Source organism: Polypterus senegalus, chromosome 3 (assembly GCF_016835505.1).
Source record: "Polypterus senegalus isolate Bchr_013 chromosome 3, ASM1683550v1, whole genome shotgun sequence".
Classification (NCBI taxonomy): Eukaryota; Metazoa; Chordata; class Cladistia; order Polypteriformes; family Polypteridae; genus Polypterus; species Polypterus senegalus.
In genome coordinates, this window is record NC_053156.1 from 47,301,349 (window position 1) to 47,589,706 (window position 288,358).

The 288,358-nt window shown below is 38.6% G+C and overlaps 3 protein-coding genes across 5 annotated transcripts; 1 reads left to right on the forward strand and 2 right to left on the reverse strand.

Moving 5' to 3' along the window:
* The first annotated feature begins 7,623 nt into the window (after positions 1 to 7,623).
* On the forward strand, positions 7,624 to 81,853 carry tfr2 (transferrin receptor 2). Of its 2 annotated transcripts, XM_039747128.1 has the most exons (19): positions 7,624 to 7,714; positions 31,586 to 31,645; positions 34,419 to 34,668; positions 38,584 to 38,779; positions 41,322 to 41,462; positions 41,547 to 41,658; positions 42,300 to 42,422; positions 42,729 to 42,845; positions 43,410 to 43,549; positions 43,701 to 43,879; positions 44,672 to 44,791; positions 47,094 to 47,176; positions 51,587 to 51,650; positions 57,912 to 57,979; positions 64,084 to 64,160; positions 65,926 to 66,010; positions 66,370 to 66,597; positions 73,903 to 74,043; positions 75,935 to 81,853. In XM_039747128.1, the coding sequence occupies exons 2-19, from the start codon at positions 31,616 to 31,618 to the stop codon at positions 76,175 to 76,177; spliced, it is 2,397 nt and encodes a 798-aa protein (XP_039603062.1). In that variant the 5' UTR covers positions 7,624 to 7,714; positions 31,586 to 31,615; the 3' UTR covers positions 76,178 to 81,853. The 2 variants fall into 2 exon arrangements, with proteins under 2 accessions (XP_039603062.1, XP_039603063.1); XM_039747129.1 differs by lacking the exon at positions 31,586 to 31,645.
* A 6,659-nt stretch (positions 81,854 to 88,512) lies between these two features.
* LOC120525111 (phosphatidylinositol 4,5-bisphosphate 3-kinase catalytic subunit alpha isoform-like) lies at positions 88,513 to 193,010 on the reverse strand. 2 transcript variants are annotated; one of them, XM_039747130.1, is made up of 22 exons: positions 192,876 to 193,010; positions 185,178 to 185,432; positions 184,359 to 184,521; positions 161,490 to 161,699; positions 161,105 to 161,355; positions 136,946 to 137,209; positions 136,104 to 136,189; positions 133,924 to 134,029; positions 131,137 to 131,289; positions 121,469 to 121,603; positions 121,238 to 121,362; positions 114,969 to 115,050; positions 113,081 to 113,245; positions 112,881 to 112,984; positions 110,951 to 111,122; positions 110,656 to 110,762; positions 108,644 to 108,765; positions 106,938 to 107,016; positions 106,682 to 106,852; positions 105,611 to 105,728; positions 102,867 to 103,018; positions 88,513 to 94,167 (listed from the first exon to the last, which is right to left on the reverse strand). In XM_039747130.1, the coding sequence occupies exons 2-22, from the start codon at positions 185,364 to 185,366 to the stop codon at positions 93,882 to 93,884; spliced, it is 3,240 nt and encodes a 1,079-aa protein (XP_039603064.1). In that variant the 5' UTR covers positions 185,367 to 185,432; positions 192,876 to 193,010; the 3' UTR covers positions 88,513 to 93,881. The 2 variants fall into 2 exon arrangements, with proteins under 2 accessions (XP_039603064.1, XP_039603065.1); XM_039747131.1 differs by lacking the exon at positions 192,876 to 193,010 and adding an exon at positions 192,748 to 192,869.
* A 31,596-nt stretch (positions 193,011 to 224,606) lies between these two features.
* On the reverse strand, positions 224,607 to 225,524 carry LOC120526476. The gene is made up of 2 exons (XM_039749642.1): positions 225,250 to 225,524; positions 224,607 to 225,006 (listed from the first exon to the last, which is right to left on the reverse strand). The coding sequence occupies exons 1-2, from the start codon at positions 225,522 to 225,524 to the stop codon at positions 224,607 to 224,609; spliced, it is 675 nt and encodes a 224-aa protein (XP_039605576.1).
* Positions 225,525 to 288,358: the final 62,834 nt, after the last annotated feature.

The following is a 288,358-nucleotide window of genomic DNA, read 5'->3' on the forward strand; positions in this document are numbered from 1 at the left end:
CGGTTGTATGACTTGACTCGTTTTAAACAGGAGAAGCTCCTCTCTACACCTGCTGATGTAGCGCCAATTGTTGCCACTAACGACAACAGCTTGTATAGCTGAGGCATTGCACTATCCAACTCCATGTCTTTATAAAACACCAAGAAATCACACAGCTTACCCCTGCTCCCCTATAAGTCATGATCTGAGTATAGTACTTGAAGTTCAGATCTCAGTCTCCCTGAGTCAAAGAAATGGCTATAACTTTTCAGCACACTTTCAAATGCCTCCTCTGGAAACACTTGTCTCATTTCATCAAATTTCCCTGGATTGACTAATTCTAAGAAGCCAATGCTTTCCAAATTTGAAAAACGCTGAGAAATCTGCGCCATGAGATTGTCTAGGATGGCCATGTACAAATTTCTGTAGCAGTCCTGGGGATCCTGTAATTTTGACAGACGGTGCTTTCTAATAGGTTCATCTCAAGGGTCTGATGTGAGATTTGCTGCTTTTGCATAAACTGCTTGATAAGCCTCCTCTGACATCTTCTCCTTGACAAAAGCAAGGAGAGACCCAATTCTTTCTTTGCAGTAAAGAACATCCATAGCCCTTTGCTGACAATATCAAAGACAACATCTGTCTCTAAGAATATTTGTTCTTATGTTTACAACATGAACACAAACTCAAAATCCTCCAGTTTCATTATGAAGCCTTTGGCAGCATCTAATGTGTCATCATCCATGCTCTCATCCTGGGTAATCTTGTCAAAAGTCTGCAGGAGGCCATCATAATTGTTTGCCACAGTGCTCACTATCCGTGATGTGAAATTCCATTGAGTAGGAGCGTTTCTGGGCAATCTTGGAGACCCTGCAGACTCAAGAAAAGACATCCTTTTTGTGGACTTTAAAGAAAATGTGGTGAACCCAGAGAGAGATGCAAAAAATATTCTTGACAAGCATTTAGAACCCTGGGACAAAACCAGGTTCAGTCTGTGTCCATAGCAATGCACAACCACTGCACTAGGGGCTATTACTTTAACTTTGGCCTGTAGGCCATTTAGAGATGAAGCAAAGACAGCAGCTCCATCGTAGGTTTGTGCCAAAAGTTTTTCTCTAAAGCTGTTGCCCTGCATGTTCTCGTTTAAAACTTCAAACATAGACTGAGCATCTCGACCCCCTGACACATCCAAAAATCCAATGAAGCACTCTTGAATTTTACCTGCACTATCCACATATCTAACAATGACAGACAGTTGGGCATGGCAAGATATGTCAGTTGCTTCATCCACCTGCCGTGCAAAAAAAGGAGCAGTCTGAATTTCACCTTTTATATGATCAGAAACAGTGGCTGCAAGAGCAGAGATCAAGTCATTTTGAATTGAGTGGGGCATACCAGAAAACACAGCTGATGACTGAAATTGTGTGGCCAAGACAGTCATATTTAGCTAATGTTTCTGTAAATTCCCTGTAATTCCCCTTATTTGCTGATTCACTACTCTTATCATGCCCCCTGAATGCCAGCTCCTGATGGCCAAGCAAGGAAGTCACATCAATTAGATGGTTTAGGAAGGCCCTGTTTTTTTTACTGTTCCATTATGTTTTGCCACCTAAATGCGAAGACCTTCATTGATTGCTTGTTCAACCCTGACCCTGACCCTGCCCAGACAACTTAACCTTGCACATGAACTCACATGTTCTTTGCACTTTTAATGCCTTTTGTATGCCCTGTCAAAGTTACCCAGATCCCCAAAACCCACATTTGACCAAACACATCCCATTCCCTGAGAAGGTTTCATCAAGAGGCATGGCCAACAGTACATTTTCTTTGTCACAGCACTTCCAGTCACCCAGTTCACCTTGTCATACCAGGAGAGCTGAAAAGACTTGTTATTTTTTCCTGAGTTTTGCACCAGATCAATCTTGGGCATTGGTCTGCCCTGCCATTTAATTCTGAGTCTTTCCTCATAAGGAAGACTACTAAATGGTTTTGCCAAAATCAGGTCAACAATATTAGCACTGTCTGCCATTATCCACAGCTTGCTAGCTGGCTAGTTTCCCCTTCCACGAGCTACTTTAATTATATGAACGAACTAACTTTACAATGCTGAAACAAGGAGCAAAGTCAAGAACGCTATAATATGTTTTTTTTTTGTGAATTTCCCCTTGGCGAATAATCTATCTATCTATCTATCTATCTATCTACAGTATCTACTGTATATTTCTGTAAATGTATATATATATATATATATATATATATATATATATATATATATATATATATATATATATATAGTCAAGATTAGGTCACAAAGTTGCACAGGAGAGCACAGAAGAGTTTCCAAGTAGTAGAAGCTTTATTGCAGTTGTGGCAGCTCAAAACACAACACTCTTTCAGAAGCGGTCCAGCCACACTGGGAACAGCTGTCAAACATGACACCCCAACTCCTGGTCAAAAGAACACAAAGTCTTCCTCTTCAAGGGGGTACAGTGGCTCGGAAGCATTGACCAGTGCAAAGGGAGTCTGGTGGAAGAGAGAACAGGAGTGTGAGACCTCAAGGATGGCCATGGCTCAGTCTTTTAACATTGCAAGGCAAGCTAACAAGCCTGCAGTTGATCCCACAAAGATTTTCCATTAAAATACTGCTTAAGATGGAGTTTCTGAAGAGCAGTCATATCTTCCTGCGGTAGCTGTCACAATATATACTCAGCAAAAAAAGAAACATCCTCTTACTTTCAACTGTTTTTACTTTCAGTAAACTTAATGTGTAAATATTTGTATGAACACTAAAAGAGTCAACACCATAAGACATAAACTAAAAATGTTTCACAGTGTGTCCCTTAATGAAGGGAGCCTCAAAATCAAAAGTACCAGTCAGTATCTGGTGTGGCCACCAGCTGCTTGAAGTACTGCAGTGCATCTCCTCCTCATGGACTGGACCAGATTTGTCAGTTCTTGCTGTGAGATGTTACCCCACTCTTCCACCAAGGCACCTGCAAGTTCCTGGACATTTCTGGGGGATGGCCCTAGCCATCGATCCAAATCGATCCCGCTCCAGGGTACAGGCCTCGGTGTAACGCTCATTCCTTCGACGATAAACACGAATCCGTCCATCACCCCTGGTGAGACAAAACCGTGACTCATCAGTGAAGAGCACTTTTTGCCACTCCTGTCTGGTCCAGTGAAGGTGGGTTTGTGCCCATAGGCGGCGTTGTTGCTGGTGATGTCTGGTAAGGACCTGCCTTACAACAGGCCTACAAGCCCTCAGTCCAGCCTCTCTCAGCCTATTGCGGACAGTCTGAGCACTGATGGAGGGATTGTGTGTTCCTGGTGTGATTCGGGCAGTTGTTGTGGCCATCCTGTACCTGTCACGCAGGTGTGATATTCGGATGTACCGATCCTGTGCAGGTGTTGTTACACGTGGTCTTCCACTGCGAGGATGATCAGCTGTCCTTCCTGTCTCCCTGTAGCGCTGTCTTAGGCGTCTCACAGTGCGGACATGGCAATTTATTGCCCTAGCCACATCAGCAGTCCTCATGCCTCCCTGCAGCATGCCTAATGCACGTTCACGCAGATGAGCAGGGACCCTGGGCATCTTTCTTTGGGTGTTTTTCACAGTCGGTAGACAAGTCTCTTTAGTGTCCTGCGTTTTTAGAACTGTGACCTTAAATGCCTACTTTCTGTAAGCTGTTAAGGTCTTAACGACCATTCCACAGGTGCATGTTAATTAATTGATTATGGTTAATTGAACATGCATGGAAAACATTGTTTAAACTCTTTACAATGAAGATCTGTAAAGTTATTTGGATTTTTAAAACGTTATTGTTGAAATACACAGTCCTGAAAAAGGAATGTTTCTTTTTTTGCTGAGTTTATATAATTTGTGTGTGTTTAGCCAGTATGTTTTTAGCCATTTTTATGGTTTCAAGGTTTCCTGGAAGGTTTCCTTCCATTTTTTAATTGTTTTAAATAATATACTATTCTCATTAGTTTGATTGAATGACATTTTGTTAGATAATCGTTTGTTTCCAAAAAAGTTATTATGCCTATGGAGAACAGAATAATACAGTTTATAATAAATGCAAAAACTTTATACATAAGAAACATAGGTTATTGTTGCTATGGTGTGAATCAATAAGTTTCACTATTGTATATTTTTTAGGAAATGATAACAGGTCTTTAAAAATGATATTCAAAAAACTATCAAAGAAGATATCAATAAGGTAAAGTTTTATTTAATACATAACTTTAATAAAATAATGTTGGAAATATGTCATCTCTAAAATTTATATGTATTCTTTATAAACAATGTTGGCTGCATGGGGTGGTGCAATAAGTAATTCATTATTGATTTTTGATATAACTTACATAGTGTTGATAATAATTTTTATGTATATATTTTTGTATAATCTCAAGGACTATTCTGCTTGTATTAGTGAAAAACAGTTTTCCTTTGGTTGTCTGAAAATAGGCAAGAATTTATTGTCAGTCCATCAATCAGTTACTTACTGCTGTATTCTTCTGTATATATTTTTCCAAAAACATAAATAAGACATAAAATTCAAAATAAAAAATGATGCAGGCTGGAATGAACCAAATCACACTACTTCTGAACTGTAGTTAGATATGCTGATATCTGTGTTATTCTGCTACCGACATAGACGGGGGTTTCCTCCGGGCGCTCCGGTTTCCTCCCACAATCCAAAGACATGCAGGTTAGGTGGATTGGCGATTCTAAATTGGCCCTAGTGTGTGCTTGGTGTGTGGGTGTGTTTGTGTGTGTCCTGCGGTGGGTTGGCACCCTGCCCAGGATTGGTTCCTGCCTTGTGCCCTGTGTTGGCTGGGATTGGCTCCAGCAGACCCCCGTGACCCTGTATTCAGATTCAGCGGGTTAGACAATGGATGGATGGACATAGACGGGCACTAAGACAGGCGTTTACTTTTAAATGGCAAACATAACTTCTGAGTGAGGTTAGATTTTTGTGGAATTCAGGGCTATTTTTCTTTAAATTGTTTGAAGGTAGCCAAGCATTTTTGTTAGATAGTCACTAAGTCAGACAGGAATATATATATACATGTGTGTGTGCGTGTGTGTGATAATCATTAATCAGTCATTCTAAACCCAGAGATGTTTTTGGATTTCTGGAGACCTCTTTATCTACAATACATTTCATTCCTATTAATGGTTGGTTCTTAAATTACAGTCTTTTGGTAACGCATACTTTACTATGCAAGTTAAATGAACTCGACCATCCTGTTTAATTTCCCACAAATATTTATGGTTGAAATTATACTATCCAAATTTACCATGTTCCCTCTATGCACCCTTAGATGATCTAATGCATGTTAGAAATCAAACTTGTAATTAGAGTCTGAGATAATTAATGTTATAGTTCAGTTAAAACCCAGAAATTGTGCATATCTCTCCTGACAGATTATTAATAATACCAGGACAAATTAATGCTGTGCTACGTCATGTTTTATTTGTAGACAGGCCTATATACTCAAATCATATTTGGAAAAAATAGCTGCTTAGTTTTGGATTTACAATTACTCCAAACACTTTAATGGCATTATTTGGAAATAGACAATAAGACACAATACTCTGCCTGGAAAATTAAGTTGCATTGTATTTTTTAACCTTTTCTGGCAAATAACATTCTAACGATTTATAAAATTTGTCAAGAACTAATTAATGTGGAAGTAATTTAAAAATGGGAATCTGTTATGGTTCTGAGGGCTCCACACATAGCACAGACTAATGTTTATTGTGATTTTTAGCTTTCTGAATGCAGTGAGATGGAGTGCTGATATTGATTTAATTTGATATAGAATATAAATATTTGGTACTAGATTGATATTTTTGTTTAAAGTCTATTTCATTTTAATTTGATTTTAAAAAATTACATTAATAATATAAATATGTATTGAAAATAGTCCACTTGTTATTTCACATATCTTAAAATGTAAAGAAGATGACTTAAATCCATTTCAGATGCCTTTGCTCTGATTGACATTTGACTTACATGAAGTATGTACTTAGATATCTGAAATTCTTTTACTGATGTCTTAAAATTGGTTTCTCCCTGAGTTGAAATATCTTAAAATGTGTTTCAAGATATACTTAATATCAAGATATCTGAAATATATTTTAAGACATATTTTTAAAAAATGTATTTCAAGATATATGACTATAATTTTTGAGATATGTAAAAGTAAAAGTAAAGATATCTCACAATATTGTACATTTCCCAATATGTGAACATAGTCCATTATATCATATCTTAAATGCACTTCAAGATATTCTTTAAAATAACTTTACTGGTCATTTTTAAATCTCTGAAATTAATATCTTAGAAAGAATATAAAGAAAGTCCTATTGAAAAGATAACAAATACGTAATGTGATTTTGAGCTCTCTTAACATGGTTAAAAGGTCAATGTGAAATATTTCATAACATATTTTGAGATATCTGAAATGTTCAGGAACCTTACCTTGAGATATATGAAAATATTTTCCACATATTAAAACATGAACAGTTTTACCGGGAAAAAAGCCATTCAGCCCAGTAAGCTCGTCAATCCTGCTCACCTAATTCCTCCAACACAGCATTAAGTTGAATTTTGAAGGTTCCTAAAGTTCTAATGTCTACCACACTGCTTGGTAACTTACAGTGACTATTCTCTGGGTGAAGACACACTTTTTAATACTTGCGTACAATCTGCTCTTAACAAGCTTCCATCTATATTTCCGTATTATTGTAGAAGAACGTATTTTAAAGTAATACTCAGTGTCCACCATACTAAATCCCTTCATGATTTTAAACACTTCAATCAGGTGACCTCTTAATCTCCATCCATCCATCCATCCATCCATTATCCAACCCGCTATATCCTAACTACAGGGTCACAGGGGTCTGCTGGAGCCAATCCCAACCAACACAGGACGCAAGGCAGGAAACAAACCCTGGGCAGGGCGCCAACTCACCGCAGCCTCTTAATCTCCAGTAGTTTAAACATTATTTGTTCGTCTTCTCCAGTATTCACTTACAGCTTGCATATCTTGAAATGTATCTGACAACATACTTTAAATAACTTAAAATATTTGGTAACTTGAAATATCCTGACATGATAATTACATTTACTGAAAACCTGAACAGGATATCTGAAATTCATAATGATACATTTCTAAATGGGAATTTGTTTCACCATATGACTGCTAGGCTTATGATCTAATTGATTTAAAAAAAATATCTTGTAATATAGCGTTGATTGATCGATTTATTGAATGATGTTTAATTAATCATACATTCTTTGTATTACTTTGTTCCTAGGACTACGACCAAAATCACGTACTGCATGTATATTGAAAAATCTATAGAGGTTTTATACATTAGCTGCAAGAAAAATGTCAGCTAGTACAAAGCGGTGGGCATATTACAATGTTACAAGATTACAAAATGACGTTTAACCCACTGGAGAATTTAATATTTTGAAATTATAAAAGAGTGTGTGGCATCTCCTCCTCTCTCAGAGGACAGAAGTATTGGCCAAGCGATTTTTTTTTTCTTTTTTCTTTTGGCTTACCGAGTGCAAGTCCGGTCAGTAAAAGACCACGCCCCTTTCAGCACTGTAGGGGTAAGCTTATCAGAGCACCAAAAAGGCATTTCAAAAAGAAGACGGTAACAGAGACAGAGCAACGTAAAGACGTGTGTGACGAGAATAACCGCAAGAGACGCGTGAGTACAAAGAAGACCGATTGGCCTCGATTTTTCATATCCTCTAGGCTTTATGCAGTTGAAAGTAGCATAAAAAGAACTCAAATGTTTTTCGTCTGTTTTCTGTATAGGCGAACTTGACATTTGACAGGTGTGCTGGGAAGCTGTGTTGTTACTTAAGTAGATAGATAGATAGATAGATAGATAGATAGATAGATAGATAGATAGATAGATAGATAGATAGATAGATAGATAGATAGATCTTTTCTGATTTATAAAAAAAATAAACTTCAGTTTTACCAGAAAAGTGAATCAGTGGTCGGGTTTTGACGCATTGACAAAAAAAACAAACAAAAAAAAAACTAAAATCGATTAATGCACATACCAATTATATTAAACGATAAGATAACATTTTCAAACCTGCTTAATTCAGTTTTAGAACATGGAAGGCTGAAGACTATTTCAAGGAACGAAACCTGCTTGATCGCAGGGTGGCAGTTCTTCACACAGCTATCTCAATCACACATTCACACAACAGGGACAATTTGGATGTGCCAGTTCACCAGACCTGCACTTCTACTTTTACGAAACCTGGAGTACTCAGAAGAAATAGACACTGAGAAAACTTTTAAACTCCACACGGCCATTGGTGGGGGTCGTGATTCAAACTGATTTTGGCCAGAGAGGTAGTAGCGTTAAGTATTTTCACATCATAGATTCTTTATAATAAAAACCAAAACTTTGGAGCAGTTTATTCACAATTACTGAAATAACGTTTATTACCGTGTTTTATATATATATATATATATATATATATATATATATATATATATATATATATATATATATATATATATATATATATATATATATACAGTAGGCCTATATATGATTTATACTTTAGGGTCAAGGGGAGCCGGCGCCTGTTCTAGCGGGAACAGGCACAAGTCAAGGATCAATAATTATCGCAAACAGAAGCTCGCACGAGCACTCACTCATACCGTCAAATTAAGTGTAGTTAAGTGTACTTATTCAGTTATTTTAAAAGTTAAATTAAAAGAAATGTAAGTCTTTTAGAAGCGATAGTAAAACAAAGCAGATACAGTGAGAAAGCGCAAACATTACACAGGTCGGGGTTCAAACTCTGCGATTCACTCAGCCGCCGGAATACTCCTGAAAAACATAATTTTAAATTTAGAATATTATTTAAATTTGGGAAACCCTGAGCAGTATTGGCCAGTTTGCATCCCACTACAAGAAACCAAAATGTATACAGCTCATGATTTGCAGATCAAACACCGGGAGAGTAAGAGTTAAGAGGCTTTTGAGGCTAAAAGTATTTCAGCAATCGGTTTGCACATTGATCTCTCCTGGCGTGAGAAACACGCTTTGCAAGTCATTCCTGTGTCTGTGTGTTTTTCAACAGGCTTGTCCATGTTGCCTAAGAGTACCATTGTGGCTGTTTTCGGAGGATTCTCTGTTTTTCCCGAATGTACACAAATTATGTAATCAATCGTCTCATAGTCCCCAGCATGCCACCAGTGTGCCAATAAGCCATCCACCAGGTTGGCAAAAGCGGAATTAATTCACATAGTCAGGATTAACTGAAACCACTGGTTATCTCCAAAAGATGTCAACGTGACCCGGAGTACGTGCTCTCTATTCTTGCTACACTCTTAAAAATATTTTTTATTTAATGGCACTTTATGGTCCTTTACTGGGTCGTGTGGTTCTTCGCGGAACCATTGCTTAACAAATCGCCTTTAAATTGTGGGAATGGTTCTTTGTATGGAGTTGGTTCTTTCTGCTTTTGAAAAACTTTCTAAAAAAGAAATGTTTAATGTATGGTTGCCTACCTATAGCAAAGCACTAATAGATTAAGAAAGCCAGAACTTAGTCTGTGTTATTGTATGTAGGAAGAGTCCTTTAAAATTAGAAATACATTTATATTTCACAAATCTGTTACCACCTGCTTATGGTTACTTGCAGTATTGAACCTGTTACAGTTCTAAATATATAAAGGTTCTTTCTAGAGTCTTGATGTGGTTAGGTCTTTTGGGAACTAAAAATGATTCCCCTATGCATTGCTCTGAAGAACCTTTCTATATTACCGAAATAATCTGAGAGCTTGTTTTGAACAGGATAGAAAACTAAAATCACTAAAGCAAATTCAAGGAGGAAGAAACAATCTTGTAAATGATACACAGACAGCCAACTAAGAATCAGATGTATTCTAGTTACATTCTTAAAATTAAAGGTGTCAGAGTGGCTTTTCAGTGCAATGCCATAAGGGAATCATTTTTTATTCCCAAAGCCCCCATCCATATGAAGGTTCTAGAAAGACCCTTTATTTATTTTTGATCCATAACAGACTTGAAACAGTAAATAAACTTGAAGCATTCATATGATTTTAAAAGGTCTCTCGCTGCATACATATAGTTACACAGGTTATGCTCAGGTTTAGTTAATCTGTTTGTACCCTGCAAGGTAGTCTACCATTAAAGAGCTCAGGTTGTTTTTCTCATATTTGGAAGTTTTTCAAAACATAAAGAACGAACTTCATATTCAGAGAACACAATGAAATGGTGCTTTGTCTAGCAATGAGGATACACAACCCTGTAAATAACAATAAAGAGCCTTTAAAGAACCAGTATTTTACTTGCAGTGCCACTTTTCTTTTTGATCAAGTTATTTCAAAATGCTGTCTTAATAATTTCAAATCCACCATCTCTACATTGGCAGCAATTATAAGCACAATTACAATGTTACAACACAAAAGAAATTGGAAATCCATAAATCCAGTACACATGTGTGTGAAAATAGCAAAGTGGTTTAACCATAAGAAGTAAAAAGCTTTCACTGTATCACTGAAAATGGCAGATTAAACGTACTTTATCAGGTTTTCTATGTTAATAATAATAATAATAATAATAATTCTTGACATTTATATAGTTCTCTTCTCACTACTTAATGCGCTTTTCATAGTGAGTGAGGAACCACTTCAACTACCACTAATGTGTAGCATCCATCTGGATGATGCAGTGGCCACCATTTTTGCACCATGTACACTCACCACGCATTAGCTGTTAGGTGGTGAAGTGGTGAGAGACATAGCCAATTACAGACAGGCAATGATTAGGGGGCCAAAATGACTAGGACATGTATTGCAATTTAGCCTGGACATTGGGACACATCCTACTCTTTACGAAGGATGCCCAGGGATCTTTTATAACCACAGAGAGTAAGATATCTTGGTTTTAAATTTCATTCGTCACTGCACTGGGGCATTGGGATCCACATTCAGACCACAGGGAAGGTGCCCCCTACTGGCCTCACCAACATCTCTTCCAGCAGCAACCCAAGGTTTTTCTAGATAGTCTTGTATGCAAGTGCTGCTTGGGCCCAAACATGCTTATCTTCAGGGGGATGACTCCTTCTGAAGTGCATGTTGTATGGCTACTGGCTACTGTAAATTATTAAAATAAAATAATTTAGGAGTACTAGAATGTGCTATATACAGTACAGAATAATTATTTTGGCAATGTTATTTTTCAAATGCTTCACATCTATCTCTGAACATTCAGTTTAAAGGAAAAGCTACTTATTATTGTGTGTTTATCTGACTACTATAACCTACTGAATGAAATAGCAGTCGTTTAATTCAAAGAAAAGAAGGAAGTTTTTGTGTTTCTGTGGGTTTGAACATGTGGAATTCACACATTGTGACATCATGAGATCTTGTCTTTGTTAAATCACAAAGCTATCTGTCATTAAGCACTTTGAGCTACATTTTATTGTATGAATATGTGCTATATAAATAAATGTTGATTGATTGATTGATTGATTGATTGATTGATTGATTGATTGATTGATTGATTCAGAACGCGACAAAAACTATGGCAAGAACAGGCAATTCAGCCCAACAAACATGTCCACCTTATTCATCTAGACCGACCAAAATAACATCAGGTCAAAATGTGTCCGTAAAGGTCCCTAATGTCCTACTACACTATCTGGTAATTTATTCCGTGTATCTGTGGTTCTTTTCATAAAGAAAAATGTTCTGAAATTTGTGTGAAATCTGCTCTTAACAAGTTTCCAACAATGTCTTTGTATTGTTGCAGATTTAATTTTAATGAAAGTTCTGAGATCCACTGTACTAATTCCTTTCATAATTTTAAACACTTCAGTCATGTCACCTCTTCATCTCTGTCTGCTTAAACTGAAAAGGTTTAACTCCTTCAATCTCTCCTCATAGCTCCTTTCTATGCTTTGAATCTACAGGTTAAATCCATAACTCATTAAGATTGAGATCTCATTTTTCAGAAGCTCATTATCTAATTTTGATATACCCATACTGAAAAAAATCTTTTTTCTTTTATTAATATATATTTGTGTAATTTCTCCTTCTAAAGACACAATAAATATTCATGAAATAGAAACCAGAATGCAAAATGCACGTCAAATCTCATTCTTATTGTGATCACAGTGATAAAACCAAATCAGTTTAGGCATCAAACATCAAACAGATCACACAGCTCTGACTAATGTCAATACCAGTGCTGATAATGAAGGCATCATACAAAATAATGAAGAACTGATGCCAAAATCACCTCACACTTCACTGGGTTGCCATCGCCAACTTGAAATGTGTGCTCATGCTCATCTCTTACCCAACTCTCTTTAGGGCATGGTTAATGAAGTTAGGCTAAACAAACAAACAGTTCCAGGATACCTGGTTAGTTACTAAGCAATTTACTGTCATTTTCCAGTCAATGGGGTCGGTGACCACCTAGCAGGAAAGTGGCTGCCTTTCTTTATTTGTTTTGTGGCGTCGCTGCTTTGTGTAATGCTCATAGTTTGATTCTGTGCCTGCTGTTCGTCTGAACTCATTCCAAATATTCTTTTTGTTTTCATAGTCTACGTCATTCCCGGTTTTAGGTAGAAACATTAAATAGGAACAAGGTAAGAAATTTCCATAGAAGACATTCCAATACACAATAGAGAGAGCATGAAAAATCCCCATGCATTCGTGGTGCTTTTATATTCATGCATTGCTTATTCCCGATATATATCCCATTACACGTCATTTCCCAATTTTACCTTCTGTACACACCAAACCATAACACAATACAATGAAGGTGAGCATAAATTTCAAAATGAACAAGTAGTGAAAAGCAAAAAATTAAAGTAAAGCACAAGAATTGTAGAAACACAGTTAGTCCCTAAAATACATGAGAAACCAGAACTCAAAAATGTACTTAATATTAGTTTTGCAAATGTCCATAAGAAGGGCAGAGTGGAAGGAGGTCAAAGCTGTCATAAAAATGCCATAAAGAGTTGTGTCTTCAAGAGGCAACTGAAAATCTATAGACTGAGAGAAGATCAAGGTTCACGGGATGCTCAGGAGACATTGGTAAAAAGAGTTACAAATTACAGACGTGTGTCAAGGTAAGAGTTTTGAATTGGCTCCTTGCTGTGATACAGAGGATGAGTGAAGCAAAAGGGAATTGGGGATGAAACTAGGAGCCAAGCAAACCACTTGGACAGCTGAATTCTGAAAGAAACTAGAGAAGTCTGATCATAATAGCTGGGAATCATGCCAAGAGGGAACAACAGACCCTGCAATGGATTGTGTTGTGAAGTGGTGAGGAAAAGTTAGAATCTTGTCAATGTTATAGAAAAAGAAGTGATGGTGTTGTAATGTTTTGAGTGAATTAAGGGAAAATCATCCAGGATCTCACCAAGATTCCTGACAATAACTGTAGTGAGAGTCCTTAAAGTGGATGGAGAGGTAGAAGGCAAGTACAAGATAGTAAACTTAAGGTAATCAAATTTAAGATAATGCTTTTCCATCTATGATGACATGGCAAAAAGACAGTTTGAAATCTGGGCTGAAACCTCAGTGTGAAAGAAGAAATTGAAAAGAAGATCTACTGTATGTATGATCAGTACAGAAGTGGTGAGATAAGCCATAGGAGGAAATTAGACTGATGATGGAGCAAATGTAGAGAATAGATAAAAGAGGTCTTAACAATAATACTGATGCTCTGTGTAAGAAAGGTCAGAGCCGACTATACTTTCTTAGAAGGTTGGCATCCTTTAACATCTGCAGTAAGATGCTGCAGATGTTCTACCAGATGGTTGTGGCGAGTGCCCTCTTCTACGCGGTGGTGTGCTGGGGTGGCAGCATAAAGATGAAAGATGCCTCACGCCTGGACAAACTTGTTAAGAAGGCAGGCTCCATTGTAGGATTAAAGTTGGACAGTTTAACATCTGTGGCAGAGCGACGGGCATTAAGCAAATTCCTGTCAATCATGAATAATCCACTGCATCCACTGAACAGTGTCATTTCCAGGCAGAGGAGTAGCTTTAATGCCAGGTTTTTGTCACTGTCTTGCTCCACTGACAGACTGAGGAGATTGTTCCTCCCGCACACTATGCGACTTAATTCCACCCGGGGGAGTAAATGCTAACATAACTCAAAGTTATTGTCTGCTTTTACATGCATTTTTATTACTATTTCATTTAATATTGTTTTTTGTATCAGTATACTGTTCCTGGATTATGTGAATTTCCCCTTAAGATTAATAAAGTATCTATCTATCTATCTATCTATCTATCTATCTATCTATCTATCTATCTATCTATCTATCTATCTATCTATCTATCTATCTATCTATCTATCTATCTATCTATCTAATTCTTAAGCATGACCATGGTTAGGTTCTGCAGCAGATACAGAGTTAGACTAACACTTTACTGTGTGGATCACCCGTGTTGAGGTTCATCTTGGATGACATAGCGCTTCCAATCCATTTATGCTGAAGTCTATTGGTTAAGAAGTCCAAAATCCAATTGCAGTGGATGGCACTGATTCCTAAATTGAGGAGTTTGGTAGACACTTTGATGGCACAACAGTGTTAAATGCTGAGATGTAGTCTAGAAAAATGACTCTGACATAACCATTTGCATCATCTAGATATCTTAGAATGGTTTGAAGTGCAAGGGATATGGCATTCTCTGTGGACTAGTTGTTGTGATGCAGAGAAGAACCTGTCAAAAAGATGGGACCTGAGCCATAATTACCTGTAAACTGATTATTTCTTTATTGGAAATAAATTGCCATCTTCATTTAAACTGAACAATGATAACACCATAGTATTTTCTTATTATGGAGTTCATAAAACACCCACAAGAGCTATGGGCAGCTGGCAATGTAATATGCTCTCCAATTGGCAGATAATGCCTTTGCTACATATACTGTACATTGCCACAAGATTTTTTTCTTTATTTAAGCTAATAACTTTGTTAAGCTCTCAGTGATCTTTTGGAGAGATATAAAGATCTATTTAGATGGTCTAATATACACTTGTTATTTATTACCTTGCAGAATCCATTAATTCAGCAATACATTTTCTCTCACTTTTCAGTATATTCCTAAGTATATTATTACATCTTTTTTTTTTTTAGAAATTGGATATTGTGTTAAAATCATAGTATAATAATTAGTAGTAATTTTAAAGCGACCTCATATCAAAAGAGTGTTGTTATTGACACATAAAAAGAGAGAAGCCTTAAAAAAACCTATTTCCCTGCTGTCTGGAAAACCTTTGGACTTTGAAATACTGAAAAAAGTGATACTGCACTGAATTTACATCACTACATCTTTCTCTGTTGACAGACATTAGAATCTCTGAAACTTTAAGAGTTCTTCATATGGCTTTACAAAGTTAAAATGGTATAATCCTTCACTCACTGAAGTTATGGCATCAAAATAGATAGCATCTCATTTCAAAAGTTTGACGTAGGTGGTAGTATCTGACTCTTACGAAAACAATCAGTATTTAATATATGAAACATGTATAGAATTAAGAGCCTCTTTGAGTCATGTGAGTCACTCAAAACTAAATATAACATCGCACAGAGATATACATGCAGATTAAAACTTTGGACCACACAATTGTTTATCCCAAATGAACATCACCAATGAGGGAATTACAGTATGTCTAAACTATCCCAAAGATCTCACAGGAATATACTCCTGGCAGCTTTAAAACAGTGCTGGTAACAGGAGCATATACAGCAATTAGATTATCAGAAAGCAAAGGGATGTCAGCCCTTGATAGAATACACAGTTCATGAGTTTGTGCCAGACATGAGATAATTTATTTCACAGTTCTATACTGTACATATGACTTGAGCTTGAGTTAAATCATTCTTGTGATAGATTCTGCACGCTCAAACATCTGCCTTTCATGGCAACTTATTCTAATGTGCTCTATGACGACTTACATTTGTGATACCATTGGGGATAACAGAAAAGATCTTCTTTTTAAAACTCTTTTCTGAATTTTGTCAGATGAAATAGCCTTGCTAATTGAAATCTCTTTAGCACTCAATTTGTTAATTTCCTCAAATCTTAAAGTCCTATTTCACCTACAGTATCACAATGGCAGTAATATTTGCCGTACTGCCTAAAAATAGATACAATTCATTTTAAATAAGGGGATAACTCAGGAATTCATATGGAACAATTTTCCAACATATTCCTTTACATACTCTACCTAAACTATTGTTTTATTTTGTTTATATGCTGCAGCCTTTCCAAATGTTTTGCTAATCCTTAAATTATATTTTTATGTTACTTACCCCACTTACCCCTTTTACATTGTAGTGATGGTCAAGAAAAAAAATGAATCTCATGTTTTCATGGATAACAAATATAATAATGTGTCTAATAGAACAGAATCTGTGCTTTTTAACTGAAGACAGGACTCTTGGCCAATGAATGAGGAGGGAGGATGGATCATCAGGGTATAAGCACAGCCCTGTATGAAGGGACTTCCTGTTTGTGGACTACTTTCATTCTCCATGGATATTTATTTAACAACATTTTAGCAAAGAATACATTAATTTTTCACGTGTGGATTATGTCACGTGATTCGCATGATTTTTTCCCTTGGATATCTATAACACTGTTTGCTGTTGCCCCTTGGGTTGTAGTCCTATCAGAAACTTTGTTGTGTCTATTATCCAGAAAAAAAACATAATATTATAGGTTTTTCTTGGCTATCACTACAAACTAAATGGGCTAAGTAATAGATATAAAAAAATTACCATTTTGTGTGTAGTATTTCTTTAACTGTTTACATATGCCTTTTTGATTTATTCTTTTGTATTTTTGGGAGAAGAGGAGTTTGACAAAGACTATTGTCATATGTTATTATTTACTCCTAGTATATGAACAATTATATTCAGTAATTGCATTGCATCGTTCAGTTAGTCATTTCCCACCGCTTATCTGAGACTGGGGTCACAGGTGCAACGGTCTTAGCAGTGAGGCCCTTACATGATGATATGTAAATAAAGTATTAACAACATCACATCATACTTGGGAAATTCCTCAACATTAGGAACTAGCCAGTTTTTATCCTGTAAAAATATGTTCTGACCAACCTTAGTAACTACAGGCCAATCACTTGAATGCATATCAAATTAAAATTAATGGAAGCAATTCTAAGAAAAGATTAAGCAACCTCCAGTATAATAGTTGAAAATTGTATTGGCTGAAAGTCAAAAGGGTCTGTATAGGAGATATTATATTTCACAGATATGTCAGAATCTAATTAGAAAGCAGCAAAATAAATGATATCATGTATCATAGTTTTTAAAAAGCTTTCTATATAGTATTGTACGTGAGGCTAGAAATCAAAAGAAGTTTAGATTCAAGGTGCAGTGTACAGCTGGCTATGGAATTGGGTTAAGCACAGAAAGCAATGAGTTACAGTATGCCGTGAAAAACATTTTCAGTGTTAGTGGTTTCTATTAAGGAATGGTCTGGGTGTCAATGTTCTTTCATGTTTAATTGTCAACTACATAAAAAAATTCAGGTAAGAAGCTGGCTAACTTTGCAGATGACAATAAACCAAAAAGGCCAATAGAACCTACATTCACATAAACCACAAAAGATGGGCCTATGTAGAACTGAAATTGTGGAAATTGAACTTTAATGTAAATTACATTTTACATGCCAGAAGTAACAATAGTAGATGTATCAAAATGTGACGGAAGACTTAGGCTATGTGTAGTTAATAATCTTCTCCGGTCTGCAGATTGCAGTTCATTTAATATTCTCCTCCTTCTTGACTTAAGTGCAGAATTTGCCATTGTTAATCATGAAATCCTCCTGTCACGTCTCTCTGCTGTAGAGATCTCTGGCTTAGCCCTTCAATGGTTCACATCATATATTTCTAATAGGCAACAGTTTGTCATACTCGGCTGATATAAATCCTTCACCTCACCTGTGTCGCATGGTGTCCCTCAGGGTTCAGTTCTTGAGCCACTACTCTTTATACTTTATATGTTTCCTTTGGGTCAGATTATTCACAGACATGGCCTTAACGTCCACTGTTACGCAGACGATATACATGTATACCTTAGTACACACTCCCCTACAGACTAGCCTCCCACCACACTCACTGACTGTATTACTGATCTTAAGATATGGATGGAAAATAAAATTTCTCAAACTTAATGCCAATAAAACTGAAGTGTTACTGGTAGGCCCAAACTCCCTACTTTCTATTGCATCTAACATCTCTGTTACTATTGATGGTACACTTGGTACACTTGTCAAACCTGCTCCTGTTGTCAGAAATCTTGGTGTTTTGTTTGATTCATCATTTAACTTTGAGCTACACATTGTGTCTCTGTCCAAAATTGCATTCTGTCATCTCTGTAACATTGCCTGCCTCCATCCATTTCTGTCCTTTACTGATGCTCAAACTCTGGTTCTTTGTTTCATAATGTCTCATATTGATTACTGTATTTGTCTCTTCATCAGCCTCCCTGCACCATCTATACAGAAGCTACAGTGCATTCAGAACTCCAGCCAGAGTCCTCACCCACACAAACCATTTTGCTCACATCTCCCCTGTTCTCTCCCAACGTCACTGCTTTTTTTTTAACTCTGTATGTAAAGCGACCTTGGGTTTTTAAAAGGTGCTCTATAAATGCATCTTATTATTATTATTATTATTATTATTATTATTATTATTATTATTATTATTATTATTAACAGCTTACTAGTTACTGTTCACTTCAGCCTGGCAAATCATAGGTTAATACATATGAAGATTAAAGTTCTCCTCCATTCCTTTTGAAATTCTGAGCTCAGCCATGTGAAAGGCATGTGGATGCATGCAGATCCCCAGCTAAATTAATCCTTCTCAATCTGGGCTAAGTCTGACTGGCAGTGCCAGGTGTGAAAGCCTGCCATTGGTTCTGCAAGGCACATTCACCATAAACTGCAAACACAATGCTGATTCATAATACTATAATGAACACCGAGACAAAGGCACCACACAGAATAAACAGTTCAGTACCCTCACAGTTAAGCATATTTATTGTTTTACTAGGCTTGAACAATCACTTAATTCTAGTGTAATTAAAGAAAGTTCCCTGCAGTTCAGGGAAAACGGTAAATGTGCATCTAGACATCAGGCAAGTCTCTATACACCTCACCTTGTCCCGTCCTCTCTCCTACTTCCATCCTTCCCTCCAGCTGCTTTACTTATCATCAGTCTCTCCTAAAGCAAGTTAACTCCCTAGTTCTTTTTATCTTCCATGGGAACCTCCTCACACAGGCTCTCACTGTTCAATCCTACCAACTACTAGTCACTATAGACTACACTGCCTGCTAACTATGGCACTCTTTTTAAAATTTTTGTAGGGTTTTCCAACCCCAATGCTTGAAGTGTGCCAGTATTTACCAGTGCTACATACAAGCACTTTCAGATTTTGCTGTTTGGGGTACTGGGAGTTTTTCATACATGTTGGCAGTGTTTGAAGTTAGCCAGTATTCACCAATATGCAGTACTGGAACTTCTGTTTATTAGTCTTCAGCGGATACTCACTTTTTTCAGTAATCTGTACCGGCACTTATTATAATCTATTAGTATTGTAACGTCACATGTCTTCTGAGAATTGCCGCAAGGCAACCCCAGTCTCCAACATATTTCTGTCTCCTAGCTTATACTTGTATAAGGGGAACCCTTCACCCCATCTGGTCTCCTACCTGAAATCTCTCCTTCTCCCAGCCAAAATACCTGGAGTACAACCTTTTATTTTTTCTACAAGATTCTTGTGGAGAGTTCATTATCACTAATAGGTAGCTGTCTGTCCTATTTAATATGTGTAAAAGGGAGACCCCCAACCAAAGTTATCTGACGGAGCAGACACAACATGTGTACTGTCTCTTCTTTTATCCAGTTCATCCCTTGGGGAAAGGAATAAACAGAGACAGTATAATGTCAACATTTCTTAAATTCCATATTCTGTTTTTGTCAGAATGTGTTTAGTTCAAGGATAGGATGGAACTGTAGGCAATGACAAGACAGAGCACCAAGTTGACTCCCAGCCTAATCACTATGGGCAGTGGGCAAATTCCCACAGTTTCGACTAGGATTCTGTTCAGGTACTCTGGTGTTCTTGTACATGCTGTAGCAGTAGAGGTTCTGATCCACCTCTTGAACCCTCAGGTACCACTCCAAACACCAAGTAAAAGTCCAAGACTCTTTTATTTTCTTCTAATACAGTGCACCAAGCACCTTCCCTTCTACACTTTTCATACAGTAATTAACCAACAAGCAAACAATCCTCCTCTCCCAGACACTTAGCTACCCTTCCTCCCAGCTCAGCTCCCTGTCTGGGCTCTCCCAGAGTCCTTTATACTCCCTGACCCAGAGGTTTCAGTCCACAAGTCCTTATTCCTTCCGGGTCAGGGTAAATAGTCCGTATCTTCACCCCGGAAGCACGTCGTTTCTTCCTGTCACGGGATTATGACGCAGTTCCGGGTTATAGGGCATATATGAGTCCACGGGCCTCCCGACAGCGACTCCCAGTGGTTCCCAAGATATCCAGCAGGGCTGTGCATAAAAACTACATAGTCCATGAGGCCCTGCTGGAATTCGGGGCCCGTCCATGCTGTCGGGAGAACTCTTCCTGGCGGCCTGGGGGTGAGGGCCGGAATATGAAGCCAGCCATCCACCACAATCCTTAACATGTGCATGTTTGGGTGATTTGTGAAATTTACTATGTATGAGTGAATGAGTGTGAATGAATGACTATGATCTGTTAATTACTTACATTCTAACCAAGTCCCATCTCTTTCTTGCACTGTCTCCTGTTGACATCACCTCTGCCTTCTTGTGAACCACTAATGCATTAAAAAGGCTCAGAAAATGGGTGGTTGCAACTACTGCTTCCTCCCACAATCCAGGTACACTGACCGGCTTGGTATGAGAATACAATACAATACAATACAATACGGTTTATTTTTGTATGGCCCAAAATCACACAGCAAATGCCACAATGGGCTTTAACAGGCCCTGCCTGTTGACAGCCCCCCAGCCTTGACTCTCTAAGAATCCAGGATTCATTCCTACTAGCAGATTTCCTCAGCCGTGGCATGGAGAAAAAAGGTCACAAAATGAATGGATGGAAAGTATACACAGCCATGGTTACAGAGAAAATTCAGTCTTCACTATGCCTTTGAAAACTGAGGCCAAAACTGACTTCTGAACAGATTTAGGGTGGATTTACTAAAAGACTAAAGTTTACCCAGCAGCACACAACAGATTGTGCTAATGAGCACTTAATAAAGTTGTGGCAAAAATTTCTAAAAAACAAAGAAAAAATTGTACTGTTTAAGAACACATTCAGTCAGAGATCCATGTTAACAATAAACCTTTTATTTTGTGTCAGTATGTAACAATAAAGAAGTGACAAAGCTCCATAAAGCCACTTCCCTACCTTACAAGCCCTCTTTAGTTCTGTAATCCGCTTTCAGAAGCTGCAGTAGGTCTTTCAATGTATTCTTCATGTTAAAGTTTTTTTTTTTTGTACTTTGAACTTTTAGTATAATTCAACATCCACAAAGATCACAGTACATTAGCTGAAAAGGGTTGCTGGAAATTTTCCTTTTTAATGGATACATGTTTATGCTTCCATCAATCCACCTCCTTTTTTCAGAAAGCATCAGGCACAAAATAAGAATAACACCGCGACAGGGTGCCAGTCCATTGTATGGTGATGGAAATAGGCAACACCACTAAATTGTAAACATGCACATATTTATATCATCCATCCATTTTATGAATCTGCTTATTCCATTTCAAAAACATAGGCAGGCAGAACCCTGGGTGCAAGTGAGGAGGAAAACAACCCTGGACAAAACAAGTGCATCCAGACAAAAATCTAAACGGACATGGTGCAAAAGTTAAACTCCACATGGACAGTAATCGATCTTGTCTTCTGGACATCTAGGGCACTAGTGAACTAGTGACTACATCACAATGAATATAAAATTGGCACACCCAAATATACTGTTAGAGAGCCTGGTTTGTTTTATTTCAGGAACCGAAGGCCTCTGTCTCACCCTGTGGCTATATCTATTGTGACCAATGTTGGGCACCCCAGAGCTCCAGAGTCCAGACACATGTGTACCATCAAAGTCAAGGGTTCAAATAAAGTGTATTTTATTGCACAATCATACCTTTTTCAGGTTTTTCTTCACAGGCACAAACAATCTCTATCACAAATTCAATAATCTTCCTCCACACTCCAGGCAAGCCTTGTTCCCGACCTCCAGACTCTAACTCTTTGAATTAATGTGAGGTGCCTCCTTCTGTGCAGAACCCTGGTGTATTTCCAATATCAGGATTCCACAAGGAAGAAGCACAAAGTAGGGAAAGCCATTCCCTGCAGCACCCCCTGTGGCTCCCATGGAGTACAGCAGGGCTGTCCCAAGGGATTACAATTCCCAGTACTCCCTGCAAATGTAGATCTGGGTATGTTGGCCCAGCTGCCAACCAGCGTATCAGAGGTGCATGCAGTATTGATTGACTGCTTCTCCATGTCCATCCACCACTCTGGCCTTCCAGTTGGACAAAGATCTTCTACCCTTCATGTTGGCCTCCTGGTCAGGCAAGAAAACAGGGTGCATACCAGCCAGGATGCCAGTCCATCCTGGTTGTCTACTATATATCCCACAAGCGTTACCTGGTAGGTAACCACCCACACAATTCAGATCGGGACTCAGACTACAAATGCAATGAATGTAATTACTCCAGACCTACAGGCTGTGAAATAAATGAACCACACACCGTGGCACAGTATAAAGGAGCTTCATCTCTGATGCTGACGTCCGAGGTTTGATCCCTGAGAGGGGAGCAGTAGAGTGTGTACGCCTGATGAGCCCAAATGTGGGCGAAACACATGTCGCGTACTCTTTGCATTATTTGACAGTAAACTATGCAAGATATATATATATATATACTTATTTCCCTTTTGTTTAATTAAATTCAATCGATTTCTCATGGCAGTAAGATAAGTGGACATTGCACTGTGAACATTGTTTTAAACTGTGATGCGTATTGCTTGTGTCTATGTAGTTTGCAGTATTTTATTGATTTTATTGTGCAATTCGCCTGTTTTTTTAGCTATTTCCCAAATGACTTGGAAAAGAATTATTTAAATTGATGCTTGGAAACTGTACACTCCTATCCATTACTCAGCATGCACTCTTTTCGCTACAGTCTACTTTTGAAGACATTCTCTTTCAGTGCTCTCAGGGAATCTCACTTTACAGGTGACCTCTCTGATCGCTCAGGTTTCCAGACCCTCCAATGCAGGTTTTTAAAACACTTTTTTCAGGATTAAATAAGGGTGAAGGAGACACTTTGCAGTTTCCCTGAGCTATCTTAAAGAGACATAGGTCTTATCTTTAGCTTCAGTAAAGGGTGGGATACAAGAGGTCTTGCATCAGCTAGGGCATATCAGAATCTTCTGCTAGAGATCTCTGAGGCCAGGGTGACTGACCTTTGAACAGAATACAGCAAGAGAAATGAACTTGCCTAGATGTATGTGGTTAGACTCACAAGAGAGGTATCAAGCTTGCTAACAAATTATCATTCTCTGTAGTTGCAGCACTTTACTTGCACCATAACAGGTTTTCACACTGGGGCCTGCTGCACTATTTATGATTTCTATTCAGTTTTGGTTTGTTCTTTCTCCCAATATTATGACAGACGTATCAATGCTTAGATCAAAGGTTCAGAATCTTTATCAATATTTGTGTGCCCTGAAATTGGTGGATGGGACACAAAATTGTTATTTTTCTAAAGCAATCAAAGCATGTTCTCGGAAATACCAGTAAAGTAATGGTGAGTCTAGGCTTGACCAGCTTGACACACATTTATAAAAATTTGATGTATACATAGGATATTATAGTTCCATAGTAAAGGGGATTGGCTCAACAGAGCAATTCATATCATCAGTAACAGATCTTTTTTAATGTGTTTTGTGAGCAGAGAAGGACTGATGTGGAATACTTTCATGGCAGGAGCACACAGCAAAGAAACTCAAAAGCTTGACATCCTGGGTAAAAGTTTGTAAGATTATCTTAGGTTGCACTAGGGCCACATGTAAGCCCAGCCCCATACTGACAGCAAAGTACTGGTGACCCAACTTAGGAAAAGGCTGTCCACTACCACATTAGGTTGGCAGAGAGAAGCAAGAATAAAATGGTACAAGATGAAGCCTGCTGTCTACTCAGAAAGCCAAAAACAGCCTTCAAGTTTGCAGTCCTTTTAAAAACTGCTGCTGAATAGATCCAAAGTTCATTCTGGGGCTGCTGTTGGCCACTACTGACTAGTGAACCCTTGAGTCTGACAAGACATGTCTTACCCAAAAGGGATCCTACTGCATAGTCATGGCAGAGAAAAGACAGAAATATCAGAACAGGAAGATATGGAGATGTTTGAGGAGAATTACATTTGTTGTACTGAGAAAGTGAAAAAGTGGGAGAGCCATTCCAAAATAACAAAAAGGAGCAAAGAATTTAGCCTTCACAGTTAACTAATTTTTTATTCTATTTTTTTTTACACCATTGATACTATGTATCCTTGCAATTATCATTGCCTTCATTTGTATTTCATCACCAGTAGACAATCATTCTGATATTATGGGATGCTTATTGATTACTTCATCTGATTGTTTTTGTGTTGACTAGATTTGTGAAGTTCAGGCATCAGTGATAAGACCAAACTAGCCAGCTATATTAGATAAATATTTCATCATTTAACATCATTAAAACCAGGAAGGTGAAAGATATGTTTAAACATGAATAGCAAAGCAAAGATACTAAGTAAACAACTAGGGCAAAAACAGAAATAATAAAAGAAAAGAAGAAAAGTATTTATTTGATTTACTGAGTAATCAATATTAATCTAATTATGATGGTGTGGGTAGCCAGCAATTCTAAAAGTGGAATCTGGTTTTGTTGTGAGCAAAGATCTCAGGACAAGGAAGAGAAACTCCAGGGGCCTTATTTATAAAGATGTGTACGCACTTAAGAGGCAGGAAAAGTGAACACACAAATTCCCACAAGAACGTCGGGGATTTGTAAAAGAAAACTTAAAGGGGGAACATGCGTATATTTATGACAACCCTAACCCAAACGTATACACCATTACGGGGAAGCTGGGAATTGATGATACCCTTGATAAAGTTGGGAAGTGCAGCCAAACCAGCTAAATGATGAGTAATATCATATATAACAAAAATGGCTCAGTGATATTTATTATTATATAATAATTCATATCAACAAGCTAGTAGTATAATATTTGTTAACGTGACAAACATATTAAACCTCAAAAGTGTTGAATAAGATGTACAGACTGTATTTTAGTTCCCATTTAAGAAGTCCAATGCTCCGCATTTTCACTGAAGAACTTTTTAATTTTTTTTCATCAGTTTAGACAACCTGTTGTTACTTCTCAGTGAACTGACCCACAAGTCAGAAATATCTCCACCAAACTTCACTCCATAATACCCGCTGTGCTGAAAGCCTTTAGCTATGAAGACACCACATCCAGTTTTCATATGATGTGGATGTTCACATTTAAAACATACTATATTTTGCCATATTTAAAACATACTATATTTTGCCAAAAATCAGATCACTGTACTGCATTCATCGTTCAATAAGGGCACCTAAGAATGAGGCTGTTTTTTTCAACTGCAAACTTTTACATTCTATTAATGAACAAGTCATAAGTGATGTCAAGATGAGGCAGACAAACATCGCGTCTCCATGTCCTGGGTCATTTATTTTGAGGCAAACTAGCTTTGGCAGACGTGGCAGTACTGTACATGGTGGCTGGCTTGCTGGTAGGACAACTGGTTAAACCCTCAGTTTTTCATACTATTTACTATACTATTCTATACTATACCATACTATTACAGTTTATTACCAATCATGTCATTACATCAGCGGTTACCTGCTCAGATGCCTTACACCTTTCCCAGACCCTTGGAATGAACAACAACAACAACAACAACATTTATTTATATAGCACATTTTCATACAAACAGTAGCTCAAAGTGCTTTACATAATAAAGAATAGAAAAATGAAAGACACAATTATAAAACAAAATAAAATCAACATTAATTAACATCAAATAAGAGTAAGGTTCAATGGCCGGGGGGACAGAAAAAACAAACAAAACTCCAGATGGCTGGAGAAAAAATAAAATCTGTAGGGATTCCAGACCATGAGACTGCCCAGTCCCCTCTGGGCATTCTACCTAACATAAATGAAACAGTCCTCTTTGGATTTAGGATTCTCACAGAAGGACTTGATGATGATGATGGTCACGTAGACTTCTGCCTTTTAATCCGCCCATCATTGTTGGTGCATCATGAAGCTTTGAGTAGGTGGTGGTGGCGCAGGCCACCACCACAAAGAAACCGGAAAAAGAAACAGAAAAGAGAGTAGGGGTCAGTACCGATTTTAGAGCCACCATGAATAGTTATTTTGAGGAAATTAAACATATAGAGTATCAGGATTAAGTTAAATTAAGATTAAAATGAAGGGGAGAGGCACTATAATTGTTGTATGTTCAGTCGTGGAGCACAGGCAGATGCTCTTGAATACAGGTGGTGGGGGGTCTCTTTATAATTGTAACTTGCATAGAAATGTGTCCATGACAGTTTTTATAAATCTGATTATTCTTTGGCATACTCGTTATCTTATTTTTTTTGGTGTGTGCATGTTTTTATGCTTGGAGCCACTCAAATTTTTAGGCTCCTGGTATCTGTCCTAACATTTTACTTGCTGCAAACGTTACACATTTCTCTTTTATTAATGGTATAGGTGGGCAACAATTATGCACTTCATATGAGAGTTTACATTAAAAGACAGACACGCAAACACAACATGTTCACTTAAGTAGATTATGTTAGTTATGCTTTTTTAGTGGCCACCTTTCAATGTTGATTTTTGAGCAGGCAGGAGATGCAAACATTCACTTGGCTACAGGGAAGGTCATCAGCATAGGTAGCTGTTTTGAATGCTGGAGAATTTTCAAAATTTTATAGGGACTTTATTAAAGTTTATTACATATTATAGTAACAGTGAGTCACATTTAAAAATAACAGTGATGATATGATGTAATTACATGTGTTAGTAGGGTAGATAAAGTACATTTTAACAGCACTTTACCATACCATTTAGCTGAAAAAGGGGACAGAAGTATTCAACATCAGAGTCCATCTGAAGCAATAAAAATCCATTGATTGATGAGCAATTGGAGTTCAAATTTATTAAACATGCCGTAACATTTTTGAAAGAAGTACCCGATAGAGAATCTATATTCTCGTAAAGTTTCAAGTTAAAATTGTTGGCTGCAACAGCCCAGAATGGATAGCAGGTCATTGTGGGGCTTTGGCAATAAATTATAATTTCAGAGAATTTTTGAACTATTATGATCTGCAGGTAATACAGCAATGAAGTTGGTTTTGGTGTAATGGAAATCCTGAAAATACATTTATTCACTCCATGTATACAGTGATGTGCAAAAGTATTCATTCCCCTCAAAAGTCATCATAATTTTCTGTATGACAAAAGATTTGTACACATATTTATCCATTCACTATTTTTAATGTGAACTCTTATGCTGTAATAATACCTTTCCAAAGTCAAAATTAACCATTTTCGGAAGATATTTAACTGAAGAAGAAAAAGTCAAAAGTTAATGTTCGCATAAGTATTTAAATCTCAGTGCTTTGGAAGCTCCAGGTTTACACAAATGACAAATTAATCACGAAAGACACAAAGGTGACAGTCATTTGACCATAATTAGGTACTACTTGTGAGTCCTTTATATATCTCTGGATATAAAAAGTACCCTTTGTAAGGGCCTTAATTTTTGTTGGACAATCACTGCAGAAATAAAGACAAAGGAGCCATACTGGGAGCTGAGCTGTTTTTGCAGACAGTCAGACATGACCATGGCAGTTTGTATTTTTTATGTTGGATGCAAAGGCACCTAAAAAGACTGTGGATGGGATGAGCTACTAAGTATTGAATTTTAGTGAGCAAGCAGGCTGGCTGCTTTACCTGTAGGATAGCGAAAGCTCTTGCTTTGGTGCATAGCGCTGTGAGCCTTCCATTGATTTTACCAGTGATGCCATTCATCCTCCAATGATGTTATAAGAAATAAAGACAGAAATAAATAGAACCTCCCACTGTCATGGATTTAGAGGTAAGTCCTCATTTATGAGGGATTACAGTATATAGGGTTATGACCTTGGCCCTCTTCATTATTAATGACAAGGATAATAAACATGATCAAACAATAATAGTTTTTAAATATATCTTTTCATTTATTTTCCAAACCACTTACTCAATTTAATAATTACAGTAGGCACATGACAGCAATCAACTAAAGACAGGAAGGAAGACCACAGCAGGGCACGTGGGCTCACACACCAACATGAACTCCTTCCAGTCCGATTTAGAGCCACCTATCTACCTAATCTTCTCACAGTGTATTTGGGATGTGTGAGAAAATTTGAGTACCCAGAGAAAACTAATATGAACACTGTAAGAATGTTCTCATTTCAAACAGGCACTGCTCATTCCAGGATCTGGACTTAGGTCTGTGAGGTGGCAACACACCACCTTATACTGTATTGTATTTATTAATAAAAAAACAAAGAACTTGTATAGGTTGTGTAACTACAAGGGGGTGCCACCAAGCCCCAAACCACAGACACAATATCACCCAACACAAATGTTGGGCACCCCACCCAAATGAAAGATTTTATAATTTATTACCAACACTTTTTAAACAACCACCAGCCAAAATAGTCAAAACAAACAGATTCTTTTCCTCCTTCTGCTTTAAGTTGAGTGTTGCTTGCTGCCTCTCAACTCTGACTCATCAAGGTGAGTTGGAGCAGCTCCATTTATCTCAGACCTGCCGAGTATTTCAAGTGGTAGGACATAGTTTTTTGGAAACACTTCCATGTCAGGCAGTAGGCCCACAAAGTTGGCATTTTAAACCCCTGCAGCACCCCTTTGGCAGTACCTGTGTAACACAACAGGACTGTACTCTAGGACTGTAGTTCTCTACAAGACCTGTGGGTATCCAAATGTGTACCAAAGCCCAGGAATGCTGCCATCTAGCATTTTGGGGGAGAAAATATTCACGAGACACTGTTTCCCCCAGTCCTTACATTATGCTGACCGGGTAAGAGTCCCTGCACAACACTAGTCAGGATGCCAGCCCATGTGTGCCATCCATTACACTTCTTTAATTTTAGTAAAACATTTGCATGAAAAATAAAATTTCACTACTGCAATCATGTTCATGAATCTGCATACACAAGAAAAACGAAGAGCGAATTTATTCTGATTAGAATTGTTGCGAACAGAGAGAGGGAAACCACAATTGCCTTGCAGAATATTTTCTATAAAATGGAACTGAATTGTGTGATGGATGCATGTTATTTAATGAGCAGCATCATTACGTGATTTGTACAGATTTGGTGTAGATTCTCCATTTACTTATCTCAATAAAATGTCAGGAGTCATTAGCATATTCTGCAGATTAACATCAGTCAACGATCCACTCACAAATAGACTTTCTCTGTATCTGTTCCTTAACATGTGAAGATATGCCAAGTTGTGATAAGACTCTGTGTCAGAAGCCCTCTAGAGGTGCAGTCAAATCACAAGACCCAAAGTCAAAAGCAGGAGACACCTCTTAGTCTAGGAGAAATTTGTTAACAACTAACAAGTGTAGATTTAGTTCAGAAGGAGGAGCAAGCATGGCAGGTGGAATTAACTGTTACAAAAAGAAATGTCCCACTCAAGCAAAATTCTCTACTGACTAGAAATGTCACTACAATAAGTAAAAGAAGACATGACAGGCAGAAAGCAGTATGTTCCAAAAACTCAGTTCATGGTTTTCTGCATAACAGACTCTTCATCTGAAAAATGAAAATTACATCAGTGACTTTACAGCAAAAAAGGTAGACATTCTCAGTTCTCCTATGAAAGTGTATGTGTTTTTATGTGCCTGAGTCCTTGTCAGGAGCAAACTGTCTTGAGCACATCCACACCCCTTTACAGAAGTAAAATTAACCTTCTACTTGATAAGGTTTCTTGTTACTTGTGGTGCATATAAATACATTAAGGGTCAATATGGTCTACATTTTTAAAACTTCTGTTACAATATGAAATCAAAATTAATTTAGTTGTAATTGGTTGCTAGTGAGGAATGTGCACTCTGCATGTCGTATAAATTATAAATTAAAACCACAAAATGGCCCGTTCTTTAAGTATTCACTCCTTTTGAGCTACTATTTGTTAGAGGTACCTCTAAAAAATGACAGCAATAACGCTTCAGGGGGAAATCTCTTAACAGACATGTGCTTCTAGAAATGGAAAGTTTAGCCCACCTTTTTGTTCGAGAATGCTACAGCTGAAAGAGTTTGTTGGTGAACAACGGGTTTCAACTCCAGACATACTGTAGGTTCTTGATGTATACGGTGTCAGGGTCATTACAGACCAATTATCTCTTTTGTTGGTACGCTGTTTTGTTTCAGTGCAGAAAGATTAATTTTTCTCTTGCAGATTGCATTAAATTTACTTGTGTTTTTCCTTGCACTCTTCTGCATTTCCTTTGACTTCAGATCTCTCCAAGTCTTCCAGGTCCTGTTGCACAGAAACGTCCTTATAATTTGATGGTGTCACCACCATGTTTTAAAGTAACATATAAATTCATTATTTTGCAATAATAATAATACAGCTTTTTTACCTTCATAACATAGGCTTGGTAAACTAATGATTTACATCAAAGAAAAATGTTTGCATTTAATTCTGGGAGAATTTCTGTATTCAGACGAGAAAACTGAGGATATCTGAATTATGTGAAAAATTATGTTGACAATTGAGTCAATTCTGCACAACAGCAATTAAAACCTGGGCCCTAGCCATAGCAATGTGAGAGTAAAACTTGGATTATGACAGAAATTGATGATTTTTTGTGTGACATTATGCAAATATCAAATACATTTAGTAGAAAGGATCAAAATTGTTTTTAACTGTTTTCTTTTGTTACACTTTTACACTCTGTACTTAATTTTCACTCTTTCTAGCTATCTGATGTTTCTCTGATAATATTTATCTCCTAAAAGGCTACTTAACATTTCATTTTACCTGATTTGCTGTTCACTTCGTCTATGTCTCTGTTGAGTCAAACAGTAGGAAGGAAATGAAATCTTATTGTAATGAAAAAAAATAATTAAAATGGAAGTACACTTAAACTAACATGTTAAAAGTAAACAACAGGAATGGTGAATATGGCTTAATATTTTAAATGGTAAACAGCCAGGCCAGGATATAGCATAGTTACATGAACACCACAATATTTAGACTTCTCGGATTGCTAATATTCATATACTGTCTATAAAATTAAAAGGATACTGCATAACCACCACATTACTTAAAGTATATGTTTCTATTTTGCTCTTTTAAGAATCAGGTGTGTGCAGATCTAACGGAAGCCATGGAGACTTTCAGATCCATGCTTTCTGGGGTAAGGATCATATTCATTGTATTTCCTATATACAAGACTTCCTGAAATACAGCCTTCATTAGATTAATATGTTGCTTGTCTATTTTTTACTCTTTATAAATTAATTTTATAAATTGTCTTAAAAACAACTTTATTCACCTTTATAAGGACCTACTGCTAATGATATATTACATCATTGTCCGCAAACACAACTTTTGTAGTCTTACTTTTTCTTCTTGCTCTTCTCCCACTTCTATTTGGGTTCAGTGTGCCTGATCAACCTTCTTCATACTGCTCTGTCTTGCACCTCATCACCAGTCAAGCCTTTTCCTTCAAATATCTTTTATTTTATCCATCCACCTTTGCTTTGGCTTTCAATTTCTCTTCCCTTGTACTTCCATTCCCATCACTCTTTTTCCCCATATTCATTGTCTCTCCTCATTATATGTCCACACTACTTCAACCTACTTTCTCTCCCACTTTTGTTGTACCTCTTAAAGTCCTATCTCTTATTCGGTCTTTCTTTGTAACTCCACACATCCACCTCAACATTTTCATTTCTGTCACATCTAACCTCTTCCCCTGCACTGTCTTTACTGCCCATGCCACACACTCCATAGTCTTGCTAACAAAACATATTTTTAGGTAGACTAGATTCATCAAAACCAGTGATATTTACCTTGGCCCTAAATACCAATCACAATTGGATCATGGTAGAGTACTTGGTGAAAACAATTAGAAAATATACTGCAGAGTTCAAATTAACACCAAAGAGTGTGGTTGTAATTATAAACCTTTAATGTCCTCAAGTGGATCAGGTTCCCAGATATTACGGACACTAAAAAATGATGTGATGTAAATGTACCTGCTTTTACCAATATAAATTCTGACCCCTTTTCACTCCAACCAATTTTTTCAGTTTTCATCTCAAGATGTTTTTCTTTGTTTAAACAAACAGATGGATTTAAATTTTTTGTTGCCATCCTCATGTTTGTAACATTGGAACATTTGTAACCGCAATTTGTTAAGCACAGAAAAGCTTTTTATGTGTCACATAAACAATATTTGTGATAATGCCCCACTATTGATTGACATTAACAGTTTTACCTCTATATAACTATATCTAACCCAGACCAAACTGCCAGTTGAACCCATACAATTTTTTTTAAATACTATTTTAAATACATAAACAATCAAGGTATGCATAATTATAAGGAATAAAAAATAATTACAAATAAAGAGAACCAATAACAAACTCTAGCTTCACCACCTGACCTTATCTGACAACGCCGCTTGTCCATTTGCCCCCATCAACAGTACCCTCCCTGCTTTTAGCCCCCTTCAAATTTCTGCCTGCCCTGCAATGTGTGCCTGCAGTACACCCAACCTCGAGAAGAAGGTCACAAAAAAGCTCACTTCACGATGACTTTGAGGGTTAAGTTCTTTCCCAAAACCCTGGAGCAATTTCAGCAGAGTACCATCTGGAAATCTGGGTTGCACTACACCATTGTGGCTTGGTTCACTGGTTTAGTGTGTGTTAAAAGTGACTGACATGAAGAGTATCCATTACAGATATTAGCATTCAAGCATCTCTCTTCTTGTACTTTCGGCATGCTAACTACTGACTTGTGTGAATACAATTGGTGAGTGGTCACATCTCATTTAATGCCTTTCAGTTAAGCATATCCAATGTCTTACCAGCAATAATAAAATAAAAGACTACATGAGTCATCTTCAGAAAGACTACCTGGACCCATTGCAGTTTGCCTATTGGTCCAAAACTGGAGTGAAGGATGCAATGATCTATCTGCTCCACAAGGCTTATTCTCACCTGGACAAAGCTGCCGACACTGTGAGGATTATATTTTTTGATTTCTCCAGTACTTCCAGTGGCATCCAGCCATTCATTTTAAAGAGTAAACTCAGAGATTTGCTGATGGATGAGCCTATGGTGTCCTGGATAATGGGCAGGCCGCAGTTATTGTGGCTCAAGGACTATCTCTCTGATATGGATGTGCGCAACACTAGAGCTCCACAAGGAACAGTACTGTTGCCTTTACTGTTCACCTTGTACACCACAGGCTATACATATAACACCTGATCATGTCACTTCTGGAAATTCTCAGATGATTCTGCCCAAATTGAATGTATTGATATGGGAGATAAAAACCTTATTTTTGGTGCAAGGAGAATTTAATTTAACATCAGCTAAACCAAGGAACTTTTTATTGGCCATCATCACACCAAAGAGTCTCTATGCCCAGTCACAATTCAGGTGATGGATATGGTCGTGGTGCACTCCTACAAGTATTTAAAGGTCCACATCAATGAAAGGCTGCAGTGGCTTTGTAGCATAGATGAGCTATATAAGAAATGGAAGAGCAGACTCTTTATTCTTTGGAGGCTGCACACTTTTAATATGGGTAGTGACATCCTTTAAACATTCTACAACTCTGTGATAGCAGGTGTGATTTTTTTTTAATTCTCTGGTGTGCTTAGTTGATAATGTCAGTTCATGTGAGCCCCCCTGAATCAGCAAACTAATTAAGAGGGAAGGCTTAATTATGGGACACACTGTGTACACGCTGAAGGGAGCAGAGGAGGAGAAAATAAAAACTAAACTGAGTCGATATCTATCTATCTATCTATCTATCTATCTATCTATCTATCTATCTATCTATCTATCTATCTATCTATCTATCTATCTATCTATCTATCTGTTTGATCTCATATTTGGCAGTTTTTAATGTTACTCATTGTTCTTGCATAACAAGAGATGTTTCTTTCCCTGCAGAAAAGAGACTCTAAGTCTCGAACTTCTTACTCCATTTATAAAAACCAAGACAGAGGATCCATGAGAACAATGGTGGAGTCTGGAGATGACTCCGCCTGCGTGGAAATGAAAATGGTAGAGCCAGATATAGATGATGACCCAGAGACTTCACTGACAAGTGACATCACTAACCTTGTTCTACGAAAACCACGAGACCACAAGAGAGCTATTGTGTACCTCATCCTTACAGCATTGCTCATTTTCATCACAGGTAAGAGCTGAATACATTTATAAAGCTTAGTATAGATTTAATGTAGCGGTTTAATTACATTACATGTGTAAGTGCCTTATGAAAAATTAAACTACTGCCTGTGAAAAATAATCTATTAATTGCCTAGTAAATCAGTTTATAATTGAATGTAATTTTTTTATTTCTCTTCTATAAATTGAGACTATTTGAAGTGGACAGGGATCCCATTTTGTCCTTTTATGGCAGTGTGATCCAGTCTACCATCACATTCATCTTCATGGACTGGTTTAGTTGTTTGAGAAATCAAATTTTAAAAACCTCTAGCAAGTTATGAAACATGTAGTCAAAATTATTGGAGCAGATGTGGATGATTTGGAAAGTTTATGTCAGTGGGTGATGTTGAAGAAACTGAAATTGAAAGAAACAAGAAATGTTGAAGAAACTGGAACTGCTTGCTTATCTAGTCAGGGTTTAATGGTGTACCCCCCTCTAGTGGGATCTAGTAGAAGCTCTTTGAAAACATTTTGGGTCTTGTGTGTCTTGGGTATCCTATTCATAAAATTGTCAGACTGCTGGGAGTTTTATTAACATCTTGCCTGTAAAAGGGGCCTGAGTTGCCTCGAAAGCTTGCATATTGTAATCCTTTTAGTTAGCCAATAAAAGGTGTCATTTTGCTTGGCTTTTCTCTATATTCATAATGGCTAACACGGTACAACACCCTAGTGCTGTAAATAAAAATTCTAAATTCTAAATAAAAATCACATTTCTAGTGATCCAAATATAAGGAAAATATTTCTTTTATTTTTTTACCAATTTAATCTGTTTAGGGGTGTATGTAAAATAAATAAACAAGTTTGCAGGCTGGCAAGAGTAAAATAAACAATTACCAGTAACGGCGCAATTCACAATAACGTGCAGTGAATACACTTGACTTGAGCATTCACAGTTTTCATACTCTTTCTCTGTACGTTTAGCATTCATTTGCTCAGAGGGTAATGCGCTTGCTGCTTCCTGAGCTGCTCTACTTTTCTCCACCATAGCGGCCTGCATCTTCTCTTCTTTCGTCGGTATCTTTTCGTGACTTTTCACTACAATAAAACTGATTAAGTCAGTATTTGTGTTGCAATTACTTAGTATGTTTTCCTTAATTTTTCACTTAAGTTAGCACTTAAGTCTTCAAGCCTTAAGAATGATTTAAGATATGAAGAGGTAGGGGAAGTGACAGTGAAGGTTGTAGGGATTAGACTACTGCCGAGAGTTGATTCTACTATAAGATAAAATAAAAATGAAAATAGGAATAACCTTGGAGGTCAATCAATACCCCAAAAGCGGATAGTAGATGTCACATAGTATATGTGTACCAAATTTCAGGTCAATAGGTCAAACGGTTTGTGAGCTACAAGTCAAGTCAAGTCAAGTTGGGGAGCATGTACTGGTACAGTGCGTTGCTGCATCCACTACATGGCGGAGCAACTCGGGATCCCGGTTTGCAACCCCCCAGGTAGGCATGCGGTCCAGTCTCACCCTCTGAAATGACCCTCTATCTTCCACAGCCAGGTGTTATGTTGGCAACCCGTTGGCCTGGTCCAGCCACTTGGGTCCCCAACAATGAGGATCTTACAAGCTGGATCACCCTCTAGAAAACGTGCCACATGGCCGCAGTGCCTTAACTGACGCTCCCTCACAATACAGGTAATGTGCCTCATTCTGGACTCCATGTGCAACCGCTCATTCAACACAAAGTGAAACCAACGGTGCCCAAGGATTTTCTGGAGAGACACAGTACCAAAGAAGTCCAGTCTTTGTCTCAGGTCACTGGATAGCGTCCATGTCTCACAACCATATAGCAAGACAGGAAGCACCAGGACTCTAAAGACTTGAACCTTCTTCCTTTTGCATAGATATTGGGAGCGCCACACACCCCTTTCCAGCGACCTCATGACCCCCCATGCTCTCCCAATCCGACTACTGACTTCATAGGAAGAGTCACCAGAGACATGAATGTCATTGCCAAGGTAAGTAAACCACTCAACAAGGTCAACACTCCCTCCACAAACAGACACACTGCTGATGGCTGAGCCCAAGAGGTCATTAAAGGCCTGGATCTTGGTTTTTATCAGGACACAAGCAAGCCCAGACACTCAGACTCCTCGCTCAGTCTCTCGAGCGCCCCAATCAGAGCCTCCATTGACTCCACAAAGATCACAGCATCGTCAGCAAAGTCAAGATCCGTGAATCTCTCTTCATCAACAGATGCCCCACAGCCGCTGGACCCCACGACCCCACGACCCCAGTAGGAGCAAGAACACACCCCTGACGAACCCCAGAATCAACTGGGAAAAACACAGTGGTCCTGCCTCCACTCTGCACAGCACTCACAGTACCAGTGTACAGGCCAGCTATGATATCCAGCAACCTTGAGGGAATCCTGCGAACCCTCAGGATGTCCCTCAGGAAAGCTCGATCAACTGAGTTGAACGCTTTGTGAAAATCTCCAGAGGCTGCAAAGAAACTCTGCCAATTACGCTCCATGAGATCCCTCAGTGCCAGGATGTGGTTGATGGTAATCTTCTTAGGCATAAAACCAGCCGCTGGTAGGTGAGCAAGTGATCACGGATCCTATTGAGGACAACTCTAGCAAGGACCTTACCCGGCACTGAGAGCAGTGTTATCCCCCTGTAGTTGCTGCAATCCAGACAATCATCCTTCCCTTTCCAGATAGGGATGACAAGTCCCATTTACCAGTCAGTTGGGATGATGCCAGTCTCCCAAATGGAAGCAAAGATTGCTTGCAATGCGAGGAGGACAGCCTTAACATCAGCCTGGAGAAGTTCACCCCGGATACCACAGATCCCTGCAGCCTTTCCCCCCCTCAGCTGGTTCACCACCTGTGCAATCTCAATAAGACTGGGTGGTTCACAGCTAATTGGAGGATCAGCCTCAAGAACCGTGGACCCAGAGATATCCAACATCCTAGCGGGAGGATCAGCTTTGAACAACTGCTCAAAGTAGCCAGCCCAGTGGGTCACAACTGTGAGCTACAGGTAATTTAAAATCCTGGACAGACAAACGAACAGCCACAGTAGCGTGTTATATAAGAAGATATGCATCAGCAGAAACATGAGACACTGCAAGAAAAAAAATAATAGAAGCATTCATGATTAAAAAGTTCACATATCTATGTATTAATTTTGACTTATTACCAAATATGTGTGTTTGTTTTTGTTTTGTGTTTCCTTGTGATATGAAAAGCTTTTATAAAGAGCAAAGTAACAAGCATGTTGATGTAGTGACTAAGGTGATGGACTTTAAACCACACAGTCTTGGTTTGGTCCTCATTTTAGACTAACTGTATACAGTGCATCAAACTACTTTGCCTGCTTGGTTACTCCAATTACACAAAACTAAATGTATGACAGGAATAATTTATTATGACTGTTTCAAGTTAATTTGTGTTAAGGCTTTCAACAAGAACAGTGTATAAAAGTAAAGTATGGTGCAGTTTGAAGGACTAAAATTGTGTACAAGTGTCTGAACTGATCAGTATACAGTATGTCACTTTTTCATTCAAAGAGGACACAAGTGAAGGTGCAGCAGCAAAAATTGTTGCAGTGCTTTATTTTATTGTATGATTCATACCACATTTTCTTGTTTGTAAAATACCTTGTTGTTTAAAACTCTTTACTAACCTGATGTAATTGTAAAAAGGTGAAAGGAACATTCTGAATAACTTGTAAATATGGTGTTCTCGGGAATTTGTCTAAAACGAACATGGAAATTTGGCATATCAGCGATACGATTGAAAATGTATCAAACAACAATGAAATGGCAAATTGATGTTGATGAACTACTTACAGTATGAGATGAGACAGTGAAAGCTCGTAATATTGTTGGGTGTTTTGAAAGCAGCTGAATTTATTTTTCTTGATCTTACAGCATTCCTCCTTGGCTACATTGCTTTTCGGGAGTCATGCACCTCTTGTTCAAATGAAGAAGATCAGTTTTCATCAGCACTGCTGGATGACTACCCCAGTTCAGAATCCTTCATAGGACCTGGGATGCTTTACTGGACTGACCTGAGAGAAATGCTGCAGAAGTATTTGAGGCAGGAGTCCATTGAAAACACGGTGTGGTAAGCACTTCTATGCTGATATTTGGTCAAACTCTATCCCTCATATGTTGTCAGGAGTGGGTTTGCTGTTTTGTTTTTCAGTAGTGAATGTATTGCAATCCTCTGGCTATTCAAATAATTCTCTGTTGTTAAAATCCATAAAACATTGTTTTCTTTATTTTTAAGTAATTTTCTTGTGTTCCAGATAATCCTAATTCAATTAAAATGTTCCTTATATACTTTACAATGATAATTATAAAATGTAGTATTAGCCAAAGTTAAAACATACAGTACTAAAAATGTTGGTGCCTCAGTACAAGATTTATCTCTGCCCAAGTAGTAGTGTTTGAATAAAACGCATAGCTGGATTACCAAAATACTATCAGGGCATCTTATTTTTTACAGTAACAGCAATGGGAAACAAAGAATTATTGACACCTCAAAGCATTTGCACTGGCAACTGCAGGTTTTTTTTTGGCATAGAAAGACATGTCAGATTTATTGGCAACACAATATTGTGTGGTGCTGTGCTAGTGGTAGTGTTGTGTGAAGCAGCAAACTAGGATCATATCCAGTGGTTTTTCCTGTTTAGAGGTTATTGCTATTTATATTAAACTAGCTGAAGTACATGGAATTGCCTGGGTATAAATAAATGAGGAAATACTGTCTTTTGGAAATTCAACATGGCTAAATACAACCCACAATGAGACAAAAATGTTCTCTCAGTCAAAATCTGTAATTCAGCAATAAAATTAAATTTTTATTCAAATTATTTGAGAAGAAAATGCTGTACCTCTAGTTTTAGATGAGATCTCACTTTGGCTGGTACAAAAGTTTGCGTGCAATGAAGATAAACATTTGTCATATGGCTGAGTTGGGAAGTGGAAAATTGCAACTGATTCATTTGCAGCCTCCACATGTTTGCGCTCCCCAAGTGGGAAAGTAAACATAAGAAAGCTGGTGTTTGGCTGGTGTTCCAGGAACAAACGCTAACTTTTATAGTCAAGATCAAATGAAAAAAAGTAAGAATGGTGCAAGAAGTCTATTGTCATGTCTAAAAAAGATTTTAATACATTTAGCAACAGTATGCAGTGCTATTTCTGCCTGTAGGCTGCAATTAAAAAACTATTGAGTGCAATGCAAGAACAGTAGCATGTATCATGATAACATCGGTTAGTCGGTTTCTGTTTGTTCTGGTTAACGTTTACCTTCCCAGTATTCAATATTATGTGTTGAGGTGATTCATTTAAAGTAAATTCCTCTAATGAATAAATTAAACTTATACAGTGTCATTGTGCTTACCGTTCGCAGTGTACATTGCCATTTTGGATTGACATCATATTATGAAGTTGACAAACTCAGACTTGAAAGACCAGGCTCGAGTTTGCAAATAGTAATTGTGAGTTCGGGGTGCATTTTCTTTGCATTTTCCCAATCAGGGGTCGGAAATTGTGAGTTCTGTGGTTTAGTTGAATGCAACAGAAGTCTCAAGACACTGCTGCTGCCTGATGGAAATTGTAGTCCTTCCATCAGTGCTGGTTGTTGGATCGCCACCACCCCATTCATTACAACCCCTCTCCGTAATACAGCGTTTCTCAACCTTTAAGTATTTGCGACCCGAGTTTTCATAACAGTTTTAATCGCACCCCCCATAACATTTGTTTGAAATGTAGATGCATATTTTATTATACCTACTTAACTTTTATCGACATTTATCTAACTCTATATTTATTGTTCTACTATCGGAATGTAGTTTAAGTTAATTTGTTTTGGTTTCAACAGATGTTTGTTTCATATTTTTGATTCTTATTTTCTTTCTTTCACATCTTCGTGCCCCCCTTTTTGTTACTTCGTGACCCCCTAGGAAGCCCACCCCACAGGTTGAGAACCACTGCCCTAATATGCCATGGTGCCTGTATTTTAAGTTGGAGAAACAGCAACACACTTTCAAAATTTTGTGAAAATCGGTTCAGTCATTTTTGAATAATTGGTAAACAATTAGGCAAATAAACAGTTATTTTACCTTGTCGCATATTAGTTTTAGAGTTGCACAAATAACAGTGTAAAGTCCGGGTAGTGAATATGAGACTTGTGCAGAACTGCAGCCTAGCCTGCACTAGTTAAACTACTATCTGTTGGAAAAGTTAGATTTTTCTGAAATTGAATCATTTTCACTTGTCTTAGTAAAATCATAGTTTTTAGTTATCTTCTTTTTCTCTTTCTGTTCCTTTTTTGTTAACTTGTTGAAAATAGTTAAATTAACACTATCTTACCTAAAAAAACTAGGCTTAGTAAAATTGATGTTATGTGAATCTTTTAAAATAATTTCATAGATAGATAGATAGATAGATAGATAGATAGATAGATAGATAGATAGATAGATAGATAGATAGATAGAACATTAAAGGTCTTTCCTTATTTCTTCTTTACATTTGCTAACTACAGCAAAGTCTCCCTGTAACCATCTCTAATGTCAGATGTAGGCCAGACTTCACAAGCTAGGCCAATACAAATCTGCAGATAGGTCTGTAAACTGCCTGTAAACTTTATCTTTGCGTTTCAGGAAGTACAGTCAGATGACACATCCTCCTGGCTCAACTGCAGGGAGCATGTTGGCTGCCCATGTTTTGGAAACATTTAAAAAGCTGAAGTTAGACCATACCTGGACTGATTCCCACTATGCCACACTGCAGTTTCCTGACAGGTATGAAGTTTTTTTTGCTGTCACCATACAATACAGTGGAAAATAATTTAGTTTTTGATCTAATGTCTGATATTGGTTTTCAAGGTGGAAGCCAAACTACCTGCAAATTGTAGATAACACCGGAATGCTGATACAGAATATTCCTCCAACAAATCCCGAAGCCTACTGTGCATATAGTGCAACAGGAAATGTTACAGTAAGAATGAAATGCTCATTTATCTATACATGTATACTTTTCATGCATATTAATTTTGTGTTTGATTTTAACTACACTGTACTGTAGCTATGTATGTTAGGCATGTAAGTGGATAACAAAATGTAATACAGGAAACTACCATTGCAAACCATGATCTGCTCTAGCAGTCCTTTCAGTCCACTGCTAAGTTCATTCCAGGTTAACGTTACCAATAATTTCTTGCAGGGTAACTTGAGGATCAAAATTCAACCAAAATGCAAAAGTAAATTGGTAAAATATATTCCATATGATGATGGGTTTAAGTTTAGGAGACCCAACATATTACAGAAGGGAGCCATATATTCTCTCTCTCTCACAAGCTTCTGTAATGATCTAATTTCCCCTTGGGGACAAATACAGTAAATCTACATCTACATCCTTGAACTAGTTAATAGCAGATGTCTATCTGCATTTGTAGGTAGCAGACCTTTCTTTCTAGCCTCTTATACTTATAATCATTAAATACTAGTTAACATTCAGTCAATGAAGGACATATTTTAATTTCTTATCAATTAATTGATCTTTCTTATATATTGCAGAAGCAGCTACTGTATGTAATTCTCTCTGTAAAGTTATGAACTGTTTAAATGTGTATTTAATAGGGAGGACTGGTGTATTCAAACTATGGACAAAAAGAAGATTTTGAAAGGCTTCTGAAGCTAGGAGTGGAAATAAAAGGCAACACTGTTATCATGCGGATAGGAAAAATCAGCTTTGCAGAGAAGGTGAGCAGGCAGGTCTCCTACAGTCTTCTGGAGATAAGAAACACATTAATAAAGTTTTGTATTCATTGCAAAGATTTACAAAACCAATTTAAGCATGTTGTGGTGTGTTATTTCTTGAAAAACATTTTTTTAGCATAAAGATTGAAAGATTAACATTGTCTTGTTAAAGATTATCAGGTCCGCAATCAATTGTGCATTTTCTTATGTTCTAAAACTGTTCCAAAGCTCAGAGAATCTTGCTCTGTCAAAAAATCAAAAAGCATATATGTAGCACAAGTGTAATCCAGCTATGTTTTGAACTGTCAGGTTGCAAATGCAGAGAGATTTGGGGCAGCAGGTGCTCTGATTTATCCAGACCCCATTGACATCCCCCAGGACCCCAGAGGAATGGGCCTCCATAGCTCTACAGCCATCTCTGAGCATGTGAGTACTTCATCAGTCAGAAGTCACAAAAACTAGAGAACCTTCAGTAATGACAAAGTGGAAAACATGTGACCTAACCTAACTAAATAAATCTAAGTTTGATATACAGTATTTTAAAGTTGACAGGCTGGAAGAAACTGTCCTGCAATGCTGTGTTGGCACTGTCTAGTTTGGTGGTATTCATACTGTATTTGTGGAATGTGCAGTATTCTGAAAATCATTCTTAAACTGAACTGAAAATCAGGAAAGAGAGTTCAGTCTGACACCTCTGGCCAGTCTACACGCTAACATATTGAGAGAGTTGTAGAACAAACAGAAAGCTTCTACATTTTAGGAGACAGGTCCACATTAAGTTGAAACTCATTAAGAGAGACCAAAGAATTTGTCCTAGTGACTCACTGACCAATCACAAAGGCTGAGAAAGACTAACCTAGACCCCTTTAAATTATCTACATTTAGAAAAACATAACCTTTAGAATGGTCAAAATATATATCAATACTCTGACCCTAATGTTTATATTTGCCTGAAGTATATGTGTTATTTTGTACCTTGTCCAAACACAGGTTCACCTTGGATCAGGCGACCCTTTTACTCCAGGATTTCCATCCTTTAACCATACTCAATTTCCTCCTGTCCAGTCTTCTGGTCTTCCTAGCATCCTGGCTCAGACCATCAGTGCAAATGTGGCTTTTACATTGCTCAGGTAAAGCCCACAACCTCAGCCTCTGTTGGGTCTCAAGTCCCAGCACATCAATTACTTAGAGAATAATGATGTACTGTATAATCCTGCTGTGGATGAATGTTGATTATTCTCAGTTTCTTAATGTCTTTATCTTGATATTGTGTGTCTCCAGCCAGCTGTCAGGACCAAGTGCTCCAAAAGAATGGAATGGAAGACTGTCCAATGTGCCTTATTCTCTGGGACCCAACTTTACCAACCCTGAACGTCGCCTGAGACTGGGGGTGAACAACTACTTTAGCTCTCTGCTCATTAATAACATTTTTGGCTGCATTGAGGGTAAACATGAGCCAGGTTAGTCTTTTAACTTTATTGAATATTTCTATAAGTGGTGGCATTTTAGTATATCAAAGTTTACATTTAATCCTGCTCTAAAAATGTTATAAAATGTCCTTTGGTTTCTCTTTATCTATCTTTTATATAGCATTTTTTCCTGTATATCTCCCTTTATCTGTTACACAGTCCCTTTTTTATCTATCTATCTATCTATCTATCTATCTATCTATCTATCTATCTATCTATCTATCTATCTATCTAAGAGTTTATCTAAATTGCTAATTTGTTCTTCAATAATACAGCATTTTCATACATACTGTTCAAATATTGCGTTTTCATAAGAGTTGTGGAACAAACTGCCTTGGCGTCCCTCAACAGAAACCACAGTTCAAATTTGAGTATGTAACATACTGTATGCAGTAATCAGATTAACATCCTACTGCATAAGCAGCTGAATATTTCAAGAGAAATCTGAAAGAGTGTCAATGAGGTGTTGTAAGTGTAGTCTGAAGTGCACGTGGTGACAACAAAATAGTTTTTTATAATTTTGGAAGTTTTGTTACTTTAGTGTAAAGAAAAATGGAGAAGGATCTGCAGAGTCATTTGTGGAAGCAAAGATGAGATTTATTTAAAGTCTCTCATCTTATGTAGATGGACACTGGGAGACATGGCTGCCAACGAAGCATATTAGCTGTTATCAACTCAAACATTTATGGTTAGGTCTTTATAGCCTAAACTAGTGCGATGGGATTTTCATCAGTGTTCCTTTTTAGGAAATATATCCACAGTAACTGGAACTTTTTTTTCCAGACCAGTACATTATTATCGGAGCTCAGAGGGATGCTTGGGGACCTGGTGCAGCAAAGTCTGGTGTCGGCACTGCAATTCTGTTACAGTTAGCACGCTCATTCAGCTCCATGGTGCAAAATGGTAAGAAAAAGTATATTTTATATTTCCTTACCTTCTAACCAGATGCATTACATTTTAGATTTATTAAAGAACTAGCTGTACCCTGTGGCTTCGCCCACATAGTAATGAAACAGGACAAACTTTAAAAATCAATAGACATTGGCACTATATCTGATCATGTTCAGCTCCGACAGAAAAGCGTTCCCCACGTTGGAAGAAAAGCACATGTCCATATATCTGGCAATCAGCAGCTACCCTCTAAAATACATGGAGCTCTGATCTCTCTCTCAAAAATGTCAAGCGTTACTCCTTAACAAACTGTCGATGATAACGTCTGTTGAACAAACAGGTATCGCTAGCTAAGCTTTTTTAGCAGGTTTGACCACCCTAACCCACTCTCACCTCAGAGTACTGCATCCTCCACCCAACCTTCTGCTGATACAGTACCAGCATAGGAGAGAGTTTCCCCCCACCCACAATTACAGCAGCTCAGGTAAGCAGAGAGCTTAATAGACTTCGTGCCAGCAAAGCAGTAGGTCCAGATGGAGTATTGACACAACTGTTGAAGGCCTGTGTGTTGGAGCTGGGGAGTCCTCTACAGCACATCTTCAAACCTGAGCCTAGAACAGGGGAGAAGCTTTGGAAAACATCTTGCATCAACCCATTCCTAAAGGTATCACATCCTGGTGAGCTGAATGACTTCAGGCCTGTTGCCCTTACATCACATGTGATGAAGACCATGTAGCAGCTGCTGCTTCACCACCTGAGGCCACAGGTCTGCCACGCCCTCGACCCTCTGCAGTTCACATACCAGGAGAAGGTGGGAGCGGAGGATGCCATCATCTACATGCTACACCGATCCCTCTCCCACTTGGACAGAGGCAATGGTGCAGTAAGAATTATGTTTCTGGACTTCTCTAGCACCTTCAACACAATCCAACCTCTGCTTCTTAGGGACAAGCTGACAGAGATGGGAGTAGATTCGTACCTGGTGGCATGGATCATGAACTATCTTACAGACAGACCTCAGTATATGTGTCTCAGGAACTGCAGGTCTGACATTGTGGTCAGCAGCACAGGAGCGCTGCAGGGGACTGTGCTTTCTCCGGTCCTGTTTAGTCTATATACATCGGACTTCCAATACAACTCAGAGTCCTGCCACGTGCAAAAGTTCACTGATAACACTGCTATCATGGGCTACATCAGGAGTGGGCAGGAGGGCGAGTATAGGAACTTAATCAAGGACTTTGTTAAAAGGTGCAACTCAAACCACCCACAAATGAACACCAGCAAAACCAAAGAGCTAGTGATGGATTTTAGGAGGCCCACGCCCCTCATGGATCCCGTGATCATCAGATGTGACTGTGTGCAGAGGGTGCAGACCTATAAATACCTGGGAGTGCAGCTGGATGATAAATTGGACTGTACTGCCAATACTGATGCTCTGTGTAAGAAAGGTCAGAGCAGACTATACTTCCTTAGAAGGCTGTCGTCCTTCAACATCTGCAATAAGATGCTGCAGATGTTCTATTAGACGGTTGTGGTGAGCGCCCTCTTCTATGTGGTGGTGTGCTGGGGAGGCAGCATAAAGAAGAGGGATGCCTCATGCCTGGACAAACTGGTGAGGAAGGCAGGCTCTATTGTAGGCATGGAGCTGGACAGTTTGATGCTGAGCAGGCTCCTGTCAATCATGGAAAATCCACTGCATCCACTGAACAGTATCATCTCCAGACAGAGGAGCAGCTTCAACGACAGACTGCTGTCACTGTCCTGCTCCACTGACAGACTGAAGAGATCGTTCCTCCTCCACATAGACACATTATACAATTTCCCTTTAACAACATTCCAACATTGCCCCTGTGTTCTGTTCAATTATTTATTTTAAAGTAACAACTGAGATCCACTGTACTAATTCTCTTCATAATTTGAAACACTTCAGTCATGTTCCCTCTTAATCTCTGTTTGCTTAAACTAAAAGGGTTCAGCTCCTTTAACCTTTCCCCATAACTCATACCACAGGTCCAGAATCAGATAGATAGATAGATAGATAGATAGATAGATAGATAGATAGATAGATAGATAGATAGATAGATAGATAGATAGATAGATAGATAGATAGATTAATTTTGTCATGTAATACACCATCATAGCACTGTGTTTGTGACTTCTGTCTTTTGCTTCTGGATTTGACTTCCTAAAAATCTAAACAAGAAAATGGATAGTTTGAATTTTTCATTAGTATTAACAGGTTTCTAAAACAAATATATTATGCATATTTTTAAAGCCATCTCTTTTAATAGTTGCAAATATATTCCAATTACAGGTTTTCAACCAAGAAGAAGCTTGCTTTTTGTAAGCTGGGATGCAGGTGACTTTGGCAATGTCGGGGCTACTGAATGGCTGGAGGTAGGAAACATAATATTATAAAGACAGGACAGCCACAGAATGAATGTAACATCTAGCTCAGAGTTTTTACGTATAGGGGATAATTTCAGTTCCCAAAAACAATATACAACCAAACAGGTATATCACAACTGTTAGTCACTGAGTCTTTGTAAGGAAAACCATTATGATTATCTAGTTCAAAGTACAGTAAGATGTTTAAAAAATAAAAAATGAGGCCTAAACCTTGGAAATCTACTGTAGTCTCAAGCTTTCCTACCTGTACGCTTCAAAGTCAAAATGCCAAAATGAGACCTTTTCTCCTAAATGTAGCTGTAGAGCTTTTCTATCAAAACTACTTTACAGTGAAATAAATTAACCAGTCACAATAACATATCACCCTTCAGCAACAGATAGTATGTCTGATACTACAAATGAGATTGGTTTGTGTATTAAGTTTCCCACACCTCTAATTTTCTTTATATTGCTGGAGTAAATGATTTATATCATTGCTATTCCAAAGAAGGAAAATGTGGAAAGGCACTTTCAAACTGTTCATAAAAACAACGAAACTGACTTCCTTCCGAAAAGCGATCTGAGAAAGAGAAAGGAGAGGGAACTAAAATCGCAGTTAATCGGACAGCCATCATTTTTCAGCGCCTTGATTTGGGGAACATCCAAAACCTCGCGTCAGAGCTGGAGAAGCAATGGAAGGCATGTGCGCAACTTGACATCAAATGCTACACAGAGCAGATTGAAAATTGTCTGTCAGACTTTGACAGACGTTTTCAAGACTCCGCTTTACTTGAGCCAATCGCTACATTTAAGTGCCATCTATTTAGGGAAGATGTTGAGGGTGATTCACACGCATAAAAAATTGCAACACTGTTTCACCTAAAACTCGTCTACAGTGGAGGAGGAGATTTTGACACCACAGGATGACATTCAGCTGAATTATGGGGATCATGGACAGTTTTGGAACTTACTCACAGAGGAAAAGTACCCAAACATGAGGAAATGTGCTACCTCCTTAAATGCATTATTCGACTCTACTTATTTATGCGAGTCAGCTTTTTCCCCACATGAAGATTATTAAGTCCAAATACTGTAGTGACCATAAATGTTTTGAATTGTTATTGTGCCATAAGGGTTATTCAGTTACGAGAACATATATTTTATGTATAAAGTATACTCATACTTTTACTGATGTATCCAGTTTCTTGTCATCATTCTGTGATGGCAAGTTTCTTGGCACAGATAATGAGGATGCAACAATTTCAAGTTGCTGTTCAAAGCTGTTGTCTGACAGACGTCAATGAAGTCTGCCCCATCCCGGCATTCGTGAGCTGCAGAGTGCAGACTCCTCCCAGTCCACTGTGCTCAGTCTTAGTCAGAGCCGGGGGACTGACTACTGCTGGTCTTTTGTTGACTTAATTAATCGGCAACACACTACACCGTGGGCCAAAAAAAGTGCCACTTAATTATTTTCAACTATGGCTTTGTTATTTCTTTTTCGTTATCGATTTGTACACTTTTACACACTATATGTGAGCTTGGCCGTTCCCGGTTTCCTGGGAATTACAGCAATTTCAGACTGAAAAATGTCTGGATTCCTTAATTTATACCTGTTAGGTGAAAAAATATTTTCTTCCTCTTTAGATCATGATTGAAAACTTTGACATTCCAGCTCACAAAATTCATTTTTGGTAAGAGAAACACTGCTTTTGAACTTTTTAGGACATTTTGTAAACTTAGTACAAAAAGTACTAAGTACATGTAGTAGTAGTACATGTTTAATATAATAATTTTAAGTTTAGTTTTATATATTTATATGTGCAATTATATTTGTCGGGGTAGAAAGGATAAATAAGAAGTAACTTTGCCTCCCCAAATGAGGCTAGACCACACTTTGCAATGTCCCAACCCAAAATAAAAAACAAACCCCCAGCAGCAGTGTAGTAAATATTAAAACAACTTGATAGTACAGTCCAGATACAATAAACCTAGGGTATGATGTTAAACAGCTCCCTTAGGTGAAAACAAAAGTCTAAAGACACTATAAATAATTGCTTACTTAGTGGTTAACAAAATATACATACTGTATATTTAATAGTGACATTTCAATATTGAAATTGAAAAGAAAAAGAAAACAAAACCCCAAAAAATGGCCAAAAAGGAAACAGAATCTATAGTTATGGCAAATGTTGTATTACAAATAGACCAAGTTGCAAGCAGAATGCTCTTTACATTATCAGGACAGAATATGACACATGATCATGTTTTTAATGACTAGGGAGCTCTGCCCCCTGCTCACTTTGCTCGCCAGCCCCTGGGTATGGTTTACCAGATATACAATTTAAAGAGATTGTTATTTTCATGGGAATTGTTACATATGCATTATTTTCATTTTTACTTTAAAACCTTTGTAAAAACAATACTTGTCCTTTATTTCCTGCCCCGGGTGTGGTTAAATCTCTTTATCACAGGAAGTATAACACTGCTCACGTTGTTGGGGGGGCAGCTGAATGAACGCTAAGGAGATGCCGTCAGATCATCTGCTGTCTTTCTGGTGCTGCTGCTGGCGAGCTGCATATTCTGTTTGTCGCGCTGCGCATCTAGCATTTAAAAGCCTGTACAGCAGCTGTCCTTTTGCCACTTTGCGTCTCTGCTGCTAATGTTATGGGTGGCGGCTGAATGCACTCTAAGGAGAAGTGTTCGGATTATCTGCTGGCTTGCTGCTGCTGGCGAGCTGCATGTTCTGCTTGTCGCTTGTCGTTGTTTTAAGAGCTGGGAGCACATGAAGTTCATCTGCCAAAAGTATTCCAACAACTGCTAGGTTAGATGTCCATGAACTTGTTTTCAATGTTGACTCACTGCCTCATGTCTCGTCTCCCTAGTCTCCCTCCCAAGATTTTTTTTTTATAATAAGGGAGATGTCTTGATCAGCCTTTTTAGCTCCTTTTCTGCTTCTTCAGCAGAATGAACAAAATAAGATATTATACGTAGTAATAATAATATTTAGTAGTTACTTAAAACCACACTTAAGCCAGAGTTGAGATACTGGCTAAAACTTGATACACACACTCAGTCCAAAAATAAATCCATTTTTCTGTTTTTCTTTTACCTAGGCCATATCATGCTTTCCCACTGTGCTAACATCAACAACAATTGTCACAGCACTCACCATGAGTTCAATTTTAACAGAATAATTTTGAGTATATGGATAATCGCATATTGTCCATCAGAATCCTACTCTTAAAGAACCCTTCACAGTATTTTGTCCATGCAATGCTCTGTATCCTCATCTTATATGCTTCCAACTGGTTTCTTATATTTACAGTATGTCCCTCTTTTTTCTTTATGTAACAATTTTTCATTTTTTCCACCACATTTTGCCCATTCTTGTATTCCTGTATGCTTTTGCTGGTTTATCAATCTCTGGGGGAATCAAGCCACATCTTTACTTCTCCAAGTGAATTTCCTCCATTTTAGTATTCAAAAAAATGACATTAAACTGGCTTTCATAGTCCACATGCACAACAAAATCCTTTGTACTAGGCTTTAAACCCTGAAGTTATCTGTTCTAATCCTGCTACCTGACACTGTGCGACTATAAGCAAGTCATTTCATCTGCCTTTGCTCCACTTTATAAAAACAAAAGAAATGTAACCAATTGTATTTCAAATGTTGTAAGTCACCTTGGATAAATGAGTCAGCCGTATATTAAATAATAATATTGATGTTTAATGAAAGGTAAGACATAGGAGAAAAGATGTCAACTGTCATGACAAATTCTTCTTGCACCTTGTTCTACGGAACTCATATCCTCCTTTAATGGCATTTTTTACAAGTGATTGTAGAACTGTTCTTTGGGTTTCTGTTATGCTCTTTGATTGTAAAAAATGAAAAATGTGTACAAGCAACCAGATTGCTTTTGATTTCCTCTTCTTCATCCAAGAATTTATTTGTCAATGGAAAGGAAAAGTTGCAGGAAGCATTGACACGTGTTTAATAGGATGAGCAATTGATGCATAATGTGAATTTTCCCTTGAGATTAATAAAGTATCTATCTATCTATCTATCTATCTATCTATCTATCTATCTATCTATCTATCTATCTATCTATCTATCTATCTATCTATCTATCTATCTATCTATCTATACAAGGGCTGCAACAAACTTTATGTTGGGTGATTGGGAACTACATATAATACACCAGAGTGTTGTACCGTGTTAGCCATTATGAATGTAGAGAAAAGCCAAGGAAAATGTGCCAATAAAAGGTGTCATTTTGCTTGGCTTTTCTCTACATATAATATACCAGTAACTTAACCATCTCTTCCACGTCTGCAGCATTATGTCACTTTATGGAGATGACTGAATTACCCTGGCGTGACAATCACATAAATTAACCTGCATCTCATCTGTTTTCAGGGTTATTTGACAATGCTTCACCTCAAAGCCGTGGCCTACTTCAGTTTGGATAAAGCTGTGTTAGGTAAATATATTTTTTGTGTATGGTACTGTACATGTTTGAAAGGCATGAGGCTTTATCAGCTTTTAAAAAAACTGAATATTTGGCCTCATTTTTGACTCTGTTCTACTACTCTGATCTCATTCAGTATCAATTCAACATTCTCCATTCAAAATGCATATTCCATATATCAAATAAATTCTATAATTTTTCTTTCAAAATTGTTGTGTTGTGATGCACAACAACACAACATGGCAAACAAAAAAAGATAACAGGTACATTCACACTGCAGCTAATTTCGATTTTTGTCTCAGATCTATTTTTTGTTTTTGGCTGTTCAGTTAATTTTGCATTCTGTCCAAATCCAATATAAATTTATACATATATCTATCGTGAATATACCCTTTCTTTCACAAAATGAATCAAAAATTCATCAGACTTATGGGAACTAATAGAACACTACAAATATCAATAACATGTCGGCTATTATGCTACTTAACATTGATTCAGTGCTGTTGCTCTTTATCACTGGCGTATCTGTATGTAGAAACCTGTAGACATGAAATAGGAGCACAGACTGGTGGGAGCAAGATGTGGATGGTTGGGATGCAATGCAGTGGTTTGTGCCAGAAGGGTACAAGGATATTGGATTTCTTATGCCAATTTCAATCTGCAAGACAGTCTTGGAAAAATATGCACTTGATTTGTGCCATTTCCATGATAAATCCATTAACAACTGAACAGTTTTGACTCGTGACAGTCACCCCAAGCTTTTATTAATATGCCACCACACTTTCTTTCCATTGTCACGCTGTTTTGGTTTTGATTTTTAATGAGGAGTTATGACAAAGGCCTCATAAATGATGAAATAAAAGTGTTAATTTCTAGAAAATGTCAATTCAAGTATCATATTTAATGTGCTTATGTCTTTATTCATGAATACGGTATATAGTAATATAAATCCAATGTGAAATGTTCCGAATCTACGTATTGTTTTTTTGTTTGCTCTTCACACTTCTCTAAAAAGATTAGATCTGTGTCCCACATGAGTGAAAAAATTGGATTTGGACATTAGTGTGAATGTATCCTAAGTGAGAAATTGTTGGCATGTATAGTGCAATAGAGGATAGCTCGGAAAAATAAAGGACACAAGCTAAAGGTCATCCTGTTGTTCAGTTTTATTTTTAATTGATGTAAAATAAAAAAAAAACATAATAATGTGAGCTGCAGTCTCAAGTAACACTTGAATTTAAGTCTATAGTAGAACGATTAAATGCTCAAGTACAATACATTTCTGAATCATTGCAATACGTAATTAAATACGGCTGTATTGTTGAAATTAAAAACTTTCTTTTGAATTACCAGTTTGATTGATCTAGTTTACATGTCATTACACTGTCCGCATTTTATATTCAGTAGTAATGTGAATGGTGTGAAGCATACTTGACAGTAAATAAAAACTAAATACGAGACTATATTTCATAATAACTGTAACATACTGTACATTCATATGCACACATACACTGTGTTTTTAGGAGTCAATAGGAAAGCTGCTAGTGTGCTGACCAAACTTCAAAACTACCCAGCTTCGAACTTCACTCCTGCTGAAGAGTTTGCCCCATTCAAAATGACTTATGGCACAATACAACAGGACATTCTCATTAATGCCATTTAGAAAGTCTTACTTGTACATTTGTGGTTTACATTGGCATCACCTAATGAGCTGGGTGGACCCATCATTTACATATGAGTGCAGTCTATTGCACCCATGATCTTTCAAAAACTTAAAGAACATTATCTAGCATAACTAATAAAACTTTAGTTAAGGATACATGCATATTGCATAGTTTCACATATCAGCAACTTCAAAAAAGCCTTATTGACAACATGAATATCATGCTGACCACAAGAAAAATATTGAGGGACTGTTTTAGGGCAAGACATACTCTGAGAACTTCTTAACATACAAATATCTTTCCAAGATTCTCTGCATCACTAACATTGTACAAAAATATGCTGTGTAAAAAAAAACTGCAAACCAATGCAAGCTTTTTGCACAGTGGTCTGGCCTGGATGATGGTAGAGGGTTTCTGAGTGCAAACTGACTAAACACAAACATATGTATGCAATTCATCAATATTGTTAGAAGTTTACTAAGAATTGTTTTTTCAGTAATTAACAATTCTGGCTTAATAGGACACACCTTTATAACTTTTTAGTACTATTTTAGATAAAGTTTTTGTTGCATCTCATTGACAAAACAAGAATGATGCGGAAGAAATGACAAAACTTGTATGTGATATTTTATTAATTCTTAGCATTTTCAAAGGAGGGCGGCACGGTGGTGCAGTGGGTAGCGCTGCCGCCTCACAGTTAGGAGACCTGGGTTTGCTCCCTGCGTGGAGTTTGCATGTTCTCCTTGGTGTGTGTGTATGTGCCCTGCAGTGGGCTGGCGCCCTGCCCGGGGTTTGTTTCCTGTCTTGCACCCTGTGTTGGCTGGGAGTGGCTCCAGCAGACCCTGTGACCCTGTAGTTAGGATAAAGCGGGATGGATAATGGATGGATTTTCAATGGACAAAATAGGTTTAAATGTTTTACCAATGTGTAATTAATATGTTTTATTAATTTAAATGATAGTGTGATTAAAAATACATAAACATAATCTTCTATAACCTAAAATGTTAAGAATCTGTAATTTCAATGATACTTACAATCAGAGTTCATGATCAGCGCTAAGTGCAAATGGATTCTCACTCTTTTTTAATTGTTGCTTTGGGTAGCCCACTGTCTTTAGAAGCAGCACTCACTGTTACCACACTAGTTGAAATTCACGCAATTATGGCAGATTTGTCATTTTTATAGGTTTTCCTGCAACTGGCTCTAGACCGGCTCCTTTGCCTGATGGAGTGCCAACTCATACTGATGTAACTTGTCATCGCACTTAATATGCTATATTATTTGATTTTAAAATCCAAATTATCTGAAACTATGCAGAAAAATGTTTCTAATTGAACTGCAATAATGTTATTGATTAATAAAATAAAAATAAGGTGCAAGCAGGATTCTTTTGACATCCAAGCTCTCTCTACCAGTTGCTGTGAAAATTACAATAGGTAAATAATTCAACTGCAAAGCAAGCTTACTGCCAATACAAATTTAGCACGGCAGCACTGGATTTTCACAGCAGGCTTTTGCGCAATTACAAAAGAAAAACAAAGCTGACATTATTTTCAATTAACAACCAATATACCTGAGAGTGCATAAACAACATAATTCAGCAAACAAGTTTAGCTTTTGATTTGTTTTTTTCAATATTTGCTGCAAGTACATTTGCAATTTTATTTCCTAACTTGGACATCCAGCACCAAACCTTGCTTGCTCTGCAGTTTGAGTTGCCTTTTCTTGATTGCTTGTATTGTTATACTGATGAGATTGTTGTGGCAAGAAACTCTTGCCGGGATCACAGTAGTGAATGCTTAAAAAAAAATAAAAAGTGTTAAGCTTTCTGCAAAGTTTTGCTTTATTAACTCTCAAGCTACAACACAACGCTATGCTTTATCTTGATTCTGGTAGAGAGCAGGCAAAGAGGTGGAACAGAAAATGTCTGGAATAAGCTCAACTTCTCAAGGCTTGTGCACTTAGTTTGATTCATTGAATGCACTCCTCCCTCACCATTAGCACATCTTTTCTCTGACAAAAACTTTTCAAAAGTTACATTTCTAATGTTATTTTTATTTTCTGTGTTGAAATAAGACTTTCTCCTGTCCATTTTTGTTGTTTTTCTTTTGAACGTTTGCATCAATTTGAAAAAATTCTCTTCTTCTTGAATAGCTATCATGAAAGTTAAGGCAGAACGCCATGATACACCCGTCTGTTTAGATCAGGCAGTGCAATACTCCACAAAGTTTCAGCCTTTATTGGTTGAAGTTTCAAACAGCTGCTAGTGATGTTGGGTGGCAAGCAAGTGTTTTGCTAAATTTTTTTTAAAGAGCGTAAGAGATAACATTAAAATCTGCTTCAAAATCCATTGCATACTAAATAAAGGAAGTAACAAACTTAAAAAACATAAAATATTTAGTGGTCAAGTGCTTAATTTAATTGTCCATGTTCAGCACACACACAAGTGGAGTAAACAAACTCAAGCATATTTTTTAAAACGATGAAGCAGTGTAACAGAAATGGTGAAAGCACTACTTTAATGCGGAAACATTTCCTACTTCACGGGCCTGTTGGTTTTACCTCAAGGTCATGGCCTACATTTAAAACATAAATAGTTGTAACTCACTGACTTGAGGTTTTTCACTGTGATTTTTTAATCAAATCTGGTGAACAGATCCTTTTGAAGTTTTGATACATGTCTTGTTTATGAATCAAATTCTGCTCAATTGTATATACTACTTCTCCAGATCCAACATCCGAAAGCCTAATGGGTTTGCAGGCATACTGCATTTATTGCAATTCATTCTTCTTCAGAAGAGCTGCAAAACAAGACTACTGATCAGTATAAAAAAGTGAAAAGAATATCCAATCCACCCAAAATAACAAATACTACCATACCATTTCCTAAGCCTGCTAAATTCTGAGCAGTGTCATGGGGGAGCTAGAGCTAGCTCATCAAGTACAGTGAGCAATGCAGGAACAATCCATGGACAGGGAACAGGCCCATCATTGGGTGAACACACACACACAACAGGACCAATAAAGCATTGCTAATCCACATACCCTGCATGTCTCTGGATGGTGGGAGTAAACCCACACAGTTAGGGGGAGAACATACAAACTCTACACAGGTCTCCTTACTGCAAGGCAGCTGTGCTACCAATGTGCCAATGTGCTACATATAAAACAATAATCATAAGGTCATAATATTTAGAAACATATTTCTCAGAGTCTGGTGAGACTGAATTTTACATTAATAGCCATTTCTGTAACTTGGTAAATTGTCCAATGCATCTTCAATATATGTCAGTGAATGTGCAGTGGGATTTTGTACCCCAGATTCTCATGTTAGTTTTTCAAGATGTACTCCTCAGGTTTGCAGGAAACATTCTATCACCCAGTGTAACTGAAGTAGTAGTTAAAATGTTTTACATCTATGTTGACTTTTATCCTTGCATATGTATTGTTTTATAGTGAGCCTAGTAATAATGTGCCAGTGCTTAGTAATGTAAATACAGGAACCCTTATGAATCCTCAAAATACATTACTGGAAGTGAAAGTGCATGAAGATGAGGGAGTTGGTCCATAATGCATCACTTTAATGGCTAATAATGGGTAACTAAGTATGGCAACAAACCTATTTACAGGTAATCTTTAATAATCAAGAGAAAACTCTATAAATCTGCTTATGGTATTGGTTCAATTATCCATCCATCCATTATCCAACCCGATATATTCTAACTACAGGGTCACGGGGGTCAGCCGGAGCCAATCCCAAACAACACAGGGCGCAAGGTGGGAAACAAATCCCGGGCTGGGTGCCAGCACACCGCAGGGCACGCACACGCACACACAAATACACACACCCACTAGGGACAATTTAGAATCGCCAATCCACCTAACCTGCATGTCTTTGGGAGGAAACCCACGCAGATACATGCAAACCCGGGTCTCTTAACTGTGAGGCAGCAGCGCTACCCACTGCGCCACAATGCTGGGTTCAATTATTACGCTTTTATTAACTGATAGCGAAAATGTTTATTTTGCTAATGTAGATAATAAATACATTGTCTGCTCCATTTACTTAGCTGTCTTCAAGAACCATAAAAACTGGTTTTTAGAGATTAGATTTTTTAATGAATTAATTAGTAGGTGGGCTGGCGCCCTGCCTGGGGTTTGTTTCTGCCTTGCGCCCTGTATTGGCTGGGATTGGCTCCAGCAGACCCCCGTGACCCTGTCTAAGGATAAAGCAGGTTGGACAATGACTGACTGACTGACTAATTGTTAAAATGAGCAATTAGTATAATCTTTTATTAAATAAGATGAACATGTACTTTAATAGTGCATATATTCAGATTTGAAGTGGCAAATTACTTTGCACATCCATTGATGTAAATTTTACTTCAGTAGTAAAAAACACTGCATTAAATGAATACTTCTATTATATCATAAACTTCTTCTGTCCATTCTGCCTGAAAAGATAAGAATAACATTTTTTTCAGCTGTCACTACAAGCTACATGGCATAAGTAACATGAAAAAATTATTATTTTCGGGTGGAGTATTTTTTATGAATGTTTTTACTTTTATTTATTAAGTTTAGTATTTTGTTATCTTTGTCTTTTAAGGTGATGATCGGCTTTATGCATATACAAGTCCTCTTCTTGCCAGTCTGATTGAAGGAGTTATCAAACAGGTGTGCATTAATTTATTATATATTTATGCTGCCCACATACAAATGCAATATCATCCCTTCTGTCTGGTTATACAAAAAACATTAGCCTGATAAATGTATATTATCATAAGGGGAAACATTAGCTGTCCACAAAGGCTTTTACTCTTAATTGGTTCTAGTATATAAGCTCAAAATCTGTGAGTGTGTATGTGTGTACAGTGCATACACACCAACAACAATCAATCCTGTTGCCTTCTGGAAGAATTTCTACCTGTACAGCCTCCAGCCTGGGGTGTGTGTGTATCCGTACACCAACTCAGGGAGTAATTTGAGAGAAAGAGAGAAACTAACTTTTATCAAGAAGTTTGCTGGAGGTGATTGTGATTCTATCTAGTTGGTGTTTTTCAACCTTGAATAAGATTCTCACTCCTTTCCCTCCAGAAGAGTTGCATTCTACATCTTAAGTGTTCTGACTAGAAAAAAAATATTAATTAAAGAGATGCAGTCACGAAACTGAGGTAAGATTGTGGCCAACATCTCTAATGATTAAAGATCACAACATGAGTCAAAAAAATCAAAGGTTGTGAAAACAAAAGCAAGGTCATATACCTGAAAAGAATGTGATGAATTTAAATAGTTGTGCTATATATGTGTAGCACTACACACTGCTGGTGCCTTCTGGGAATGATCATAATGGAAATAATGACACTAAGTACAGTACACAAAAATAGCATTGTGGGAAAATAATTAAAAATTATAACTTTTCCCAGTAGTCTTTTATGGACAAATCAATTCAAACATGATTAAAAAACAAAAATGAATATATAAGGGTCAAAAAAGAACTATTCTACAAAAAATTAAAGTAAATTCCAGTTAATAACAAGGTGCAATATTCCTGAGACTGTACCATTCTTTTAGCTGACACCTGGCCCTTGCCTTTCATTTTATGAGTGGTAAGTCCACGTGGCAGTTGCTCTCCACTTTTTCAAGCAGACCATGAGTGTGCTATATGGGTCACCTCTGCCTTACCCAATTATCAGCAAAACACACTTCCAGGTCTGGCTTCAAGAGTTATTCCGATGTTATTGCTAGTCAAGAAAAGGTCTTGCACAAAAGCAGGCAATGTCCTGTCTTATCATTTTTGTTTGCACAGCTGGATGCATTATATCACCTGACAGAAGCCAGTGCAAACAGATGTATTTTATCTAGTGATCTTCCAACTAGAAAGAGTATGTACAGTCATTTTTTTTCAGTTTGCACAGTGTGTAAACCTATTTGGCGTGTGTGCCCATGTTTGTGCCACCGTGCTGATCAGTACTTTATATGTGCAAAATAATCCTTCCATTTATCGAACCCAGTTAATCCAATTTTAATGCATCAGACACCCAAAGTTTATGCTGACAACATAGGAGTAATACAGGAACCAAACGTTCACTCCTGCTGGAGTGATTTAAAGATCTATACAGTGACTGTGTGACAGCTCATGCTTAGCTTTGGTACTTTGCGACTTCAGGAGACTGTTTTAGAATGGGCACTGTATGAAGCATCCACCCTCCATCCTTGGGTTTTACTCCATGTACTCCATCTTTCCTCCCACAGGTTAGGTTGTTTGTTTTTAGGGTGAGTGTGTTCTTTGAATTAGTGCTTCTTTTAGATTTCTTCTTACCTTTTGGTGGATGCTAGGAGGATAGGCTGCACCTGTTAGTGAATCCAAATTCTACGTAAGCAGTCTGGTGCCAAATTTGTTTTTTTACATTTCTGTCTTAGTAACTGATTGATTAGTTTCAGTTTGTCTAATTATATTCACCTTGCTAAATGATGCCTATGAAGATCTATTATATCCCTCTGGATTACTAGGCTTTCCAAGCAGAACTTGGACATTCTAGCATGATGACATTCCTGAAATATGAAAATTGACATTATTGGATATATGCTAAAGCATGTACAGTGATGATGAAGATTCATATTTCTGTAGAAAATTGAGCTATTTATGCTGTACAGTATATACATAATTTGTAGCATAGTTACTGTATTTTATTGCCTTGTGTATGGTGTACGGTACTGATGACCTTTTCCTTTTTACTTTCCATGTATATAATATAGATACAAGTACAGTTGTCACAAAAGTATTATATGATGACAGACTCACAATTTGGTGTCATTTTTGTTTGCACAGCTGGCAGCATTATATCACCTGACAGAAGCCAGTGCAAACAGATGTATTTTATCTAGTGATCTTCCAACTAGAAAGTGTATGTACAGTCATTCAAGATTCAAGGTTTTTAAATGGAATTAGATGTTTTTGGCATCCCTTAAAACTATTTGACCACTTTTGGGTTGGTATTAGTCTGTCTGTTTTATGAACAACTAGCAAAATACCCGCGCTTCGCAGCGGAGAAATAGTGTGTTAAAGAAGCAATGAAAAGAAAAGGAAACATTTTGAAAATAACGTAACCTGATTGTCAATGTAATTGTTTTGTCACTGTTGTGAGTGATGAGTGTTGTTGTCATATATATATATATATATATATATATATATATTTACACACACACACATAAACATATATATATACTGTATATATACATATCTATACATATACACATATATAAACATATATATACATATACATACATATCTACATATATACACACACAGCCATTTCGTATCAGTGCAATACGCTGTTTGTTAAAACGGTTGACTCCCGCTCTTACGTGCAATAACAAATCAAATCATTCAGTTGTCTTTGCTCATATGTCATTTTAGAGCTGGACGCCTGGCATCTTTTTTTGGCCACAAGTTCGTTTCTGTTTGGTGTGAGGTTATGTGTTATGGAGATTCTCAGGATGGATTGCAGGTGCTCATCAGTGAGGCGACTCCTGTGTGCTGTTTTGTTAGTCTTTATCACTGAGAAGAGCTTCTCACACAGATATGTGCTACCAAACATGCACAAGGTTCGAGCCGCATGTAGACAGACTTTTTTTGTTCTTCAAAGTCACCAAAGCGCCGTGCAAACTCAGTGCGCAATAACTCTAGCTTCGCGAAGCGCTGCATTATGGGATCTGTAGTTTATTGTGTTACCAGCGCTTCATATATCCGGGCTTTAATAACAATAATACAGTATATAAAATGATCTCGCGGGCCTTGAGTTTGACACATATGGACTAAATAGAACTTGAAAAGATATATTTTTTCAAATGTGATCGCGCAATTCAGATAGAGTTGACGCAAGACTACAGCCTGCATGCCTCAATGAGTCATCCTCCCCTCGCTCTTACTTTTTTACCGTTCATCTAATGAATACACTGAGTATGGCTTTACCAAAACAATCATTGATGGCGAATAAAGTATCCATTATTCGAGTATGTAGAGCGGGATATATATATATATACATATATATATACCCGCGTATCGCAGCGAGAAGTAGTGTGTTAAAAAAGTAGAAAAGAAAAGGGAACATTTTAAAAATAACGTAACATGACTGTCAATATACAGTATTTGTTTTGTGAGTGTTACTGAGTGTTGCTGTCATCAAGGATTTGATTATCATTATTTCTTTCAATCAGGTTCGTATTTGTAGGATGTGTTGTGTTCAAGTTACATTCCGTGTTTGTCAATCGTTGTAAAGATGACAGGTTTCATTCATCGATTCGTTTCTTACTGCATCAATAAACAGCTCGTCTTCTTCTTTATCTGAGACCTGACACACTGCATGCACGGGTTTTTTTTACACTGTCTTCCTTTAGCGGGACATTGACTTTTTCCACCGTGTGCTTTGTTTCCACAGTAGCTGCATTTATGAATATGCTTATCAGACGCTTCATATTTTTGCTGCCTTTTCAATTGTGTAATTCGGTTTTGTTCAGCTCTTTGGAACTGTTGCCTTTTATCTGTGCACTGCGCCAGTTCACGTGAGCCACTCGGTGTACTTGCATCGAAGGTTCCCAGCTGTGCTGGTGCCATCTCGTGCTATGTCCATAGCTTTATTTAATGTTACCTTAGTCCTGGCACTTAAAACTTTCTCTGGCAGTTTCGCTGAGTTTGTGTCAAACACCACCCTGACCATCTCATCTTCCTCTCCATAAGCACAGTCCTTCACCCGTGAATATTTACCCGTGGCAGTTTGCTATTGGATTGCTGCTGACGGACGGCCTTATATGGGCAGGCACTAAATTACAAACGCCAGCGGCAGCCTGTCTATGAACTTAATTTAAAGTGTAGGTTTACATCGTGCTTTGTTTCAAGTAGCAGAACTCATGAATATGGTTGTATATGTCACTCGCTCGCTTCTTATTGTTTCGCTGCCTTCTCAATTATATAATGCATGTTTTCTTCAGCGCTTTTTTGAGGTCTTCCTGGTTTTCTATGTACTGCGTGATTACGGGGGGCGTGATGATGTCACACGAAACTCCGCCCACGGCGTTGAAGCTCATCTCCATTACAGTAAATGGAGAAAAACTGCTTCCAGTTATGACCATTACGCGTAGAATTTCGATATAAAACCTGCCCAACTTTTGTAAGGAAGCTGTAAGGAATGAACCTGCCAAATTTCAGCCTTCCACCCACACGGGAAGTTGGAGAATTAGTGATGAGTCAGTGAGTGAGTCAGTGAGTGAGTGAGTGAGGGCTTTGCCTTTTATTAGTATAGATATAACTCAGAAAATCATTCAGAATGAAATCTGACACTGTTTTTAATATTGCCCATCTATTTTCCTAACCTGCTTACCTAGAGCAGGGTTATGGGACATCTGGAGCATATCCCAGCAATCATAGGGCACAAGGTAGGAACAACATCTGGAAAGGTCACCAGTCTGTTGCAGAGCAAACTCAAACACACCCACACTAATGCCAATTTAGTATCTCTAATCCATCTAATCAGCATATCTTTGAAATCTGGAAGGAAACTCTCACACACAGAGCACAGGACGAGAACCCCAGTCTCATTCCTGCAATGTAACATGACTCCCGTTAATAGCAGAATCAGAATTAGAATCACTTTTATTTGCTAGTACTTATTGTAACCAGGAATTTAACTTGGTAGGTTTGTAGCTGTTTATAACATAACAAAACATCAAATTCACAATTAGCTTAAGTTAAACAACATATATAATAAACATTTGCAGAATAGTGCAATTATAAAGGAGATGTGCAAATGATGTGCAAGTGGAAGCATGTGCGTACATACATGTCCATATACTTTACATACATATACCTTCACACAGTACATGAGAGAACACATTAATAAATGTGAAAGACAGGCTGAATTACTGATATGCAAGGACTATGGCTCTGGAAAAGAAATTCCTTTTGGTTTTGGTTAGTTTTAGTTTTAATTGGCCTGACTTGTTTACCAGAGGGTATTTTTTGGAACAAGTGATGACCTGGGCAAGATGAGCCCACAGTGATCCTTTTGACGTAGTTTATGACATGAGCTGTATACAGGTCTGCAACAGATGGAAGAGCACTGCCAGTTGTTTTCTCTGCAGACATCTCAACATGTTGTAATTTATTTTTGGACTGGACTGATGCTGAACCAAATCAAACCAGACAACAATGAAGAATGTGATCATCCTTTCAGTTCTGGCTTTGTAAAAATTGTACTAGAATGGGCAGGGAAACGAAAAATATTTTTAGCTGAAGTAGAAAGTAATGTAAAATGGTAAAAATCTATTGATTTTGAACAAAATCTTTCCAATAGTTTATACTTTATAGAGACAACTACGTATTTAGCAGCTATATATATATATATATATATATAGAAAGAACTAGGGGAAAGAACTGTAATGGGGTCTTATAGTTTAAAATGACTGTGTGCATAGAGAAAGCCACAGAAGACTTTTTATTAATAAGGTAACAATTCAGTTGATTTTTCTTAACTTAAAAATTTTTGTCATGTTGCAAATTCTTTTTTTGATAAAATACAACATATTTTAGTTATGCAAACATAATAATATAAATTATAAAGAAACAAATGATAAAGGTTTGAAAGCTTTAAGAGAAATAAAACATTTTGACTGTTTAGCTATCATCAGGTGTGTTACATATTATTAATATAATATAATAATGCATGAATAATACATAATTAACTCAGTCTATGAGCTGAAATCTATCTTTTTATCTTGCCAAGGTGGACAGTCCTAGACATGTTGGCCAGACCATCCAGATGCAGCTACAGAACCAAGGCCTGAACTGGAAAAGTGAAATGTATGTTTTGCCAAATCAATGCTTCATCTTTACTCACAGATCTTGTTGTGAGCCTCACATCATCATGGATTTTTGAGAATGCTAGTAGGAGATGAAACAGAAGCTAGTGTCCCTGTAGTCAGTTTGCTGTATTTCTGTCATGATCAGTTTCTTTTAATATAGAGAGATAAACTCTTACATAACTTTCAAGGAAAATTAATCTTATGGGTATTTGAATTGCATCAGTACAAGCAAATTCAGTTATCAGCATTACACCAGACATGCCACCTCTGTTTTTATTTTATGTAGATGTTTCTCATGGCCGACTATCAGACTTCTTCACGAGATGCTTTAAGCTCCTTGGACTGCTAGCGATACATTTTTTTTCGAAAGCTGTTCAATAACATTTCAACCATAAGAGTGCCTCATCTTGAAGAATTGCTCACATAAATACACACTTTTTAGTTTATGCTTCACATTTCCGATTGATCACTAATGATGAGGCAAGCTTCGATTTGCATACAGTTTCACAAAACTGATACTAAAATTTGTTTTGCAGGCGATTTTGCGATTGTGAGCCGCAACACTAACTAAAGCATTATTTGGTGTTTGAAGGGTTTTTTGGGTGAAAAATAAAGAATATTTTTTCCTAAAGCCTTGTTGACACAGCTGCCTTTTCTGCAGTTGCATAAATCTGTACCACACTGGTAGAATCAATTCTCCTTATGCATCTTGATAAAAACACCATGGAGGAGTGAAGTACATTTTCTAAAAATGTGATCTGCTGTATATTTTCCAAACAAAGACATACTAAAGCACACCATCATGCACACTACTGTGTTGTCTCCAAAGAAAAACATATCACATAAAACCATTGATCAATGAATGAGGAGAGAGGTATATTTTCAATTTAAAAAGGCAATCCCACTTATTTTTCATAATGTAATAATAATAATAATAAATTTTATTTATATTGCACTTCATATTTTAGAAATCTCAAAGTGTTACAGAGTAAAAACAAAAATAATAAAACAAGAAAATCTATGTATGCTTTAACAAAAAATCTTTCTAAAAAGATGAGTTTTTAGATTCCGTTTAAAAACGAATGTGTACTGATTTTTGTGGAAGTATCTATTTAACAGTATTTTAGTGAAAATGTGTTGTGTTTTGCATGTTTTGAGCATACAACTAAATAACGGACATGTGGGCTATGCAACCTGGGAGCCATGAGATTTTGTTTCTTTTTCCATGGATGTTTTACCATTGAACAACACTGGCCACCTTTGGCTTGTATTATATCACAAACATTTTATTATCTCTTTTCTGCATGGAGACATGAGATAATATTGTTTTCATAGGCATCACAACAAATAACATAGGGTAACATATAAAAAATATACATTTTTATGGAATATTCTTTTAATGTGTGAAAATATTTCCAGAAAGGAACTAAATGCCTTTTTTCTTGTGTGAATAGCACAAATTTCACTAGAAGTGAAATGCAATTTGTTTTGCACATTTTTTTGTAAATTTCTCTGTGAATTCAATTTCAGGTGAATCATTTTGCTCATTACTTACTGTTTATCACCATTGCACAGTGTGGGCAGGGAACACTAAAATGAACAAAAACAAGTATTGACACGGTGACAGTGCCTATAGGATTAGTGGCTTGCTCAAATTCTCACAGTAAATAAACAGATTGACTTCTACTTGCATCTTTGGGGTATTTTTTTCAGCTCTTTCTCTCTTATGAAAGACCAATGAAAGCCTTTTTTCTGTCCTACAGAATCAGACCTCTTTTCCTAAACAGTGGAGCATACAGTTTTACTGCATTTGGAGGTGTACCAGCCATGGAAATAAGTTTTAAAGAGGTGAGAGATTGGGATTAGAGAGAAAGAGTTGGATAGTGAAACTCACTGTTATTTGTAGCTTTGAATAGGATAATGTGGACAGTCACTCTATTCTGAATGTAAGGCAGATAACATGTAAATCAGCAACATCACTGGAAGAAAATATGGGGAACTAAATTCAGGATAGCACCAAGAGGGTCATGGTAATCTGTGACAAACCACAAATTCACGAAGAGTTGAAGCAGAAACCTTGACAGCTATTAGAAAGTATGTGGATGAGATATTGTGACAACCCAGTAAGTTTGATAGAATAACTGATCTCCTCACATTTGCAAAATTTTTCTATTCTTCTGTAAAGTCTACAACTTTTGTTTCCACAGGATTTCCGCCAATACCCATTTCTTAACACAGAGTATGATACTTTTGACAACTTGCAGTTGCTACTGGAAGGCCGATTAGCTCTTGTAGGCCGCACAGCAGCAGAGCTGGTAGGCCTAATGGTAATGAAACTTGCTCATGATCACATCCTACCCCTTGACTACTCTTGCTACAGTGAGACCACCCTGCAATTCAGCACTCAGCTCAACAAGTACTCTCGAGAACTACAGGTGAGAACCAATGAAAGCATTCCCAGCATTTATTATCCAAAGAGTTTTGTTGATTCCTACATGAAGTTGTTTAAATTATAACAACATGGTGCTTACATGCTGGTTTTCACCCACAATCCAAAGACAACCCTTTAGTTTTGTTTTTTGACTTTAAATTGGGCTGTGTTGAGTGACTGTGGGTGAATATACCTTATGACTGAGTAGCATCCAGTCTATGAATGGCTCTTGCATGGCATCCTTTTCTACATACATTACAGCTACTATTGATAGCTACGCTACAAAGCAATCACATTTACAATATATACAGTTAGATGTCAGAATCTGCATGTTTCATCTGTTTAAAGGTTTGTACTTGCTCTGTTATATATATGTTAAATATTATGAAGTGTACTAGCATACAATTTGGTAATTTTGTAGCAGTTTTGAAAACTATGGCTTATTGAACATGAAGCCAGTGACGACCTTTAGTTCAATTCAGAAAACGTCTGATAAGGTGACACAGGTCAGAAAGTATTTCATAAGGTGCCTCATAAGAGGTAGGGCATCAAACTAAAATAAGTGGGAGTTAACTGTGTTGTGTGTAGATGGGTGCAAAATTGACTCAGGCACAGGAAGTAGAGGGTCATGGTGTGAGGAGCCCATTAAGAATTAGGTAATGTTAGAAGTGGTGTCCCTCAGGGGTCAGTACTAGGGCTGCTGATATTTTTAAAATATATAAATGATTTGGATAGGAATGTAAGTAACTGGTTAAATTTGCAGATGACACCAAGCAATATGGATTGGCAGATAATATGGAATCCATTGAATCACCACAGAGGGACATGAACAGCATATGGGCTTGGGTAGATTTGTGGCAGATGAAATTTAATGTAAAGAAATGTAAAGAATTACATGTAGGAAGTAAAAAGATTAGGTTTGAATACACAATGGGAGGTCCAAAAATTGAGAGTACGCCTTATGAGAAGGAGTTAGGAGTCATAATGGACTCAACACTATCAACTGCCAGACATGGTTCAAAACTGTTAAGAAGGATAACAGAATGTTAGGTTTTAAGCACCCTGATGTGTAGAATACAAGTACAAGGAGGTTGTGTTCAAGCTTTACCATGCACCGAGGACACATCTAAAGTACTGTGTTCAGTTTTGGTCTCCAGGCTACAAAAAGGACACAGCAGCACTAGAAAAAGTCCAGAGAAGAGCGACTAGGCTGATTCCAGGCCTACAAGGGATGAACTGAGATGAAAGGTTAAATGTGCTGAGCCTTTTCAGTTTAAGCAAAATAAGATTACGAGGAGACATGATTGAAGTGTTTAAAATTATGAAGGGAATTAGTCCAGTGGATCAAGGCTGTTATTTAAAAATGGGTTAATCAAGAACACAGTTGAAAACTTGTTAAGAGTAAATTTCGCACAAACATTAGGAAGATTTTTTTTACACAGAGAACCATAGACAAATGGAATTAGTTACCACGTGGTGTAGTAGACAGTAGGACTTTAGTCAAAACTCTACTTGATGTTATTTTTGAAGAATTAAGTGAATAGGACTGACAAACATTCTGAACATTGTTATCTGCTGTTAGAATAATAAAAAAAATAACAGTATATTTATATATCACTTTTTTAAACACAAAGTCTAGAATGTGCTAACAATCTAAAATAATTAATAATAATAATCATGGAACCAATTCTAAGAAATAAGCAATGAACAGATTTTCTTACTAGTGTGAGATATTCCTTCAAACTTGTCAGTCCAGGGACTCTGACATCAGTATTCTAAAATTGGTAGATTTTCAATAGAGCTCTAGGGCAGGCTGGGGTAAAAGGTGTTACATGAATTCAGAGTAGATGACATAAAAATGATGCACAAATTTCTCACTGTCACAAATTGAGAGCATGATGCAGACTCAGAATATATTATACTAGCAGAATACCCGCGCTTCGCAGCGGAGAAGTAGTGTGTTAAAGAAGTTATGAAAAAGAAAAGCAAACATTTTAAAAATAACGTAAGATGATTGTTAATGTAATTGTTTTGTCATTGATATGAGTGTTGTTGTCATATCTATCTATTTATATTATATATACTGTATATATATATATATATATATATATATATATATATATATATATATATATATATATATAGCAAAATACCTGCGATTGGCAGCGGAGAAGTAAAAAGAAAAGGAAACATTTTAATAATAACGTAACATGATTGACAATGTAATTGTTTTGTCATTGTCATGAGTGTTGCTGGCAATATATATACACACACATCTATACACATACATATATACAGTTATATATATATACATATACACACATACATATATATACATACTAGCAGAATACCCGCGCTTTGCAGCGGAGAAGTAGTGTGTTAAAGAAGGTACGAAAAAGAAAAGGAAAAATTTTTTAAATAACGTAACATGATTGTTAATGTAATTGTTTTGTCATTGATATGAGTGTTGTTCTCATATCTATCTATCTATCTATCTATCTATCTATATATATATATATATATATATATATATATATACCCGCGCTTGGCAGCGGAGAAGTAGTGCGTTAAAGAAGTTATGAAAAGAAAAGGAAACATTTTAAAAATAATGTAACATGATTGTCAAAGTAATTGTTTTGTGTATTTGGCGGCAGCGTCACAAAGTTATTTTCGTCTAGCTGCATCAGAAAATGTACCACGACGTCTGACAGTTGCCTTTTTCTTTTATATAGTATAGAGAGATGTGTTCGCTGACGTTATGATCGGCTTTTGGGGACAGTCGCGGTGGGTCTTGTGTAGACTGGTGAGACGTCCCTGCCATTAATCGGCTGTGATGGCACGTGCAAAAGAAAGTGTGAATTGCCTTAATATTATTTTGCCGTGGTGTAGAAAAGGGGTCCCGTGTTTGCACTTGTCTGGGCTATAGCGCAGGGGAGGATGAAAAAATTAAAAGTGCTCACTTTGACTTAAGGCAGAAGCGCAGTCAGCGTCTCAAAGGCCGGCACAGCTATGCACGCGCTGGCTGCTCGACTTTTGCTTGGCAGGAGACCACAGTTTTTGCAGACTCGTTCATGATATCAAAAGTCTCAGCGATCTTTGGAGGTCATTCATATATTATATGACATATATATATATATATCAAAAACCCGCTAGCGCAGAGAAGTAGTGTGTTAAAGAAGTAATGAAAAAGAAAAGGAAACATTTTAATAATAACGTACCATGATTGACATTGTCATGAGTATTGCTGTCATATATATGCCTGCCTAAATAAGTCACCCTCGCTTTGCTCTTACTTTTTTACCGTTCATTTAATCATGGCTAGTGGCGGAAAAATTATAAAATGGAAGGAGGATGGCTTTACCAAAACAATTATTGATGGCGAATCGATTATTTATAAAGCTTGAATTGGTGATCTGTTTTTCTGTGTTAACCTCATATTTTTTCATACTTCTTCTCAAATTAAGGTGGTGCGAGGGTAAAATGAATTGGGATGCGCTGATCAATGTAATCTGCTTGTAATGCAAAATGTGATTAAATGCATTATTTTTTAACGCGTTATGGAGCACATGCATCGAAGCTTCTCAGCTGTGCTTGTGCTAAGAAAAGGAAAGTTTTTAAAAATAACGTAACACGATTGTCAATGTGACCTTTTGTAAGTAGTGCCTGGAGGATTCAGTGTGTAGAAACTCTAGAGACAGCGTGTGTTTTAACTTGTGGATTTTTCTGTGAGTATTTGGTGGCAGTCTGACAAAAAAAAACTCCGCCCCCCACGTCATTCCAGCTCAACTCCATTACAGTTAATGGAGAAAAATACCTTCCAGTTATGACCATTAGGCGTAGAATTTCGAAATGAACTTTTGTAAGTAAGCTGTAAGGAATGAGCCTGCCAAATTTCAGCCTTCTACCTACACGGGAAGTTGGAGAATTAGTGATGAGTGAGTGAGTGAGTGAGTGAGTGAGTGAGGGCTTTGCCTTTTATTAGTATAGATAAAAAAACATAGTTTTACAGACCTTACTAACGTGGTCAAAAGTTAGCCCTAGATTCTTAATGTAGTTGTTAGATTTTAAAGAGAAGGAACCTTTATTAAAATACTATGTTGTTTCTCTGAGATTCAGTAGCAAATACCTCTTTTTGTCCCTATTTATTTCCTAAATTTTGAGACAGTCTCAAATGAATGCCATCTGAGCAGTCAAGTAAAGTGCTCGATTAAACACGGCTTCCGTTTATTAAGAGATTATAGAAAGTTCAGGATGTGCAGTTTGAATTGCATTTAAGAAACAGTGTGGTAAGTTGTTCAGAAAAAAGGTATACAGGTGCCGGTCATAAAATTAGAATATCATGACAAAGTTGATTTATTTTAGTAATTCCATTCAAAAAGTGAAACTTGTATATTAGATTCATTCATTATACACAGATTGATGTATTTCAAATGTTTATTTCTTTTAATTTTGATGATTATAACTGACAACTAATGAAAGTCCCAAATTCAGTATCTCAGAAAATTAGAATATTGTGAAAAGGTTCAATATTGAAGACACCTGGTGCCACACTCTAATCAGCTAATTAACTCAAAACACCTGCAAAAGCCTTTAAATGGTCTCTCAGTCTAGTTCTGTAGGCTACACAATCATGGGGAAGACTGCTGACTTGACAGTTGTCCAAAAGACGACCATTGACACCTTGCACAAGGAGGGCAAGACACAAAAGGTCATTGCTAAAGAGGCTGGCTGTTCACAGAGCTCTGTGTCCAAGCACATTAATAGAGAGGAAGGGAAGTACAAGATGTGGTAGAAAAAGTGTACAAGCAATAGGGATAACCGCACCCTGGAGAGGATTGTGAAACAAAACCCATTCAAAACTGTGGGGGAGATTCACAAAGAGTGGACTGCAGCTGGAGTCAGTGCTTCAAGAACCACCACGCACAGACGTATGCAAGACATGGGTTTCAGCTGTCGCATTCATTATGTCAAACCACTCTTGAACAAGAGACAGCGTCAGAAGCATCTCGCCTGGGCTAAAGACAAAACTGCTGCTGAGTGGTCCAAAGTTATGTTCTCTGATGAAAGTAAATTTTGCATTTCCTTTGGAAATCAAGGTCCCAGAGTCTGGAGGAAGAGAGGAGAGGCACAGAATCCACGTTGCTTGAGGTCCAGTGTAAAGTTTCCACAGTCAGTGATGGTTTGGGGTGCCATGTCAACTGCTGGTATCGGTCCATTGTGTTTTCTGAGGTCCAAGGTCAACGCAGCCGTCTACCAGGAAGTTTTAGAGCACTTCATGCTTCCTTCTGCTGACGAACTTTATGGAGATGCAGATTTCATTTTCCAACAGGACCTGGCACCTTGACAAAGTGCCAAAACTACCAGTACCTGGTTTAAGGACCATGGTATCCCTGTTCTTGATTGGCCAGCAAACTCGCCTGACCTTAACCCCATAGAAAATCTATGGGGTATTGTGAAGAGGAAGATGCAATACGCCAGACCCAACAATTCAGAAGAGCTGAAGGCCACTATCAGAGCAACATGGGCTCTCATAACACCTGAGCAGTGCCACAGACTGATCGACTCCATGCCACGCCGCATTGCTGCAGTAATCCAGGCCAAAGGAGCCCCAACTAAATATTGAGTGCTGTACATGCTCATACTTTTCATGTTCATACCTTTCAGTTGGCCAACATTTCTAAAAATCCTTTTTTGGGATTGGTCTTAACTGATATTCTAATTTTCCGAGATACTGAATTTGGGACTTTCATTAGTTGTCAGTTATAATCATCAAAATTAAAAGAAATAAACATCTGAAATACATCAGTCTGTGTGTAATGAATGAATCTAATATACAAGTTTCACTTTTTGAATGGAATTACTAAAATAAATCAACTTTGTCATGATATTCTAATTTTATGACCGGCACCTGTACATAACCAGGTATAAAGGACTTTCTAAAAAAAATATAACATACATTTAATACAGCTACTATAAGAACCTGGAGACATGATTGTTCTTTGCACCTATCGTATGGCCTTTTGCATGAGACCTGCTTGGTGCCATTTTCTGTCATTCCAGACCATTCACAATGTATTCAGACCCTTTTACTTTTTTACAGACTATACTATGTTGCAGCTTTATGCTAAAACCATTTAAATTCATTTTTCCCCACATCAAGTAACACTCAGTACTTTAGAAAGACAAAGTGAAAACAGTATATGAGGATCTGTTTCAAATTCATTCAAAATAAAAAATAATAAAATGAATTGTTTTAATTGAACTCCTGGGCTAATTAATTAACTGTTATTTCCCAGATTCTGTGTTCAGGGAACAACATAGAAATTAGAAAACTTCACCTGTTAAAAAAATTGTTAATAAGCACTAGAAGAGTTAAGCATTTAAATCTATAGCAAAAATAGAAATATTTCTAAATGTCTTATAAATGTAAAAATCATGCTGCTGTGCTTTTCTGAATGTAGAATAAGAGAAGGGGAAAAAAATATCATCTAATTAAATGAGATCAGTGCTGTCAATTGTTGTCACCAAATAAGAATTTGGCTGGAAGAAAAACCTGAAGCCACAGAGCTTGGACTTAAACACAACCAAACATTTCTGGAGAGACTTGAAAATTACTGTCCACTGGTGGCCTCCATCCAATCTGACAGAGCGTCAGAGGATTCGCCAATAAAAATGGCACAAATTTCCAGATCCGGGTGTGTGAAGCTTATCATATCAGACCCAAGAAGACTCCAGGCTGGAATCACTGCCAAAGGTCCTTCAACTAAGTATAGAGGGTTTTGGATACATGAATGAACTACGATACTTCAGTTGTGCACTGTCTTTGAATTTTGTGTTTTTATATATCAGGACATCACTAACATTCATCTATTCCACAGCCCTAATTGTCACAGGTTCTGTTGTTACACTGCGATAGTTGCATGCCTTGGTTATCAAGTAATCAAGTGTGCTTGACTAGCAACATTCTGCTCAAATTACTTTCCTAGGTGATATGGAAGAAGTAAGGGTATACATACTTTTATACACATGACTCTGCAAGTTGGCTTATTATTAATTGTACAAGGAATATGCATGTATAATTTTTTACTTGAACTTAGATTAATCAAATTTTAGGGCTTGGCGAACAGTATATCTTACTTATGTCTTGGCATGTAAAACTACACAACAGAACAAGGATTTGCATACTTCTTGAAACTCCTTTGCCTTTTAATACAGCAACACATTTCAATGCTAAGAAACATTCAAATAAAAAAAAAAAACAACTAAGTGATCTGATATCTCATCTCATTTTCTATTAATTTCTGAGCAGGCTCGAGGTTTGACACTGCAGTGGATCTTTTCAGCCCGTGGAGATTACAGCCGTGCTGCAGATCAACTCCGTAATGCCATCCTGAACAGCAACGAGCATGACCATAATTTAGCACGCATGTACAATGTGCGGATCATGAGGGTGAGTGTGCTATGTGTTTCTCTACTGGATGAAACTTTTTTTATTAGAATGGAAACTTTGAATTCATTTGCTGTGGTTTACCCAAGAAAGTTCTGTGTCAGAGAATCTGGAAAGAGAATTGACAGAGCGGTGCTTTGCTGATGACAGAAAGATGTTTTGACATTAGCCAAGATGTACTGCAGAGTGTAACTTCAGTATTGATTGATGGCAGAGGATGAGTTAGCATGCAAACAAGTAGTAACATGTTTGATGCAGACACTGAGCTTATCTCTAGCCAATATGCATCCATCGGTGATGTTCACTTGCAGCTGTGTATTAGCGATGTGTGACAGGAGGCATGCTGTTAGGAACATCTGCAATTGTAAATAATAATGAACAGATGTATACCAAGCATCAAACTGTAGACACCACAGTAGAGATGATCAACCGTAGCTTTGTCAAATTCAAGTAATTCCACAAGTACTACAAAAAGTAGATCTTTGAGGAGACACCTTGAAAATATAATCTTTTCTTTGGGACAAATCAAGGCTGTGATTTGTACTTTTGGGCAGTAGTTTAGCACTTGGTGTTCTTTACAAAGACAGATGCTCATTAACCTTAGAACTGACTACATTGAAGGAAGCATTCAGTCACTTGAGATAGCAAATTTGTCTTAGGCTGTTACCAAAAAGGCTGAATAACCTTTGCTCTGCCTTTTAATTATTTTAATCAGCTCTTGTGCCACTATATTATAAAAGGATTTGGGTACTTAAATGATTAGAAATCGTTAGCACTAGGTAAAGAAAACTGGAGTGTTGTAATACATTATAGTGTATGCGATTGATTTGTAGTTTTGGAAGTACAATTTTGGGAGAAGTTTTTAGACACCTGGATAGCCAAATATTCATCAATGTTTAGTATTGATATAAAGGCTAAGCATATGCTGGTAAAGCTACAGAATAGTTAACATTCCTACTATAGGTTATTATTCCATACATCCATTATTCAACCCGCTATATCCTAACACAGGGTCACGCTGGAGCCAATCCCAGCCAACACAGGGCGCAAGGCAAGAACAGATCCTGGGCAGGGTGCCAGCCCACCACAGGACACACATACACCTACCCACTAGGGACAATTTAGGATCGCTAATGCACCTAACCTGCATGTCTTTGGACTGTGGGAGGAAACCGACACAGACATGGGGAGAACATGCAAACTCCATGCAGGGAGGACCCGCGAAGCGAACCCAGGTCTCCTTACTGTGAGGCAGCTGCGCTACCACTATGCCACCGTGCCGCCTGGTTATTATTCTCAATATTCTAATTAACAGTACTCTGCCCAAGTATTCAAGGCATTCACTTTCTCTAATTCTCATTGACCATTGACCCCAAAAAACTGCGATGTGCACTAAATCCAAAAGCATTCAATAAGCTTCAGAAATATGTTTACAGATGTGAGTTCAAAACTGAACCAACAAATATGGCGTGATTTCTGGTTTTGAGTTCTTCTGGCAGGAGAGGTGGGTCCTGGTGGACAGACACCGGAAGTGATATCAGGAGTGTTACAGCCATTAATCATCTGGTCTGTAGAGGGAGAAAGATAAAAAGACATTAGGACACAGTCTTACCCAGTCTTAGTGAGTATGGGTGGGTCCAGGTTTTGTGATGGATTGGTGCCTTGTCTAGGTTTCTTTCCTGCCTTGTGTTTGATGTTGCTGATATAACCTCCTTCATCCCACAACCCTAAATTAGATAAGCAGGCATTGAAGATCATTGAATGAAAGAACATCCACTGCTTTCTTGCTCCCTTTATTCTCTGTCACTGGACATTTGCCTGTTAGATGTTATGGAGTGTAAGTAGTAAATAAACTCTTCATAGCTGATCATTGGTGTTTTGTGACCTTTTCTAGGTGGAGTTCTACTTCCTGTCACAGTATGTCTCCTCCACTGAGTCACCATTTCGCCATATCTTGCATGGTCGTGGAAATCACACTCTGTCTGCACTCCGTGAACACCTGGCTTTACTGCGCACCAATCCATCACAATTTGACGAGAACCAATTCCGAAGACAATTGGCCCTTCTGACCTGGACCCTACAAGGGGCAGCCAATGCCCTCAGTGGGGAGGTCTGGAATATCGACAACATGTTTTAGGTTTTTCCTTTAGTAGGCACCTGGTTTGCATTGCCTTACTGTTTGTAATAATTCTCAGGACCAGTAAGTCAAATTATTCAGAAGATGTACAGCATGTAGCATAACCTTCTCAAATCTGTGCACCCCTGTGAACCTGAGTTACTATAAACTGTTTTCAGTAAGTTTCATTATTTTTTCAGGAAACCAAAATGTTTTAAAAACTAATCAAATGAAAACAAGGTATTCAGTGCTTTGTAGATTTCTTTTTTTAGACGTGTACCAAGGTCAAGAAAAGTCTATAAATAAACACATGGCAGTCAACTGAGCACCCTGAGAATTATCCTACAAACAAAGGCAATGACACCAATCACGTGTTTTTTGTATGCTGTGTTTTCTGACCTTCTATTCCTGTTCCTTATCTTAACTGCCTGATTTTCAAAAGATGGTAATATTAAATGTTTTAACAGTTTCAATGATATCCATATTACAAGTCAAAGTTTGTATGACTTATATTATTGTATTTAAAAAGTTTGGCACTAATTACAGATTGTGAGCATTAGTGCCCTGCTCATCCAATTAGCTCTTTATGTTTTTCTCCATGCTTTAAAATGGAGACTGTAAGCTTCATAGTGTAATCTAAGCCAGGTTGGAGCTGAAACTAGAGGGGTCATTTTAAGATATCCAGAAGCATTCTACCCTAATGTCAAACTTTCCCCCATCCAGAAAAGATTATCTGACATTGAACTTGGAAAAGAAATCTAAATCCTTCACTTCTGTAGGTGATCCTGAAGCATTTTTAATTTGCCCTTTTGAATTACAAGCGGAAAAAACAAGGACACGATTCAGTGCCTATCCCCACAGTGTGTGTGAGTGTGAGACATGATGTTATTCTACATTGTTTACTGTACATTGAAAAAGGTATTTTACATCTATCAGTCAACCCGAGACTTTAACTTTTCAACAGTGATCCTAGAAGAAAATCCAGATTTAAGATTTGCGATGAGTTCATATGCTGACCCAATGCTGTGTGTTCTGAAAGACCTTTTTAGGCGCCCCGGACATTAAATTTTTCATCCCAAACCTCATTTATATTAATTGACCAGCTTAACCTGTAATTTTGATGATTCTAACTTTACAAAATAACAGATGATATTTAGGATGTTTTAATGAGTCGTGAACAAACAATGCATCTTAATTACTGTACAGTGAAAAATCCACTGTTTTCAATGGTGGGTAATAACTGACCCAAAAGCACCTATCAGTTTTCAAAAATATGACAATTGAAAGATATTTGCTTTTTCTAATCTTAGGTTACTTTACTAAACGCTTTCACATTTTTGAGTGGAAAAGATACCATTTTAAGGTGTCTTTATGGGTTGTGAACAAACAGTGATACGTAACATTTACTAAAGTTTATATTGGGTCAGAATTGACCAGTCTTCAAATGTGTAGCATTTGTATAAAAAAATAATATTTGGAAAAAGTTCTGCTTTTTGTAAAGTTACGTCACATTACTAAAAGCCTTTATGTTTCTGAGTTGAAAAACTGATGTGAAAGACATGGCATGGTAAAATTATGTAGAAGCTGTGTAAATTATGAAATTTGGTGTACTTTTACTGATTTCAAAGACATTGTAAAGATTAATTACTTGAAGGTTATACTGTATATCATTATGGCAGCAACTGGTATAAAATTGTTGCCTTGCACAGGAGCAATAACAATTTCTGAACAACTACTCTATAGGCTAACGTTTAACAAGGGCATTTTAGAACTTTCCTAAATGAGATATTTAAATTTGTTTAATTTGAAATTAGATATTTTGCAACATGCTACAATCTCCGAAATGTAGAAACTTTATAAACATTTGAGTTCCTTTTTTGAAAATCAGGTCATTAGTTTTTCTATTCAGCCTTTCTGTTTGTCTGTCAACAGCCTTTTCTTTCTGGTCAGCTTTTAGGAGTAAGAAGAAACCTTGATCTCCTTCATCAGTTTTCCTCCTATTTTTTACTGCCTTTCTTCAAAGAACATTCCAATTGCTTTCAATGTCTTTATATCTGGAAGATTTTAATTATTTAAAAACATCTCAATAATTTAACAGATCTGTACTTGGATGCACTAGTTTTGCATAAGTCAGTCAGTTAATCAATTTCTAACCCACTTAGTCCTGAATATGGTCATGAGGGTCTCCTGTCCCAGAATAGCTGTTTACTGCATAGGCAAGGTCAGAAGAGCCCACCCTAGAATTAGTGTTGCTAACACTGGACTCAAGCCAGTCCATTGTATGTCTCTAAATTAAAGCAATTATTAAATGTTAAATTAATTCAGTAATCACAGTGTCAAATGCCTGTGTCTTAGCTTTTATAATGAGTCAGTTTCTTCAAAATAAAAAAGCTCATCAGTAGTAAATCAGAAGAAAAGCAGACGGAGAGACAGAACTAGAAAAGTTTAGGTAGGCTATCAGAAGTTTGTTTATTTTGCAATGCCATTCATCTAGCACACCAGTGCGTACTGTTTTGCTGTGCCGAAAGCTTAAAAATTAATTATGACAGTAAGCTGTTCTCTAAAGTGCCTGGATTAGGTCCATAAGTTTATTATTTTTCCTTAAATCACATTCCATGATCAGTAATTTCAAACATGCATACAAACCTCAAATATGATTTATATTGTCCTTCATGTTTCCCATCAGATATGATGCAGCATAATTTATTCAGACAATGTCTGTTTAGTTGATTTAGCCAGTAAGACTTCACAATACTTGCTTAATTACTGCCACAAGTTTTAAATCCTAATCCTAAACTTAACACATTCTAAGTCATCCACATCTGGCTGCCATAAGACTCGGACTTATCTGTCTTGCTTCTCCTTTGAATTAATTAATGATGAGGAGACTTAAACCTTGTACGGCATTTGCTTAATGACACTTGTCATCATAAAAGTGACACCACTTTTACATTAACAACTTAACAGTTGAACACCAACTAACTGCCTTCACTTTCTTGATTCCTACGGAACTCATTTGCTTAACCATAGACTTTAGGTGGCACATGGTGATAAAATGTACTTTTCAAAAACTGTACGGTCAATTATTATTACAAAATGGTATTGTAAGTATGGTTAGGAGATAATGCAAAGATCACAGTGTGACCAGACAGGTACAATCATTTTTTCTTGGACAAAACAATAACAAGTTGTCATTAAAAACAAACAAAAGAATCTAAAGGATATATTTTAGAGAATTGTAGAACAGAAAGGAATGAACTGTAAAGTAGTCTCCAGAGTAAGTGATGACCTTTGAAAAGGTGCACATAATTGGTATCATTCTGAACTAGGATATCATAAGTTAAAACTATACGATTTTTGAAAAGAACAGGCTATTCACACCGACACAGTTCATCAATATCTCCACTTAAAAAAAGCCACTGAGGTTTGAAGATCTTCAAAGTTCTACACTACTATTATGGAAGGACAGGCAAGCAACAATTCCACTGTGGTCTGTACGGGTGACAATGCTACTGTTACTACTGCTTAGTAAGTTATCCTTAGTGTATCTGTTGTTATCACACCAACACGTTATTACCAGGAAATGAAACAAAAAGACAGCGTATGATAGTATGTAAATGATATCTCTCCTTTAGAAATGCAAGCTACAGAAGGCATCATAATAAAGACTTTAGTGTTCACTTACAAATAGACTTAAGCTGACATTGTGCAACCATGTTTAAGATTCACAATTGTAGTGTCATGATAAAATAATACTCGACAGATTAAACCTCGGTATTAAGCTAAATTGTGTTCATCTTTTGAACCTATAGTCTTTCTAATGCTATTGTTTACCTTTTACTTCCAGACTTACCTGCTGATGTCTCTGCTTTGATTTTCTTTGACTTCTTCTTTGTCTATTAATTTTCTTTTATCAGTGCATTATATTGATAATGTGTGTCATATTATTTACATTTTTATGTTTTTTGAGTATATCACAGTGTATAATTTTGAAATGTCTGGTGGCAGCTCTATCACCTTTCCAGGTGTGTCGCTAATTGTTGTTAATTTATCAGTGACAGTGATCACTATAAATTCTTTTTTATTGCCAAGTAATAATGAAGTCGTTACGAATGTAAACAGTAATTATCGGGAGCAGTGCCTTCCATAATTATGACAGTTATACTGTCGTCCAATCAGAAAGCAGCATCTGCTAACAATGAGGAGTAATGTCAGAGAGCTGGCACACAGGAGAGCTGTAATTCCCGTGTCTTGTACCAAATCATAATCTTTAAAAAATTGTGTTTCAGACAAGAACAACAAAAAAGCTGTTATGCTGACAAGTGCTATTAGACAAAAATGAGAGTACTGTATCATGGTTATAATATTGATGAACAGTACTGAATTTGTTTTTTTAATTTTCTGTTCATTTTGCTTTGCTTATTTTTATTCAATGAAAAGAGGACTCCAGAATGGAAATTGCTTGATTTTTAGTCTTTGTCATCATTGTCTTTTGTGGCTGATGATTATTAATGGAAAAGAACTTCTAAGCCCAAAAGAATAATTTCAATTATAAAAATTATATTATTCTTGAAAAAAAACTTCTCTATTAGTTTTAATTTTCACCATATTTGAAGTTTTGGACACCAACCTGTACAGGAGGTGATGTCAGCGTGTGCTGTGTCTTACTGATTAATACTGCAATAGAAAAGACAAGGCACACTTTTTTGTGTATGTGTATGTGCCAAGAGTAAATGAATTACTAATTAATTTACTCTAGCCGCATACAGACACAAAGTTATTAATAAAACCTAATAATTATTAACAATACAATCTGAAAACACTGAACCTTATTGATTCTATTGCTGCACCTCACCTGGGCATAGAGCAAACCCAACATCAGATGCCATTAATAATGTTGCTGGTTAATTTTTTTTTTACTGTATTGGCTTTTTAAGAAGAACCATAACTGCTTCTGATGTTTGCTTATTGATGGACCTAATTTGTGTCTGAATAAGCCCTTGCTGACTGTTACAGGTTTGCCTAGCCCAAAGCATACTGGTTGATAGAAAAGCACTTTGAAGCTGTTAATGAATTTATGATGTGTCAGTGGGCCTAACTCCCTCACATTACATATCTGACCCATCAGGAGACATATAATCACTCAGCTCAGCATCTGAGCTAAACAAATCAATAGATCTAAAAATAATCACATAAAAATCGTATTGTTCTTGCAGTCCAATGTTAATTGAATTCCTCATGTATTCATCAGTGCCTACTCTCTGACATTGCTACAGGCTGTCCACCCAGTACTATTGGAAACCAGCAGCACCAGTAGGTCATTCCACATATTTGGAAAGTCACTATTATTTATTGCAAGGATACTACTTCACTGTTGTATTAGTATAGGACTTCTTTGGTGGCATATTAAAATCTACCTGGCTCATTTCCAATGCTGATTTGTGCATACAAGAAAAGTAAAGTTGCTTCTTTCCCAACAGATACATACAGAAAGTATGCTTAAAAACATTGGAAATGATTGGTTCTGCTGAGTCAAGATGTGCAGCCTTCATAGAAGTTGACAAAATTATTGTTGTTACTAATACAAGTACTTGTGCATGTGTGCAAATGTCTTTTGTTCCAGTTTACTAACATGCTTGTGTACCTGATGCTGTTGACTTCCAGAACAGAATTTAATAAAATTCACTAAATACCATAGTTTATTGACCTTTTATTTAATTCTTCTTCTTCTGCAACACTCTTGGTCTCAGATTTTTGAATGGCACAGAAGGGTTTGTTATTGCTGTTTTTTTTTTTTCCTGGATATACATTAAAATAAAGTTGATACACTTTCTGAGTATATTTCAGTTTCACTCGCAAAATAAATTGTGTTTCATTTACAGAGAAAGTTATTCCATTCTCATATAATGAGAATTCTGCATGCATCTGCCTTTCATTTAGTATTTAAATGAATATCTCAAATAAAAAAAAATCACCAGAAGTGTGCATATGCTCCACTAGGATAAGGTGGTTGCTATATAATAGTATGGGTGGGAGTTTTGGCAGCTTTACTATATTAAAAAACACAGTAATGTTTATGATGGTGCATTTTACCATGTCTTTGTAAGGAAAATATGCAAGAAGTCACATTTTTAGTATGGAACAGAGGGATGAATAGAATTGATTTTATTAGTGTGGTGTGAATTACATGCCGATGCAGAAAACAACACATCTAAACAGAGAAATGTGAACAAGGTTTTAGTAATCAATATCCCATGTTTTACTCCCTAAAAAAAGAAACACCAATTCATTTGTCAAGCTCATGATTTTGCCTACTTGCTCTTGTGAACATGATCTAAAATTACTTGAACTCCTCCTCTTAGTGCAGTCATTGTAGCCAGTCATGGATTGTACTTTGTGTTGCCATTCCCCTTGGACAAATTTGCCATTACAGGATACGTTCAGTATTTTTTAGGTCGGATTTCTTCATAATCATGGTATGTATTAATTTTCTACTTGACATTTTATTCTAAAATTATATTTTTTATAAACTTTAAAAATACCTTATCTATCCTTGCAGTTTGCAATTGTGTTGTAGGTAACAGGATCCAAAGTAGAAAGAAAAACCCTAAAAACTTACCAAATATGTCTGTTTTGAAATGGTAGAGGTTTTGATTTAAGAAAACACGTCTTCCTTGTTCATAAGGAATCCCTGTGATAATGGAAGGAAACTAGAAATTATTATTTTTACACAGATTCTTGGTCCTTGAGGTAAGGATACGTTGATTGCTTGTTTGTTTGCTTACAGTGGCCATCATGGGTGGAACCCTTTACAAGTCAGTATGTCTTGAGAACAGTCGGGGTGAATCCCTGCCTGCCCTTTCTGACTTTCCTGATGTTGTCCCACTACCTCTTTCAGCTTGATTGATAGTCACTTTCAATGGTGTCTCTGAATTCCTCCCACACCCTGGTTTTTGCTTCCCTGACCCACAAAGGTATTTTGATCTGTTTGTACCTATGTGTTGCTTCAAGATTCTCCCATACTAAATATACGTGGAAGACCTCCTTTTTCACCCTGAAAGCATCCCCCACCTCTGGTGTCCACTCCTGGGTCTTTGGGTTTACACCTCAAGAGGTACCCATAACTTTCTATAATCGAGGCTTTGAACAAGGTGCATTCGGATTCTATGTCCAAAGTCTCACCCTGGATGTAGAAAAAGCTGTATTAGAAGTTGGAGTTGAATGTCATCTGAACAGGGGCCTCCACCAGATGTTCCCAGTCAACCCTCACCACTCACTTTGGCTTTCCAGGTCTGTTCAGTCATCTCCCCCACCATCTGACCCAACCCCACCAGGTGAGACACCACACTGAGACAATCTGTTTATATTCCTACTTCCAGAAATAGAATTTCTGTACAGGCAATGCTATCATTGACTGATGATGCTGCCTTTGCACAGGTACAAGGATTCAGATCAAACCTTGCCAAGGTGAATTTTTGTTTAATATTGTGTCTAGCTTGGTCTAGACTTTCATTGTCATTTAATTCAAAGGTGGCCAAATGTGAGCTGTAACATGCTGTGGAAGAATTTGGAGCATCTGAGAAACAGATCCAGCAGATCCTAGCTAGACAATCATGTTTCGTAGAGGAGAAAGCTCAACCATTAGAAGAAATTCTCATTACGTGCAATTGAATCTGCAATATCAACTCCATGTCATGCCACTCATACCCTAGGCCAAGTGAGCTTTACCCCCACTCCTGCTCAAGGGGACAATGAAGTCTGTGAGAGTCAACAACGCAGGTCTCTGTGTTTTGTCAAACAGTCATCACCACTTAGAACTGTTTCAGCCATCTATGCTCTCCCACCATGCCTGAGGATTGTGGTGATGTACTTGGAATTGGAGATTTAGTTGTTCACCAGCAGAGCTTTCAGTCACCAAACCAGGGTGCATACGTCCAAGATGTTGAAACACATGCCCCAAAAGTCTTTAAAATGTACAAGACCAGGACTACTAGGGCAAAAGCATTGCATGCAGTCATTAACAATATTCAGTACCAACAATCGTTATTCTCTTATTTAAGCCATGAAGGGAAGGACCCAGGCTGAAAAAAATCAGTATTTCTCGACCACTGCCCATGCTAAAAAGATTGGATGAAGCCTACCTTGATAAATGAGTTTTCCTGGATTCTCTAAAGACTGCTGTCGTTAAAGCCCTGCTTTAATAAAATAATCTCTCTTTGTTAACTTTCAACCTATTTATAACTTGCCTTTTTTAAGTAAAATTCTACAAAAAGCAGTTTTTCAGCAACTAATTTTCAGTTCGGAAAATTAGAACAAATCATATTCCAGAAATGACATTAATTACATTTTTAGATGATCTGTGGATTAGTTCTGAAACAAGCCACATACTGTTCTTGTTCTCCTAGACCTGAGCACAGTATTTGATACCACAGACCACAGTTTTCTCATGAATCACACTAGATAATAGGTGGGTCTCTCCAGCAGTGTCTTAAAATGCTTTCAGTCTTATTTAACTGATAGAAAATTCTCTGTTAACTGTGAAGATTGTAGTTCAGGGATCCTTGATATTGCATACGGTGTACCAGGATCTATTCTGGTCCCACTGTTATTTTCCATTAGGGCAGATTATCTTCAAACAAAAGGTGAACTACCACAGCTAAGCAGATAAAACGCAGCTTTACTTATGTATAGCCCTGATGACCCTGACGCTCTGGGATCTCTGACCCAATGTCTTTCTGAAAGGTTGAAAGAAACAATAAGGAACAATTGCCATCTGACTACAACATCAGACTCATCTTTAGAGACTTATTAACAAATCTAGCTCTAGTTTACCTATGACATGCAACTGTGTCATGTCCTGTAAGTACATGTACGTATTGATTTATTCTTCTTTTCTAATTTTGGTAAGACATTTATTCATTTCTGTTATTATCTGTTTTTGACATCTGTTTTTTCTATTCTCAGAACTTTTTTCTTTGATACCTGAAAAGCATTTTTAGCATGAAAATGTGCACTAGAGACAAATGTTGTTGTTTACACCAGCTTGATTTCTGGGCCTTTGAAACTATTGTGGTGGTGTCATTGACAATTTTTCTGTGTTATCATGCAGACAAACCATCACCATCAAAGTGTTTTTGTTTTTTTCTGAGTGGGGGGTTTGCCCCCCGCTCACTTCGCTCACCAACCCCCAGGCTGGCGCTATGTGCTTGCCAGTTAGTTTGAAGGTGAACTTAGAGTCAGGTGTGTTCAATCAATGGGATGCCAATCAGGTGTGAGTGGGTACCCTGTGTTATTTAAAGAACAGGGATCTATCAAAGTCTGCTCTTCACAACACCTGTTTGTGGAAGTGTATCATGGCACGAACAAAGGAGATTTCTGAGGACTTCACAAAAAGAGTTGTTGATGCCAATTAGACTGGAAAAGATTACAAAACCATCTCTAAAGTGTTTGGATTCCACCAATCCACAGTCAGACAGAATGGAGGAAATTCAAGACCATTGTTACCCTCCCCTGAAGTGGTCGACCAACAAAGATCACTCCAAGAGCAAGGCGTGTAATAGTCAGCGAGGTCACAAAGAACCCCAGGGTAACTTATAAGCCACTGAAGGCCTCTCTCACATTGGCTAATGTTCATGAGTCCACCTTCCTGAGAACTCTGAACAACATTGGTGTGCATGGCAGGATTGCAAAGAGAAAGCCACTGCTCTCCAAAAAACATTGTTGCTCGTCTGCAGTTTGCTAAAGATCATGTGGACAAACCAGAAGGCTATTGGAAGAATGTTTTGTGGACGGATGAGACTAAACTAGAACTTTTTGGTTTAAATGAAAAGTGTTATGTTTGGAGAAAGGAAAACACTGAATTCCAGCATAAGAACCTTATCCCATCTGTGAAACATGGTGGTGGTAGTATTAATCTTTGGGCCTGTTTTGCTGCATCTGAGACAGGACGGCTTGCCTTCATTGATGGAACAATGAATTCTGAACTTTATCAGAGAATTCTAAAGGAAAATGTCAAGACATCTGTCCATAAACTGAATCTCAAGAGAAGGTGGGTCATGCAGCAAGACAACGACCCTAAGCACACATGTCGTGTAGCCAAAGAATGGTTAAAGAAGAATAGAGTTAATGTTTTGGAATGGCCAAGTCAAAGTCCTGACCTTAATCCAATCGAAATGTTGTGGAAGGACCTGAAGCAAGCAGTTCATGTGAGGAAACCCACCAACATCCCAGAGTTGAAGCTGTTCTGAACGGAGGAATGGGCTAAAATTCCTCCAAGCCGTTGTGCAGTAATGATCAAAAGTTACCGGAAATGTTTAGTTGCAGTGTTTGCTGCAAATGGGGGTCACACCAGATACTGAAAGCAAAGGTTCACATACTTTTGCCACTCACAAATATGTAATATTTGATCATTTTCCTTAATAAATAAATGACCAAGTATAATATTTTTGTCTCATTTGTTTAATTGGTTTCTCTTTATCTATTTTTTGGAATTGAGTGAAAATCTGATGATGTTTTAGGTCACATTTATGCAGAAATATAGAAAATTCTAAAGGGTTCTCAAACTTTCAAGCACAATTGTATATACTGTATACACACTAGCCGTCCCCCGCAGCTCTGCCCACGTAGTAGTGAAACAGGATAGTGAGAAGCACCCTGCCCAGTTCCCTACTCCTGACATCACGCTTCCCCCTCCCCTTGACCCCCAGAACCTGTCTCGGATTAGCGTGAATATATTGCTCCTGCATGCGAACTATGATGAGAGAAGTCGAAAAATCAACCGGAATGTTCAAGCAAATTATAGAAAAAAAAAAACAGACCTAATCCAAAATTTTAAATAATTGCATTTAGTCGTATTTCAGTGTTATCACACTTTAATTGTGATGTGTGCACTATTCTAGGGTTCTATTTGTATGTGTAAATTTATTGTTGAAATTTTATATATTATCAAAATTCAATAAAGAGTAATTGTTTGGTGTTTAAAGTTACTGTTATGATACTATTCTAGATTTTAACCTGCCGATTTTGAAGTGAATGAATCAGTCAGTCAGTCATTCTCTAACCCGCAATATTCTAACACAGGGGTCTGCTGGAGCCAATCCTAGCCAACACAGGGCACAAGGCAGGAGCAAACCCCAGGCAGGGCGTCAGCCCACCACAGGGCACACACATACTACGGACAATTTAGGATCACCAATGCACCTAACTTGCATGTCTTTGGACTGTGGAAGGAAACCGGAGCACCCGGAGGAAACCCACGCAGACATGGGGAGAACATGCAAACTCCACGCAGGGAGGACCTGGGAAGTGAACACAGGTCTCCTATCTGCAAGGCAGCAGCGCTACCACTGCGTCACCATGCCACCCCGTGAGGGAATCAGTGATTTAAAAATTCATATCATTAAGGTGCACTGACCGAAATAAATCAAATCACTAAAAAGAATTGTTTTGAACATCACTAGTTGTAATGTTTTCAGTGATTGAATATGCTGGACTGGAGTCATAAGAGATTTTGAAGGCTAATGCATGCCCAGCAGGGGTCATCTTTTCTCTATCTGGCACAGGAGAGAGAAAGAGCTGTGAGCGATTGTGTCAAGTCTTTTCAATAGCCTAGTCTAATTTGTGCATGTGCTATTTTTTTTTTCTCACTTTTTTGATTTTTGATCTCATTTCTTTTTTTGTTCCCTTTAATTTTGTGTGAATTGTTAATTTTTCTTTGCTATTTTTTCATCATCTTTATTTCAAGCCACTGTACATATTGTAAATATTCACCATCACATATTTTTGTTTATTGCTGTACATAATTATATCCTGTGTCATATCAGAGGACTGTTTTTATTTTTTGGAAGTGAATGACAATGGATTTGCTTTCTGACATTGTGAGTAAAGAACATTTCTTTTGGGACATACACTTTGGTCTGTGCTTCTGTTTCATTAACCACTAATCCATTCAGATATGACTACAGTTGTGTGGAGTTTGAGGGAGAGCGTAGAGTGCCAGAATATGGGCATCACAAACCCAGAATCACTGGCAAGTCTGTTTTGATCGTATGATGTAGTGGAGCCCCATCCAAGCTTGATTTCAATGCTATGTAGACAGCCTTCCAACTCTGTAAGCGTGTTCATACAAAAAGTGAACAACAGATTACCTTAACTTCATTCAGAGATTTACCTGGAATAGATCCAGGCTATTAGGAAATATTTTGGACAGCTTCTTACCTTGATTTCACTTAAAGATGGCACTGGCAATCTTTTCGCCTTCTGAAACAGCCTGGTCATTTCATCTCTCAGGACGTGCTTTGAATCTCTTCTCTAAGCACTCATATCAGTTTCAAAAATGGCACACAAAACATACTTTATCCATATCAAAGGTTTTATCAGAAACACTTCATTAGTAGGAAAATTCAGGTCCATTCATATTGATACAATACGATGGATTTTCAAAAGCAAATAGAAACGTTATCAAAATACAGTACATTGCATTCAGTGAAATATTGCAAATTGTAAAAAAAAAAAAAGCATTATACATTAGCAGTATTTTTGACTTACAAAAGTAAACGCCACTATAAAACCATTCTTGGGGAGGAGGGGGATATTTTAATATAAATATAGCATGTGTACACATATATATATAAAATTCACAGCACTTCCCTTAAAGTACAGGGTGCAAATCCCGCACTCTCAGATGTCAGTGTGTTCAATGCTTATGAACGCTCGTAACATTAACAGGCCCAACCCATGAACACATTTGGAAGCGCACTGACATTAGGTGACTGTCCATCGCATTTGATTGTTTTTTAGATACCTTCTCATAAATATATTTTTCTCATGGTGAAGGTACAAAAGAGCCAACAGAAAATCACTGGAAAACATGTTAAATAACTCACAAAGACATGATTGTTCTTCCCAATGTGGTGAGAATTATAGGTATGTTAAGAAATGTTGAATCTTATTTGGTCCTCCCAATGGGGGCAGTTAGCTTTAGACTTTTTAAAGCACGGCCACAACTGCGGGTAGCATGTTGACACAACAGACTCTAATCGGCAGTCTACTGTGTATTTGTGACATTTACATGTTCATGTGAATATGTACTTTTCAGTTTTCTTTCAACTGGTGACTAAAAATTGGCTCTGCAGTGACTATATGTGTTCATGAGTGTGCTTTGCAGTGGTCTGGCGCCCAGTTCATGGTCGATTCCTGCTTTGCACCCATTGATGCCAGGATAGGCTCCTGTAATGGACAAAATGGAATCTGAACATGGATGAAAGAATGAATGTGGCTGTGTGATATCAGATTGGCTGCTCATTTAGAACTGGCCCTATCTTCCTATTAATGCTGCAGGTGTAAATTCCCCCATGATGGAAATAGGGTCTTCAAAAGGTGGCTAGGTGAAGAGTGGTTGTCTTGTATGCTTGTCAAGACATCTGATGTAGCCGTTGTTCATTGTCATTCCCAAGATGATACACCATCTACTGCATCTCTTGCGTGGTGGTGCCATGTGTGCAATGGAAGAGCCTCAAGCGGCAAGTGCCAGGGTTGTGTGCGATGTAGAAACTCTGAAGCATAAAAATGGTTACCCTGTATTAAGCACATCCTGAAGCAGAGGTTCAAGTGGATGAAAGAGACTGTGCTGCTTAATGACTGCACCAATGCCCTCGACTGCATCCAAATTACTGTTGTTTAATGCTGCATTCCATTTGAATTGGGAAATCTGAATTTCCGAGTTTCAAGTAGAAAGTTTCAACTGGAATGCTCCCACAACTCAGATTTCCTAGTTGGAAAGTCAGGAGAGTCTCACCAACCCCAAATTCAAAATCCAAGATGGATGCATCATGCATCAACAGAAGTGAAAGCTGTAGTATTTTACTGTTTAGTAATACTTCTGTTTATTTGTGTCGCATTAAATCAGTTGTCTGCGGTGGGCTGGAGCCCTGCCCAGGGTTTTTTTCCTGCCTTGCGCCCTGTGTTGGCTGGGATTAGCTCCAGCAGATCCCCATTGTAGTTAGGATACAACGGGTTGGAATATGGATAGATGGATGGATAAATCAGTTGTACACACAGAACTGTCTGTGGACACGTTGCTACTGTGTTTGGATATGCAAACTACCATGTAATGTGTTGTTATTAACTTGTTCAGCAGTTGTCTGTGTTCTGAAAGAACAAGCACAACAGGTTTTCCCAGAGGCATCCATATTGATTTACCGAACATATCACTGGAACGTGGTCAACTCGGGTGTGCTGTCATTCACAGCTCCGACATCTAACTTCTAAGGTAAATGCAATGCAGCACACGATCCCCTTTCTCGCTCTACTTTTAATTTATTTAAGCTGGTGAGGTCTATAGTGGGATAATGTTTAAAAAATATTAAACCAATCCAATATCTTCACAGAAAGGCTAAACTGAACATGTTCATAAATTGGAGATCCCAACTTCAAAGGAAGTAGTATCTAGATTATTATTAAGAGTGTTTTGTCCTGGATTAAACCTGACAAATGAAGAGCATAGACCTAATCTTTAAACTGAGATGCCCTTTCATTAGTAGCCACCAAAGAGGCCAGCTACATGTGAGTTGTGCTCTGGTTAACTTGACATATAAGATGGCATTTTCATCATGTGTGCTGCCTTCTTAACAACACTGCTCCAGTCCTCAATGTTTAATGTGATTTCAGTTTCAATTCAGCATGTGAAAGTGGGGCGTTCATATGGCCCAGACTTTAGTACTGCTGTCTCACAGCCACAAACACTTGGGTTTGATTACTAGGCCAGCCATTACCTATGTGGGGTGTGCACAGCCACCATGTGGATGTTCTGAGAGATATTTTAATTTTCTCTCCCATCCAAGATACATTTATTAGGTTGACAGCCGTCACTAAACTGGACCTTTATGATCAAGAATATAAAATGCACTGCATAAAAAAATGTGATGGTGTTGTGTGAAGAATGCACGTCCAGCATTGAGCCTATTGATGCTGGGATAGCCTCCCTTCAGCCATGTATTTGACTAAGAAACTTCAGGAAATGTACAGGTGGAAACTGACTGTAAATTGAGCCGAATGAGCAAATCTGGTTAAGTGCACAAGCCTGCCAAGTGATACGCCTCATCTAAAGTTATGTCTTGCTTTACACATAAGGCTGCAGAGATGTGGCCTCTGCTCAGCTATGCAATGATTCAGAAAACGAATGGATGGCTGGATCCAATCAGGTAGGGTAACAGACAAAGCTCTAGGAATCTGGGTTTGATTCTTGGCTCAGTTGCTGTTGACGTGAAGATGTCTCCCTACTGGCTTTATAAAATTTCCAAAAGTGTCAGGCATGACACTAAATTGGCTTGGTATGCTTTTGCATGCCCTGTAACAGACTGGCGCTCTGAGGCTCATTCCATTATTGCACTCAAGATGATTCTGTGTTGAGTGCAATAATATATAAATGGATGGATGTGTCATAGTGCAAATTACGAAAGGTGCAAAAATACATCAATACGGGATGATTGAAGCAACCCCAGAATAATACAAGTATACCAGGGGAAGCCACAACGTCTCAAACACATGTTCGGCAGGACTCACTCTTAATGCTGTTCATGAGTGCTAAGGTATGGTGCTTATACCAAAAGGCACTATATGAGCAAAGGGGAGATGGAGGTTAAGAGGTGCACAGAGAAAAATAACCATATTTAAATATTTTGATTGTAAGAGAAAAGCACCCCCACAACCCTCACAGCCCAAGACACCTGTTTGCAAAATATACAAATTAGTGATGGCGGGTGTCTGTGATGCATTGTGCATAGTAAACCAGGGCAGGCTTTGTGGGTAGGATTACAGTGTGATAGGAGGTAGGCAGAGAGATGCCACTCCTTATGAAGTCAAAGAGAGCTCAGCCAAAATGTTTGTCAGTTAAACCGTATACGCCCATTGTACTTTGTACCGTACACATAAGGACCTTAATTATTGCTAGTCATGAGTCCCCATATTTAAAATTATGAACTATTACTGTTCTGAGTAAACCTATTTCTTTGCTCCTTCATGAGCCCTTATTAATAAGCAATGCCCAAATTGGGCATAGCTATGTGAAATGTTTAGATCACACCTCTTAACAAAGCACAGGAAGGATTACAGAGTCTGCATAAGTGCACATTCAGGATTGGAATAAAAATTAACACTCATTAGGAAACTTCAGAAATCCGAGGTGGGTGATTCTAATCTCAGTTACACTGCCAAAAGTATAGCACCACCTTGGGGAGATGCTTAGTACTACAGCTATCAAGATGTGCAAATCAGGTGAATACCATGACAATCCGACATACCAAAACCCCTCCATGATTTAGGCATTTTTTTGCACTTCTTACTTTGTACACTTAACACTAGAACTCGGAAACAAAGAATATCAAGAAAGTCAAACAATGAATTCTAATGTTACAAAAACTGACAGAAAATATTCTCAACAAAATACGCGTCACGCGACTCTTCAAGTATTTTTAGCAGTGCAGCCTGCGTGTTCACGCCTACACACATACAAACACGGTGAAAAGTGCAGTATTGCTATGCGAGACAAGTGCACAGTGGCTTACAGGTGGCGTGCTGCTCCAGTTCGTCCTGCTTACAGGAGCCAGTCAATTAAGGTCTTGATAACTGTACTATGGCAGCAGTCCAGGACAAAGCCTTCTTGGGGAAAAAATACACTAAATCTTCAATTTAGAGAGCTGTGGACTTGTTAGGTCTTGAGTCCAGTCCAGGGTGGTTCAGAGATGGTGGGAATATTTATTTTTCATTCACTGAAGCAGTTACTGGGTATATTTACTGATAGCAGACTCCCTCCATACCATTGTTTCAGCACCAGATCCTTTTAAGAAGAAGGAAGTCCGATCAGGTGAACTTCAGACCACCTGAGCAATCAAAGGCCAACTCCACTCATATTATAGCACCACTTTGTACTGACTCTGAAGGATGCAATAATAGCAAATGGTCATTCACACTCGGCTGGCATGGTTAAGCTGCTTTGCTAAGCACTGTATGGCAATGCTTTCAAGAAAGGTGCTATATAAAATGAAAGTTTGACTGACTGGTTGGTCTGGAGCAGAAGAACATCTGATCGCTCCCCTTAAGGTATTGTCTTTATTGTTGTCTCATGCTGATGTTATTAGAAATGTCAACTATAGAGTAGGCCAATCCAGGACTTCATTATGTTGTTTGCCTGTGAAATCTCAGAGGACAGAAGACTTAAGAGTCACATGCAGTGGGCACTAATACTGACTTGACAGGAGTCAGCAAAGCTTAAAGCAATAAATTGAGGAGACCCCCAAAATGCCACAGTCCTGAATGGTGACTGTTCATCAGTTGAGAGTCACCTCTACTAAGGTGTCAGGTCTGCCAAACCACTGATTCAGACATTTCCAGAAGCCACTTATTGCCAGATAATATCCTTCCTTAAGAATGTCTTATAAAATAGAGCCCACCATGCCATTCTGACTCTCAATGCATAGACCTAATTCAGACCCACTTATCTTTAACCTTCCAGAGGTCAAAGGTCAGTGCAATTTCTTACCGCTCAGCCATGTAGCTACAGTTATAATTTCACTGCCAAACCTACAAAGGTGGCAAACTGGTTGATTTGGTGAGAATCTGGGTACTTTAGCCTACTTGCACATATTAGTGGTGTGAGACACCCCAGATCTCTGAGGGGTAGGACAACGCAGTATTACCCTGGGTTACTGTCCTCAGGAGAATCTCCACTTCAGTCATGACTAGCTTCAGAAAGAGGCATGTGGCGTATGGTGTGAAAGATCCAGTCCATCTTGGTGGTCCATCCACCATGGTGAGCATCATTCATCTGTTTGGTGAAGTACTCCAAGGCTTCCTGCTCCATTTTATCCAAGGCCAGAGTTTTGCGCAGGTAGGCGATGTCATCAAAGGACTGTAGCTCAGGCATGCCACACCCCAACAGAAGAGAGAAAAGATTGATGAACAGGTTGGCATGCTGGCGAATGGCAAGATAGGCTTTGTAGCACATCTCCTGAAATCTGTGGAATCAAACAAGAAAAAAATGGTCATGAGAGATAAAGAAAATAAGTTATTCCAACTTTCAACCTCCATGTATAGTGACAGATTGAAACCTAGGACTCACAGGATGCCACACAGCAATACTAACCTGTATATTATGAAATAAACTTGCATTCCAAAAAATCCAAGAAATATTTCTTTTAATCCAAGGTTATTGAAGTTTAGGTGCCTGCATTGAATTTTAGGTAAGTAAAAGAACCGTACAAAACTGATATTTCTTTGAGGCAGAACTTGAGGATAGTTAAAAATGCACACATGTTTATTCTTTAAGTGCTTTGCATATTTTGGTTTAAATTAGATTTTTTTACTCTTAAGGTTAGTTGTCTCTTTTTTTTTGTCAAAAAATGGTGAATCTATGGTCTGGATGTGGGATGGATGAGTGTTCCCTGTGTAGATTAGGCAGACTCACCTTGTGTACATGCATCTGCTCTTAATGATGTGCTTTCTTTCTCAGACTGGTTTTTCCTTACTCTTGATCTTTCTGTTAAAGATTCTGGCCTCAGTTTATTAAATAAACGAATATTATATTTAAGAATAATGTTGGCTGTAAAAAAAAAATTAAATTGACCCTGTGCTAGTCTGCATGTTTAATGGACTGATGTCATATCTAGGATTGCTTTCAGCCATGTGTCTGATGCTGTTAAGTTATATTCTGTGTCACTTTGACCCATTAATGGTTCATAAAACAGAGGCATAGGTGGATTGATGGACAAAGGGAGTAATGAGGAAATGTCCAGACACTGTATCACTCTATTATATTGTCTGCAACTATGGTGTTTTTTTGTCATGAAAATGCTAGTGGGGACATATTGACTTGAAAGAGAGATGCTTCAAGGTTGTAATGGACTGTCAGAAGGGCTATGTGTGTGTTTGTGTGTGATAGAGAGAGAGAGAGAGAGAGAGAAAATAAGAGAGAGAGAGAGAGAAAGACAGAGATGAACAAGCACCTAAATGTAGCACCTTTCTCTGCTTAAGTCTACTGGCATGGGCACATGGTTGCCAAAGAGCCTTAGGGTGACTCTTCACTTGGAATGGTTCACAAAGTTGGCAGATGGTGTTGCCTCTGACCCCAAGTAAGTAGTGTCAAGCTCAGTTAGCATAATGAATGTGCAGGCAGTCGACATGGCAGTGAAAAGATCGCTGTAGCCATGAAAGATTAGAACAATGGAAATGGCATTAGATAAAGACCAAGGAAGGAGATGGCCTGCAGTAAATGCAGGGGAGTGAGGAATAGAAGCTTCATTTTAGAGTGTATTTGATGGGACACAAGACTTGTTTGAGGAATATTGTGAGAATGTAAACAAGACCAGGAGATGGTCAAAAAGATGCAGCCATATTGAAAACAAAGGAAGGGGTCAAAACTGGAAATGGAAAACAAGAGGTAAGACAAGAAGAAGAAATCAGGGCAAACACGAAATTGAAACTACAAGCACAAACCTAGCACTAAGGCTTACTTGGAATCTAAACTATCATTAAAGGGAGAGTTGTTTTCTTTGACATGTATCCACTGAGTATTAATGTAAACTATGGCCATTGTGTATAATTTTCGTAACGTCATCAGTGCTTCAGTTATGGTCACGCAATGCAAGAGCAATGCATAGCCTAAATTATAAAACAAGATATGAGCAAAAATAAACCTTGACAAATTTAATTGGTCTCGTCCGTTACAGGAGATCGACGTCTGAAGTGGCGCTCCGTTGCAGCAGCTTTATTTTTTCTCTTATTTCTTATTATCCCAAGGTATCCTGTATTTACCCAACCAAAGGAGTTTCTACTACAGTATATAAACATGAGTAACAGGAAAGGGGGTCAGAAAAAAACGGAAAAGAAACCTAAAACTACACCCAAGTCTAGACAGGCATCAGGCCCAAGTGCAAGGTATGGCCTTTCAGAGACTGACCTGGAACAGGCATGCAAAAGCACAGACTTCCCAGGAACCCGCTCCACTGCATCATCTCCAATCGAGATCGAAAATGGGAGCAAAGGTGCAAGTGATGCAGGTTACGATAGCTTGCCGATTCCAGAAGATCCCTTGAAACTAGAGATGGCCTTGCAGTCTGCACATTCATCTACTCCTTGCAAGCCGGAAGCATCGGCTGTAATGGGGGTTGCCACTTCACCCGTGGAGCATGAAAGCCAAAACGATTTGTCCAAACTGAAGGAAATGATCGCAACATTGGCCACAGCCACGGCCATAAGTGAGCTCAAGAAAGACATTCAGAAAAATATGAATTAAGAAATAAATGGCTTGCTCAAGACAAACAAGAAACTGTGGCTAGAGCTGCAAGAGATTTGGTAGGAATATAAAGACTTGGAAAAACGTATATATAATCGTTTTGATGCAGTCTTTATAGATATGCTGAGAAAAATTGAGGAACACATTCAGGAAAATGCGTCTAAACTGAGAGAACTTGCCGATCAGCTGGAAGACGTTAAGCAGACATTCATGGCTCGAATTGAAACAGCGGAACATTTGGCATCTAACACCGATGGAAAAGCTACAGCTGCGAATTCCGAATGCAACAAACTCAGAAACAGACTTGCGGCTCTGGAAGATGAATGCAGAAGGAATAATATTAGAATCGAAGGTCTACCTGAGAATTGTGAAAGTCCAAACCCAGTGAAACTCGTAGCTGAACTATTCTCAAAAATAATTGGAAAGGACTTAAAATCAGATACAGAGATAGCGGCAGCTTATCGCATACGTGGATCAAATACCTCTAAACCTAGGACTTTAATTGTCCGATTCGAGAGATCACAATTTAAGCTTAATGTAATGGCACTTCTCAGACACAAACAAGAGATTATATCTGAAAACAACCCCATTCATATTTTCCCTGATTTCTCACCCTCAACAGCTCCTAATCGTGCAGCTTTTTACAACATTAAACAGCAGTTACGGAAAGCCGGTATCAGATACAGCCTCTTGTATCCTGCCAAACTGAAAGTGGATATTCAAGGCTCTTCATAGGAAAAGACAGGCTCTGCATTCAGAGCTCAACCTCTTAACAACCAAAGAAACTGAACAACTCATTTTTAAATCAAGACATCATTACTATGAACATGGAGAGAAAACTAATAAGCGCTTAGCTCAACAAATCCACAAGCAAGAAGTTTGCAATACAATCCCAGCAATCACCAACACGAACGGAGATAAAATCATTGACCATAAAAATATAATGCACACATATAGAGTCTACTATAAATCCTTATATTCTATTGAGTTTAAAGAAGACAACACACAATCTAAAGCATTTCTGGAAACATTACAGATACCATAAATAGATACTTTTATTGCAGAGGAACTGAATAAACCTCTGGCGCTATCAGAATTACTAGATGCTATAAAGTCAGTTCAGAATGGGAAAGCAGCAGGACCTGATGGCTACCATGTCGATAAGAAATTCTCCACTCAGCTAGTTCCCCTCTTATTAGCAACATTTAAAAAAGCTAGAGACAATCAATTTCTACCTCAAACTTTTTGCCAAGCATTAATCACCATCTTTCCTAAACAAAATAAGGACTTATTATAATGTGCATCATACAGACCAATTTCACTTCTGAATAATGATGTTAACATACTCTCCAAAGTCCTAGCTATAAGGATGGAGAAAGTCCTGCCTTCAGTAATATCACAAGATCAAACTGGATTTATTAAAGGCCAACACTTAGCTTCCAATCTCCGATGCCTTTTTAATGTAATATATTCACCTGCAAAGTCAAACACCCCGGAGATATTATTATCGTTGGATGCAGAAAAAGCATTTGACATGATTGAATGGAGCTACCTTTTCACTACATTAGAGAAATATGGGTTTGGCCCGAATATTTGTGCATGGATCAAACTACTGTATACCAGTCCAGAAGCTTTAGTTTGTATTAACATTTGTTCAGACTACTTTAAACTAGAATGTGGTACCAGACAAGGATGCCGCTTGTCTCCACTGCTATTTGTAATCACCATTGAACCATTGGCAGTTCACTGCTTATCAGATAAAGGGGATTATCAGAGAAGGACAGGAACAGAAAATTTCTCTATATGCAGATGATATGGTACTATATATTTCACACCCACAAAATACTGTGCCTGCAGTCCTAACAGCACTAACAGAATTTCAAAACATCTCTGGTCTCAGAATTAATTTCAATAAATGTGTGCTCTTTCCAGTGAATTCTCAAGCATACAATATTAGATTGGACACCTTCCCTTTTATTATTGCAGATAAGTTTAAATACCAAGGGGTAAATATCACAAGTAAACATAAAGCTCTTTATCAACAAAATTTTGCCGTCTGTATGTAAAAAATTAAGCAAGACTTGCATAGATGGTCTACCCTCCATCTCACTCTAGCTGGAAGAATTAACGCTGTTAAGATGAATATCCTTCCTAAGCTTCTCTTTTTATTTCAAAACATTCCAATTTACATCAATAAATCATTTTTTAAGCAATTAGATTCAACCATAACCTCATTTATTTGGAACTTAAAACATCCATGTATCCAAAGAGTGACCCTACAAAGACAGAAGGTGGCATGGCTCTACCTAACTTTCAGTTTTATTGCTGGGCAGCAAACATACAAGTTATAAAAACCTGGACACAAACAGATGAACATACACAGGCTTGGTCCATAATAGAAATAAAATCCTGCAGTACTTACAATACAATACAATACAGTTTATTTTTGTATAGCCCAAAATCACACAGGAAGTGCTGCAATGGGCTTTAACAGGCCCTGCCTTTTGACAGCCCCCCAGCCTTGACTCTCTGAGAAGACAAGGAAAAACTCCCAATAAAAACCTTGTAGGGAAAATGGAAGAAACCTCGGAAAAGGCAGTTCAAGAGAGACCCTTTCCAGGTAGGTTGGGCGTGCAGTGGGTGTCAAAAGTAGGGGGTCAATACAATACAATACACAGAACAGAACAATTCCTTAATACAGCATAATAATAAAAATTTTAGAAGTACGGTTTAACAGTAGATGATATGACATAATTAGGTTTCTAGGTCATTATATTCTTTGCTTTGTGCCCCAATAAATGCAAGTTATCGCCAATATACTAATAACCTACTTGTGCTTGACTCACTCAGAATATGGAACCAATCTAGAAAGCATTTTAAGATGGAGAATCTTTAATCTGTGGCACCTCTGCATGAGAACCACCTTTTTCAACCCTCACAAACATATGCAGTTTTTAATATCTGGAAAACATTTGGGATTAAATTGCTTAGAGATCTTTATATAGACAACATCTTTGCATCTTATGAACAATTACATTCCAAATTAAATTTTCCAGCAACACATTTCTTTTACTATCTTCAAATTAGAAACTTTGTTAAACAGAACCTGCCAGATTTTCCACATCTCCCACCTTCCTCTATACTGGAAAAGATATTGCTCAGTCTTGAGACTCAGACAGCATTTCTGCAATATATGAAAATACTTTACAGGCCCTCCCTTTCAAAGATCCAAGAGGACAATGAGAAAAGGATCTCTCACTCAACATCTCAAAAGGAGTGGAAAGTAGCAATGCAGAGAATTCATTCGAGCTCCATATGCGCAAAGCATACAATTATTCAACTTAAAATTATATATCAAGCACATCTGTCCCGCCTAAAACTGTCCAAAATGTTTGCAGGGTTTCCAGGACCCAACCTGCAAACGCTGCAATCAAGCTCCAGCCTCACTGGGTCACATGTTTTGGGCCTGCACCAAATCAACATCATTCTGGACCAAAATTTTTAAATGCCTTTCAGACAGCCTTGGTGTCACAATCCCTCCTAATCCCCTAACAGCTGTGTTTGGTGGACTCCCAGAGGGGCTTAAAGTGGTGAACGACAAACAAACTGTGACTGCCTTTACTACACTATTGGCACACAGACTTATTTTGCTAAACTGGATGAATCCTAACTCTCCTCTTTTAAGTCAGTCGGTAACTGATGTTTTATATTATTTGAAATTGGAAAAAAACAAATTCTTACTTAGAGGATCTGTGCAAAACTTTTTCAAAACCTGGCAGGATCTAATCAATAATATTTTAGAATAAGTTCTTAAAGCACAGAGGCAACAGATTCTCTCCCCATTTCTTTTTCTTCTCCATTTATCTGTATCTGCCTATTAAACTCATCAATTTATTTATTTTTACTGTTTTTAAGTTTTATTCCATTGGCCATGCTCTCTTTCTCAGGGGTAGGTGTTGATTTGTTTTCAATTCTATTTTTTGTAAAAATTGATCTATTTGTATGGAACGATTACAATAAAATCAATAAAATTAAAAAAAAAAAAAAACACACAAAAAAAAACATAAATATGCATGTAACAATGCCTTAACACAGAAATATTAGGCTAAAAACACTAGTGATGATAAAATCTCAGACAAACAATGCAATAACATATTAATTTGTTACTTAGCATAACTATCAAAGGACAAAACTAAAAGTATCTCAGCTTTACATCTTGCCTGAAGAAGGTACCTGAGTTGCCTTGAAAGCTTGCATATTGTCATCTTTTTAGTTAGCCAATAAAAGGTGTCATTTTGCTTGGCTTTTCTCTACGTTCATAATGGCTAACACGGTACAACACCCTAGTACTTCAGCTTTGGCAGAAATGCAAATACAGTAAATATCTATAAATTTCTAATTTTAGTTCATTGGGTAAAGTGTTAAATCATTTATGCATAAGTAATTCAAGATAGTGATGACAAATACTCCTAATCTGTAAGATGTGCAAATTCTTGCACCTGTTAACTTGCATCACAAAAAAATCAGCCAATAGGACACTTAAAGGGAGTCTAGCCTTCAAGCCCCAAGGCAGATCTGAAAATCTGAGACTCCATAGGTGCACATCTGAGCAAAAATAGGCCGAGACCACTGCTGCCCCAAGCAAACAGACAATACGCTAGCGGTGCCAGGCACAAAGACGTTTTCTTTGAAAACATTTTTCTAGATAATAAATCACATTAAGCGTATCAGGGAAAACTGGGAAAATTTGGTTAGGAAGACTAAATCGAGTTTGCTATAAACACATCCAAAAATTTACTATTAGGGCAAGCTTATCATTTATTTAATTTTTGCTCAATATTCATTTGCTGGGGGATGGAGGTGCAGTGCCCACACCATTAATGCAGAGACACTACTGTTTGGCAATAATCTAAACTAAATAATATCATGATATTTTCTGTCTGTCTTTTTTAACTTTTCAAAATTGTTTAATGTTATTTATCCATTTTGCACATTCATTACAATCATCAGATCACATCTTGTCTGTTTGTGTCTTTCTTTGTCTGTTTGTTTGCCAGTCATGAAAAAACGGCTACAAATTTTTGCATTTAGGTTCCTGTTGGTCCCACTTAAAAAATAGTTTATATGGCCTTTTAAAAGCTGCTTTGAGAAATGGCACTTTACTGGGGAGGATAAAGTCAAAATGCATTATAATGCTGAAACGGTTCAGCCAATGATAGTGAATTCGGCATGTTGTAAAGTTTTGGCCCTAATTACAGCTAAGACTCCATTCTGTATCAGTGATTCAGTGGAATCAATGGTAGTGGTATAGCTGTGATGTGATGGGGACCAACTACAAAAACCGTGCAGCATTTAAAAATGGTTAGGTCTAGTTTCACAAAATTGGGAATTTTTACTACTGCAAATGCAATTTAAAATGTACGTTTTATGGAGTTTCCAGAATTTTACTGAGGAGTTGTAATGGGAGGGCCAGCACCACAAAAAAGAGGCATTATTTCAAAAGAGCTGAGTGGATGTTCAGGAATTTTGTATGTACATTACACTTAGCCCAAATTATTATATAGAGTTTATGAATGTCAAAATGTTTCATCATGAATATAAAAATGGTAGTTTTGACCAGCTTTCATGCTATATTAATGATTCAATTATTCAACAAGCTATCCAGTTTACTAATGTGAAATTAAACATCTATATGTGAAACCACAGTAAACCAGGAAATATAAAGAAGTAACATTATTGACTTCAACCAAGAAAAAAGTTAATGCATTGTAGAATCTGATCACACACGATAAGAATAAATTCTCTATTTCATAGGAGCAGATAAATCAAAAGAGAGGTAGTGTAGATGATGGATGGAATATTAGCACTTTAGCCAGCAATAACAAAAGGGTCAATGTTTAAAAAACGCATACATATTTGCTTTCATACCTTAACCCATAACACAAACACACACAACCAAAACCAGGTACTTTGACCAGTCTGGAATAATTGAATATACAGTATGTAGCTGCAATTCACTTCTACAGAAACGCAGCCTGTGTCCGCCTTTCAGTCTAAACTTCCATGGGCACAACAACCACGACAACATTTATTTATATAGCACATTTTCATACAAATAATGTAGCTCAAAGTGCTTTACATGATGAAGAAAGAGAAAAAAGACAAAGTAAGAATTAAATTCAGAGGATATTTTTGTTAATAAAGAAATGTGTTCTCCTATTAGTGTTGGGAAAGTCACATTAGCAGAAGTTAGAATTACATGAGCAGTTGCTCAGCTGTCACACGTAACCAAGCCCATCCTAACTGAATTGATCCAATTTAACAAAAGAAATATGTCTCCCTAAAGGAAAAAGAGGTAAGCCCCCAAGCAAGAGGCACCTAAAGTAAAGCAGGCCCCTCCACCATTGCTCCCCAAAAGTGTACCTCTCAAACTCCTTTGTCTTTGTGCACTCCGGTGATCCTTTGCTGATCACAATTAGAAAATCTTGGGTCAACACGAAAGGCACTCGCTCCCGTTTATAGCCAAATTTCTTCTTTTTGTGATCGAGGAAGTGTCCAAAATCAATGTGGAATAGCTGGTATGGACACAAAATAAAGAAAATCACATTCAGTTTCTGAAAATATCAAGTCTAGTTCAAGTTGGCCTACTTTGTCACAACATCTCTCACTGGATCTAAAAGCAGCCATACATAGACCAGCTTCGGTTTAAACAAAAAAAGTTAAAGGCCCTTAGAATTAAAGACAAACTGAAGATCAGACATAGGGGTCAAAATTATTAAAATGGTTGATGTTTTTAAGCTTACAATCAAAAATGTTTGAAATATTATTAAAGGGACAAACTTTCCTTTCAATACTGAACTATCAACAATATATGGATATACACACAGACACAGCTTAACAAAAGTTTGGGTTTGTGGTGGAATGATTTCTAGCATATAATTTAATAAATATTTTGCATGTGTTTTTTGTAAGCAAGACAAAGCAACTGTAATATTAGACAGTGTTTCAGGAGGCATGTTTTACCTCATTGATAAGATCAGCAGTGCTTTGATGTTCACCTAACCAACACCACCCCAGCCTTCAGGACTGACTCAGGATGTGAAATTTATGGTGAGTGGGATGGAGCATCAGACCAGCCTGGTAAGGGTGACTGTGTTTGAACTTAGAGCCTATAAGCCACCCACCGCAGGAAGGCCAAAAACTGACTAAACAAGGCAATTGGGGGATAAGTTGTACCTGAGCGCTTTCATTAGTTATTGGTCACGGAAGAATTTAATTCTATTGGTATAAAGTATGGCTGTTTATGATTGGTTTTGAATTGGAGGCTATGCTGTACTACGACACCCCATTGGTTTAAGAATGGTATAAAGTTGGTTGCCTTACCTTTACCTGTCTAATATGGCTATAAACCAATAGCCATATGGCTATGAAGAGAAGACCATGATGAAGACAGCTTCAAAGGACAATATTGTAGCAAAGCAAGCTAGACTGAAGTTAACCCGAGAGCTGCCTATGGACGCAAAATGCACTGCTTCTTGAACTGTAAGGGTATGATTTGCCAATAATTACATAGAATTCTGCTTCCTTAATATTTAGGCATTTTATCAATAATACTTAGATAAATGTGTAATTTAACTCTTACCTGTCTTTTACACTTTCTAATTGGCTGAGGTTAAAGAAAGGAAGGGGGGAGGAAGTGCTAAAATACCCGATCACATAGTGGTAAGTGTATGTAACTAGAGACATTTTATGTAAGGTCTACACAATAAAGAGTATAAAGGGGAAAACAGGCTCACCATAAGACCCTACACAATAAAACAGGGCTTTATTTCATCCTTGTGGTTTGTAAGTCACTTCGTACTTTATTTTGGCTTACTTCTCTGCATCGCTTTCATCTAGTGTGGCATAAACAGCTGTAGTGCCATAGTCTAAACTTATGTCAGTGTTTTTCATTTATTATTCATCATTTTTCTTTCGTTTCGTAATTCCTTTCCCTAGTCCTTTTTAGAACTTGAACTCCAAAGACACATGGCCTCCTATTATGGCAGGGATCTGTGGTTTATTTAAAGGACTGCTCTAGCTTTAGAAATGCTGGGACATTTAGTAAATGTAGGACTTCTTTTTCAGTGGCTATTTCCTTAAGAACTGTTTTGTTTACTAGTCCATTTTTTTGGGTTGTTCCATCTGGTTTTGAATTTTTGACTTGGTATTTAGTCTTGCCTTCCGATTAGCCTTTAGGATCTTAAGTTATCTGTATTAAGGTTCTTGTTTCTGAAATATTAATCACTGTATTGTTGGTTTATCAAGTGTAGAGTCCTGTTTTATTTAAAGTAATGCTCCACCAAAATCCTACATATATTTTTATGATACCTACCCCATTTAGTTAAGAAAAAAAAAATCTTACATTACTCGTGGTATGTAATCCACATGTCTGTTTCCCAGCTGTATGCACAAAACATGCAAATCATATGTGTTTTTTGCTAAAGCATTATTAATACTTACTTCCAAAATAATAAGTAGACAGCATCAACAAACTTGGGCGGCACGGTGGCGCAGTGGGTAGCGCTGCTGCCTCACAGTTAGGAGACCCAGGTTTGCTTCCCAGGTCCTCCCTGCGTGGAGTTTGCATGTTCTTCCCGTGTCTGCGTGGGTTTCCTCCCACAGTCCAAAGACATGCAGGTTAGGTGCATTGACGATTCTAAATTGTGGCTGTGTGTGTACGCCCTATGGTGGGCTGGCACCCTGCCCGGGATTTGTTTCCTGCCTTGCACCCTGTGTTGGCTGGGATTGGATCCAGCAAACCCCCATGACCCTGTAGTTAGGATATCATGGATAGATCAACAAACTTTTGAATTGAAGTCAGGACTCTTGACCAATGAGGCAGATTTTCTATTCAAAAGCACAATACTATGGGAATTTCCTTTCCTGTTTATGTTGTATGCTCATTTTTCTGTAATGATACTTTAGCAAAAAATGCATGCATTTTGCATGTTTTGATCATATGACTGGATAAGAGACATGTGGATTATCTGTCATGAGTAACATGAGATTTATTTTTTAACTACACCCTAAAAAACAGATCAATAAATAACACAATAAAGGAAATAAAATAGTTATATAAACCAGCATCATCTGCTAGCATTATTTGTAGTAAAGTCTAAACTGACCTGCCCATCATCCTTAACCATGATGTTGCTGTTGTGACGGTCTCCAATGCCCAGGATGAATGTGGCCACACAGTAGCCAGCACAGGAACGGGTGAATAAATCAATGGCAGCATCATATCTAAAAAGAGAATGTAAAAAAGAAGTTGGTAAAAACAACTGTACTGTACTTGTGAAAGCAGATCTCTTCAAAATGCTATACTATAGCATTTCCGTAACCTCAGGGGCAATGGCTAGAAGACATCCGTGAGGCCATATATGTAAACCTATATTTTATATTTAGGGTTTTTACAGATTATCCTTTGAAAAGTACACCTGATAAACAAACTTCAGGCAGGTATGTCACTGATATGTGTTTGTTAAATTAAAATAAAGGTTTGCATGCAGAAGCAGTGGTTCACTCTGCAAGAAAATCAACATAGGCATGGCTAGGGATGCAGATATTAAGTGTGAATGTCTGTTATGCACATAATTGCCACTCATGGAACAGAGATTACGCTTGTTATAAAATAAGAAATAATAAGAAAAGATTGAATCAAATTGACCTATGAATACTGCCACTTTATTACATCAATATTAGATAGATAGATAGATAGATAGATAGATAGATAGATAGATAGATAGATAGATAGATAGATAGATAGATAGATAGATAGATCTTTATTTGCCACTGTTAGGAAATTAAATATTAAATATTAGAACATTAAACCAATTAGGACAAGAACAGGTCATTCATCTTAACAAAACTCGCCAATGCTATTCACCAAATAGTCAAGTCCCTAATCTTCCACACTATTTGGTAACCTATTCCCTGTGTCATTAGTTGTCAAAATAAAGAAAAAAATGTTCTAACACATGTGAAATTTACTGATCACAAGTGATCATTTCTGTAGCCATGTTCTTGATAAAGAACTCATCTTAATTATGGCCAGGTACAGGTTTATTATTAGTTTGTGAAATCTTCAAACATGTGTTTATTGTATGCACTGCAAAAAAAAACCTCACCACAATCAAAAGGACATGGGCAGGGAGAGCAGAGTTTATAATATGGAGTAAATGTTTCCACACACTCACGTATCTCCCTTGTTCTTCTCTTTAAGCCACTGATGAAGTGCATTGCTGTTGAATTGTAATGCTGTTTTCAGGCCTCCTTTACACTGGATCTGCATGATGGTGTGCGAGTTCTTCACAACCTCTATTAGTCCCACACAGTCACCAATAGACAGACAGCCATAGGGAAGCATCCTGCAGGGATGAGAGGAGCACCCTGGTAAATGGAGAAAGTAAAAAATAAAATCCAGTACACATGGAAATCAAATTCTTTGGTCACCTGAGGTCAAGTCCTTGGTTCTGCCAGATGTTTTCCATGATTTTAATGATTTGCAAAGTTAGCATGTCCTGCCTCAGATCTGAAAATGAAAATGGCCAAAGAAATCTTATTTAGAGAGTAACACTACCCTCTAGTGGACAAAAAAAAAGATAATCATTTCATTAAACAGAATCTGAATCACTTTTATGCACAAGTACTTAATGTACAAGATTTTCGCTTTGTACCTTTGGAACTGCATATAACAGAACACAACATCATATACAAATAACATAAGTTAACATTATAAAGAGTAGCAGAATAGTTCAATTGTAAAAAACAAGTGTAAATGTGTATTCACGAAAGCATGTGTGTACATACTTGGGGCCAGCATCACCATGAAGACGAATTAGGCATTTGCCTGCGCTCAGATCACAAGGGGGGGAACCCAGCCACCTGGGTTAGCTACTGAACACTGCTACTGGTGCACTAATACGCTTAGCCCAGGGTGCAAAATAACCTGGCACTAGCACTGCACATTCTTATGCATTTGCATACATGGGCAAACACACTCTCACATTCACATATATGAAAGAACAAACAGGTAAATTACTAGTTTGTTTAGGTTATGGCTCTGGGAAAGAAACCCTTTTGGTGCCTGTTAGTGTTAGTTTTAATTGACCTAAAGAATTTACCAGAGTGGACTTTGTGGAACAAATATGATCCAGTGGTAATCCTGTTGACATGGTTTATGACACTAGATGCATACAGGTCTACAACAGATGGAAGAGCCAAGCCAATAAAGCATAGACTACAATTTAAAATCTGAACTAACAACAAGGCTTGCATTTGGTGTTGCAGGTCTGCTGAAAAGATCGCTGTCACCAGTCGTCCCACGTTACAGGACCTGTACTATTCCAGAGCTATGAAGTGGGCAGGCAAAATCATCACCGGCCCCCCACATCCAGACCACAACCTCTTTGATTCTTTCACATCTGCCAGATACTAAGACTAAACTACACCAAAACAAGGAGATTTAAGAACAGTTATTTCCAAAGACCATCAAGCTCATAAATGGTTAAACTGGCTGTCCTGTTAAGTCCTGACACCAAAATATCTTGCAATATTTTTTACACAATGTAATGCTTAATTCAGTATATTCTTGCACTGTCTTGCACTTTGTATGCATGTGTTTACATTCATTGTCTTGTATTTATCTCAGGTGTATACTTCTCAATTGTATGAATGCTGGTCATGTAATACTTGGAGAGTTACCAAAAAAATGAAAACAGAGTCAAATTCCTTGTATGTGGGGAAATACTTGGGCAATAAATTTGAATAAATTCTCATTCTTACTCTTTAATTAATAACCTGTGCATCTAATGAAACAAAGTAATTTATCTAATAACACAACCTGTTATGTTTTCTGGTCTTCAAAATAGTGACAACTGGCATATCATTGGCTGACTCCACAAATAAAATCCCATCTTGTATCTGTCTCTACACCAGCCATTGTCACATATACAGACATAAAACTGACATACCGAATGTACAATTACTGCCAGAGAAATGTGCCTTTCAAAGTAAAGCTTTCCACTACTGACATTTTTAAAGACTAGTTTTAGTTAAATGAAAAAATATTGAACATCACCTTCTCAGATCTTTACCTCTCTTACTTTTAAACATGATATTTTCCTCATTAATTCCTTCTTCCGATCTCTTTGACTTACCATCACCATTTTTGAAGATAATCTCATTGTTGGTGAAGAGTAGCTCACTCATAATGTCAGGGTTCTCCCAGTTCAGCCATAGTGGCCTTTTAGCAGACGACATAAAACGGCACTCCTCTAGTCTGTGGAGGTTTCAAAAGAGATTGTGTCAAAGAAGTTCAGTCTGATTATTCACTTCATCACAACCACACATCTCAGCAATAACTGGGATCCCTTGCCAGTCAGACACATAAAATAATACCATTCAATGCCACATCAACAAACTTACAAATACAGGTGCTGGTCATAAAATTAGAATATCATGACAAAGTTGATTTATTTCAGTAATTCCATTCAAAAAGTGAAACTTTTATATTAGATTCATTCATTACACACAGACTGATGTATTTCAACTGCCAACTAATGAATGTCCCAAATTCAGTATCTCGGAAAATTAGAATATTGTGAAAAGGTTCAATATTGAAGACACCTGGTGCCACACTCTAATCAGCTAATTAACTCAAAACACCTGCAAAAGCCTTTAAATGGTCTCTCAGTCTAGTTCTGTAGGCTACACAATCATGGGGAAGACTGCTGACTTGACAGTTGTCCAAAAGACGACCATTGACACCTTGCACAAGGAGGGCAAGACACAAAAGGTCATTGCCAAAGAGCCTGGCTGTTCACAGAGCTCTGTGTTCAAGCACATTAATAGAGAGGCGAAGGGAAGGACAAGATGTGGTAGAAAAAAGTGTACAAGCAATCGGGATAACCGCACCCTGGAGAGGATTGTGAAACAAAACCCATTCAAAACTGTGATGGTTTTGGGTGCCATGTCATCTGCTGGTGTTGGTCCATTGTGTTTTCTGAGGTCCAATGTCAATGCAGCCGTCTACCAGGAATTTTTAGAGCACTTCATGCTTTCTGCTGCTGACGAACTTTATGGAGATGCAGATTTCATTTTCCAACAGGACCTGGTACCTGCACACAGTGCCAAAGCTACCAGTACCTGGTTTAAGGACCATGGTATCCCTGTTCTTGATTGGCCAGCAAACTCGCCTGACCTTAACCCCATAGAAAATCTATGGGGTATTGTGAAGAGGAAGATGAAATACACCAGACCCAACAATTCAGAAGAGCTGAAGGCCACTATTGGAGCAACATGGGCTCTCATAACACCTGAGCAGTGCCACAGACTAATCGATTCCATGCCACACCGCATTGCTGCAGTAATCCAGGCCAAAGGGGAGTCAACTAAATATTGAGAATACTTTTCATGTTCATACCTTTTAGTTGGCCAACATTTCTAAAAATCCTTTTTTGCACTGGTTTTAATTGATATTCTAATTTTCTGAGATACTGAATTTGGGACTTTCATTAGTTGTCAGTTATAATCATCAAAATTAAAAGAAAAAAACATTTGAAATACATCAGTCTGTGTGTAATGAATGAATCTAATATACAAGTTTCACTTTTTGAATGGAATTACTATTATCCCTGGTCTATTAAACCATTCACTACCATACAATCACCTACTTGACCTATGTCTAAGACACCACTATGTACCTATTCTTCCAGTTCAGTTATACTGTACTTTTCCCAATAACATATAATAATGACAAATTATATTTGATCTATCTATCTATCTATCTATCTACAGTATCAGTTCCACTCATTTGTGCATTTTGTTGAACAGCTATGTTTTTTCCAGTCAGAAATGCCATGTAACAAATGTAGTAAAGATACTAGACCAGGCACAATAGGGCACATGGGGAGAAGTAATATTGACAAGTCTTGAACTATAAGTCTTGACACTAAGGTAGGAAGCTAGAATAAACACACATGAACAAGATCCAGTCATGCCAAAAAGTATCCCAGTCCCATGCATGTCATTCACGAAATCGGGTATTAAGGCAATACAATTCATTATGAGTCACAAATAAAAAAAGAAACTTTACGTAGTACAGATTAGGAACAATCATATTTATAATGAGAAAAAAAGAGATTCCCTCGAGATAGAATGTAGTGTTTACCTGAGATTGCCTAGCTGGTGGACAGGATTTAATGGACACACAAACCCTTGAAGAGCTTCCATGTAGTCAGGACGGCTCATTTGTTCAACTAGAAACTTCATTTGTGTCTAAAAAGAAACATACAATGCTGTATGACAAATGCTCTCTACCCTAAAGTTCAGTCTAACTGATGAACACAGGACTTATACAGTACAGTCACTAGAAGGGCTGCAGTTACTACCTGCTACCATCTGATTCTACATTATTGGTAAACTTCGACTCACATGCTAGCTGGTTCCCAAACTGAAAACCTTACCTTTGGTGGCTCATCCTTCTTTTCCTGCTTCAAGATATCAGTCAAATTAATGAGCTTTTCCATGGCTTCCACCTGCCTGTTTAAATGTTTCAGGTACATCCCACAAGCTCGACAGAATGCCTCCAGCAACAGACCAAACCGCAAACTCACTGTCTTGTTGTGCATTTCTGACCTAATGTATTAAGCAATGAAAGGAAAAAAGACAATCCAAGTCAAGACAGGATATGAATCTCTAAAGTAAATTTCAAAGAAGAAATAACAGAATCAGAGAACGAGAGGTGGAACTGAACCCTACAGTTAATGTAACAGTAAAGATAATCTTGAGAGACGAAAATGGACCACAAAAATGGAATAATGCTGAATTTAGTTAAGAAAAGTAGATGTAGATTAAAACTGATAATAGTGAGAATCAATGTCTGATGTGGATATAAAATATGACAATGAGAACGAAACAGTCATAAGGACAGAACTGAACTGATGGCAAGGAACATTTGTAACAAAGTAAGCTTAACTGTCAATGCTTGATTTGAACCACAGGCATAAAGTAAAAGTTAATAGCTGCATTAAGGAAACACAGCAAAACAATTATCACAAGGACTACCAGATGAGTTGGAACTTAACATAATGATAAATTAAATGATCAAAAATAAATCTGAATCACATAAATAAAGGAAAGCGAGATATAAGATGAGCTATGGAGGACAAACTCAGGAAACATGAGGGCCAGCATCTCTAATACAACTAAGCATCTGTAAAAACATTTCAATAATTGAAATCATCAATGGTAGATTTGACCTATACACACCAAATAACAAAATGAGATATGAGGTAACATGAGATACTGTATAAACTGAAAAAGGAAATGATAAAAAATTGGTATTAGAAATGTAAATGAACAAAATGATCAAAAGCAATATCACAGTCTTAGGCACCACCGTTGGGGGCTTAGGGACAGCTGATCCATATTCTCAGAGCAATGCAGTTATGTTTGGATCCATATGTTGCAATAGGCTACAAAAGCTACATTCAGACTGTAGGCAGAAGTTACTCAATTCTGTTTAACCCGCTAGCCTAACAGGTAGATTACAGTGATGGTGACAATTGTCTTGCACATGCACATGGGGGAACAGCAGATGGGCTCAAGTAATGGTAATAACCCGCCACTCCAGGGGCTGGCGCTGTGCATTAATGCCTCTTCTCTTTTACTCTATGCAGACTGGAAGATTGATAGGTTTACTACCACTGGTGTCCGTCTGCTGGACCTGCCTCTTCCTGCCTGAATTCCTCAAAGCCAGAAGATCTTCTACCTTAAGTCAATGAAGATTTAGACTTGTGTCTGAAATTATGTTTTTCCTCAAAGTCATTTGTTTAACAGATTTATTTTCATTTCAGTTACAGTATATGGGGATTGCCTTCGGATGTCGCAAACCTTTTTATCCTGTCTTATCTAATCTCTTATACAAAATAATCATAGTTTTACCATGCAGTCCCCATACACATATACATTAAATTTAGGTCTCTGAAATAAAATGACTAGCCTAACATAATTACAAAATTCAAAGACATGAAATTATAATGATTATCTTTAAATATTTACCCATTATTTCAGTTTGCTTTATCTTAGTCTATGCATACAAAGAAAATAATATCAGCATCCAATTAATGCATGACCTCAGAGTTTTTCCAAGGATAGATAGATAGATAGATAGATAGATAGATAGATAGATACTGGCAAATATATATAACATATTGTATATGTATAATCCTTTAGTTGCATATAATATATGCAGTGGACCCCTTCACTTTCTACACATGTTATTGTGCTGTAGATTTCATTTTCATGGAATAAATCAGTCATTTCTGCCAAGCAATCTACACTCAATAACCCATTGTGATTGTTAAAAATGTTATTTTATGCTATGTCACTTACTTAAGATGCCAGAAGAAGAAGTGGCCAATGCGTTGGTTGGTCAGTGCTTTTTTGATGAGAAAACGAGCAAGTGGATTATCTAAGTATTGCTCATATTTAAGTACCTGAAACCAAACAAACAGACTGTTGTTCACAGGCTCCCCGCACAGTAAGTACTGAGTCAATTAAATGTTGTATGATGAAAATATTAAACATCTCACCTGTACCAGCTGTAGCAAGTATTGAGACAGCTTGTCATCTGTCAGCCCCTTCACTAAACACTTGAGGGCAAAATCACGCACCACTGGGTCTGGGAAATTACAGTCAAGCAGCTCTAAAGCCAGCTCTGGCTTCATCAGGGGCCAGTCCTTCAGCAGACAGTACATCTGGAAGGAAAAAGTGAAAAGTGAGGAAGAAGTTAAACAAACAGAGTATAAAGAAATAAAAAGACATCAGAAAACCAAGAAAGGAATGTGATTTTAGGAGCAAGCACTAGTACAGGAAAATACTCGTAGCACAAAATAAAGCATTCAGCATTGGAATAAGTCCAAAGTGAACCTCTGCTGCTTCCAACTGCTCCCCTAACACTTCTAAATAGGTCACAAATGGATGCTTTTTAGTGAGTAAAGTGGTGGGCTTAAATTGAAATCCCACTATGCAGATTTACAGTGTCACTCCGTGTACTGAATTATACAGCTTTGACTGTGCTTTGAAAGAGACAATATTTATTTTAGATATCACTTGTCCACAGAGACCACCATTTCAAGGCAATCAATCACTACAGACCTACAGTGAATTTGATTGCTTATATTTATTTGTAGAGTTGGAACACAGGCACCTGAGACACTACATAAAATATTTAACGCAATTAATTTTACCGGACAATTCAGTCCTCAAACGTCTAATAGGTTGCTTCTTTACTAATGCAATTAAAAGTCTCCACAGCTCAGTTGGCATTGCACACTTTATAAGTGATGTGGGTGTAGTTCAATACCAACCACTGAATCCTCATGTAACACAGAATATGTGATCTAAAATGCCTGTGCTCTAACTGCAGAAATCAAAAATTGTAAATTTGTAAGGTTTGAATATTATGTCCATTTATGTTTTTGTCCGAGTCAGTTTTGCAAAGTACTAAGCCTATGCTGGCAGTACTGGTCAGAAAGCAGAAACAAATTAAAACTAAACAGAGCAAATTGAATTCACATAACCACAAAGGGTGAATTTAGTATCACAAGGTAATCAGTGTGTCTTTGGCATGTACAAGTAGACAGAAAAACAATAAACATAAGTGAAAAACCACACTGAGAACATGGAAGCTCCACAAAGACAGTTACTGTACCAGGATGGAATTTGAACTCAGTCTCCAGGAGCTGTGAGGTAGCAGTACTAACTACAGATCACTTAAATAAATATCTATCTAATGTTCCATTCCCTAATCTCTATATACAGTTCAGGTGTTACTGGAAGCTGGTGAATTGATACCAGACAGAACAAATCCCTGACTGGATTCTTGTTCAAGCACTCCCATGGGCACAGTCATACAGAGACAGTAATTAATTAGTTCATGAGATATTGGACTATAACCAGAGTACTTGGGAGAAAAACCTACACTGACACAGGAAGAGGATGCAGACTTCACACCAGCAATGACTAGGCAGGTATCTGAACTGACCATTCTGGAGCTGAAAGGCAGCAGCACATGAATACATACTGAAGGTTGCAAACAAAAAACTATAAGTATGAACTTACAGAATGATAATTCAAAACAAAGCAGTTTGGAAAGTAAGTTTTATAAACCCAAGACTTATGACTTTTCTGTCTACACCACCACAGTGCACCTTGTTCAATAAATACCCATAAATAAATATAAATGGAGGACTTGTAAGGCTATGGTAGTCTTGAACTGGCAGTGTACCTCTAAATACTCACAACATTTTAATATTGTTGGACAAGTACATAGAAATATTTCATTTTTATTTATGTCCTAGGATTTACATTTTTCCTCTCCATAAAAACTGATAGACATGTTTCTCCGCAGACAATTTGTGTTATCTGTTTATACACAATGAAAGCCACAAACGTCATCTTATCTCCAGCCCTCCTCACCTGGGCTACTTCATCCCGGGAATTCCATTTCACAGACAGCAGAAGCTTGGGCAGTATCTCTGGCATACTCACACAGTACTGTCTGAAATACGAAAACAATTGCGCTAATTAGTGTTTTGAAGTAGGGTAGGTGTCAAACCTTTAAAATATCAACTGTAATATAAACATTCTTGGGTTTTTTTTTCTACTTTTCTGTAGAGAGGACACTTGTCTTCATCTTCATCTCCTGTTCCTTGACAAAACAATTTCACTCATTCTCTCGTACTCTCTCCCTCTTCCTCTATCTTAGGCCATTTTCTACACACTAGTAACATATCCATAATAAAGCCGTAAGATTTGAATACACAATGAGACGTCTGAAGCTTGAAAGTACACCTTATGAGAAAGATTTAGGTGTCATAGTGGACACATCACTATCAACATCCAGACAGCGTACAGAAATGATAAAGAAGGTTAATAGGATGTTAGGTTATATATCACAGCCTTAACGCAAAGCACATATAAAACTGCACCTTCTCTACTATGAAACACTGTGGTTACATCCTCTGAGACAGACTTTAGAGTACTTGTGAAGTTAAAGGCCTAAACAGGATGGACAGAGAAAGAAACAGAGATTCTTTATATGCCTTCTTTATATACAGATGTACTTGGGTAATTTTACTCAATCTGTCTGGTCAGGTACATGAAACATAGTGCAGGTCACTCATATACAATACAACAAAACAAATGAAAGACAATACAGCTACAACGCAGAACATCTGCATTAGTAGGTAGCACAATGTTGAATGTTTAATGAATGTTAATGTACAGTTTACTTATTCTAAGTATGATGCACAATACTGAGAAGACAGATTGCCGAGGGATAAAAACTGTTCTTGACCAAGAGGTGCTAGCTTTGATAGTAGAAAACCTATGTCCTGAAAATAGACTGTGCCCAGGATGAGTAGGGCAGAGCAGAATTGCGCCAGTCCTATTTCTGTAGAGTTTGGTGAATGTGGAACTCTAAAGACATTATATAAAGAAATCTGCCACAGTCTTGGACTTGAGAGAACATTGCTATGCTTGCAGCAGAATACCTCAAAACAAAGAAACATAGTAAAAATGTAAAAATCAATGTTTTATAGTTCAATAGTGAATATGTGGTATCAGTTATTGTTCCCCATACATCCTGTAGGGTTTTAAAGAACATGCAAAAATTGAGCAGAAAAATGGGTAGAGTCTCGTCATATAAAAAACTAAAGGCTGCAATCTCGTACCTAATGAATTTGAGCTCATGCAGGGTACATACTTATAAAATTAGTTATTTTCTGGGGCAACATGGTGGGGCAATGGTCTCACAGATCTAGCTTCTTCAAGCCAAATCCCTCACACTGACATTGCTTGAGTGGAGTTTGTAGGTTCTCTCATTCGGTTTTCTTTTGACATCCCAAAAGATGTGTGTACAATTGCTTAGTGACTCGATACTATCTGCGCATCAGAACAGATAATCGACCTGAAACTAAGCAAGCTTGGGCCCTGGCCAGGACTTGGATGGGAGACCATCTAGGAATTGTTTAGGTTCCTGTTGGAAGAGGTGTTGGTGAGGCCAGCAGGGGGTACTGGGCCGGTGGTCTGTGTGCAGATTCTAACAGAGTGCAGTGACAGAGACACTGTGCTGTTAAAAATGGTGCTGTCCTTTGGATGAGACATAAAACCAAGGTACTGGGCACCTTTTGAAAGGAGTAGGGTGTACTCTGATGTCTTGGCTAAACTGACCACCACAGCCTGGTCATCCTGGCCCCTAATCATTCCCTGTCTCTAATTGGCTAACTATCACTTTCACCCCTTCACCACCTAATAGCTAATGAGTGGTGAGCGTAATGGCACAAGAATGGCTTCCATCACATCATTCGGGTGAATGCTACACATTGGTTGTGGTTGAAGTAGTTCCCAACTGTCTATGTAAGGTATTTTTAGTAGGTTAAAATGCACTAAATAAATGTAATTAATTACCAATTAATTTATGTGTGTGTAAGTGTGGTCTGTCCAGGACTATATACTTTATGCACAGTGCTCCTGGGACAGGCTTTGGCCCCTTGCGATAAAGTTTGATTAGGCAGGTTTGAAAATGTTATGTGAAGAATTTTCATTTTATTTGTATAGAATAAATGTTGTGTTTTTCTATGACAAAATGTCCCAACTAAAAGCATGAATACTCTAGACTTAATAAAATAATATCTAACTAAAAAGATTACAATATGCAAGCTTTCGAGGCAACTCAGGCCCCTTCTTCAGGCAAGATGATTTCAGGCCCCTTCTTCAGGCAAGATGTAATCATCTTGCCTGAAGAAGGGGCCTGAGTTGCCTCAAAAGCTTGCATATTGTAATCTTTTTAGTTAGCCAATAAAAGGTGTCATTTTGCTTGGCTTTTCTCTACATTCATAATGGCTAACACGGTACAACAACCTAGTACTAAAATAATATCTAAAAATGTAAAACTTTTGGGGAGAGGTGGCTACATTCTTTTTATAGATTCTGCATATGTGAACAGTACATTATATAGCATGTTCTTGAATGTATGTCACTAGGGACTGATCTTAAGAAAGAAGTAAAAATCGGCTGATCTATCAATTCGATGCAGACTACAATGAACAAGCCTCATCGTACTGTGAGACTGGGAATGCTAGGGGCCAAAATTAGGCCCTCTAGAAAATATTACAGGCATATCCGTTTTCAAACACCTGTTAAAATTCCCCTGGTCTTGCTATAGTTGGTATAGTTGGTATAGTTAGGAGCAGGCAGTTGCTAAGGTTTCAAAAGCATATTCCGTTGTTGTGAAGAGTGAAACTTCTTTATTACAAAAATGATAAAAGAAACAGAAATAACTTAAAAAATGGCTAAGACAACTACTTACAGAGCCATTTTAATTCAGGAAATACACAGTATAACAACTAACAAGGGTAGTTGTTAGAGGTATTGACTAGAGTGGTGCTTTTTCCAATTTGTTAACAATTTTAGAAATTAAGGTTAAAGGAGAATGAGTCGCTGTTATTGTAGGCTACAAGAGCTTCCTGTGAACGGGCCAGATGGGCCACTGCCATTACTTAAGCTAAGCTAAGAAGGCTACTTCCATACACTTGGCTTTGTTTGTATGACAGCTTATGTTTGGATTAAGTACTTGACAAAAGGGAATCAAGTTAAGAAGTGACAGGCCATAATGGAATGAGGCAACTTCACTTCTTCAAAATGTAGTGCAGTTGCCTCCAAAGCCAGTTTGTGGTGAACAGGTAAGTAACCACTGCACCACCACAATAACCACAAACAGAACCACTGCAAAAAACCTCACAGTTCTCCAGTGTGGTGCTGAGGTGTCACCCGTTGCACAGATGCACTCGAGTCCCATAAACTAGCAATAAGTAAAAAAAATATTGCGCTCACAGAGTTCCACTCTTCAGGACATTTAATGGCCAGTGACATAGAATTGACTGGCTCCATTGTTTTGAAGTTTTGGCTCTGGACGCACCTGATAAATCTTTTTTGCTTCACATCTATCTGCTCTTTTTTCCATCAAGAAAATAGAAACACCTTGTAAATAGTAATAAATCTTTTGTTATTATTATTATTTCACATGGTCTCATGTTTTCTGAGTTGGAGAAAGGGAGGATGAGAGCTCCTTTAAAGTTTGCTTTGACTCTACGTCACCATGGGGCTATTTGCACTTCAGCTGGCTTAGGAAATTAGCCACATTGCGCAGCAGCAGGTAAGTGAGCACACGGTGATCATGATCAACAAATGTACCCCACAAAAGAAAATACTGTTTTTAAACACACACGGGATGCAAATCCAGCTGGAATACTGAGTGGCTTTTGACATCATGCATGTACAAAACAGATCGGGCAGCAATGTAAAATGTGAGGTGTAGTATGCTTAAAAAACACACATGCAAACGTTCTGTGCATGGCTGCTACAGCTTTGTGATTTCAAGCTGGTCTTATAAAGCATCATGGGGTGCTGAAAAAAATATTTGTCTAAGATGGCCACACAGTGAAAATCCATAAAAAATCTGATGAACACGTTCACTGGTAACCATTAATATTCACAATGAAAAACACTTTGGCAAATTTTGCTAATCAACAATAACAATAATTACACAAGAATTTCCTGTAAATATCTTCTAATTTAATGTATGATAATATACACATTGTCTGTATTTTTTCTATTCCGTATTACCATTGCTAGTCTGTGGGAGATATACAAGAAGCAGTTTCATTTTGTTGAGGCACTTACAGCTCTTGGGCAGGAAAGTGGTTTGCTAGGTTCAGAGTGCTGAGTCCAAGACTCCTAGACAGTTGGACTAAACAGGATCTGACCTCTTGTGAACTGTTGGGCTTCTGATTTTAAAGGCATGTTCTTTTTCGCAGGGGCTTCTCCCCATTTCAGCCTTGTTACACACTCCCCACTTATTACATTAACCTCTACCCATTTGATTGAAACAAGTGTCGGAGATGGCTGGGGTGGTGACCCGGCTGGGACGCCCAGGAGGACCGGAGGAGGGCTTGCGCCTTCCCTAGACCATGTGGGGGCGACCACCCTGGTACCTTTGGGGGCCAAGGGTACAGAGCTTTGAAGCTCCACCCTGTAGGGGCCCATGGTCCCCGCCAGGGAGCGCCCCTATGCCTTTGGAGCCCTGGACCTCAGCACTTCCACTACACCCGGAAGTGCTGGGGGAAAGAAGACTGGGGGCACCCGGAGGAGTGGGGAGTGCCGGGGGAAGATTGCCAGGAAGCACCTGGAACACATCCAGGTGGCTATAAAAGGGGCCGCCTCCCTTCATTCAGGGCTGGAGTCGGGTGAGGAGTGGACTAGAGCTGGAAAGGAGAGAAGGAGGCGGTCTGTAGCAAGGCATTGGTGTTGTGGCCAGGAATTTTGGGACTTGTGGGGTTTATGGTGCACTTTAACAAATTGTAAATAGGGAACACTTAAATAAACATGTGGTGGGTAACATGAATGTGTCTGCCTGTCTGTGTCCGGGCCAGCTTCCACACAAGCAAAAAGGCCTAAACCAGAGTAAGCTAAAACAAAAAGCCCAATGGTCAATAAAAACCAAAAAGCATGAGAGCCCAAAAGTAGAACAGAACCACACAAGCAAAGGTTAGCAGCACTGCATTCAAACATTGACTGTGGGTACTTAATAACCCTCTTGTTCAACCATTATGTTAATTGCTGCACCTAGGGCTTATTATTTTAATAAACACACAAATAAACGTCTACGCATGGAAGTGTGTGTGTCTATCCAGCCTGGAAGTGAGAGGTGGAGTCGGGGTTAGGGTTCCACCTCAGAGGAAACAGAAAACTTGCTTAGTCGCTAATAACACAAGCGGGGCAAGCACGTCAGCAAAACGAAATCTCAGAAGAAAGACAAAGTTGCTTAGCCACTAACATTGGCAAAACGTTACCCCTTTACTTTTCCTCCTGCCCCTAATTTACAAGCGATGCAAGCACATTGGCAAAACAAATCCTCCTAGAAGAGAGATGCCCAGAGTAGTTCCTTTCAATTACCTGACATCTCTATATTTCAGTTTTTTTCTAACGATTACAATAGTTTCTAGGACCCTGGGATTTTTACAGAATGGGCTTCCACAGCAAGTATATATGTTTTTGAATAATTTGGGTTTTATTGCATTCATAGCTCAGATCTCTTGCTTGTTTTCTTTTTTTTATGAACAATAATCCAATTAGAGTTCTTGACGATCCACCATAAAATACACAAAAACACTCAACGATATACTGTGATAACAGACAAAAGACTTTTTAAACAAAGAAATTAACAGAAAATAAACAATAAAAACAAAGAATTAACAAAATTAAAATTAAAAGAAAATGGTTCAGAAAAAATAACAATGACAATAAACAAAAACAAAACTCATGGCCAAAACCACAACAGAACATAACAGAGACTGGTGGACCCTATACCCGCCAGTTTCTATACATATTGGACAGCCCAATTTATCTCTCTAATGTAATCATTGAAAAGGATGTTAACAGTTCATACCATCTGCAATAAATCAGCAGATAATTTCCAGTTCCCAAATTCACTTTTGCTCTTCTCAACCACAAGCTCTCCACATGCCCATCTTTTGCATATGAAACCCTCATGCCTCATTCTAGTTTAGGCATGCCAACCTTCACTCTTTAAATCACACTCTTTCAGACAGATAGATTTTCTTAGCATGAACAGTTTATTATCAGCACTCTTCTCCAAAGCCTGTCATAAAAATACAGGTCCTCACCTGTGCCGCCAAAGGAAATCCTTCTCTTGCTCAGTCAGTTCTGAGAGTGGGTCTCGATGACAGATACTACGCAGCTGATCAATGTCACTGTCACTGAGTACATTATCTCTTGCCAGTCTATTACTCTAATGACAAACAAGGAGATTGTGATCAATAAAATTTGGAGAGCTTGTAGAATCATTCAAAGTGGTGTCTAGCTTTTACTTCCTGACAGCAGATCTTTAGCCTTACCGCTCCCACAAGACAGTAATTGTATCCGAGCTCCCGGGAGATACACCAATTGGCATGTTCTTCTGTCTGTTGGCTGTCAGGGAATTTTACGGTGTTACCAAACCAATTAAATTCCAGCTCAAGGCAGGGTGTCTCCTGGACAACATAAAAAATATTACAGGTTTGTATATGAACATTGTTAATTTGTTTCCAGCAAAAAGCTCAGAATCTTTACTTTAACATCATTCCCATTGTCATTTTCAATCCATTCTTTCTGGATAGGAATTTGGTAATAACATACATAATATACTTCACAAAATGTAACACTATTTTTGTATATCTTCTTTAGAAATGCAACGTTTGCAGATGCCAACTGAAAGATTAACTCCTTCAGCATACCCTGAGTGTACCTCAGGTCCCTTCAGCGTAGGCCATGTCTGAACCACCAAACCACTCCAGCTGGCATCTGTGAACCCAGAGGTGCAGAATCTTTACTTTACGTTCCAGCATCACCTACTCACTCAACTATTCTCTAGACTTCACTTCCCAATGGAGATTTTCATTTTAATATACAGGGTTGATACTTTGATTTAATAACAATGATTTATAATTCAACATTCAATATCATCCCGTCTCTCCAGCTCAGGTACCCAAAGTCAATCCCAGATAAAATGGGCATAACACATGAACCAGCTCTTGACAGAATGAAACTCTTTCACATAACATATGCAAAAATAGACTGTGCAAAGCAAATTTACATAGATAGTAAGAGAGTGTTCAAATATAAAACAGTTACTTTTGAGCTGTTTAGGAGCTATGCAAACCACGCTGCCAAGGTGCTGCCCGCACTCAATGCCTGTCATTCATAGATAGATAGATAGATAGATAGATAGATAGATAGATAGATAGATAGATAGATAGATAGATAGATAGATAGATAGATAGATAGATAGATAGATAGATAGATAGATAGATAGATAGATAGATAGATAGATAGATAGATAGATAGATAGATAGATAGATAGATAGATAGATTTTTTATACCTATATGTTACTCTACAAAAAATATGCTTAGTGCAGAAAATTAGAAAAGTTCATTTAGTGTAGCATATGTTATTTTTTTAGGATGTGTAACCAAATTGTTAGAAAATTACAGATGACACAGTTTCTTGATACATTTCTGCCTTCTCACTGCTTATGTAAAGTATAAGGGTGGTAGTAAAGATCTTTGCGTCCAGATCATATAAATATGTTTTGTATAGATCTCTACATGCCTTTTCCAGTAAGAATGTTTGTTGTAAGTCAAATATATTTTTGACACGTGTATGAGGATTATTCACATGCAGACACTTCATTGCTAAACACACGTCCAACGTGATAGTGCGCATATGCATGTTTCTGAAACACTTCCTTTTGATCTGCAAACACACAATTCTTGGACACATTGCAGTATTTTAAAATGATTGGTGGTTGGACTTGGACCTGTTTTTTTGGGGGGGAGACTTTCAAACCATTGATTTAATTTACTTTATCTAAAAATGTACAGGAAAATAGGTTGAAGTGGTACAGACATGTGATAAGGAGAGACAATGAATATGTGAGATTGGCAGTATATGACTGTCAAAATGAATACAAACTGAATTCTGAGTTCAGGCACGATGCTATAGCAAGTTGTTGAATACACTTTACAAATCGATTTAATGGCCCCCTTACATTAACAGAATGTGTCACACCAAATTGAGTGGAGTCATCTTTGAATTAAAAGAAAAAAAAGAAAAAAAGGATATGGGGTTGAGTGGAATTTTTTTTTTTTGGTGGATTAAAGTATAGCTGTGGCTGGCTCTGTTCTGATCAGAATGCACGTCATCACTCGTCAAATATCCAGACTTCCAGAGTCATAACATGGTTTGTGTATGAGCGTGGATGTGTGATTGTGCCAACGAGCTTAAGACTACTTGCGACTAGTTATCTTGCGTTCTTTAGCTGACAATATGAATGTAATCTGATCTTTATTGTATAAGAGGGGTGTATTGTTTTAACCTTTTCATTTATATTAAGAATTCATCCTGGGACCAACAGTAGTACTAATTGATTTAACTATTTTAGAGCATGAGTAAAAAAGTGTTGTTAGTTGTCTGTTATATAAAAAAAATAATTTATTTAATATATTTATCCACTACTCCAGAAATTGAAAACTGCCCTGAATTAAAAGGGATATGGCCATCAAATGGAAAATGAATTATAGTGAGGTGTGCGGCAGAGGAAAATAAATAAAAAAAACAATTCAGATAAATCTCCGTGGAAGATGAGAGTGAGGAAATGAATTTTCAGATAATTTATATATATATATATATATAAATATCTATAATTATAGTTAACATTTTAATGTCTCATCTCTTCCTAAAGACGGAAAAGAGAAGTGTACCAGGATTAGTGATGAATTTATTAGAACATAAGAGAAAAACGTACCGAAAACATTGGAACATGGGAGGAAAACTTCATTGTAAGTTTGCACAATTTTCATGTATTTGAACTAACTCAAAGCAGTTACCTGCTTTCACTTTAAAAATATCTCATTAAAAAGCCATGCAAGGTACTTAAGAAGCAGTAATTTTTATTCATACAGTTAGGTCCATAAATATTTGGACAGAGACAACTTTTTTCTAATTTTGGTTCTGTACATTACCACAATGAATTTTAAATGAAAGAACTCAGATGCAGTTGAAGTGCAGACTTTCAGCTTTAATTCAGTGGGTTGAACAAAACGATTGCATAAAAATGTGAGGCAACAAAAGCATTTTTTTAACACAATCCCTTCATTTCAGGGGCTCAAAAGTAATTGGACAAATTAAATAACTGGAAATAAAATGTTCATTTCTAATACTTGGTTGAAAACCCTTTGCTGACAATGACAGCCTGAAGTCTTGAGCTCATGGACATCACCAGATGCTGGGTTTCCTCCTTTTTAATGCTCTGCCAGGCCTTTACTGCAGCGGCTTTCAGTTGCTGTTTGTTTGTGGGCCTTTCTGTCCGAAGTTTAGTCTTCAACAAGTGAAATGCATGCTCAGTTGGGTTAAGATCAGGTGACTGACTTGGCCATTCAAGATTTTTCCACTTCTTTGCTTTAATAAACTCCTGGGTTGCTTTGGCTGTATGTTTTGGGTCATTGTCTATCTGTATCATGAAACGCCGCCCAATCAATTTGACTGCATTTAGCTGGATTTGAGCAGACAGTGTGTCTCTGAACACCTCAGAATTCATTCATTCGTCCTGTGCCACATCATCAATAAACACTAGTGTCCCAGTGCCACTGGCAGCCATGCACACCCAAGCCATCACACTGCCTCCACCGTTTTTTACAGATGATGTGGTATGCTTTGGATAATGAGCTGTTCCACGCCTTCTCCATACTTTTTTCCTGCCATCATTCTGGTAGAGGTTGATCTTGGTTTCATCTGTCTAAAGAATGTTTTTCCAGAACTTTGCTGGCTTTTTTAGATGTTCTTTAGCAAAGTCCAATCTAGCCTTTCTTTTCTTGAGGCTTATGAGTGGCTTGCACCTTGCAGTGCACCCTCTGTATTTACTTTCATGCAGTCTTCTCTTTATGGTAGACTTGGATATCGATACACCAACCCCCTGGAGAGTGTTGTTCACTTGGTTGGCTGTTGTGAAGGGGTTTCTCTTCACCATGGAAATGATTCTGCGATTATCCACCACTCTCGTCTTCTATGGACGTCCAAGTCTTTTTGCGTTGCTGAATTCACTAGTGCTTGCTTTCTTTCTCAGGATGTACCAAACTGTAGATTTTGCCACTCGTAATATTGGAGCAATTTCTCGGATGTGTTTTTTCTGCTTTCGCAGCTTAAGGATGACTTCTTTCACCTGCATGGAGAGCTCCTTTGACCATATGTTGTCTGTTCATAGCAAAATCTTCCACATGCAAGCACCACACCTCAAATCAACTCCAGGCCTTTTATCTGCTTAACTGATAATGACATAACGACGGACTTGCCCACACCTGCCCATGAAATAGCCTTTGAGTCAATTGTCCAATTACATTTGAGCCCCTGAAATAAAGGGATTGTGTTAAAAAAATGCTTTAGTTGCCTCACATTTTTATACAATCTTTTTGTTCGACCCACTGAATTAAAGCTGAAAGTCTGCACTTCAACTGCATCTGAGTTGTTTCATTTAAAATTCATTGTGGTAATGTACAGAACCAAAATTAGAAAAAAGTTGTCTCTGTCCAAATATTTATGGACCAAACTGTAAATGCATCATTTGGTTTATGTATACACAAAGGGATTCCATGTATATTATGTATGAAAATGTAAATTAACACAATTTCTGAATGGCATCATTCTGTTTCAGCCCTCATTAGCACAATGTGTGAATTATGTTGCACTACAGCAACGAGTGAGAGAACTCAAGAAAGAGAAGTAAAGATCAGCTCTTTACATGGTAGATACTGTTAATAGAAGGTTTGTTTTTACTAATACTTAAAGTGATGGAAATTATTTTGGAAGCGCTGCCTTACTTTGAATACCTGCACTGACTCAAATGTTTGCTGTTTGTGTGTAAATGAAGAAAAATGAGCGGATGGACATGAAGAATATTTTTTCCAAGCTCTCAGAAACCTAACAAGACCACTTTCCAACTTCTGTCTAACCTCTTCAATGGAGACCCAAGTTCACTTGAACTCCACGTGGCCCCAAGACAACTCAGTCAAGCCACAGAATCAAGACAACTAGAACAAGACGCAACCCAATGACGGTGTTAGTGATAGTTTCTAGTTGACTTGTAATGCATTTGTATAATTTCTATTTTTAGGTTCTAATTGCAGAAGGCATAGAGGCCAACAGCATGCAATCACTGGGGCATAAACATCAGCAACCAACAAAACTGATCTGTGATCTCCTTGATCTGATGTTTAGCAGAAAACAGTTGGCAGTATATTCTTTAACTGGCCACAAAAGGAGTGCTAAAGAAAATCTTTACCCTCAGCTGAATGACAAACTTGTCAATGCAATTTTTGGTGTCATAAAGAAGCATCAAAAAACAAATAACAGATGAAAATGTGTCCCAAGACCAAAAGTTCAGGGAAATACAGTACTGGACATCAGCTCATCTACTATTTAGAGGGACTACATTTGTTTTTCAACTAAAGTACTGAGTATAGTGTATGAAAGCTTGCCAGCAGGACAAGTGACCACCAGGGGCAAGAAGACCACATCGGTTGCATAGGGAAAAGAGGAAAAGATGCACAGTGACAGAGAAAAAGTAAATAGACATGCCAGCATGTGAAGTCAAGAGTTACTAAAATGTGCTTGGCTTTGTCTAACACAGATCCAGATCCAGAAGGAAAACTGGCAGGCGTACCAGTCTAAGAGAGAGGCAGACAGACATACAGGGAGTTGCAGCCAGGGTGCAAGTTTTCCCCAAGATGCTAAAGTGGAAGAGACAAAGCAGGAGTCAGAGATTCCTAGTACTCTACATCAGGTGAAGTAGTGAAATGGAGGGCTAGTAAGTGGAAGCAAAGAATTTCCTCTTCTAAAAAGACATCTCAAAATGTCATATTTTAGTAACAAAATGTGACACAGAGGCCTGGAAGGAGTGTAGAAGAACCTCCTGGCCACAAGAGATCATATAGTTCCAGATGGGAACTGACAGGACTGTGCTCTTAAGTTAAGAAAGTGGCCAGCTTACAAAACCTCAGGGATATTTAGGAACATGAGGAGCTACTAGGGGAGGCCTAACATGGAGTTTGTTTGACAAAAGCAAGGCTGGAGTTTGGCCTAGTGTGACCATGACAGGAAGTTGTAAAAACCATTCTAAGCTGGAGGGCTCACTATTCATATAGTCAGGAGGTAAGCTGTGGCAAAAGCTTACTTGCAACAAACAAGTTAAAGAGAGAGACAGGAAGTAAAGAAATTATATGATTATTTTTTTCTTAAACGATGCTGACTTTTCATCCATTACATTCCACATTGTTATTTTACACAGCTTACAATGAGAGAATTATGACAAGAGGCAGCAAGTGAGAAAAGCACATATGAGTATCGCTGTACGTTATTCTGTACGTTGTTTGCACTGAATTGTATTTTTAATAAAAGCCTTGGATTTTTGAAACAGCCAAGCAACCCTTACTAAGGAGCTGCAAATAAGTAGTTGGCTAAGTAAAGTGCACAGCTGGGTCTCCTTTTAAAATAGCTGAATATCACAACAATGTGTTGCTTTTTGCTTTTTTCATTCTTTAAACAGCATGGACATGCTATTTTGCAATATGTATGTAATCTCATAATGCACATCAATACTCAAGTATTTGTTTGGCATGAAAAATTGATGTATTCGCGCTTTTTCTATCTATGGACCTGTCTTCCCAGTAGCCCTGTTGTAAACTGCAAGAACAGACATGGGGCCTCATACATAACGCCATGCATAGAATTCACACTAAAACATGGTGTAAGGACAAAAGCGGAAATGTCTGTATGCCCAAAAAAATACAGTTGCATAAATCTGTGCGTTCGACAACTTCCACGTTCTTCCACTCCATAAATCCAGGTCAGCGTGAAAAGTAACACACGTGCACGCGCCTGCTGCCACTCCCAAATTCCTCCTAGAATTACGTCTCTTTGAATATGCAAATCAATATAAATAGCCCTTAAGCTCAGCGTTCTGTGAAAAGGCAATGCCAAAAGCACAGGGTAAAATAGAAGAATTTCAGTGAATACCAAGTGGAGGCAAGGAAAAACATACTATTTGTTGGTTTAAACAGTGGTATAAACAACAAAAGGAAGTTGATCGAGTGACATAGAGTGTTGGAGAAACTTGAAAGCTCAAGTTCACAAAGTCACACAGTGCTCGAAATTAAAAAAGAAGTTGTCAGATATCAAAGTCGCCATGAAAAGGCGAGTCGTAGCCTACCGTCTGAGTGTCATAATGAAGCTTATTAGGGTACAGAAAAAAGAAAAAAAAATAGGGACACAGTGAGAAAATAAGCTTGAAATCTCAACTTTAATCTCAAAATTTCCACTTTAATTTTGTCATTAAAGTAGAACATCATAAACTTCATCTTTAAATTGTTTAATTTACTAGTTTCTCAAATACCATCGTAACTAAAGTAGCACATTAAATGCTTTGTTTTGTATTTGATCTTCTATGTGCTCTATGTGTGTGAATCACTACCTGCTTCTTAAACGGGCTTTCTCTTCCTCCGACAGGACACAGAGTACATTACATTTGTGATATTACAGCTCTCTGAATAATTAAATATTGAGATGTATACTTGATATATTTTTCATGATGATAGGAATTAAAGCGTGTATTAAACATGGGAACATGGTGACGCAGTGATATTGACGAACTGGCAACCCCATCCAGAGATTGTTCCTGCCTCCCACAAGATGCTTGCTGTGCCATGCGCGAAACTTCGATAAAATAATTCACTGCAGCAATACTGTCTCTTTAAAACATAGTAACCTCCAATTCCTGTCCTTCCTTTTCTTTCTCCAAATACCCAATCGCCACACAATCAGCTCTATAATAGACATTAAGCCATCTGTAAGCTTAGAAAGCCAATTCTTCAAAATTTTAAGGAACATTGAAATATCTTCATAGTACATGTTTAATTATTCTATCCATCTATCCTTCCAGGGTCGTGCCAACCCCAGCAATAATACAGCGCATGGCAGGAATAATCCCTGAACGGGGTGCCAGATCGTCGGTAGTGCTGTAACATTGTGTCCCCACATGTTTAATTATTAACAATATAGATTATTTAAATGATGTTAACATTTTGTATGTATAATGTAATAATCAAATTTTGTTGCATTTCATCTTAAAAATGATATTGTCATCATATGTAAATATGTGCTTTATAAAGTGGCTCAGGTTGTGCAATATTATAACTGTATCACAAGTTTACAGTGAGGTAATTGTACTTATAAAGTACAAACAGTTCTACAAGGAGCACTTGATGGAATAATTGAGCGCATTTATAGTTCTTGAGATGAAACTGTTTCTGAACCACAATGTCCCTACAGGAAAGGCTCTGAAGTGTTGGCCGTATGAGAGCAGTTCATCAGACAGTGCGCATGGCTGAGGCAGCATGTGCTCGATGCTGTATACTGATAATTCTCTTTCCGATCAGCTGCTGTAGAGTTGTGATTCTACACTCAGATACAGTGGGATAAATAGACTGAATGGTGCATTGAGAGGAACAACGCTAAAGCAGCTATGGTATTTGGAATAGTTTGGCCATTCCGTGGACCATTATATTGTTACAGGTTAATTACAATCAGATGCCTTAAACTAATAAACAATATGCGATTAATTTCAGTGTATTTATAAAGCCACATCAGGGATGTGCATCTAAAAAGGAAAGGGAAACCACACTGGAACAAAAGCACTGCTTTGACGCTGGGTACCGCCAGTTTGCAAAACCGAGCGGAGAACTTGCGTACGCCAAGCATTTAGCTAGCATGAAAATGTGTGTGACTTTATGCCAAGTTTAGGTTTTATACATCAAGATTTGAGTGTGGAAACAGGAATACACAACATTTTTGAGTGTACGCACTGATTATACATGAGGCCCATGGTGTTTTAAAAATTTATAAAAAGCTTCACTCTAGAACACAATTTTATTTGGCAAATTAACATATACCATGACTGTGAAGAAAAAAAACTTCCATCCATCCATCCATTATCCAACCTACACACCAAGCACAATTTAGAATTGCCAATGCACCTAACCTGCATGTCTTTGGACTGTGGGAGGAAACCCACGTAGACACGGGGAGAACATGCAAACTCCGCGCAGGGAGGACCCAGGAAGCAAACCCGGGCCTCCCAACTGTGAGGCAGCAGCGCTACCACTGCACCGTGCTGCCCAGAAAAAAAACTTGAACTTGAAAAATACAGGTGGGAATGTGGGTAAGCCACTGCACCTGGGAGAAAGGGGTTCAACAGTTTTATGGGATAGCCCAGTGAGAGGGCAGCATTTTATTTTATTACTGTATGCACAGCACATTATGTTTTCTCTGTGCTTATCACTTAACTTGTGTGCTTTAGATAATAAATGGTTGTCCTCTTTGTAGGTATCAGGATTTAAAGGCAGTTAAGCTGTATTATAATTATGATTATTAGTTTTATTATTGCTTCTTTTGTATGTCTTTTCCAATAACAGGTTGATTGCATTGTAACATCACCAAGCACCACCATAATAGAAGTGATTGCCAATGGGGGGAGTGTCATAAGTTAATGTATGTAATGTCACAAGTACACGTTCATGTCTTATTTAAGTGCATGTGGTGGTGCTCTGCTATCATCTGCAATTTATTTATAATAAAGGTAAGACTCTTTTCCTAGCATACATTTTTTTTTCTTTTCAAAGGTTTTGCCTTAAATTTTTTTATCTTTCACCACAAGCCCATTTGCCCGTTCTGATTTGGTACCAATCTCAACCTACTCTTACTTTATCTTCAGTTGCTCTAAACACTTAGTTCAACTTTGCTTAGGCTTTTAGAAATAAACAAAAATTAGGATTTCTAACATCCTGCTACATAACCCAACCTCTGACAAAACAGTGACCATCCATCCACCCTTGTTTCAAATCCTCCCTAGCCCACACATTATGTTATGGTATTCCCAGGGCAAGTCCCAGTATTTGATTTCTGACCTCAGGTGTCTACCTTGTTGGGGTTTGATCCTGTGACCCCAATTGGATTCAGCAGATCCTCCAGCCCATGAGGCACCGGCCAAAGATTCAAGGCCATCTTCCCAGTCACCAGTGTGTCTTTATAGTCAAACAGGTTGACATTACCCCATGCGAGTGGACAATATTCCTATAAGAGTGAGAAATGAGAAGGTCAACACAATCACTTTCATGGTTTCTCCTTGTGAATGGAATACCTAAAATAATTTCTTTTAACATATGATTATGTATTGCAGGAGATCTATTTTCTTTTTTCTTAGGTCTCAATATACAATTACAATACAGAATAAATGGATGATTGTATATTGGAACAGCAAAACTGACACTTGTGACAGCAGGATTCACATACTCATGTCCAAACCTATTTGGCTTCTATGTCAAGAACTGAATGCTCAGTATCATTTGCTGAAAAAAAAAATGATCTTAGCAAGTGAAGTAAGGAGATGGAGAAGATGTAGTGTGAGTGGAGGACAAACATTTATATTTTTTGTAAAATTCTAAAGTGGACTTCTCAAATGCTGCTTGTCCCAGCTACTCCATGGCCTTAAACCCTAAGCAGGTTTGGAAACCGATGGATGGCTACATTTTCAAATGCTTCAAGAAGCATACAGTAATGAAAACATTTTATGGATGTGAATTTCCCCTTAGGGATTAATAAAGTATCTATCTATCTATCTATCTATCTATCTATCTATCTATCTATCTATCTATCTATCTATCTATCTATCTATCTATCTATCTATCTATCTATCTATCTATCTATCTATCTATCTATCTATCTATCTATCTATCTATCTATCTATCTATCTATCTATCTATCTATCTATCGCTTCTAGTTCTTTAAAGAAGGAAACATATTACTACATAATGAGCTCCAATGAGCTCCAAATAGGTAATTTGCATAAAGAGCTGACAACTTCAATCTGGTTGAAAATGAGCTAAAAAAAAGTTTAGGAAAATTATAAACAAGTTGGCCAACATTCTCTGAATCACTTAAGCTTCTGCATACATCGTTCATTCTCTGTATTTAATCGCAGTACATTGTTCTCATCTTCAATATGAATGCGCCAGGTATAAATTTGCTTCCTCAGAATTTCCCTAATTACCAAAGGCTTCCTGAGAAATCCTATAAATACTATAACATCACATAATATTTTCAAATCTACTTATTCCAATTAAGGGTCACGAGGGTCATAGCTTATTCCCATGAACACTGGGTGTATGGCAGGAAATCAAACCTGGATAGACTGCCAGTCCATTGAATGTTAAAACTATCAGTTATAGTTCAACTTAATTTTTTCAGAATATCTGCCTCTCACAAGGCAACATCTGAGTGCTCCAAATTTGCATGGTGTTATTCATGGCCATCAAACCCACTTTCAAATTTGACTGTATAAGCATACAGTATGTATAGGGCACAGTGAATCCCCCCTTGCATGTGTAACCTACATGAAACACTCTTCTGCCATATGATCAGCAAGTAATAGCAGTCAAACATGGGCCTTAGCTTGAACCTTCCAGATTCTTTATTTCTCGAAAGTGATTACTTCAAAAACTAAACTGAAAATCTCAGATAAATTGGAGGATTACAGCAATAAATACGGTGATAGATAAGGCAGGCAATGAACTCACACATCCACATCTGTCTTTATTGTTTGCATGTTGGTATCCCTGTCTGATGATATTAAAACTGAATGGTTTGTAGTCATTATACTAGACCCTAAACTGGATGGTTTCTGAAGCTTCTTAAAAGTAAATACGGTTTTTCTAGTTGATGAATTGCCTTTGAGATTCATTAGAATATGTGGGCCATTCTCTTCTAAAAGAGTATTTGCAATAATTTTGAGACATGAATAAGACATGGTAATCCACATCCCACTGTCATTTGCAATAACTAACAGGTCATTGTTAACCCAAATATATTATACCTATATGATAAGTAGGCTTAGTGTCTGGTGTGTTGTAGCCCCCCAAGCAAAGTTCAGTAAACCAAGATTGATAATCCTTTGTGCTGTGTGCTGAATAGTAAAAAGCTGGTCTAGACATTTTAACAGAAAATGATTCTATGTACAATATACTGTGCCAACATACTGCACCAATGACTGCCATCCTGTACTGTGCAATTCTAACCACACCACACTTACTGAATGCCTAGTTATTGTTATACAGTATGTGTATGTATACTTTAATCGTATCCTAAAGATCATTATAATTCTTGTTATATGTATATTTGTGCCATTTTTTGTCTGATGCTAAAACCCTGCAAAGTCATCTGGGAGTAATAAAGTTTCTTTCTTTCTTTCTTTCTTTCTTTCTTTCTTTCTTTCTTTCTTTCTTTCTTTCTATCTATCTATCTATCTATCTATCTATCTATCTATCTATCTATCTATCTATCTGCCTGTCTGTCTGTCTGTCTGTCTTTCTGTCTAGTCTAGTCTAGTCTAGTCTAGTTCATAGCATGCAGGACTGAGATGGGCACCTGCAGGAACTTAATGAAGGTGTTCCACAGCTCAGACATCTGCCAGTCAAACTTGAAAAGAAGCTCAAGGTTAATAGTCAATTATTTCTTTAATGAGGAAAAGAAATTGATGAAGACAAATATAAAATTTCCAGCTCTTATTGACTGTAACTTTAACTGTAATGGGAGCATCCAAGTCTTACCTTTATGAAGAGAGAACATATATACCTGAATCAGAAAACAAACCACACAAGACAGGAATTAGAATTGCCTCCACCACCACCACTGCAACCAATTTTAACTCACCTCTTTGGCTCCCTTTCGACCTTTCACTGAGCAGATAGACAGGCAGAGACGAGCCGACCGAGGCAGGTCAGTGAGGTAGATATCGTAGGACAGCCATTCATTCCACCTGAAAGAAAAACGCAAGTTACAATGCTCAGTTATAGGATTTGTTACCAGATTTCAGTTTGTTTACTGCTAAAGGCCATTTGACAAAACAACACTGCAATTAGAGAAGATCTCGATAAATGTGAATTTTATTCCTGAATTCACTAAAACATGGTATTCTTAAAAGTCTGAAACCCAGTCCAAAATTAATTTCATAACATAAGCATAGAAGCCACATAACCCACTTAATACAACGAGTGCTCAAAAATAAAGCAAAACGTACTTAAAAATTAAGCTATACCATTTTAAAGACAATATAGTCTTTAAGAACATGGCTCACTTCTGAATTGCTTCTTTTTATCTTTATCTTCTTTATTATTGTTTGCCGTTTTCCAATACTTCTGATTATATTGTTCAGTTAATTTATTATTTGTCTAATTAAGTATTTTCTGTTTTTTTTTTTCTATTTAGTTATTATTTAGCGTCTATGTATGTTGTTCACTTCCCTCATGTCCCTTGTGTTTTGTGGGTGGATCCCTAAGAGACTGATCCACCTGTCAATTACAGTTAAGGGCATTTAAAGGCATGCTGGGAATTCATTCATTCAGTGCAGTTCATTCTAATGCACTCTGGTGCTGGTGGTTTTGCAAGTTTTGTTCTCTTTGTGATTTATGATTATTTTTGCCTTTCATTATTTTCTGTTCTGGAACTTGGGATACTCCTATAGATTGTGTCTTTGTCTTTTCTTGCTAGCACTGCCTTTGGCAAATTCTTTTTATTCCTTTGAACTTTTATAATATTTATTCTTTTCATTCAATAAATCCTCCTTTATAAAGACTTCTTGTGGCCTTGCTCTATACAAGCCATGGGTTAAGGGTGATCCTTTTCCTTGTGGGGCATTTATTTTTGAACACTGAGAGAAAGTGTCTTTTTGCCTGGCATAGACCAAAGCTAGCCACTCAATTGGAAGCTAGGCTTCCTTTTGGTGCACCACCTCTGAGGTTGGTTAGACTCTGACCTGCTTCCTTAGATGTTTCTGAAGTCCTCACACCACCTTGGTCACTTGTCAGATTAAATCACAACAAAATACAGGCAGTCCCTGGGTTATGTACGATATAGGGACTGTAGGTTTGTACTTAAGTTGAATTTGTATGTAAGTCAGAACAGCTACATCATTTTAATAAATGCTGCTGTTGACCGACTGTAACCAAGTGCTCTGCCAATGAATGATGGAGTTTCACCTCTTTCTGACCTTTTTATTATTTCTACTTTATTTTCAATTGTGATGTTTTTTCTCTTATTTACTATATCACCAGCACTTGCATCAGATTTGTGTTTCAGAAACATTCTTGAAGGGTGAAGACAAAAGATTAAGATTACTGTAAATGCTATCACAGCAGGAAGGCACCCGTCATCAACACATCTGATGTACTGACAAGAGACAACTTCCTGCTATGTATGTATAGTACAAGCAGGCTTGCTATTGAGAATGAATGGGGGCAGCGAGGGCCGGTTTACCAAAAAAGTTCTGTATTTTAACGCTTTCAAATTTATTAACATGACGAAGAGTGTCAATGTTTTGCAGGTCTGTCAGACACAGAAGTAAGAATTTCACTGTACTCTGTACAGTAGACTTAATAATACTCATGCTATTGTGCTTAGCACTTTTTAGATCAATATTAATACCTTGCAATTTTGAGAAATGTAAAGTTAGGCACGAAGTCACTTCTGAATAGACAAGAGACAGTCGATTCAAAGTGCAGAGAAAATTGGAGATTGTGCAGTTAGCATCAGCACTGTTAGATTATTATTTATTTGGCTGATACCTTTATCCAAGGTCCCTTGCAAGATTAAGGTTAACTACATTTGTTAATATTTTATTTTTTGAAATTGTATCTCTGGTTGTTTAAGGCCTTTGCAGTGAGATGGAAAGTTCATAGTCCAGTATCCACAACACCACATTACCAAATGGCCTTGAACATAAAAGCTATAATATTTTAAGATCCATCATACCCATTGATCACCTAAGACGAGGCCAGACTTCACCTGCTGGTTAGATGACATGATATACTGACACTCTGCAGATAGTACCTTACCTTGGGTTAGAGCATGGCACCCTTTGAGTGTTCACATTGTCACACAATGGCTCTCCTCCGTGGTAAATTCCAGTCCTGACATAGATCTGAAATAGCAACCCAATAAAGTTAATTTCATGAATGTCATGTTCAAATTTGTGTTCTGTCATTTGTGTTTATTTTTAATTCATTTGTGAAGATAAATTTTGCTTGTGTTCATTTGTATTCTTTGTTTTTCATTTTGTTCATGTATCAATGCCTTGGTTATGTCCAATGTGCTCTGTAGGTGGTCTCTCAAGAAGCGGAGCCACCTGCCAATCACCGTCAGGAAGAGCCCTCCGACCTATGAATCCAGAAGGTTTCTCATACTTCCTGCCATTTCTATTTGCAAGCTCTGGGAGTAGTGAGTTGATTGCGTTTTTCTGTACCTTTTGTGGATTTCTAGTATTTCTGGACCTTTTGTTCTGTTTCTTGACTTTGTGTGGGATTACTGTATTGGGGCCTGTTTGCTTTGATTTGCCTTTGATTTACAGGCAATTTAATGTTGCTTTTCTGCCCCACAGAGCTTGCTTTTATTCACACAATGACTATATTAAGAATAAATCAAGTTGTGATGGTTAATAGCCTACCCCAAAGTTGGCAGTTCCGGAAGTATTTGTGGGACTTATGTGCTTTTGGGGCTCTAAGTTCAGAACAATGAACCAGACCAATTTGGTCACATCATACACCATGAAAAGGTTAAAATTGTACTTGCCAACAAGCTACTTCAAAATATTCTACATTTACAGCACATATTAAACATTAACAGAGGTCTCTTTCAGTTCCAGTTTATGATTCACCCACCACAAAATTCCAAGACTCACCTTGTCAATGTCCCTAATGTTCACATTGACATAGGTAGCACAAAGGACACGGATTCTCAGTAGACTGTTGAAGGCCCATAAAGATCTACAGGAAGTAGAATCCCCAGCACCTCCATTAGCAGTGCCTGCGGGACTTGGTTGAGGGGTCCGTCGCCCATAAGAAGGCATCAGAAATCCATTAGCAGGAAGCTGAGAATATAGGCTATCTTTAGACATCAGCATCAGGTGAGGCAGTCGGCCTATCGTGATACAGCTGCGGATATACTGAGGGAGTAAACCAAAGCAAAAGAGGCCAGTCAGAGATGGAGAGCAGCACAGAAATTACATTACTAATCTTCCTGCTTATGTAAAGACTTTCATTCAGCCTTGCTTGGTGGCTCTTGTCACTACCTTGTTTACTATGAGTGACTCCAAGAAAAAAACCTTTACCCTTCGAGATACCTCTAATGAAGAGTTGCCACCGGAAAACAAAAAGTGAACTTTAGGTTGGTTGGTGATTCTAAATTGACCCAGTATGAACATCAGTGGGTCCTGGATAGGTTTAGTTCAATATCCAGCTTTGGTTCCTGCCTCGTGCCTACCACTGCTGAAAAAACAGTGACTCTTAACTGGATTATATGTCTTTGAGTATGCTATGTTGTGCTATGTGAGTTTGGGATATGGAAGTAAAACTGAGGTAAAAAAATAAATCCATTTAGATAGAGAGTGAACATATCAGCTCCTCATAGACAACAGCCAGGCTTTGATTTGAATCTAGTCCCCTAGAACTTTAAAACAGCATTGCTAGCCACAACACCACCTCCTAGTCAATTATGCATGTCTGTATGCTAATCAATACTGCAAAAATAGAGACAGACTGGTAATACAGGCTGTGTCTGAATCATCAGATATTAATGACATTATACGCACATCCATTCTCTAAACATGCCAGCACAGATTTACAAGGGAAAAGCAAATAAACAAAATTCTTAGTAATCTGTGGCATAATTAATGAATGAGTAACCTTTCAAGGTCTTTGTAGACAAATGTATGGGTATGTTGTTATCTCAAGTCTAGAATCCTTGTTTGCTAAGAATTATCACAGGATGAATTGCCATGAGAAAACTACCCAACACCTGCCCAACAAGGTCCTAGTTAATGTAATATCTGGTGATCATTCAGGTGGTAGCTCAACACCACAAAGAAAAGGTGGCAGTGACTCTTCTTGTAGTAAGGATTTGTAGTTTTTAAAATGAAGTGATTTTTGCTGTTCTTTATGGTCATATATAGTTGTTTTCTTAAATTCATTTGTGTCTTCTGATGTCAACTAAGCCTGTAATAAAGGCAACATTTTTTAATTACTCTAATACTGCAATGGACTGGCAGGTCCAGGTAGGTTTGGTTCTTTCCTTTTGCTATAAGCTACTAAAATGAACTCTGCTTCCTTGTAACACTGAAATCTAATTAATCAGGTTTACTAATGCATGAATGGATACATAGCTACTCTATTAGTCTGTTAATTATTGACTTTCCATAAAAGGCAGTGATGTTTATGTTCGTTGACACTAATAGAGCATCAAATTGAGATGTGAACTCGTGAAATAGCATGTCCTCCGAGTAGATGTTATTTTAACAAGGTCACGTGACTCCCCTGGTTATGTGGGTTCCAGACTCAAAACATGCTGATGTTTGATTTATATTTCTAAATTAGCTGTGTATGGTTGTGTCCTTTTATCGCCTGAAGGTTTCCTTCTTTGCACCAGTAGATAACTGATAGACAAAAACAAGTCCAAGCAATGATTTGTAGGAGGATGACATAAAATAACGTCTATTACTTCAAATATTCTTATTCCATGTATCCATCCATTTAGAAAACCTGTTTAATCGAATTTTAAGTCAGTATGGAGAGATTGCTATGATGAACTAACATTTTAGAACTTTAAGATTCTATCCTTTATTTTGATTAGAGTTTTCACCATGATTTATTTTTATTGACATCTCCACAATGCCACTTTGGTTGGTTCTGTCTTCACTGGTGCTGCCATTTTGTGACTACTTCAGCAATTTTATGAATGCTTTCGGCTATTGATGGTCATTTGACACAAAGGTGTTTTGTGGTGTATTGAATTACCCTATATAAGATCGCCTTTCTTCACCTGCTACATTTGGTATCCAAGTAATGGATTCTTTTTCACAAACAATGAATGTTTACTATAGATAGATAAGAATAAGAAAAATAAGAAAGATTAGGAACTTTGCTGTATACCTTTTGACTGCAAGTTTGATTTGTGTTTTAGGTTTTTGAATTTTGGTTTTATTTTGTCCTTTTCGTTTCCCTGACACCCAACTTTGTTTTTGCAACCCACAAAGAAATTTTATGTTTTTCTAAAATAGTGGTTAAACAAATCTGATAAGCTCTAATTATAGTCATAAAGTAGTTGTATGATCTACTTAATTCCCTGTCAAATTTTAAACACAGTCTGTGCTCATTATCACAAGACTGCTGAACACAGAGTTCTGACTGGGTGAACAGTCCATTAAAAGATGTTGATTTGTAGCTTGTTGATAATCCAAAAACAAAGCAAAAATTCAAACTCAAATTGTTGTCAGTAGCCTGAAAACCAAGACTTTAGTCCTTGCTGATGCTTCTGTAGGTTGGTAGGTTCTGTAGTTCAATCAGTATTAAAACATCACTGAGGTTTGAGTAATTTAGATGCTTTGCACTCATATACATAACCACCTTAGGCAATGTCTTCCATGTACAATATACAGTGCCTTGCAAACGTATTCATCCTCCTGAGTGTTTGTCCTATTTTGTTGCATTACAATCTAGAATTAAAATGGATTTTCATTTGGAATTTATATAATGGACTTAACAACATAGTCCAAATTGTTGAAGTAGGATGACAATAAAATACCTTATATATAATAAAATAACAGTTATATACTGAAAGGATGTGACTGCATATGAATTCATCTCCCTTGTTATGACACCCCTAAATAAGTCAAACAATTAACTTCAGAAGTCACATAATTAGATGACTAGGATCCACCTCTATGCAATCAAAGCATCACATGATCTGTCACAGGATGTCTGTATACATAGACCTGTTCTGAAAGGCCCCTGACTCTGCAACACCACTAAGCAACATGAAGACCAAGGAGCACTCCAAACAGGTTACAGACAATGCTGTGGAGAAGCAGAGATCAGGTTTGGGTTATAAAAAATATGCTAAACTTTGAATATCCCACAGAGCACAATTAAATCAATTATATCAAAATGGAGAGAATATGGCACCACTACAAACCTGACAAGAGACGGCCGTCCACCAAAACTCACAGACTGGGTAAGGAGGGCATAAATTAAAGATCCACAGAGGAGATGAGAGCTTTTGTCCATAGGACCACTTTAAGTTGTACAATCCACAGAGCAGGGCTTATGAAAAAGTGGCCAGAAAAAAGCCAGTGCTTTAAAAAAAAAGAAAATATATTTGCTCAACAGCATATGGCAGACTCCCCAAACACATAGATGAAGCTTCTCTGGTCAGATGAGACTAAAATTGAAAATTGTGGTCATCATGGGAAATGCTATGTGTGGCACAAATCCAACACCATTCCCACAGTGAAGCCTGGTGGTGGCAACGTTATGCTCTGGGGATGTTTCTCATCAGCAGGGTTAGGACAACCTAACAGCTATGCACAGTCATGATTTGGTCAGGATTAAAGAAAAGATGGATGGCACTAAATACAGAGCAACTCTTGAGGAAAATCTGTTTCTGTCTGCCAGAGATTTAAGAATGGGATGAAGGTTCAGTGACCCTAAACATACTGCTAAAGCTACAGTGGAGTGGTTTACAAGGAAACATTTAAATGTCTTGGAATGGCCTAGTCAAAGCCCAGACCTCGATCTAATTGAGAATCTGTGGCATGACTTGAAGATTGCTGTTCACCAACACAAGCCTTCTAACTTGAAGGAGTTGGAGTAGTTTTGCTTTGAGAAATGGACGAAAATCCCAATGGCTAGAGGTGCTAAGCTAATAGAGACATTCCCCAAGAGACTTGCAGCTGGAATTGCAGCAAAAGGTGGCTCTACAAAATATTGACTTTGGGGGGTGAATATGTATGCACACTCATGATTTCTGTTTTTTGGTCTTAATTATTGTTCTTGTAACAATAACAAATATTCTGCACCCTTAAAGTGGTAGGCATATTGTGTAAATCAAATGTTGCTAATCCCCAAAAATGCATTTTAATTCCAGGTTGTAATGCGACAAAACCGGACAAACACTGAAGTGGATGAATACTCTCACAAAGCACTGTATATTTTATTTTTGATTATTAATATTATTATGTTACATTGTTTGAAATTCCTATTTATTATACAATCTTACTTTAATTTTAAGTATTTTGCTGATAAAGTATTTCTTGGGATCTGCCAGAAGAAATGTTGATAAGTTGTTTGTTTCCAGAGATTTCTAGCAAAAGACAACAGACTTCTACTTAAACTTACTGATTGATTTATTCTACCAAAGCCAAATTGTCTTCAAGTTATAAAAAGTGTTACCACACCCTGGAGGTTGGAAACCCTACAACCACCAGACACACTGCAGCACTAAAACCACTGACCTACTCGCAGCGCTCCCTAACCTTTCACCCTCCAAACTTCTTTATGATTCAACAACACCCAGAGAAGACAATGGGCAGAGTATTAAGAACACCTCATCTAACAGACAGACAGAGAGAGAAAGCATGATTGAGCATCCTGACCACTACAGGTGCATCCATCGCGTTGAATTTAAACTGGGTTTTCCCAGCAAAGAGTAACTTAGATTGTACTCTGAATAATTATTCAATACAAGCTAAGCATAAAATTATTATTTGTTTCATGATTGTTTTCTGTTATTTCTATTTTGCCAGCATTTTGATGGAACCTTAAAGAGGATTACCTTTCCAAAGTGCATTTTCAGGAGTTGAACCTGATCTGTTCACTGAGTAAATGTTCCCTACTAAACACAGTTTTACTGTAAACAAATACCAATGAACCAAACACAGCATGCTTATAGAAATGCATGCCTCTGGCACAAAGAGGAAAAAATATTGGCATCAGTGAGGAGAATAACCAAGAATATTTTTTAACAGTTTAATAAATAAACCAAATAAACCAAAAATTATCCCTGCCACTCTAGTCCACACCAAAGCCAAACCAAAAATTACATACTTGAATATTCCTGCTTAATTAGGATTAAAAACCACAAAGTGTTTACCACAGATAAAAAATTAAAAATAAAAACAAAAAATGGAGAAACATCATGTTCATTTAGGAAATAAAGCTTACAAGATTTTCTGCAACTCAGCATTAAAAGCCTAGACCCTCCAATTAACATGCAGCCTGGCAGTTTAACACACCATTACAAGGACAGCTTAATCCCACTGTTGCCACAGTTCATGTAAATCTATGGAAAATGTAATTTGCATTGTAAGAGATTAACATGCTTTTACTCGATTCAGCAGTTAAGCCTAATAACTGAATTCTGTCACTTTCAGACACACTGCCTATATAACGAATTTGCAAGGTCAAGCCATAGCTCCCTAAAATCTAAAAATATAAATACAAAAGTATGGAGGTATAACACAATTTGGCACACATTGAAAAGGCACAGAGACATAGAAACCTAACAGTAGACAGCACTTTGTTTATAAAGGTTAAGAACACATTATTACTACTATGGACAGTCACTAGGGGCAGCACGGTAGTGCTGCTGCCTCGCAGTTAGGAGACCCGGGTTCGCTTCCCGGGTCCTCCCTGCGTGGAGTTTGCATGTCCTCCCCGTGTCTGCGTGGGTTTCCTCTGGGCACTCCGGTTTCCTCCCACAATCCAAAGACATGCAGGTTAGGTGGACTGGCGATTCTAAATTGGGCTTGGTGGGTGGGTGTGTTTGTGTGTGTCCTGCGGTGGGTTAGCACCCTGCCCAGGATTGGTTCCTGCCTTATGCCCTGTGTTGGCTGGGATTGGCTCCAGCAGACCCCCGTGACCCTGTATTCAGATTCAGCGGGTTAGACAATGGATGGATGGATGGATAGATGGATGGACAGTCACTGCATTGCACAGCCCGAAGTGAATTGCAGAAATGCCAATGGGGTAAACATTTATGACTACATTTAAAAATAATAGACCTAAAATGGCTCTTTACTGGGATCTGTGGTTCTCTGTAGAACCACTCCATTTATTGAATCATTTTATGCATATGAAACTGATACTTTGGGAATTGAAAATGTTCCTAATATGAGGACAAAATGGAGATCTTGAGTGTATAGGAGGCTACCTTGCCGGAACACCTGAACTTAGCCTGTTATAGTATGCAGCATGATCTCGGGATCCCATTTGTATTTCACAAAAATCTGTTATTCACGATTATTTATGGAATGTGTTATGAATCTAAATTAATGATTCTATTTGGAACCTTCATACTGTATATAAAAATGGTGCTCCCACGGCTTTGCTCTTAAGAGCCACTTTGAATCCTTTATTTTTAAAAGTGTTTGTGGAAGGAGGCAGAGGATCACTTGCCACTATCACAGCTTCATCACTGTTAGCTACCTCATCCAATTCAACAGTACAGTCAATACACAAATGCTTCAAAAAATGTACTTACTTGTTAGTAATTTCTTACCCGACAGCTAAGAAGAATGCTCAAAATAGACTTGAGTGGAACTCTATATTTAAAAGTACCATAGTAGCGATTTGTAGTTTACAACATTGATTTACAGACACACATCCTGTTTTTATCTATAGTTGAAACATGTTCAGCACAAAGGGACTAATGTAGTTTGCTGCCATTAAAATAAAAATTTTCCAGAACTTCATTGAATTATTGCTTGCAATATGACAGTAACCTCCCCACTTACATGAACAACATCCTCAGGATGTCCCTAGAATATCCCAAATGGCAATAGGAATGTTGCACTATAGCATCCTTGGTATCAAATTGAAAATGAGTTAACAGAAATAATAGAGGGAGGAGCACCAAGCAAAACAGCCACCTCTGGTTGTAGACACATCATATTGTGATGTTCCCAGGGGCCTTCTAATTATGTCCTGAGGTTGTCTTTCATCTAGTGAGGTAGTTAACTCACTGTTAGGCTTCGCTGCTTGGCTGCCAAATCTTCCTGTCAAGGAACAAAATGTAAGCAGCTTTTATTTTAAGTGCAGATGTTTATGTTACAAAACCAAACAAGGTGCAGTTGTTGCAACTGTATGGCTTCAATGTCTGCTGTTGTGATTACATGCAGTGATTGAATCAAATCAAATTGACGTATGTGGGGTGCTTTCGGTATCTTCTTTACACAAAATATATCTAAATGCAAGGTTTAGAGAAATGAAGATCATATGCAAGGTTTAGAGAAATGAAGATCATATGCAAGGTTTCCAACGTGCAATGTTTTGAATGCTACCTCTCATCAAAACCAAAAGAGGCCTGGCACTTATATTTTTAAATGTGCTACTTTAGATTTAGCATTTTTGTCAAAAGTGAAAGTGGCCCAAACAGGAGTGATTTTAAATGTTAGCTTAGTGTTCTGAACACAGAGTGTTGATATTATTATCAAAAAAGAACAAAATGCAAATGTTCCTGAAGAATTCCCTTGGTATCTTGAATGTACCCTTATATGATAACTAAATGATGACTACATGTCCTCCACTAATGTTCCCAAGTGTTATGCAAATGATTAGAAAGTAACATTCTGTGATAACCAAAGGAGGATCAAACACACCACTCTTTTATGTATTACATAAAAGTCATTGTATTGACAGTACACTATTTTTTTATATACTGTTTAAATTTACTAGCTGTGTTAGCCAGATGTACACAGAAAATTTCTAGATACAATGGACCTCAGTTATAGAGCCTTTAGTTAATTGGATAACTATGTAACTAACTCAGTAATTTTTTTTTTCATTTCACTGGAGCTCCTTGAATACGCTACATACAATTACACACAACTAAAACATTGAGCAATTCTTGCTGTTTCCTACTGGTGGGCCCTGGCCTTTGTTGATGGTTCTGCAAAACACCATTTTTAGAGGAAACTGTATTCTTTTTGACTTGAAATGGTTAATCAGTAAGAATAAGGTCCGCAGAAGTTCAGCCTTTCCTTCAAGTGGCAAATGTGGGAAACGTGGTCATAACATTTTTAGTTATGACAGCAGCTAAAGAGACTCTGACACCCTATAAAAATGGCAGAAAAATTATCATACTGCGTCGTCGCACAGGTAAACAAGGGCTGCATCCTTCAGTAGGGAACCAGGTTGAGGTCAAAAAGTCTACTACTAGAACAAATTGTACCTAACAAGCAAATGAAGATTACCTCGTTGCAGATGACACTCACAAACCTCCTGAAAATGCACTACCTGAAAACTGTCAAAAGCCAACCGGAGTTAAATGGTCAAAGGAAGACTACAAAGGTGTGATGGAAGCATATTTCAAAGCTATAACAAACCCAACAAGATTGGTCACCACAGACACACACAAGACCTAATATGACTGCCAATAGTCTTGCAAACACCAGATGGGACATCATGAAAAGAGACTGACAGAAACTGAAATTCAACAGATAAAAAGATAGTGTTTCAAAAGCTAGGCACCAGAAATTCGAACCACAATAAAAACAATGTTTTTGTGGTAAATGCTGAGGCAAATGAGAAGAATGATGAAGGAAAAAAAGAACCACACCATCCAAATATCAAGCTTAATATTAACAAAGAAGTACAGGAAATGGTATAAAACATCTTGAGAAAGTGGGAGATTGTAATAGTAACTAATATTGATGAAAGACAATGAATACCGAAAATGAAACACGATAGCCATTCAAAATCAGTATTACAAACAGCAAACTGAACAATCATGAATATCAAGAACCTTACATAAACTATCCCTTACTAAAGTGAATTCATTATTTTATACTGCTGCCTCTGCAGTCAATGACAGCTTGGGCATAAAAACTAGTAAGAAGGGACATAAGAAAGAAAATCAACCACAATGGAAAAAACAAATTGAAAAAGGAATCCAAAAGATACAAGGAGAAATTTCAGCGCTCTCCAAAATGAATAAAGGAAACAATGAAGGAGAGGAAAAGAGGAACCCTCATGAGAAAACACAACATCAAAAACAAGAGTGTCATACCAACTATTATCGAAAAGCTTAAACAACAGCTGCAAGCTAAATCACAGAGAATAAGACAATGTGAAAAGAGACAAACGTTCTTCCACAAAAGGTACAAAGAAACCCCAAAAAAGTTTTACTGAAAATTAGGAGGAAGAACATTAAAATCTGCAAAAATCCAGAGAAAGATGCAGTCGAATATTTCTTGGCCAATATCTGGTAAAAGAAACAACATCATAATGAAAATGAGTGGATAAAGCATATAGAGAATGAAAACCAACAAATACCTGAACAACAGTGACTGGAAACAACCACAGAAGAAACCACATCAGCGACCAGAAATCAAGCAACTGGAAGGCCCCAGGGAGTGTTGGCATAACAAATTTCTGGCTAAAACACCTGCTGGCATTACATGAAGACCTGACCCATGTGTACAACAAGATCATAGAAAACTCTGAAGAATGCCTAAGCTGGTTAACTCTGGAGTCCCTGGAGGTAGTAGAGGAGGAGAGAATTAAAACAAAACTGAGTGCCATTATGAATAATGCTGCACATCCTCTCTCTGACACAATAACACCGAGGACTTTGACCCAACAAATTATTCATCAGAAGTATGTTAAGAAATAATTCGGGAGCTGCGTTATACCAACAGCAATATGTTTGCATAATGATTCACTGGGAGTGGGACTGTTTTATTTATCTATTTATTTATTTAAACAGCTTCTGTAAAAAGCCAGGTTTCACATGGAGACAAATAAAGTACTATCTATCTATCTATCTATCTATCTATCTATCTATCTATCTATCTATCTATCTATCTATCTATCTATCTATCTATCTATCTATCTATCTATCTGTGTGTCTGTCAGATATTTCATTTATGTCATTCACTCAAGCATTACTTTTCGTGTTTTTAGTCAGCTGTATGTTCAAGCTTCATTTTATTTATTTTTTTGTTTTTTTTTTTCTGCCCTAGCCATAGCCAGACCATAAAGTTGTAACACTGAATCATGTTGAACTTTAACTTTATACAAACAACAATGTTGTTTAGAGGCTGTTCATTTAGGTGGTGCAATGAATGGAACATTTTCATTTTGGGACTGTTTTCTGTAGTCATTGAAGTGAAACAAAATAACAGCCAGTACTATGATTAGAAGACTTCTTAAATGATTGTGGATGTGTACCACCTCACTTTAAAAACTGTTTTTCTCCTAATAACTGTAATGTAGTGACATTGTTGTTGATAGAGAAAAGAAGAAGTGGAAGTCTGAAAAGTCAACGAGGGAAGATCTTTTTATGAAGGAGTATGGTTCAAACAGGAAAAAAGTAAAGAATATATAGAAAACAACAGGTAAAAAGAAAAAATCTCATGAAGTACAGAATATGTACAGCTGTCCATCTCTCTCCCTTTTGGTCATGTATTAACTAAATTGCATTAGCATTTAAACCACTTGTGTTGGAGGCAAGGAAACCACTTCTGTATTTCTCCCTCTTTGGCAAACCGATTCGAGCTTTATTGCAAAACACGTCTTACTTGAACTTAGTCGAACCTTCCTCCTTCCACTTCACAATTCCCATCTCATATCATCCCGTGCAGTGTCTGAAGTGAAACTATAAAGTACAGAAGGCAATCTGTAGTATCAATGTCTTTTTCCCCTTCACAATGCTTTACAAATTTTACATGGCAATTTAGTTTAGCGGTCCCCCTTGATCAGGTATCAGAGTGTTTGTTTTAGCATGTGATATTGTGAAGTATAGAAATTAAAACTCTGAGTAGTGAAAGTCTTAATTGAATTATCATATATTACAATAGGTAGCTTCAGTATGTAAAGAGGGTAATCGATAACCTCATGCAGCTTAAGAGTTAAAGGCTAATGCCCATACCTGTTCTCTGAAGTAATCTGGGAAGACACCAATATTTACAAAAGAGAGGTTAAGAATGGCCTGACATTTCTTTTGGCCAGGTGACTTGACTTGCCTCGCAGGTCAAGGTAATGGTGGCCCATAATGGGGCAGTTAAATCCATTACAAACTTATCAATGTTTATTAGGCATCAGAAAATATTGGTGACTAAGCACAAACACAAGTGTAGGAGTCAGATAATAATGAGAAAAATAAAAAGAGTGAGGTAATCTCAATAAAGTCTGATTCTCATCCAGAAACTCTGAGTGTTTTCTCCTAAGAGGGAACGAGTCTTTTTCTACAACAAGGGTTAACAACAAGGGTGGAGTGGTGGCTCTGAGGCTAAGGATCTGCACTGGTATCCCGAAATGGTTGCCGGTTTCCAACAGATCCTACTTTGCTGGGCCCTTGAACAAGGCCCTTAACCTTCAATTGCTCCAGGGGCGCTGTACGATGGCTGACCCTGCGCTCTGACCAAGGGGTAAGCGAAAACTAACAAATTCCTAATACAAGAAATTATATAAGGCAAAATAAAGAACAAAAAATAAAACAAGAAGCAGGGGCACTTGAGATTGTAGCATGTTGTTGTCTTTATATGAAATGGATGAGCCCATCAAGCTCTGATTCTTTCTCTTTATCCTGTGCAGAACACTTTGCCTTCTTCATTTCTTCCACCCTGTTGTTAACTCCACTGCTAGCGGCCTCCATTTGCATAACATACACAACAAGCCCCATAACTCTGTGCCGAGAATAGAACGAGGTGTGTTGGAATAATCCCCTTGCTACAACATTATTATTGACAAATACGGAGAAATAAAAGAAGAAACACGTGTTGGCTAATTTTCTTTTGTTTATAATGCCACCAAATTTCAAGCAAATACATCATGGCATTATCGCGATTTTAGTTTTTCTTTTGGTTGTTTAGTTAACCCTAGATGTACAGTACCATCCTGCCATATTTAAGCTTTTTAACTACTGTATACATGTTGCTGGTTCGAATCCCTGTCACTGCCAAAAGAGATCCTACTCTGCTGGGTCCGTGAGCAAGGCCCTTAATCTTCAATTGCTCCAGGGGCGCTGTACAATGGCTGACCCAGCACTCTGACCCCAAGGGGTATGCGAACACTAACAAATTCCTAATACGAGAAATTGTATAAGCCGAAATAAAGAACAAAAAAAAAATTATGTTTTTGTTGATGAGGGAGTGAGTGAATCAACTTTGCAGTTTATACAAGGACATATATAGTATAAAGAGAGAGAAAGAGAGATTGTGTGCTTGTAAATGAAAAAGGTTTTTTATCCAAGACCATAGTGGCCAAATGGAGACTATAAAGGAACAGTCATGAATGTCCCAAGGACATCCCTTCCTACTAGTTCCTGTACTCGTGGTGATTTTAATTTGAAAATGGTTTCGAAGTTACTTTGTTTGTGTGTTAATCCTCAGATGCTTATTATTCTATTTTCTGTGCCTGGCTTCAGGCATTCTATTTTCTTCTCTGTAAAAAATGTAACATTGCAGGGCCCCTATTGTGCAAATTTCATTTAATGCATCAGCTTTAATGGCACACATTATTATCAGACAATTTAAAAAGCACACAAGAAAACAATTAGATTCAACATAATTATAAATGCAGTTCTTATGTAAATCAAATAAAACATTGTAGTATTCCAGAAGGTGGCAATAAAGATAAGAAAGTAACACACAAATCTGAAACGCTCTTTTCCTGGCAAGTAATGACACTTATATGAAAATCAAACAAATAAAAGCAATAAAAAAAATAAAAGTGAGGACCACATCAGAGTAATCAAATTTTCCATTTTCTAACATGCATGTTTCTAAAGAAGAACATTCAGACATTTCTATTGGATGAAATAAAATAATGCACAATTTTATTTTGCTTCTTATTGCTTTTGTCAGGAAAATGTATTGTCATCTTGTGTCTTGCTAAAATCATGTCACATGTGAATTGTTATTTTATTAGTTACAGTCTGATCTCTTAATGCATAAAAAACACTCATTCTTAATATAACGGTTAGTCTGGATGCTGTCTCCAGAGCAGAATCACGTATAACAAGGCAAATTATTTAGATTAAAGTGAGGCTGGTCACTTAAAAATATACAAACTTAAAATTTAGAGAATCAGGATATAAAGCTAGATTCAAAACGATTGAGTCAAACTCAAACATTTTAATTGCAATGTGTGCATTGTGTGTGTATTACTCTAATTTGAATCAACAGTGCCATGCCCTTAAGATGAAGTGTCTGTTATTTCTAACAATAAAATGGGATAAGTATAACTGGAGTGTCTACTATGTGAGCTGATATGGCATTTAGTGCCATAAAAAGTGAACCAAAATAAGTACATCAAACCTTAAATAAATGAAAGTCATGACATATTGCACTTGTTTGAATGAAGGCAGGTAATTATTGTTAAACACAAATAATTATTATCTTCTCCCAATAACAATCAGAAAATGAAACTGTCTAATACAGAAGAATAAATAATTTCATCTACTTACGTTACTCGTACAGAAGTCAGAACCTTACATTTCAATGTTTCCTGCCACTAATTTGATGCAAACACAAAGATTTAGTTGGTATCTAATTCTGCTTATACACAAACTATCTTTTTTGGCATTTTTGTCAAATAAGTTAAACCTGTTTTGTTCAAGCAATTAAGTTCTTTTTATAAATTATTAATCTATTTTTCCAGCATGAGTAAGCAAATAATGCATTTCACATTTTGCAAAAAAGGTCTTATTTTTGGCTTCAGTTTAATTAAGGAAGAAGTATTTTGATGAGGAAGAAGTTATTGTTCTATGTATTATGAGCAAGTGATTAATTCCCATTAAAAAAAACAAACTCTAAATGTGGCTTACAGTTTATTGTAAGTATAAAGCTATATCTCTAGTGTGAGTAAATGATAAAATATTTTACATTTACCCAAAACTATAGTTTTGTCAACTATTTTATTGCACTTATTTTGGTGCTGCTTAATACAGAGCACTTCAGGGCAGCTATGGCAACTATGGTGAAGGGAAAGCAGCCTTCTCAGTGCATAATCCAAGAAAGCTTTGACAATCTTCTGACAAGAAAAATACAAATAAATATTTGGCACTAGACTGATATCTTTATTAGCAAATGTTAAACTTCCCATAATCTAGACAAACGCAATTTAGAAATTTTCTTCTGAGAATAAATATGGTAAAACTTTCCAAACCAAGAGTAAAATGGGGAGCTTTGAAAACTGAGAACGATCAAAGCCTTTGAGTGTTCCCAAATATTAGATTATTTTGTTTTTCCTCCTTTAATTTTAACTTATCTCATTTGATTTTAAATGTCCTTATTGCTCCTTCATATTTTCAAAGGGCAAGACTATCATAATTGTTTCCTGAACACTATGTCAGTATTTTTCCTGACAAATATTCTACCTATTTTCTCCCAAAAAGCATCTTTTTATTTTATATAAAAATGAGATTATTTATTTTCTGTTTTCTGTTTTGTTTCAGTTGATTGCTCTGCATTTGTTAATTCTCTTTCTTTGGTACTTTTTGTCATTTTCATTAAGTTCCTTTGTCTAGGCCTTTGCTAATAAAAAGTTGACTGGTTCACATGGTGACATATGGACCCTGAACTGGTAAAATATAATCAAGCAGTAGTAATTAAAACATCAGCTATAAAAATTAGCAAGGATATAAAATATATCCATGTAACCAACATAACAACACTACCAACACTACCAGGATGGACCAATCAGGACCAACAAAGTTGTGCTCACGCTCTGCCATCTGAAGCTCCAAACATGGAATATTGAATGACAATCAACCAAGCAGTGATTGGAAATATCTGCATTAAGTTGCAGTTAAAATGCTTTTGACAAAAACTTCACAAATGAAAAGTACTGCCCACAGGTAATTTTGAAGATCGATATCATTTCAAATCCAAATGTACCTTTTACAGATTCAATTTATTAAATAAAAAAGAATTCAAAAAAGTTAGTTTTAGTGAAAAAATGAACTGCAGCCGCAATTTAAAATATAATGCCAGTACAACCAGTCTATTGGTGGTATTTTATTTTGTTACTTATTCAGGTTAGAGAAACACCCTAACACCAAACCCCTACCTCTTTTTGACTTCATAATGTTATTAAGAGATTTATTGTAGCTGATATTAGTAAGATTATACTGTAGGTCTAAGTAATTTAATTAGCCTCATCACTGCACCTGTAGATTATTTAAGGTCCTTTCTGGCACTGCATCAAATCTAATTCAGGATAAAATATAATCTGTGTAGAATGATATTTTATCAGGGTAATTGTAAAGAGTAATTACAATAATTACATAGTTTGTGGAAATGAAGGACAAAGGCCAAAGGCTCCAGGGACAAAGTAAAAAGAAGGGGAGAGTGAGCGAATCTTTGTCTGGCACCTTTGAAAACCTGAGAGGGGCAAGATGTGTTTGAATCTGTAAGAGAAATGCACATGTGTGAAGAAAACAATGGTTAATTCAAATTAATAAAGCCTTCACAAATATCCCATTGACCTCATAACTCCCCACTGTCAAGAGCCAATAAAGCTGCCGGGCTATATAATGGTAGGGATATTCTAAGAACGTGCAAGCAGTCTGAAGAGAACAAATGAAGCCTGTCTTATCAGGGTGGATTAACTGATGAATAACTGACTGTGATCATTTTGTAAGAGGCTTAGCTAATAGTTTTACAACCAAAATAATCAATGAAATGGGTCATTAGCAGAAACAATCTTTTGGGTCCTTGCCTGTTTTGAAAACAGGAAAATTAGGGCAAAAGGGATCAGTTTGGATATGGAAATGGAGAAGTGTAACATGTGTAAATAAGGAAAAGATAGTTGTGTCCAAAATGCTTGAATTACCTCTGGGAGTAAACCATTAGGTCCTGTAGAATGCCTTTAATTCACAATATCAAAGGCCTCTTTCAGCTCGGTCAATAAAATTGGGGAAGCTAGCATGGCTGAAACATCAGTAAACAATTTGGGAAGAGATACATTTTCAAAAAACAAAGAATATCCTGCAGATGATATACTGTAGAAATTTCAAGAAAAAAGCTCAAATAGAACTCGTAGAAGCAGTTATCCTTCTGTTGGGGATTGGTAGTGTCAGAGCCCAAATTATTTTTAATAGCTGCAATAAACCCAAATTTGTCACAATGGTACAATTTTAATGCCAGCAATTTACTAAAGCTTGCACTGGATACATCGCATTGCGTGAGAGTACAGCGAATTTCAAAACCAGTGGCATGAATCCTCCACTGCCAAGAGTCGTTGTTCAAGTGTATTTATTTTAAGTTGGTGTGTATGTGCTTGGTTTGTAGCAAACACTACGATTAAAGCGAATAGCACCCTTTACAGCCTCCCAGATATATACAGAATCATTGATGGAGATGAAATTTATTTCCAAAAAGTCATCTAATATAACTGAAATTTTGGCCCAGTGTTATGAAGCAGGGATTTGTTAGACTGCCAATGAGGGGCATGAGGAGAAAGCTTCAGAAAGAAAATTTGGATCATGGACACTTTGTCATCAGTCAATGAGTCTAGTTCCAATGTAGAATCAGACAGTGAAGCCATTAGAGAATATGTAATACACATATTGTAAAATCCTTGAATATGAATGATGGTGGGAAAAATAAAAAGAGAAAATTTTAGCAGGGGAATGAAGCAAATGGAACAAGTTACACAGTGCCAATACAAATCTGCATAGTGACCTAGTTGAATGAGGAGAAGAAAGTTTATCATGTTACAGATGAATGCATTTGTGTCAATGCTCACAACAGGTTCAAATTCTTTTAAATAGAGAATGCGATTGATGATATAAGGAAGGAACGAGGATTGAAAGGGGGGTGAGTGAATATATACAGAAGAAGAATTTTCTTTTGAGCAAGCTTAACTGATGTACAGGAGAACCAGCCATGCTAATCTAAAATCACTTCGAAAGACTTTACTTACTTACTTTACTTAAAAAATGCGATGAAAAAGAATCACTATGCCTTATTTCTAAGGCTGTTAACACAACAAAGTAGTGCCATTTACAAAGTTTCCACATATTGTCAGTTCAGAGCTTAGTCTACTATAACAATGTCACATCTTCTTGCACCACAAGTAATTTAGGACAGTGGACTCTCTTGATGTTTGACCCGAAGTCTTGGATATTCAAAAGCTGAATTTTAATGTTGGTCATGTTAGTAAAAAGAAAGACTATGAAGTGAAGTTTAGAAAACTAATATGAGCAAAAAAACGATTATGTATAGTCAAACCTTTGAGTGTAGACCAATTCCATAGTCTTGCTTTATTCCCAGAATAAATGACTTTCAAGCACGACAAGTAGCAGGACTGAAATTGGGATAAACGTATATCCTTTGGCCATCATAAAAGAGGCTAGTGGCCTACAACACCATTCCTGACAGCATAATTCAAAAATCTCAAAATCAGGGGCCTCCAACAAGAAGAGTTCTCAGTTGAAGATTATATCTTGTGGCAATGTTCATTTTGGGGCAAATTCACAAAGTTCGGGATAGATTATAGGCCACAGCCTTTCCAATACCTGAATAGCATCATCGCCTTCAACATTTTCTTTAAGACCTAAAATACAGATATTGTTTCAGTAGTTTCAATGTTTCAAATCAATTACTCTCCAGTGATTATATGTTGTCATCTGTGAGAAGTCATTTTATTTATTAAGGGTCCACGTTACTTAAAACTCATTTTTTCTCTTCTTTAACCTCACTAACATCCTGATGAATTATAGCAAGGTCTTCTCTAACATCAGGTTGTAAAGCTGCAATCTTTCTTGTGACAAACGTAATTCAATTCAGGGCACATGGAATGCATTGTGGAGTTGGATGTGTCCTCATCAGACAAGTGTTATGATTTGTTAGTTTGTTTGATATTTTGTGGTAATTCTTGTTCCTATTTCACAATATATTCCTCTATTTACAAGTCTGTAACACTGAGGATAACATTAGTTTTTATGTTATGGCCATTTGAAAAAGTACAAATATTTATAGTTTTTCTTCAACGCCATTTTGTTTTAGTGTACTTTTTTTTGTGACATCCGGTTTCATGCTGAGCATGTCATTAGGGGTCAAGAGTGTAAAGTTCAGCTCAGTACACCTCCTGGTATCCAAGTGTGGATAGAAATACTGTTAGTGCGGGGTTCTTGTTATAAAACATTTCCCTGGTTAATGAATTTGCTTATGGTATTTAGGATTTAGATTTTTAGCTTATGTTTCTTGACTTTGGTTATGACGGTTGGCTATGAATTTGCTTGAATTTGAACTACATTTCATCTCGTGATCCTTTTCAATAAAATTCTCACTGTCACACTCTGAGTCAGTACAAAGCCTCACCTTGAACTAGTTTCTTTTTCTGCAGGCTTGCAACTTCTGAGTAGGATGTATTGCCAGATGGCATTAATGTATATGCCAGTAAGAGTTGAGTGAAATATGATATAATAATTTTATTTGAGTGAGGAAAATACAGCTAAAGTTGAGGAAAAAAGTGTTTATCCTTGGAGAGCTAAACTAGCATCAATGGAGCACACAAGGGCACGTGATCTCCTGCAATGGCACTCTTGTTAAACCACAAGAGCCTAAAGGCTGACTGAAAAGCAGTAGTAACCTTGTGTATGACTTTCAAAACAAAGTAACACAATGCTCACACTATAGGTCATTCCCATTTTTTCCTACATATGGAATACTAATCTTTTTAGCGAAGTGTGACCATCACAAAACATCATGGAGTCACACCTTTGTTGGAAAGGACTGCCTTGCATTAAACTCATCAGTGGCTCACCATTTCAGCCATGGTTCCTCTCTCATGACCACCAGTTTCTACATACACATAAAGCATTAATAATTGCATTCAAAACAACAGCTAAAAATGTTCATTTGCTGTTTCCCTCCCTTTATCATTAGCTGACACATTTGCAGACATCCTGCACATCAACTAAAAACTATTGCATCAACCATCATCTGTCCATTACATCACATTTATAAGAGAATCATTTTGTACCCACCAAGCACATTCAGGACTGATATCTGTGCACAATCATACCAGATTTGGATCAACTGCAAAATTAATTTGAACAGTCTGGCAAAAAAAATCAAATATTAGGCAAAAATCAGAATAGAGTCACTTTAAGCTGCAGTATGAAAGTATCCTTAAAAGAGTCAAATTTGTTTAGACAGGAGTGTTCCTTTATGTTCAACAACAGCATTAAAAAAATGCATAAATACACACAGACAATACACACATTCAGCACACTAACAAAACTGACTACACTGAAACAGTAATTCAAACATAAGCAGTCCCTAAACAAATGCCATGGTTTTGAGCTGACTCCTTAACTAATTGCAACATTTTTCCCTTGTTTGGTTTTGCCTTTTACATTTGCATGTAATTGTTTTCCTGTTCTTATTTTTTTATTTATTTTGTTAACTTAATAAGAGGACAAGGCCTCTCACTTACTTATGCCTTCTACCCCTCCTGTGGCATAGGAAGCTGACAAATGTCCGCCAGGCATTTCTGTCCAGCACCTTTCTTTTTAGTTGGCTTCAAGTGAAGCCAATCTTCGTGGTATCTGCCTCCAGGTCCCAGCACTATGTGTATCTTGGCCTTCCTGTCTTCCTTTTGCCTTTGGGATTCCAAGTCTGGGACTGTCTAGTGATTTGAGTGGGAGTCTTTCAGAGGGTGTGCCCAGACCATCCCTATTTCTTCTCTAACATGTCAGCTTCTGCAGGCATTTGGTTTGTTCTCTTCAAAGGGTCATTGTTGCTGATGGTGTTGGGTTAGTGTATCTGGAGGATCATTCGGAAACATGAGTTCATGAAGGTCTGAACTTCCTTGCTAGTTGTAACTGTCATCCTCCTAGTCTCACCTCCATAAACATGGACTGACTTTATGTTAGTAGTCTAAACCATCAGATCCTTGAAGCTCTAGGTGTTTATCAGTTGCAGAAATGCTGCCTTAGTTTTGTCATTTCTAGACATAACATTAGTGGCTGCACTTCTTTGCTTGTAGATGACTCTACCCAGGTAGGTAAAAGCGTCCAACTCTTCAAATGTTGTGCCTCTCAGCTTAATAATTTCGGCATTAGTGGTGTTGGCGTAGATGACTTTTGTCTTTTCTTTGTTAATGTAAAGGACAGCTTGAGAAGAGGTGGCTGCCAAGATATTGTCCTTATCTTGTATCTGCTGATGTGTCTGTGATAGAGGTGCCGGGTCATCAGCAAAGTAAAAATCATGGAGCTGCTTCCAAAGAGTCCACTGCATTACATTTAGTGTTTGAGCTATTGTTAACTTCATAATAAAGTTTGATCACAAGTTTGAGGTATGAGTATGCAGCCTTATCTTACTCTCACTTGGTTCTCACTTGGAAGGTCTTACTGAGTTGTCCACCATGGATGACTCTGTATGCCAGTCTTTCAAATGAATTCCTGATGATGTTATTGACTTTACCAGGCATATCATAGTGTCTTAGAAGCTTCCAAACGGATCCCCGGTCCACACTGTTAGCATCTTTTCATAGTCAACCACCAGCCAAAAAAACATACAAAAATTCTTACATTCTCAAACTTATTTAATCCGTCAGCACGCTTACAAAACTGACTACACTGAAACAACAACAGATACACTACCAGTCCCTTAAGAGTTGCCATGACTTTGAGCTGACTCCTCATCTGATCCCAACATGTTCCCTTTTTAATTTGCATTTAATTGCTTTCCTGGTCTTACTTTTTAATATTGTTTACTTAATAAGGATACAGACCTTCTAGCTGGCTTATTTTCCTCAGGTGCTGCAGCAGTTAAGAACTCACATTAGTCACCTTAGGAGATTTACGGTCTCACAAAGTTTGCTGTAGCATTTTGCTCATCTGCCCCCTTCTTTTCACGGAGCAGATATTCCTTATTTAGACAAAATAACTTTTCAGGACCTATATCTGTAAAGTTGCTGTTACACAAAATGTCAGTAATTTTTACATTGGATTTGCATGGGATAAGATATGTCTGGAAATATGACAGAGACAGGCATTGTGACACAATGTCATCACCAAAGAACAGCTGCCCACATTTTAGCCACTGTATGTAACTATTGTTCCTCCCAATAACAAAAAAAAAAAACATATAATCATAAAATAAATTTGGGTGTGAAACATCATTAATGAATTCATTATTTACTGATTAAAACAAGATGACTGAGCTTGTTGTTGAAGATTATCTAGATCTAGAAGACTCAAGTTATATGTTTACCTAGCGATGCTGGAAGCGTTTGTCTACAGACTCATTCAGTTGACTGATGTGGTACAAATTGGTTTGAAATGTGCATTGTGGGTTGAACAAGGTATGAACAACTTCTTCAAATGCCTCCATTTTCCTCCGTGAAAAACTCTAAAATCACAGGGGAAATCTAATTTTACAAGAAATTACACAATTTTACTGACATATTGATTCACACATGACTAAAATTACAGAGGTCCTTTAATAATAATTACTTTACCTTTCCTTCTGGTGTAAAACTAATCCTGTCTAAATATGGCTTAATTTAATGAAATTCTTTATCACTAAGGTTTTGAATTAACAGTAACAGATTTTTTGCTTATAATTTGGCTAAATTCAAGTTCTGCCATTAAGTTTACAATATATGCACATCTTGGTTATTTAAGAAGCATTAGAATTCTGTCCTTTGTTTTTTGATTAAAAGTGTGAATTTTGTCTCAGCTTTTTGTTTTTAATTTCTGTGGTTCTGGTTTTCTTTACTGATAATCGTTTCATACTATCTTGTTTCTCATTGTTCCATTACCTTTGTTAAATTTTATCTTTCTTATTATCTCCATGTTTCAGTTTCATTTTTTAACATTACCTTTTTTAGTGTTACTGAGTTTTTGTTTTTTCTTTGTTACTTAGATTATTGTTAAATAAGCGTTTTCTTTCATGCTTACGCAAGTTTTGGGATCTGTTTCTATAAGGTTTTGAATCCCCATTTAAAGTAAATCACAACAGCATTCAAGCAGTACATAGGAGGATATACACTGCTCACAAAAATTAAAGGAACACTTTAAAGAAACACATTAGATACATCAGATCTCAATATGAAGTTGGATATCTATACAAATAACGACAGGGCAATGTTTTAGGAACAAAAGGATGCCAAGTCTTTTAATGGAAATAAAAGTTTTCTGCCTACAGAGGGCTCAATTGTGTAGACACCCTAAAATCAGAGTAAATGAAGATGTGGCAGGCTAGTCCATTTTTTCAAAAACTTAATTTCTGCTACTCAAAATGCTTTTCAGTATCTTGTGTGGCCCCCACGAGCTTGTATGCATGCTTGACAACGTCGGGGCATGCTCCTAATGAGACGACGGATGGTGTCTTGTGGCATTTCCTCCCAGATCTGTATGAGGGCATCCCTGAGCTGTTGTACAGTCTGAGGAGCAACCTGGCTGCGCCTAATGGACCGAAACATAATGTCCCACAGATGTTCTATTGGGTTTAAGTCAGGGGATCGTGAAGGCCATTCAATTGTTTCAATTCCTTCATCCTCCAGGTACTGCCTGCATACTCTTGCCACATGAGGCCGGGCATTGTCGTGCATTAGGAGGAAACCAGGACCTACTGCACCAGCGTAGGGTCTGACAATGGGTCCAAGGATTTCATCCTGATACCTAATGGCAGTCAAGGTGTCTTTGTCTAGCTTGTAGAAGTCTGTGTGTCCCTCCATGGATATGCCTCCCCAGACCATCACTGACCCACCACCAAACTGGTCATGCCGAATGATGTTACAGACAGTATAACATTCTCCATGGCTTCTGCAGACCCTTCAACGTCTGTCACATGTGCTCAGGGTGAACCTGCTCTCATCTGTGAAAAACACAGGGTGCCATTGGTGGACCTGACAATTCTGGTATTCTATGGTAAATGCCGATCGAGCTCCACTGCGCTGGGTTGTGAGCACAGGGCCCACTAGAGGACGTTGGGCCCTCAGACCACCCTCAAGAAGTCTGTTTCTGATTGTTTGGTCAGAGACATTCACACCAGTGGCCTGCTGGAGGTCATTTTGTAGAGCTCTGGAAATGCTCATCCTGTTTGTCCTTGTCCAAAGGAGCAGATACCAGTCCTGCTGATGGGTTAAGGACCTTCTATGGTCCTATCCAGCTCTCCTAGACTAACTGCCTGTCTCCTGGAATCTCCTCCATGCCCTTGAGACAGTGCTGGGAGACACTGCAAACCTTCTGGCAATGACACACATTGATGTGCCATCCTGGAGAAGTTGGACTACCTGTGCAACCTCTGTAGGGTCCAGGTTTCGCCTCATGCTACCAGTAGTTACACTGACCATAGCGAAATGCAAAACTAGTGAAGAAACAGTCAGAAAAGATGAGGAGGGAAAAATGTCAGTGGCTTCCACCTGTTAAACCATTCCTGTTTTGGGGGTCATCTCATTGTTGCCCCTCTAGTGCATCTGTTGTTAATTTCATTAACAGCAAAGCAGCTTAAACTGATTAACAACCCCCTGTGCTACTTAACTGACCAAATCAATATCCCAGAAGTTTCATTGAGTTGATGCTATACTCTGATTAAAAAGTGTTCCTTTAATTTTTTTGAGCAGTATATGTGCATCTTTTACTTGAAAGACAGACCTGAGTGAACAATTATTCCAAACAATTATTCAACATCAAACATCAAATGACCCAAAAGCGACAAATGTTGCTATCAGCCATTACAGGTTTATAAGGTCATTATTGTCATGTGTTCTAATCCACGTACAGCACATTGCCAGAATCTTATCATGGGGCTAGCTTTTAACATACTTTTAAGGAAGATAGTCTTCCCTTCTCATTGCTAGATGTTATTTGCATCTAAACGTTACAAAAACAGACCTTTGGTCACAAGTGTAAGAATAGCACAAACAGCTGAAAACCCAAATGCTGTACTGACATCCAAGTCATGGTTTGCTTGACACTGTTTTATATTTAGTTTATGATGGCATCGCCAGTTTCATTCAAACAACACCTCACACAATTATTTGCACTATTTCTGACTCATTTTAGCAGCATTGTAGTCACAGGGACTCCCTTTATCTTCTCTCACCTTATACTGGCTGAGAGGCAGCCGCTCCAGCAGGTACTCATCACAGCCACACACTTTGAGTATGTACTTGCCCTGGTACTCCTGTACACAGAGCCTCAGCTGTTCAGGAGACAGATGCATGCTCCTTGTCTTTTTCCTAATGGCTTCAGCAATCACCTGCTCTGGCAAGCAGTCGTGTGGTATCTTCAGCGTGTACTTCTGCTTGTCATTTGTGGGAGACACAATCACCCAAATGGTCACAATGAGTCGTCCTATGAGAAAGACAGAAAGTAACAGGCTGGTGTGTCAATGAGTTGATAAGCTAAGTATGAAAACACTGGGTTCAAACGTTTTGTCAAGAATAATGTTTATTAAAGCCATTGGTCAAAAACTCCACTTCTCCTACCTTTGTCCAGTTTATTGTATATATGCTTGGGAAGTTCTGGAGTTGATTCCACATTGGGGGGGTATACATATAGCGCCTGGCTGTGTGCACCACCTGCTTCACGCTGCTCTATGGCCTCCCGGCATACAGTGAGGATATTGCGACGGAAATCTTGCACTTCAGTGTCTTTCATGAGCTCAAATTCACAAATTGGCATTCCAATGGCAAAGCCTGTACAGAAACAAAACATAATAATACTAATTTAGTGAGATTCAGAATTCTGCAATGAGAGGACGCCCCTTCAATTTAGAAGGCCGTTTAAAATTGAAATGTGCTAGAAATGCTCAAGGAAGGACTCACAAAGCTGCAACATCTAAGGAATTTCAGGCAGTTAAGTATCATTTCAGTCAATTAATTACAAACCACACCCTCCCAAGTCCCAGAAATGTATATTTCTGGCATGACACAGAGGAGAACTGCCATCTCTGTGAAGCCCAAAACCCCAGTTTGCAGCACATTCTTTCAGACAGCAAGGCAACCTTAACCAACGGGATGGTATCGATGGTGTAATGGCAGAGACATCCCAACAATAGACACATATTCAGGCAAGGAGTCTGTGTTCTAAACATTAACAAGATGGAGTGGTTTATCCTGACACCTGGGTGAAAGTGGATCATGGCAGTGGATTTGGAACAACAGCTAAAATTCCCATGTGAGATTGCCCTAACTTCCCTATGACAAGATATTGAGCTGTGGTCCACCTCTGCCAGGGCAGTGGTCCTGGTCAATGTCACCATCCCATGGGAGGAAGGTGTGGAGGCCGCCTTTGAGAGGAAGAAGGAGAAGTACATTGGGCTGTCCATGGTATGCACAAAAGCAGAATAGAAGGCATCTATCTACCTGGTAGAGGTTGGTTGCAGAGGACTTGTTGGAAAATTCACCCATCAATTTTTGAAAGCACTAAGAATCACTGGGTCCAGACAGAAGAAGACACTTAAGGAGATAGCTGGGGAGGCAGAGCAAGGGAGTTTCTGGTTGCGGCTCAGAAGGAAGGATGTAAGGTGGAATGAAAAGAATATTATGCTTAGCTGCCAGGAGCAGTAGGGAGATGTTCCTATGGCTACCCCACCACCTGAAGATGTTCTGGGTTTAAAAGGGCTAAACATCTGTGAAGGCTCCCATCTGATGACTCTGCAGCTGAACTGATGGTACCAGCAGATGTGTAACAGGCAGCAATGCCCACATGTACAGAATACCTGTACTTCCATCTCTTCATCTATTCATTTAATGAGTGTACCTTATTCTGGGTAGGGTTACAAGGAGTTGCAGATAACCAACCAGTATTACATACAAGACTCAAACAAACTCCTGCTGAATGACTGGGATATGCCAGAATTAATGACATCTCAAAAGTGCTGCACAAATATGCTGGCCTATACTGGATCAAATATGTTCCATAATTTTTAGAAATTAGCTGTTAGTCATTTTCTGCTCCAGAGAGGTTGGCAATACCTCTTTGTTAAGATGAATTTCCATTCCTTTAACCTTGTAGCATCAAACATTATACAGTACTAATTAAAAAATGTGTTCGTAGATAGGTGCACTTCTGCCATGAGAGGAGTTAACTAACTAAAGATGATGTTTGTATGCAGTGCCTATAACAACATTCACCCCCTTGAAAGTTTTCACATTTTAGTTTTATACAACATTGAAAAATGGTAAATTTAACTTGGGTGTTTTGACACTAATCATCAGAAAACGAAAATTTAAAGTCAATGTGAAAACAGATCTTTGGAAAGTGGTCTAAATTAGTTACGAATACAAAACACAAAATAGCTAATCTCTTATCTTTTCACCACCTTTATTATGACACATCTAAATAATCACTAACTCAGAAAATTTGTTTTAGAAGTCACTTAACTAGTTCAATGGAGGTCACCTGTCTGGGGGGATCGTACAGTAGTCTAAAACTTGTGCTGAGTCAGTATGACAAAATGAAGACCAAAGAACACAACAAACAACTCTACGAAAAGACAAGTCAGAGAATGGAGACAACAAATATCAAAGTCACTGAATATCCCTTTGAGTCCAGATAAATCAGCCAATAAGATATGGACAGAGTGTGGCAGAGCTGTAAATCTGCCTCAAGCAGGTCATCAACAACAGCTGATTGATCATGCAAGAAGAAAAATCACGGAGGCCACCTAGAGACCTATGAGAACTCTGAAACAGTTGTAAGCTACAGTGGATGAGACTGGAGAGATTGTGCAGACAACTAGTGATTCCCAGGTGTTCCACCAATCACAGCTTTATGAGAAAGTGCCACAGAGAAAGTCACAGTTAAAAAAAGTACAAATAATTTGGCAGAAGGTACATGGGAGACTCTGAAGTCAGTTGGAAGTACATTCCATGGTCTGATGAGACAAAATTGAGCTTTTTGTCCCTGAGACTAAACTCCATGTTTGAAAACTGCTCATTATCAAAAACATGAACCTTGGTGCTTGCAGCAGCATAATGTGGGGATGCTTCTTTGCACCAGGTTTATGAGGGTAAAATGAATGCAGCAAAACTGATCGAAATCCTGGAGGAGAACCTGTTGTAGTCTGCAGGAAACCTGCACCTTGGGAGAAGATTTGTTCTCCAGCAAAACAATGACCCCAACCATAAAGTGAAATCTACACAAGAATGGCTTAAAAACAACAATGTGAATGTCCCGGAGTAGCCGAGTTAGATTACAGATCGCAATGCAGTTGAAAATTTGTGGCTGGACATGACAAAGACCTTGCAACCTAACAGAGCCTGAGCAGTTTTACAAAGAAGAATAAGGGGTAATGTCAGTGTCCAGATGTGCAAAGCTTAGAGAGACCTGTGCTCACAGACTCAAGGCTGTCATGGTTACTAAGGTAGCATCTACTAAATTCTGACTTGAAGACGGTGAATACTTAAGCCATGAATTATTTTGTGTTTTGTATTTGTAATTAATTCAGACCACTTGGCAGAGATCTGTTTTCAGTTTGACATTAAATTTTTTTTTTCTGTTAATCAGTGTCAAAAAATCCAATTAAATCCACTATGATTCAATATTGTATAATAAAATGTGAAAACTTCCAAGCATGTGAATCCTTTCTATTGGCACTGTATGTTGTCATATAAAATTGCTGGGTGAATTCATATTTAAGGATTTAGTGTCTGAAATGGAAACACACCTTCCACCAATAAACTGCCACAGCCACTGTATTTTGTTGACACCTGATATTGTTTTATTTTCATACACTAGTGCTCCCCTCAGAATGAATCAACAGGAACAGAAGCAGCAATATATTTTCAATGTATTTAGTGTTTTATCGTTCGTATTCCTTTGCCAGCTGAGCTTTTTCTGATTTGCTAAGTGAAGTGAAAATTAGATGTGGCAATAGCTGCCAAACCCTACCCATGACAGGATACTATTTATGAGATGTGTGTTTTGATGTGCCTCTTTTAGTAGCCATCTCTAAACCTTCTCAGAATTACATTTTTATAGCAGGAGACTCAAGTTGCTCGTGTGAATGATGCAGCATTTTACAACAAGTGGGAGGCCCTGCTGTACGCTGAACTGTCGTATGTACTTGTGGCATACATGCCTTGTATGGGAACTCTTATGTCATAATACATGTCAAAAAATGACACAGATAAAGGAATTCTGCCATTTCAAAGAAATGGGTGAAACTGATTTGGTGCTCTTCCTGAAAATTTTACCAGCAAAACAAACTAGTTCAGATAGCATGGAGAAAATTGGAAAGATTAAACATACTGGGAAACTTGATGTAGAACAGAGGTGTATGATTTTATTATAAATTGAGACACCTTTTTGAGAATAATGAGATAGGTACTATAGAAACGTTTGCATTAGTGCCTAGAAGAGCACATATACACTGAGTGGGTGCAAGTGCAAGGTGGCTGAGCATTATTTAAACAAGGGAATGGGCAAATGGGTAGGAAAGGCTGGGTTTTTAAAACTCAGATAAAATGTTACATTTTAAATTTAAATAATTTGATATCATTAATATTATTAAAAATGTAGAAGAACAGAAACCTGTTCTTGATTAAATATTTCCAGAATCAGCATGCAATTCAGTGAGATGGTGGCCACTGGCCTGAGCCAGTCTTGGGCCGTATTAAGTCCAATGCAGAATGATCAATGCACAGATAAAAGTGCAAACGCCACACAAACCAAGACCATGCCCAGGATTCAAATCCACTTTTCATTCTGCCAAATAAAACTGAATGGATAAAATGTAACAATAGCAGAAAAATCAGTCAACACAGAAAAAAACAGTAGGAAAAGCCTAGTAGTAATTGTTTGTTTCAATGCTAGAAGTAACAAATTAAATAATACAAAGTTGTATAGAGCATCATGTAAATACAGCAGTAAAAGAAACTTGGCTTAATCCAGGAGTACAAATAAAATATAATATAAACCAATCAGCACTATTTCTAAAAGACAGGCAACATTTGGAAAAGTGAGTAAGAGAGAAATTAGATATATTAAAATACTCCATTATGGATTAAGAGAACATTAAAGCATTTTGTCTAGAACAGGCCATTAAGTTCAACTTTATTCATTTAACATATTCATAATACTCTTGGTTGCAGTGGGCTGGTGCCCTGCCCGGGGTTTGTTCCCGCCTTGCGCCCAGTGTTGGCTGTGATTGGCTCCAGCAGACTCCCGTGACCCTGTGTTAGAATATAGCAGGTTGGATAATGACCGACTGACTTATAATACTCTTAGTACCTTATTCTATCTACCTATGGTCCACTGTGAATAAATACTTTCCAACATTTGTTTAAAATTTATGCTTTGCCAATTTCCTTCTATAACCACATGTTGTTATTGAAAAATGCATTTTAAAGCAACAGCAAATTCTGCCATACAAATTCTCTTCATACTTTTAACCATTTCTGTCATGCTAAATCTTAATCTTTGACTGCTCAAACTGAATGGAGTCATTTCCTTCAATATGTCCTTATATTTCATACCCCGCAGTCCAGTAGCTCATCTGTAGATTTTCACTAGCACTGTTATGAGTTCTGGGGGCTTTTGCATAATATGTGAAAGCACCTATTGTTGTTGTCATGTCTTTCTGTCCACATGAAATGACTTGGCTCCGAGTGCACAAATTTCATTGAAATTCAGTACACTTATCTTTCTATATAATACGCTACCTTGGCTGTTCGTTTATCTGTCCAGGATTTTAAATCACCTGTAGCTCGCAAACTGTTTGAACTATTGACCTGAAATTTGGTACACATATACTATGTGACATCTACTATTCGCTTTCAGGGTGATGATTTTTATTAGTCTTTTTATTTTATTTTATTTTATTTTGTTGTAGAATCAACTCTCGGCAGTGCGCAGCAGGGCGGCTATACGGCGCATGCATATGGGCGCCATACTCATTCCCTACCACCTTCGCTAATCATTCTTAAGGCAGATTGAAGACTTAAGTGCCAGCTTAAGTGAAAAATTAAAGAAAACGTACTAAGTAATTGCAACACAAAAACTAATTTAATCAGTTTTAACGTGAAAAGATGCCGACGAAAGAAGAAAAGCAGCAGGCCGCTAGGGTGGAGTAAAGAAGAGCTGCTCAGGAAGCAGCAAGTGCATCAACCTCTGAGCAAACGAATGCTAAACATACAGAGAAAGAGGATGAAAACTAGGAATGCTCAAGTCAAGTGTATTCACTGCACATTATCATGCAGTACACCGTTACTGGTTCTTACATAAAATTTGTTGGGAAAGTTTAATTTTTGTTAAGATATCTTGAACAGATACAAATATTTGAAAAGCACCGGCAAATTGTTGAAATTAGATAAGAACCTCAGAAAAACTGTAATGAAAACAGGCCATTGATCCCAAAAAACAGATCTCTCTATTACATAATAAAATCCTGCAACAAGACAAGACTTTTTGAGGATTTTTTCAAGTCCCGCGAGACAAGACTTTTGACACGAGATTGTTTCAAGTTATGCCCTCCTCTCAACCATATTCAAACATGCACATGGTCCACTCACATCTCATTTGTGTATAAGCGCCTTGAGCATGGGAAAGGCAATATATAAATAAAATGTATTATTATTATTATTATAAATTTTTATGTTTTCCTCACTTTTAGTTTCCAATTAAAGAAGACGTTTATGTCCAAATCTTATTGATGAATTTCATCACGAAGCGATATCAACAGACGAAATGAGTACACAGGCAATCCAAGCAAGAAACGATGAAGTCAAATGAAATAATGCGAAAATTGTTGATCGGTTACATGGCAAACTGGTTAAATGCGTATCAATAGACTATGCTGAAACAGTTGGTGGTAATCGTGCAGAAGATGAAAACATCAACTTACAATGTTCTGAAGAATAACTACAACCGTTAACACCATCTAGTCTTCCACCGCCCAAATTACTGTTGAAAGAAGGTTGTATCCAAGAAAGGTAATGTAGTACATCTTCCCCGGATAACATTAGACAACAATGAAGATCCTGATATGCCATTCGTATTAAAACGTTAACCATTTCCCATTAGAATAGATGTTGCAAAGACAATTAACAAATCACAAAGACAAACATTTGAAAAAGTCGGTTTATTTATTAGAGAGAAAGAAACTAAATTCTCTCACGGGCAGTTATACTTTGCGTTGACACGATGCAAGTTTGGAAATAGATAGTGAAGAGTTAATTACAACTCCTAGGTCCTTCTCATAAGGTGTACTTTTAAATTTCAGACCTCCCATTGTATATTCAAATGTAAAGTTTATACTTTCTATGGTTAATAACTTGAATTTATCTACATTAAATTTCAATGCTCACAAATTTGGCTAAGCCTGTGTGCTGTCCTATCTTCTGTGTGACCTAATTTGCTAATTAATTCACTCTTTCAAAATTACCTTGATAGAGATTATTTCAACTTGCATATTTTCCTCTTTCATAAATCTGATAGGGTGTCCTGGAGTGGAAAATCTTCAATATTTGAATGGTAGACTGTTTATAATAAATTTTAATTATTTTGCTCGAACAAACCAAGATAAACTGAAAATAAAAGACTTTAATTACAGGCATCAGAAGCAGCTTTTCCTGTGTATTCTTCCTTTATTGTACCAGAAATGTATGTACTTGTTTCTTTTTCAATTAGTTTATGACCTGGGAATGGGAAACAAGTACAGATGCCACAAAACCTTTTTAAATTAATTCATAACCCGGGAATGGATGGATGCCGTAGGACTTGAAATTACAGAGTTAGTTTAAAGCTTAAGAAAGGAAGAAGTACAAAGGTACTTAAAAGATCAAACACTTTGATCTGAGTCATTCATCATCACGACAACACAGCCAATCAAATGTGTACAATGTCTCATATCCCGAAACCCCATTTGTGCATTCTAACATAAATATGGCTTATCTAAGGGACCAGAAAAAAAAACTACATAAGGGCAAGAGAGGAAGTGACTTCAGAGATCGCGACACATGTGACCATTTCATCTGGATGTCAGAAAAAGTAAATCAAAAGCTGCCCAGGACAACATCCACTCCTTGACATTTCTGATTTTCAGTAAGTTTTTCTAAAAGAGTTTATATCCAGACTTTGCTATCAAGTTTATTTTCTATTGTATTTTCTTCTATTTGGTATTGCTGTAAGTTAATAACTACCACGTTGCTTTTAAAATTTCTATACTTTGTCTTTTATCAAGAGTGTCTGAAATGATAAGAGGGCACCAAGTGCATATATTTGAACAAATCTGTATCTTCGCATGTCTTTGCATATTTAGTGAGTGGTATAATCTATTCTTGCATTTTGCCTTGTATTTTGTACTATTGTATTAAATTTCTGAGGTGTCAATGATAGATTAGCCATCTAGCTCTGTGATGACTTAGGTTCTGTTTTGTGTGTTGTGTTTACCCCAGTTTTTTGACACTCATTTCATGTCTAACCTCTCTCTGAACTCTGTCAAAAAACGGGGTCTGCTAAAGCCCATTCAGGCATTTCTTGTATGATTTTGGGCTATACAACATATAAATGGTTGCTGTTGTTGTATGTGTTTGCATCTGTGTATGTGTCTTCATCTTCAAGGGCGGGAGTAGATGAACCTAATAAATGTTCCTGGTAAGTCTCACAAACTTCATGATAATATATTTTGGTGCTGCAAGCAGGATTTCAGCAGTAGTTATGTTTTGTCTATTTGTTTGGAAATTTTGTGATTTTAACATTAAGGAGGAGTAATCCACCTGCAGTGACAATTCTGTGAATGGAGGCTGTTATTTAGCCGACAGATGTCAGTCTGCAACAACAGAAATTTTCTAAATTTTTAGTCTTAAAGTGAGAGCAGCTGAGCCTTCCCTGCAAAAAGCAGGCGGCAGCAGCAGCAATAGTTGCTAGCTTAAATTTAGCAAAGAAGAAAGAAAACCTACTGCTGGTCATACTGGTTGGATATTGTTAATAACTTTAGAGAAAGTAGATAAGGAGGCAAGAGAGCTGAAAAAGAATCGGCAAAAGAAATACAAGAAGCTAGCAAGATGATTGTGAAGTAAAATGCCATTCAGAATAAGCAGCAATTGCTCATTGTTAAAGTTTGTGCTTGATTGTGGGGTCTTGGTCTTGAGACACAGAGGAATGGGACAGAAATGCAGAACTACAGCACTGCCCTTAAGTCAGGTTCTGTTGAAGTAACAGACAGGAGTGCTGCAGCTTCTACACAGCACACAGGAGAGCAGCTTATAGCAGAGAAGACTGTAAATGAGATGGAAGGAGTCATTTGAGTAAGTTGGTAGCTGGGCTGGAAAAACAGGCTCAGGTCATTTATGGTGGTGTGCATCTTGGTGAGGCATCCAAACACTACAAACAGAACAGCAGGGGAAAGCAGCATTTTCTAGGTCTTGGCAAGGGGTGGAAAAAAAAAACAGAGTCCAGAGTTTGAAGGGTAATCCCCTGCAACTGCACTCTTACAAATAAAGAGGTTGGTCATGCAATGAAGCTACAAAGAACCACACAATCTAATAAAGAACCATATAGTGCCATTAAAGACCCAGTACTTTTAGGAGTGTGAGATAAGTGGAGTTATAGTGGAGGATCTGGAGAAATCTGACACTTTTGAAAAAAATGCACATTTTTAACTTTAAATGAAACTTAAATGGATGTAGCATTGATTCTGATAACTTTGAAGGTAAATTACAATTACAATTACAGGCTATAGAGTATTGAAATTCAAATAAGTATATTAGAACTAAGGCAAAGGCGTAGCTGTTACAGGTTGTAGATTAGTACAGTTCAAGCAAAAATAGTAGAACTGAAGCTGGCTATTGGGGGCACTTCTTTCAGCCTTAGAGGAATATACATATTTTTAGGGATAGATATTTTATGATAACAGACTATTAAGACCTAGGAAAGTCTAAATACATTTTGGATGGTGGATGAGATTGCCATGTGTATGTGTGTGTACCTGTGTGTCTGTTAATCTTCAAAGGCAGCAGTAAATGAACATAATGAATGTTCCTGTCTCACACTCCTGGCAGCAACACAAAATTTACAAAAATGCTGGCAGGGTCACATTAGATGCTTCCATAAACTTCATTGATTTTAACTCTAAATTCTTTTAATTTTATCTTTTATGTAAGTCTTTCAGAAAGTTTAAGAAATATAATTTACAATTAGCCATAAGCCCTCCACAGCTAACAATTAAAAATAGTGCATCAATTGACTTAATTGTCACATGATTTCAGTAGAAATCTACTGTCCTATGAAAGCTTTTGAGCCACCTCAAGCCCATTAAGGCTACATGATATTGTAAAATACTTTTTAAATGCACTCATTTAATACATATAACTGCATTCTTTTATCACTGATAACTCTGAATATGATTCAATAATGAGAAAAATGGGAACAGTCTTAGCCATTATGAAAATGTACAACTATAAGAAAACCTGGAAAAATAAAATGAAGTGAATAAAGAATATGTATGATAATGTAAAAGTCAACTGCAATGTTCTTTTAGTGTTTTAGCAGTAAGAGAATTTTCCTAAATATACTACTGGTCAAAAGTTTTAGAACTCCTCAGTTTTCCCAGTTTTTCTTCAAATTTAATCAGCTTAAATACAATGAATGACCTAAAATGGTGAAAATGTAAGCGGTAGACTGCCAGAGGTTTAAATTTTAAGTTTAGGTTAGGAAAAATTGAAAAAAAGGAAATTTCAGAATATGACATATTATTGGGCCCTCTTCAGGAAACGAATAACAGGTTACAATCTACAGATGTTCTGAAGCATTTGAAGAAAATGTATCTTTGTGTTGGTTACTTAAAATCTCTCTTCTGGCTTAAAGCAGTGGTGCTGTAGAAATTTGTAAATTCCAGTGATAATCACAAGAAAATGGCAATTAGCAAATTAAATCAGACAGAGCATTATTACACTTTGAAGTGTATGTCTTTCATTAAAAGGAGTGGCAAAAAAATCGAAGTGTCTGTGAGTACAGTGGTGGCCAACACAATCCAAAGGCAATTGGAAACTGGAAGAAACTCTGACAGGAAGAGATCACAACCTAATAAGAAGACAAGTTTCTGAGGGTCACCAGCTTGTGTGATGAATAAAAAAATTGAATAAAATTCCTTGACTTTTTTTTTTGCTGCTGTTAATTTGATCTAAAGACATTAAGACATTAAACTGCATGCATTTCCATAAAATATGAAAAAACCAAGATGTTCTAAAACTTTTGAATAGTAGTGTATGTATACTCATACTGTATATACTGCTATTATATAACAAATGATTTTGTTTAGCCTCGCCTAAAACATGGCATAGTTTGGATCATGTGATAAGTTGTGTAGTTTCTAACTTTCCCAGTAACATTCTATGGTATAAAAGATGATTTACTACTTTTTAGCTGTCTTTCTTATCTTTGTCTATAAAAGCTTAGGAATTTGTTTGTGTAGTCAGAGAATGGGGAGTTCACTTTTTGCTCTGTAATAGATCTAAGGAATTAAAAAATATACAGTATATTTATTTATCAGACCCTTTGTAGAGTGATTTTTGTAACATTTAATTTAAAATAAATCCCTGACACACATACAGGAAATATTCAGGAGGTCACATTAATTGATTTTTTAAACTACTGAGAATGATGTGACACAAACATTAACAGAGATAAAACATATCACTCATCAGGAGTTGATAATATTCATCATGGAGAAGCTTGAGATTATACTGAAAATATAAGCATTTTTTGTCCATTTTTCATAAATTGCAACAAACCAAACTGAGGAGACTTCTAAGGATTAGAGGCTTGCCAATACTAATATTACTGTTACTAATGTTATAGATCAAATGTGTCACAATTATACAGTAAAGTTTAATGTTTTTGATGTTTAATGTTTGATGTTATTGTTTTTGCTTTGTTAATTTTTTACCATTATTAAGATGCATGTTGGTGACATCGTCAAGAATTGCAATTATAGAACTGGTTGGAATGATGCCACACTTTGCCACACCACAAATCCCACATGCAGATGTTTGGCATCATGGGGTGTGGCCATGTGGTCTTGATGGCCATCTTATTAAAGGGCAAGCCACATACTCCATAATTATGTGCATTTTATTTCAAAATAAGGATCTTTTTGTTTAGTTTGAAAAAAATAGCTTATCTGGTAACTTCTTTTCAAGGTTTATTTTTTTCAGTTAGCTCTATCACAACAGGAAAATTAATGGAGAAAATTATTAAAAAGACAGAAAAACAGCAATTGGGGTATATTAACATAGAGTCAACAATAGTTTAGACAGGGGTAAGCCCATTTTATTCATATAAGATGAAGAAGCAAAAATATCCCATTAAAGGCAACGCAGTGCACAGCGTATATCTACCATGTCACATCTGTGACATTTCTGTTTGTATGGGCTTGTTGGTAAGTACATAAGATTCCAAATCTCCCGGCATTACAGTTAGACTACTTTCTAATGTAGTAAAGAAACAAGTGCTGAGTGGTACAAGATTGTCTATTGCCATACCTAGAATAAGGCTAAAACTTTTATTATTGGTTATGTATCTCTTTTCCAAGACCAGCGTTTTGGGAATAATTGGTTATAATAGTTATCAAAACACAGGTCAGCCCTTGAAAATCATGATTTTATGATTCTCAGACCTGCCCGTTTGCAGGTTTGTTATCAACAATTAAATGGAAATTATTTTGTGAGTTTTGTGATCTATTGTAGAAAACTGCAGACAACACTGTGGCAGCGCTATTTAAATGGACTGCAAATCCAGTAACCCCGGGAATACTGCATCATTGGGCTGCTTCATCAGTATCCACAAGGATTGCTGTGTGGAAGATGAAGGTGGTGTTAGCTTGAGTCTAAAGAAGCTGACAACATCAAAAATGATGGTGTCTTTTTGTCTCAATGCTTCACTGAACAATTGTGTTACAGTTACACCCATTGGAGTACAGGTATCTCTGGATTTAAGTTCTTGTCCTGTGCCCACTTGTTCACGTGATTTTTTTTCTGGGTTGAAGAACATCAATGTCTTGGTGCACTCCCAACTTCTACTAATCTTCACATACATCGGCAATACGTTAGGACAAAAACTTTACTTACTTTCAGCAGTCTGTTCAAAGGGGATTTCATTTCACTTTAACAACTCATCTGCAACTAGTTTACTACCATAAGTATACACAGAAATATATTATAATAAGTAAAAGTTTGTAAAACATTACATTTCACTGTCTGGGGGATGGCAAAGATCTCTACTTCAGCAGCCAGCCTCTTACATGTGATTTGATTGTGCAGTGATAGATCTATCCCACATTTCCAACAATATTTTGCATATTATTTATTGCAATAAGCTCAGAATATACATTAATTATAGACCTAAAACGTATTCATGGATTTTTGTATTCACGGTGTACTCCCACAAATCGCCAAGAGATAACTTTATACAGTATACACCAATCAATTACAACACCTGACCATCAAAAAGAATACATTAATATGGAGGGGTTGCACTTTGGAGGAACACTGGCTTGAGCAGCTACACCTTATGCGTCTTCTCCTTGCTTTTTTTCTTGGTTTCCATGTACATCCCAAAACATGAACATTAGGTTGATTGGTATATCTAAACCTGTTCAATTTGTGTATGTGCGTATGTTTGAGTTTTGTCCTGAAATGGACTAGCATTCAGTTTCGAGTGCCTACCACACACTCATGTTTGCTGCGTTCCTAGGATCCTGTAATGTACTTTAGGTAATGGGTTTAGTAAATTTCTTGGATGAACAGACTACTGTTCCTGCTGTAGTGAAGCACACAGTATAATGATTTAATTTTGATTTGCTTAAACTTTACTTAAACATTTAAAGATTTTTTTATTTGCGGCATCTCAGCAGATAGAGCCATCCTCAATAAAATATGTTCTGAATTTCTAGCTATAACTGATTTTTTGATTGGTGTAGCCTGTTTCTATTTGATAACAGATGCTGACAGAGTAGGATAGTTTAAAGAGAAGATGAAAATCAAAAGTGATAAGAAGTTAGCTGTGATGAGATAATACAGCAAAGACAGAGACCTGATAAGTGCAGAGAAAGTAAGCATGAACAAAACCAATGATGTACCAATTATAGACTAGTAGCATACTGCTGCAGTATGCACTCCATGTAGCTCTGTGTAGTGTTTTGCACATTCTCCATTTAGTATACCCTTAATACTCCTGCAAACTCTCAAAGGTCTATCAGATTTACTGGCAACTCAACCTAGAATGGGAGAGTGTAGGTGTGTACATCTCGTCCAGGGTTTGTTCCTGTTCATCCTACTGGCCTCAGCTCCAGTTTCTTGCTAACCTTCATTGAACACTGAAGGCCCCAAAAAGGGGATGGATGGACAAATGCAGAGTTTAGTGTTATAATTGTCATTGAGAAACCAAGATACATAATCATGGAACATTGTGTAATTCAGAAAATAGAACTTCAAATGAAGTTTACAAAGAGAAGTAAGGGCACATCCACACGCAATAAACTTAATATATGTCTTTGTGAAGTGTTAAAACTGGAATATTAGGAGATAACTGGACTCTGGTAGACCATGCGGGTCTTTGCAGGTGTTTTAAAACTCAGAACTGCAACATCTAATATATCCTACCACCTAACACAAATATCCCGTTCCCCTAAACAGCCAATGATATGGCTACAACTCAAAATATGTGGCATGAGGGCACGGTCCAAAAGTTTGGTTATTTTTACCAGACATTAGATGGAACAAAACATGTTATCCAAACAGCTTTGACTATGGTATAATTCTTGGTGTCAGACATCTCAGAAACAGCTACCGTCCTGGGACTTCCACACCCTACAATCTCTAGAGTTGGTGAGAGAATGGCGAAATAAACAAGAGACTTTAAGAGAGTGGCATAGCTGTGGGTGAAATGCGATTAGAGGAGAGTGGCCAGACCCATTCAAACTAATGGAAAGATCACAAATACGCAATTAACAGCTGATCATAATGGTGGTAAGGCAGTGGGGCATCTTTAAATGAACAGAGTGTCCAACCTTGAAGTGAATGGATTACAGCAGTAGAGGATTATGCCAGCGTTCTCTCCTGTCAGGTAAGAGTGGGAAGATGAGGATCAAGTGAGCACATGATCACCAAATCTGAAAGACTAAAGATTGGAAAATGAATGCATGGATCCATCCTTTCTTATCTCAAAAATACAGGCTGGTTGTAGTGGTGGTGTGGGAAATATTTTACTTGAAAGGCATTAGGTCCCTTAATACCACTTGACCATCATTTGAATGTTGCAATGGACATGCCATAAGCTAACCAAGTTGCTGACTAAGACCATGAATTTATGGCTACTGTCTACCCATCTTCAAACAGATACTTCTATATCAGTAATGTGCCACATTACAAAGAACACATCAGCTCAAACTGATTCCACAAACATAACAAAGACTTCAGTTTGCTCCAGTGACCTGCACAATCCTAATGTTTCAAACTGACAGCAACTTTGGGATGAGGTGGCCCATTTTATTTATACAGCACCTTTCCCTTGCTCAATGCATGTCACAGAAATTCAGAAACAACAACAGGGCATATGTAACATTGGATACATATAATATCTGCATTAAACACTAAATAAAGATAAATACATGAGATAACAAAGTACTGAAGCAGAATAAAAGACAATAAAGAAAAAACAATGAAGAATACAAAATACTACAAGAAAAAACCCTGAACAAATAGCACAATTTGTGATATAAACACAAATCATCCCAAGAATCTAGACAGAGAGGGTAAACTGAAAGAAGGGTGAGAGTATCAGGGTAAGTTAAATGCGTTCCTGAATAAATCTGTTTAAATTGTTTTTTAAAAGAAAGAATTAAGACAGTTGATCTAATTAATTTCAGGTGTTTCTCCCAAAGTCTGGTCTGTCACCCATAAAGCACAGGTTAGTTTGGGACACAATGAGATTGCCAGACTCATTGTACCTTAATGGGTGGATAGAAGCATAATGATGGAGGAGTTCATGGTGAAAGGCCATTTTAAGCTTTATAGGTTACTAACAGAATTTTACATTCAATCCTATAAGACACAGTGAGCCAGTGAAGGTGGAGTAGGATGAGTGTTACATGCTCGCTTTTGCAGGTCTGTGTGAGGACCGTTGTGGCAGAGATTTGAATCAACTGAGACTATGACAGAATAATAGAAAGGGGCCCCTGCCAGTAGGGAGATACAGTAGTCGATGCAGGATGTAAGAAAAGCATGGATACATTTCTCAGCATCAGGAAAGGAGAGGAACGAGTGCATATAAGATATATAATGGAGATGGAAGTAAGAAAGTTTGTTAATGTGTATGATTGTGTAGACCAAAATTCCTAGCATAAGTCCATGTCTCAAAAAAGTTTAGACTGGTCCTTAAAAGGGATTCTAAATCAAAGTGTCTGCTGTGGGCATACTGTTACTGTTAAAGGGTAAAATCCTGGTACAAATGCTGCCTTAAAGCACCAGGAACCCACATTTGATCCCTCTCTCAGTGAGGAATTGTGCAGTGTTGGCCTATGTAGGATTCTTACCACACCCAAAAGATTTGTATATTAGGATGAGAAATTACTATAACATGGCCCAGGTTGAATGTGTGTAAGTGGGCTTACCGTAACTTCCCCAGTGCTTTTAACTGCCTTGTACTCAGTGCCAACACCTCCCCATCTTGTAATTGAAAAATCATGTTTGAAATATGTAGGTGGATGGATATTTGTCACCTTAGGTTAGGTGCTAAGACACCTTAATCTATGCCACCAGAACATAAATACTGTACTTATTCCTCCAACACTTTTAAAGACTTTATGTACTGTCTCTCAAACATACAAGTACGGTTAATAAGAAAGAGTAGAAAATAACCTACAGTTCCTTATGAGGAATGTCTGCAATTGTGCATGAAAGCTGATGCATGCATTACATTCCACAGACTCTTGCACAGACTCATGCATTACATCACGCAGACATTTTGTGATGCTTTATGCTAATCTTGCTTTTGCTATGAAGTGCTTTTTGATGGTGCATTCTGATAGAAGGCTATACAAAGTAAAGAGTGATTGATTGTTACAGTTGTGCTTAAAAGTTTGTGATCCCTTTAGAATTTTCTATATTTCTGCATAAATATGACCTAAAACATCATCAGATTTTCACTCAAGTCCTAAAGGTAGATAAAGAGAAACCAGTTAAACAAATGAGGCAAAAATATTATACTTGGTCATTTATTTATTAAGGAAAAAGATCGAATATTACATATATGTGAGTGGTAAAAGTTTGTGAACTTTTGCTTTCAGTATCTGGTGTGACCCCCCTTTGCAGCAATAACTGCAACTAAACATTTCCGGTAACTTTTGATCATTCCTGCACACCGGCTTGGGGGAATTTTAGCCCATTCCTCCTTACAGAACAGATTTAACTCTGGGATGTTGGTGGGTTTCCTCTCATGAGCTGCTCGCTTCAGGTCCTTCCACAACATTTCGATTGGATTAAGGTCAGGACTTTGACTTTGCCATTCCAAATCATTAACTTTATTCTTCTTTAACCATTCTTTGGTTGAACGACTTGTGTGCTTAGGGTCGTTGTCTTGCTGCATGACCCACCTTCTCTTGAGATTCAGTTCACAGACAGATGTCCTGACATTTTCCTTTAGAAATCCCTGATTTAATTCAGAATTCATTGTTCCATCAATGAAGGCAAGCTGTCCTGGCCCAGATGCAGCAAACCAGGCCCAAACCATGATACTACAACCACCATGTTTCACAGATGGAATAAGGCTCTTATGCTGGAATGCAGTGTTTTCCTTTCTCCAAACATAACGCTTTTCATTTAAATGAAAAAGTTCTTTTTTGGTCTCATCTGCCCACAAAACATTCTTCCAATAGCCTTCTGGTTTGTCCACATGATCTTTAGCAAACTGCAGAAGACCAGCAATGTTTTTTTTTAGAGCAGTGGCTTTCTCCTTGCAATCCTGCCATGCACACCATTGTTGTTCAGTGTTCTCCTGATGGTGGACTCATGAACATGAACATTAGCCAATGTAAGAGAGGCCTTCAGTGGCTTATAAGTTACCCTGGGGTCCTTTGTGACCTCGCCGACTATTGCACGCCTTGCTTGTAGAGTGATCTTTGTTGGTCGACCACTCCTGGGGAGGGTAACAATGGTCTTGAATTCTCTCCATTTGTACACAATCTGTCTGACTTTGGATTGGTGGAGTCCAAACTCTTTAGAGATGGTTTTGTAACCTTTTCTAGCCTGATGAGCATCAATAACTTTTTTTCTGAGGTCCTCAGAAATTTCCTTTGCCATGATACACTTCCATAAACATGTGTTGTGAAGAGCAGACTTTGATAGATCCCTGTTCTTTAAATAACACAGGGTGCCAACTCACACCTGATTGTCATCCCATTGATTGAAAACAACCTGACTCTAATTTCACCTTCAAACTAACTGCTAATCCTAGAGGTTCACATACTTTTGCCCCTCACAAATATGTAACACTAGCAAAATACCCACGCTTCGCAGCGAAGTAGTGTGTTAAAGAAGTAATGAAAAAGAAAAGGAAACATTTTGAAAACAACGTAACATGATTGTCAATGTAATTGTTTTGTCACTGTTGTGAGTGATGAGTGTTGCTGTCATATATATATCTATACATATACATACATATCTACATATATACACACACATATATATATATATATATATATATATATATATATATATATATATATATATATACACTCACCTAAAGGATTATTAGGAACACCATACTAATACGGTGTTTGACCCCCTTTCGCCTTCAGAACTGCCTTAATTCTACGTGGCATTGATTCAACAAGGTGCTGAAAGCATTCTTTAGAAATGTTGGCCCATATTGATAGGATAGCATCTTGCAGTTGATGGAGATTTGTGGGATGCACATCCAGGGCACGAAGCTCCCGTTCCACCACATCCCAAAGATGCTGTATTGGGTTGAGATCTGGTGACTGTGGGGGCCATTTAAGTACAGTGAACTCATTGTCGTGTTCAAGAAACCAATTTGAAATGATTCGAGCTTTGTGACATGGTGCCTTATCCTGCTGGAAGTAGCCATCAGAGGATGGGTACATGGTGGTCATGAAGGGATGGACATGGTCAGAAACAATGCTCAGGTAGCCCGTGGCATTTAAACGATGCCCAATTGGCACTAAGTGGCCTAAAGTGCGCCAAGAAAATATCCCGCACACCATTACACCACCACCACCAGCCTGCACAGTGGTAACAAGGCATGATGGATCCATGTTCTCATTCTGTTTACGCCAAATTCTGACTCTACCATTTGAATGTCTCAACAGAAATCGAGACTCATCAGACCAGGCAACATTTTTCCAGTCTTCAACTGTCCAATTTTGGTGAGCTCGTGCAAATTGTAGCCTCTTTTTCCTATTTGTAGTGGAGATGAGTGGTACCCGGTGGGGTCTTCTGCTGTTGTAGCCCATCCACCTCAAGGTTGTGCATGTTGTGGCTTCACAAATGCTTTGCTGCATACCTCGGTTGTAACGAGTGGTTATTTCAGTCAAAGTTGCTCTTCTATCAGCTTGAATCAGTCGGCCCATTCTCCTCTGACCTCTAGCATCAACAAGGCATTTTCGCCCACAGGACTGCCGCATACTGGATGTTTTTCCCTTTTCACACCATTCTTTATAAACCCTAGAAATGGTTGTGCGTGAAAATCCCAGTAACTGAGCAGATTGTGAAATACTCAGAGCGGCCCGTCTGGCACCAATAACCATTCCATGCTCAAAATTGCTTAAATCACCTTTCTTTCCCATTCTGACATTCAGTTTGGAGTTCAGGAGATTGTCTTGACCAGGACCACACCCCTAAATGCATTGAAGCAACTGCCATGTGATTGGTTGATTAGATAATTGCATTAATGAGAAATTGAACAGGTGTTCCTAATAATCCTTTAGGTGAGTGTATATATATATATACGCACATACATACACTCTTTGGGGTGCGAGCAACTGTTGCTGGGGGTGGCAGAATCCATCAAGGAAGAAAAATGAAAAACATTATTTGTACAAAATCTTAATTTATTTATCCATTCCTAAATAATTAAATGGGCAGGCTATTTTGTATCAGTGCAATACGCTGTTTGTTAAAACGGATGACTCCCGCTCTTACGTGCAAGTCTGCGTGGATATTATGAACTATCATATCTGTTCAAGTTCTATTTAAATTTTAAATACAAGGAATTTTTATTTAGTCGACAGAAATATCTTTGCTAGGAATGGAAGTTAAATGTAGGCATCATTGCATAAATTTTTCTTCACCATACAAATGTAAAGAGTAAATTCGCCTTACATTCCAACCAAAGATATTTGTTTCGACTAAATCAGGGGTGTCAAACTTAATTGCACAGGGGGCCAAAATCCAAAACACACTTTAGGTCGCAGGCCGAACAGGATAAACATTTATTGAACACACTAAAACTAAACTTTTAAAACTTTTAAAACTTAACTTTTTTAAAATAAATATGAATAAAAACAGACAGGAATATTATTCCGGAATAAATCAACTCAAACCTTAAATAACTTATAATATTTTGCTCTCCATAAAAATATATCCTGTCTAAATTATACAAGTTAGAAATAAAGTAAACGTTAAAAGAACAAACATTCAACTTTCTATACTCTTATGTAATTTTATATAAAAATTAAACTTAAATTTTAAATATCCCAAAAGATTTTGCTCTCCATAAAAATATATCCTGTCAAAATTATACAAATTCAAATATGAACATGGTGCATAACAAAACCTGGAAATATAAATAAAATGTGTTCTTTTCAGCCATAACAAATCAAAACATTCAGTTGTCTTTGCTCATATGTCATTTTATCAGAGCTGGACACCTGGCATTTTTTTTTTGGCAACAACTTCATTTATGTTTGGTGTGAGGTTCTGTGTTGTGGAGATTCTCAGGATGGACTGCAGGTGCTCATCAGTGAGGCGACTCCTGTGTGCTGTTTTGTTAGTCTTCATCACTGAGAAGAGTGTCTCACACAGAATTGTGCTACCAAACATGCACAAGGTTTGAGCCGCACGTAGATGGAGCTGGAGCATTTGTGCGGGAATGGAGTGAATAAACTGTGCGGGCCGTGCAGTATCGTACTTTGCCTTCAGTGTGCCATTACACTGCAGCTCAATCACCTCCATCTGAATCTGCACAGGTGCAGTTTCCACATCGACGGCAAATGGGTTGCGAAACAACTCCAAATTCTTTTTTTGTTCTTCAAAGTCACCAAAGCGCCGTGCGAACTCACAGTGCGCTCAGTTTATCAGCAAAGTGCATATTTGGGAACACCGTTGTGCCAACTTGGTTCAATATTACTTGGCAACAGGGAAAGTGGGGCAAGTTGCACTGGTGCATTTGTGTCTCCCATAAAAGCAGTTTCACTTGAAATCACTTTGTGATTGTGCACAGGTAAAAACGTCTGCTGAAGTGTCAGATTCTTCTTTAACTCTTCTGCTTTCTGTATCTTCTGCATTGCATTCAGGTCTTTCAGGTTATCCTGATGTTTTGTCTCATAGTGCCATCTTAGATTAAATTCTGTAATTACAGCCACATTAGCTCCACAAATGAGACACACGGGTTTACCGGCAATGTCAGTAAACACATACTCAGCCTCCCATCGGTTTTTAAAGGCTCTATTTTCAGAATCAACTTTTCTCTCCAGCATCGTGTGAGCTAGCTTCACAATAACTTGCAGCATCATAAGCTAGACTTGATTAACGCAGTAAGTGTTCGGCAAGGCAGATGAAGCGCTGCATTATGGGATCTGTAGTTTATTGTATTACCAGCGCTTCATATCCACGGGCCACTAATAACAATAATACAGTATATAAAATGATCTCGCGGCCTTTGAGTTTGACACATATGGACTAAATAGAACTTGAAAAGATATATTTTTTCAAATGTGATCGCGCAATTCAGATTGAGTTGACGCGCACTACAGTACATCGAGCCTTTGCTATTGTGGTTTTGCCTGCATGCCTCAATAAGTCACCCTCCCCTCGCTCTTATTTTTTTACCGTTCATCTAATGAATATACTGAGTATGGCTTTACCAAAACAATCATTGATCGCGAATAAAGTATCCATTATTCGAGTATGTAGATCGGGGTATATATATATATACATATATATATACCCGCGTATCGCAGTGGAGAAGTAGTGTGTTAAAGAAGTTATGAAAAAAAAGGGAACATTTTAAAAATAACGTAACATGATTGTCAATGTAATTGTTTTGTGACTGTTATGAGTGTTGCTGTCATCAAGGATTTGATTATCATTATTTGTTTCAATCAGGTTCGTATTTGTAGGATGTGTTATGTTCAAGTTACATTCCATGTTTGTCAATCGTTGTAAAGATGACAGGTTTCATTCATAGATTTGTTTCTTGTTGCATCAATAAACAGCTCGTCTTCTTCTTTATCTGAGACCTGACACACTGCATACACGGGTTTTTTTTTGCACTGTCTTCCTTTAGCGGGACATTGACTTTTTCCACCGTGTGCTTTGTTTATGCAGTAGCTGCACTTATGAATATGCTTGTATGTATCAGACGCTTCATATTTTTTTGCTGCCTTCTCAATTGTGTAATTCGGTTTTGTTCAGCACTCTTTGGAACTGTTGCTTTTGTCTGTGCACTGCGTCAGTTCACGTGAGCCGCTCGGTGTACATGCATCGAAGTTTCCCAGCTGTGCTGGTGCCATCTCGTGCTATGTCCACGGCTGTATTTAATGTTAGCTAAGACCCGGCACTTAAAACTTTCTCTCGCAGTTTCGCTGAGTTTGTGCCAAACACCACCCTGACCATCTCATCTTCCTCTGCATAAGCACAGTCCTTCACCCGTGAATATTTAGCGGCAGAATTTCAAAATGAAACCTGTCCACCTTTTGTAAGGAAGCTATAAGGAATGAACCTGCCAAATTTCAGCCTTCCACCCACATGGGAAGTTGGAGAATTAGTGATGAGTCAGTCAGTGAGTGAGTGAGTGAGTGAGTGAGTGAGTGAGTCAGTCAGTCAGTCAGTCAGTCAGTCAGTCAGTCAGTGAGGGCTTTGCCTTTTATTAGTATAGATTCGATCATTTTCCTCAATAAATAAATGACCAAGTATAATATTTTTGTCTCATTTGTTTAACTGGTTTCTCTTTATCTACTTTTAGGACTTGAGTGAAAATCTGATGATGTTTTAGGTCATATATACAGAAATATAGAAAATTCTAAAAGGTTCACAAACTTTCAATCACAACTGTAAGTGTTTTCAGAGAACGTAGATGCAAAAGGGCCTACTATAAATATTGGACATCGGCCTTACCAATTTCACGGTTCAGAATTTTCTCCTCCCGGTTGCCTACAGGTTCAATAACTTTGAGGATGGGCTGGAATAGCCGAAGGTCACAGAGGCGACGAGTTTCATCATAAAATTCCTCACGTTCTGCCTCTTGTGTGACTCCAACAAAGATATAAGAGGATTCTTCCTAGAGGTAGACAAAAGATAGCAGGAGGTAGTCAAGAGCTGTAAAGATGAGTTATAAAGGAACAGAAATATATGGAGAGTGTGAGGGAAGAAAAAAGAGGTAGATAAAGGCAGGTGGAGTATTCTAAGAGAGGATAATTCAGAGCAAGTGAATCAGGGAAAGTAATGTGCATCTCCAAAAACTGTGATCCACTTTTAATTCATAATAAAAGCTGCTATATAATAAAGTCTGAGTAACTGTTGGCAGCATAAAGAAAAGCTACATAGCAGGGAGCCTTGGAGCAATAAGGAGGTAGATATATTGAAGAAAAGAGAAGGTATGATAACCAAAGTTCAAAAATCAGAAGGCACAAGTGATTGAGAAGAAGAAAAGAGAAGCAGAAAAGATTTGTGTGGAAAGCCCAAGTAAATAACAAAAAATAGATTGATGTGGAGAATTGAAAAGAAAGACAATCTGACAAATAAATAAAATTTTAAAAGACACAGGTGCAGGGAAAAGTTAGTGAATAATATAATATACAAGAATGGTGAGGGTGAAGGCCCTGAAAGGAAAAATTAAGAAATGACAAAAGTTAATGAAGTTTGAATGAAATGAAACAACTACTGAGAAGGAAAGGACAATAGTCAAGACATGGAGAGCATGTTCAGCCTACTTACCTGCAGAAGATGGAAGAGCGGGTATTTGCGAGCTTCACTGAACAGATCACGCTTAATGCTGAGAAGGGTGGCCTCTCGCAAGCACTCCAGAGTGACCAGGATGCTGTTCGGTAGGCAGCAGTCCACCAAGATACGGGGAGGCATCAGATGTAGGCCCCATAATTCCCCTGAAGATGGTCGTGGGGGCATGCTGAGATGGCGTGTCCAGTGGTTTGGTGGGTACTTACAATACTACACAGCAGGATAAAGGGCCACCTAGAAACAGTTACATAATTGATCTCAAATCTCATAAAAACATATACGTTACAGATGGGCCATGTGCTGGCATTAACACTGAAACTTGGCCAAAGATTTTCTTTTGAAAACATCAGTCACCCTGGATTTGTCACTCAAGTGTACAGTACGATGGTGGTCAGCTCAAAAACAAATACCCACCACCACTCATTTTCCTCACTTTCACTTCTAAGGCAAGTTAGATCAGAGTACAGAATCTTTACTTTTACTATTTTCTCTATTTAGATGAAAAATTATACATATGTCTATATACATATAGAAATATATACATATTTCATATTTATAAATATTTCATATTTCTGTCCCTATTTTATTACAGAAATCTACTTGGATGTTACTGCTCTGAGACTCTCCTCTAAGTAGAATGCAATGTAAAAAAAAATCACTTTGGAATGGGCCATACACTACTTTAGTGTAAATAACACTTTAACCATAACGAAGGAGATCACTTAACAGAAGATTTTACAATCCAAAACAATCCATTGTACTGAACAATGATACAGATTCAAGAACATTAACTTATATTTATTATCTACACAAATAAATGTAAAGTAAAATGAGCAGGAAACTGAATGATGCAGACAACTACAATAATATTTAATTTAAAACTAAACACATTGGGTCAAATGAAGTAAACAAGTTAAATTGACAGACAGCTTGGTACAAGGGTGTCTTAAAGCCTTTACAGGTCCATTGTGATGTGTGTGTGCATGTGTGTTCGGGGTCAGTCTGGCAGTTCATTTCTTTCTTATCATCACCCAGCATATGCTCTGATAGTATGTGAGTGTGTGTGTGGTTGTGTGCAAGTGTGCTTGCGGAGTGGTGGCTCTGAGGCTAGGGATCTGCACTGGCAATCAGAAGGTTTGAATCCTGTAAATGCCAAAAGGGACTCAGAAATAAAAGACAAAGAGTAGATGACAAAGTAGAACATCGTAGAGAGGTTCAAAAATGTTGGTGCGATACACATGCAGAGCAGGTTAGAGATTATGAAAGTACTAAAATTTAAAAGTCTCAGAAAACTCATAGTGCAGATCGCATTAGCGCAAACAAACGGAAATTTTTACTTGGTGAAATAATGGAACAGCAAAAAGAGATTGAATATATGGACATAGGTGATATGACAGAAGTATGTAGATATTGTTCACCATTAAAGTCGGAGACTTGTAGATGGACTAATTTGTGTTGCCATCAGGGAAAAGTAGTGTTTCTTCCCAATGAAGAGAAATAAAAGATTTGCTATTTGGTGAAAGTGAAATACACAAACACTACAGGCAAAATATCTGAATCTACAATAATCTGTTCGTGTGAGCATTATTCAATGCTCAAAAAGTGGATTTACACGATTCAGGGTCATATGCTATGAGAATCTGTGGTCCCACAACGATTAAGGCTACTACAAGTTTAATTTCAAAGAAACCACAATTTGGTCAGGTTTATATTTATAATCACGGAGAAGGGATGCAACATAGAATCGAAAGAGTTAAACGATCAGACGTATTAGAATTTCTACAGCCAATAACAGATACAAATTCATACGTCCAAAAGTATCGCACTTTACACTAAATTTCTCTGAAAAACACGGACAAAAAAGTTTTTTTGGATTTATATATGAATCCGAAAGATCACGCTCGCATATGTAATAAACCAACATGTGACAAATTGTCAGCGATAACAGTTTTGAAAGACAGAGATATCAAAGACAGAGTTGATATTCGTGTTTTAAATGACTAGCGTGTAGTGCCCGCATGGGGGTTAGCGAGCAAAGAGAGCAGGGGGCAGAGCCCCCTAGTATTCAATAAGTAAGAAAGTAAGAGATGCATATTTGCAGTACCTAAACTAAAGTGTTAAAAATTTCTACAACCGTAGATGTTGGGTAGAGGTTGTAGCAGTAGGGGGAGCTATCGCTCCCCTGAACCCTCAGGTACCACGCCAAAACACCAGGTAAAAGTGCAAGAATTATTATTTATTATAATAATCAAGTGCACAAAGCACCAACACTAGACTCTTCTCAATAAACAATACTAAATAATCAATAAACCAACAATACAATAACCAATCCTCTGACTCCCAGATGCGTTGCCCTCTCAGCTCACCGTCTGGGAGCTCCCTCAGTCCTTTTATATTCCCTGACCCGGAAGTGTTCCCAATCCCCAGTCCATGTGATCTTGTATCTCTTCCGGGTCAGGTAAAAAGTACATTTCTTCACCCTGGAAGCCCGTCGCTCTTCCTGTGACGAACGTCCGGGTCATAGTGCATAAATGAGTCCACTGGTCTCCCGACAGCGACACCCAGTGGTTTCCAAGGTATCCAGCAGGGCTGCACATAAAAACTACATAGTCCATGAGGCCCTGCTGGAAGTCGGGGCCCGTCCATGCTCTCGGGAGAGCTCCTCCTGGCGGCCTGGGGGTGAGGGCCGGAATATGAAGCCGGCCATCCACTACAAGGTTAAATTGTTTTTAAAGGAAATAAGGAGTAACACTGGTCCAAACTGGACCAGAAACAGTAGGGCTGGAGCCTGGCAAACACAAAGCAACTTAATTGAAAAAGACATCTCAATTTTTTAGAAGTTATTGTTGTATATTGGGGTCTCATGTATAACGCTGTGCATAGAATTCACACTATAACATGGCATAAGCACAAAAGCGGGAATGTGCATACGCACAGAAAAATCCAGATGCATAAATCTGTGTGTATGCAAACTTCCACGGTCTTCCGCTACATAAATCCCAGTCAGCATGAAAAGTAACGCACGTGCATTTGCCTGCTGTTCCGCCCCAACTCCTCCCAGAATTATGCCTCTTTAAATATGCAAATCAATAAAAATAGCCCTTAAGGTCAGCGTTCTGTAAAAAGACAATGGGAAAAGCACGGGGGAAAATAGAAGAATTTCAGCGAATACCAAGTGGAGGCAAGAAAAAACGTACTATGTGTTGGTTTAAACAATAGTATAATCAACAAAAGGAAGTTGATCGAGTGACAGAGTGTCGGAGAAACTCGAAAGCTCAAGTTTACAAAGTCGCACAGTGTCCAAAATAAAAAAGAAGTTGTCACATATCAAAGTTGCCGTGAAAAGGTCATAGCCCACCATCTGAATGTCATATGAAAGCTTATTAGGGTACAGACCAAAAAAATAGGCACACAGTTGGAAAAAAGCACGAAATGTCAACTTTAATCTTGAAATTTCCAATTTAATCACATAGTTTATTTTGTCATTAAAGTAGAACATGATAAACTTCATCTTAAAATTGTTTAATTTACTAGTTTCTTAAATCCCATCATAACTAAAGTAGCACGTTAAATGCTTTGTTTTGTATTTGATTTTCTATGTGCTCTATGTGTGTGAATCATTTAATGCTTCCAGGCTTTCTCTTCCTCCGACAGGACACAGAATCCATTACACTAATAATATTACAAGTCTCTAAATAATTAAAATACTGAGATGTATACGTGATATCATTTACATGATGATAGGAGTTAAATCATGTTATTAAACATGGGCACACAGTGGCGCAGTGATTGTTCATGACTCACGCAAGATGCTTGCTGTGCCATGTGCGACCTTCGATGAAATAATTTATTGTAGCAGTACTGTCTCTTTCAAACGTACTAACCTCCAATTCCTGTCCTTACTTTTCTTTCTCCAAATACCCAATCGCCATACAATCAGCTCTGTAATAGACATTAAGTCATCTGTTAGCTTAGAACGCCAATTCTTCAAAACTTGTAAGGAACATTGAAATATCTTCACAGTACGTGTTTAATTATTCTATCCATCTATCCTTCTAGTGTCACTCCAGCTCAGGCAAGAATACAGCGCGAGGCAGGAACAATCCATGTACAGAGCGCAAGCTCCTAGCTAGTGTTGCAGCACCGTGTCCTGGCATGTTTAATTATTAACAATATAGATTATTTCAATTAAGTTAAAGTTTTATCTGTATAATAAACATATTTTGCTGCATTTCATCCTAAAAATGATATCATCATCATATGTAAATATGTACATTATAAAGTGGCTCAGGTCGTGCAATATTATAACTGTATCACAAGTTTACAGTGGGGTAACTGTATTTATAAGTACAAACAGTTCTACAAGGAGCACTTGATGGACTGATTGATTGCGTTTATAGTTCTTGGGATGAAACTGTTTCTGAACCGCGAGGTCTGCACAGGAAAGGCTTTGAAGCTTTTGTCGTATGAGAGCAGTTCAATAGACAACATGTCTGAGGCAGCGTGTGCTTGATGCTGTATACCGATAATTCTCTTTCTCAGCTTCTGTAGATCTTTGATTTCCCACTCAGATACAGTGATATAAATACTCTGAGTGGTGCAGTGAGAGTAATATGGAAAAAGATGATCCACTGTGGCAACCCCTAACAGGAGCAGCAGAGAGAAGAAGAAGAAAAAGGTGTAGTGAGAGTAACAACGCTAAAGCAGCTATTGTATTTAGAATAGTTTGACCATTCCGTGGACCATTATATTGTTACTAGTTAATTACAATCCGATGCATTAAACTAATAAACAATATGCGGTTAATTTCAGTGTATTTATAAAGCCATGTCAGGGATGTGGATCTGAAACAGAAAGGATAACCACACAGGAACAGTAGCATTGCTTTGACGCTGGGTGCCGCCAGTCTGCAAAACCGAGCAGTGGACTTGCGTACGACAGGGTATGAGGTACCGTGGAAAAGTGCGTGGCTTTACGGCAAGTTTAGGTTTTATACATCGTAATTTGAACACAGAAATGTTCTTACGCAAAATTTTTGTGCGTACGCACTATTTATGCATGAGGCCCCAGATCTCTATGTTCAGGGCGTATATTTGCTAAATTGTAGTCATTCACACAATGCAATAAAAAAAGACGTGGCAATCAGTTTTGATTTTACACACACAGACACCATGATAAAATCAACTTTTCTCTATGTTCTGAATATCACAGAATCAAAGTTAGTGAATTTTTGATCCTATCACCAAACTTCCATTTATATGGAAGTAAAAAATAAATTTAAATTAATTCTGCCAGTCTCTGGAAGTCCACAATAAAATTCACCTTAGAAAGCAAATCCAAAGGAGTCAAACCAATAATTCAAAACCTGAAAACCCTAGAAGAAGCAACTGTACCCTCACAATGACAGCATACAAAGCACTCAGGGAACTGGGGCAGAACCTAAATAGACAGAAGAACACAGCTATGGAGAGAAATAGAATGACATTAAAGCAGTATTCTAAAAGGTTTTCTTAATGTCCAAGACAAAGGAACTGAAAACGCCGGCAGCCCAAAGGCCACATACAGAAAATTACAGCCTGTTCCTTTGTTGGCATGTTTGTCAAATGCACTCTTTGAAAAGATTCAAATCCTTCCCGGGATTGCACGGAGGAAGAGGAAAGCACAAATAAACACACACACACGTAAGCAGTACACACAGACTAAGAAGTAGGACATCCTGTCAGAAGACGCCTACATGTGCTTTATAAACAGGCTTGACTAAAATGTAATACATAACGCCAAGCTCAGTTTACGTATAATTATAGCAGTGCATATAATGTGTGGATTACACAAGCAGCTTTCTAAAAATGTGGTAAAGATAATCAAACACATAATATATTTTAAATTATGTATGCATTTATATACAGATTAAAATATATATGTGTATATAAAAATCTATAAATATATTATGCATTTGATATCTTACTGTATATATATCCATTCATTTTCAAACCTTCATAATCCATTTTTGATTGCAGAGGGTGCCTGAACCTACCCTGCAATATTCAGTGTAAGGCAGAAACATACTCAAAAAAGTACATACACTCAAATACGATTAACAATATATTGAAATTAAACACTGTATGTAAAGGGGACATGGTGATGATGTGGGTAATACGTCTGTTACCTCATTGCTCCAGCATTCTAAGTTTAAATCCTAAACCTGGCCATGGTCTCTGTGGAGTTTGTGTGTTCTCTATTGTTTGTGTGGGTTTTGCAATCACATTCTCAAAAATGTGTAGGTCAGGGTATATAGTGAATTAAATGCAAATGTACTGTACACAATGAAGCATAAAACAAAGCCATTCTTAACATTGCATTCATAAACCATCATCATCACTAGGAACATTGGTTTGTGAAGATTAGATTTACTCTTTTAAGACAGACAGACAGACAGACAGACAGATAGATAGATAGATAGATAGATAGATAGATAGATAGATAGATAGATAGATGCAAGAAATAATCCTGGATAGAACACCATTTCATTTCAAGACAGGAGACGTTTATTGTTCACTCAAATACATATGCACACATTCAGCTACTGTATGCATGGCATTTCTGGTTTGTCAGTTTGGTTATGTACTTAAACTACATGTTAATGCTGTTATTGACAGCAGCTGCCCTCTTATTATCCAAGCCAGACGTTTTTATTTGTGTTGGGTTGGGGGTATTTATTGTACAATAATTTGTACATTTTTCTTAATCGTCTGTAATGTTAAAATGTCCTATCATATCTATCTATCTATCTATCTATCTATCTATCTATCTATCTATCGATCGATCGATCGAAATACAATGAACCTAAACAGACACAGACACTTTGCGGTTTAACGGTTAATAAAGTCGCTCAAATGTGTTGTGCGAAGAAGTATTCAATTCATTAAATATCCTATAACACCAATCCTTTGTGGTTTTCTAAAAGAAAGAAAGAAAGAGGCCTGTTAGCCTTTGCTGCGTTAAATTATGAGATTCTCACAGACATGTCTCGCGCTCTCCCCGGCACGACACGATGTCCTGTTTTCGCGCAAAGGCGGATTTTGCGCTGCAAGCAGATCGAAAAAAAAGCAACCGAGGCGCAGCTGTTCCAGCGGCTGGAGAGCCGACTCCGGGTTTCCACTTCATCCAAGCCGGAATAAGAAGGGCGGGCTGGCAGGCAGTTGAGTTGCCCCGCCGGCCGTGCACACTCTCCCAACTATCGATTGCTGGCTAACAGCTGACTGTCGCGATTGTTGAAGCTTAGCCGCGCTTTGTCTTTTCATTATCCCAAATGCTGCAATCCGACAACTGCCTCCAAGGTTTCATTAAATAAATACAAAGCTAGACGTTTTTTTTTCTTTCTTTTCTTTATTCATTGAAACGGACCCTTTCTGTCTCGTTTTTCATCTCGCTTTATACTTCTGTTTCTCCCGTTCTTTCATTTATTCTAAATCTTTTATTGTAACGTCTTTCATTCCGTTTAGTGGTGGCAGTGAACATTATTTTTGTCAAGTAGTGCCCAGTTACTCACCCGGGGGCTCAGATGTGCCAGTCAAAAGCGGAACCTTGCCAGTTTGCCCAGTTCTGTTGACTTACACCCTCTCGCTACCCCCACCCCCCTGCTCGATCCTCGCCCCGGCTGTAAGAGATGGCACTCACCGCTGTTCCTGCCCTCCGTGTTGTAATATTTTCTTTCTGTCACTCTTTTATTTAACACAACAGCTGGTCCGGACTGCGGATTACTGCGCAACAATAAAATGTACTGGAAGGAGTCAGTGAACAGTGTCTCGTCAATCCAAAAAAAAATTACATTTAAAGGAGCCGCGTCGAAATCCGTGTGGCCGGCATGCGACACGCACGCATTCGCTCAAACACGCACACGTACAGACACACACACACCCGCACACGCACACAGACTGGAGCTCTCGGTCACACAGATGCGTGTGCCTTTAACGTTACAATGGCAGTTACGACGCAATTAATAATTTAACAAACGCCAGGTTGTGTTTCTTTCATTCTCGGATGTTTTCTGCGTATCCTGTGTCCCCTCGCGGACTTCGCGACAAATCCGGCATTGTTAACTGCTGCATAACTAAACATTTAAAGGGGCCGCGGGCTTCATAACGAGTGACGCTATAATTATCCGCAACACACGCTTTGCTCACGTCAGTGGGCTAGGAAATTAAAGGATTCAAATGATAACATTTGTGGTTTACCGCTGCCTCCAATAACTCATGACCCTGGAATGGAATATGAGGAGTGGGAAAATGGATGGGTATAAGCAACAAGCCGTTTATTTTCTAATTCACAGAAGAACGACGGCGAACCTGCGTGTGTCCCTGCAGCAAAAGGAGCAAGGCAGGAATCAGCCAGGACAAAATAAAATACATGGTGGCACTCTCGCGTGTACACAAAATGAAATGTATGGTGGCACTCTCGCGTGTACACCCAGCTGGCACCAAACAGGGCGATTCCTAGCACAGGCCTTAAATATTTAGAATAAATGTCCTCCCTAGAGGAAATCCATCCAAAAGGGCAGGATAATGCCCACAACGTCAGCCACGAAACGCCCTTTGAGTCAGATAACCCTCCCACGTCCCTAATCTTAACCACAGTGTAACGGGACCCTAATCTAAACCATACTGTATAATACGATGGGCGTTTCGTGATGCTGGGGCGTTACGTGAAGGACCCCTTAGGTACTGCGGTCCGCAATTACACTCTGTTGCCAAAATTCCGTAATTACAGATGGTACGTCCCCCAGATGGACTCCATACACTCTTAAAACTAATGCTTTTTAATGGCACTTTATGATTTTTACTGAATTGTGTAGTTCCTCCTAGCTTGACCAAGCACCACTTAATCCCGGGAAGAGTTCTTCGCATATAAAGTTGGTTCTTTGTGTTTTGAAAAAGTTCCTAATATGTACAAAAACCCTTAAATCTTTAATTGAAAAAGTTAATAACTTGTAATATGTGCAAATATGATCTCTGAAACCTTTAATGTACTATATGGCAAGCTGCAGCAGAACACTAACATGTTATGAAAATCTGGATTTAAATGGTGTTATCTAAATATACAATGATTCTTTCCAAACCCTTTATGTAGAAGGGATTTTTGGGAACCACAAACAGTTCCTGTATGGCATCATTCAGAAAAAACACTCTGGCACCTTTAATTGTAAGAGTGTTAGATGACCCAGTTGGATGTATACAGCTGAGTCAACATAATACATCTATTTGTGTTCAATGGCTACTAAAAGTGCAGTCTACAATACTACTTACTTTTCAGTAATTACAGAATTCTTGAATTCTATATCTTCTGCCTGTTGCTTCTCAGATGAGCTAATCCATGCATCTTCACCTGTGAAAGGGGGTTCAGTTAAATTGATGTATTTATCATCTATTAAAATAATTAACATATAGAAAAATGTGAATTAACTATTATTAGATTTCAAGATCATGGTGGACTACTGTTTAGTATAATAAAAAAAATAGCAATTTTAACATGTGTCTGTACGATATCTCACATTTAGTGTTACATTATGACTATTTTTTAACAGTCTCTAAAGTAAAGCATGCCCTAATAATACAATCGTAGAATTTAGCATTATCCATTCATCTCACATATCCTAGCTGGTATCACAGAAATAAAAGCCTGCAGTAAGGGGTGCAAAGTAGGAACTCAATTATATTTATTATCTGGATCGAGTTCCTACTATGCACCCCTTACTGCAGGTTTTATTTTCTGTGATACCAGCTAGGATATGTGAGATGAATGGATAATGCCAAATTCTATAGCAGTGTGGCATAGTAGTTAAGGGTTTGAGCATTAAAAACATAGTATATGACATAATTTAGGTAGACTTTCAAAAAGCCTTTGTTACAGTTCCACACCATATTTTAGGTAGGGTGTATCCCGATGTCCTGGCTAAGTAGTCCACCATGGCCTGGTCATTCTGCCCCTCTAATCATCCCCTGTCTCTGACTGGCTAACTATCTCTCTCCCCTTCACCACTCAACAGCTAATGTGTGGTGAGTGTACTGGCACAAAATGGCTGCCGTTGCATCATCTAGGTGGATGCTGTACATTAATGGTGGTGGAATTGGCTCCCCACAGGGCAATCTTAACCTATGGACACAACAGGCACTGGCCGGAGTCCCCAGGAGCATAGGGGCCCAGAATGTTTCTGATACCTATGTATGTTTCTGTTTTGCTATCACAACTGGGGCTCCAGTAGATGCTGTTAAGACAGCTCTGCCTCCCCACTCACTGTGTAAAGCACTCTGAATACCTTGAAAAGCATTATATTAATGTAATCTATACTAACAAAAGGCAAAGTCCTCACTGACTCACTCACTCACTCACTCATCACTACCACTCACTCATCACTTAGTCTCCAACTTCCCATGTAGGTAGAAGGCTGAAATTTGGCAGGCTCATTCCTTACAAGTTACTTACAAAAGATAAGCAGGTTTCATTTTGAAATTCTACTTATGTACATATATACGGCCATAGCCTGCAGCTCGGTCACCGTGTGAGGCGGACTTGTGTCCCGCATCATCACGCCTCCCACGTAATTGAGTGCCTGTCCATATAAGGCCGTCGCTAAATATTCGCGGGTGAAGGAATGTTCTTATGCAAACGAAGATGAGATGGTCAGGGATAGACTAGTGTTTGGCACAAACTCAGCGAAAGTGCAAGAGAAACTTTTAAGTGCCGGGTCTTAGCTAACATTAAATAATGCCGTGGACATCGCAAGATTGTACGAGATAGCACAAGCACAGCTGAGAAACTTCGATGCATGTACTCCAAGCGGCTTGCATGAACTGACTGTGAACGAGAACAAGCAAGAGCTCCAAAGAGCGCTGAACAAAAAAACGCATTACACAATTGAGAAGGCAACAAAAGAATATGAAGCGAGTGATGCATACAAGCATATTCATAAGTGCAGCTACTGCGGAAACAAAGCACACAGTGGAAAAAGTCAATGTCCAGCTAAAGGAAGACAGTGTAAAAAATGTGGTAAATTCAACCAATTCGCTATAGTTTGCAGGACTGGGAAAGGTAAACCCATGCATGCAGTGTGTGATGTCTCAGATAAAGAGGAAGACGAGCTGTTTATTGACGCAGTAAGAAAGGAACAACCCTCTGAAGCTGAACAAGCCTTTGAGGACATATCAATAGGAAAGCACGGTGTAAAGCTTAAGTTTAAATTAAGTTCATAGACACGCTGCCGCTGGCGTTTGTCATGCCTACGACGAATACGATATTCGCAAGATACAAGTTTAATGAGAGGACGCAGGGTATAAACGAGACTTTTGATCACTTTGTAACGGAGTTAAAATTGCTGGTGAAGGACTGTGCTTATGCAAACGAAGATGAGATGGTCAGGGATAGAATAGTGTTTGGCACAAACTCAGCGAAAGTGCGAGAGAAACTTTTAAGTGCCGGGTCTGAGCTAACATTAAATGAAGCCGTGGACATCACAAGATCGCACGAGATAGCACAAGCAAAGCTGAGAACTTTCGATGCATGTACTCCGAGTGGCTCATGTGAACTGACTGTGAACGCAGTATGCAGACAACAAGCAAGAGCTCTAAAGAGCGCTGAACAAAAAACGTATTACACAATTGAGACGGCAGCAATAGAATATGAAGCGACTGACGCATACACGCATATTCATAAGTTCACCTACTGCGGAAACAAAACACACGGTGAAAAAAGTCAATGTCCAGCTAAAGGAAGACAGTGAAAAAAATGTGGTAAATTGCACCACTTCACTAAAGTTTGCAGGACTGGGAAAGGTAAACCCGTGCATGCAGTGTGTGATGTCTCAGATAGGGAGGAAGACGAGCTGTTTATTGATGCAGTAAGAGAGGAACAACCCTCTGAAGCTGAACAAGCCTTTGTAGACATATCAATAGGAAAGCACGGTGTAAAGCTTAAGTTTAAATTAAGTTCATAGACACACTGCCGCTGGCGTTTGTCATGCCTACGACGAATACAATATTCGCAAGATACAAGTTTAACGAGAGGACGCAGGGTATAAACGAGACTTTCGATCACTTTGTAACGGAGTTAAAGAAGAAAGGAACAACCCTCTGAAGCTGAACAAGCCTTTGTAGACATATCAATAGGAAAGCAAGGTGTAAAGCTTAAGTTTAAATTACGTTCATAGACACGCTGCCACTAAATATTCGCAGGCAAATCCACAACTTAATACCGGGAATGCCTGTTAAACATCTTACATTCACGAGTACGGATTTGGGTAGTGATCACTTTGATGAATGAAACCTGTTATCTTTACAACAGTTGACAACAAAGATGAGATGGTCAGGGATATTACATTATTTTTAAAATGTTTCCTTTTCTTTTTCATAACTTCTTTAACACACTACTTCTCTGCTGCAAATTGCAGGTATTTTGCTAGTTTATAATAATAATAATTATTATTATTATTGTTAATTTTGAAACTTGAAAATCCTGTCTCCTTTTCTCTTCACTCTATACACCTGAGACTATAAACATAACACCAGGTCATGTCGTTATAGGGTGTATTGATAATCAGGACAAGATGGAGTATAGGGGTCATTTTTGGTACAGAAATAATTATCTGCTTTAGGTTTAAGAGTGCATGGTGTCCATTTGGGATGCCAGCTGCATAATGGAATTTATGATGGATTTCCTCTAGGGAGAATATGTATTCTAAATATTTAAGGCCTGTGGTAGGAATTGCCCCATTGGTGCCAGCTAGGTGTGTAGGCAAGAGTGCCCTGCATTGCATCCTGTCCTGGTTGATTCTTGCCTTACCTCTTTTGCTGCAGGGATATACCCTGAACCCCCATAATTCTGTTGTGGAAAATGCAGGATCAGAAAATAAATAGCTTGTTGCTAACATCAGCAAAGCTAAAGAAGTAGTTATTGACTTCCATCACACTAAAGAGTCTCTATGTTCAGTCACTATTCAGGGAGTGGATGTAGAGGTTGTACATTCCTACAAGTACTTGGGAATCCACATTAATGACAGACTGAACTGGTCTTGGAACACAGAATATCTTATATAAAAAAGGGCAGCGCAGGCTCTTCTTACTTAGGAGATTGCATTTGGTTAATGTAGGAAGTGACCGCCTTCAAATATTTCATAATTCCAGTGCAATTTTCTATGCTGTGGTTTGCTGGGCCCGTAACATCAACTTCAAGAGGGGCCCACCGAATCAACAAGTTGATTAAAAGTGCATGCTCACTTATGGGATGCACTTTGGACGCCCAGCGAAGAAGAAGAATAAAAATCAAACAGAGTGTCATTTTGAACAATGCTGCACATCCTCTCTCTGACACACTAACACTGAGGAATTTCAGCCAAAGAATTGTGCAGCAGAAGTGTGTCAAGAAACACTACGGGGACCACTTTATACCAACACCAATATGTCTGTATAATGCATCACTGGGTTGTGACTGCCAAGTCAGAAGTTTTCTTTTCTTTCTCTAATTGAATTTTTCTTCATTTCTGGCATTTTGGTGTGTGTTAAGACCATAGTGTGTTGATGGGCTGCATGGTCTCCTCTCATTTTTCAAATTTCATATGTTCTGCAGTTGTGGTTTCAAATCCCACTATGTACAGTGATAATGGTAATGCAAACCACTTTATGTGTCTGTGTTCAAGTTAGAAAAACAAAAGAAATGTCAGTCAGTCAGTCAGTCATTGTCAACCCTGCTTAGTCTGGAAAAGAGGCGAAGAGCAGTGTTGGAGCCTATCCCAGTTAGCATAGAATGCAAGGCAGGAGCAATCCTCGGACAGGGTGCCAGTCCATCACAAGGTGAACACACACATACAAATACACACATCCTACCCACAAACTAGGGCCAATTTAGGATTGCTAGTTTGCCAAACCTGCATGTCTTTGGACTGGAAATTGGAGCACGCGGAGGAAACCCAGACAGACATAAGTAGAACATGCAAATTCCATGCAAAAAACCTGGGACATGAGCCCTGGCCTCTTTACTGTGAGACAGCAGCACTAACCCAAAAGAAATGTAACCAATTGTATCTCAGATGTTGTAAGTTGCCTCAGCTAAAGGTGCCAGCCAAGGTAAGTAAATATAAATAAAACATAGAGGATCTGACAGCATACATAGTATTTATTATCAAATTTATTATGCCTTCTAATCAGTGTATGATTTTTATATGTTGTCATTACAACATTTCATTTTATGAAACCAAAACACAATTTCATTGCATACCAACAATTAGTTTATTGTAGTACTTGGTTATTTGCTAACGGTATATTGGTATAAAATGTTCAATGTTTTAGCTTCACTAGCTTATTTTGATACTTTGAATATTTTCTACCATTTCCATTTATTTTCCATCTATCTTAAAAACCATTCACTTATTCTCATGCATGTCTACTATTTAATTGTTTACATTTATATCTTTATTTATTTTAAGCAATTCTTCCACTACAGTGTCCAGATTATCAAACAGTAGTACTGCATGGTTATTGGCAGCCTTAACCCAACAGATGTTTCTTTTTATTTCATTGTTACTTGAGATGTAGCTTTCAGGTGTAGCTCCTAGCTCGTAGAACAAGCTTCCTGCCTCCATATGAATGGCTGTGTTTAGGACTCGTTTGAAGACTCTCTTGTTTAGTGAATTTCTGTTTATTTGATAATGGCCTTGGTAAGTTCTTGCAACAAAGAGGTGCAAGTAGCATTTTTTTCCAGTTCTTCACTTGTGATGACTAATTTTGTAAATCTGACCTGTAACATTTGATTCTCAGCATTCAGCCAGGCTGATGTTTACTCCATTATGTTGACATTTTTTGTAAGTCATTTTGGACAAAACCACCTGCTAAGTAAATCTCTCTCTATTATAAAAGAAAATCATTAAATGAGACAAGACTATTGCCAAGATATTTTTTCAAGTCCCATCCTCCTCTCAACCATTTACAGTTAAAGGCCCAAGCCCATGGCTTCTCACCTCTCATTTGTGTGAATGCTTTTGTCAGACACAATTCCTGCGCTCTCAGATCTTATAAAATTTGATGTTTTCCTCACTTTAAGTTCCCAATAAAAGAAGACTTATTATGTCCAAATCTTATTGAAGAATTTCATCCTGAAGGGTTATCAACAGAAGAAATGAGTACACAGGCAATCCTAGCACCGAGAAGCGATGAAGTCAAATGAATTAACGCGAAAATTAGTTACACGGCAAATTGGTTAAATGTGTATCAATAGACTATGCTGAAACAATTGGTGGTGATGGTGCCTAAGATGAAAAATTAACTTACAATATCCCGTAGAATATCTAGAACCATTAACACCATCCAGTCTTCCAACTGGCTGAATTACTGTTGAAAGAAGGATGTATCATAATGTTATTGCGTAATTTATGTAGGAGTGATGGGCTATGCAATAGGACAAGATTAGTTGTATTCAAAATTTAATTGAACAATTCTGACATGTAAAATTTTAATAGGCGACAAGAAATGTAGTACATCTTCCGCGGGTAATGTTAGACACCAAAGAAGATCTTGATATGCCATTCATATTAAAATGTTTATAGTTTCCCATTAGAATAGCTGTTGCTATAACAATTTACAAATCACAAGGACAAACATTTGAAAAATTCGGTTTATTTGTTAGAGAGAAAGAAACAAAATTCACTCACGGGCAGTTATACGTTGCATTGTCACAATGTAACTCCAAACACGAATCAAAATTCAAAGCGATATTGACGAAAAGTTAATTCCAAATACTGTTTTTACTGAAGTTTTACAGTAAAAGTGTAAGTTTAAAAAGTATTTTTGTGTTAATTTCAAGGCCAAACAGAACAAAAATGTATAACACTATGAATACCTCTAACACAATATGAAACATAATTTTCTTTCAATGTATGACATTTTACTGTTATTTACTATGGTTAATTACTCACTATAATGTAAAATAGTTAAGTCTTTTATGCATATGTAACAATTCCCATGAAAATAACAGTCTGTTTAAATTGTACATCTGCTTCCCCATATACGAGTGACAGATGGATGGCTCATTTTAGCCAAACTAGAATGTAGATTGTGAAAGAGCAACAGGCTGATATACAGTAAGAGTCAGCATCACTACATAGCCCTCCCTTCAAGTGGTCACCCGGGGTAGTCCTCTCTTCCTCTGTGGTCATACAACCAGTGACAGGACACAGCAGCAGGGATGTTGCATGGTGTGCCATCAGCTGGCGCTACTATGGTGTTGACTTCTGAATATCTGATACTACATTTCTGTGTGGCGATCTCTCCATTATATGTGAGTAGGCAAACCTCCTTGTGTAGAGTTACAGTACAGAGGTGGAAGTCTCAATGCTTTGTTTAGTTGGATCATAGGTCTTATTTATCCAAACTCTGACACCAATGTAGCACTGCACGTAATGTATTATAGCTTACTAGCCAACTCGCGGCATAGCATACGCCGTATCATTATCAACGTGAACAGTCAACGTGGCTCACAGCTGCATGTGGACTGTAGCACAGACCAAAGCGAGTGAGGATGTGTTTGGTGACGTGTTGGGGGCGGGCACATGAGCAAGCAGTGTGCATGCCTCGAGAGCGAGGGTGGACGCGGGAGGAGGGTGAGAGTTGGCAGGTGGGGCTCTGTCGTGTGTTCCCCATGACATGGCAGGAGGGTTAGAGTGGGTGGTCGGGGCTCTATCGTGTGTACCCCATGGTCGGGCGACTTGGTTGATTACATATATAGTGGAACCTCGGTTCAGGACCATAATGCGTTCCAAAACTCTGGTCGTGAACCGATATGGTCGTGAACCGAAGTAATTTCCCCCATAGGATTGTATGTAAATACAATTAATCCATTCCAGACCGTATCGAACTGTATGTAAATATATATTTTTTGAAGTTTTTAAGCACAAATATAGTTAATTATACCATAGAATGCACAGCATAATAGTAAACTAAATGTAAAAACATTGAATAACACTGAGAAAACCTTGAACAACAGAGAAAACTAACACTGCAAGAGTTTGCGCTATAGTGCTACGAACCGCTTGCTAAAATCACTTTTTTTTAATGAGTTTTAAGCACAGGGAAAAAAATGATCATTTGAAAAATCCGTAATTTAATAAACAACCAAGAAAAGTAATATTGCAACAACGTACGCACGCGCCTGTGTGTGTGTCTCTCTCTCGCGCACCTGTGTGTTTGTCTCTCTCTCTCGCATGCCTGTGTGTGTCTCTCTCTCGTGCGCCCGTGTGTGTGTCTCTCTCATGTGGACTGTAGCACAGACGAAAGCAAATGAGGCTGTGTTTGGTGAGTTGTTGCGTGCAGGCACATGAGCAGGCAGTGCACATGCCTCGAGAGCGATGCTGGACGCGGGGGGACGGTTACATTTGGCATGCGTGGCTCTGTCGTGCATATCCCATGACGCAGTAGGAGGGTTAGAGTTGGCGGGTGGGGTTCTGTTGAGCGTATCCCATGACGCAGTAGGAGGGTTAGAGTTGGCGGGTGGGGCTCTGTCGAGCATATCCCATGGTCTTAGAGTTGGAGGGCGAGGCTCTGTGAGTTGGCAGGCGTGGCTCTCTGTCTTGCTTGCGCTCGCTATCTTGCATGCCCTTAGTGAATTTTATATATACAGTATATATAGATTTCATTGTTCTGTGAGTTAGTTCCTTAACCTTAGAAGGACAGCTTACTTAGTTACCTAGTTGAAGGCCAGTCACAGTTTCCAATTTTTATAGGTTCCTCTGCAACTGACACTGAAGCTGCTGGTGTGAATTTGGACTATCATCTCACACTGGTGCTGACTTAGCACTGATGTCATCCCTGGCTTGATGCAAAAGTTAGCACCATTACAATACTATTTCATTTTGTACTACAAACTGTATATACTTTGCATTTTAAACCCTTTTTGTTATTTTAGTTGTAATTAATTTTACATGCACATTTTTTTAAATGGCATTCTCTCCATCATGCTTTAACCGACTATGTCATTTCTTAATTCATTTTTTCAGATGTAGTCAGAACATTCTCTCAGCAACAAGACAGGAACCAACTCTGAATGGGACAGAAATCCATCATTTGGGCACTTTTGCTCATGCTACATCAATTCAGAGATACTAATTAGCTTCTTGGGGTGTGGGAACAAGCCTGGAGAATACCGACATGCATCTGGAAAGCATGCAAATTCCACATAAACTCTGACTCTGGTAGGAGTTGAACACAGGTCATTGGAGCAACGATGCAGGAAAACTAACCACTACACCAGCGTTTCTCAACCTTTAAGTATATGCGACCAGAGTTTTCATAACAGTTTTAATCGTTCCCCCCTAACATTTTTTTGAAATGTAGATGCATATTTTATTATACCTACTTAACTTTTATTAACATTTATCTAACTCTATATATATTGTCCTAGTATCAGAATGTAGTTTAAGTTCATTTGTTTTGGTTTCAACAGATGTTTTTTTCATATTTTTGATTCTTGTTTTCTTTTTCACATCTTTGCCCCTTTTTGTTACTTTGGCCCCTAGGGGCCCGCCCCACAGGTTGAGAACCACTGCACTACACCACCAAATTATTCAGCTTCAAACATGGTTTACATTTTAAGATGTAATCTACATAAAAGGCGGCACGGTGGCGCAGTGGTAGCGCTGCTGCCTCACAGTTAGGAGACCCGGGTTCGCTTCCCGGGTCCTCCCTGCGTGGAGTTTGCATGTTCTCCCCGTGTCTGCGTGGGGTTCCTCCGGGCACTCCGGTTTCCTCCCACATGCAGGTTAGGTGGATTGGCGATTCTAAATTGACCCTAGTGTGTGCTTGGTGTGTTTGTGTGTGTCCTGCGGTGGGTTGGCATCCTGCCCAGGATTGGTTCCTGCCTTGTGCCCTGTGTTGGCTGGGATTGGCTCCAGCAGACCCCCGTGGCCCTGTATTCGGATTCAGCGGGTTAGACAATGGATGGATGGAACCTGTGAACTGCATTAATTTATGACATTACATAATTCAGTTCAAGGTCACAAAGGACTGAAGCCTATCTTGATCCAATGCAGGAAACAACCCTGGACAGGCCAAATGTCCACCAGAAAGCTCACTTACCAACACACCCACACTTATACAGCACCAACTGACAACTGTCAAACAACCTTAAAAGTAATTACTTATTTATATGACTTGCTAAAATTACACTGCAGCAAAATTAAAAGAATGCAAATTGACACTAAAATCAGCTTAAAAAATTATCTCCTTTTCAATCACTCATGATGATGTTGTCATCAAACCTTCTTCTACTACAAGGAATTTTGGTGTTATTTTTAATTCCTCCCTTTCTTATTCTACCTACATACATCACATTAAGAAACTTTCTTACTCTCAACTTCATAACATATCCTGTGTTTGGTCATTCCACTCTTTTCCTGATGCTAAGAAACTTGTTCATGCATTTATCGCATCCTACAATAACCGCTGTAACTCCCTACTGGCAGGGGCCCCTTCTAATCTGCTATCTCAGCTCCTGGTTCAAAATTCTGCTGTAGGAGTCCTGACATAGACCTGCAACAGCGAGCACATAACACCCATCCTGCTCCACCTTCACTGCCTCCCTGCGTCTAATTGAATTACACAGCCCTCTATAATGTTTGGAACAAAGGCCTCTGCACCACAGTTTAAAATTACAAATCAAGCGATTCAGATGTGAATGAGGTGCACATTGCAGACTTTAATTTACATTTGCATACATTTCGGTCTTAAAATTTAGAAGTGACAACACTTTTTACACATGGTCCTCCATTTCAGGACACCAAAATATTTGGATCATAGCAATGGCATAACCCTTGCATGCAAGGCCTGCCTGAAGTCTGCGATTCATAGACATCATAAGGTGCTGAGTATCTCCTCTGGTTATGCTCTACCATGCCTCTAATGCAGCCATCTTCAGCACCTGTTTGTTTCAGGGGGCTTGTTCCCTTAAATTTTTCTCTTTAGCATATATTAGGCCTGCTCATTCAATAATTGTAAGTTTAGTTTTTTTAGCTTTGATAAACTCCTGTGTTGCATTATGCTTTGGATCTTGGGCAGTTCTTTTCTGGCTCCACACTTTCCTCTTGCCATCGTTCTGATACAGGTTCGTCATCTATCTGCAAGACCTTTTTCCTGAACTCTGCAGGCTCTTTTAAGTACTTTTTTTGCAAACTGTAATCTGGCTTTCCTGTTTTTCTGGCTAACTAGTGGTTTGCCTCTTGCAGTGTGGCCTCTGTATTTCTGTCCATGAGGTCTTCAGCAGATTGTTGTCTCTGACACATCCACATCTGCCTCCTGAAAACTGTTTTTGATCTGTCAGATAGGGGTATGGGGCTTTTTCTTTACCGTAGTGAGGGTTCTTCTGTCATCAGTGGTGGAGGTCTTCCTTACCAGTCCATTTGAGATCACTGAGCTCACCAATGCATTCTTTCTTCTTAATATTTTCTTAGACAGCTTATTCAGGTAATCCTGAGGTTTAAATGGTGTCTTGAATGGTTTTATTCTTGATTTTCAGACTCATAATGGCTTCTTCGATTTTCATTGGCACAGCTCCTGTCCTCATGTTGAACAATGGTAACTACAGACAAAAAAGGGTAGAAGCAAGCTGAGGTATCTTATGAAGCAATGAAACACACTTGAGCAATAACAAACACCTGTGATATCAATTGTCACAAATATTAAGAATCATTGAAATGCGGGGACCAGGCAAAAAATTTTAATTTGTACATGCTTTGACCAAAATGTATGCAAATACCCTTAAATTAAAGCCTGCACTGTGCACTTTAATTACATCTGATTTGTTTGACTTGTCATTTTAAACTATAGAGGTGAATCAAGGAAAAAACATGTATTTGTCCCAAACATTACAGAGGGCCCTATAAATATAAAATTCTATTACAAGTACAATACAATACAATTTATTTTTGTATAGCCCAAAATCACACAAGAAGGCCTTGCCTCTTGACAGTCCCCCAGCCTTGACTCTCTAAGAAGACAATAAGAACCTTCAGAACAATCTAAGAACCCTTGTAGGGTTTCAAAGAGAGACCCATTTCCGGGTAGGTTGGGCATGCAGTGGGTGTCAAAAAGAAGGTCAATACAAGACAATACACAGAAGAGAACAAATCCTCAACACAGTATAAAAATAAAAATTTTACAAGTATGGAGCAGAATTTAACAGTAGATGATATCAGATAATATGATTTGGATTTGTTTAGAGTCCTGGAGGCCTCAGCCATCAAGCTGCCTCCCCCATTGGCCATTCCACAGCTGAGACAGTGCTGGGCCAGCCAATCCGATGAAAGGACCCCTCTACCTCATAATTCCTGTGATCCTCCATCAGGGATGACTTTACTTTAGGCAGGCAAAACAACTTGGCAGGTGGGCTGTTGCACCAAGTGCCACATTTGAATACTGCGAAGAGAAACAGAATAGGTGAGAGTTAGTAACAGATTATAACTATCATGTTACTTATGTTTTAGTGCTAATGACTAACAACAGAGATGCAGTCTGTAGAGTTAATCAGCAGCTCTAGTCAGGATATGCTAAACTGAAGTAGTGAGTCTTCAGCCAGGATTTAAAAACTGAGACTGAAGGGGCATCTCTTATAGTAGCAGGCAGACCATTCCACAGTTTAGGGTCCCTGTAATTAAAAGCTCGACCTCCCACTGTTATTTTATTAATTCTTGGAATCCTAAGCAGACCGGCATCTTGAGATCTTAATGTGCACTCTGGTTTGTAAGTCATGATAAGTTCAGACAAGTAAGCCAGACCTTGGCCATTTAAGACTTTATATGTTAAAAAGAAGGATTTTGAAATCTGCCCTAAGCTTAACCGGGAGCCAGTGTAAGGATTTAAGAACTGGCGTGATGTGTTTGTATTTTCTTGTTCTTGCAATAATTTTTGCAGCAGCATTTTGGATTAGCTGGAGGCTGTATAAAGAACAATTTGAACACCCAGTGAACACCGCATTGCAGTAGTCAATCCTACTAGAAAAAAATGCATGAATTAATTTCTCAGAATCCTGTTTATTTAGAAAGCTCCTTAATTTCCCACAATTTTTAAGATGGGAGAAACATGATTTGGACAACTTTGTAATGTGCGCTTTACATGACATGCTAGAGTCAAAGATAACTCCTAGATTGTGGGCTGATTCAGTAAAATTAAAGTTAAATGATGACAGAATATTGTTGAGATCACCGTCATTCCCTCCAACAATTGAGATCTCTGTTTTATCTGTGTTTAAAGACAAGTAGTTCTCATCCATCCACTCCTTTAATTCACTAACACAACTAATTAAAGGCAACATTGGAGAAACTTAATTTGATCTAAATGAAACATATAACTTGGTGTCATCTGCATACAAGTAAAAATTAACATGATGTCTCCTAATGATAGATACCAGTGGAAGCATGTAAAGTGAAAACAGTAAAGTCCCAGTACTGAGCCATGCAGGACACCATATCTCACTTCTGTGTATAATGATGGAGTACAGTCAGCACATTTCTGTACATATTGCAATCGATTTGATAAATAAGAACTAAACCAAGCGAGCACAGTGCCTGTTAGCCCAACAGCATTTTCTAGCCTGTGCAGTAAAATAGAATGGTCAATGGTGTCAAATGCTGCACTTAAGTCTAACAACATAATTACAGTGGAGTTTCCTTCATCAGAGGATATCAGAATGTCATTTACAACCCGCGTTAGTGCCGTTTCTGTACTATGACCAGTGCGGAAACCAGACTGGAATTTCTTAAATAAATCGCAATGCGTAAGGTGTGACTGAAGCTGATTGGCGACTACTTTTTCTAGTATTTTAGAGAGAAAGGCTAAATTTGAAATAGGTCTATAATTATTTAGTATGTACGGGTGTAAGTCTGACTTTTTAAGTAATGGTTTAATGGCTGACACTTTTAGTGCATCAGGTACTGTGCCATGCAATAATGAACTACTGATAATGTTTAGAATAGGCGCTGCAAGAACATCCATTACACTTTTTACTAGTTTTGTTGACACTGGATCTAGGGAACAAGTAGTGGGTTTCATTTAAAGCTTTAAATTAACTACATCACCTCCTCGATCCCTATGCTCCTGTCTGCCCACTAAGCTCCACTAACTCTGGCAGTTTCATTTTGCACCAAACTAACCTGTGCTTTATGGGTGACAAGCCTTCAACTTTATAGCGCCCAGAAAGACTTCAAAAATGAATGAGACCAGCTGACTTAAATTATTCTTTTAAAAAGCAATTTTAAACACTTTTTTGAGGAAGGCATTTAACTTGCCCTGACATTCTGACCCTTTCCTTCAGCCTGCCCTCTTTGTCCAGGTGCTTAGGGTGACTTTTATTTGTATCAGAAATTATGTTATTTGTTCATGGTTTTCTTATAGTGTTTTCTTGTATATTTTGCGTTTTTATTTTTATTTTCTTTTATTCTAATTTAAAGCTTTGTCTTTCCTGTGTTTATCTTTATTTTGTGTTTTATGGTGATATTATTTACATATGATTTTTTTATATGCCTGTTGTTCACCTTAAATTTCTGTCAAGTGCTTTAAGCATGAAAAAGGAGCTATATCGATAAAACATATTATTATTACTACAATTATTTGGGATGTGAGATGATAACTAAAGTACCTGTGAAAAATCTACATAGAAAAGGGGAGGATGTGAAAACCTTAAACAGACTGAGCATGAGATTCAAACCCACTATGCTGGATCAGCTAGGCATTGGTGCTGTGAGACCACCCTGTATTACTTCATAACACACTGTCAAACCTGGTGTGTCCAGTTCAGAGTTATGGGGTGCCAGTCTACCCCAGAAGCATTGGGTGCAACCTTATTTAACGTCAACATCCATGTGAATACATGACCCTGTTTTCATATATACAAATGCTTTCTTATGTATTCATTTATATTTTATTTATTCACATCATTTATTCATTTGGTTTGGAATGTGTTAATTCATCAGGATAACCACAAGATAGAAAGTGTATTTGCTTTTAAATTTAGTTGTACACACAGAAAATTATTATTAGTAGTAGTATTAGTATTGCTATTTAGAGCATAAGTTCTTAAACTATGGATCATAAGCGTGTTATGTGATATTTTGATCATACAGACTCATTATTCACAATTGTATTCAATGGGATAGGATCGTGTATGGTTTGTGGAGTGTCTTGCAATGAGAAGCAAATGCCAGTACTTCGTCATGACCTACGTTAGTGATTCCCCAATACCCAAGACACAAAAAAGGCAAAGCACTGATCTAGATTATTGTGTACTTTTGTGTCCACACACATTGGAGCTAAGATGGTGGAATTGACTGACTCATCTTATGTTGAGGATGACCTATTGTAGCTAAGGGCTGAAGCCAGAATGCCTGCAAGTTCATATCATGCCTCTCTCATGGTGAATGGCACAAATCAGTCTGCATATTAAGTGAGCTGCCGCATAAATGTGCAGCATGGCAGTCTAGTCCATTTTGCCAAAATTTCAGTGCAGCAACTCAAAATCGTACTTAGTAGTTTTTTTGGCCCTCACATGCTTGTATGCATGCCTGACAATGTCGGGGAGTGGAGGGGGGCATGCTCCTAATGGGATGACACATGGTATACTGGGGGATTTCCTTACAGATCTGGACCAGGGCATCATGGAGTTCCTGGACAGTCTGAGGTGTCAGATGGACCAAAACATAATGTCCCAGAGGTGGTCTATTGGATTTAGGTCAGGCGAGCATGGGGGCCAGTCAATGGTATCAATTCCTTCATCCTCCAGGAACTGCCTGCATACCCTCGCCACATAAGGCCAGATATTGTCGTGCACCAGAAGGAACCCAGCACCCACTGCATCAGCACAGGGTCTGACAATGGCTCCAAGGATTTCATCCCAATACCTAATGGCAGTCAAGATGCCGTTGTCTAACCTGTAGAGGTCTGTGCGTCCCTCCATGGATATGCCTCCCCAGACAATCATTAACCCACCACCAAAGTGCTCATGCTGAATGATGTTACAGGCAGCATAATGTTCTCCATGGCTTCTCCAGACCCTTTCACTTCTGTCACGTGCTCAGGATGAACCTGCTCTCATCTGTGAAAAGCACAGGGCGCCAGTTGTGGACCTGCCAATTCTGGTATTCGATGGAAAATGCCAATTGAGTTCCACAGTGCCAGTCAATGAGCACAGGGCCCACTAGAGATCATCGGGCCCTATGGCCACCTTTGAAGTCTGTTTCTGGTTGTTTGGTCAGAGACATTCACACCAGTGGCCTGCTGGAGGTCATTTTGTAGCGCTTTGGCAGTGCTCATCCTGTTCCTCCTTGCCCAAAGGATCAGATACCGGTCCTACTGATAGGTTAAGGACCTTCTATGGCCCTGTCCAGCTCTCATAGAGTAACTGCCTGTCTCATGGAATCTCCTCCATGCCCTTGAGACTGTGCTGGGAGACACAGCAAACCTTCTGGCAATGGCATGCATTGATGTGCCATCCTGGAGAAGTTGGACTACCTGTGTAGCCTCTGTAGGATCCAGGTATCACCTCAAAATGCAAAACTACATTGAGGAGGGAAAAATATCAGTGGCCTCCCTCCACATGTTAAACCATTCCTGTTTTGGGGGTCGTCTTATTGTTGCCCCTCTAGTGCACCTGTTCTTAATTTCATTAACATCAAAGCAGCTGAAACTGATTAACAACCCCCTCTGCTACTTAACTGACCAGATCAATAGCCCAGAAGTTTCATTGAATTGATGCTATACTCGGATTAAAATATGTTCCTTAAATTTTTTGAGCAGTATATGTTATAGTGTCTATCCAAAAATTGACTAGCAAACTGAGTTTGCTCATTTTTAACTGGTATTTAGAAAGCACTAATATATATTACATTGTGATCGCTTAATGTTTTTATCATGGATTTAAAGGATGTTTATCGTCATCATCATCATTTCACTTGTCCTTTTCCAGGTATTCTAGTTACTGCATTTCAACTGTTATTTAAAATTGGCCTCTGAAAGTGCTATGGAGTAAGGACAGGCATCAGGGCAGGGATACATGATGATTTCTTTCCCAGACAGGAGTCAGTAATGTGTGGACTGGGCGAACGCACACACTGGGAGCAGTTCATTGCTCCACGCGACAGGTGGCAGTGTTCCTCAGGGTTGAATCCCTTGTGGTTGCATGTCATTAGTGGGTCTGGCACTAAAGTAACTGCAGCCTTTCAGCATTTAGTGGTTTTTGCCCCGTGTGTATTCCACTCCTTGTTAATTGCTGTTGTATTAGGGTATAAATAAATGAACAAAATTCCACAACAGAAGGGTAAATAGGAAAATAACCATAGAGAGTTATGCATTTAAAGTAATAACAAAAAACATCCATCCATCATCCAACCCGCTATATCCTAACTACAGGGTCATGGGGGTCTGCTGGAGCCAATCCCAGCCAACACAGGGAGCAAGGCAGCCCACCACAGGGCACACACACCCACACACCAAGCACACACTAGGGACTATTTTGGATCGCCAATGCACCTAACCTGCATGTCTTTGGACTGTGGGAGGAAACCGGAGCACCCAGAGGAAACATGGGGAGAACATGCAAATATTTCAAAATGTCTTATACAGTAAATGTTAAACTTACAGTAAATGTTAACCTGCCACTACTGTAATTTTTTGAATGCTGAATAAGAGAACAAGAAGGAAAAAAGCCCGGGTGATGTAACAATGAGATCAATTACAGGTAAAATGACTCGGTGATTGTGAAACTGACCACAGGGGGACTAATAGGTAACCAATGTCATCAGGGATCAATTTTTGGTTCCGAAAAAAACCATCCACTTGAAAGTTCCAGAAAGAACATTAATTACTTAAGATATGTAACCAGCTCCACAAATAACTGTGATTAGATGATAATAGATATGTGAAACAGCAGTGGGCTGATGTTTTAAAAAACAGGGTTGCCAAATTTAGATCCTGGAGGGCCACAAAGGCTGATAATTTTCTTTATAACTACTGTCTTAATTAATAACCAGTTGCTCATAGTAATTTAATAGATGTTTTGCCCTAATTTTAAATGACTTGCATAATGATTTTTCCCTTAACTATAGCAGACAAACAATAAAGAAATGCAAAGCAAGACAGCAAATGATGAACTGATAGATCTCAGACAGTCCTGGAGAGCCACCATTTTCACTCCTACCAGTCATTTACCTGCTAATGAAACCTATGATTTATTGCTTCTCGGTTTTGTCATTCTGCCACACCAGACATTTCCAGAAGCAGATCTCAAATCTTTACATTTTTCTTTACAAATATTTGTATTGAGATAGTTTTTATTGGTTAATGACAAAGATGTAGATCTAAGATAGCCTAGTCATTTGTTGTTGGATAAAGAGCAAAATTCAATCAAATGCAAGTCAATTAAAAATCAAACCAACAAAGAATGTTCTATTAGCATAAGCAGTTGTCTACTAATGAAGAAAGTGACTGGAGCGAAAACCTGCAGCCCTCCAGGAGACCGACATTCCTGTTTTAAAAGGACTCTTACTGCCTACAATGACAGGCTGATTTCAGGTTAGCATCCTGCTAGGTAACCTAATATTCATTAAAGATTTACGTTTTGTCCACATATTATAGATTTTTTCAAACCCCAAATATCCATATTTCATAGGCTATGTACTGTTCTCAGAATTACATGTTTCTTTGTCAAATATAGGTTATACGAGGAACCACACAAACCAGTCAAGTGCCATTAAGGAACCAGTATTTTTAAGAGTATATCACACTATTTCCTGACATGTCCCATGTGTCCCAGGTTCTCTGTGTGAAGTAAACAAGTTCTAATAACGTGCGAAATTAACCTTTAAAACATTTTCCAACTGTGTCCCCATGTTCTTCTTGAAGCATTCATTTTAAAATAATAATAATAATTCTTTGTATTTATATAGCGCTTTTCTCACTACTCAAAGCACTCAGCAATTACAGGTTAAGGGCCTTGCTCAAGGGCCCAACAGAGCAGATACTAATTCCCTTCACAAGGTTAAACAATTGTCACCTGCCCTGTCACTTAAGCATAAGTTATTCTGTTATATTCGTTTGGCTTTTTCCTTTCTACTGCGAATTCACCTGGAATGTAGGCAGGTGTGTTAAATAAGGTATGATCGGTGAATCATCCTCTCCGTCCTTTTACGTGAGACAATTCTGCCCTTCTTGTTTAAGTATGTATTAGCTTTCAGCGGCAGGGCCCGATAGTTTCTCTTTTTCATGTTTGTTCAGTCAGTGCGCCAGCTTGAACCCGGATGCGCAGGTGGTAGTGCCCGTCAGAAAGGGAGGGCGGAAAGGAGGAAGGGGATATCTTGCAGGGAGAAGGCTTAATCAGTGAATAATTAAAAGAGTAAAAATCTGTATGAGTGTGCCTATTCGTACGAAGCCTTTACGGGATCTGACGTCACAGTCCGATCTGATGGCAAACGACGGAGGCTCGTTGAAGCGCACCGCAAAGCCCACCTAGCGGCGGCGTGACTGGCAGTTAGTGCAGCGGGCTGCTAGCCGATGATCTCTGCATCGCTCAGCAATCTATCGCCGAGGTTGCGACTCTTATTGTTCATCGTTTCCTGTTGTTTTTAATAACCGCTTTGCCTTGACCTCGTCGGCTCTCTTCCTTTTCTTTTCCAGGTTTGTGGTCAAAAGCCCGAGGGTGTGGTTGTTTTTCTCAATCTCTCCCTCTCTTTTCCCAGTAACGTCGGCTGCAAAAACAAGAACAACATTGGAACGCCACCCTGCATAAAAACAAACAATTGATGCCTTCCCATTGTTTCTATGAATGGACTCTATAACAACGTAATTACGGATGCACAGGCTGAGTTTGTCTCGTGATATAATGAAGCCGCTCTCATTATAAAAGAAACGGTGTAAAAAAAGCATTTTAGTGTACCGATAATAATTTAATAAAAATTTAAAAGAGTTTACAGTGTTGTTTAAGCAATTCGCAAACTAAAATATACACGATGACAACCGGTAGCATTATCTTTTGTTAGTGGAGCTTTCGTTCGGCTACGTGCGTGCTGTATCTCCGTCATATTTAGGTCCTTTATATACTTTTCTAATAAAATCACTTGGTTTTCTATGGAGTTTCCACCCGAAAGGATGTTTTCATTGCGATTGATCGGCCCTCATTGCTCGCCACAACTCCCCTTTAGCTAGGGTGGTCGATCGTAGGATTCTCAGCCGTGAAACTCCCAGCCCTGCCGCCTAGCGGACTCCAAGGTGGAACTGGCAGAACCTTACGGAGCCCTCGGCGGGTGAGCATCGCCGTAATCGGAGGGGGAGGCGCCGTCATGGCATCTTTGCAGGGGCGTCCACACATAACTGCACATGATGGACGTTACCCCAGTTTTAATATTAATTTATGTTAATTTTTATACATTTTATTAGATTTTTTTTAACTTAAAAATCTTTAACATTACAACGTCAGGAATCCTGCTGAGGTATTTTGTAATCGCTATTCGCCGATAGTCATGTGTTGAAACAGTCCAGAGACCAAGTTCATTTAATCGACAATTTAGTCGTGCGTGTGTCCTACCTATCGAGCAGGAGATAATTAAAAATAAAGCAAACAGCTTTGTTCTTTAAAGGATGATTGTGCAAAGCAGGTGACACCTTCCAAAGTTGTCTTCAAACTTGCTGATCTCATCACCCAAGTTGTCAGATTACATGACCAGTTGTTGCAGGGCATTTTAAATTAGATGAGCCTATGGTGACAGTCCAGCACAGTTTTACGTTTATAAAGTACTGTATTGGGTGTGGGGCGGCATGGTGGTGTAGTGGGTAGCGCTGCTGCCTCGCAGTTAGGAGACCTGGGTTCGCTTCCTTTGTCCTCCCAGTGTGAAGCTTTCATGTTCTCCCCCTGTCTGCGTGGGCTTCCTCCAGATACTCCAGTTTCCTCCCACAGTCCCAAGACATGCAGGTTAGGTGCTTTGCCGATTCTAAATTGTCTTTGGTGTGTGTGTGCATGTCCTACAGTGGGCTGGTGCCCTGCCTAGGGTTTGTTTTCCGACTTGCGCCCTGTGTTGGCTGGGATGGGCTCCAGCAGACCCCCGTGACCCTGTAGTTAGGATATAGCAGGTTGAATAATGGATGTATTGGGTGCTTGCCCCTTTTTGTAACGTGCTGTCTGACAAAACTGGTACTGTATAAATGCTGTGAGTTCAGAGCCACGTTTTTCCCAATTTTCCAATGTGTTGTGGTGTGTAAAACATAAGATATTAGGTAGAGGAGGTTGTCTTCTATTTGTGAGCTGCAAAACACCAGCATGCCTTATTCACTGTAGGCAGGAGCTACAGCTCTTGAAACTCATTCTTCCCCGGGCCCATCATAGTAAAATTTTTTACAGTTATTAAAATGCAAATTCTAAATGAATAAGAGCAACAGGGTTAATTTAATAAACACAAATACTTTAATTAAATTCTTAAATATAAACTGCTGGTCAGGCGAACGTGGGGGCCAGTCAATGGTATCAAATCCTTCATCCTCCAGGAACTGCCTGCTTACTCTCGCCACATGAGGCTGAGCATTGTCGTGCACCAGGAGGAACCTTGGACCATCTGGACCAGCATAGGGTCTGACAATGGCTCCAAGGATTTCATCCCAACACCTAATGGCAGTCAAGGTGCCGTTGTCTAGCCTGTAGAGGTCTGTGCGTCACTCAATATGCCTCCCTAGACCATCACTGACCCACCACCAAACTGGTCATGCTGAACAATGTTACAGGCAGTATAACATTCTCCACGGCTTCTCCAGACCCTTTCACATCTGTCTCATGTGCTCGGGGTGAACCTGCTCTCATCTGTGAAAAGCACAGGGTGCCAATGGTGGACCTGCCAATTCTGGTATTCTATGGCAAATGCCAGTCAAGCTCCACAGTCCCGGGCAGTGAGCAAAGGGCCCACTAGAGGACATCGGGCCCTCAGGCCACCCACATGAAGTCTGTTTCTCATTGTTCAGTGAGAGACATTCACACCAGTGATCTGCTGGAAGTCATTTTGTAGGGCTCTGGCAGTACTCATCCTGTTCATCCTTACCAAAAGGAGTAGATACCGGTCCTGCTGATGGGTTAAGGGCCTTCTACAGCCCTATCCAGCTTTCCTAGAGTAACTGCTTGTCTCCTGGAATCTCCTCCATGCCCTGGAGACTGTGCTAGGAGACACAGCAAACCTTCTGGCAATGGCACATATTGCTGTGCCATCCTGGAGAAGTTGGACTACCTATGCAGCCAATGTAGGGTCCAGGTATCGCCTCATTGCTACCAGTAGTGACACTGACTGTAGCCAAACGCAAAACTAGCGAAAAAACAGTCAGAAAAGATGAGGAGGGAAAAATGTTAGTGGCCTCCACCTGTTAAACCATTCCTGTTTTGGGGGTCATCTCATTGTTGCCCCTGTAGTGCACCTGTTGTTAATGTCATTAACACCGAAGCAGCTGAAACTGATTAACAACCCCCTCTGCTACTTAACTGACCAGATCAATAGCCCAGAAGTTTAACTGACTTGATGCTATACTTGGATTAAAAAGTATTCCTTTAATTTTTTGTGAAGTATATATACACCCAATCAACTTAACAATGTCTAATTTAAATGGGAAACATGCTTCTGTTACATTGTTTCACATTAATTTCCAAGGGTGCCAACAATTGTGGCACATGTATTTTTGTTAGAAATATTTATTTCCTGATGAGGGCTTTGTTTTTCTTTGAATGAACTTGTTTCAATTAAAAGTCAGATGTTTCTCATTTTTTCAGTGGAAGATAACAGTTTTTCAGTGAACAGTGATTTTTTTCCAACCCTTCTTGCTAATTTTTACAAGGGGTACCAATAATAGTGGAGGGTACTGTATACATACCGTATTTATATATATATATATATATATGTACACAGTGCATCCGGAAAGTATTCACAGCACATCACCTTTTCCACATTTTGTTATGTTACAGCCTTATTCCAAAATGGATTAAATTCATTTTTTTCCTCAGAATTCTACACACAACACCCCATAATGACAACATGAAAAAAGTTTACTTGAGGTTTTTGCAAATTTATTAAAAATACAAAACTGAGAAAGCGCATGTACATAAGTATTCACAGCCTTTGCCATGAAGCTCAAAATTGATCTCAGGTGCATCCCGTTTCCCCTAATCATCCTTGAGATGTTTCTGCAGCTTAATTGGAGTCCACCTGTGGTAAATTCAGTTGATTGGACATGATTTGGAAAGGCACACACCTGACTATATAAGGTCCCACAGTTGACAGTTCATGTCAGAGCACAAACCAAGCATGAAGTCAAAGGAATTGTCTATAGACCTCCGAGACAGGATTGTCTCGAGGCACACATCTGGGGAAGGTTACAGAAACATTTCTGCTGCTTTGAAGGTCCCAATGAGCACAGTGGCCTCCATCATCCATAAGTGGAAGAAGTTCAAAACCACCAGGACTCTTCCTAGAGCTGGCCAGCCATCTAAACTGAGCGATCGGGGGAGAAGGGCCTTAGTCAGGGAGGTGACCAAGAACCTGATGGTCACTCTGTCAGAGCTCCAGAGGTCCTCTATGGAGAGAGGAGAACCTTCCAGAAGGACAACCATCTCTGCAGCAATCCACCAATCAGGCCTGTATGGTAGAGTGGCCAGACGGAAGCCACTCCTTAGTAAAAGGCACATGGCAGCCTGCCTGGAGTTTGCCAAAAGGCACCTGAAGGACTCTCAGACCATGAGAAACAAAATTCTCTGGTCTGATGAGACAAAGATTGACTTCTTTGGTGTGAATGCCAGGAGACACATTTGGAGGAAACCAGGCACCGCTCATCACCAGGCCAATATCATCCCTACAGTGAAGCATGGTGGTGGCAGCATCATGCTGTGGGGATGTTTTTCAGTGGCAGGAACTGGGAGACTAGTCAGGATAAAGGGAAAGATGACTGCAGCAATGTACAGAGACATCCTGGATGAAAACCTGCTCCTGAGCTGTCTTGACCTCAGACTGGGGTGACGGTTCATCTTACACCAGGTCAATGACCCTAAGCACACAGCCAAGATATGAAAGGAGTGGCTTCAGGACAACTCTGTGAATGTCCTTGAGTGGCCCAGCCAGAGCCCAGACTTGAATCCAATTGAACATCTCTGGAGAGATCTTAAAATGACTGTGCACCGACGCTTCCCATCCAACCTGATGATGGTGCTTGAGAGGTGCTGCAAAGAGGAATGGGCGAAACTGGCCAAGGATAGGTGTGCCAAGCTTGTGGTATCATATTCAAAAAGACTTGAGGCTGTAATTGCTGCCAAAGGTGCATTGACAAAGTATTGAGCAAAGGCTGTGAACACTTATGTACATGTAATTTCTCCGTTTTTTTTTTTTATTTTTAATAAATTTGCAAAAACCTCAAGTAAATGTTTTTCCCATTGTCATTATGGGGTGTTATGTGTAGAATTTTGAGGAAAAAAATTAATTTAATCCATTTTGGAATAAGGCTGCAACATAACAAAATGTGGAAAAAGTGATGAGCTGTGAATACTTTCCGGATGCACTGTGTGTGTATATATATATTTTTGTATGTATGTATATGTGTATATATATATATATATATATATATATATATATATATATATATATACATACATATATATGTGTACATATATATGTATGTATATATATGTGTACATATATATGTATGTATATATATGTGTACATATATATGTATGTATATATATGTGTGTATATATATATGTATGTATATATATGTGTATGTATATGTGTATATATATATATATATATATATATATATATATATAAAACTATATAACATTCTATGATCTGCTTCTCACGGCTGAGAGGGCCCGTGGCAGACATTTGCTGACTTGCAGACCAACCACATGCGTTACCTGGTAGGTAAACACCCATACAATCACATTGTGTTTCAGACTACGAATGCTATGAATGTAATTACTCCGATCTCCAGACTGTCAAATAAACAAACCACACGTTGTGGCACAGCGTAAAGGGGCTTTGCCTCTGACGCTGATGTCCAAGATTCAGTCCCCGTGAGGGGTGCAGTGGAGTGTGTACACCTGATGAGCACAAATAAGGGTAAACAGTAAAACTATATATAAAACCACACAATAAATAAATTTCTACAGAAAACAGATGCCAATCACGCTCCACAGGTCCACAGAAACATAATAATAGAATAAATTAAAATCTAAATAAGTAAAAAAAAGTAAATAAGCTACAAAATACAGGTAAGGTTCACATAAAACACATACAAATTTCATAATTAAAAAAATAAAGTGCACAGTATAGAAATTAAAAACGCAAAATAAAAAAAGACTCATAAAGGTCTGTAACTTTCAAAATTGCTGTTTACGAGTCTAAGACCGAAGCTGTACATGTACATGCAGGACACACAACATATAAACATGCAATCAACAGGCAAAGAAGAAATTAAAATAATGTTAATTGCCGAGCTTATCACTGTCTTGGTAATTTCTTTTGATTCTGTGCATTTGTAATTCAGCAAGACACTCGCATTCAAGTTTTCACCACTGGCTGGACAACTGACTTTGGGTATTTGGTTTCTTCTTCCATTAAGATATCTTTAATTTTTATTTTACTATTAGATTCAATGACTTCTTCCCTTCAGAGAAGTTATCAGCTAATCTCCTTTTCTGATGTAAAACACTCCATACGTTCGTTCTGAGTGTGTGAGACGCTCCTGTGCTTCTGATTCTGCAGTTTCATTCTAACCCCCTCTAATTAACTTATTCCAATTAACATTACAGATTCAACATATACTTTGTTTTTGTTGTCTACTCCAGCTGCCTGTTCAAAATATCTAAAATATTTGTTTGGCAGGATCTTCCTCTCATAAACCCATTCTGACTATGATTTAGTATATTATTTTCATATAGGTACTTTTCTTATTATAGTTTTCCTAATTTTGCATGGCACAGAAGTAAGACTTACTGTTTTAATTACCAGGTTCCATTTGTCTCCATTCATACTGTAAAGATGGGATTCATGTTTGCATCTTAAAAAGTTGTAAATATTCATGTGCAAAAGTTGTAATTTTTTTTTCTAGCTTCCTGAGGAAACAATTTATCATTGTAAGTGGCCAAACACGTGAAACATTGTCAGGTTCATTTTTACCCAACAAGGTCCACATAATATAATTCTTGATGAAGTCACCTGTAAAAATGCTTACATTCATAGCTTAGTCCACAGGTTTGCCTTGATACCTTGAATGTCACCAGGAGCAAGGAACAGGGACATTGATCTAATGCAGGCAGGCAAGCAAGCGAGCAGGTGTGTCATGTACTAGCACTGCCAGGCACTATAGATTGTGTCACTTCACTGTATCTCAACTGCATACACGGTTTCAGTTGACCAGATAGGATGGATGGCCATCTAAGATCTGGTCTCGCTCAAATTACCATACTAGACCATGACATACACGTCAGACTGGTTCGTCTGAGAAGCTGCAGGAAGATATAATTACTACATTAGTGGTAGGACAGTGAGGACAGACTTCATATGGCTGCCTTTAGTGCAAGAGCACCTATCAAAGGCCCTCTGCTCACATCTCCTACACACTCTGGGCCTACAGCAGGACAATGCCAGGCCACATGTTGCACTGCAGGGATCCCAACAGGGTGTTCTATGGCACTTCAACTCCCAGCATGTCCTGTGGGTGCCCATTGGTGTACCTTCCTCCCAGGTTGCTGCCGCCTAGAAGTTTGAATGACCATGTAGCTTGAATGCCCACCCCAACTGTTGTTCCTTCAAGCTGGCCTCCATCTAAACCTGTCAGGATGCCAGCATTCCCATTCTTTAGATGGCATTCAGTGTCCAGATCCTTGTGTAAGCAGGGAGTCTCCTGCCTCTTTCCATGTCCATTTGCCACCTGGCCAGGCATGGAAAGAGAGTCCATTCTGGCAGGGATGCTAGTGCTTGCCTGCCATCCATCACAATACACACTTACATACATATATGTAAATATATGCATACTGTAAATACTGTACATGTATAGGTAAAACAAGAAATGTGCTTTATCAAGAAGACATAGTCAGTTTCCATTCTAACTAGCACATATGTTTATACAAATAGACAAAACACCAGCAACAGTATTTGTCAATATATTTGCACCAGCTTATATTGTCCCCTGTCGTCTTACCCATTTTAAAATCAGATTATTTCTTAATTATAAAATTTACATGCCTTACCCTGAAGAAGAGAATTCCCTTAAAATTGACCTAGTTATTTATTTATTTATCGATTTATTTATTTTTGCATAGTGCTCTTTACATGTTTTATGGACTATACCAGAACAAAACAAAATAATATTTTTATGAAAAAAACAGGATTTGAGTCGAGAAACGTCTCTTGTTCATTATCTGAGAGTCAAAACAATCTTGAGTCAAGTCCAATGCACAACATACACAAAAATCTAAGTTTTTTGTACAAAAAGCTATGATTAGGTGTGTTTATATATAATATGAGAAGCATGTACTGTGATAGCCATTTCTCTCTTTCTATCTGTGCACAGGAAATGACTCAGCCCTCTGTGGACCGATGTTGCTAAATTTATCACAATTATTCTTCAAAGAAATTTGTCTAGATAGTTCAATTTTCTTTGAGATATCTTGAATATATAACACTGAACAAAGTTTAGAAATGTAAAATCCTCCCACTGAAAAACATTAGCAAATCTGTGAACTTGCCTATCTTGAAACAGAGAAACATTCTGGAGGACTTTAAGCACGTATTCTTTTACTGTTTTAATGTAACTTTACCAACTTGGACGTAAACCTCTTTTTCATGTATGATGCTCCTATCAGCAAACAGATCACCAATACAAGTTAATGAAGACTGTGTGCACAGCTAGAAACACAGTGCCACAAGCTCCTTGTGCATGGGTGAGCAAACGGGCAAACTATTCATCATTTCCAAGTTTAGCAGAGTGCACGTGGAAACCTCCACATCAGAAAGTTGTTTCTGCTTTAGTTTTGCCAGCTGCTTGAACAGAAACGGAAGGGGCCATGTGCACAAGCATTTCACTATACCCAATGCTTTAAGTCATAACAGATATATAAACATTTTCTGACAAACCATATACTGTAAGCATAAGATTCAGGCAAAGAAAGCAGAAGGTTATCTAAATATGAATGAAGTGCCCTGTGGCATGAAAGCCATTGAGCATAAAGCAAACAAAAATTTAGTTTGTATTAACCTTACATTAAACCAACCTCACAGGAGCATTATCTGCAGATTATAATGGTTCACTGTTTCACTGACACTATAATTTACTATTAGAGTGCCACATTCATGTAATATCCATAATGGTCACTCACTGTAATAAAGTTTGTCTTTCACTTCTGTTATTCCCTAACATTTGTCATAACTGAATTGCTTATCAAGTCCTGTTTTATTAAAATTACTGCAGCCAGACATGCTCAAGCAAAGAATGACAAAACAAAAGTTGTTTTTGTTTTGTTGACTAGGGGGCTTCGCTTCGCTCACCAACCCCTAACCCTGCCAGCAGCCACTTCTCCGAAACCCCTCTTAAACGGTGATACAATGAGACACAAAGACATTTTTTAACTCCTGTTTGCTGGAGCAGCTGTTGGCGTGCTGATGATGCCCTCATGCATTATCTGCAATTTGCTCGCCTACCCCTCCCCCCTCCCGCCAGCGGTAGACGCCGTTGTGAAGAGAGTGGCTGAGCACATCCCAAGGAGATGCGGCTGCTCCTCCGAAACCCCTCTTAAATGGTGATACATTGAGAAACAAGTAACGGGTGTTTTTTTCACCTCCTCTTTCCTCGAGAAGCTGTTGGCTTGCTGATGCTGTGTGCTGCGTGATCTGCATTTCGTGTGGAGCTTTGAACATTTAAAAGCTTTTACAGCGCCTGAATATTCAATCTGTTTTCGTTGTTCCATTATTTCCCCGAGTAATATTTTCAGTTTGATTGTGATAATGCAATCTTTACTCTGAATTTTTTGAGACTTTTGAATTTTCCTACTTCCATTATCTCTAACCTGCTCTGCATGTGTATCACAGGACTTGCGTCTGATGGTTGTTAAGTATGACATGACTTGTCCGTCTCACGGGAAGTGAAAGTGTCTCTGTCTGTCTTCAAAAAATCTCTCTTCTAAAGATCACATCTTATCACCGGGAGAAACTCTTGTGTCGTTGCAAGGTTTTTTTTGTTTTTTTTTAATAATAGAGAGATATGTTAATTGGTAATCCAAATCACTGTTTGTGAATATGGTATGTGTGTGAGTGACAGCGGTTACTGTGATGGACAACAGTATTGTCCAGGACTGCTTTCAACCTTTTGCCTAGTTCTAGTTTGATAGTCTTTGGTCCCCACATCCCTGAAATGGGTTGAGAAGGTTCTAGAACCCAGCTGCTGAACTCAGTCCATAGAGGGCCACAGTGCCGTCAAGTTTTTTCCCACCCAGTTCCAGACTTTTATTAGACTTTTACCTTAATTACAGTTTTTCTCGATTGGTTTGGCTCATTTCTTGAAACCGAGATGACATTCTCAAAACCATAAGGTCATTTGGCCAAACAGTCTTACAGTGCTGCCCAACATTATAGCTCACTAGCAAAACAAATATCTTACCCCAAACTCTTCGTCCATGCTTCAAAAGCAGATTCCTTTCCCATATAAAAGGTCAGTACAGTCAGAATAGCACAGATCCTTCTCAATTGCCTTGGCACATGTGCATTCATTTAGTGCTTTTGTCAGAATACCCCGGATGGTTTAGCACAACACCATGGATCCCCTGCAAAAGCTCATATCTCTCCAAAAAAGAGTTTATCCATGTGTCAAAACTAAATATCCTTCCCATATAAATAGTCAATGCCCCCAAAATGCATTATACCTTTGGCATTGTTTAAGCACTGCAAGTCAAAATGCTTAGACGTTTTGTCACTGAGGCACAGGTCTAGCAACAGAATACCACTATGAATAAAACCAAAAGATTTTACAGTAAAATCAGCCTCCAATAAACCACTCATACTCAAGGAAACTGTAAACATTTTTATTCGTACAAGGAAATGTTAACATTAGAGAACATACTGTGAAAAGAAAACATATACAGGATTCTGTAAATGTGAACAGTTACAAACACAAACAAAAAAAAACCAAAAAAACTCTAGCCCACCATACTGTAAATAAAGTCTCAGAACTATAGTACAGTAATATTTTCAGTGGTCGCCATTGTCACCCTCTCTTTCCTGGCCACCATCCTCATCCTCCTGGCCATCGACGCGCTGCTCTCTGTCAGGCCATAAATTCTCATCCACATCGCAACGGATATTTTCTCGTGCGATGCACGAAAAATGCTCTAGTCACACAAAGCTGGATTCTGAAGGTGAAAAGGATAACGCAAAACAAAAAAACAGTGGTAACCATGTCTTACTGTAATAGTGTTACAATGATAGACAACCAGTAGTTGACTTACATGCACATACTGGTACCGCAGCCCTTTCACTCTGTCAGAGTTTCTCTCAAATGGTACCCTGTAAATCTGTTTCATGGTCATCTGATGTTTCTTCAATACCCGGTCTATTGTGGAGATGCTGATAGAGTTTATATTTTGGAACATTACATTGTCTAGCAGGATTGCATTACGAATCTGTCTCAGTGTGATGGCATTATTTGCAATGACCATGTTGCATATTTCTTGTTCTTGTTGTTCATTTAGAAGTTTTCTTCTGCCACCCACTTGAGGCTGTCGTCCAATCCTAGACATACAAGTCAAAGGTCAACACTGTAAATTTGTTACAAAATGAGTTACCAATGTAATTGTACTGCTGTCTTATGGTACTAGAAGTGTGATGCACTGCACAGTGACTGGAATACTATTCACAGTATTTTCTCCATTTTTTGTCATTTTATAGTATCATATAACATCACATGACGATATTACAGTACTCTAGGCCTACACACACACCAACACTGAATAGTTCAATAGCATAGTTCTGTACCTGTTTTCCCTGCGAAAGGTTTGGATGATGGAGGAGACTGTAGACCGAGGCACATTAGGCTGCACTCGGCGACCTGCCTCTGCCATTGTGAGGCGATGGTTTATGACATGGTCAATAAGGGTGGCCCGGATTTCATCTGGGACATCATGGTGCCTCCGTGCTCCTCGGCCTCTTCCCCCTATTCCTCCACGCATTCTCACTCCTCCTCTTCCTCTTCTTCTTCCTCCTCTTCCTCGAGCAGGAAGTTGCTGTTGTACTTGGCGAGGTGCTTCCATGTTCACACTGCAAATGAATCTGGCCCCGCGCCAAGCTCTGTCTATATACTTTTGGCAGCAGTCATAATCATAGACAACACCTGTCAGGTATCTGAACAACCTGTTTGATTGGTCATCTGAGATGTGGGAAACTGCTCCTTCGTTAGTTCTAAGTTCACCTGATTGATTGTCAAGTACTGTCATAACTTTATCAAATGTTCCAAGATATTCTTTCATGGTATTATATCTTTGACTAATTTTGACAGTTGAACAGACAATTGTGCATATGATGACTTACACAATGAAACCATGCTGATATGTTTTGGAGTGAGTGACCATTTCACTGAAAAATCAACTAATCAGTTTAGATCGGCAAGATCTATTTATTTGAAAAATGTGCTAAATGTGGGCTCATTGTGCTAACTGTAGCTACTTGTACATAATCATTTGAAAAGAAGCACAGAGTCACTTGAGACATGTACTAAAGCATTTGCAATTTGATTAAACCAATGAAAAATGACATTCTGTTGTGAACAATTGCAAGGTGGTTTGGAGATTTGTCCATGTTATTTTGAGAATGTCATCTCGGTTTCAGGAAATGAGCCAAACCAATCGAGAAAAACTGTAAGTCAGGTCAAGTGGCTTTATTGTCATACCATCAATGCACAATACTGCAGCATATAGTTACACAAAATAACATTCCCCAGGACCACGGAGCATTGTTTACATAAACTCAGGACAAATGCAAGACAGGTTGGTTCACTTTTTAAAGGAATTTAACAAGAATGTTGTCCTGATGTCACTTTTTAAAAATTTTACTGCTTTATTCCTTTTAAAACTTATAACTTACTTAACAGGTTGCTGGCTAATGATCATTATAGAATCGATAATGAAGCAGCTACTTCTGTCATTTACGCTTGTATCTGCTCCTTGCTAGATGACACAATTTAAATACAATTAATGATTGTAGCAACTAATTATGCTTCACCTATGCCTGAAATGAAACATGTACAGTAGATGTCTGTTCTTTCCATTTTCTAACAATATATTCATCCCCGCAGACATCACAAACGTTTTTCAAAAACACCTTGATGAAAGTTTTAATGGTGTTGTAGGCAACAATTTTGGCTGGAGACTTTAACGTAGCGCCCTGCGCTGGGCTGGCACCCTGCCCAGGGTTTGTTTCCTGCCTTGCACCCTGTGTTAGCTGGGATTGGCTCCAGCAGACCCTAGTGACCCTGTAGTTCGGATGTAGCGGGTTGGATAATGGTTGGATGAACTTTAGCATAGATTTGGACTCAGCATGTAGTACTTCTTTCAAAACTGTTTTGTGTAACAAATATGCACTACAATTGGCCATGGATCCTCTCCATCCAACTAATAATAGCACATCAATTGCTACAAAGACTTTGAAAGATATTTCAGTCACTACAAGCTTTTTGAACTTGAACTTTACTGCCAGGCAACATAGTCACTAGGACTTTCTCTTGGTGTTACATCCATACACATAACAAGGTCCTGTGGTTGTCTGAGGTAATGACATGTTGATATGCTGATAAATGTTTGGGGTGTCAATCCAGCTGTCCCCATTAACTTAAAGGCTTGAACAAAAACAACACATGATAGCATTCAAAAAGAAACAAAATTGCTGCCACTGTAACCCTCTGGCTAAGTTAGTCTGAGTGGCTTTTTCAATTATAGTTAGGCTATAGAGCTCCTCTGCAAGAAGTGACACCTCCTTCCAGGTGGTCACACTTTTATTACCCAGGGACTGTGAGCGGCGGAGTCAACTGCCCACACTGGGTGGGTTCTCTGCACTGCGGAGGAAGGAGAAGACAAGATGGTTAGTGGCAAAGCGACTTCTTGGCTCAGGATGGTAGCACATACCGGGAGGAACTCAGAGGGTGACACTCTGATGTGTTTGGGTGACAGTACGTACAATTAAACAACACAATATACAATACATGACAACATTATATACAGTAAATACAGATACATGAAACAATATTATAAAGTAGAATGGCACTCTTGACCAGTAATATACTGTATTAGTTACATTCTATACACAATAAACATCATTTATATTGAATGGAGGAATTTAGAAATTAGGAAATGACAGAGAAGACTCAGAGGCGGCGGCACGGTGGCGCTGCTGCCTCGCAGTTAGGAGACCCGGGTTCGCTTCCCGGGTCCTGCCTGCATGGAGTTTGTATGTTCTCCCCGTGTCTGCGTGGGTTTCCTCCGGGCACTCTGGTTTCCTCCCACAGTCCAAACACATGCAGGTTAGGTGGATTGGCAATTCTAAATTTCCCCAAGTGTGTGCTTGGTGTGTGGGTGTGTTTGTGTGTGTCCTGAGGTGGGTTGACACCCTGCCCGGGATTGGTTCCTGCCTTGTTGGCTGGGATTGGCTCCAGCAGACCCACGTGACCCTGTGTTCAGATTCAGCAGGTTGGAAAATGGATGGATGGATGGATTCAGAGGCTGTGTTTAACCAGAGTGATTGCAGTAGGAAAGAAACTGTTTCTATGTCTAGTAGGTCTTGCCTTTAGTGATCAGTAACATTTTCTTGATGGTGATAACTAAAAGAGATGGTTACCTAGGTGAATGTAGTCTTCTGTCCAGCACGTTTCCTGACCTGTGATGTATACTGGACCTCAATGGAATCCAGTTTCAGGCCTACAATCATTTCTGCTGACCAAAGAGCACAGTGAAGTTTATTTTTTGGATGAGCAGACGCATTTCTATAGTTTGCTGAGGGTGCACTAACTGGCCAGCTGATCCTCCTCCTGATACGGCAACTCGTCCACATCTGTGATCAGGCCAATCAGGGAGGTAAACTTCAGCAGTTTAACAGATGGGTCAATGGAGGTGTAGTCATTGGTATACAGAAAGAAAAGGAAAGGAGACAGAATATAGCTCTGCGGGGACCTTGTCGTATGGGTCAGGGGCCCTGATTGACATTCACTGGCGCAATTCATTTAGAAAGTTAAAGATCCAGAGACACGTGGACTAGTCCACATTCATTTGCTATTGAGAAGCTCTGTTATGCATGTAATAAATGCAGAAGTAAAATCCACAAATAAGATACTGGCATAAGAATCTGCAGAGTCAAAATGCTGCAAGATATAGTGGAGAGCCATGTTTACTGCATCCTCAACTGACCATTTGGCACAGTAAGCAAACTGAAGTGGGTCAAAGAAAGAGTTTTTGAGCTCCATTTTTAACTGTATGATATTGTAGATTGCCATTAACATACGTGCTTTGTGTATTTTGTTATTACATGTAATTACCTTCTTTCATTACTGGTATTTTTGAATATGTCACTGTTAGAAAAATATTTCATAAACCTTTATTCTCTGTCTCTTAGATAAAATAAATTTTAAAAAAATTAAGAAAGGTCCACTGTTTAAATTCATTAACTAGTCCTCGAACATGCCTGAATGTTACACCATGCATACATTTTCTAACTTGTTTGTCAAAGGAAAAGAACCGTAAACCAACATCTAAAGTTTTCCTGTCTGATGATCCAGAAATGCCTGTACGGTTGCTCCAGAGAGGTCACACCCAACACACTCCCAGACCATTCTGGGTTACTTTACCATAGCAACAGCCTACATTGTTGCTCAAAAATGGCAGCACCCATTTTAAAACATAATAGCATTGCAGAATAATGCAGAATTTTTTCAAATTTTAAACAACATCTTCTAGTAAAAAAAAACAAAACTGATGGCGGAATGAACTTCCTGGGGTTCAGAAACCCCAGAATATATGTAAAGATTATTAGCAACACCTCAGGAAAACGTTAAAAAAATTTAGGAAAACTAAATCTTATTAGGGTTGAATCATTTATTTAATTTTTTGTGCATTTTTTTCCTCATCTTTTCTAGAGTATACCGCTCAAAACAGGTTTTTCTTGTTCCCAGAATTTGATTCTAATGTTTTTTTTTTTATTAAGTGTTTGTGTTTGCTATTTTGAAATACTTATGATCATAAATATTTGCCTTCCTGTTATTAGGGGCATGCCCTCAGTGATCAGGACCTCTGAATAATAACAGTTTATAAGGTCTTCTTTGGAATCACTTCCCTATCCAAGTTTAAAGATTCAAAACCCTATTTCGCTTTCAAAAACATATTCTGAAGTCCTCTTTGGTTTTTGACTTGTGCCTGAACTCTTTGACCTGAATTGTGTCTCATTTTCAGAATAAACACAAAAAGTCCATTTTAATAGTACCTTAAAGCTTCTTGTAAGTACTGCATACAAAGAAACATCTGATAGTAAACAATGGGCCAAAACTAGAACACAAATTCATGTTTTATGTCTCTTTTGTTCATTTTTATTATTTTATGTATGCTGATTATGTGCATCATTCTTTATTTTTGGTTATGTCCTATGTGTTTTGTGGGTGGCCAGCTGCCCATCACTGCCCGGTTCATTTTGAATGCGCTCTGGAGTTGGTGAGTTATCTGTGTTTTGGTGTGCTTGTGCCCTTTGTATATTTTAGAATTTTGAGCTTCTTGCTGTTTTTTTTTTTTAGACCACTCTGTGTGTGTTCTGTAATACAACATTCTTCTAGTTAGATTGCCTTTGTTACAGACAATGGCATTTTTCTTTGTGCTCCATGGAGTTTCATGTGTTTAAAACCCTTTTTGTGAAAAATAAATGTCCTTATTACTAGCTCAGGTTTGATGGTGATATCCCCGTCTAGTCGGCATTATTTAAATTGTTTGGGGCTACATGCTTTGCAACTCTTTAGACTCCTAGTTCACAACAAAACCATTATATGTAACATGACTAGCAGCAGGTATCTGCAGGTTGCTATAAACAATATGGTTGCCTCTGTTAAAAATAATGCAAAATGATAACCACAAAAACAAAATGCTACCTGATTCTATCTTTTATGATGAGATCATCATAATAACAATTAAAAAATTAACTATTTAATAAAATGCTACTCTATGTGTGCATGTGTGTGTACGTTTGGGTTTCTCTGTGTGTATATGTGTGTGTCCAGCACCTCTTGAGCAATCTGATGATGACACAATACTTTAGGGCTGTGAAGTTGAATTTCTGATTGTAACACTTTATTTATTTATTTATTTATTTATTTATTTATTTATTTTTTAAAGTTAAAATGGAACATTTCAGCGACAGCAAAGTGAGCAACGTTCTGAGTGATTTTGGGTTAAGAAATACTAATGAGGCACAATCCAAGCCACCTTCAAAGACGGGACGTATTCACAAGTATATGAATGATGTCTTTATAGTGATCATTTATGGCCTATCTATCATTAGTGGTGATCTCCTAGGTTTTCACACACAATCTTCTCTAAAGTTTACTCAGAATAGTGCAAAAAATGAAAACCTTCCACTAAGTGGCAGTTCAGTGGACAGAAATGCCTTGTTGAGGAGACATTTTGGAAGAGAATAGACAGAATGGTTTGAACTGTTGGGAAGGTTATGGCAACTCAGATAGCCATTCTGTACAAGCATCTTGGAATGCTCACAGCAGAAGACCATGTGGGGTACCACCCAAGAACAGAAAGCTATGGCTGCATTTGTAGTCTGGAAAAACATAGTCTGGTCTGATGAATCTCAGTTTCTGCTGAGGAACACAGACAGTACAGTCAGAATTTGGCATCAACAGCAAGAACATTCACCAAGCCTCACTGATGTCAACAGTCCAGACTGGTGGTGGTGGTGGTCTAATTGTGTTGGGAATGTTTTCTTGGCACACTTTGAACCTGTCAATACCAATCAATCATTGCCTAAATACAACAGACTATTTGACTATTGTTGATGATCATGTGCATTGCACCCCTTCTTGACCATAAACTGGCTTCATGAATATGGCAACGAGTTCAGTGTTCTTCACTGGCCTTCCCAGTCTGAATCCAATTGAAACACCTTTGGGATGTGATAGACCAGGAGATTCACAGCATGAATGTGTAGCTGAAAAATCTACAGAAACAGTATAATGCCAATATAGTTCAGAATCTCGTAGGAACATTGTCAACATGTAGTGGAATCCATACCATGAATAATTGAAGATGTTTTTTAGGGCAAAAGCAGGTCCTACCCAGGATTAGTGGCCCAAATAATTTGCTCATTGTGTGTATAAGAATAACATTCACCCCATTCCAGTCACTGGCTGGAAAATTTTGCTATTTGACAGACCACCTCTGAGGAAAGATCTTTAAATGTAGAACAGCAAGATGCTATCGGTTTAGTACCTTAATGTTTTAACAATTACACCATGTCTTTTCGGCAATTAAATGGGTCACAATCAGGCATTCTAATTCCTTGACGCTGCAATCTCTTATTGCCTTACAGTGAATACTACTAGTAAACTTTTGGAATGGGTAACCATGTGGGTGAAAAGAGACATATATGCCCTTTGGCTTTGTTACACATTCAGCATTTGCTGTCAGTCTGTTTTTTTTATTTCTCTGGGTATTCTTCTGATGGCATCTGGTGGGAAGAGTTTCTCTTCTAACCTGCTTTTATCAGCTCCTCTGTCTCTTCCTTGAGTTACACAGCCATGAATTTGATGCTTCTCTGCTGACAAATGGCCAAAGATGTTTAAAGATTGTTGATTAAGCAGCTCGAGTTTCTCCTTGTCAGTGCTGACTCTTTGTATTTCTTGATCAAATTAGTGCACTTGATTTTGCCCGCTTCATTTTTCATTCTTCAGGCACTGAAGTTATTGATGGCAAAGTTGTGCACAGACAATAGTTTGATGAGGCCACAGATGGTAACTAGACTTAAAATTAATACATCTTTACATTTATGCAGCACTTTTCTCACTTCTCAAAGCCCTCTCCATGCAGGGAGGACCCAGGATGCGAGCTCATGATCTCCTTACAGCACTGCTACCGTGCCACATCATTCATCTTCTCTTAGTTTTTGAAAGTTTATCAGTCATGATGGTTGTGCTCTACTTATTTTTTCTTTCATCAAGTGGTGCCTAATATCTCAGGGATTTTAAAACCTTTTTGGAATGTTTAAAATACTTCTTCATATTCAAATTACTTGAATTTAATCTTTATGTATATTATTTATTATTATTGTTACCCACATGACCTGGGGTTAGAATGAAAGGTTCCTCTTGCATTTGTAAAAGCCTTATGTAGTAATACCCCTAAAATTTTGGGAGACAGCCAGGCAACTTGGTTTAATAATATAAGCAATAAGCAACCAGAGACATAAGGAGAGACAGAGAGAAAAGCATTGATTTTCTATGATTATTGCCATATTCTTGAGGTTGTCATTATTTTCACCATCACATTTGCTTCCAATGATGTTTCTCTGTTGGGTAACTCTGCTGTGCTTAGGCCAATCTGTGAAGTAGCAGTCACCATCTTGTTTACTGCATGGGATTTTGGATAATCCCTGATTGAACCAAAAAATAGATGAAAGAAAAAATCACTTGTGGTTTTAAAAGCTTAAGAATTTGAAGTTTCTGGTGTTTGCCCACTCACATCTTTTATCTGACAGCAGCATCTCTCTAATTGTCTAAGCCAGACGTTCATGTGTGTGTTTGGTTCTGGTTTTTTAATCTGTCTGTCCTGGATTTGCTCAGTTTAAAGAGTTTGCAGGAATGATTAACTCTTATCTTACTCATAGGTTTTAGGCAACAACACATATTTTTAATTGAAAGTCATCCTTGTTGGTCACAGTTGAAATGGCAACATTTGATTTTGGGACTTTAGGTAGTCTCATTCAATTATATTTCTTTTCAGTGTTTAATCCTTTAGCTTGCTGTTCTTTAAACATGCCTGTTGTTTATGAGTATCACAGTGGAACATTTCATTAGAGTTAATCCACATTTTCATATCAAAGCTGAATATCTCCATAATGTGTAAAATTGCTCTATCTTAAGTCTGTTCTTTGTAATCATCCATATTTACCTTGTATCCACCATTACTCCTTTCAGATTAGAACCCTATTCCTCATTTTTCATGTTACTCCCCAGCTTCAATTCACTTTACCTTTCAGTTCAATGAAAAGTGTCGACTATGTCTTTCACTAGTGCAGGATCTTGTAGAGCCAATGCAGAATATGGTCTATTGAAATGGTTCAGCATAAACTAAATAAAGTTAAATCAATACATATGAACAATAAATATGAATCAGTATCAAATTAAACAATACTAATGGCAGCTTTTCAATACACCATCTGGTGCACTCAGCCAAAGTCAACTTTTGATGACTCCTGCCTTGCACAATAGCTGATGTCACTAGACAATACACAGCTTTCCTCCAAGATTATCTGGCTCCAACTACTGGAAGGTGTGGAACTCCACACTAGACAAGAAACACATGACCTCTATGCTCACAACCATGATGTTCCATGGTGTGGCTTCTTAGACTTTGGTTAAGATCAGGGCTGTGGGGGATTTAGCTGAGTCAAAGTGACAAAAATAAGCATGCGTGGAGGTCATGTGTTTCATGTCTAGCATGAAGCTTCATAGATTATAATGTTTGCAGTCAGACCCCTCTCCTTTTCTCAAGAGTTTCAACCCTAAACCGCAACATGACATCACAGAGCTGTAGTAGCCATTTTGGATGGGGACGTTGCTAAACAATTGTGTTTCCGCAAATTTGCATGCATGCATACTGTAAGCATACTCCACTTGATACTGTATGATTCTGCACAATCTACTTTGCACATGCATGAATAATTTATGGTGTATACATGTGTGATGTCATTACCTGATCTATTTTCCAGCCAGATTTGCACACTGCATGCATTTGAGGAAAAACAACTTATTACTGTTTTCATTTGAGGAGTACATTAGCAGACTATAATGAGAATATCATGAAAATACTTTGTTGTTCTGCATAGACTCATTATATATTGTGCCTTCACTGTTAGATTAAGCATGTTATGCTCCTTGCTTTATGGGTGCGTCAGTATACACCAGCACACAAACATTTACTGCCAGTACTCCAAAGCTCAAATAAGGAGCTACCGGTATGAGTACATAACTCCAGTCTCAATGTGCACACTCACTAGCAGTGCCATGAAGCTAATTTCATATGCCAAGTTAATGCATGCATAATTAACCACATGGTACAACACAAAATCTAAACAAACTAAATGAGTCTGATAAAAGCAAGTTAGAAAAAAGAAAAAAGTGTGAAACATCTGCACAGATACATCAGAAACAAAAATGTTAGTGGAGCAAAACTTCACAAATGCTGCATGACACAGTCAATCAGTACCCCAAAGACTGCAACTCTGTGAACACCATGATTTTTATTTTTTTTTTTACATATTGCTAGATTGTGACCATTTATTGTATATTGTTTGTGACTTTCACTCCATCTGTTTCTTTTATTATTTGAGGCACAGTGACACAGTGGTTAGCATTGCTGCCTCACAGCTCATTTCACATTTTTGGCCATAACAATCAGTCCATCATAGTTGGCTGACACTTCCCTTGTCCTCAGAAAGACTGAAAAGGTTATTGCATCATTATAATCGACTCAAAACTTGATCAGTTCCACCTTCTACATTGACTGGTGTGTATCTCACTGATTTCAGCAAAGTTCTTAAATATTTCCATGATTCTGTTCATGGCAAAGCAAACTTCATGGTGTTCGTGCATGCCTAATGGCATTACGATGTGTTACCTTCTCTTTACTTTTCCTTGTTAGGGCATTACAAGCAGACAGTTTAGTAGCAGCACTGTGCTATGCAGAAAAATATTATCAGACACTGAACCCCAAATTGCTGTGCATATATGCAGCATCCATTTGACCTTCAGTGCTTGAAGTGGACACAATTTACTGGGGGTAATCAGGGATGTGTGGTCAGGGGAGGCAGGTGAGGCTCTGCCTCACCTATCATCATGAAAAGTAAAAAAACTAATAAAAACATAAAATAAATGTGTCCACTGGTCTGTGCTATAAATTTGTTTTCTGAATGATTCCAATAATTTTGATTATTTTTATAGTCAAATTCACTGAATTGGCGCATTTCCTGTTCACATACAGGGGAGAAAATCGAGGTGCGGCATCGATGTGTCTCACCTGACCTCGGACTGCTCTCTCCCTCACACACTGGGTTGATGCATGCAATCGGCGTGTGCCTGTTGCTGTCTCTCTGTGTGTCGCCAATATAATGTTTGCAAACACGTTTATTATACACCCTGACTTTCCACAGTCTGGCTGATATCTTTAATGAATGTGTGTGACATATTTAGTCTTGATGATTGGACATAAAACCGCAGTGAAAAGACACAAGGTGAGACAGACTGTACCATGCCACACCAAAGGGGTTGATGTGAGCCAAACAGGTACTTGTTGCTGCTGTTCTTCAAAAGGTAAAAAATGAAATCTGTTTTTTTGTACATCTCTCTATACTTTCATTTGTATTGAATGAGTATGAATTGTGGAATTGCAATGGCAAATTTAGAACACATGGAGGATGCACTCTCTCTCGCCACTATTAATGTAACATTCTTTCTTAGCCAAATATGTACCTTACCTATGTGCGTGTAAAGAATGCTGACGAAATATGAAACATAACCAGTAGTCAATGTGCATGCTGTCTGCCAATAATAGTGAATAAGCTACTCTTATTGGTTCATATATTTGTAAATCTAACTCTGAAAGACTCACCAGCCATGAACCTCTCCACACGTCACTGGTGGTAATATATTTATGAAGACACAATGACAGTCAATTGAGGATTTGTAGTTGAGGGGGATCCCCTATGAAGATTTAGGAAGACCTAGATCAATGTTAAACTATGACAGTCAAATGAAGTTCAGGGGGATTTATCTGTGAAGATTCTTAGTCATCCAGGTGAAATTATCTGGTAGTTGAGTCATGGCAACTGGACTTCTTTCTTGTTAAGTAGAGCTCGGGGGTCGCTCGAGGATAGTTCTGCGACCCCCCAAGCTCTACTTAACAAGAAAGAAGTCCAGTTGCCATGACAATGACAATAGATTGAAGAGCATGATCCTTCATGAAGATTAACAAAGAGGTGCCATTAAAGCTAACAAAAGGTGGGCATACTCTATGTTAAAGTTGGAAGAGGTACTGGTAGAGCATAATGATCCACTTCAAGCTCAGTTGATCTCTATCTAGACATGATTCACACACTAGGGAGATGCATTTTAATTACTGGTTTAAATGTAATTCAGCTAAACTATATATGGATACAATCTATATATGAAACACACATTAAGGAGGGTCTTTGAGAAAACCAGCAGTCATTGCAAGCCGCATGTAACATACTTTGAATATTGCTGAAGTGGTATACTTTCAAAAGATAACTTTCGACATTTCTGCTGTAGCTTGATTTTTAATGATTTAAATATTTTGATGCTATTTTGTAGTTTTAGTCACTTTACTGGGGCCACCCAGGTTGTAGCCATCCATACATCCATCCTGTTCCGCTTATCCAAAATCGGGTCGCGGGGGCAGCAGCTTGAGCAGAGATGCCCAGACTTCCTTCTCCTCGGCCACTTCTTCTAGCTCTTCCGGGGGAATCCCAAGCCATTCCCAGGCCAGCCGGGAGACATAGTTCCTCCAGCATGTCCTGGGTCTTCCCCAGGGCCTCCTCTCGATTGGATGTGCCCGGAACACCTCACCAGAGAGGCATCCAGGAAGCATCCTGATCAGATGCCCGAGCCACCTCATATGACTCCTCTCATTTCAGAGGAGCAGCGGCTCTACTCTGTGGCCCTCCCGGATGACTGAGCTTCTCACCTTATCTTTAAGGGAAAGCCCAGACACCCTGCGGAGGAAACTCATTTCAGCCGCTTGTATTCGCGATCTCATTCTTTCCGTCACTACCCATAGCTCATGACCATAGGTGAGGGTAGGAACATAAATCTACAGGTAAATTGAGAGCTTTGCCTTACGGCTCAGCTCCATTTTCACCACGACAGACCGATGCAGAGCCCGCATCACTGCAGACTCCGCACCGATCCGCCTGTCAATCTCATGCTCCATTCTTCCCTCACTCGTGAACAAGACCCCGAGATACTTGAATTCCTCCATTTGGAGCAGGATCTCGCTACCAACCCTGAGAAAGCACTCCACCCTTTTTCGGCTGAGGATCATGGTCTTGGATTTAGAGGTGCTGATTCCCATCCCAGCCACTTCACACTCACCTGCAAACCGATCCAGAGAGAGCTGAAGATCACGGCCTGATAAAGCAAAGAGGACAAAATAATCTGCAAAAAGCAGTGACTCAATCCTGAATCCACCAAACTGGACCCCCTCAACAACCTGGCTGCGCCTAAAAATTCTGTCCATAAAAGTTATGAACAGAATCGGTGACAAAGGGCAGCCCTAGTGGAGTCCAGTTCTCACTGGAAACGGGTTTAACTTACTGCCGGCAATGTGGACCAAGCTCTGACACCAGTTGTACAGGGACCGAACAGCCCTTATCAGGGGGTCTGGTACCCCATACTCCTGGAGCACCCCCCACAGGATTCCCCGAGGGACATGGTTGAACGCTTTTTCCAAGTCAATAAAACTCATGTAGACTGGTTGGGTAAACTCCCATGCACCCTCCAGAACCCTGTTAAGAGCTGGTCCACTGTTCCACGACCAGGACAAAAACCACACTGTTCCTCCTGAATCTGAGGTTCAACTATCCGATGGACCCTCTTCTCCAGGACCCCCGAATAGACTTTTCCAGGGAGGCTGAGGAGTGTGATCCCTCTGTAGTTGGAACACACCCTCCGGTCGCCCTTCTTAAAGAGGGGGACCACCACCCCTCTCAGCCAATCTAGAAGCACTGTCCCTGATGTCCATGCAATTTTGCAGAGGTGTGTCAACCAAGACAGTCCGACAAAATTCAAAGCCTTGAGGAACTCTGGGCGTATCTCAATCAACCCCGGGGCCCTGCCACCGAGGAGTTTTTTGACCACCTCGGTGACCTCAGTCCCGGAGATGAGGGAGTCCACCTCTGAGTCTCCAGGCTCTGCTTCCGCATTGGAAGGCATGTTAGTGGGATTGAGGAGGTCCACAACATCCCGAGTTGAAGTCAGCAGCGCACCATCCCCACCATATACAGTGTTGACACTGCACTGCTTTCCCCTCCTGAGACGCTGAATGGTGGACCAGAATCTCCTTGAAGCCGTCCAAAAGTCATTCTCTATGGCCTCCCCAAACTCCTCCCATGCCTGAGTTTTTACCTCAGCAACCACCAAAGCCGCATTCCACTTGGCCTGCTGGTACCTATTAGCTGCCTCCAGCTTGACGGCATCACCGCCAGTGTCCACCAAGGGCTTTGGGGATTGCCGCCACGACAGGCACCGACCACCTTACGGCCAAAGCTCCGGTCAGCCACCTCAACAATAGAGGCACGGAACATGGCCCATTTGGACTTAATGTTCCCAACCTCCCTCGGGACGTAGTCGAAGTTCTGCTGGAAGTGGGAGTTGAAGATACTTCTGACAGGGGACTCTGCCAGATGTTCCCAGCAGACCCTCACAATACGTTTGGGCCTACCAGGCCTGACCGGCATCCTCCCCCACCATCGAAGCCAACTCACCACCAGGTTGTGATCAGTTGACTCTCTTCACCCGAGTGTCCAAGACATGTGGCCGCAAGTCCGACGACACAACCACAAAAATCGATCATCGAACTGAGGCCTAGGGTGTCCTGGTGCCAAGTGCACATATGAACACTCCTTTGCTTGAACATGGTGTGCATTATGGACAATCCGTGACGAGCACAGAAGTTTAATAACAAAACACCACTCGGGTTCAGATCGGTGGGGCCATTCCTCCCAGTCACTCCCTTCCAGGTCTCACTGTCATTGCCCACGTGAGCATTGAAGTCTCCCAGAACAACGAGGGAGTCCCCAGAAGGTATGCTCTCTAGCACCCCATCCTGGGACTCCAAAAATGGTGGGTACTCCAGACTGCTGTGTGGCACATACACACAAACAACAGTTAGGACCCGTCCCCCCACCTGAAGGCAGAGGGAGGCTACCCTCTCGTCCACCGGGGTAAACCCCAATGAACAGGCTCCAAGTTGGGGGGCAATAAGTATGCCCACACTTGTTCGGCGCCTCTCATCGGGGCAACTCCAGAGTGGTAGAGAGTCCAGCCCCTCTCAAGGAGATTGGTTGCAGAGTCCAAGCTGTGCGTCGACGTGAACCCAACTATATCTAGCCGGAACCTCTCGACCTCGCGCACTAGCTCAGGCTCCTTACCCTTCAGAGAGGTGACATTCTACGTCCCAAGAGCCAGCTTCTGTAGCCAAGGATCGGACTGCCAAGGTCCCTGTCTTCGGCCACCACCCAACTCACACTGCACCCAACCTCCTTGGCCCATCTCCCATAGGTGGTGCGCCCATGGGAAGGGGGACCCACATTGCCCCTTCGGGCTATGCCCGGCCAAGCCCCATGGATGCAGGCCCGGCCACCAGCCATCGAGCCCCACCTCCAGGCCTGGGTCCAAAGGGGGGGACCGGTGACCTACGTCCAGGCGAGGGAATACGCCGTCCAAAATTTTTATTCTTCATAGGAGGTTTCATGAACCACTCTTTGTCTCATCCCTCACCTAGGACCAGTTTGCCTTGGGTGACCCTACCAGGGGCATAAAGCCCGGACAACAGAGCTCCTAGGATCATTGGGACACACAAACCCCTCCACCACGATAAAGTGGCGGTTCGAGTAGGGGAGGTTATAGCCACCCAGTTGAAAAATCATTGATTTAGGGAATATCTATGGCTGTGAAGGGAATCGATGGACGGTGATATGAAACATCTGCCTGTGTTGGAAGCCACATCTCCTGTCAAACTAATAGCTCAGCAGTATACTTGTTAAAAGCAAGTCTCTGTCAGCAGTTTCCCACATCAGTAGCTCAGTGTTAACATGAATACCTGATTGCTGGAGAGCTGCTTTTTTATTGGCGAAAAAAGAGTGTCTTTGATTAAATAGGAAACATGGAGCAATCAGCCAGCATGGATATGCAAAAGAGTTTAAAGTGCCAGCTGTGAGAAAATGGTAGCACGGTGGCCTTCAGAGTGTCTGCACCCTGCTTCCAAGCTGGGATGCCTTCTCAGTGATTTGCCTACATATATGGCATTATAACAAAACAGAAAATAGCCATTATAGCCAGACTGGCCTGGGCATCACTATTACCAGATCAGTGAGTCTTTAGTTAATAAGGTACCGTTCACAGTGCGTATCATCACAAGGTGTTTTACAAAGCCTACAAAACTGTAAGTAGCACACAAACATACTGGAAAATATTCAAATCTTAAACTTGGAACATTTCATGGGTCAATGCCTTGCTATTGGACACTTGCCTGGGCACTCTTGTCTGTATATTGGTAATGTGCCCAGGAAGGGGTTGGATAGCCAGCTGGCTTATGTCTCCCTGCGTCCTTTTTATGCACTGAACTGTGAGCACACAGGGTTTATTCACCTCCAAGGATTGCAAGTTTTCCACATTTCTGCTGCCACTCATACCTGAAATGATGGAGTATTGATGAGTACTGCTGCCTTCCGAGATTGTGGTCAAAATCATTGTTTACACATTTTATTAAATTGCAACCTTGAGGTAAAAAAGTTTAAGTTCATTTTTCCCTCATCAAATAACACTCAATGCCTCAGAATGACAAAGCAAAAGTAGGATTTTAGGAATCTTTGCAAATGTATTAAAAATAAAAAAACTCAAGTATCACATTGACACACATTTGCAGACCCCTTTACTCAGCACTTTTTGAAGCACATTTGGCAGCAGTTACAGCTAGGAGTCTTCTTGAGTATGACATGACAAGCTTTTCACACCTGGATTTTCTGCCATTCTTCTCTGCAGATCCACTCACGTTCTATAAGCTTGAAAGGAGACCATCAGTGGATGGCTATTTTTAGGTCTCTTGAAGTCTGAGTTCCGGCTGGGCCAATCAGAAACATTTATTAACCTGTCCTTTTGCTGAACGTGTAGTGTCTTTGCTTTGTGCTTAAAATCATTGTGCTGTTGGATGGTGACCCTTAAGTTCCAGTCTAAGGTACAGAGTGCTCTGTAGCAGGTTTTAGTTAAGAATATCTGTGCTCAATTTAGCTTTCTTTCGAATCAGACTAGTTTCCCATTCTCCAACCCCACAGCATGATGCTGCCACCACCATGCTTCCCCATTAAAATGGCATTGTTCAGGTGATGAGCGATGCTTGGTTTTCTCCAGACATGATGCTTAGAATTAAGGTAAAAGTTTCCAGTCTTGGTTTCATCAGACCGAATGGTCTAATATAAAGCTGACATTGTCTGAGAATCTTCTAGGCACCTTTTTGATAACTCTTAGCAGGCTTTCATATGTTGTCTGGTCACTCTGCCATACATCTCAGATCTGAGAAGTGTTATAGTAGTGGTTGTCTTTCTGAAAGTTTCTCTCATCTCCACACATTCCTCTGAAGCTCAGCTGAAGTGACCATAGGGTTTTTGACCATAGGGTTTTCTCTTACCAAGGCCCTTCGCCCCTGATTGTTGGAGACATCTTCCATTTAAGAATTATGAAGGCAACTGTGCTCTTGGAAACTGTTAGTGCCATGGACATTTCTGTTGCAGTCTTTCCCAGATTTGTGCCTCGACACAATTCTGTCTCTAAGTTTTGTCAGCAATTCCTATATTCTCATGGCTTAATTTTTGCTCTGATACATGTTGTCACCTGTGGGACCTTCTTTAGATGGGTCTGTCAATTAGTTGAGCTGACTCACAGATGAACTCCAAATATGGCATAGAAACATCTCAATGATGATGACTAGAATGAGATGTACAATACCTCAGCCAAATTTCAACTGTTATAGCAAAGTCCTTGAATAATTGTGTCAATAGGATATTTTTCTAGGATTTCAAAAATCCTGTTTTTGATTTGTTATTCTGGGGCGTTGAGTATTGTTTGATGAGGGAAAAAATGAGGCTGCAACATAACAAATGTGGAGAGGTTTGAAAGACTTCTAAAGTCACTATGTAAGTTTGTACCTATATATGAATGACTGACTTTCTTACTAGGTGCTAGTTCAACATTCGGAGTTATGCAAACTCATGAACTTTGCTTTAAAGAAATTTGTGTGTTTACATGATTTCTTTTTTATTACAGTTTGGTGCCTGTAACTCTTTGGAAAATCCTTTGACTTTGTGTTGAATGAGCGGTTGCTCACGGAGTCCAAAATGAGGCAGATTACCAGCATTGTGAGGGAGCGTCAGTTAGGGCATTACAGCAGACAGATGTCTGCCTGAGGGTTTGCCAATCAGGATCCCAAGCTGTTTCATCACGTGATGGGTGCGGCAACACGTTGTACCAGTACATGCTCCCCAGCCTAACCTGGTGCCCTAATTACATTAAATTGGCACATTCGATCTGTCCTTAACTCAATTTTTCTTTTTGTAAAATCTTGATTGCTTTGTATGGATTGTAATAAAATTAATAAAAAAAAAAAAAAAAAGGGACAAAAAAAAATTGGCACATTATGACAGTCCATACTGAACTAGTTCCTCCTACCTTGTGTTCATTACATTTAGTCTAAGCTCCAGTCATTCTCATTGATAAAAAGCAGCAGAGTGCGGAAATAGAAAAAAATGAATGTGCATTGACAATTCTAAATTGTCCCTAGTTTGTGCTTGGTGTGTGTGTGTGTGTGTGCCCTGCAGTGGACTGGCTCCCTGCCCGGGGTTTGTTTCCTGCCTTGCGCCCTGTGTTGGCTGGGATTGGCTCCAGCAGACCCCCGTGACCTTGTAGTTAGGATATAGCAGGTTGGATAATGGATGGATGAATACACTAAACTGGGCATTTTACTTTTGTGAGCAGTGCAGTGCTTCAAGCTAATGAGGATATTTACTTTGTAGGACTTGTTAATCTGCAAAGTATACAAGGCAAATAGAGCAACACACTTCAGGGAGCTCATATCCTGCAAAGGTGAAGAAATTGATCAAGTGAAAATAAAGCTCACATCACTTCTGTTTTCTTGAGTGCCCTTCATAATTCAATTTTGTGCGCCTTGTTAGTACACCTGGAATCTGGCACACAAAAAAATGGCTTTTATTTAAGAGTTAATCTTTTCAATGGTTGATTTTCAGCAGCTATCCAGTTAGCACTCTCAAACACAGACACATTTGACAATACTTCTTTTTGTATTTGTTTTGACCTTCCATCCATAAAAAAGCTGCATTTTTGACCAGCAAAAAAAAAAAAAGACTCACATAGCAGTGCAGAATGAAGAAAAAATAACTTTTTGAAAATACTTATGATTTCATGCAATCAGTACTGACTTTAATTATGTGGTGATCTCGTCTTTGCTGCAGGGATAACTTCTCTGCACCGGCCAACAGATACTGTGCCATGAAACACTTCATTACTCACTGTCTATATTTACCATGATTTTGGCTACCTTATATTCATCTGTAATCCTTTAAAACAATTTTACATCATCTGTCCAGATAAAGAAGTCCAGTTTAATGTTTCCTTCAGGTGCTGTTTGTATTCTGCATGCATTTTGATTCACTTTGTGTTTGCTCTGTCAATAAACTTCACTCTTGTCTGACAACAGTGTATTCCTGATAAGAAAGGCTGACTGTTTTTGGCATTTCAGTGACATTCATTGTGACCTTTGAAACAAAACGGGCATTTTCATATTTATCCATGTTAGTGCAGACTAAAGTTCACTGAACCCATGGGGTGAGTTCATGGTGTCTGTCCTACACTAAGTCACTTATCCAGCCAGAGAAGAAACACAAACCTGTCAGTCTTCCAACTGCAGGAGTTCAATCATTATCTCTGGATATCCAGTTCATTTTTTAACACAATGTTTGGAAACACTCTTTGTATAAGTTTTTGTGATTTCTTCAAAATCAAGAACCAGTTACCCTGGATATTATGTCCTTATCTTGGGTCATTCAAAAGGCAAGCTTTGTGGCCTACACCAGTGGTACAGAGTTACAAGATTTAGGCACCCCTGAAAACAACATAACCACATTCAGAGTGATGTGTGTGTCTGCCTCTGTGTCGGGATGTGAGTGTGCAGATTTCGACACTTCAGAAAACATATCAGTCCACCCAAATGAAGCTTGGCGCAATTATAACCATTGTAAAATGATAGAGGTCAGTTGATTTTGAGTAAAATTGCTGCAGTAGGATAACTCCACTGTATATTCCACCATCACCAACAACGACGTTTATTTCTATTGCACATTTTATATAGAAGTGCAGGTCAAAGTGTTTTATAAATAACAACAGAAAGAAAAAATCTCTAATGGTTCCAGTGCCAAAAGTCAGTGTCCAATATGCTATGGTCAAATGGCCTGGGAAAAGAAGAAAACAAAAACTCCAGGCAGCACAGATCGGCATAGTTAAATACCATCAGTGCTATATGTATAGGAAATATTGCAAATGGTTCAAAATGTAGAAATTGCAGCTTTATGTGGCGAGTGCCAAGTGCTGGACACTATGAGAGCATGCACTATACATTGGTTTTCAGTCCTGCACCATTCTAGCTATGTGAAAGACTGAATTAATTTTCTTCTTGGAGTCATCACATTTTAGCCTGGGTGAAGAAAATAAAAAGTAAATAAGCTGCCAAGACTAAACATAATATTTTTCTGACTTAAGGTTAAGGAAACATTCCATTACTGTGTGGCATGACTGCATAATAGTCTCCCTATTGTAATGCATTATTGTAAGTTTGTTATATGAGTTCCAAATGGGGAATTTTAATTAAACTTATCATAAGTAAAGAAACCTTCGTTTTTCCTGAAGACATTTTGTAGCATTAGTTTACAGGGAATGAAAAGGAAATGCTCCTTAATATCCCCTTATGATCTCAATGGAGGAATCACTCTCCTTTTAACTGCAGTTTTAATCCGTACTGCATTCAGAACATTAGACCAGCTATTATCTAAGATGAGCATATTTGTGCTTTTGTGTATTTTTGACTTTATATAATAATTAACCCATTAATTACATTTAGATAGCATTTTTCTAACCTATTCGAACTGCTTTATATCGACAGTGGGGAACCGTTTCAACGACCACCAGTGTGAAGCATTCACCTGAATGATGTGTTGGCAGCCATTCTTACACCAGTACGCTCCCCATGCATACACTATTAGGTGGTGAAGGGGTGAGAGAGCTAGTTAGCCAATAAGGGACAAGGATGATTACAGGGCCACAATGGACAAGGCATTGATGGGCAATTTAGAGCTCCTTTTGCAAGATGCACAGAGAACTTTTAGGACCACAGAGAATCGGGACCTTGGTTTTCCATCTCATCCAAAGGATGGCACTATTTTTCAGCATAAGGCCCCTGTCACTGCAAAAGGGCATTTAGATTCACACACAGACCACCGGCTAAAGGCCCCCCTGCTGTCCTCACCAACACCTCTTCCAGCATCAGCCCGGGCCTTTTCTAGATGGTCTGCTATCCAAGCACTGGCTGGACCCAAATATGCTTACCTTCAGGTGGATTACAGACTGTTGTGTGGCCCAGTGGTAGAGCTAATGCTTCACATTTCCTGGGTTCAAAACACACTAGTCGCTATCTATGTGGAGTTCGTTATCCCAGTGTCCTTATGGGATTTTCCTTCAGGTCCTCCAGTTTTATGTCAAATACATCCTGGCAGGGTTGACACATGGGGTGAGGCAAATAAGACAATAACCTCAGGGGATATGGAAAACATTTTTATGCACCACTATTTTTACTAATAGTGATAATTAAAAAAATGAGAATTAATTGTGATCCTTAAAAATGACATACACATCCAGTGCCTAATTTATAAACAGCCTATAAAAATTGTAAGAAATGTTTATTTTAAAAGTTGCAAATTTACTGCTCACACATTGAGTGTCCAAAAAATAAAACAACACATGCACATTTCAAAAGTACATGTCAGTGCATGATACTGCCATTTATGTTCCCCCACTTTCACATATCATATACATTAGTTATGGGGTGGCACTACTGTCTCGCAGTAAGGAGACTGGGATTTGTGTCCCAGGTCCTCCCTATATGGAGTTTAAATTTTCTCTTCATGTCTGCGTGGGTTTTCTCCTAAAGCCCAAACACATGTAGGTTAAGTGAACTGGTGGCAATGAACTGCCCCAGATGTGTATGTGTGTGTGTGTGTGCTTGCTCTGTGTTGGACTGGCGGCCTGTCCAGGGTTTGGTCCTGCCTTGTGATCTATGGTGGCTGGGATAGGATCCAACACCCCAGCCCGCAACTCTTGTCTAGATTAAGCAGGTTAGAAAATGACATGACATATATCAATTATGTAATTTTCTAAAATGTTGTTCATTTCTGGAATGAGATTAAGGCGTCAGTCAGAGGTACAAAGTCTGCTAACTGATGTTTGCACTGTGTGTGTTTAGCTAAAAGAGGGCAGGCGTCTTTTGGCTTGCAGGACAGAGTTTGTAAACTACCAGGGTATTTAGAGAGGTGTGTGGAATGAGCAAAATAGGCGGATTTCATTTTACATTCAGTTTCACTATTGAAAAACTCAAAAGAATTATTTTTTTTGGGAGGTGTAAGAAATGAAGAATTTATACATTTTTTTGCTTTTAAAACCTGTTTTGTGTGTTTAATTGTTTTTAAGCTGTCCTTTTTCATTTTTTTCATAAAATAATATATAATATATTGTTTATTATTTTGTCTATTTGTCTAAGAATGCCCTGTATTGTGGGAGTATTGTATTATAAACCCTGCATCATATTTTATATAGTATGTTGATTAAGTGTATCGAATCATGACTAGTAAAAAAATGGGGGAGTGTGTTTTGAGCAAAGAGTGGGATAAAAATGTACCTCAGGCAGCATTATTTAACTCACTGGCTCTGCACCCTGGTTAGATTAATTGGCAACTCTAAATAGGTTGTCTAAATAGGTCCTGTGTGAGTGTCTGCATTAGTGTGTCCTATGATGGACTGGAGCCAGCTCTAGGGTTGGTTCCCATAATCCTGATGTAGTTTATAAATCAACCAGTAACTGCGCACTGCACAATAATGTGCAGTGAATGCACTTGACTTGAGTATTGCTAGTTTTCATCCTCTTTCTCTGTACGTTTAGCATTCATTTGCTCAGAGGTTGATGCGCTTGCTCCTTCCTGAGCAGCTCTTCTTTTCTCCACCCTAGTGGCCCGCATCTTCTCTTCTTTTGTTGGCTTTGCGTTAAAACTGATTAAGTCAGTGTTTGTGTTAGAAGTACTTAGTATGTTTTCTTTAAATTTTCACTTAAGCTGGCACTTAAGTCTTCAATCTGCCTCAAGAATGATTTAAGATATGAAGAGGTAGGGGAAGTGACAGCAAAGGTGGTAAGGATGACAATGGTGCTCATACATGTGCGCCGCACGATCGTCCTGCTGGCTGCTGCCAAGAGTTGATTCTACAATAAAATAAAATAAAAATAAATAGAAAAATAACCTTGGAGGTCAATCATCACCCTGAATGAGGATAGTAGACATCACCTAGTATATGTGTACCAAATTTTAGGTCAATAGTTCAAACGGTTTTCGAGCTACAGGTGATTTAAAATCCTGGACGGAGAAACAGACAGCCACGCTAGTGTATTATATAAGAAGATAAGGATTTTCTGTTAAGGGTTGAAAAATGATGAACATTTTTGTGTCTGTTAGTAATATTTATCCGTCCGTTTATCTAAGCCTTTTTCCATTGTAGGGCAATGGTGGGCCAAAGTACAGTCCAGAAGCTTTAGCTACAAAGCAGGAACAACATGTTTGGACTATTTCATTTATGTGAGGTAGAATGCTCAGAGGGGACTGGGCGGTCTCGTGGCCTGGAACCCCTGCAGATTTTATTTTTTTCTCCAGCCGTCTGGAGTTTTTTTTTCTGTTTTTTCTGTCCACCCTGGACATCGGACCTTACTCCTTTTCTATGTTAACTAATGTTGTATTATTTTAATTTCTTATTTTGTCTTTTATTTTTCTTTTCTGCATTATGTAAAGCACTTTGAGATACTTTTTGTATGAGAATGTGCTATATAAATAAATGTTGTTGTTGTTGTTGTTGTTATACATATTTGAGATGTGGGCGAAAACCAAAAAACGTTTGAGAAAACTGGTGGGAATATAGAGTCTCCCCACAGACAGCAACCAGACCAATACCCGGCCATCATCTTGTCTGAAACTTACCATACTCAGACCTGCTTAATCCACTCCATAGCTTCAGGTCAGACTCAGCGTTACCAGATGTGCACCAAACTGGACTACTTTACTAAACTACTAAACTTTATTTTGGTGGTGTGTGGTTATTTTGTGATATTTTGTAAAGGTTCGTGATGTGACCCAAAGACAAAAAATCCCCCAAAGGCATCGACAGCAGCATATACTCCAAGAGGGACTTTGACAACTGTAAAAGATCAAGAGGGAACAAACAGTGTCTGGTCAGACCCTACTTTGGCAACACTGGGTGCAAGGCAGGAAAAAACTTTGGACAAGGCACTAGTCATCTTCACTCATACTAAGTTACGCAACAGAGATAAGGTCAGTCATCATCCAACCCACTATATCCTAATAGAGGGGTCTGCTGGAGCCAATCTCAGCCAGCACAGGACGTAAGGCAGGAACAAATCCCAGGCAGGGTGCTAGCCCACACACACACACACACCAAGCACACACTAGAGACAATTTAGGATCGCCAATGCACCTAACCTGCATGTCTTTGGACTGTGATAGGAAACCGGAGCACCCGGATGAAAGGAGAACATGCAAACTCCACACAGGGAGGGCCCAGGCAGCGAACCTAGGTCTCCTTAATCCGAGGCAGCAGCGCTACCCGCTGCGCTCCAATTATTTATAAATGGATTTAGAATATGACAATATCCAAAGTAAATTTTAAAATACTTTTGTATGTATCCACACCATTCCACCTATAAAGTTTTTTGCCGCTTACCGAATATCATAAGACAACACAGAAGGGATATGGCCCTTAAAAGCTGCGATCAACTGTCAAAACATCCAAAGGCAATCAAGTGAACTTTAATCCTATTCAGCTCATTAATTTCAAAGCTGTTTGAAAACTGAACATCAACATAAGAAAACCGCATAATATTTACACATTGGTGCTTAAAAAAATGTATACATAGTTCATCCTCTCACTTATTCTTCCAATAAAAATATCCTGTGGCTGGCTGAAATGCTTCACATCTCTCACAGTTAAAAGTAAATTGAGGACCTCCAGCTCATTTCAAAGTGCAGTGACTCCCTGGGCAGACTCTATGACACTGTAAATTTAAGTGTGTCCAGTGTGACAATGACAAAAGCTTTCCGCAATTTCATCACATTTAAATATTCCTCGGTAATTTCCAGTTAATTCTATTCATACCAATCTTACATCTTACTGGAACGTTTAAGGTTAATAAAATGTTGGCAACCATGACACCTGCACCTCCCAATTAAAGGAGCTCTGACCACATTAAAATCTAAATAACACATCCACACATAAATGGGCAGGAATGTCTAAAAACCTTTTTGATGTGTTGGAGCAGTGGTGTCACTTCAAGATTTTAAAGTAAAATTGGAGATGGCCTTTTGACAATTTAGAAAAGAGGTGTGAGTTTTTAGCTGTTGTTGCACACACAGCTTAAGTTTCTTTCAAGTTCAAGTATACATAGTACAATGAAATTCTTGTTTGCTTGTTTTCTGAACCTGCCCGGGGTTTGTTTCCTGCCTTGTGCCCTGTGTTGGCTGGGATTGGCTCCAGCAGACTCCCGTGACCCTGTAGTTAGGATGTAGTGGGTTGGATAATGGATGGATGGATGTTTTCTGAAAATATTTGACAATAATATACAAAAGACACTTCTGGCCCGTAGGGGGTTTCTCAGGGCAACACAATTTCAACCGCACAAGTTCAGGGTTCAAATCAAACCTTTTTATTAAGAAATATCTTGATGCAAGCTTCTTCAATGCAAACACAAGGCATTTTCTCTTTCATTTCTTTTCTTTTTTTTCCTCCCCTAAACAAATTCCCAGTCGAGCTTTGTCCTTCTCCCCTCCTGACAACCTCAACCTGGGAGTACATCCAAAGCATCAGCACTGTAGTGAGAAAGCACTCCCGCATCAGGCAGAACCATCCTGAACAGCACCTTCTAGGCCTCCTTGAGCCCCAACAGGGCTACCCTCCAGAACTACAGTCAAACTCTCATGCAGCCCTCCACATGCCCAAATGGGATCTACGTGAAAAGGATGCTTCTTTCCAGTGGACTGGGACAACACAGAGCCCTGGGAGGACGTCAAGTTCCCATTTTTCAATTAGATCCTGCCAACTGCAAAAAGGAACAAACACCAACTATCCCAGCCTGGACACTCATCCACTGAAATTCTCCTTCCATTAAAAGGGCCTTCCAGCTGGGTAACCACTCCTCCATTCCAATTGGGTATGCCAACCAATCCTTGCCTTCCATTACAACACAAACAAAATAAAAAATACATATTGTATAGTACTGTATATATCTTTTATATATAGGTGCATCTCAATAAATTAGAATATCATCAAAGAGTTAATTTATTTCAGTAATAATATTCAAAAAGTGAAACTAATATATTATATAGATTCATTACACACAAAGTGATATATTTCAGACGTTTATTTCTTGTCATGTTGCTGATTATGGTTTATAGCTAATGAAAACTCAAGATTCAGTATCTCAGAAAATTATGACGTATACGACCAATCAAAAAATGATTTTTAATACAGAAATGCTGGCCTGCTGAAATGTATGTACATGTACTGTATGCCCTCAATAATTGGTCAGGGCTCCTTTTGCATGAATTACTACATCAATGCAGCATGGCATGGAGGTGATCAGCCTGTGGCACTGCTGAGGTGTTATGGAAGCCCAGGATGCTTTGATAGCGGCCTTCAGCTCGTCTGCATTGTTGAGTCTAGTGTCTCTCATCTTTCTCTTGACAATACCACATAGATTCTCTATAGAGTTTAGGTCAGGCAAGTTTGCTGGCCAATCAAGCACACTGATACCATGGTCATTAAACAAGGCATTGGTACTTTTAGCAGTGTGGGCAGGAGCCAAGTCCTGCTGGAAAATGAAATCAGCATCTCCATAAAGCTTGTCAATAGAGGGAAGCATGAAGTGCTCTAAAACGTCTTGGTAGACAGCTGTGTTGACTTTGGACTTGATAAAATACAATGGACCAACACCAACAGATGACATGGCGCCCCAAATCATCTCTTACTGTGGAAACTGATGCCGCAACTTGGATTCTGTGCCTCTCCACTCTTCCTCCAGACTCTGGGACCTTGATTTCCAAACGAAATGCAAAATTGACTTTCATCTGAAAAGAGAACTTTGAACCACAGAGCCACAGTCCAGTCAATTTTCTCCTTAGCCCAGGAAAGACACTTCTGACATTGTCTCTGGTTCGGGAGTGGCTTGGCACAAGGAATGCTGTGACAGTTGTAGCCCACGTCCCTGATACATCTGTGTGTGGTGGCTCTTGAAGCACTGACTCCAGCCACAGTCCACTCCTTGTGAATCTCCCCCAAATTCTTGAATGGAATGTGCTTCACAATCCTCTCAAGGCTGCGGTTATCCCTGTTGCTTGTGCACCTTTTTCTGATACATTTTTTCCTTCCACTCAACTTTCCATTAATATGCTTGGATACCTCACTCTGTGAACAGCCAGCTTCTTCAGCAATGACCTTTTGTGGCTTACTCTCCTTGTGGAGGGTGTCAATGTCTGTCTTCTGGACAACTGTCAAGTCAGCAGTCTTCCCCATGATTGTGTGGCCTACTGAACCAGACTGAGAGACCATTTAAAGGCGCAGGACACCTTTGCTGGTGTTTCAGGTTAATTAGCTGAGTGAAGTCTGACACATACTGAACTTTTTCACAATATTCTAATTTTCCGAGATACTGAATTTTGAGTTTTCATTACCTGCAGGCCATAATAGGAGAACAAGTGTCCCAGCCAGGAAGGAGTTCAGTTTCTTACTGTGGCCAGTACAGAAGGATAGATTGTTTGGCCAGCTGGATGAGGAAATAACTTTGCGCCTGATCTGATAAAATGTATGGCTTGGACCAGTCGAAGCCAGGAGCTGGGAGCAATTCCATCTGCCATATAACAGGTGGCAGTGGTCCACATGTGGCAGCCCAGTTTGGACACCTGCAGAGGTGCTTGGGAGTTGGAGTCTGGAAGTACAACCTTATTAGGGTCCCTGGGTTGCAGTAGATCACCTCCCTACTTTTCTATATTCATGCTACCTGGAAGGCACACATTAGACATCTTAATACCAACTGAAGTTCATTTGCATGACATTTGAAAGTGTCCAAATATTTGTGCTACCATGTGCATTACTTTATTGCCTCAGTCTAAAATTTTCCAAATGGATACTTCCATTGGAAAATGTGTCATGTCTCAAAGCACACGTTGTGTTAAAATGGTTCCACAAAAATGACTGTGATTTCAGTTTAGTACAATGTGTGTACATAATAAAGTGGTCACTGAGTGTATAGTGACACCCAATAAGCAAGACAGAAAACCAAAAATTGTCCATCTTGGTATCCTTTATTATTTTATGCAATAAAACACACTTATTTGGAGAATACCTACTTTATTTTAACTACATTTAACCATGGTTTTGTCCTTTAACTCATTAAGAACAAATCATGACTAGAAATAACGGTGGTCCAGACGATTGGTCTAGAAATTAAAGGCCTGAAAACAATACAGTGAATGTGCCTTTTTAAGGATGCGACCCACCACCAGAGTTTAACTATCCAGAAGAAAAGCACTATTCATACGTTCCACCCCATATTGCACAATACAGTCTTTTTCAGTGGTTTTAACATTTTATGACAATGTGGCCTAGTGGCTAAGCTTTAACGACTTTAAATGGCAGGGCTGTTGGCTCTATTAGAAAACTTCTATTATACTTCATATTTATACGGTGCCTGGGTTGGTTTTCAGTTTGGGAGGGTGCTATATAAAGTAAAGGTTATTTGTTTAAGCACCCAATTATCTTAGTGGTCCTGGGGTGAATAGCAGTCACAGATACATTCCTTAATGATATGTGATCTACTCACCAGGGGCCAAGTCAAGTCAAGTTAGTTTATTGTCACATCGCCTAACCCGAATATAGTGTTGAGTGAAAAGGTTGTGTGCAAGCTTTCCAGCAGTAACAGATCACATACATAATAATTACATTTAAAGACCAATTCACTAATCACAAAGCAAAAATAAAGACATTACATAAGTAATCACTCAGACAAAGTAACAATTCATGCATTATACAATGCTCACTAATAGCGCAAAATAATATTGGTGCAATGGAATGTACAGATGAAATAAGAACAGCATGAATCCAGGGACCTATCGTGATATGGACTGGTATGACTGCAGAATTCAGTATCCTACCAACTTGACTGAATAAGTCGTTTCGGAGCCTGTTGGTCCAGGATCTGATGCTACAGTATCATCTGCCTGAAGGTAATAATGTAAACAATTTATGACTCAGAGGGCTAGGATCATACATTGATTTTCCTGGATTTCACTTGACCCCATTGAATATATTGTATGTGTCTTGCAGGTTAGAAACCTTACCAGTAATTTGTTGGGCAGAACACACTGTCCTCTGCGAGGCTTTGCAATCAAAGGAAGTGCATTTCCTGTATCAAACAATGAGGCATTCAGTCAGGATGCTTTCAATGATGAAGGTTTAAAATGCTGTGAAGGTGTGAGGCTCATGCCAAACCTCTTCAGCCACCAGAGGTAAAAAAGAAGTTGTTCTGTCTTCTTCACCACCTTTCTGTGTGAACTTTCCATGTGAGTTACCTCTGTGATATGCACACCTAGGAACTAAAAACACAGTAGTCCCTTTGAAAGGTGAGTTTACGCCTTCTTGCTTCCCCTATTATTTCAATGGTCTTGACTATGGGGGAGAGGCAGTTTTCCTAGTACCAATGTGTCAGGGTTCTGATTTCCTATCTGTACTCTCATCACCTCTGAAAACAAGGCACACCACCATTGTGTGATCTGCAAAATTTGAAGTGATGTTAGACCTGTTCTTAACCATGCATTCATGGGTGCACTTTGGAATACAGAAGAGGACTTAATGCACATTCCTGGGGAGCTCCCATGTTAAGAGTGATTATAGAAGAAGTGACCACCTGGTGCCAATTTGACAGAATGTTCAGGATCCAGCTGCACGCAGTGTCATTCAGACCCATAGTGCTGAGCTTGCTGTCAAGCTTAGAAGGAACTATAGTGTTAAACACTAAGCTATACTCCACAATCAGCATTCTCACATACAGTATGTGTCTCACTCCATGTTCTACTGGGCGTAGCAGAACTATCAGAACCTCCCATATCTGAGGTTTTTCTTTGCAACTGCAACCCTTGCTCCCTTTTTTTAAAGTAATATGTTCTTATCTGAATCTGGAGACCTATTCTTGAGCTTTCCCAAAAAGTCTCCTTCTTTGATGCAATGCCTTCTTTCACATAGGTTCCTACTCACACTTCAACAGCATTATTGTCACAGGTCTTGGCAGCTAGTTCAATAACTAAATTCTGAAACCAGAAACTTTGGGCAATTCTGAATCAATACTCCAGCCTTATTTACCAGACATGAAGAGTTCAACCGCAGATTTTTACTGCTTGCATGAAATCCTTTGGTTGATATTCACGAGTAGCCCTGCTGGCCTGCATAAGTTTTACCAGGTCTGTCTTTCTATTCAATGCCCACACTGCACACTCTATATAAAGGCTTGAAGGCTGGCCTCGGATTTAACATAGTTTACCATTTTTAAACTTGTTTAATGAGTGGTGCAGTGGGTAGCGCTGCTGCCTCACAGTAAGGAGACCTGGGTTCACTTCCCGGGTCCTCCCTGCGTGGAGTTTGCATGGTGTCTCTGTGGGTTTCCTCCAGGTGCTCCGGTTTCCTCCCACAGTCCAAAGACATTCAGGTTAGGTGCACTGGCTATTCTCAATTGTGCTTGGTGTGGAGGTGTGTTTGCCCTGCGGTGGGCTGGTGCCCAGCCCGGGGTTTGTTTCTTGCCTTGCGCCCTGTGTTGGCTGGGATTGGCTGCAGCAGACCCCCGTGACCCTGTAGTTAGGATATAGCAGGTTGGATAATGGATGGATGGAAACTTGTTTAATCCAATTCCGTGCCTCAGGGACCAACGCCTATCCCAGTAGTACTTGGCCCAAGACTGGAAATGGCCCAAGTTAAATTTATATGGTGCTTTTTCTATACTCTCAAAGAGGTTTCCATTGACAGTGGAGAGCAACTTCAACCACCACCAATGATCAGCATCTACATAGATGATAAGATGGATGGCAACCATTCTTGTGCATGTACAATCACCACACGTTAGCTGTTAGATGTTGAAGGACTGAGAGAGCTAGTTAGCCAATTAGAGACAGGGGGTGATTAGTGGACTAGAATGAGCAGGTCGTGATGGGTAATTTAGCAAGAGCACCCTACTTACTGTCCCCATCACTATACTAGGGGACTGGGATTCACACACAAATCAGAGGGTAAGTTCTACCTTCAGGCCTCAACAACACCTCTTCCAGCAGCAACCCACGCTTTCCTAGATTGTCTCCCATCCAAGTACTGGCCAGGGCCAAGCATGATTAACTTCAGCTGAATTACCTATTCTGAAGTGCAGGTCATATGGCTGCTGGCCTGAATAGGTTGTTAATCCAGCACAAGGTTTGAATTTTGCATGTTCTCTCTATTTGTGAAGATTTTCTGTGGGTGTTTCACCCACATTCCCAGAGATACAGGCCTCAGACCTTAAGTTTTTAAATAATTTAATGGAGTGTAGTACACCTCACAGCCTCTAGATGGTGCTTTTTTTCTATAAGCTGCAAAGGTGGTAGTTGGATCAGTTTGGATCTTAGAGTTCAATGAAAATAAAATGTTGTGTTTAAAAATATCTGTTATGTGGAAATTTAAATTTGTATGATTAAGCCCATTGAGGGCAGCAATGAAAATTTTATTTATTTTTTTTTACTTTTACATGCTGTTCCCTCTATCTTCTCCTTAGGAATTTTTGCTTATTTCAGTTTTAAATTTGCAGTAATAAAATAAATATTATTAACACTAACTGTAGTAAATTATTGGATACCCAGAGGGATGGCCACTTGGCACTGGTCATTTAGAATTAGTTGCCTCTTGCCAAGAACAAAGTGTACCAGACATTTATTTTTTTCTAGAGTTGGTTGCATACTTTTGAAGTACTTACATGACTCTGTGTACATGTTGTTCTTCAAAGTTGCATGGCACAGTCTTGTGTTTGTATCAAGGCCATAGAAAAAAGGGAAAAAAAGCATTTTCAAGGTGTCAACCCAAAACAAAGTGCTTTTAAGGAGGACTTCGAAGGCCCTGGATTTTAAATTGTGGAAACAAATCAAAACCAGGCTTAGTCAGCAGTATCTTTAATCTGATAATGAAGATATTCCTATTCCACTGCTTAGGCAAAATGTCCCAATCACATTCCCACTTATCTCGTGTAGCGTCACATCCTGGGTTTGACTCATTGTTTTTGGTCCTCCTGATTTTGTGAGAATAGGATTTGCTCTCATGCTGCCTTTCCAGCTGTATGATTGTCCACATACTTTGTGACTTTCCCCTAATTTCACTCTCCCTCTGGGGTCCTGTGTTCCCAGGTTTGTATCACTTTGTACCATCTGTGCTTAAATGTATATCATGAGGTCAACGCATCCACAACCACAACTCCCCAGACAATCTAATGCAGCTGCAAAATCTGTTTCTATTCTTTTTTTTTTTTTTTTGTCTTTATCAAAGATGCTCTGTTCAGCTCCATCAGTGTGAGGACATGTGAACAGCCACTGTCTCCAGGCATGTTCACAATCTTTTTTAAGCTGGTTTTGGAGTTTAAAATAAGATTATCTAGAGCTGAAGCAGCAATTTATTATTCCAACATACAGACACACTCAAACACACACAATTAGTTTCTATTAGTGTACAATATTCATTACAAATTCTCCCTGCCTCACAGTCATTCTGAATCTGCTTACTCCAATATATACAGTTATGTGACATCAGAGTCTATCATGGAATCTCTGGAGTTCAAGATAGTGACCACTCTTAGTCGGGATGCCAATATTGTATTACACACGCTCACACCCATACTTCCATTCAAACCAAGCCAATTTAGTTAACATTCACATCCTACATAACGTTTACACGTTGGCTTAAGGTTGGTGCTGTGTTTTTTAAATTGGAACATCTTTAGTGTTGTACTGACATGGAAATCGGCTTCTAAAAGGACAAATGCTCGTCTTAGATGTAATGAGCGAGAGTCCATCCTTATAAAAAACAGCTTAAAGTGTGCCTTCTCAACAGAACACGACACTGCAATGGCACCCACTCCTGGTTGATAGATAGATAGATAGATAGATAGATAGATAGATAGATAGATAGATAGATAGATAGATAGATAGATAGATAGATAGATAGATAGATAGATAGATAGATAGATAGATAGATAGATAGATAGATAGATAGATAGATAGATAGATAGATAGATAGATAGATAGATTGATTTATCAGACAGAAATTTTTAGAGTCTTCCTCATCTTTGTCACAATACTGGCAGTCCAGGGTGTCATTCTCTAAGAACCCCACCAGTGCCAAAAGACAGATGTAGACACAGGCTAAAAGCAATAAGAAGATCTTTAAATTATTCTTCTTCCTCCAAAGTGCCTCTGTCACACTCCCTCCCAACTCTGGCTTCTTCCTGGGTTCCCATCAGTCCTTTATATAGTCCTTGACGCGGAAGTGCTTCTGTTCTTCCTCCCATAGGACTTGCCAGCACTTCGGGGTCAGATTGAGAATGCCAGTTCCTTAATCAGCCTGAAAATACTTCGGGGCTTCCATCCTCATGACTTCCTAGTACTTCTGGGCTACAAGGGAAGCACAACTCCCTAGGTCTTTTCATAACTCCCCCGGCAGCATCCACGGCACTCAACAGGGCTGAAAAACAGGATTCCAGGATTGATTGATTGATTGATAGATAGATAGATAGATAGATAGATAGATAGATAGATAGATAGATAGATAGATAGATAGATAGATAGATCATCACAAACAAAAGTGGCTATATAGGAAGTAATGTATTTTGTTTTTGAAATTCTTAATACAGTAAATAGAGTTAAAAAAAAGTGCAGAAACATTTTGACCATCCCTTGCAGATAGATAGATAGATTTTTATTTGACCCCAGAATGAAAATTGTTTATCTCAGAAGTAAATTAAATACATGAGGAGATAAATAAATATACACCGATCACAGGTGAAGTGAATAACATTATCTCATTACAGTGGCACCCATCACAGGGTGGAATATACAGTATTAGGCAGCAAGACAACAGTCAGCTCTTGAAAGTGATGTTTTGGAAGATGGAAAAATGGCCAAGCATAAGCATCTGAGCAACTTTGGCAAGGGCCAAATCGTGATGGCTTGATGACAGGGTCAGGTGGATAGTTTGTTCCCTGACCGGAAGACCTTTTACATGGAAGGATGTGGGTGGACGAGCATCCCAACCACATTGGTTAGTGGTACCTTTTCTGGTTGGGAGGCTGTTATAATAGGTGGACAGGGGGAGACTGCTTCTCAGGGCCATATGCTCCCCCAATACACTAGGTGGTGACATCTCTTTGCTCTTCTTCCCATTCAGACACCCGCAGAGCTGCATGGGAGTTGTAGTTTTGCTAGGCAGCCCTGTTGAGGTCCTTTTACGCCACTAGGAGGAATTGCTGGTGGCATGCTCTCTTGTCATGAGGAGGTTTTGTCTGACCTGGAAGTGCTTCCTGGACATGATAGCAACAACAACATTTACTTCTATAGCACATTATCATATAAATGATGTAGTTCAAAGTGCTTTACATGATGAAGAAAGAGAAAAAAGACAAAATAAATACTGTAATTAATATTAGGGAATACTAATTAACATAGAATAAAAGTAAGGTTCGATGACAGAGAGGACAGAAAAAATAAAAAAATACTCCAGACGGCTGGAGAAAAAAAAATCTGCAGGGGCTCTGAGGCCACGAGACCACCCAGCCCCTTCAAGGCATTCTACCTAAGATAAATTACCTCAATCAGTCCTCATTGTATTCAGGGTTCACATGGAAGAATTTGATGATGATGGTGGTCATGTGGACTTCTGGCCTTTAATCCATCGGACATCATGGTGCTTTGATTAGGTGGTGGTGGTGCAGATCGCCACAACAGAAAACTGGAAAAAGAACAGCAGAGAAAATAGGGGTTAGTACGAATTTTGGAGCCACCATGAAGAAAAATGATATTGAATACACAGAGCATCAGGATTTAACTAAGATGAAGCTATGAGAAAGCCATGTTAAAGTAATGTGTTTTCAGCAGTGTTTAAAAGTGCTCCACTGTATTAGCCTGGCGAATTCCTATTGGCAGGCTGTTCCAGATTTTAGGTGCATAACAGCAGAAGGCCGCCTCACCACTTCTTTTAAGTTTAACTCTTGGAATTCTAAGTAGACACTCATTTGAAGATCTAAGGTTATGATTTGGAGTGTAAGGTGTAAGACATTCCGAAACATAAGATGGAGTGCGATTATTTAAGGCTTTGTAAACCATAAGCACTATTTTAAAGTCAGTTCTAATTGGCAAAGGTGACCAGTGTAGTGTCATCAAAACTGGGGTGATGTGCTCAGATTTTGTTTTCCGAGTTAAGATTCTAGCAGCTACATTTTGCATAGTTGCTGTCGATTAATGTCTTTTTTTGATAGTCCTGGGAGGAGTATGTTACAGTAATCTAGTTGACTGAAAACAAAAGTGTGACCTAATGTTTCAGCATCTTGCAATGATAGCACCATACATACACCCAGGTCTGGTATAAAGGAAGCTGCTACTCTTCATCCAAGTGAGTTGGAGTTGGGTGAAAGAGGACAAAACTTACATGGGAGGAGTGGAGGAAAAGGGAAGAAGAGAGATGTGCTTGTGTTGTGGTTATTATTACAAAGAAGCCTTTTGTTATGGTAATTTATTATACTACATCTTTTATTTTGAACCCAGGACTTGTATCACTGTGGTGCTCACAGCAGTTATAATCTGTCAGTGTATGACTTAAATAATGAGAATGTTAGAAGGTGAATGTGGTATTCTTGTAAGAGACCCAAATATTTTAGGCGAGTATTTTGGTTGCTATTATTATTATATATTTAGTAACAAAGGCAATTTACAAGATCAGGATACAAAACAATTGCTTGCTTACATTTTTTAGAGTTGGAATGTAAACAGATTAGGTGATTTGCTGAGGGTCACACAGTGTGTTGGAGGTGGGAACTGAACCAACAACATCATAATTAAGGTTAGACATCTTAGTTTCTACATCACATTCAGTGATTTATTATATATATGCACTTACTCTGTTTCATTTTAAGTGTTTACTGGCACTGCCCTGAAATAGTAAACCAGAAACCACTATTTTTATTTTATATTTTATTTTGATGGATGAAAATCAAGCTCAGCCGCATTTAAGAAAATGAACACTGGTAAAGTATACAAAACCACAACACAACAGTATAACTCCTTCCTGATTTAGTCAATTAACAGGGCAGTGTTTAGCACTGCTGCCTCACATCTCCTGAGTACACAGTTTAAACCCTGGCTTTGGTACTATCTGTATGGAGATTGTTTTTGCCATGTTCACATGAATTTTCCCTGTGTTCCTCTGAGTTTCTAAAGATGTGTGTGTTAGGGTCAATAGTTCGTCTTGTACGAGTAGAGTGTGTATGTTTAGCCAGCAACAACCTGGTGGCTCTTTTTCCTATGCCATTGAGACCAGCTCTGCCACTGTAGACTCCTACAATTTAATAAACCAATTAATTTAATAAAAAAGAATTAATAAACTGTTGTGGTTGATTCCCTATTTAGTGCAACTTACAGCAGGACCAAACACTCTGACATGTTACACCACTTGTAACTTGTTTGTTAAAATTTAAAAAACATTGTTATATGATATAAAACAAATAATAATGATAATTGACATATTAAGTGTAACCTAGCTGAGTTTGCCTATGCCTATGCAGTGAACTCTTTGTGCTCTATTTTGTGTGCTTTTGCATTCATTTTGCAATTAACCATGTCCTCTAAGCAAGTGAAGAGTGGTAGTGTTGGTGAGAAGAAAGGTATGATGAAATTGAATTAAAGAAAGAAATTATTGAAAAGTATGAGCGTGGCATTCGTGTTACTGATCTTGCCGCCGAGTACAAGAAGTCAAAATGTACGATTTTGACTATTCTAAAGCAGAAAGAGGCCATTAAAGCAGCTGATGTTGCAAAAGGAGTTACAGCGTTAACCAAAGCAGAGGCCTCAAGTGCTAGAAGAGGTGGAAAAACTGTTGGTAGTGTGGTTGAACGAGAAGCAACTTGCAGGGGATAGCGTAAGCGAGGCAATGTTGTGCGAGAAAGCCTGGAAGATTCATGGCGATTTGCTGCAAGGTTAGTTTTCTTGGATGTTTATGGTTAGTTTTTGTATAAATTAAGGATTTTCCAAATTTAGATTTTTTTCCCTGTGCTTAAAACTCATTAAAAAAAGTGTTTATAGCGAGCGGTCGTAAGGCTGTAGCGTGAACTCTTGCAATGTTAGTTTTCTCTGTTCAAGGTTTTCTCAGTGTTATTAAATGTTTTTACATTTAGTTTACTATTACACTGTGCATTCTATGGTATAATTAACTATTTTTGTGCTTAAAAATCTTTAAAAAATATATATTTACATACAGTTCGTATGGTCTGGAATGGATTAATTGTATCTACATACAATCCTATGGGGGAAATTACTTCGGGTCACGACCAAATCGGGTTGCGACCAGAGTTTTGGAATGAATTACGGTCGTGACCCGAGGTTCCACTGTATATATATATCCATCCATCCATTTTCTAACCCGCTGAATCCGAATACAGGGTCACGGGGGTCGGCTGGAGCCAATCCCAGCCAACACAGGGCACAAGGCAGGAACCAATCCTCGGCAGGGTGCCAACCCACCGCAGGACACACATAAACACACCCACACACCAAGCACACACTAGGGCCAATTTAGAATCGCCAATTCACCTAATCCACCTAACCTGCATGTCTTTGGATTGTGGGAAGAAACCGGAGCGGCCTGAGGAAACCCATGCAGACACGGGAAGAACATGCAAACTCCACGCAGGGAGGACCCGGGTCTCCTAACTGCGAGGCAGCAGCGCTACCACTGCGCCACCGCGCCCTATATATATATATATATATATATATATATATAGTATAGTAAATATATATATATATAGTAAAAGAACAGATAATAAGAGATCATAAAGCCATCATTTTTAATTGGAGAAAACTTGAAACAGTGGTATATTTGACCAAGACTGACCAGCCTAGCAAACCTACTCCAAGAGTGTAGAGAAAATTCATCCAGGAAGTCAAACAAGAGCCCAAATAAACATCTAAAGGACTGAAGGCCTCGTTCAGCACAGTTAATGTTAGTGTTCTTGATTCCTTCATTAGAAAGACACTGGGTAAAAATATTATCAATGGGACTGTTGCAAGGATGAAAACTGTTACTACATAGAGGAATATAAAAACGTATCTAACTTTGCCTGCTCCTGGTAGGGACTGACACAGTGGATCATCTTTTTCCATATCCCCACCTCTCCAGGGTATCCTAAGCCTGCTTCCTACTCTCACTACAGATCACAATGTCATCAGCAAACATCATACTCCACATTGAATGCATCTGTCACTCCTACCACAGTCTTCACCACTGTCACACTTCCCTCGTACATATCTTGCACAACTCTCATATACTTCTCTGCCACTCCAAAGTTTCTCATACAATACCACAACTCCTCTCAAGGCACCCTGTCATATGCTTTCTCCAAGTCCACAAAGATGCAATGCAACTCCTTCTGGCCTCCTCCATACTTCTCCATCAACACCCTCAGAGCAAACATTCATCCGTGGTGCTCTTTCCTGGCTTGAAACTGTACTGCTGCTCACAAATCATCATCTTCAGGCTTCCACAGGCTTTCCAGTCTTCATCCTATCCTATATAGCTGTCCTTACTTACTCCTCGTTAATCCGTTGCACTTCCTGATTCACTATCGCCACGTCATCCAACCTTCTCTCTCATTCATCAACTTCCCAAAGTACTCCTTCCATCTGCTCAACACATTCTCCTCATTTTTCCATCTTTATCCTTTATAACCCTAACCTGCTGCACATTTTTCCCAGCTCAGTCACTCTAATCAGTTGAGGTCCTTTTCTCCCTCGTTAGTGTCCAACCTCTCATACAACTCATCATACACCTTTTCTTTAGCCTTCGCCACCTCTCTCTTCACCTTACGCCTTATCTCCTTGTACTCCTGTCTACTTTCTGCATCTCTCTGACTATCCCACTTGTTCCTCGTCAACCTTTTCCTCTGTAAACTCTCCTGTAATTCCCTATTTCACTACCAGGTTTCATTTTCTTCATTTCTCAGTCCAGAGGTCACACCAAGCACCATTCTTGCTTTCATCCTTACTATTTCTGCTGTAGTTGCTGTCTGGTAACTGTTCACTGCCACCCAGTGCCTGTTGTACCTCCGCCCTGAACTCAACCTTGCAGTCTTCTTTTTTCAACTTCCACCATTTGATCTTTGGTTCTGCCCTTACTCTCCTACTCTTCTTGATCTCCAATGTCTACCTACTGTCCACCATCCTATGCCGCTTAACTACACTTTCCCCTGCCACCACTTTGCAGTTTTCAATCTACTTCAGATTGACCCTCCACCATAGGATATAATCTACCTGTGTGCATCTTTATCCACTCTTGTACATCACCCTATTTTCCTCCCTCTTCTTAAAATATGTATTCACCACAGCTATGTTCATCTTTTTCGCAAAATCCACTATCATCTGACCTTCTTTATTCCTCTCCTTGACACCATACCTACTGTATCCAGCAAAGAGTGCTAGCTCCCTGGGAATGAGTTCTTTCATGATTGTGGCATGTTACATAATGCAAATCTATCTAGATATAAAATAAAAAGGCCACCCCTCCCTTAGTGATATGGCGGTAAGAAATCACATAAGAGAAATAACAGCTTTGTTTAATGACAGCTTACACTGCATAACAGACAAAGGAAACCAATGGCAAGAATCTAGTTTGGGGTGGAGGCCCGATGTGTAGAGTCTGCCATTTTCGCCATTGTAGTGGAAGGATTTTCAGGATCAGATGGTGTTATCTCCCATCCATGTTCCAAGGCTTTATGCTCTTTCTTCATGTGCAGACCCCCACTTAGGTGAATCAAGGCAAAGAGGATACAGTTTCATGCTGACTTCGACAGACAAAAATAGTATACAACAGTCATCAGTCTGACTGCACATTTCCAGTTGTCTCTATCGTCTTATATTATAATGCTTGCCTAGCAGCTGTATATGATGAACCTCTGTGCTAAATCTGGCTCTATGTCAACTGTGCATGGGAGTAGAAAAAGGTAGATTTATAAGATATATTTGCACAGAGTACAGTGACATATTAAGCTTACGCTTATTACAAGTCCATTGAAATCCGCTCCAATCACCACTCTCTGTCCCTTGGGTACACTGTCCGTCACTTCATCGAACTCACTCCAGACATCTTCATTCTCATCCATCACACACCCAACTTGCAGGGTATATGCACTAACAACATTCATCATCACACCTTCAATTTCCAGCTTCATAATCACCATTCTGTCCGACACTCTTTTCACTTCCAAAACACTCTTGACGTACTGTTCCTTCAGAGTAACCCCTACCCCATTTCTCCTCCCATCCACACCACGATAGAATAATTTGAATCCACCTCCTCCATGTATCACCCTTCCTTCTCTCCATCACATCAGCTAACCCTCTCCCTTACCAGTCATATTGCCAACATTCAAACCTTCAGTTCCACTCTCTTTACCTTCCTCCTCTCCTCCTCCCAACATCATGCCCATAGTCAAACATAGTGGTGGTACTGTGATGGTGCGGGAATGCTTTGCTGCTTCAGGGCCAGGGCTACTTTCCATAATTGAGGGAGGCATTCAATTAAAAAGTACTTTGGCTAAATTAAAACAATCCTGTAGAAGAAAGTGAGCCAAATTTCTTGAAAGATATGCCAAAGACTGATCTTGAGTTACTGGAAGCATTTGATTGCAGTTGCTGCTGCCAAAGGTGGCACAAACAAGTATTAAGTTTAAGAGGGGGCTTTTCCATACAGGATACAGGAGTTGGTGATTTTTTTTTCCTTCTATAAATGAAATGATCATTTAAAAACTGTGCATTGCATTTGCTCCAGTTGTCTTTTGTGTAATACTAAATTTGTTCACAAATTTGTGTGCTAAGAACCGCCTTTGGGAATCTTTTCTGCCCACTGCTGTTAGGCAATTCAATAGTTCCACACAATGCACTTGTTAAGTATTTATTTGTTTATTTATAATTTATTTTTTATTTATCACTTGCATGATTGATTGGCTGTATTATTTGTCCTATGTGTCTGTGTCCTTGTTTTTTGTTTCTTCTGCTGTTTGGATCTGAATTTTCCCAGGTGATTAAATACATCTAATCTAATCGAATGTAATCTAGAAACAGTTCAGTGTTATGAATAAATAAAAACAGAGGAAATCAGGAAGGGGGCCAATATTTTTATTGGCAGTATTTTTATATATACATACCTGTGTTTTTGAAGGACAAAAAAAATCCTTCATCATATTCTTGACACTGATGATTCAGTATGGATTCACTTCCATGCCATATCAGAAGGACTTCCAAGGTAATGAGAAACATTAAAAGGTCCTGCAGCCGTGTTGACAGAGCTCCCTCTAGTGGCTCCTGCACTCTATGTCTAGTTTAAAGTGTTGGGCATCCATAAGTGCTGCTTCTTTTTTAGGCCTACATTACACAAGGCCGAGTCCCAGTGGATATTTTAATATTAATACTGCCGAACAGCTGTTCCCGAAATCTTAGCCTATGTACTTGGGGATAACATGAGTTTGCACAGAACTCTTCTTGAGCTTATTCAAATACATTCTTTTCAAGACTGGTCCTTAGAAAATAATCTCATTATGGTGCAAAAAAGCAAAAAACTGAAAAGGGAGAATCACAAAATAATGGGTAAAAGGAAAAATGAATCCTCCATATAACCTTGATTTACAAACTATCAACATCTGATTTGTGAATGTTCTCCAATTCTCACTTTCTTGTTAAAACTTTAGAATCATCTTTTGTAAACATTTTATAAACGATGTTTGTAAAGTCTGCGGTGGGCTGGCCCTGCCTGGGGTTTGCTCCTGTCTTGCACCCTGTGTTGACTGGGATTGGCTCCAGCAGACCCCTGTGACCCTGTAATTAGAATGTAGCGGGTTGGATAATGAATGGATGGATGTTTTAACAAGAAAGTAGGAATTGGAGGACATTCACAAATCAGATGTAGACAGTTAAGAAATCAGGGTTATATGCAGGATTCTAAACATAGAAGGAATTTACATGTTTCTAAAATTTGCTTTTGATTTTTGTAGCAGTTTTTTGGTACTGTCTTTTAACCATTTTTATAAAAAAGGCATACAAAGAAAGTGAACACTGTAGCAAGTTCAAATGTAAAACACAATTACAAACATAATAAATTACTACTTCATAAAGCATAAATATAAAGACAAAACTTTGTTTAAACACAAAGTAAAAAAAGACCTGTTCCAAACTGTATAGCATTGTGAAAACCAAGCAGTATTTGTTCATAAAATTAGTAATCTATGGCCAATTGATAACAGAAACATCCCTACAGAAAATAAACCGCTGGAGGATCCACGGTCAGTTATAACAGACAAAGTCCCAAGACAAAGTTAAAATGAGTCGGAGTCTTGGTGACCTCAGCCAATGAGTCACCCACTCCCTTCTGGGCACTCTACAGCACAAGTCCACACTGAACCATCTAATCCGACAGCAGAATCTTTCTCTCTCAGATGCCTTTCTTGTGGCAGGAAAATAGCTTGGGAGTGGAGCAGTAGTACCAGTGCCACATCAGGATACTGAGAAAAAAAAACAGAAAAGAGAAGGTTCATAATTATGTGGGTCTTCAGCCAGGATTTAAATCTCAGACCAATGGGGTATCACTTACTGTATATAAGCAGGCAGATCATTCTACAGCTTCAATGCCTTGGAGCTTAAAGCTCAACCTTGCACTGTTATTTTAGCAATTTTTGGAATATTTAGTAGGCTAGCATTTTGAGATCTTAATGTGCATTCTGGTTTGTAAGTGATAATAAGCTCAGAAAGGAAAGTAGGGTCTTGGTCATTTAAAGCTTTATATGAAAGAATGAGGATTTGGAAGTCATTCCTAAGCTTAACTGGAAATCATTGTAACAATTTAAGATCACAGCCCGTATTTATCAAACATCTCAGAGTAGGAAAACAAACCTAAATGACTCAAAAACCTGCAGTGATGTAGGGACAGCTTAGCCATTATCTAAATAAAATGGCTTGATGGAGTGAATGGTCTCTTCTTGTTTGTCAATTTTCTTATGTTCTTATGTTCTACAAGTAAAAGCATTATATCAGTTTTGCTAACTTATCTAGGACACTAGGATTTAGGAGATCTTGTGATCAATCTTAACTTGCTAGCTGCTGCCAGAATATGGTGTTCAGGCAGAAATCAGCACTTATATTCGGGAAAAGGAGGAATGCTTTGGAAACACTGGACAACAATAAACTTATATAAAGATTTCAACCTGAAATTAAATAATATTCATAACAAACAACATGGAAAAGCCATGTGCTGTCTGCCAAAGTGAAAGTGTTGGTAAAGATACATTTTTGGCCACAGGGAAACGCAGCTTTGCAATAACTATAATTTAAGAATGTCACACCTAACCACTTGTTGGATTTTGTATTAAACCAGCATTTCTCAACCTTTAAGTATTTGCAACCCGAGTTTTCATAACAGTTTTAATCATGCCCCCCCTAACATTTTTTTGAAATGTAGATGCATATTTTATTATACCTACATACTTAACTTTTATCGACTTTTATCTAACTCTATATTTATTGTTCTAGTATCAGAATGTAGTTTAAGTACATTTGTTTTGGTTTCAGCAGATGTTTTTTTCATATTTTTGATTCTTGTTACCTTTTTATTACATCTTTGAGCCCCCCTTTTTGTTACTTCGCTCCCCCTTGGGGGGCTCGACCCACAGGTTGAGAACCACTGTATTAAACTTTAAAACTCGCATTCAACATGTGAAGTAATATGTAGCTTCGTACAATTCCCCAGCCACTCCACATGAATTAATGTTAAAGCAAGCTGCTGCTGAGTACTGATTGAGGTCATTTATGTTAGGTAGAATGCCTAGAGGGGGCTGGGCGGTCTCGTGGCCTGGAGGCCCTGCAGATTTTATTTTTTTCCTCAGCCGTCTACTGTTTTTTTTTGTTTTTTCTGTTCTCCCTGGCCATCAGACCTTACTTTTATTCTATGTTAATTAGTGTTCCCTAATTTTAATGATTTATTTTGTCTTTTTTTCTCTTTCTTCATCATGTAAAGCACTTTGAGCTACATTGTTTGTGTGAAAACGTGCTATATAAATAAATGTTGTTGTTGTTGTTTAAGGAATATCACTGTACCAACATGCAGGTGGTCATTGTTGCAAATTGTACTGCAGTAGATAGCATATTATCTTGAAGACAGACACAGTGGGTGTCTGAATGGTCTGAATGTGAAATGTCACTCAGGTAGGCTGAACACCATAAACACCTGGAACATTCACATTAAATTCGCTGAAGATAAGGTGGATAGTGGAGACAGACATACTTGGAATGCAACTGTGGAAGATGACTGGAAATACTGAAAGAGTGAACGAGACTTCAGGAACATAGCGAGAACAATTGTGGCTAGTTTCAGTATAACTGATACTTTACGAGGTGCTTCCTTTGTCCATTACAGCTGGAAAGAGATTATTTTGAAAGTATGGCTGTGGATCATCCATCCATCCATTATTCGACCCGCTGTATCCCAACTACAGGGTCACAGGGGTCTGCCAGAGCCAAATCCCGGCCAGCACAGGGCGCAAGGCAGGAAACAAACCCTGGGCAGGGCGCCAGCCCACCGCAGGGCACACACACACACACACACACACACCAGGCACACACTAGGAACAATTTAGAAGGCTGTGGGTCATTCATTGTTAAATAAATGCTCCCATTATAAGGCTTTCCTGTTATTCCTTCTGTGTGTGTCTTGGTCTTTTCAATCTTGGTGCTCATTACAGTATTACTCATGATGTTGTTGCAAATGGTTTAGTTCAATGCATGACTCTGGAGTACTTCATAAAAGTGGCACACACCTTTAATTTGAAAATAATCACATCCTATTGATTATTATAATTATTAGTTATCACTATTATTATTATCATCTAAGTGGTGAAGCCACAGTATTAGTATCAGAAAACTAGAATGTGCTATAATCCACGAAAAAAACAAAATGCCTTCATGCAAACCATTCTGTAGATCAGGGTGCCATAAAATCATTACATCTTCATACTTCTTGATGGGAGTAAGTGTAGGAGGCTTCAAAATCTTTCTCATGTCCTATTCTGGGGAAAGACAAACTCTTACCTTGTTCAGAATAGTAGTGTAATTTCTAGGAGTAATTCTGAGACACTTGATAATTACAGGCACAGGGACTATGAGGTTGTACTTTGTACTTCTTGTAATGATTCTTGCAGCAGTGTTTTCAATTGACAGAAAGCTGCATGAAGAATGATTTAAACAGCCTGTGAATAACACATCACAGCAATCAGTTCTACTAGAAATGAAATTGACTTAATTTTCCAATATATTAAATTTGGAAAAAACATTTTTGAATCATTATGTAATGTATGTTTTAAAATACATATTGGTGTCAAAAGATAATACCTAAGTTGTATGCTGATTTAGTAAAATTATTGTTTAGACCAGCTGAGATAAAAGGTGACAGAATATTGTTGCAGTCTGTACCATTGCCGTCAGTAAATAACATTTCTTCTCTTTTCAGAGACAAGTAATGCTCATCCATTAATTAATTAAGGACAGCATAGGAGAAAACATCATCTGATGGTATAGTTGGGTATCATCAAGAAAGACATTAATTTATGATTTCAAATGACAGTTGCCTACAGAAGCACATAAAGTGAAAATAGGAAAGGTCTCCGTACCAAGCCATTTGGGATACCATGTTTAACTTTTGAATATAATGATGGATGGATGAATGTACTGTCAGTACATACTGAAATCAATTTGATGGCTATGAATTAAACCACGTGAGGATAGTGTCTGAGAGCCCAAGATGATTCTCCAGCCAGTGTAATAGAATAGAATAGTCAAACTACATAAGTACTGAGGAATGTCCTTCATCAGAGCAAATTTGAATGTCATTTACAACACAGGCTAGTGCCATTTCTGTGTTGTGACTGGTGCAGAAGGTAGACTGAAATTTCTTAAATAAATCATCTATAAGGAGAGACTGATACTGCTTTTCAAGTACCGGTATTTTAGAAAGAAACAGTAAATTTGAATTTTAATAAAAAAAAACAAAATAAAATGGTAAAAAAAAAAATTTCTTTTACTGTGGCACTATTTTGTTTGTTTTGTTATGGACACAGCTATATTGTTGGTGGTCGCTATGCCATTTACCAGCACATAAGAGATGTTTGCGTTGCATGTTCGCTTCATAATTCCACATCTCTATAAGATGGCAGCGATCAGTTCTCCTTATCCTACTTGTCAGATAAACAAACTAAAGAAACCTTCAAAAGCTCCCTTGTTGTTAGGGAACTTTGTATTAGTGTTACCAACTCTTTATAGCTTTTTTGCAGTTTTCTTCCTTTTCACTTCCCCAAATCAAAATTACATACTAATCTTTTATATAATATACTATCGTGGCTGTCCATTTGTCTGTCCAGGATTTTTAAATCAGCTGTAGCTCGCAAACCGTTTGAACTATTGACCCAAAATTTGTTATGCATACACTACATGATGTCTAATATTCACATTCACGGAGATGATTGACCTCCAAGGTTATTCCTCTTTATATTTTTGTTTTATTTCATCAGCTCTCGCCAGCAGCCACCAGGACGGCCGTGCAGTGCATGCGTACAGATGCCATTCTCATGCCCTACAACCTTCGCCGTCACTTCCCCTACCTCTTCATATTTTAAATCATTCTTGAGGCAGACTGAAGACTTAGGTACCAGCTTAAGTGAAAAATGAAGGAATACATACTAAGTAATTGCAACACAAACACTATCTTAATCAATTTTAACGCAAAAAGATGCTAACAAAAGAAGAGAAGAAGCGGGCCGCTAGGGTGGAAAAAAGAAGAGCAACTCAGGAAGCAGCAAGTGCATCAACCTCTGAGCAAACAAAGGCTAAATATGCAGAGAAAGAGTATGAAAACTATGAATGCTCAAGTCAAATGTATTCACTGCACGGCACCGTTACTGGTTCTTAATAATATTTGCTACACACTACAGTGGTTTGTCATCCATCTGTAGCGTCTGGAGGCGCTGTGCCTCTGTAAGGACACAGTTCACACGTACTGCAGTGTGGGAGGAGGAGGGTAATGAGTGGAGATGCAACAGTTATGTACTGTTAGGTTAAGCACATTCAGTAATGGCAGATGACTCAAGGTACTACTACGTTGTTGCAGCGCTCAGTGACTCCACAGCATCCAGGGTGGTGAGTGTGTTTGAAAATCCCCCAGACACGAATAAGTATATAACCTTCAAGGCATACCTTTTAGAGATATATGGCCTCACCAAGTCACAGTGGGTACAGTGACTACTATCAATGCCAAGCCTCAGAGATATAAAACCTTCTGCATTGATGGACCACACGTTAGCTTTGCTAGGCAGCCATAAGCCCTGCTTTATATTTAGAGAACTATTCCTGCAACAGATGCCTGAACAAGTGAGCACTACCCGGGCCAATGTGTCTACCAAGAGTTAGCTAAGATGGCTAACAGCCTACACTTTGCTTCACAGAGCTATCTTTCTCCATCAACCCTCATCAGTCCCATTAGCAAGCCTGCAGTTCACACTACTCTTCCTTCTCCTACTGCAATCCCGACAACTGACCTGTGTTTTTACTATGCCTGATTCGGCAGAAATTCTGCCCACCTTGTAAGTTTAGCACATCCAGGTCAGTCAACACTTTCTCATCAAACCCCTGCTCTACATAAAAGATGCCCAGTCCGGCCGCCATTTTCTATGCGATACTTATGCACAAGTGCATATGTTTTTTGTATCACCTATTGACAAGGCTTTAGGGAGAGAAGGACCCATTCTGAAAGCTGCTAATGGCAGTAGGATCCCCACCTATGGAACACAGCACACCATCTTATCTTTCACTGGAAGATGTTTGTCTTGGCCAAGGTGGCCAGGCCGCTGCAGGGCATGGATTTCCTGTGTGCAAACAGGTTGCTGGTTGATGTTAAGAACCGTCACCTCATAGATGCAAAGGACTTTGCCACTCTTGACTGCACACTCAGCAATGTCACTCCCTCCACCCTGTACAATATGATGGCTGCGACTGCCTTCTCAATGAATTTGCCCAGCTATCCAAACCCACTCTTTCCAAAGCAGAAATCAAGCATGGCAAAGAACACTACATTTCTACTTCTAGTCCACCAGTCCACACCCACACCCGTCATGCTGGCCCCTGACAAGCTGGCTATTACAAAGGCTGAATTTGCCGACATGGAATGGCTAGAAATTGTGCACTGATCAAACAAGCACATGGGTGTCACCCCTCCATATAGTGCACAAAGCAGGTGGAGATTTCCAACCGTGACAGGATTACCGCCACCTGAACGATCACACTTTCCCAATTACACAATTACAGGATTTCTCAGGAATTTTCCCGGCTCTCTTGGAAAGTAATCTTTTCAAAGGTGGTCCTGGTCAGCAGCTACCACCAAGTACCTGTGCACCTGGCAGACATCTCCAAAACGGCAGTCATCACCCCCTTCAGATTATTTGAATTCCAACGTACACCATTCGGCCTTAAAAATACTGCACAAACATTCCACAGGTTGATGGATTCTGTCCCCAATGATTTTTGACTGCCTTTTTGTCTAGCTAGACAACATCTTGGTTGTTAGCTCCTCCAAAGTTAAACACCTCACCCATCTCCGAGCCTTGTTCAAGCGTCTGAGCCTGCATGGGTTGATTATTAATCTCTCTAAGTGTCTATTTGGAGTGCCCCGTCATAGACTTCCTGAGGCTTCTCAATTCAAAAAAGGGTGTGTTTCCTTTGCTTTCCAAATTCTCTGCTGTCACATGTCCTCCAGATATTCTTGGGCATGGTCAGTTTCTACCATCGCTTCATTCCTTGGGCAGCACTTATTATACAACTTTTATATGAGGCACTACAGGGCTAGTCCACAAAGTCCCCTGTCACGTGGTCCAAAGACCTGGATGAGGCATTAGCAAACATCAAACGTGATTTAGTTGAATTGGCCATGTTTGCTCACCCGCCACCCAATGCTCCACTCGCTCTTACAACTAACTCTTCAAACCATGCAGAAGGGACAGTGTTTGAACAGTGGGCTGATAATGCGTGACAGCCATTGGCGTTTTTCAGCAGACATTTACAGCCTAATGAACGCAAGTATAGGACTTTCGACTGGGAACTACTGATTTTGTACCTGGCCATTTGCAATTCCCGGTTCTTACTTGAAGGCTGGCCATTCATTGCATTTGTCAACCACAAACCACTTGTCCTCGCAATATCCAAAGTCACTGATCCATGATCTGCCCAGCAGCAACAGCACCTGGCATACATATCAGATGTCACAACAGATGTCCGGGGTCCAGAGGGTAAGAACAATGTGGTGGCTGACTGTCTCTCTCAGCCTGCACTAGCAACCATACACATTGGAATTGACTACTCCCAGTTGGAGGCTGACCAAGCCAAGGACCCGGAGATCTTTTACTCAGCAGAAACTGGCCTGCAGTTGTCTGAGCTCAAGACAGCACATATTTGACAACGTACACAGACTCTCACATCCAGAGTGGACAGCATCCCAATGTTTGGTGGATAGCAAATTTGTTTGGCAGGGCCTCAAAAAAGATGTTCAGAGCTGGGCACCAGCTTGTGTTGCATGCCAGAAGGCTAAAATATATCACTACATTAATCTCCCAAGGACACATTTCCCGGTGCCTGCTTGCCATTATCACAATCTTCACATGGTCCTGGTAGGCCCCATTCCTCCTTCTCACAGTTTTACAAACCCACTCACTGTTGTTGACAGGACTACCTAGTGGCCTGAAGCTGTTCCTCTGATGTCCATGACTGCAGCAGAAGCAGCGAGGACTTTTGTCAGCACTTGGTTTGCACGGTTTGGCACACCCTTCCACATCACTTTCGACCACAGTTGAGTTCACAGGTCTGGGCTGCAATAGCCCAAGACCTTGGGATGACACTGCACCATACCACAGCCTACCATCCTCAAGCTAATGGCCTTTGTGAGCGATTTCACCAGTTGCTAAAGTCAGCCCCCTAGGCCTCTCTTACCAACAACAGCTGGGTCGACCATCTGCCGTGAGTGTTGTTAAGTCTACGTACAGCTACAAAAAAGCATCTGTAGGTTTCATCCGCTGAACTTATGTTTGGTCAGCCTCTCCATGTGCCCGTGGATTTTATCCCTCAGAGTTCTGTCCCCTGGACTGCATCCCAACACCAATCTCCGATCCCAGGCACAGCAGTCAGCTTCCACCATGGCTCACCTCACTCCTGGTTCCCCTGTTACTTACAATCAGCAATGTTCATGTTTGTCTGGCACGATGGACATCGTGACCAACTGAAACCACCTTATGATGGCCATTTCTGAGTCCTGGAATCCGGAGACAAAACATTCATGGTTGACATCAGTGGCAAACAGCAGACGGTCTGTACACATGGATTCCTCTCAGGTTTTCAACTCTTTTCCGCACCTGTTAGTGACCTGGCCTCTGATTCCCTTAACACACATGTATCTACTGGGCATGCAGATGTTAGTTCTCCAGTCACAATCCTGCCTACCTGCACTCGGACTGGGCCCATAGCGCATGCCCCAACAAGGTTAATGTTGCCTGTGCATGTGAATTCTGGGGCGTCCTGTGTAGCAGCTGGAAGCTCTGCACCTCTGTAAGGACACAATTCACACACACCGCAGTGTGGGAAGAGACAGAGTGATGAGTGGAGAGGTAACAGTTATGTATATAGTTTAAGCGCGTTCAATAATAAAGTTCAGTAGTTTTTGCCTGCATTGAGAAAACATTCACTTCTCATGTTTTCTTCTTTCACAGGGTGCAACATATTTACTGTCATGTTAAACCTTTACATCTTTCCCTTCCTGATTTCACATATTGCCTGTCAGAACTCTTCCTGAAGCTTTGCTCCCATCAGTCCCACATCACCTGGTGGCTCCTCACACCATTACTCTCATTTTAATGGTGTGTTTTGTTTCCAGCAATTGGAGCAGACCAGTGGATATAGATTTAGATCCATTGTTCTTAGATACCGTATGTCCATTGTAATTTCATTTTTGGACTGAACAAAAAAAAAAAAACATACTATAACTTTAACTCTCTTGAAGCCTGGTCTGTCTGCTCAAAACAGACATTTTGGTCCTAATCTTATCAAGTTAAGACCTATTTGTTTAAACTCTACACTGAAACTGTGGTTCATGAGACATCTGTCGAGATACATGCAGGGTTCGCTGGCTCAGCCAGTTTTGACAGGTTTTCATCATCCCATAGTTCATACTTTTAGTTTTCTCTGTTTTGGTTTTGTTCCAAATGTTACTTTTAGACAGTGCTGCATCACATTTTTGTCAACACAAGATAATGAACTGTCAGAAGTTGAGATCAGTTCTGGGCTTCTACAAAGTGGCCATAAAGACACCCATGAAGGTTTTTTTTTTTCCTGTTTTCATATGACAGAGTTGTGTAATGTGAATGCACCAGTTAGGAAGAATGAGGAACAGGGAGAAAGATCCAGAAGAGTAGCCAGGTAGGCAGGGTCAAACCAAAACAGCTATACGAGGCATATGAGGCTGGCATCCAATGAGTCAAGAAGCCAAACAAGAATTTTTATTGAGCAAAAGGTAAAATCAATTGTGACTTAACAATGAGTTTGCCTTGCGCCCTTTGCTGGCTGGGATAGGCTCCAGCACATCCCCGCAACCCTGTTCAAGACAAAGCAGGATAGAAAATGACTGACTGACTGACTGACTGTTTACTTTAAAATGCAACACAGAGGAGATGGCAAACAAGTAATCTCATATCTCATCATGTCAGATGCTACACCATGAATGGGTTATGACAACTGAACTCCCAAAATGGTACTGATGATGACATTAAATAATTAAGCAATGTGAATGAATTATATGAAATTAGACATTAATTAAAATAATTTGGATGAAATTATTTCAGTCATAGCACCTGCAACCTTGATGCGTATTATCCTGATCATTGGCAGCTAAAATTAAAGTCCCTAAGTTTATTATTTGAGTTGAAGAAATTTTAGGAATTTTAAAGAAGGGAAGTCAAAAGTAGCCAAAGTTGATAACAATTTATGTTAATAGCTCCTGTATTATATTAAAAAAAAAGATAGATAAATTCAATGTTATAAACAAAGCTATATTCAAAACCAGAAATCTCTAACTAGAAGTTTTACTTAAAAAGTGACCATCTTATATAACATGACCATTGGTTACACATGCCTGACAACAAAGCAGCATCTTAGCAAGCGGGAACAGAAAATTGCGTGGCCATGAAATCCAAAAACATAAAATAATGCACACAAATACACAAAATGATGACCCCTTGAAAAACAAACCTACAAGATGGTGTTGTCTTTACTAAATTAATGATAACAGAAGTAAACAAGAAGCAACACAAGAAAATTGAAGATTTATTTGAGTAATATGTCAAATGTACCATAGCATCATAAATGTTAGTCTTTACAGAGCAATCTTCTGTTAGTCATCCATGCTATAGATATGAAAGTAGGTGATTTTTCTGTAGTGATAATGTGATATTTTACAAATGAAAAAAAAAGACAATTCAGGCCAACAAGCTCATTAGCTTACCTAATTGCTGAACTGTCCCATAATCGTCCTTGCTAAAGGCTTCTAATTCTGCATGATTTTGGGGTCGTCTTGCATGCACTGCTCCTATGAGATCTATTCATAGATTTTCAATGATGTTTAGGTCAGGGGAAATGTAGGGGCCATGACATAACTGTCTGCTTGCACCACTTGAGGTATTCTATTATAGATTGTGAGGTGTTATTTGCACCATTATGTTGTTGTAGGTCCCATCCTGGTTTTAACTTTAGCTTTTTACAGAATGTGTAATGTTTGCTTCCAGAACTTGCTGGTGTTCATTTTAACTCCATTCTTCCCTGTACCAGTGACATGTCCCCTGTGTCACTGGCTGGAACACAAGCACAAAGAATGATCGACACACTCCTATATTTAATAGTTGGAAACGTGTTCTTTTCCTGGAATTCGGCACCCGTTTTTCTCAAAATATACCTTTGCAAACTACAGCCAAAAAAATCTATTTTGACTTCATCCATCCACAGGACTTGTTTCCAATATGCATCAGGCTTGTTTAGATGTTAATTTGCAAACTTCAGGCTCTGAATTTTGTAGCTAGGTCACAGAAAAGGTTTTCTTCCTCTGACTCCACCATGAAGGTGATATTTGTTCAGGTGTCACTGCACAGTTAAACAGAGCACCACCACTCCAGTCTGCTAAATCTTCCTGAAGGTCTTTTGCAGTCAAACGGGGACTTTATTTACCTTTTTAGCAATCCAACAAGCCTTTCTTCCAGAAAGTTTTCTTGTTTTTTCCAGACCACAACTTGACCTCCACTGTTCCTGTTAACTGCCAATTCTTAATAACATTATGAACTGAGGAAACAGTTAACTGAAAATGCTTTGCTGTCTTCTTGTAGCCTTCCCCTGCTTTGTGAGCATCAATTATTTTATTTTTCACAGTGCTAGGCCACTGCTTTGAGGAGCCTATAGTTACTGATTGTTGGGACAAGTTTTGAGGAGTCAGAAAATTTATACTTCTTTGCAATTTGCATCACCTGGGGTTTCCTAGCAATGACTGCGAACAAGCCATAGTCCTAATGATATAATTAAGGTCTGAAAGCTTGTGAAAAGTTATTGGAGACCTCAGATATCTTAGGATGCCCAAACTTTTATAAGGTACTCTTTTCCTTTTTTCACTATACAATTGTTCAAAACAAAAACTATACACTAATCTTGCATAAAATGCTGAAAAGAACTTTATGCCTTTTGGTGATCAGTTCATCTTCTGCTGGCTTAACTATTCACCGTAACAGACATTTTAAGCAAGGGCGCCCTCACTTTTCATTGCCACAGCTATATATATATATATACAGTGCATCCGGAAAGTATTCACAGCGCATCACTTTTTCCACATTTTGTTATGTTACAGCCTTATTTCAAAATGGATCAAATTCATTTTTTTCCTCAGAATTCTACACACAACACCCCATAATGACAATGTGAAAAAAAATTACTTGAGATTTTTGCAAATTTATTAAAAATTAAAAAATTGAGAAAGCACATGTACATAAGTATTCACAGCCTTTGCTATGAAGCTCAAAATTGAGCTCAGGTGCATCCTGTTTCCCCTGATCATCCTTGAGATGTTTCTGCAGCTTAATTGGAGTCCACCTGTGGTAAATTCAGTTGATTGGACATGATTTGGAAAGGCACACACACCTGTCTATATAAGGTCCCACAGTTGACAGTTCATGTCAGAGCACAAACCAAGTATGCAGTCAAACGAATTGTCTGTAGACCTCCGAGACAGGATTGTCTCAAGGCACAAATCTGGGGAAGGTTACAGAAAAATTTCTGCTGCTTTGAAGGTCCCAATGAGCACAGCGGCCTCCATCATCCGTAAGTGAAAGAAGTTCGAAACCACCAGGACTCTTCCTAGAGCTGGTCGTCCATCTAAACTAAGCGAGTGGTGGAGAAGGGTCTTAGTCAGGGAGGTGACCAAGAACCCGATGGTCACTCTGTCAGAGCTCCAGAGGTCTTCTGTGGAGAGAGGAGAACCTTTCAGAAGGACAACCACCTTTGCAGCAATCCACCAATCAGGCCTGTATGCTAGAGTGGCCAGACAGAAGCCACTCCTTAGTAAAAGGCACATGGCAGCCCACTTGGAGTTTGCCAAAAGGCACCTAAAGGACTCTCGGACCATGAGAAACAAAATTCTCTGGTCTGATGAGACAATGATTGAACTCTTTGGTGTGAATGCCAGGCATCACATTTGGAGGAAACCAGGCACCGCTCATCACCAGGCCAATACCATCCCTACACTGAAGCATGGTGGTGGCAGCATCATCGTGTAGGGATGTTTTTCAGCGGCAGGAACTGGGAGACTAGTCAGGATAAAGGGAAAGATGACTGCAGCAATGTACAGAGACATCCTGGATGAAAACCTGCTCCAAAGCGCTCTTGACCTCAGACCGGGGCAACGGTTCATCTTTTAGCAGGACAACGACACTAAGCACACAGCCAAGATATCAGAGGAGTGGCTTCAGGACAACTCTGTGAATGTCCTTGAGTGGCCCAGCCAGAGCCCAGACTTGAATCCGATTGAACATCTCTGGAGAGATCTTAAATGGCTGTGCACCGACGCTTCCCATCCAACCTGATGGAGCTTGAGAGGTGCTGCAAAGAGGAATGGGCGAAACTGGCCAAGGATAGGTGTGCCAAGCTTGTGGCATCATATTCAAAATGACATGAGGCTTTAATTGCTACCAAAGGTACATCAACAAAGTATTGAGCAAAAGGTGTGAATACTTATGTACATGTGATTTCTCAGTATTTTTTATTTTTAATAAATTTGCAAAAACCTCAAGTAAACTTTTTTCACATTGTCATTATGGGGTGTTGTGTGTAGAAATTTGAGGAAAAAAATGAATTTACGCAGTGGTAGCGCTGCTGCCTCGCAGTTAGGAGACCCGGGTTCGCTTCCCGGGTCCTCCCTGCGTGGAGTTTGCATGTTCTCCCCGTGTCTGCATGGGTTTCCTCTCACAGTCCAAAGACATGCAGGTTAGGTGGATTGGCGATTCTAAATTGACCCTAATGTGAGCTTGGTGTGTGGGTGTGTTTGTGTGTGTCCTGCGGTGGGTTGGCACCCTGCCCGGGATTGGTTCCTGCCTTGTGCCCTGTGTTGGCTGGGATTGGCTCCAGCAGACCCCCGTGACCCTGTGTTCGGATTCAGTGGGTTGGAAAATGGATGGATGAAAATGAATTTAATCCATTTTGGAATAAGGCTGTAACATAACAAAATGTGGAAAAAGTGATGCGCTGTGAATACATTCCGGATGCACTGTGTATATATATATATATATAAATCAATGTATATATTGTGGAAGTGTCGGTGACATACAGTTCCCCTAACCCAGACAAAGACAGGCACAGTGACACAAGTGTAAAGCCACCACATGGTTTATTCCTTTTCTTGCCTTTTCAGCACACAGTACACAAGTCACCAATAAATAATGCTAAGTCCCTTCTCTGTTCTTCTTCTCTCTTTCTCTCTCTCTTTTTCTCTATCTTCTCCACTCCTCTCCGTGCAAGCCTTATCCTCCACTTCCTGACCCTGGCACCTTGAATGGAGTCAGGCAGCCTCCTTTATAGTGTACCTGGAAGTTCTCCAGGTGCTCTGTGATCCACTTCTGACAGGACTCCCGGGTGTGGCAGAAGTGCTGCATGGGCACCTGGAAATGCTCTAGGTGACCCAGATCCTCTTCTGGCAGCACTTCCAGATATGGCAGAAGTGCTGGAGTTCAGGGTTCCAGAACTCTCCAGCCCCCTCAAGCTCCAAGCCCAAAGCCCCTTATGCAATCCAGGGGGGTCACTCTCTCACGTTCTAGGGGAAGTAATGCCTTGCACTTGTCCTCTACCCCTCTCCTTCCATCACAGGGGGCATCCTATATATACATACAGTATATGTAGTAACCACTAGAGTTCACAGACACAGTAACGCCCAACACAAATCCAGGTTTAAAAAAAAGAACTTTTTTTTTTTTATACCACACCTTTTTCACAAGAACACCACTTTACAATTCTCCTTTCTCCTCCAAGAGAGCATAGCCCACTGCCTCCCAACTCTGACTCAATTTAAGTGAGGCAGCAAGCTTCATTTTAAACTAGACGTAGGAACTTCTTCTGGCCCCCTGTCCAGGATGTGGAGAGCATTTTCGGGTCATGCAGAAGCCAGGGCAGTCCTCCCGCACAGCAGATCCCAAAGCCCCAAAAGGGTTGCCTTTCTGAACTCCAACTCCCACTGCCATCTGCAGGACTGTGGAATGAAATGCTCCTGGTATGCCCATTTTTTCAATCAACCATTTTAGCCTCCTGGCTGGATATGACTCCTTCCTTTATCCTGTCCTTCCTTCCTGGTATCTACAATATATATGCTGTATGTATAGTGAGCACTAGGGTGCATCTTAGACTCCCAAACCTTAAACACAACAATGCTGGTAAGAGTCTCAAAATCAGACTCACAGTTACAATTCCAATTCCATTACTTTCCTTTTCCTCCTCCTTCACTCCTCCTAGCAATTCTGACTCCCCTGGGAAGGTGGGGCAATCCTTTTCAACCCAATAATGGTAATCCTGCACTGGAAGTAATTCTGGGTCAGGTAAAACCTCTCTGTGACAGCCTTTCCTCAGCAGCTCCCCCTAGTGGCATCCAACCAGAACTAACATGCTGCCCTGTGGGTGTCTGAATAGGAACCGTGCCAGAGGGATGCTGCCACTCAAAATACTGTGGGAGCACATGACTCCCTATGTCCTTCCATTATAATGGCCTCCCTAAGATATCACTAACCAACCCAGGATAGATGCCCATCCATTCATATCCTTCATTTATGAAAATGACAAAAAGTATATGAAAAATAATACAGTAGTTCAAAAACAAAAATGACAAGATAAAGATATATACTGAAGCCAGAGAGCATACATATACAGATATATAATGAAGCCATATTTGGATGTTCGTTGCCATTTTGTGATTTTCCCTGCATGGTGTCATCCATTTATTTACCATCTCTGTGCTCACTGCTGGTCATGTGACATACATTATTTTGTGATCATTGTTCTGCCTATAGAAGATGGCGGTGCACAGTTTCAAACATCCATGTTTTTGACCTCTTTTTTAAATCTCTAGATTCTTATTAGTGTTGGTGGAAACTAAAAGGAGCTTCTCTGAAGAGTTTTTTGGCAATGTATTCTAACTTTTGGCTAGTGTTTCTGGTTTGTTTGTTGGAACTATTTTATTCTCTCATGATTCTGACCCACACCCATCCTGTGACCCTGTTTTGCCAAGCCCTTATTTTGCTCATTTTCTAATCAGAACTTTCAATTTGATCTCAAGAAGATCATAGCAGTTGAACACCTCCCCACATACAGCATTTGCAGTTCAACATTTAAGTGGTTCTGTTCTTGGTTTGGTTTGAGTCCCTGTTTGACTGACTTCATCACTTATCTACATCTTATCAACTTCTTACCTGCTTCTTTCCATCTAGCTCTTTTATCCACCTACCAGTCAGCCTTCAACTCATCTCATCTCCTTCATCAGAGGTGACTTTCAGTCCAAGTATAAAATTAATTTATTTGCTTTATTATGACCCTTCTATGCCTATAGGGATAGAAAGCTAGATCATGTCTCCAGAACAACTGCCATGATGCAAACTAACAGGAGAGAGTGGTCCATTTCCTCCTACCAGTCCTCTTTGGTCTAACCCTTAAATAGGCAAAATGTGTCAGGTGTCAGCTATGGACCGACTGTACTCCCTGGTCCTACCCTTTACCTTCTGTTAATGCTAGTCTGGCTCTACTTCTCTGAGCTTCCAAGCAGCATTAATTGTTCAGAAGTCGCAGGATTAAATAAATCTGAAACACAGGCTATGATCAGCACTCTAGAATTGGCCTTGTCATCTGCAGTGAAAGCCTCAGTGTTTTGTTCTTTTGTTGTTTTGTCTTCTAGCGCTTTGGGATTTTTGGTAAATTGCCTGGCCTTTCCTTTTTGATTTCTTTGCCAGTAACTGCCTACCCATGTCTGGCCTCCTTTTGTTTTTCATTCACTCATTTTGAATAAAAGACCATAAAACAATTATTCTGGTCTTCTACCTACTTTTAGCTCTAACTTCTATGCTCTCTCATGCCTTTTTGTCTCAGCTAACTTTGTTCTGCACCACCAACATGGAATGTGCTGCTGTCCAGGTACATTTTTTTTTGTCCAGGGTCATTTTTGCTTTCCACCCTTGCTACTGCTCAGCGTAATTGTGCCAGCCATCCATTGTCTAACTTGTTTTATACTAGGAATGTCTGTCAAATGATGTATATGATGGGTTTCCTACCCTCTACTTTGATTCCCTTTCAGGTCTATTTTCTGCTCTGTAGAGTCCAGGAGGATTCATCTCCAGTGTGCCATTTTTTCTCTCACTTTAGTCTCTCTCTAGGTGTCATTTGTAGTAGTCCACTCCGGAGGACAGTATCTGACACAGCCATCTGTCTTTCAGCAGTGGTTTATTGAGGTCCTTTCTTATTGCTTCTCAGGAAAGAATCCCTATGCTGTCTCCCGTCTTTGCAAATCTGTTGTAGTTGCCATTCTTAAAGATGTTTTCTACTATTTGTGAAGATGTATATATAAAACTAGCTTCCATCTGTTCCATGTCCTATCTTCAGGTGGCAGCAGTTCTGCTTATTTCATTAATTCAAATTTCTGAATATGTCTGTCAGCTTTTCCACTTAAACCCCCTTCATTCAGATTGGAAAGTTCTTCCTTCTTTCATCTCTTTCAGTAACTCCTACTTCTCATCTATGGAATTAGTCACTTAACTCTTCACTGGATGTATTTCATCTAATCCTAATCCTGTTATGAAAACTAAAGCTACTCACAGCAGGTTAAAACGTGGTTGAGTGAGTGAATGAACATGTCCACAAGCATGCCATTCAATAAAAAGGGCATCTCATCCAAGACTGCCTCAGATCTTGTACTTGAATATGCTGGGTAAAAAAGTAGGTCTAAAAATGCTAAATGAATAGATATTGCATTTATTAGCCCATCCACATCCATGATGTTTCTGCATCCAAGTGTACTACATACATTATGATCTTGTGGATGAGGCAATCAACTATAAACCTGATGTACTGTATAAGTATACAGTATATTGTAGATGCCAAAGGGGCTGGGTTGGCATCCCAGCCAGAAGAGAAGATGGTTCCTTACCCAGACGGGAGACTCCTAACAGGCAGATGGGCATCCTGGCCGGGGAGCAGAAAGGGATCAGACCCAGAAGGAAGGACCAGAGATGGACGGACAGCCCACTGAAAATGAAAGATGCCGCTGGGGTTTTTTTTCTTCCCTATCACTCTAAATGGCAGCAGTCTGGATATCAGTGCCCAGTGGGAAGCCAGCAGGGCATGCCAGGAAATGTAGTCTGGCAGGTCAGCCCTGCTGGGGTCACTGGGTGACGCAGGAGGGAGCTGCAGGGAAACAAGCTCCCTGATATAATGGACTTCTGTGTGACCCGGAAGTGCTTCCATCGCGCAATTGTCCTGACACCGGAAGCACTCCAGGGTCTGTAATAAAATGGACCACACTCCCTTATCCAGGCAAGTTGGAGCTGGGAGGAAGAGAGGCAACACTTGTCTGGAGGAGGGCAGTGCAGTGTTAAGACTTGGTAGGAGAGAGAGATTTTGTGTTTAAGAAGAGAAAAACCTGTGTTTGGTGCTTTTGTTACTGGCTTAAGGAAGAATCTGGTGAATAAACCTGGGACCATGTTTGTGTGTTCATGTCAGAGTTTCCTGGTTTCCACCCGTATATATATATATATATATATATATATATATATATATATATATATATATATATATATATGCAATAGCAATAGCAATAGATAGATAGATCCAACCTCAAAGAAAGTTTTTATATAATCATTTTTCACATTTGATTATCAGAATGGACTACCTTAAAGCCAGATGCAGAATACCCCAGGTGGTAACATATCCAAGTGCAAGTTAGTGGTATAGTGGTTCATGTCTTGGCTGTATCTTTTTTATCTGGATTGTATGTGTGTGTTTTTACAAAAACATAAACAGAAGAATATTTCTGCAACAAGAAAAATTAAAAATAAATTTTTTATCACTATGAAAGTAATAAACATGGCCATTGTCCACCTGTCAAGGTTCTGTTTTTAAAGAAATGTCATTTATTTGAACCTGGGACTGTTTTTTTGAGTTGTGTGTGGTGTTCAGGGCTCTTAGCTATCCTGTGTGATCACCATATATATTTTACTAGCTGTCGCCTGTGTAGTAGTGAAACTGGAAAAACTTGAAAAATCAATAAACAAACAGAAATTTCTAGTTAAGTGGAAGCAAAGTACACTCCAAATGTGGCCAAACGGAGGCTGGCGTGTGAGTGAGGAGGGCCCTTCCCGGCTCCCTACTCCTGACATTACGCTTCCCACTCCCCTCAGCCCGCAGCCTCTGTCTCAGATTAGCACAAATAAATCGCTCCAGCAGCAGCAGGTAAAACCTTCATGAATCAATGCAAAATATTTACAAAATAACATAAAACATTATAAGCTTCCACAGTTTTCATTGCTTTTTTCATAATTAACATATTTCCCTTTACAACACCATGAATGTAATACTTTTTATTTCACATGCTATTTTTCAGACCGTTATGAAACAAATAACACTTTTCAAAGAGACCTTTGGCCCTACACCCTCTGCTGGCTGAATGTAGCATTCTCAGACCTACTTATTTCAATTTAGGGTCACAGAGGGCTGACACATTCCCTGGCAGCATCAGGTTGACTAGGCACCAATCCATCCAAAACCCACATGGGCACATACCCACCCACACTTGTGTCAGGCTCAGTTTGGAATCACCAATTAAGTTGACCAGCATATCTTTAGAAATGTGGGAGGAAAACCGAAGTCCCCTGGTTGAATAATGATACACCTACAGGAATAAGTAAATTAGTCATGCATTTAATAAAATGTAAACTTAAAATAAAAACTATACAGTATCTACAAAAATAAACATTTTGCTAGCAGTAATTTGATCTCTGAGGTAAGAAAAGCAAAATGGGGAAGGCAATTCAGTAAACAATGTGTGTGCATATGCATGCTTTATTTTTATTTCTTACCAAAATTACATTTGCCATTCAGCAATGTTGAGCAGCATATTGATGGCAAAGGCTTGGTTAATGTAAAAACAACAGTGCAGTAAAATCTTTTATACAGTGCCTGTAAAAAGTAGTCACTCCCTTTGAAGTTTTCACACTTTACTATTATAAAACATTGAGTCATTAGATTTAATTTGGCTTTTTTGACTCTTTAATGTCAAAGTGAAAAGAGATCTCTGCAAAGTGGACTAAATTAATTCCAAACACAAAATATTTGATCACATAAGTATTCATTAAACTATTACTGGTGCAACTAATTGGTTTTAGACATCCCATCATTAGTTCAATGAAGATCACCTGTCTGGGGTTTCAGTTGATTGCAGTCTAAATGCATCTTATCTAGAACGGCCAACTTGAGTTGAGCCAGCATCATGACCTAACCTACACAACGAAGGCAAAAAAAAAAACCAGTCCAAGGAACTCCATGAAAAAATGATTGAAACACACAAATCAGTAGATGGGAAAACAAAATATCCAAGACACTAAATATCACTTGGAGTCTAATTAAATTAATAATTAAGAAATGGAAAAAGTATGACACAGCTGGAAATCTGCCACAAAAACTGAACGATCATACAAGAAGAAGACTAGTGCAAGAGGTCCCGAAGTGACCTATGAGAACCCTGGAGAAGTTACAAGTGACAGTGGATGAGATTGGGCAGACAATAGCTATTGCCCAAGTGCTTCACCAGTCACAGCATTATGGGAGAGTGGCATAGAGTAAGGCACTGTTAAAAAAACATGAATATGGCATTCCAGATAGAATTTTCCAGAAGAAACATGAGCAACTCTGAAATCAGTTGGAAGATGGTTTTATTATGTGATGTGATCCAAACTGAGCCTTTGACTTTCAGACTAAAAAATGTTTCAACACTGCACATTGTCAGAAACACACCATCCCTGCTGTGAGCCTGATATGCTATGGATATGATTCTGTGCAGCAGGCCCAAGGAGGCTTGTGAGGTAATAGGATAAAATGAATGCAGCAAAATGCAGGGAAATCCAGGAGGAACACCTGATGCAGTCTTCAAGAAGCCAGCACCTTGAGAGAAGATTATTTTTCAGAAAGACAAGACTTCAAGCATGAAGCCAAAGCTACACAGGAATGGTTTAAAAACAACAGTGTTAATATCCTGTCATGGCTGAGGCAGAGTCCAGATTTCAATCTAATTGAGAATTTGTGGCAGGACTTGGCAACGGCTGTTCACTCACAATTGCATTGAAGTCTGCCAGATCTTGATCAGTTTTACAAGTAAGAATGAGGAAAAATGGCCTAGTCAAGATGTGCAAAACAGATAGAGACCTGTGCACAGACTCCAGGTTGTAGGTGCATCTACAATTTAATAACGCCTATCAATTATTTTGCATTTTATATTTGTATATAATTTAGGACAGTGTCATAAAATTTATAATAAATAATTTAGATCAGTGTCATAAAAGTCAAGTTAAACCCACTGTAATGCAATTTTGCATAATAATAAAATCTGAAAACTTCCAAGGGGGCGAATCATTTCTACAGGCAATTTACAAGTTATAATTCTATTCATCCATTTTCTCTGTTTTGTTTTTGTCTTTGGCAGAATTAATGTGAGTTGCTG

Coding starts and splice junctions, on each gene's coding strand:
- tfr2 (XM_039747128.1), top strand. CDS start 31,616: ATGGAGACTTTCAGATCCATGCTTTCTGGG. Junction 42,846..43,409: donor CTACAGCCATCTCTGAGCAT/GTGAGTACTTCA, acceptor GTCCAAACACAG/GTTCACCTTGGATCAGGCGA. Junction 47,177..51,586: donor GGGCTACTGAATGGCTGGAG/GTAGGAAACATA, acceptor ATCTGTTTTCAG/GGTTATTTGACAATGCTTCA.
- LOC120525111 (XM_039747130.1), bottom strand. CDS start 185,366: ATGCCCCCACGACCATCTTCAGGGGAATTATGGGGCCTACATCTGATG. Junction 137,210..161,104: donor TGCCTCTCAGCCAGTATAAG/GTGAGAGAAGAT, acceptor TTACTCCCTCAG/TATATCCGCAGCTGTATCAC. Junction 94,168..102,866: donor AAGACAAAGGAGTTTGAGAG/GTACACTTTTGG, acceptor TTGATTCCACAG/ATTTCAGGAGATGTGCTACA.
- LOC120526476 (XM_039749642.1), bottom strand. CDS start 225,524: ATGGAAGCACCTCGCCAAGTACAACAGCAACTTCCTGCTCGAGGAAGA. Junction 225,007..225,249: donor ACCTTTCGCAGGGAAAACAG/GTACAGAACTAT, acceptor TTGTATGTCTAG/GATTGGACGACAGCCTCAAG.